Raw genomic sequence first — 218,224 nt, forward strand, 5'->3', positions numbered from 1 at the left:
GACTCCTGAAAATCCACACGCGCAGGATGGTTCCCAGATGAAAGGTGGCACCAGTGCCAAGTCGGTCTGGTTTGATAGTACAAAGTGGCTCCTGCAATCTGCCAGCCAGAAGCGGGGCGGGTGAGTTTTGTTTGCCAGGGAAAAGGGCCGTGGTTTATGTTTGGGGGTCTGTGGTTTGGAGTGGCCGGCTGGCTCCTGAAAATCCACGCCGCTCAGGATGGTTCAAGGGCCCAAGGGGGCACCAGTGCCGAGTGTGGCTGGTTTTATAGAGCCAAGCGGCTCCTGCAATCTGCCAGCCAGAAGATGAGCAGGTCAGTTTTACTTCCAGCTAAAAGGGCCGTAGTTTGTGTTTGGGGGTCTCTGGCTGGGAGTGGCCGGCTGGCTCCTGAAAATCCACGATACGCAGGATGGTTCGTAGATGAAAGGTGGCACCAGTGCCAAGTCGGGCTGGTTTGATAGTACAAATTGGCTCCTGCAATCTGCCAGCCAGAAGGTGGGCAGGTCAGTTTTACTTCCAGGGAAAAGTGCCATAGATTTTCTGTAGGAGCCACTGGCTGGGAGTGGCCGGGTGGCTCCGGAAAATCCATGATACCCAGGATGGCTCCAAGATGAAAGGTGGCACCAGTGCCGAGTCGGGCTCGTTTGATAGAGGCAAGTGGCTCCTGCAATCTGCCAGCCAGAAGGGGGGCGGGTGAGTTTTATTTGCCAGGGAAAAGGCCCGTGGTTTGTGTTTCGAGGCCTGTGGCTGGGAGTGGCCGGTTGGATCCTGAAAACCCACTATACGCAGGATGGTTCCCAGATGAAAGGTGGCACCTGTGCCAAGTCGGGCTGGTTTGATAGAGCCAAGTGGCTCCTGCAATCTGACAGCCAGAAGCGGGGCGGGTGAGTTTTGTTTGCCAGGGAAAAGGGCCGTGGTTTGTGTTTGTGGGCCTGTGGCTGGGAGTGGCCGGCTGGCTCCTGAAAATCCAAGATACGCAGGATGGTTCCTAGATGAAAGGTGGCACCAGTGCCAAGTCGGACCGGTTTGATAATACAAAGTGGCTCCTGCAATCTGCCAGCCAGAAGCGGGGCGGGTGATTTTTGTTTGCCAGGGAAAAGGGCCGTGGTTTATGTTTGGGGGTCTGTGGTTTGGAGTGGCCGGCTGGCTCCTGAAAATCCACGCCGCTCAGGATGGTTCAAGGACCCAAGGCGGCACCAGTGCCAAGTCGGGCTGGTTTGATAGAGCCTAGTGGCTCCTGCAATCTGCCAGCCAGAAGATGGGCAGGTCAGTTTTACTTCCAGGGAAAAGGGCCATAGATTTTTTGTAGGGGCCTGTGGCTGGGAGTGGCCGGCAGGCTCCTGAAAATCCACGATACGCAGGATGGTTCCCAGATGAATGGTGGCACCAGTGCCAAATCAGTCTGGTTTGATAGTACAAAGTGGCTCCTGCAATCTGCCAGCCAGAAGATGGGCAGGTCAGTTTTACTTCCAGGGAAAAGGGCCATAGATTTTTTGTAAAGGCCTGTGGCTGGGAGTGGCCAGCTGGCTCCTGAAAATCCACGATAGGCAGGATGGTTCCCAGATGAATGGTCGCACCAGTATCGAGTCGGGCTGGTTTGATAGAGGAAAGTGGCTCCTGCAATCTGCCAGCCAGAAGCGGGGCGAGTGAGTTTTGTTTGCCAGGGAAAAGGCCCGTGGTTTGTGTTTGGTGGCATGTGACTTGGCGTGGCGGGATGGCTCCTGAAAATCCACGATAGGCAGTATGGTTCCCAGATGAAAGGTGGCACCAGTGCCAAGTCGGGCTGGTTTGATAGTGGCAAGTGGCCCCTGCAATCTGCCAGCCAGAAGCAGGGCGGGTGAGTTTTATTTGCCAGGGAAAAGGGCCGTGGTTTATGTTTGGGGGTCTGTGGCTTGTAGTGGCCGGCTGGCTCCTGAAAATCCACGCCGCTCAGGATGGTTCAAGGACCCAAGGGGGCACCAGTGCCGAGTCGGGCTGGTTTGATAGAGCCAAGTGGCTCCTGCAATCTGCCAGCCAGAAGATGAGCAGGTCAGTTTTACTTCCAGGGAAAAGGGCCGTAGTTTGTGTTTGGGGGCCTCTGGCTGGGAGTGGCCGGCTGGCCCCTGAAAATCCACGATACGCAGGATGGTTCCCAGATGAAAGGTGGCACCAGTGCCAAGTCGGGCTGGTTTGATAGAGCCAAGTGGCTCCTGCAATCTGTCAGCCAGAAGCGGGCGGGTGAGTTTTGTTTCCCAGGGAAAAGGGCCGTGGTTTGTGTTTGGGGGCCTGTGGCTGGGAGTGGCCGGCTGGCTCCTGAAAATCCACGATACGCAGGATGGTTCCCAGATGAAAGGTGGCACTAGTGCCATGTGGGGCTGATTTGATAGAGCCAAGTGGCTCCTGCAATCTGCCAGCCAGAAGATGGGCAGGTCAGTTTTACTTCCAGGGAAAAGGGCCGTAGTTTGTGTTTGGGGGCCTGTGGCTGGGAGTGGCCAGCTGGCTCCTGAAAATCCACGATACGCAGGATGGTTCCCAGATGAAAGGTGGCACCAGTGCCAAGTCGGACTGCTATGATAGCACAATGTGGCTCCTGCTATCTACCATGCAGAATCGTGGCAGCTGAGATTTTATCCAGGGAAAAGGGCCGTGGAATGTGTTTGGGGGCCTGTGGCTGGGAGTGGCCGGCTGGCTCCTGAAAATCCAAGATACGCAGGATGGTTCCCAGATGAAAGCTGGCACCTGTGCCAAGTGGGGCTGGTTTGACAGAGCCAAGTGGCTCCTGCAATCTGCCAGCCAGAAGCGGGGCGGGTGAGTTTTGTTTGCCAGGGAAAAGGGCCGTAGTTTGTGTTTGTGGGCCTGTGGCTGGGAGTGGCCGGCTGGCTCCTGAAAATCCACGATACGCAGGATGGTTCCCAGATGAAAGGTGGCACCAGTACCGAGTCGGGCTGGTTTGATAGAGGCAAGTGGCTCCTGCATTCTGCAGCCAGAACATGGGCAGATCAGTTTTACTTCCAGGGAAAAGGGCCGTGGTTTTTGTTCGAGGGCCTGTGGCTGGGAGTGGCCGGCTGGCTCCTGAAAATCCACGCCGCGCAGGATGGTTCCAAGATGAAAGGTGGCACCAGTGCCAAGTAGGGCTGGTTTGATAGAGCCAAGTGGCTCCTGCAATCTGACAGCCAGAAGCGGGGCCCGTGTGTTTTGTTTGCCAGGGAAAAGGCCCGTGGTTTGTTTTTGGGGGCCTGTGGCTTGGCGTGGCGGGCTGGCTCCTGAAAATCCACGCCGCTCAGGATGGTTCAAGGACCCAAGGGGGCACCAGTGCCGAGTCGGGCTGGTTTGATAGAGCCAAGCGGCTCCTGCAATCTGCCAGCCAGAAGATGAGCAGGTCAGTTTTACTTCCAGCTAAAAGGGCCGTAGTTTGTGTTTGGGGGTCTCTGGCTGGGAGTGGCCGGCTGGCTCCTGAAAATCCACGATACGCAGGATGGTTCCTAGATGAAAGGTGGCACCAGTGCCAAGTCGGGCTGGTTTGATAGTACAAAGTGGCTCCTGCAATCTGCCAGCCAGAAGATGGGAAGGTCAGTTTTACTTCCAGGGAAAAGTGCCATAGATTTTCTGTAGGAGCCTGTGGCTGGGAGTGGCCGGCTGGCACCGGAAAATCCATGATACGCAGGATGGCTCCAAGATGAAAGGTGGCACCAGTGCCAAGTCGGGCTGGTTTGATAGAGCCAAGTGGCTCCTTGAATCTGTCAGCCAGAAGCGGGCGGGTGAGTTTTGTTTGCCAGGGAAAAGGGCCGTGGTTTGTGTTCGGCGGCCTGTGGCTGGGAGTGGCCGGCTGGCTCCTGAAAATCCACAATACGCAGGATGGTTCCCAGATGAAAGGTGGCACCAGGGCAGTCGGTCGTGTTTGATAGAACAAAGTGGCTCCTGCAATCTGCCTGCCAGAAGATGGGCAGGTCAGTTTTACTTCCAGGGAAAAGTGCCATAGATTTTCTGTAGGAGCCTGTGGCTGGGAGTGGCCGGCTGGCTCCTGAAAATCCACGATACGCAGGATGGTTCCCAGATGAAAGGTGGCACCAGTGCAGAGTCGGGCTGGTTTGGGAGTGGCAAGTGGCCCCTGCAATCTGCCAGCCAGAAGCGGGTAGGGTAATTTTTTTTTTTCCCAGGGAAAAGGACCGTGGTTTGTGTTTGGTGCCCTGTGGCTTGGAGTGGCCTGCTGGCTCCTGAAAATCCAGGATACGCAGGATGGTTCCCAGATGAAAGGTGGCACCAGTGCCAAGTCGGGCTGGTTTGATAGAGGCAAGTGGCTCCCACAATCTGCCAGCCAGAAGGTGGGCAGGTCAGTTTTACTTCCAGGGAAAAGTGCCATAGCTTTTCTGTAGGAGCCAGTGGCTGGGAGTGGCCGGGTGGCTCCGGAAAATCCATGATACCCAGGATGGCTCCAAGATGAAAGGTGGCAGCAGTGCCGAGTCGGGCTCGTTTGATAGAGGCAGGTGGCTCCTGCACTCTGCCAGCCAGAACGGGGGCGGGTGAGTTTTATTTGCCAGGGAAAAGGCCCGTGGTTTGTGTTTCGTGGACTGTGGCTGGGAGTGGCCGGTTGGATCCTGAAAATCCACGATACGCAGGATGGTTCCCAGATGAAAGGTGGCACCAGTGCCAAGTCGGTCTTGTTTGATAGAGCCAAGTGGCTCCTGCAATCTGTCAGCCAGAAGCAGGCGGGTGAGTTTTGTTTGCCAGGGAAAAGGGCCGTGGTTTTTGTTTGGGGGCCTGAGGCTGGGAGTGGCCGGCTGGCTCCTGAAAATCCACGATACGCAGGATGGTTCCCAGATGAAAGGTGGCACCAGTGCCAAGTCGGTCCTGTTTGATAGTACAAAGCGGCTCCTGCAATCTGCCAGCCAGAAGATGAGCAGGTCAGTTTTACTTCCAGGGAAAAGGGCCATAGATTTTGTGTGGGGGCCTGTGGCTGGGAGTGGCCGGCTGGCTCCTGAAAATCCACGATAGGCAGGATGGTTCCCAGACCAAAGGGGGCACCAGTGCCGAGTCGGGCTGGTTTGATAGAGGCAAGTGGCTCCTGCATTCTGCAGCCAGAAGATGGGCAGATCAGTTTAACTACCAGGGAAAAGGGCCGTGGTTTGTGTTTGAGGGCCTATGGCTGGGAGTGCCCGCCTGGCTCCTGGAAATCCACGCCGCGCAGGATGGTTCCCAGATGAAAGGTGGCACCAGTGCCAAGTCGGTCTGGTTTGATAGTACAAAGTGGCTCCTGCAATCTGCCAGCCAGAAGATGGGCAGGTCAGTTTTACTTCCAGGGAAAAGGGCCATAGATTTTTTGTAGGGGCCTGTGGCTGGGAGTGGCCGGCTGGCTCCTGAAAATCCACGATACGCAGGATGGTTCCCAGATGAATGGTGGCACCAGTGCCGAGTCGGGCTGGTTTGATAGTAAAAAGTGGCTCCTGCAATCTGCCAGCAAGAAGCGGGGCGGGTGAATTTTGTTTGCCAGGGAAAAGGGCCATGGTTTGTGTTTGGGGGCCTGTGGCTGGGAGTGGCCGGCTGGCTCCTGAAAATCCACGATACGCAGGATGGTTCCCAGATGAAAGGTGGCACCAGTGCCAAGTCGGGCTGGTTTGATAGAGCCAAGTGGCTCCTGCAATCTGCCAGCCAGAAGATGGGCAGGTCACGTAAATTTCCATGGAAAAGGGCAGTAGTTTGTGTTTGGGGGCCTGTGGCTGGGAGTGGCCTTATGGCTCCTGAAAATCCACGATACGCAGGATGGTTCCCAGATGAAAGGTGGCACCAGTGCCAAGTCGGACTGCTAGGATAGCACAATGTGGCTCCTGGAATCTACCATGCAGAAGCGTGGCAGCTGAGATTTTATCGACGGAAAAGGGCCGTGGAATATGTTTGTGGGCCTGTGGCTTGGAGTAGCTGGCTTGCTCCTGAAATCAATGATACGCAGGATGGTTCCCAGATGAAAGGTGGAACCAGTGCCGAGTTGGGCTGGTTTGATAGAGGCAAGTGGCTCCTGCAATCTGCCAGCCAGAAGATGGGCGGGTGAGTTTTTCTTGCCAGGGAAAAGGGCCGTAGTTTGCATTCAGGGCTTCTGGCTGGGTGTGGCCGGCTGGCCCCTGAAAATCAACGATACGCAGGATGGTTCCCAAACCATAGGGGGCACCAGTGCCAAGTCGGACTGGTATGATAGCACAAAGTGGCTCCTGCAATCTACAATCCAGAAGTGGGGCAGCTGATTTTTTTTCCAGGGAAAAGGGCTATGGTATGTGTTGGGGGCCTGTGGCTGGGAGTGGCCGGCTGGCTCCTGAAAATCCACGATAGGCAGGATGCTTCCCAGATCCAAGGGGGCACCAGTGCCGCGTCAGGCTCGTTTGATAGGGACAAGTGGCTCCTGCAATCTGACAGCCAGAAGATGGGCAGGTCAGTTTTACTTCCAGGGAAAAGGACTGTGGTTTGGGTTTGGAGGCCTGTGGCTGGGAGTGGCTGGCTGGCTCCTGAAAATCCACGATACGCAGGATGGTTCCCAGATGAGAGGTGGCACCACTGCGAAGTCGGGCTGGTTTGATAGAGCCAAGAGGCTCCTGCAATCTGACAGCCAGAAGATGGGCAGGTCAGTTTTACTTCCAGGAAAAAGGGCCGTAGTTTGTGTTTGGGGGCCTGTGGCTGGGAGTGGCCGGCTGGCTCCTGAAAATCCATGATACGAAGGATGGATCCCAGACCCAAGGGGGCACCAGTGCCAAGTCGGCTGGTTTGATAGAGGCAAGTGTCTCCTGCAATCTGCCAGCCAGAAGCGGGGCGGGTGATTTTTCTTTGCCAGGGAAAAGGGCCGTGGTTTGTGTTCGGGGGCCTGTGGCTGGGAGTGGCCAGCTGGCTCCTGAAAATCCACGATACGAAGGATGGTTCCGAGATGAATGTTGGCACCAGTGCCAAGTCGGACTGGTATGATAGTACAAAGTGGCTCCTACAATGTACTATCCAGAAGCGGGGCAGCAGAATTTTCTTCCTGGGAAAAGGGCTATGGTATGTGTTGGGGGCCTGTGGCTGGGAGTGGCCGGCTGGCTCCTGAAAATCCACTTTACGCAGGATGGTTCAAAGACCCAAGGGGGCACTACTGCCAAGTCGGGCTGGTTTCATAGAGGCAAGCGGCTCCTGCAATCTGCCAGCCAGAAGCGGGGCGGGTGAGCTTTGTTTGCCAGGGAAACGGGCCTTGGTTTTTCTTTGGGGGCCTGTGGCTAGGAGTGGCCGGCTGGCTCCTGAAAATCCACGATACGCAGGATGGTTCCCAGATCCAAGGGGGCACCAGTGCCGAGTCGGGCTGGTTTGATAGAGCCAAGTTGCTCCTGCAATCTGCCAGCCAGAAGCGGAGCGGGTGAGTTTTTCTAGCCAGGGAAAGGGGCCGTGGTTTGCGCTCGGGGCTTGTGGCTGGGTGTGGCCGGCTGGCTCCTGAAAATCCACTATACGCAGGATGGTTCCCAGACCCAAGGGGGCACCAGGGCCAAGTCAGGCTGGTTTGATAGAGGAAAGTGGCTCCTGCAATATACCAGCCTGAAGCGGGGCGGGTGAGTTTTGTTTGCCAGGGAAAAGGGCCTTGGTTTTTGATTGTGGGCCTGTGGCTGGGAGTGGCCAGCTGGCTCCTGAAAATCCACGCCACGCAAGATGGTTCCCAGACCAAAAGGGGCACCAGTGCAGAGTCGGGCTGGTTTGATAGAGCCAAGTGGCTCCTGCAATCTGCCAGCTAGAAGCAGGGCGGGTGAGTTTTCTTTGCCAGGGAAAAGGGCCGTGGTTTACATTCGGGGGCCTGTGGCTGGGAGTGGCCGGCTGGCTCCTGAAAATCCACAACGCGCAAGATGGTTCCCAGACCGAAGGGGGCACCAGGGCCAAGTCAGGCTGGTTTGATAGAGGAAAGTGGCTCCTGCAATATACCAGCCTGAAGCGGGGCGGGTGAGTTTTCTTTACCAGGGAAAAGGGCCGTGGTTTGTGTTCGGGGGCCTGTGGCTGGGAGTGGCCGGCTGGCTCCTGAAAATCCACGCCACGCAAGATGGTTCCCAGACCCAAACTGGCACCAGTGCAGAGTCGGTCCGGTTTGATAGAGCCAAGTGGCTCCTGCAATCTGACAGCCAGAAGCGGGGCGGGTGAGTTTTCTTTGCCAGGGAAAAGGGCCGTGGTTTGCATTCGGGGGCCTGTAGCTGGGAGTGGCCGGCTGGCTCCTGAAAATCCACAACGCGCGAGATGGTTCCCAGACCGAAGGGGGCACCAGTGCCGAGTCGGCCTGGTTTGATACAGGCAAGTGGCTCCTACAATCTGCCAGCCAGAAGCGGGGCGGGTGAGTTTTTCTTGCCAGGGAAAAGGGCTGTGGTTTGTGTTTGGAGGCCTGTGGCTGGGAGTGGCCGGCTGGCTCCTGAAAATCCACAATACGCAGGATGGTTCCGAGATGAAAGTTGGCACCAGTGCCAAGTCGGACTGGTATGATAGTACAAAGTGGCTCCTGCAATCTACTATCCAGAAGCGGGGCAGCTGATTTTTTTTCCTGGGAAAAGGGCTATGGTATGTGTTGGGGGCCTGTGGCTGGGAGTGGCCGGCTGGCTCCTGAAAATCCACGATACGCAGGATGGTTCCCAGATCCAAGGGAGCACCAGTGCCGGGTCAGGATGGTTTGATAGAGCCAAGTGGCTCCTGCAATCTGACAGCCAGAAGATGGGCCGGTCAGTTTTACTTCCAGGGAAAAGGGCCGTAGTTTGTGTTTGGGGGCCTGTGGCTGGGAGTCGCCGGCTGGCTCCTGAAAATCCACGATACGCGGCATGGTTCCCAGATCAAAGGTGGCACCAGGCCAAGTCGGGCTGGTTTATAGAGCCAAGTGCTCCTGCAATCTGCCAGCCAGAAGGGGCAGGTGAGTTTTTTCCAGGGAAAAGGGCGTAGTTTTTATTTGGGGAGCTGTGGCTGGGAGTGGCCGGCTGGCTCCTGAAAATCCACGATACGCAGGATGGTTCCCAGACCCAAAGGGGCACCAGTGCCGAGTCGGGCTGGTTTGATAGAGCCAAGTGTCTCCTGCAATCTGCCAGCCAGAAGAGGGGCGGGTGAGTTTTTCTTGCCAGGGAAAAGGGCCGTGGTTTGTGTTTGGTGGCCTGTGGCTGGGAGTGGCCGGCAGGCTCCTGAATATCCACGATACGCAGGATGTTCCAAGACCAAGGGGGCACCAGTGCCGAGTCGGGCTGGTTTGATAGAGGCAAGTGGCTCCTGCAATCTGCCAGCCAGAAGCAGGGCGGGTGAGATTTGTTTGCCAGGGGAATTGGCCGTAGTTTGTGTATGGGGGCCTGTGGCCGGGAGTGCCGGCTGGCTCCTGAAAATCCACGATACGCAGGATGGTTCCCAGATGAAAGGTGGCACCAGTGCCAAGTCGGGCTGGTATGATAGTACCAAGTGGCTCCTGCAATCTGCAGCCAGAAGATGGGAAGGTCAGTTTTACTTCCAGGGAAAAGGGCCGTATTTGATTTTGGGGCCTGTGGCTGGTGTGGCGCTGGCTCCTGAAATCCACTATACGCAGGATGGTTCCCAGACCCAAGGGGCACTACTGCCAAGTCGGACTGGTATGATAGTACAAAGTGCTCCTGCAGTCTACCATCCAGAAGCGGGTCAGCTGTGTTTTGTTTACCAGGGAAAAGGGCGTGGTTTGTGTTTGGGGCCTGTGCTGGGAGTGGCGGCTGGCTCCTGAAAATCCACGCCGCGCAGGAGGGTTCCCAGACCAGAGGTGGCACCAGTGCCGAGTCGGGCTGGTTTGATAGAGCCAAGTGGCTCCTGCAATCTGCCAGCCAGAAGCGGGGCAGGTGAGTTTTCTTTGCCAGGTAAAAGGGCCGTGGTTTGTGTTCGGGGGCCTGTGGCTGGGAGTGGCCGGCTGGCTCCTGAAAATCCACGATACGCAGGATGGTTCCCAGACCCAAGGGGGCACCTGTGCCGAGTTGGACTGGCATGTTAGTACAAAGTGGCTCCTCCAATCTACCTACCAGAAGCGGGTCAGCTGAGTTTTTTTTCCGGGAAAAGGCCCGTGGTTTGTGTTCGGGGGCCTGTGGCTGGGAGTGGCCGGCTGGCTCCTGAAAATCCCTAATACGAAGGATGGTTCGCAGATGAAAGGTGGCACCACTGCCAAGTCGGGCTGGTTTGATAGAGCCAAGTGGCTCCTGCAATCTGCTAGCCAGAAGCGGAACGGGTAACATTTGTGTGCCAGGGAAATGGGCCGTAGTTTGTGTATGGGGGCCTGTGGCTGGGAGTGGCCAGCTGGCTCCTGAAAATCCACGATACGCAGGATGGTTCCGAGATGAAAGGTGGCACCAGTGCCAAGAAGGGCTGGTATGATAGTACCAAGTGGCTCCTGCAATCTGCCAGCCAGAAGATGGGCAGGTCAGTTTTACTTCCAGGGAAAAGGGCCGTAGTTTGTGTTTGGGGGCCTGTGGCTGGGAGTGGCCGGCTGGCTCCTGAAAATCCACGATACGAAGGATGGTTCCCAGACCCAAGGGGGCACCAGTGCCAAGTCAGGCTGGTTTGATAGAGGCAAGTGGCTCCTGCAATCTGCCAGCCAGAAGAGGGGCGGGTGAGATTTGTTTGCCAGGGGAATGGGCCGTAGTTTGTGTATGGGGCGTGTGGCTGGGAGTGGCCAGCTGGCTCCTGAAAAATCCACGATACGCAGGATGGTTCCCAGATGAAAGCTGGCACCAGTGCCAAGAGGGCTGGTATGATAGTACCAAAGTGGCTCCTGCAATCTGCCAGCCAGAAGATGGGCAGGTCAGTTTTACTTCCAGGGAAAAGGGCCGTAGTTTTTGTTTGGGGGCCTGTGGCTGGGAGTGGCCGGCTGGCTCCTGAAAATCCACGATACGAAGGATGGTTCCCAGACCCAAGGGGGCACCAGTGCCAAGTCAGGCTGGTTTGATAGAGGCAAGTGTCTCCTGCAATCTGCCAGCCAGAAGAGGGGCGGGTGAGTTTTGTTTGCCAGGGAAAAGGGCCGCGGTTTGTGTTCGGGTGCCTGAGGCTGGGAGTGGCCGGCTGGCTCCTAAAATCCACGCCGCGCAGGATGGTTCCCAGATGAAAGGTGGAACCAGTGCCGAGTCGGCTTGGTTTGATACAGGCAAGTGGCTCCTGCAATATACCAGCCAGAAGCGGGGCAGGTGAGTTTTGTTTGCCAGGGAAAAGGGCCGAGGTTTGCATTCGGGTGCCTGTGGCTGGCTCCTGAAAATCCACAATACGCAGGATGGTTCCGAGATGAAAGTTGGCACCAGTGCCAAGTCAGACGGGTATGATAGTACAAAGTTGCGCCTGCAATCTACTATCCAGAAGCGGGGCAGCTGATTTTTTTTCCTGGGAAAAGGGCTATGGTATGTGTTGGGGGCCTGTGGCTGGGAGTGGCCGGCTGGCTCCTGAAAATCCACGATACGCAGGATGGTTCCCAGATCCAAGGGGGCACCAGTGCCGGGTCAGGCTGGTTTGATAGAGCCAAGTGGCTCCTGCAATCTGACAGCCAGAAGATGGGCAGGTCAGTTTTACTTCCAGGGAAAAGGGCCGTAGTTTGTGTTTGGGGGCCTGTGGCTGGGAGTCGCCGGCTGGCTCCTGAAAATCCACGATACGCGGCATGGTTCCCAGATGAAAGGTGGCACCAGCGCCAAGTCGGGCTGGTTTAATAGAGCCAAGTGACTCCGGCAATCTGCCAGCCAGAAGATGGGCAGGCCAGTTTTACTTCCAGGGAAAAGGGCCGTAGTTTGTTCGGGGGGCCTGTGGTTGGGAGTGGCCGGCAGGCTCCTGAAAATCCACTATACGCAGGATGGTTCCCAGACCCAAAGGGGCACTACTGCCAAGTCGGACTGGTATGATAGTACAAAGTGGCTCCTGCAGTCTACCATCCAGAAGCGGGTCAGCTGAGTTTTGTTTACCAGGGAAAAGGGCCGTGGTTTGTGTTTGGGGGCCTGTGGCTGGGAGTGGCCGGCTGGCTCCTGAAAATCCACGCCGCGCAGGATGGTTCCCAGACCCAAGGGGGCACCAGTGCCGAGTCGGGCTGGTTTGATAGAGCCAAGTTGCTCCTGCAATCTGCCAGCCAGAAGCGGGGCGGGTGAGTTTTTCTAGCCAGGGAAAAGGGCCGTGGTTTGCGCTCGGGGCTTGTGGCTGGGTGTGGCCGGCTGGCTCCTGAAAATCCACGATACGCAGGATGGTTCCAGACCCAAGGGGCACCAGTGCCGAGTTGGACTGGTGTTAGTACCAAGTGGCTCCTCCAATCTACCTACCAAAAGCGGGTCAGCTGAGTTTTTTTTCCGGGAAAAGGCCCGTGGTTTGTGTTCGGGGGCCTGTGGCTGGGAGTGGCCGGCAGACTCCTGAAAATCCACGATACGCAGGATGGTTCGCAGATGAAAGGTGGCACCAGTGCCAAGTCGGGCTGGTTTGATAGAGCCAAGTGGCTCCTGCAATCTGCAGCCAGAAGCGGGGCGGGTGAGATTTTTTGCCAGGGAAATGGGCCGTGTTTGTGTTGGGGGCCTGTGGCTGGGAGTGGCCAGCTGGCTCCTGAAAATCCACGATACGCGGATGGTTCCCAGATGAAAGGTGGCACCAGTGCCAAGAAGGGCTGGTATGATAGACCAAGTGGCTCCTGCAATCTGCAGCCAGAAGAGGGCAGGTCAGTTTTCTTCCAGGGAAAAGGGCCGTAGTTTGTGTTTGGGGGCCTGTGGCTGGGAGTGGCCGGCTGGCTCCTGAAAATCCACGCCGCGCAGGATGGTTCGCAGATGAAAGGTGGCACCAGTGCCAAGTCGGGCTGGTTTGATAGAGCCAAGTGGCTCCTGCAATCTGCTAGCCAGAAGCGGGGCGGGTGAGATTTGTTTGCCAGGGGAATGGGCCGTAGTTTGTGTATGGGGGCCTGTGGCTGGGAGTGGCCGGCTGGCTCCTGAAAATCCACGCCGCGCAGGATGGTTCCCAGATGAAAGGTGGAACCAGTGCCGAGTTGGGCTGGTTTGATAGAGGGAAGTGGCTCCTTCAATATGCCAGCCAGAAGATGAGCGGGTGAGTTTTCTTGCCAGGGAAAAGGGCCGTCGTTTGCATTCGGGGCTTGTGGCTGGGAGTGGCCGGCTGGCTCCTGAAAATCCATGCCGCGCAGGATGGTTCCCAGACCCAAGGGGGCACCAGGGCCGAGTCGCGCTGGTTTGATAGAGGAAAGTGGCTCCTGCAATATACCAGCCAGAAGCGGGGCAGCTGATTTTTTATCCTGGGAAAAGGGCTATGGTATGTGTTGGGGGCCTGTGGCTGGGAGTGGCCGGCTGGCTCCTGAAAATCCACGATACGCATGATGGTTCCCAGATCCAAGGGGGCACCAGTGCCGGGTCAGGATGGTTTGATAGAGCCAAGTGGCTCCTGCAATCTGACAGCCAGAAGATGGGCAGGTCTGTTTTACTTCCAGGGAAAAGGGCCGCAGTTTGTGTTTGGGAGCCTGTGGCTGGGAGTCGCCGGCTGGCTCCTGAAAATCCACGATACACGGCATGCTTCCCAGATGAAAGGTGGCACCAGCGCCAAGTAGGGCTGGTTTGATAGAGCCAAGTGACTCCGGCAATCTGCCAGGCAGAAAAAGGGCAGGTCAGTTTTACTTCCAGGGAAAAGGGCCGTAGTTTGTGTTTGGGGGCCTGTGGCTGGGAGTGGCCGGCTGGCTCCTGAAAATCCACGATACGCAGGATGGTTCCCAGACCCAAAGGGGCACTACTGCCAAGTCGGACTGGTATGATAGTACAAAGTGGCTCCTGCAGTCTACCATCCAGAAGCGGGTCAGCTGAGTTTTGTTTACCAGGGTAAAGGGCCGTGGTTTGTGTTTAGGGGCCTGTGGCAGGGAGTGGCCGGCTGGCTCCTGAAAATCCCGATACGAAGGATGGTTCGCAGATGTAAGGTGGCACCAATGCCAAGTAGGGCTGGTTTGATAGAGCCAAGTGGCTTCTGCAATCTGCCAGCCAAGATCGGGACGGTAACATTTGTTACTCCAGGGAAATGGAGCCGTAGTTTGTGTATGGGGGCCTGTGGCTGGGAGTGGCCGCTGGCTCCTGAAAATCCACGATACGCAGGATGGTTCCGAGACCAAAGGTGGCACCAGTGCCAAGAAGGCTGTATGATAGTACCAAGTGGCTCCTGCAATCTGCCAGCCAGAAGATGGGCATGTCAGTTTTACTTCCAGGGAAAAGGGCCGTGGTTTGTGTTGGGGGCCTGTGGCTGGGAGTGGCCTGCTGGCTCCTGAAAATCCACGATACGAAGGATGGTTCCCAGACCCAAGGGGGCACCAGTGCCAAGTCAGGCTGGTTTGATAGAGGCAAGTGTCTCCTGCAATCTGCCAGCCAGAAGAGGGCGGTGAGTTTTTTCCAGGGAAAAGGCCGTAGTTTGTGTTGGGGCCTGTGGCTGGGAGTGGCCGGCTGGCTCCTGAAAATCCACGTACGCAGGATGGTTCCCAGATGAAAGGTGGCACCAGTGCCAAGTCGGCTGGTTTGATAGAGCCAAGTGCTCCTGCAATCTGCCAGCCAGAAGAGGGCAGGTAGTTTTTTCCAGGGAAAAGGGCCGAGTTTGTTGGGGCCTGTGCTGGGTGGCCGCTGGCTCCTGAAAATCCACATACGCAGGATGGTTCCAGACCAAAGGGCACCATGCCAAGTCGACTGGTATGATAGTACAAAGTGGCTCCTGCATCTACCATCCAGAAGCGGGCAGCTGAGTTTTGTTTCCAGGGAAAAGGGCCGTGGTTTGTGTTGGGGCCTGTGGCTGGGGGTGGCCGGCTGCTCCTGAAAATCCACGAACGCAGGATGGTTCCCAGACCAAGGGGGCACCAGTGCCAAGTCGGGCTGGTTTGATAGAGCCAAGTGCTCCTGCAATCTGCCAGCCAGAAGAGGGCAGGTAGTTTTCTTTCCAGGGAAAAGGGCCGATGTTTTGTGTTGGGGCCTGTGGCTGGGAGTGGCCGGCTGGCTCCTGAAAATCCACGATACGCAGGATGGTTCCAGACCAAAGGGGCACCAGTGCCGAGTCGGCTGGTTTGATAGTACCAAGTGGCTCCTGCAATCTGCCAGCCAGAAGCGGGCGGTGAGTTTTTTTCCAGGGAAAAGGCCGTGGTTTGTGTTCGGGGGCCTGTGGCTGGGAGTGGCCGGCTGGCTCCTGAAAATCCACGAACGCAAAGGGTGGTTCCCAGACCGAAGGGGCACCATGCCAAGTCGGCTGGTTTGATAGAGCCAAGTGCTCTGCAATCTGCCAGCCAGAAGCGGGGCGGGTGAGTTTTTTTGCCAGGGAAAATGGGCCGTGGTTTGTGTTGGGGGCCTGTGGCTGGGAGTGGCCAGCTGGCTCCTGAAAATCCACGATACGCAGGATGGTTCCAGATGAAAGGTGGCACCAGTGCCAAGTCGGGCTGGTTTGATAGTACCAAGTGGCTCCTGCAATCTGCCAGCCAGAAGATGGGCAGGTCAGTTTTACTTCCAGGGAAAAGGGCCGTAGTTTTGTTTGGGGGCTTGTGGCTGGGAGTGGCCGGCTGGCTCCTGAAAATCCACGATACGCAGGATGGTTCCCAGATGAAAGGTGGCACCAGTGCCGAGTCGGGCTGGTTTGATAGTACAAAGAGGCGCCTGCAATCTACCATCCAGAAGCGGGTCAGAAGAGTTTTGTTTTCCAGGGAAAAGGGCCGTGGTATGTGTTTGGGGGCCTGCGGCTAGGAGTGACCGGCTGGCTCCTGAAAATCCACGATACGCAGGATGGTTCCCAGACCCAAGGGGGCACCAGTGTCAAGTCGGGCTGGTTTGACAGAGCCAAGTGGCTCCTGCAATCTGCCAGCCAGAAACGGGGCGGGTGAGTTTTATTTGCCAGGGAAAACTGCCGTGGTTTTGGTTCGGGGGCCTGTGGCTGGGAGTGGCCGGCTGGCTCCTGAAAATCCACGATACACAGGATGATTCCCAGACCAAAGGGGGCACCAGTGCCAAGTCGGACTGGTATGATAGTATAACGTTGTTCCTGCAATCTGCCATCCAGAAGCGGGTCAGCAGAGTTTTGTTTTCCAGGGAAAAGGGCCGTGGTATGTGTTTGGGGTCTGTGGCTGTTAGTGGCCGGCTGGCTCCTGAAAATCCACTATACGCAGGATGGTTCCCAGATGAAATATGGCACCAGTGCCAAGTCGAACTGGTAAGATAATACAAAGTGGCTCCTGCAATCTGCCAGCCAGAAGCTGGGTAGGTGACTTTTACTTCCAGGGAAAAGGGCCGTGGGTTTTTTTTGCGGGGGAGGGGTAGGGAGTGGCCAGCGGGCTCCTGAAAATCCACGATACGCAGGATGGTTTCCAGATGAGTGGTGGCACCGGTGCCAAGTCGTGCTGGTTTGACAGTACGATGTGACTCCTGCAATCTGCCATCCAGAAGCGGGGCAGCTGTGGTTTTTTTCAAGGGAAAAGGGCCGTCGTTTGTGTTTTGCTTCCTGTAGCTGGTAGGGGCAGCTGGCTCCTGAAAATCCACGATACACAGGATTGTTCCCAGACCCATACTGGCTCCAGTGCAATGTCGGCCTGATTTGACTGCGTCAAATGTCCCCTGCGTTACTCAGTTCAAAGAAATCTTGTGTCCTAAAGTTCTCACAGAAGACTGTTAAAATTTGTCTATTTTTCTGGATTTCTTTTGTTCTTTTTTCTGTACCTTCTACTTCTCTCCACTCTCTGAGAACTTTGACCATTATGTTAGTTGACCTAATGTAAAATTCTCGAAGTAAAGTAAGAGAAGCCAGTAAAGAAAGGCAAATTTGTTAATTGCAGGTGGAAAGAGGGAGGCCAATAAAAGAAAACAAAAGAACAATAATAATGAAATGCTCCCCTGTCTTCTGTGAAAAGTAGAGGCACAGACAAGAAAGAGCAAGTGCAAAATTCTCACTAGAGAAACGCACTTTATCTGACTAAAGTAATTTCCGGTGCATTTCTTGCGTTTTTCTCATGCCAAACATATTAATCATTGAAGGTGTCCCTTTCCTCTTTCTGGAATACAGCTAGGAAGATGGCTGTGTCATTGCTGACAAGCTGCTATTCTCAGAGGTGTCCAGCTGAATGTTCTAGATCAATGGATTTCCTCTGTCACTTTGATATGGCATGACTTACAGCTTCAGCAACTGAACTTGCCAGCCTTACAATTCTTTGCCCCTTGAATGGTCAGATAGGCTCCTTGGCAACTGGCATTTGTAAGGACACGAAACTATGCAGAATTTGTACCATGAGATGATGCCAAATGAGTCACGCCGGTAGATTAACTAGGACATGCAAGGCATGAGAGCACAAGAAGAGAGCACACAAGAAGACAGTACAATCTCCTTTTTTCTGAAACACTGTAGAGATCAAATTGAACACAAATCCTCCTGGGCTAGTTCTTGCAAAAGCCTAGGAGTTCTTTTTGTGTTCACACGCCTGGAATATTTAGCTTTGGATCACAGCAGAATGCAGATGACAAAACGAGGCCTTTAAGTCACATCCAGTATGAAGCAGCATGAAAGAAGAAAGCAGCTGAGAGTGCCAACCCTGCTAGGTAATCTCAGTATTCCTCTTGACATTAGCAGAAATTTGAAATGAGTCTCTGAAAATGACAAAGGAGGCAGAAGAAAAGGGAGCGATGACTCCTCTTGCATAGTGTTTCCTAACAGGGATCTTCAAAATGGAAAGATTGTATCATCCTTTCAACTGAAGGAAGGTATGAAAACAACAGGAAGGAAATGGCATCACATGCTAGAAAGACTCTGGGCAGTGTACTTCTAGACAGAAAGGCCACTGATGGAAAACCAACTAAACTGGCACCAATGCAGCAGCATTGTACTAAAGCCAGAAATGTCCAGCGCTTCACTCTCTGCCATTCCATTCAGATGCACACAGCAGCTCTGCAACAGTCCTACTGATCATCCCCAGCAAGATGCAAAGGAGAGCTGCTTTCTTGCAACTTTGCCTTTATCAGTTCCATAGCTTTAAGCCATAACAAACACCATTCAACCAACCACCATACACCAGGCTTTGAACACACGACCGTTCTAGAACTTGTTGATCTACCTCTAATTCAGCTGCCTCACCTTCCCACAGTCCTTTTCTACTTAGCCAATGGAATGGGCCTCAGCCCAAGGCCTTCCCTTTGTAAGCTTCTAGCTAGATGCAGCAGCAAACCACTGCTTTCTTCTGTGCCAAGACTTCAGGTAGACGATTTGCATCTGCCCTTCCAGTGAAACCTAACGGGGAGAGAAAAGCCTCTCACAGATGTTCAGTCATTCCATTAGCTACACAGGCCAAATCAAAAGAAAAGCAAGCTATGGGCTTGTGTACTTGCTCCTACACAACACCTGCTGCCCTCTGACAATCAACTAGCAGAAAACCAGCAAAACTGAGACTTGAGGCAAACAACCCTTTGAAGGGAATAATGATGTGAGCAATTATGACAACACATTTCCAGGCTACCGAGATACTTGAAATGTCAGCAAAGGCTGGAGACCAAAGGCTGAACTAATAGGGAAAGGGTAAAAGAATCCCAAGAAAAACATGACCGAAGGTTAAAACAATTCCAAGAAAAACATAGGCAACTGACCTGTTGAAGCCTTCAGGAAATCAGTGGCTGCTGATTTACATAGGCCATTCAAGTTAGTTGACCCGTGCACCTTCCACCCCTTTTTCACCTGTCGGCACCATATGGTGAATTGTGAGCATGAAATCACAATTCCTTGGATTCTCTTCTTAACTTGACGAGAGAAATTCAGCAACTGAAGTACCTGTTACTGATGTGATACCCAGGAACACTGAGTTGACACATTTCATTTTGTTCAAACAAAGCTAGCAAATCTAAGGGGACAAGGCTGGCTTCTTCTCATGACAATTTTCCTGTTTTACAACCAGCTCTGATCCTGGTGAAACTTTTTCATTAGCTTCTCTCTAAAAGCAAAAATTCCAGTTCACTGTACCGTCCTACTGCTGCAAGTAAACCATTTGCATTGCCAAGACCAAAAACGGAAATGGAAGGTACAGAGATCCCCGGAGCTAGGAGCAGATACGGGGAACATTGTGGTAGAGTAGAGCTTCGGAAAGGTGAGAAGATGAATGAAGCTGCACAACACTGGGATAGTGTGTGCAGCTTGCAAACTGATAGAAAACAGTACCTTACCACTCTCCTACCTTTTCCAAACACATGAACATTCGATTGGAAGGTGTTTTGGACAACTTTCTTTTTCTTCTTGCAAAACACTCTGCAGAGCCCCCTGCAACATGTAAAACACGATGGGAGATGTTTTCTGTGCAGGCACAGTTTCTCCTTGCCCGACATAGTGAAAAACCTTTCTGCAATGATGTAGACCACAAGAGTCCAGAAAGAAGAAGGTACGGATGTCCCCGGAGCTAAGCGCCGGTCCCGGGCACATTTCGGCAGAAGCTGCCGCACTGGAGTGCACTGGGACCGGCACAATCGCCTTTGCGCGAAGAAGCCGCTTCTTCGCCTCCGGCAGCTGGAGAGTGCGGCTGCTTCGGAAAGGTGAGAATGAAGCTGCACAAAACTGGGATAGTGAGCGCATCTTGCAGACTGATCGAAAACAGTACCTTACCACTCTCCTACCTTTTCCAAACACATGAACATTCGATTGGAAGGTGTTTTGGACAACTTTCTTTTTCTTCTTGCAAAACACTCTGCAGAGCTCTCTGCAACATGTAAAACACGATGGGAGATGTTTTCTGTGCTGGCACAGTTTCTCCTTGCCTAACATAGTGAAAAACCTTTCTGCAATGATGTAGACCACAAAAGACGCTAAAGACGAAGGTACAGATGTCCCCGAAGATAAGCGCCGGTCCCGGGCACATTTCGGCAGAAGCTGCCGCACTGGAGTGCACTAAGACCGGCACAATCGCCTTTGCGCGAAGAAGCCGCTTCTTTGCCACCGGCTGCTGGAGAGTGCGGCTGCTTCGGAAAGGTGAGAATGAAGCTGCACAACAATGGGATAGTGTGCGCAGCTTGCAAACTGATAGAAAACAGTACCTTACCACTTTCCTACCTTTTCCAAACACATGAACATTCGATTGGAAGGTGTTTTGGACAACTTTGCTTTTCTTCTTGCAAAACACTCTGCAGAGCTCTCTGCAACATGTAAAACACGATGGGAGATGTTTTCTGTGCTGGCACAGTTTCTCCTTGCCCGACATAGTGAAAAACCTTTCTGCAATGATGTAGACCACAAAAGTCCCGAAAGAACACGGTACGGATGTCCCCGGAGCTAAGCGCCGGTCCCGGGCACATTTCGGCAGAAGCCGCCGCACTGGAGTGCACTGTGACAGGCACAATCGCCTTTGCGTCAAGAAGCCGCCTCTTCGTCTCCAGGAGCCGGAGAGAGCGGCTGCTTTCGAAAGGTGAAGAATGAAGCTGCATAACACTGGGATTGTGTGCGCACCTTGCAAACTGATAGAAAACAGTACCTTACCGCTCTCCTACCTTTTCCAAAGACATGAACATTCGGTTGGAAGGTGTTTTGGACAACTTTCATTTTCGTCTTGCAAAAAACTCTGCAGAGCTCTCTGCAACATGTAAAACACGATGGGAGATGTTTTCTGTGCTGGCACAGTTTCTCCTTGCCTAACATAGTGAAAAACCTTTCTGCAATGATTTGATTACAAAAGACGCTAAAGAAGAAGGATACGGATGTCCCCGGAGCTAAGCGCCGGTCCCGGGCACATTTCGGCAGAAGCTGCCGCACTGGAGTGCACTGGGACCGGCACAATCGCCTTTGCGCCAAGAAGCCGCCTCTTCGTCTCCGGGAGCCGGAGAGAGCGGCTGCTTTCGAAAGGTGAAGAATGAAGCTGCACAAAACTTGGATAGTGTGCGCAGCTTGCAGACTGATAGAAAACAGTACCTTACCACTCTCCTACCTTTTCCAAACACATGAACATTCGATTGGAAGGTGTTTTGGACAACTTTGTTTTTCTTCTTGCAAAACACTCTGCAGAGCTCTCTGCAACATGTAAACCACGATGGGAGATGTTTTCTGTGCTGGCACAGATTTTCCTTGCCTAACATAGTGAAAAACCTTTCTGCTATGATGTAGACCACAAAAGACGCTGAAGACGAAGGATACGGAGCTCCCCGGAGCTAAGCGCTGGTCCCGGGCACATTTCGGCAGAAGCTGCCGCACTGGAGTGCACTGGGACCGGCACAATCGCCTTTGCGCCAAGAAGCCGCCTCTTCGTCTCCGGGAGCCGGAGAGAGCGGCTGCTTTCGAAAGGTGAAGAATGAAGCTGCACAACACTGGGATTGTGTGCGCAGCTTGCAAACTGATAGAAAACAGTACCTTACCACTTTCCTACCTTTTCCAAACACATGAACATTCGATTGGAAGGTGTTTTGGACAACTTTCTTTTTCTTCTTGCACAACATTCTGCAGACTTCTCAGCACCATGTAAAACATGATGGGAGATGTTTTCTGTGCTGGCACAGCTTCTCCTTGCCCGATATAGTGTTTAACATTTTGCAATGATGTAGACCACAAAAGACGCTAAAGACGAAGGTACGGATCTCCAAGGAGCTAAGCGCCGCTCCCAGGCACATTTCGGCAGAAGCCGCCCCACTGGAGAGCACTGTGACCGGCACAAATAACTTTATGCGAAGAAGCCGCTTCTTCTCCTCCGCGAGCCAGAGAAGGGGGCTGCATTGGAGAGCTGAAGAAGGAAGCTGCACAACACTGGGATTGTGTGCGCAACACGCAAACTCATAGAACACTGGATGTTTCCACTCTCTTGCCATTTCCAAATACATGAACTTTCGGTTGGAAGGTGTTTTGGACAACTTTCTTTTTCTTCTTGCGCAACATTCCGCAGACCTCTTAGCACCATGTAAAACACGATGGGAGATGTTTTCTGTGCTGGCACAGCTTCTCCTTGCCCAATATAGTGTTTAAACTTTTTGCAATGATGTAGACCACAAAAGACGCTAAAGACGAAGGTACGGAGCTCCACGGATCTAAGCGCCGCTCCCGGGCACATTTCGGTAGAAGCCGCCGCACTGGAGAGCACTGTAACTGGCACAATCATCTTTATGCGAAGAAGCCGCTTCTTCGCCTCCGCGAGCCGGAGAGAGGGGCTGCTTTGGAGAGGTGAAGAAGGAAGCTGCACAACACTGGGATTGTGTTCGCAGCACACAAACTCATAGAACACTGGACGTTTCCACTCTCTTACCATTTCCAAACTCATGAACTTTCGGTTGGAAGGTGTTTTTGACAACTTTCTTTTTCTTCTTGTACAACACTCTGCAGACCTCTCTGCACCATGTAAAACATGATGGGAGATGTTTTCTGTGCTAGCACAGCTTCTCCTTGCCCGACATAGTGGAAAAGCTTCTTGCAATGATATAGACCACAAAAGACGCTAAAGACGATAGTGCGGAGCTCCCCGGAGTAAGAGCCGCTCAATGGCACATTTCGACAGAAGCAGCCGCACTTGAGTGCCCTGGGGGTGGCAGAATCATCTTTATGCGAAGAAGACCTGTTTTAGCCTCCGCGAGCTGTAGAGGGGGGCTGCTTCGGAGAGGTGAAGAAGGAAGCTGCACAACACTGGGATTGTGTGCGCAGCACGCAAACTGAGAGAAAAAAGTAAAATACCACTGTCCTACCATTTCCAAACACATGAACATTCGGTTGGAAGGTGTTTTGGACAACTTTCTTTTTCTTCTTGCACAACATTCCGCAGACCACTCAGCACCATGTAAAACACGATGGGAGATGTTTTCTGTGCTGGCACAGCTTCTCCTTGCCCGACATGGTGAGAAAGCTTTTTGAAATGATGCTGACCACAAAATGCGCTAAAGACATAGGTACGGATGTCCCCGGAGCTAAGCGCCGCTCCCGGCACATTTCGGCAGAAGCCGCCGCACTGGAGAGCACTGGGACCGGCACAATCATCTTTATGCGAAGAAGCCGCCTGTTCGCCCCCAGGTGCAGCAGAGAGGGGCTGCTTCGGAAAGGTGAACAAAGAAGCTGCACAACACTGGGACTGTGTGCACAGCTTGCAAACTGATAGAAAACAGTACATTACCACTCTCCTACCTTTTCCAAACACATGAATATTCGGTTGGAAGGTGTTTTGGACAACTTTCTTTTTCTTCTTGCACAACATTCTGCAGACCTCTCTGCACCATGTAAAACATGATGGGAGATGTTTTCTGTGCTGACACAGCTTCTCCTTGCCCGACATAGTGTTAAACCATTTTGCAATGATGTAGACCACAAGAGATGCAAAAGAAGAAGGTACGGATCTGCACAGAGCTATGCGCCGCTCCCGGGCACATTTCGGCAGAAGCCGCCGCACTGGAGTGCACTCGGACCGGCACAATCATCTTTATGCGAAGAAACCGCTTCTTTTCTTCCGCGAGCCGGAGAGAGGGTCTGCTTTGGAGAGGTGAAGAAGGAAGCTGCACAACACTGGGACTGTGTGCACAGCTTGCAAACTGAGAGAAAACAGTACATTACCACTCTCCTACCTTTTCCAAACACATGAACATTCGGTTGGAAGGTGTTTTGGACAACTTTCTTCTTCTTCTTGCACAACATTCTGCAGACCTCTCTGCACCATGTAAAACACGATGGGAGATGTTTTCTGTGCTGGCACAGCTTCTCCTTGCCCGACATAGTTGAAAAGCTTTTTGCAATGATGTAGACCACAAGAGATGCAAAAGAAGAAGGTACGGAGCTGCACGGAGCAATGCGCCGCTCCCGGGCACATTTCGTCAGAAGCCGCCGCACTGAAGAGCACTGTGACCGCTACAATCATCTTTATGCGAAGAAGCAGCTTCTTCGGCTCCGCGAGCCGGAGAGAGGGGCTCTTTCTGAGAGGTGAAGAAAGAAGCTGCACAACACTGGGATTGTGTGCGCAGCTCACAAACTGAGAGAAAACAGTACTTTACCACTCTCCTACCTTTTCCAAACACATGAACATTCGGTTGGAAGGTGTTTTTTACAACTTTTTCTTCTTGCAAAACACTCTGCAGACCACTCTGCACCATGTAAAATACGATGGGAGATGTGGGAATCCATAAAGTTAGAGGGTTTTTAGGAAATGGTTAAAAAAGAGTATTTAGGCCTCAGGATGTGGCCCGACGTTCCGTTACAGCAGAAAAATTTCCCAAGCAAGCAGAAAAGTTTCCCAAGGAGTAAACGTGACAAATAACAATAGGACTTTGTAGATTTGGCTTTAGGATGGCAACAAGTTTATTTAATGTATATCTTTAGAAGGTTACTGTGAATAGAGCTCTGTTCTTTGTCTTTTATGAACCAGTCTTTGTTTTAACTACGATTACGTATGTTTTATAAGATTGGATGGAAAGCTTGTCAATATGTCTTGTTTTGGTGTGATTGGCTGAAAGCTAAACTGAGATGATTTTATGTCATTCCGTTTTACCCCACCTTCAGGGGCATTTTCCTTTAGGCCAGCATACTGTTAACATCTAACAATGTTCTGAGGCTGATGTACTAATAAATAAAAAGGCTGGTCTGAAGTTGTCCAGTGTGGTCCATATTTGGACTTTTTGCCTCAGCAAGTGGGTTCCTCTCTTAAGACGTGGGTTCCTGACACCATTGGATCTATAGCTACCCTGGTGCTCCGGCAGGAGATGTTTTCTGTGCTGGCACAGCTTCTCCTTGCCCGACATAGTGTAAAAGCGTTTTGCAATGAGGTAGACCACAAAAGACACTAAAGACGAAGGATACGGAGCACCCTGGAGCTAAGAGCCGCTCCCTGGCACATTTCGGTAGAAGCCGCCGCACTTGAGGCCTTGGGACCGGCACAATCATCGTTATGCGAAGAAGCGGCTTCTTCGCCTCCGCGAGCCGGAGAGAGGGGCTGCTTTGGAGAGGTGAAGAAGGAAGCTGCACAACACTGGGATTGTGTGCGCAGCACGCAAACTGAGAGAAAACAGTACCTTACCACTCCCCTACCTTTTCCAAACACATGAACATTCGATTGGAAGGTGTTTTGGACAACTTTCTCTTTCTTCTTGCACAACACTCTGCAGACCTCTTTGCACCATGTAAAACACGATGGGAGCTGTTTTCTGTGCTGGCACAGCTTTTCCTTGCCCGATACAGTGGAAAACCATTTTGTAATGAGGTAGACCACAAGAGATGCAAAAGACGAAGGTACGGAGTAATGTGTAATGTGGATTTTCAGGACCGAGCCGGCCACTCCCAGCCAAGGGCCCCCAAAAACAAACTACGGTCCTTTTCCCAGGCAAAGAAAACTCACCTGTTCCGCTTCTGAATGGCAGATTGCCAGAGCCACTTGGTACTAACAAACCAGCCCTACTTGTTACTGGTGCCACCTTGAGTCTGGGATCGATCCTGCATATCGTGGATTTTCAGGCACCGGCCGGTCACTCCCAGCCACAGGCCCACAAAGAGAAACCACGGCCCTTTTCCCTGGATACAAAACTCAACTGCCTTGTTTCTGGTCGGCAGATTGAAGGAGCCACTTGGTACTATCAAACCAGCGTGACTTGGCACTGGTGCCACCTTGGGTCGGGGAACGATCCTGCATATCGTGGATTTTCAGGAGCCAGCCGGCCACTTCCAGCCACAGGCCCCAAAACAAAAGCCATGGCCCTTTTCCCTTGCAAACAAAACTCACCTGCCCCGCGTCTTGATGGCAGATTGCAGGAGCCACTTAGTACTATCAACCCAGCCTGACTTGGCACTGATACCACCTTGGGTCTGGGATCTATCCTGCGTATGGTGGATATTCAGGAGCCAGCCAGCCACTCCCAGCCACAGGCACCCAAACAGAAACTATGGCCCATTTCCTCGGCAAACAAAACTCACATGCCCTGGTTCTGGATGGCAGATTGAAGGAGCCACTTGGTACTATCAAACCAGCCTGAATGGCACCGGTGCCATCCTCGGTCTGGGAACTATCCTGCGAAATGTGGATTTTCAGGACCCAACCTGGCCACTCCCAGCCACAGGCCCTCAAACATAAACTACGGCACTTGTCGCTGGTTCCCCGCTTCTGGATGGCAGATTGCAGGAGCCACTTGGTACCATCTAACCAGCCCGACTTGGCACTGCTGCCACCTTGGGTCTGGGAACTATCCTGCGTATTGTGGATTTTCAGGAGCCAGCTGGCCTCTTCCAGCCACAGGCCCCCAAACACAAACCACGGCCCTTTTCCCTGGCAAACAAAACTCACCTGCCCCGCTTCTGGATGGCAGATTGCAGGAGTCACTTGGTACTATCAAACCAGCCCTACTTGGCACTGGTGCCACCTTGGGTCTGGGAACTATCGTGCGTATAATGGATTTTCAGGAGACAGCCGGCCACTCCCAGCGACAGACCACCAAAAAAAAACCACGGCCCTTTTCACCAGAAAAGAAAACTCAACAGCCCCGCTTCTGGATGGCAGATTGCAGGAGCCACTTGGTACTATCCAACCAGCCCGACTTGGTACTGGTGCCATTTTGGGTCTGGGAACTATCCTGCGTATCTTGGATTTTCAGGAGCCAGCTGGCCTCTCCCAGACGCAGACCCCCACACAAAAACCACGGCCCTTTTCCCTGGCAAACAAAACTCACCTGCCCCGCTTCTGGCTGGCAGATTGCAGGAGCCACTTGGTACTAATAAACCAGCCCTACTTGGTACTGGTGCCACCTTGGGTCTGGGATCGATCCTGCATATCGTGGATTTTCAGGCGCCAGCCGGCCACTTCCAGCCACAGGCCCCAAAACAAAAGCCATGGCCCTTTTCCCTTGCAAACAAAACTCACCTGCCCCGCTTGTGGTTGGCAGATTGCAGCAGGCACTTGGTACTATCAAACCAGCGTGACTTGGTAGTGGTGCCACCTAGGGTCAGGGGTTGATCCTGCATATCGTGGATTTTCAGGAGCCACCTGGCCACGCCCAGCCACAGGCCCCCAAACAGAAACTATGGCCCTTTTCCCCAGAAAATAAAAAGTGACCTGCCCCGTTTCTAGATGGAAGATTGCAGGAGCCACTTGGTACTATGATACCAGCTCGACTTATCACTGGTGCCGCCTTGGGGCTGGGAAATATCCGGCAAAATGTGGATTTTCAGGAGCCAGCTGGCCTCTCCCAGCCACAGGCCCCCAAACATAAACCATGGCCCCTTTCCGGGAAAAAGAAAACTCACCTGCCCGGCTTCTGGATGGCAGATTGCAGGAGTCGCTTGTTACTATGATACCTGCTCGACTTATCACTGGTGCCATCTTGGGTCTGGGAACTATCTGGCGAAGTGTGGATTTTCAGGAGCCAGACGGCCACTCCCAGCCACAGGCCCCCAAACAGAAACCACGGCCCTTTTTCCTGGCAAACAAAGCTCACCTGCCACGCTTCTGGATGGCAGATTGCAGGAGCCACTTGGTACTATCAAACCAGCGTGACTTGCCACTGGTGCCACCTTTGGTCTGGGAACTGTTGTGCGTAATGTGGATTTTCAGGAGGCAGCCAGCCACTCCCAGCCACAGGCCCTCAACCAAAAACCACGGCCTTTTTCCCTGGGAAACAAAACTCACCTGGCCTGCTTCTTGATGGCAGATTGCGGGAGCCACTTGGTACTATCACACCCCACCATTTTGGCACTGGTGCCACCTGTTGTTTGGGAATTATCCTGCGTATCATGGATTTTCAGGAGCCAGCCACTCCCAGCGACAGGCCCACAAACACAAACGATGGCCCCTTTCCCTTGCTAAAAAAACTCAACTGCCTTGTTTCTGGATGGCAGATTGCAGGAGCCACTTGGTACTATCAAACCAGCGTGACTTGGCACTGGTGCCACCTTGGGTCGGGGATCTACCCTGCGTATCGTGGATTTTCAGGAGCCAGCCGGCCACTTCCAGCCACAGGCCCCAAAACAAAAGCCATGGCCCTTTTCCCTTGCAAACAAAACTCACCTGCCCCGCTTGTGGTTGGCAGATTGCAGCAGGCACTTGGTACTATCAAACCAGCCTGACTTGGCACTGCTGCCACCTTGCTTCTGGGATCTATCCTGTGTATCGGGGATATTCAGGAGCTAGCCGGCCACTCCCAGCCACAGGCCCCCAAACAGAAACCACGGCCCTTTTCCCTTGCAAACAAAGCTCACCTGCCCCGCTTCTGGATGGCAGATTGCAGGAGCCACTTTGTACTTTCCATCCAGCCCGACTTGGTACTGGTGCCACCTTTGGTCTGGGAACTATCCTGCATATCGTGGATTTTCAGGAGCCAGCTGGCCTCTCCCAGCCACAGGCCTCCAAACACAACCCACGTCCCTTTTCCCTGGCAAACAAAACTCACCTGCCCCGCTTCTGGATGGCAGATTGCAGGAGCCACTTGGCAATATCCTTTGAGTGCTTCATAATGCAGAACTCAGGCATTCAAGGCGTTCGAGCTCTCTTCTTTATTTTTATCCCCACTCTCTAGCACGTGACAACAAACTGAAGTATTATTCCAATAATCTTCTTGGTTTTTTTTGTTCAGAAAAGGGCTTCTGGCTAAATGTTCATTACCATTTTTTTCACATCCTAGACAATACAGATCATCCTTCTTTGGGTGCACTTTAAAAATGTCCCATTTAAAACTTTCTGAAGGCTTTTCAAATAGTTCTCAAATTTGTTGGATAACTGTATAAACTCTGCATGCCAAAATGCAGATCTCCTCTTGTTTTTTTTAATGACAATGGCAAAATGATGAGTTGTGTCTAGTGGCATTTCCCTGTGCTGCTATCTATTTGTAATGCCCTGAAAGGCTGCCCTGCCCACATCCATTCCTCTTTTCTCATGGGCCAATTAAGCTGTTTGCATCCAGATCAGTCCCTTAACCAAGCTCATGGGTAATTGCAGCAGTGCAAGGCATATATCGGTCACAGAAGTGTAACGAGGGCTCTTTTTTCCAGTGCAGCCCAGGCTGGCACTGCCCTGCCCTGGGGATCATTAATGCTCATGGGGAGTTTGTTTCCCTCAGCATCACTTCCAGGCATGGCATGCTCGGGTCTCAGTGATGGGGTTGGCAGCCTGAGGTGTGGGATGTTTATTTCTGTCTGTGCCACCTTTTAAAAAAGCATTTTTAATGGCCATCACTTGTTTAATATGCTGTGAAATTCTGACTGAAATATGCTTAGAACTGGGCTTGACCAAAAAAACCCAAAAACCCAACGTGGCTCTGGCCAAGCTGATGATCTGCCCTTGCAGTTTGGGCTCTGGGAGCTGAGGTGGGGCAGCCGCAGAGCCCTCACGGCTTTGCCGTTTGTGCCTCCCGCAGCTGCCGTTGCAGGGAGTGTCCTGTGGGGCTGGCACAGAGGGCTAGGGCCAGGCTCAGCGCTGTGCACAGGGAGGAGGAGGAAGGTGCCTTCCTCCCGCTCCCGTTTACTGGGAGCAGTGACTTTCACCTCCAGGCTGTGCACACAGCTGATGCTGAAGTAGATTCACATTTCTGATGTTCACCTTTTCCCCTCTCCTCTGCTGTACCAGGGCTGCTTAAACAGGACTTTGGCTTAGTTGGATCCTCTAACAGTTACCGAGGTGCAAGTACCATTAGCCAGTAAATTTTGGTTTATTTTAAAGGAATTCAGCAATGTCCTTCAGTATTTCAGCTAATGGCATTATGTGCCTGGATTCCTCTGCATCCTCTCAGAATTCCTCCCCTGCAGCTGAGCGCTGTACACAAAGTTGCCCCTAATTAAACCCCTTCATTGTGGGTAGCTGCTGCTCTGGGAGAGGAAACTTTCCCTGTGGAAAAGCAAGCAGCCCAGTTCTGCACAGAGAACACAGTTCCTCCAAACTTGTCCTGTGCAATGTCAGAGCACAAGCTTTAATGAATGTGGTGGACCCGTGGTGCAGGTGTTCATTCTAAAGAAATTAACATGGAAACAATTTATTTTTGATGATTCAGTTTATTAGCACACAGTTCCCTGTGCAGCCAAGCCTAAAATAAAGCGGTTTTGGGGCTTTTATCCATTGCTTAGTGAGGGCTCTTTGAGTTGCCATTCAGCTCAGCAATGTTCCCAAAATGCCTCAGTTCCAATTTCACTTTGTATTTCCATTCACAAGGCTTCCCCTCCCTCCCCCTGCCCTGTACTCTCTGTAGATCCTAAACAATCTACACAAATTCCATTTTATTGCCCAGGTAATGATGTTATTTGAGGATTCAGATTGTTTAGGTGCATCCCAAGTATGTTGTCTGGCAAGTGCTGGAACTCTGAAATTGTAGGGAGATGAAAGGCAGGGCTCTTGCTGCTTCTGTTCCAGACTGAAGCTGAAATTCTGATGGCTTCTGACTTTCCTGACACTTCTCTGGGATTAGATTGGTACGAGCAGCCCAAATGTAAACCCGGCTCCAGGTTAGAGAGATGTGCAGGATCTCTGCTGGTCCATCTCAAATAAAGGATGTGGTTAAACACTGCTGGCACGTGCCTTCACGGCAAATGCAGCAAAACCACTTTCTATGGCACCAAGTATAAAACCTGGATACTGATGTGACAGCGGTGCTGGGCTTTTTAATCAGCTGGGACAACTCAGAAATGTCTTAGTGACAGGGTTGGGGATTTTTCCTATTTGTGTGTGTGTTTCAAACCAAGTCATGAGTAAGGTCTGTGTTACCAACACTTAACTCCCACTTGTTTGATTTTAAGAGTTTTTTGATTTAAGATTTCTGGGCAGAAAAACTCACTGGGAATCCCGAGTTCCTGCTGATGGTCAGGATTTTGTAATGCCAATTTGTAATGTGTTTGTGGATATCACATGTAAGGAACTGCTCCTTTCAGATTCCCACAGGCAGCCCTGCCTGGGTCAGGGCTGATGTGGAGCAGCCAGCCCTGCTGAAATCAGTGATCCTCACATTGCACAGCTGATTTTCCATAGGGAAAGGCCCTTTGTGTTTGCCTGAGGTCCTGGCTCCCTTTCCCCATGGCTGGCAGGGTATTCCAGTGCTGTTCAGTAAATGTTAACTATCACAAATAATTCATATCAGGCACGCTGGAGAGCACCTGGGGGAAAGTGAACTCTGAAATAGAATGGAATGATTCTGTAACATGGTAGGGAAAGGCCTCCCCTGGATAATGAGCAATTTCTGCTGCAGCATCCATGGGTCATTCTTTCCTTTAGAAAAGAGAAGGTTCCCGTGTCTTTGAGGTAACTCAAGTGGCCTTTGTGGTTTTTAATACAGCAGGTAAATCTTGTAGGAAAGCTCACTGTTTACTGGGTCCTTTGTCTGATGGCATTTGGGTAGGTGGTGCTGTTGGATTTCTCTTTAAAGGCGTGGGAACGTGTGGAGTTTGGGAAAGGGAGGAAAAGTAACCAGAGCTGCTGTTGGTGCATCCCCACTGAAGTCAGTCTCCCACTGCCCGTCTCAGCTTATGCCCAGAAAAATCCCTTGGCTGCTGAATTTCTCTGGAGCAACAGTGACACATCGTGGTCAATTTTAATCGAGTTCCACGTGGAAATGTTTGTGCCACCCCCTCCACCTCTGACTGTGTGGAAACCAGCAGCTGGAATTCAGGTGGCATCCTTGGCCATCTGCTCAGCACATCCCTAGACCTGGCAGCACAAGAACTGATGGATGGCAGAGCTGCTCATGAGCCAGGGTGCCAAGGTCTGCGTGGAAATTCAGTTAGCAGGATCATATTATTGGGAAATAGGGTTTTAATTGGCAACTGTTTGGTAATTGGGTATTGCACATATTTCATTAGGAAGGCACAGAGAAAGCTTGGTTGTGCATGGACAACAGAAGGCTGAGGCACTTGGTTCCATGCAGGAGTTTAGGGATGGCAGTGTCCTTGTTTTAATTTGGGAGAATGCAATTAATTAATGTGCTTCAGGTCTCCATTCCCACCATGGCAACCTCCCCCTTTATATTTTGGTTTCCATCTCTGAGCACAGCTTTTGCTGCTGTGTTTGCCAGTCTGCTTGCAAGACTTTATTGGATTCAGACCTATTTTTTTTTTCTTGGCATATTGAATTTGTTTCTCCAGAGGATTTTTCATTCCAGCTGGGCTCCCGTTATTCTCACATTTCCTCAGGTTCCATTCTGAGTCCTGCTGTGATTTTCATTTGTAGCTTTTCAATGAGTAAACATCAGAGCTCCTCTGGCTCTGTGCTGGCACATCCTCTCCATAGCACTCAGCTCCTGCTGGACCTTGGAAAAAGATGGATGCTTTGCATAATGTTTTGTATGACATTCAATTATGGAGATCCTCACATTTAAAAAAACATGGAACTGGGAGAAGAATGATCTGCTATTAATTAGCTGTCTGATGCGCTGGACTCATGTGGCTAATAATGGTTCCCTTTGGCTATGGTTTTAGTAATGTATAGGAAAACATGCCATTAGAGATATTAAAAATTCACTTCTGAATTTATACTGGCAGCTTGAAAAGTGCCATTCAGTCTTTTAATTTACTACTCTTTTAACAGAGCACTTTTAAATAAAATCTCCAGATTTGAAGTACTTACTTCCAGCAAACTTGAAGATAACAGCTTTGTGTGACCACATACTTTGCACACAAGCCCTGCAATGTCTGCTTAAAGGTGCTTTGAGATCTCTGTTACTGAACATCCATGGGGATGGATGAGGTTTCTAAAGATGAGGCTCCCAGGCTGATGGCTCAGGTCCTTTCCCCCTATTTCTTCCTGACCCACAAAGCCATGCCCAGACATTTCTGCACATCCAGGCAAACTTCTTCAGTGGCTTTTTGGAAATGAATGTCAGTGGCACACATCTGCTCATCCTCTCTCCTTCCTTGTCTCCCTGCACCATCCTCATGTTAAATCCAGCCCCTGCCTTGCCATAAATGCAGTGCATTGGTCTGGATTTAGGACTGTCCTGCATCTTCTGCCTGGCATTGCTTCTCCCAAGGTTTCCCTGCTGGCTGCCAAAATACTCCTGGGAAAGAGAGAACCATGATTTTCTGTATCCCCACACATCACCTTTCTTGTAAAAGCAGCAACATCTACAAGGATTTTCTTCTTGGAATCACAGTTTAAAAGTGAAGAAGTAGAAAAGAGAGCCCACCACCTAATAATCCCTTGGCTTGGGAAGAAATTTTATGGTGTTGTAGGGGACTCTTTCTGAAGAAACAACTGAAGTTCTCTTTATACTGCAGCAATTTATATGTACCCCCAGCACCGTGGTTATTTGGTGTCAATATAGGGTCAGCAGAAACCAGCACAGGCAGCTGGAACTAAAGGTCCTCTTGTCCCATTTCACAATATTAGTGTTAAAAATGTAAGCTAAAGGCCAGATTCCACCCCAGTAATCTGGCTAAGATAATAAGGCGTTATTGAATAGTAAAATGCTATACTCAAAATATTTCTTTGCATTAGGATTTTTCCCAAGTATCTCATTTAGCTTTTGTTAATGGATTAAAGAAAGGGTGTTATATTTTGGTAACCCTTTTTTAAGTGTACATATTTTCTGTGTTAAATGAGTGAACAGGAGTGCAAACCCCTATGGACAAGGGCTGCTGGAGAAATCCCCCAAAATTGATTGTGTCCTAGAGGCCTGAGTCATCATTTTGTCCTATTGCAACATCTCTTATTCTTTCAGTTCAGATAAACCTCCAAACAATTTAACCTTTAGAGCTTTAATATTTTTAAAGAAACATTCATGTCCAGAAGGTGTCTCAAGGTGTTTGTGCCGTCAGGCTGGGTTTGATATCCCTATTAAAAATATATATGGCTCACTTGATGGGAAAATCTTCTTCAGAGAGAGGGATTTTTCTTCAGCTTGAAATCTGAAATATAAAATAGAGTATAATAAAGTGAAGAGGCAAGTCATGATGCAAGGGATAGAAAAGAAAAATGGCTGTGAACATGTTCTACTGAAACTGTTTGGATTTAATAGGAAAAGTACAGCTAAATTCTCAGTTAGTGAACCAATTAAAATTATTTATTGCATTGAGGGAGTTTGTGCCAAATCTGAAGAAATAATTCGAAGAAGGAAACTTATTTGAAAACTGCAATCATGGATGTTCTTTTCTTTTGACTGAGTAATGAAGAGATGAACAGAGAGGGCTGCGATGGCTTTGGGCCCCACGTTGTACCCAGGAGCAGAATGGGCTCCAGCACAGAGGAGAGGAACCAGAGCACTCAGGCTTTGGTTTGTGCCTGGGCACGGTCAGTGTGATGGGCTTTGGTTTGTGCCTGGGCATGGTCAGTGATGGGCTATGGTTTGTGCCCGGGCACGGTGACACCGATGGGCTTTGGTTTGTGCCCGGGCATGGTCAGTGTGATGGGCTTTGGTTTGTGCCTGGGTATGGTCGGTGTGATGGGCTTTGGTTTGTGCCTGGGCACAGTGACACCAATGGGCTTTGGTTTGTGCCTGGGCACGGTCAGTGTGATGGGCTTTGGTTTGTGCCTGGGCACAGTGACACCGATGGGCTTTGGTTTGTGCCCGGGCACGGTCAGTGTGACGGGCTTTGGTTTGTGCCTGGGCACGGTCAGTGATGGGCTTTGGTTTGTGCCTGGGCATGGTCAGTGTGATGGGCTTTGGTTTGTGCCCGGGCACGGTGACACCGATGAGCTTTGGTTTGTGCCTGGGCACAGTGACACCGATGGGCTTTGGTTTGTGCCTGGGCATGGTCAGTGATGGGCTTTGGTTTGTGCCTGGGCACGGTGACACCGATGGGCTTTGGTTTGTGCCCGGGCACGGTCAGTGTGACGGGCTTTGGTTTGTGCCCGGGCACGGTGACACCGATGAGCTTTGGTTTGTGCCTGGGCACAGTGACACCGATGGGCTTTGGTTTGTGCCTGGGCATGGTCAGTGATGGGCTTTGGTTTGTGCCTGGGCACGGTGACACCGATGGGCTTTGGTTTGTGCCCGGGCACGGTCAGTGTGACGGGCTTTGGTTTGTGCCTGGGCACGGTCAGTTATGGGCTTTGGTTTGTGCCTGGGCACAGTCAGTGTGATGGGCTTTGGTTTGTGCCTGGGCACGGTGACACCGATGGACTTTGGTTTGTGCCTGGGCACAGTGACACTGATGGGTTTTGGTGTGTGCCTGGGCACAGTGACACCAATGGGCTTTGGTTTGTGCCTGGGCACGGTCAGTGTGACGGGCTTTGGTTTGTGCCCGGGCACGGTCAGTGTGATGAGCTTTGGTTTGTGCCTGGGCACGGTCAGTGTGATGGGCTTTGGTTTGTGCCTGGGCACGGTGACACCGATGGGCTTTGCTCTGGGTAGGCCCCGGTGGCAACGAGCTGGAGGGCAGAGGGTGAGGGAGCCCCGGGCAGGGCAGGAGGGAGCCGAGCAGCGGTGCCAGCTGTGCCCGTGGGCGGGGCCGGGCGGGGGGCGCTCCCTGCCCTCTGCCGAGGGAAGCGCCGCACGTTCCTTCCCTGCGGCAGCCGGGAGCTTCGGCTGGGAGCCGGGGTTCGGCAGTGCTGCCGCAGATCCTTTCTGCACCTCCGGGAGCGGGGATGTGTTCCATAATGTGGCATCTGCGAGGGCAGTGTGTAAAGGATGGAGCTTTGAGATGTTTGTCTTTAAAAAATCTTGTTGCTTGTTTTCTTTCTGTCGTCACAACTTCGCCTTAACTCCAGTGACTGCTGGGTCAGTGTTTTGGTTTGGTGCCTCTGCTTCCTACAGAAGAAATATATTGCAGCTGCAGGTTTGGAGGGAGAATAATCTGTGTTCTAATTTATTTTTGAAAAAGCTGCAGAGAGCAAAGATTCAAACAGCACGGGCCTAGGACCCTGCTGTTGCAGTGGTTCCTCTGGGGCAGGCAGGAAATGGGCAGTCTGCTCTTCCAGCTCTTGTGAGCTCTGGTGCTGGGGTTTGCGCACGCAGGGGCGGGAGTGGTGCAGTGCCCGAAGCAGTCTGGGCAGGCAGAGGTGCCCTGGCTCTGTGTGAGTGCCACAGTGCTGCAGTGGTGATCTCCATCTCACCACGCTGACAAACTGAGGATGCAGGGACACCTCTGGCCTTTCAACTCAGAAAACTCCATCCTGCATCTTCTGTGCTTGGCCCAGGCTCAGAGCAGGCCCAGCAGGCAGAGGGATGGGGTGGTTGTGCACGTTTGGGATTCAGTGTTCACTAAGAACCACAATCAGTGCAAGAAGTTGAAATGATTTGTCAGTAGCTCAAGCTGTGGATTTGGGTGTAGGTGAAAATCAGTCCCTGTGGTTTTGTGTTCCATTGCAGGAATTCACAGCTAGCCCTGGGCTGAGGGCTGACCCTCTCCAGGACTGAGGCTCCTATTTGATTCCTGGGCAGAGGATTGTCTTGGGAGCGGGTTTGGTTGGATGAAGAGGTGTGGGGTTGGTGTCTGTGGGACACATACTCAGGTGTTTTCAGACTTGACATTGAATTTCTTTGGGGTTCTGAACCAGTGCTGTGTGAGCTTTAGCAATAAAATGTTTGATCACACAAAGTAGCAAACAGTAAATGATCATTCAGCAAATTTGGAAGATGGGTGCAGTTTGTCAGATAGACAAAGCCAGGACTTTCACCATTCCATTTGATCATGGTGAAACCTCACCACTAGTATTTCAGCCCTCATAGACTCTTTTCTAGAAATGCTCTGTAGGGGAATTTTCAAACCTAAGCCCTTCCCAAGCAGCACATAATGGGGTAATAGCGAGTGTAAAAGAAGAGGCTCAATCTTTCCATTCCAGGAGAAACAGATTCTGTCCACAGAAACCTGAGGGTATGTGGAACTCGGTGATAGCTGAGGAAGGAGAGCTTTTCCCTGTCAGTTCCTGTAACTCACCTTACAGACTCCCCAGGGCACACAGCAATCCTCAGTGCCAAGGCTGCAATCTTCCAGGGCTGAGGTGACAGAGCTGCAGAAGGTCAGGTCCCTTTGCCAGGGACAGAGCTCTGCACCACTCATTGCTTTATTGGCACCCCTCCTTGCAAGCACAGTAAAGTTCACCAAGATATATTTGAGTAAAGCAGAGATTTCTTGGTGTTTGCCACTGCTGTTTCTAGAGAACAGGGTCTTCTGGGGGGCATGAGGAGTGATCTCTCTGCAGTCTTGGAAATGCTGTCTCACAGCTGGTTTGAGTTTCTGATTCATTTTGACAGCACCTGACACATTCCTGCCTTAAAGGCCAAAGATGCTCCTTGCCAGCCCCGTGTGACAAATAAGAATATCCGTGATGAGTTAATCTGCTCTTCATCAGCTGAGCCTGAGAGGTGCTCTTGGAAAGGGACTGGGGACATTCAGCACAGGCACTTCTGGGGCTGTCAAAAGCTCAGCCTGAGCTTTGCTGAAGCAGACCAGAACTGATGGATGTCATAGCTGAGAAACACTGGGGAATCAAGGCAGGTACTAAGTTTTCCCAGTCACTTGGGATTACTCTGTCAGTGAACCTGACTGCATAACTAAATCTGCACAGGTGCCCTCCAGACAGAACAGGTTTTGCAGGACCTCACTGGCTAAAGAGCTCCAAAAAAGGTACTTTGTGTTGTTCTAATCTGTGTTTCTGGAGCTGAAAAATAGACAAAGGAATTTTAAAATATTTTGAAAAAATCCTGAACCAACTCAGTTTATTCCATGTATGTCCACAGTGGCACTGCAAGTTTGGCTAGAGTGTTTGGCGTAGTAAAATTAGCATGGATACAGAGATTGAGAACGAGGTTGGTTGAGATAAGGAACAGGAAGAATAAATGGCGCACAGCTCGTTATGAGGAGCATCTCCAGGAGCAATGGTTCCCTGTTCCCCTCAGTTCAAGGGCTTGGGTCAGCAGCTGAAGTTACCATGTGACAGTTTGAAAAATGAGAGGTCCTTAACCCACTGAAGGTGGCCCACAGAGTGCTGCTGATGCAGGAAGCTCTCAGGAATGCAAAAAACAAATCAATCAGGCATTCATGGGCAGGATCTCCGGCAGACCCAGGCGGCGCTCGGCCCCCGCACCCCGGGCCACGGTCACGGCCCCGCCGCAGCGCCCCGGGCTTCGAGCGGTCCCCGCGGGAGCAGCCGTCGGGCGGAGCTCGCACGGCGCCGAGCGAGGCTCCCGAGCGAAGGCCCCGGCACCGGCGGGACGGGGGGGGGGGCCGGCACAGGTGCGAGGGGCGGGGCCACGGAGCGCGGGCAGGGGGGCGCTGCGGAGGGGCCACCGCCACCGTGTTAGGGGTGGGGGCAGAGCGCCGCTGGGGTGTGCCGGGCCGTGCCGCCTCTCCCCCGCCTGGCGGATCGAAGCGGCACCGGGCCGGGGATTGGTTTGGGGCCCGGGATGGCCGCGGGCACGGGGCGCTGCCGGCTGCGGAATCGCGGCCGTTCCCCGGGGCGGGCGCGGAGCCGCCGTGTGGGGGCGGGACTCCGCAGGGCGCCCTCTGGCGGACATGGAGCGCGGTGCGAGCGCTGCGCGCCCGCGTGGCCGCGGAACAGCGGTGCGGGGGGCGGGGCCTGAAAGAACAGAGGGCGGTGCGAGGTTCGGAGCCGGGCGACACAAGGGGCGGTACCAGGGGCAGGGCCCGAGCTCAGGTGTGCAGGGCGGACCCAGCTCAGGTGTGCGGGGCCCCAGAGCGGCTGCGCGGGGCGGGGCCGAGGTGATTTAGACCCCGGAAATTGCCCCGACCGCCATTTGCTCACTCAGAGCGCGGTGCGGACAGGAGCTCCCTGTGCAGGCTCCGCAGGTAAGGCGCGGAGGTTTTGGCCTCCCCTTCTGTCCTCTCTCTACCCCTCCTTCCTTCTCCGCGTATTCCCCTTTCTTTCTGCCCCTTCCCTCTCGCCCTGAAACGCTCCTTTCCTCTCCTCCCAAACCCGACCCCCCGACACTCCTTCCTGTCCTGTCCCTTCTCCGCTTCTCCCTTCTATTCCTCCTCTCTCCACCGTCCCTCTTCTCCCCCCTCGGCCTTTCCCTTCCTCTCCCATTTCCCTCCTCACTCCGACCCCTCTCCATTCCCGTCCTCATCACCCCCATCTCTCCTGTCTCCCCGTCCTCTCCTCTCCTCCTTCCTTCGCAGCCGCGAGGCTCGGGGTGCCGGGCAATAATAAAGCCCTGAGGGCCGGAGCCCGGCGCCCCCGCCCTCGCTGGGGTCCCCACACGGGGCCGGAGCCGCTCTGCGGGTCCCCCCATTGCAGTTCAACACAGCGCCCCACACCACCGGGGCTCCGGCTGTCCCTACATCCCACTGGGGGGGTCCTGGGGTGGGGGGCCCCGGTTACAGGGGCCCCCTCGTTAGGAGGGGGTCCCGGGGGGGGGGGGGGTTAGGAGGGGCCCCCTCCGGGGGGGGGGGGGTCGGGGAGGGCTCCCTCCGGAGGAGGGGGTCCGAGGGAGGCGGGGCCTGGGGGGGTAACTCCCCCTCCAGGTCCTACCCCCTCCCCCCGGACCCCCTCCTCCGGACGGGGTCCAGCCCCGGCCCCCTCGCGGGGACCCCCTCCTCCGGACCGGGGCCCGGGGGGGGGGGGGGGAAGCAGAGGAGGGCACGTCACTCCGCAGCGTGAACATACAGTCAAAGAAAAAAAAATTTGCCAGACACACCAGCGTGGTCCGGGGTCCTGCCCCCTCCCCCCGGGCCCCGGTCCGGAGGAGGGATCACAGCATAAACCTCTGCAGCTGCCCCACAAACACACAGTGACAGTGACAGCTCCATCCAACCAGCCCCCACTGGCTCTCCTGGAGCAGCAGAGGACAAGAGAACAAACAGCAGGTGACAAAGGCTGGGTCCTGCCCACCTTGAGCCCAAGTGACTCCAAAGTGCTGCTGCCAGACACGAGTCCTCTCCTCCTGCTAGCTGACTCTGCAAGCTCATCCCAGTTCATGTGGGAGCCGCTGTGCTCATGAACTGGAGAGGGCTTCCACAATGAATCAAGTGGGAGATATTAAAGGCACTAGAGAGCAAACAAACAAACCCACAAAGAAAAGAAACAAACCTGAGTACCAATAGCAGTACCCAGTGCAGATTAAAAATACAAACAAACAAAATAACTTCATGTAGTTTAAATCCTAATCCTCAGGGATGAGTTGAGCACCAAGGTGCACAGGCCTTGTTTATTACCAGTGAGCTGAGAACTGAGAACACCCTTCCATTTCTTTAAGCAGCATCATATAAAGCCTATTTTCAAGAGTGAAATGAATAATGGGATTGAGATAAACTGTGCAAGGGGAGGTACTGGGCACCGCTTCTGAGTGCCACAGTCTGGGAGAATCCATGGAGGCATTTCCATTCACATACCAGAAAGCACAGAGAGCATCAGCAGTTGCTGTACTCCCCTCTCCCACAATGACCATCACTGCTGTCCTCTGTGCTCTCCCCTGCTCACACTGCCTCCCTTCCCTTCCCTGCTGGAAATGTTCCATCACACAGCTCCCTTAGGTGCACAGCAAGCAGGGATGTTTCCATTTTGTACTTCAGGAATTTCTGCAGGTTTAACAGTTTTAAAACAGACATGAAGCTGCTCTTTGTGTTTTTTCTTCAGCTGTGAAAAGTCTTTAAATGCCCCAATGTGCACCATGTGACCCACTGAGTTCAGTCCTTTAGTGGCACAGGCCCTTAAATGTGAACTCAACAGATACTTTAGGTGAGGTGTCAGCAGTGCATAAGCAACAAGCTGATATAAATCCTGAGGAATTTAACTTATAAAAAACTTTAATTCCTTCTTTACTCCAGAAGGATCTCTTGAACCTTTGCACCAGCTTTACATGGCTCCTTAAGCTACATCAGCAGGATGGTGCAGCGGCTTACAGCAATTAAGTCACAAGCAAATGTATGTCAAAACAGTGTAAGGACATTTAAAAAAATCGACTTTGCAGAAAATCACTACATTTTCACTGGGGTGCATCACCCAGCATCACCATCAAATGTATTGCACTAAACCAGCTGTAGCAAAAGGAATCAAACCCAACCACCACCAGGGAAAGCAATTCTATTCATCATGAACCCACAGGGCCATTTCAAACGGCTTTTCCCAAATAGCTTCCACACTCCTTAGAGTCCCATTTGGATCTCAGCTCTGTCACTCTGCACTTCCATCTCTGTATTCTCAAAATAATAAGAAAATTCTAATTCCTGGGGGGGAAAGGGGATTTTTGTTTCACCCAGGCTGTGAGTAGCATTATCCCAACCTGAGGTGAAAACACCAATGAATCAACATTTCCTTAACTGACTTCACTGTAATCCTGGTATTGCACTGACCCCTGAGGAAGGGAACCTTTTTCACTGGCTTCAGCAGCAGCAGCACAGGAGCACCTCTTGGCATCTCTCATAAAGTGGAGAGAGACTTCCTGCAGGTTTTCAAGCACAGAGTTGAGGTCTGCCTTTAAGAGCAATAATTACAGATGGAGGAGTATTTCTTCCTGAGGCACACAGCATTTTACAATGGAACTTCATGAAGTAGCTCTAAGGTATTTCCTGCAACATATTTCAATAAAAGAAAACATAAGCCACTAAAGTGTCTCATGTAAGCATTGAGGATTTAAGGAATTACTCAAATAATGAATGCATGAAGCTATTAACCATCCTGGAGAATTAAAATGTGCCCCTACATGATGAACCAAAAGCAGCAAGTCATTTCAAGTCTGCAGGATTGATTTTATACATGTGACTGAAATATAATTACAGAAACATCAAACTGTGCTGTACCTAGAGGAACCTAGCCCAGACTTCTAGACCATGAGCACACCTCTGCAACAGCTTTTATTTGGTCTATTTGTTACCTCCTGGAAATGGTTTGAGCCAGGGAGGTTATAATGTGGTAGTTACTCCCAGGTAAAGGCACAGCATAATGAAATTCACCATTTTTTAGTTTTATTTCATTGCAATATTCTGCTGTACTGAAATATGAGGAGGATCAGCATGACTTAATAAAATTTTGCTCAAGCACAGCTTATTGCATAAGAGCAGTAGCAAGCAAAGAGCCCTGATACCAGACTAAAGTGGGCGCAAGTTATCTCTGGGTGTCAGGTATTTAATGGGAAAAGTTGTAATAGGAAAGACTTAGAAAATTTAAAACATTTTCTCTCTGAAACAGGTCACTGGAATGTTCTCTGCTAAAAGCAGCTGCAACACTGTGAGATTAAATAAAACACAAAAGGGATAAAAGAATTACCAGGTTTCTACAATCAAAGTCTAAGGGCCACAGGCACCAGGGCTGGCACAGGAAATCCCCTCCCACAGCTCCAAGGACAGGCTCATCTCCCCTGCAGGGCACCCCCTGCATTTCCCCTCACTCTGTTTCCCCCTTGTGAGCACCTTTTGCTCAGACATGGAAGGCACCAACTGATCTGTCCTTCTGCACTGGGAGCTGCTCTGTCTCATGGCTGGGACAGCAGCAGCTTCTCTGCTTAACAGCTTTTCAACTCTGTTTCTACCATTTTTCCATCTACCTTTCCTGCACTGTGATATTTCTAGTACAAACAGGACTCCTGTTGGCTACTGGAAAAATGAAATATCATTAAATCATTTTGCTGGATAGCAATCAACCACACTTCTCTCACCTGTCACTCTTCAAACATGCAAGTAAAGTAGAAGTATTTGGAACAGAGATCCCTTGTTTTTATTTTCTTTTTTCCCCCCTTTCTCTTCATTGTGCTTTATTGATAGGTGGAAGGCTAATTCAGTCTCAAGACTGTTCTGTGTCCACCCCAACTATTTCACTGCAATAGATGACATTGCTGTGAATACATTTTAATTAGTCATTTCATAGTTGGAATTGTGCAATTGGAATAGTGTAGGCATGAGGAGCTATTGAAATAGTATAAAAAGGCATAATTATTTTCAAAAGCTCTGTGGGAATAACACAGGTAAAAAAATCCCCTGCTGGCACCTGTTTTCTGTGTCCAGTGTATCATTAGCACCTCACATTCTCTCTGTATTCATCAAAGGCAAGATCACAGGTGCTGCAGGATGCTCCCACAGTGCTGGAGATTTTTCCTTCTCTGTTTGCTGTTCTTTGCTGAGGTCATTATAATGAAGACCAGATTTTTACTTCATTTGACAATTTTGTTCTAATTGACTGAAAGATGTTATAAAGAAAAATGGGAACAAACCCCAGAGATTCAGAAGGATTTTCCTGACTCTCTGGGCCTGACTCGGGACTCTTTCATGCAACATGGAGTAAGTGAAGTAGGGTCCAAGAATAAAAAAATCAAACCCTTGTCATACCTGTTACTGCTGAAGGTAGGCTGGCAAGGGCTCTGAGGAGTGAGCAGAAGAAAAATCTTGAAAGAAGCACCAGCTCATTTCAGATCTGAACTTGAACTTGCAAGCAAGATGCTGGGCTAGAGGAACTTGGTATAAAATGAAGGCTTTGAAACTTGACTAATTCAGAAAACGAGACTTTTCAAATCCCGTAAAATTAACAGATTACAAAAGCAATTCACTGAACCTGCCATGCCTTTCAACGTGTATCTCACTGCAAAGGCTGACAGCGTCTCTGCTTCTCCTCCTGCAATGCAGGCTTGGCCTCTGCCTTACTCATCCCTCTTTGGTGTTCAATTGTTCCACCATTTCTCCTGCCTGGCTCTTAAACTTCTCCAATCCTACTCATCAGCTGAGAGGAGCAGGACTGACAGAGGAGGAGCTTGCTTGGGAGTGACCTCCTCAGCACAGCCCAGCAGCATCCCTCCCTGGCAGCAGACTGCTGGAATTATTTACCTGGGCACGGCTCTGGGCAGGAAGGTGCTGTCATCGGGAGCACCAAACAAACAGGAGTCCTGTTTGCAGAGAAACCTTATGTCCAGGCGTCATGGGATCTCCTGCCTGAATCCATCAATACTAAGGGCTTTGGAAGAGGAAGGGAAGGTTCAAAGATGGGGACTGGGAGTTCAGAAAGCAGCCAGGTCACCTGAAATGCAGCAGCCCTAAAACCCGGGGTCAAAAGCAGGGAAAAAGGCAAAAATCATAAAATAGTCCCAAGTATGAACACTTAGTCAGTGATGCAAGACATGAAGACTGCGAGTATTTGCCTGTGCTTTTCTACAGAATGCGTGGGAGGAAGTCTGAGCAGCCTGCACAGACTTGAAAGGAACATGTAGTAAAGCAATTCAACAGCAGAGAGTTTAAAAACTAGAGAGGGGTGGATGAAGAGTTAAGACATAAAGGTCACTGTGCAAGGACCTTGCTAACTCTGTATTGGGTGCTTTCTTGGCTATCTCAGTTCTAAAAGGAAGAGAAGCTCACTCAAGTTGCAATATGGAATAGACTCCAGTCTGATTTGTACAGACAAAGCTCCCAAATGCTGTGTATCACTGAGGAAATCAAAACACAAAACCAAGTTCTTCTGGGAATAAAAAAGACTGAAATCAAGTAATAAAAAAAAATTATCCCCACCTGCTGCCTTGCAGTTGGTGGAAATTGAACATCTTGGATGCATCTGTCCACCCTGGACAAATAATTGCTGTTTACCATCCTAGGGGAAAGCCAGGAAAGCAGGGGAGGGAGATCATAATCCTCAGAGCATTCTCTTCCTTTTCATGGAGTGTACTCAACAAAGCTGTGATCACTTAGAACCCCTGATGAGATGCCTCCTCCGGTGACCAAAGCTCAGCTTTTTCCAGATATGGCCATCTTAAAAAGAGCAAGGAAATTGTCTACTCCATTTATATTGCTGAAGTCTGAGTGAGAACAGGTCCTTCCAGCTGTTCAAGGAAAGGCAGAGGGATGCACCACGTGCTCCCCACCTCTCTCTCTGCTGCACCGGGCTCTCTGTGCACCTCAGTAAGAAAAGAGGCTGAGTTCTATTCCTTCCTGATGTTCCAGAGAGGAGCAAGCACCCAGGACTGCACAGCAGCCTTACAGAGATTGCAATCTGCTCCTACAGAACAACCCCCCTCTTCTCCTGGTACGTCCTGAACGGAGGAATGAGATATGGGTGCTGTGTGGTTGAACAGAGGGAAAATACTGCTGGAGACGCTCAATATTAGCACTACACTTCATGGGTCTCTAAATTAGGATGCAAAAGAAGGATGCAGTCCCTGCCTTAGCCAATGTAAAGGGAACATTTTTGCATATTTTTGATATGTGATCTTATCAGCAGACAGCTTTTTCTTTTCAGTAAAATAAATCCTTGTAATTCCACAGTACAGAAATCTGGCAGTACAGAAAGGAATCTTTATGATGGCTGAAAGTCTCTGCACAGCACATATTGCAGCTTAGGATAATCATTTATTACTGGTGCTACCATTCCTGAGCCTTTAATGCACTTGTGGCTAGTGGGCAGAAAATGAGCAGTCTCTGGTGACAACAGCAGAAATGCACTTCTTCCCACGGCAAGTAACTTTTTCCAGTTGCTGTCAGGCTGTAATATTTTTCTCCTCCATGCAAGAGTATTAAAATGAAAACTCTGGATACATAAATCGGAGTATGGTGAGTGCACTCCTGTGCCAAGAGGGAACCAAATGAATCCTGGGCATGTTAAAGCTGAGAGGGGCCTCCTAGATCATCTTGGTGTGCCTCCCTTCCGTGGCCATGAACAGCTGCTGCTGCCACTGGAGCAGAATCCTAAACAGCCCAGGGATGGGGAGGGAATGCCAGGCTCTCCCCTCCAGCTGCTCGTTAGTGCATTAACATTTTCTACAAGCTATTTAATACAACAGTCTACTTCCTATTTACTTTTCTATGCCTCTCTGCTTTCTCCTGGACCTTATCAACTACTCACATCATCACCTCTACAGTCACAGTGAACTTTCCCTACCTAGGTTACTGTCAGACTGACCTTCCCTCAAGAGGGCCTTTTTCTCCTAAAGCATAAAAAGAACTTCCTTTGTTCTGGTTTCCATCCATTACATCTCTTAAATACCCAATAATTCCTCAGCATCTTTAGAGTCCCTACAGTGCAGGTATTTATAGACAAGCACATCCCTCCCTCTGTGCTCCAGTATGGAGGCACAGCAGTGACAGCCATGTGACAAACAGCCAAGCTGAGGAACCACGTGGGAGCCTTTCAGAGCCACGAAGAGGAATTACCAATCCCCAGTGGCAGCATGTGTGCACACACACAGGTATGCCAAGGCAGAAGCAAAGAGAGCAGGGATTTGCTGCATGACCAATATTTCTCCTCCAGGAATGTCTCTCCCTAAGGTGCTTTCAGAGCAGTCAGATGGATCTGTGGGGATACAATTTCATTTATTTCCTCTTCACAGAAACTATCACTCTGGGAGTGAAATAAGTCACATGAGGGGATCCTATCCATCTCTTTGCCATTAGGCCCAGCAGAATAAAGCCTCATGTTTCCTGAATTTAGCTGCCCAAGCCTTAAACAACAGGCTCTCCTTGCTTGCCTGCATTAGCACCTGAGGTTTAGCCATGCCATGCTTCCTTACTGGCTGGACCAGGAGCAGAGACCTGCCAGTGCCCAGCAGGAGCTTCATCCCCTTTCCCTCTAGGTCTTCTCCAGCTGCAGCACCCAAGTTATCCACCATCACTTCCCTTAGGTGGAATTCATCATCCAAACATGGCCCTCCTTCCTCCTGGTGTAATGGTACCTGTGCTTTCCCTCAAAGGGCTTTGCAGAGCCCTCTGTCATCTTGAAAGAAATCTACCACAACATTTTACACTCACAGCTGACTGCATTTCCTGGTTTTCCAAAGGGAAAACTTTACCATGTTCCTTCTCTCACCAATCTCCTTGTTACAGCTTTTAAATATCTTCAGACTCTTTACCTGGCATTACCTTTCTGCCTCCTGAACACCAGAGTACCTGCCTAGCAGTTTTCTGATGGATCAGCTGAATGCAGGCTACTTTTTCCCATTATGGAAACAAATTTTTTACTGAGAGTTTGATCCATTTCCATGTACATTAAAGAGGGTAACAGCTAGTGCTCTTATTAGTAGCTGCAACTTACACATATCCTGAAACTAACACTGTTAATGCTGGTAGTATAAGCTTAGTAACAGATAAAACTCACCAAAACGTGTTGGAAAAACAAAAAAAAGTTCAGTAGGTTTGGAAGAAAAGGCTAGCTGAATCCTCATAGTAACCAATTTAAATATTGCTAAATATAAATTCTATCCACTATAAAAACTTCAGAGGATGGTCTCCCATTGGGTTTCAGTTTAGTTCAGGTCTGTAATTTTCAAAGACTTCTCTTGCTATAGTTCAAAGGTCCATAAAGTAGGTGCAGAGATGGTAGCACAGCAACCACCACAAAGTGAGTTTAAACACAGAGAAAATGACCTTTTAGCTTTCTAATAGCAGAGCTTTCATATTCATAACTTCTTGCTGGCCTTGAAACACCTGTTTCTATTTCAGTGACTTGGTTCATTCTATCAGTACAGAAAACTGCATGGCATTGCTGAACTGCAATTAAATGAACCTGGTTTATGTGAATATTCTTTGGTCATGGACAAACAGAAAACTGAATTGTCAATGATGAGGAACTAATTTCGTTTTTAAATTAAATTATCATTTCCTTGAAGCAGAAGAAAGGTGGTTTTTTGCATGAAGCAGAATTTGTTCCCTGAATGGGCGCAAGAATAAATCTACTTTTTCCTGCTGACTCAGGAAAACCAAATAAACCCAAACATTCACCACTGTGATTTTAAAAATCAGTTTTGAGGTTCTATATGTGCCCTATCTGCACAATAATGTGAACTCTGTCAGAACAGCTGAAGGACCAAGAATTCAGAGTTTTGGCACCTTGGTGACTTTTCCTGTTCACCTGAACTGAGTTTAAAACTATGACTGGCCTTGGATTTGCATCTTTGTTTGAAAAGATCTTGGTGCCTGGAGAAGTGGATGTGAAATGCTGATTTAAAAAGCATCTCCAGCTGGTAACACCTGCACGCCCGTGCAGGCACACAGCCTGAAAAATAGTTGATAATAATCAATGAACACTTTTAAACTCCAATTTTGCATCTTTGTTAGGCTTGAAGCCTTTTGCCTTCTCCATTATTTTTTTAATGAGGGTGATTTTTCCTGCTGATGTATTAACTGCTATGGACACAGAAGATCCCATGGGAGGTATCTCACACCAGGCACACTCTCCAGCCTGGATTAATCCTGGAATGAAATGATTTCTACCCCACTGCAATCTCCCTAACCCCACACTGCAGTTACTGACAGGGGATCTTTGGTCAGTGCATTTTCACCTGCTCTCCCTCCTGGGCAGTCAGCCCCACACACACACACAGGAAGACACTAAACCTCTAATAGCCAAAACTGGTTCCAACCACACCAGTGCAGATTTTGCAGCTGGGTGTGATCCTCTGGGAATGCCAGAGGTGGCACAGACGTGTCCAGGGCACCTGGATCCTGTTAGTCCCACTGTGGTGCCTGGGAAAGGCAAGGGTTGGATGGCAGGGCCACGAGGCAGGATGGAGAGCTGCTGGAGTGTCCCTCAAACGAGCTTCCACCTCCAGGCTTGTCCACAATGGAATAATTCCCTACTTTTAGACCTTGCAGGCAAATCTTCACTTCCTCTCCTGCCTGTTCCGTACCCAGTTTTCCACAAAAAGTCAGCGTGAGAAGTTCTTCAAGAGAACCCCACCACTGAGAAGCAGCAAACTGCTACCACTTAGACATAAAACCTCAAAACTTGTAACTCCAGTCCATCTTTTGCATGACTAAACTTCTAGGATGCACTTTACTAGGGAGTTTTCCATTTCTAACCCAAACACTAAGTGTTGTAGTGTGTTTTTAAGTTTTTGTAATATTCCCTCATGTTATGTATTGTTTCCTCCCCGTTTCTGTGTAAGATGGTTCTGCCCTCCTTAATTTTCCCGCCAGCAGTTACTTTCAGTTATGTTGCTATGGTTACCCCTGCCCTCGGTTGGTGTCAATTACCTATGTTATATAATTTCTCCTCCCTCTTATTCCCTTTTAAATAAACTTTTCCTCCTTCCCGGGCCCAGTCAATCACCCCCCACACCTCCCAGTCTTCCAGAACCTTCGTCTTACTGGGAATCGTGGTTGGCTGAGGTCCCGGGGCCCCTCCTTTAATTTGTATTTATTGGCTTCACTATGTTGTCTGTTATGTTAAGCTCATCCCCCGACCTTCCCTAATTGGTTAGTTGTAAACCCCTCCTTTGGTTTCCACCTCCCTTTAAAACCCCTGTTTTCTCGCTGTTTCCCTCGTCACTCCCTGCTGGTCCCTGGCTCTCCAGGTGGGGTTGCCAGAGGCATTAAACCCATTTGGACCCCAGGAAGTGTCCGATTCTTATTCCTTCAACCAACCTAGCAGCTTACACCGAGACCTCGTCCCTGCAGGCACAGCCCGAGGCCACTGATGCCGAGGGGTGCCTGAAGCAGTCAGCCCTGGGGCTCTGCCACTGGGACTGATTCCCCCGACTGCAGTGGGCTGTTGTCCACCGTCTCGCTAGCCAGACTTCAGGTTTAAGGCCACGGACAGCTGCAACTAAGCTTTCCTCTTCCAACAATAACTCTGCTGGTGGCATTTCAGTAGTTCTAGAAGTGGTGTTATAATTCTTCTCACCAACGTGTGCAAAGTCTCTCAAACTACAGAGCTTTACAAAGAACCTAAAATTCTTACATCAGGGGATTACCCAAACACCCGAGGTTATGCAAATTGGCTATAGTTATGCAGAGCAGAGCTATGGAGAACATACTTGTGTCCTTACTCCACACCTCATTCCTGTTTGATGGGAGACAGATCCACTGCCATAATCAGTGCTCGTATTTATGACCGACATCAGCTTTCAATATATGCTGCTTACTCATCTTCATTTTCCATAAACATTCTGCACTGGAATGTCATTGCCAGTGACTTACTAGCAGCAAAATAACAGCAACACAAAGAACGGCTGTGTTGGACTAGTTATTGATTATTGAAAAATGTGTTATTAAAAATGTCAAGTGTTAATGTCATTCTAGAAAGCCTCAAATTTATCAGAACTCCCTTGTAACTGTTCTTTTGGGTCTAATGTAAATATTCTTGTATTTACCAATATAGGGGTGTGTTGGGAAGTGTTGCTTTTCCCTACTCTGTGCTCCATTTTAAATCAGGATCACACAGATTGATGGCTACAAATGTCATAAGGTGTCATCAACTCACTTTTAAATAACCCCTGAATGTGTGAATTAATGAGATGTAAACTGCACAGAAGTGCAGAGAAACCCACTCTGCCAAATCCCACATTAGTTAAGAGCTGGAAATTGTCATTTATAGAGCACAGACCCCTGCATTAACTGTGAGTTTCCTGTATTCTTCTCTTTCATTGCATCCACCCATTTTGGGACCCTGGCTAGTAGAGCCAGCCACATCCTGCTCTTTCCCACTCTCTCCAGATTCCTGAAGTAGCAGAGAGCAGAAAATGAGATGTATGCCCCTAGAAAGGAGGCCCTGGCTGACAGCACAGACTGCCACATCAGCAACAGGAGAGCTCCCAGGGATGCATGTGGATGCCCAGGAGGTGACCTGGCTTCAGGTAAAAAAACCTGGATGGAAAACTGAATTCAGAGGAAAAACCTTAACTCACTCATACACCCAACTATTTGATAGCCCATATTCGTGTCCTGGACAAAAGCTTGGGGTTTTTTCTACTCCTTTTTGTATCTCTGGTTTCTGCTCCTGTTTGTTACTTTTCTTTCCTATTCTGTGAAGAATTCCAAGATGCCAGCAACAAGAAGCTGCTGTGAGGCTCCCTGGAGCCTCACACTGGGAAACAGTCAGTGAAACAAGGAGTGCCATGGATTTCAGCCTCACTGACTGAGCTCCAGGGCTGAGTACAACATTTACAGTGGGGCTTGTCCTTAGTGTCTCTGCTGGAATAGAGATGTAATAAAAATAATTTAACCATCTCTGTACTTCCACAGTTTAGACAGGATAACGTAGGAAAGATTTCAGACTGTAAATAAGCATAGGAGAGAGATTTAGGATATGAACTTGTTTTAAAGGGGCATGGATCTTGCAGTGTTCCAACTACCCAGCGGGTTGAGACAGATGGAAATCAGAGCCTTGTGCTGAACAACACAACAAAACCAGAGAAGCACAAAAGGAAAGCATCACTGTAACTGTGCCCATGTGTCCCACAGGCAGGAAACAGGGGATACAACCAGAAATGCAGAGGATTTCACGTGCCCCAGACACATCTCTAGAAACCTTGTGTCCACAGCAGACATCACAAACTTGGGTCCTTTTTCTTATGGGTTTGTCCAAGCACCTGTATTAAAGGAGGGCTCACACTTGCTGTGACCTGGTTACTGAACAGAACACTGTAAGCTAAAATGGGACTTTTCCCCCTACAACCTACAATTAGGGAATCTACAAAATAATTTCCTTCACGTCTAACGAGGCTCTGTGATGTGGTTTGGCATGCATTACTGTGTGTGTTAGTCGCAGCCTGGCTGAAGGGAAATGCACCATCAAATTTACTGTAACAGCCATTTTCCTTAAGGTACCTTAGCACAGATGAATTGGCAGACCCCTAATCCCAGGCTGAAAGCCATCTGTGATACAACATTGCCCTCTATGGGAGCCCAAGGTGTAACAGATTAACAACAGAAACACCGCGCTGCTGCTCTCTGGTCCTGTTCATTTTTTTTAGCATAGTATCTACTTTCCTAAAACACTTCTCTTGAACATAAAAGCTTTATGCCACCAGGAGAAATCAACCTACTATCCTCTTACCATGTAATTTATTTCTTTCAAGCCTACCCTTCCAATTGTAACAGATATCTCCATTACTAGTATTTAGCTTTCATGTGATAATTTCAGTTCACAGAAGCCCTGCTCCAAGCGTGTCAGCATTTCTCTCACACAAAGACAATAAATAAACAAAAATTAAACCCAAGTGCACACAAGGCAGTAGCCTCAGCACTGGTATGAACAGGCAAACAACATGTGAAATATTATTTCTAAAGTGCCCCAAACTCTTCAGGGAGCCAAGATGCAACTCCAGAATATCATTACAGATATTTTCAAACGTAACCTGCTGAACATTAGAGCTACAAGTAAAGCAGGAATGAGCATGATAAAGAAGTACAATGGTTAAGTGTCAAGTTCTTATTCACTTGGAGTGCTCTCTGGATTATTCCACCCATATTTTCCTTTGCTTATTTTAATTAAGTCACCTTTGTTTTCTTTCCGTGAGAAAAATATACTTTATAAAGAAAACTCAGTCAAAAGATGGCTGGAGAGCAATGATCACTGGGCCTTGTTCACACTGAACTGTATTGCATATCCAAAACAAAAACCCAACCATTCCTTTTGGCACCATCCTGACATTTTAGGGTTAGTGCTGGAAGTCTGTAAGCAATTCCTACCTCCAGCAAAGGGAATTAATAGCAGTGAGACATTAAAAGCACTTCTTTAGCTTATTAACTCTGTTCTAGCAGATGTTGCAGACAGATTTCACATCTCTAGAGAAGGCTAGTTCAAAGTAGGTATAACATAATGATCTTGATTTCCCTTGTCAGACTAGAGCATTTTCAAGTCTTTAGCCTCCCACTTGCTGAACCCAGGATTTAAAAAACCCTGTGTGGGTTTTTTAAATTTTATTTTGAAGCATAGCCTAGTTACATCAGTCTAAAAAGACCTTAGGGCACACTTCCATTTCCCATTTCAGGATTTCCCACCCTACTGGAGCATGAGCACGAGGCCTCCTCCTACAGCACCAGATAAATAAGAAAAGAAATTATAAAAGGATGACCTAAAAAACTAAAATTTGCTAGCAGGTAAAACAAAACCCTGTACAACAGGATCATTTATTACAGTAATTCCAGAATACCAGTTTGGGAGTGTGTCGGTAATGGATTTTTCACTTTGAGGGTTTTTTGTTTTAAATTATGGGATATAAAAAGCTTTGCTTGTGTGAGCTAACCTAGAAAAGAGTCATCCTTAGAATGCAATGGAAGCTTGATATCTAGATGGCAAGGACAGAAGAGCAAAAAGAGAAAGATAAATGTTCTTTGTAGTTCTTCCTTTGAAACTACCATTCCTCTCCTATTGAGATGCTAAAGCAACACCCCCCACCAAGGTAAGCCACCCAAAAGAGTGCTAGATAGAAATTCAGAATCAATTCTCCATCTATGTCAACATTCTAATTAGAAAAATTGAGCCTTAAAAGCATTGGTGCTGGAAGAAAATGAAAATCATGCACACCCATCCCAAACATTCCTTACAAGTACTGTCTCTAATAATTACAATGGAATTGGAATTCCTACTGAAACAGTTGCTATGGAAAAATAATGTTTTATCTAAACAGCAATGCCACCAGAATTACATGGCAACAGCACACCAGCGTAGAAACCACGTCAGTATTTGATGAGGAAAACACATTGGCACCAGAAGTCGTGGATGGCCATTTGAACTCGATTCAAAAAGAACAGAGAAATATTAAAACCTATTCTCTTCCCTCTGGCTAGAAGGGGTCACAGCTGCTCTCCCCAAGTGGAGGCAAAGGGAGCAAATCCATCCTCCCTCCTCTGCTGCAAGGATGGGTTTTACAGAGCCAGAGCAAACACAGAAGGAGAAGCCAGGGCAGGGTGGGCTTCCTTCATGAGGAAGGAAGCACAAAGGAAGGGATTTCCTCTTCCTCCTTGGATGCTGGTGGCATAAGAACTCTCCTTACTAAACCTGGCCAAGGGAGATCAGGCTGATGCCCCACAGCTACAGACTCTTACTAATGGCTGGGTTTTCATCTCCCACATGTCAATATCAGTACCAGGCACAAACAGCAGACAGAATCATGTGGACAGGCGCTCCCCTGAGCAGAGCTCTGCACAAAACCTCCCCTCCTGAAGGACAATCCACAGCTACTTATTCCTGCCCACACTCTGCCAGGCTCCATTGAAAGTATTGCATTTAGCTTTTAGTGTATAAATAAGTGTTCTGATAAATAATTAATAGTAGCTGCTGGCCGTAAAAGAGGCAGCTGTTTGGAAAGTTAAAACAGTCTGCCATGAAATATGCACCCACCTCCTCTGTGCTGTACTTCCAGGGGCTGTTCCAGCCAGCATCTTGTCCTGCAGCCCGCCAGGCTCACCCTGGCGTCGCTACCCCATGCTGCTCTCCATGCGACCATCATCCAGGATCTGGGCCTGCACGGTGGCATCCAGAGAGTCCTCTTTGGGAACAACCTGACCTTCTGGCTCCACAAGCTCATCTTCATCAACGCCATCTCCTTCCTGTCAGGGAAGAAGCTGACACTCTCCCTGGAGAGGTACATTCTGGTGGACATCGACGACGTCTTTGTGGGGAAGGAGGGAACGTCAACGATGTGAAGGTAAGGCAAGAACTGGGGGATACCATCCCAGACATGGGTGCGTGCTAATGGGGGTTTAAAAGGAGGCAAAGCTTGAAAAAGCTGAGCAGCACTTTTTCCTGGTAAGGGCTGGAAGCACACAAGTGCAGCCAGCAGATACATAAACCACAGCCTGAGATTAAAAGCTATTTTTCCCACATGCATACAGAGATGCACTCCTGGATGTGTATATGCAGGGGCATACACATGTTGCACATATATAATATCGTGCACATATATAATATCTTTTAGAGGCCTGTTCTGTATGATTTCTCTCTTTATTGCTGTCAAGTACTCAGAAGAGCACAAGACAGCTGCCTTTTAAAACCTCACCATCATTGCATTTAAAAAAAACAAAAAGAGCAAAAGGAAAAAAAGAGCCTGAAGAAGTCACAGCCCCAGCATGACTTCTAAGAGTTAGCAGGATAATTTTCATTACCAGACTAGCAGGTAAGCATTTAAAGTTACCAGTTACAGGGTGGAAGCACAGCATACACTTGAGCAAGTGGCATAACCATCTGACAGAGTGAACGGCCCACAGGCTACTCACTGGGGCCTCTTCCACACTTATTTTCCTGATTTGTTGTATCTGGGGATACCATTAAATTTGTTCAGAGTAATTCTCAAAGGTGTGTGCAGCTTGGAAAGAACTGACAGAACTCAACAGCATGACAGTTATTTCTTGCCGTTTTCCACATGTGGGAATCATAGTCAGAGATTAATTGAATCCCTAAACACGCAACATCACATTCTCCAGCGTTTATTCTGGAGGGTTTTTCCTGCAAATACCCAATGCTTTCAGGAACAATAAGCAAGCCTTTTGTTTTTAAAAGCAGATTTCTATTTCATCTCTAAACCCTTATTTGCATTTCTACAATTTCTATATTCATCTGCCTCCTCTCCAGATCATTGGGGTAGCCAAACACCCAGCAAGAGCAGTAGTCTCACATACAACTGAAACAATTTTGTACATCAGAACACTTGGGGTAATCCCATTAGCCACACCAGGTGTATGAATGCTCATCAGAGCTGATTCTGAGCACCAAGCACTTGGGAGTGCCTGGTGCCTTTGGGATCTGAGCACTGTGCACAAGCCCAGCAATCAAGTGCTCTCTCTCTGAAAATACACAGGGAAATGCTCTGAGCAAGGGCTTGTACACAAGAGGAAAATCACTCCAAAGGCACTTGTGAAGCAAGTTTTTCAGCAATAGCTTCCTGCCTTCACCTTTTTGAGAGTGTCTTGCTGACATGATTTGCTGCACTAAGGAAACCTTAATGTTACTGTTCCACAGCAGTTCAAGGGCCCCCACTGCCAGCAGAGCAGTGTCCACACAGGGACACTTGGAGATTCAGGGCTGAGCTCTCACTGGAATCACCTCATTATGCAGGAAAAAACCCAAGTCACCCCCATTACTGTCCAGCAGTCAACAACACTGCCAGGCAAACCTTTCCAGCTGTGCTTGGCACAGCAGCCACGCTTCCGTGCTCATTATAGGAGACACAGCAAAAAACTCCACATCCAGGGGCTGCAGTAAGAGCTGGATGCTGTTAAAAGCATTCAGAATCATATTTATGTGCTGCATGCCTTTATCCATCTGAAAACCAACCTGCCCACACTGCTGAATATCTAGACAATAACAAGGAAAAACATCTGCCTGGGATTCAGACCTTTTACATTTCTTTTACTTCATGCAATGCATGGTGAGCCTTCTTTCGTTCATTATGTTTGAGTCAGGGTACAAAAGGAAGCTTTCATTTTTCCCACATTTCTGCAGTGCCCAATTAGCAGCCCACTTTCCTCACAAAAACACCAGAAGTGCCACAAGTAATCACACCACAAACACCAACCACAGGCAGAAATTTTCTGCAGGCACAGGCTCAGAACCAACCTTCCCCTCAAGCTCTCTTTTGGAGAGCTTTGGGACAATAAAAAGTTTATCTCCCATTTTTAGGTGAATGTTTCACACATAAATCCACCCTGCAACTTGAGCGCTCACAGATACTCTGTCCTCAACATTATGGATTTCATTTCAAACCTGGCAGAGATTTGTTCCTCAGGGTATGTCACAAACACTTGCTACACAACACAAATCAGTCTGTTCCTACAAGACTGGACATTCCTAGCATACATTAACCCACAGAACAGAATCCTGTTAATGAGCACCATAACACTGAAAGCAGAGTGCACTTTGGTTAGCTTACAGAAAAGGGTAATTACAGCCAGTTAGAATCTCCGAAGTCACTGGGGAAGGGGGCAATTAAGAACCAGCAGAGCTGCCTTCACCATGTAAGGCACAGCAGCTTTGCTTGAGAGGCAAAAATAACTACTTAGGAGGCTGATACTTCAGTGATGGCAATCCTTGCCCTGCCTTTGGGAGGAAGGGCTGTGGCTGCTCACAGAGAGCAGAGGTTTAGGGACTCTCTGCTAGGCTCTCCAAAGGTGCCATGCCCACCCAAATCCCTCAGGAATGCTTTAATACCCATCCAGTATCCTGGTAACAATATTGGCATGTAACAGTAATCAAACAAGTCAGCCTGTGCCTGTGTAATAACTTCCTGCAACCCAAATGTTCTTATTCCCTCACAAAGCTAATTCTCAATTAGGTGCCTCAGGGAGATAAATATAGACACACACACACTTTTATAAAGGGTGGCATCAGCTACAGAAACAGAGATAAGAGAACAGGGTTATTATGGGCTCTGTTTACCACAGAAGATCTCCTAGTCCCTGGTGTTGAAGAAGTTGTGCAAGGTCATGTCTGGCTAAGTAATTTACAGGAGCTCAGCAGAGCCACAGAACTCCCAGCTTTGTGGAGTTCTATCTTGAACCTAGCAAGCCTTTGCAAACAAATTTCTCTCTTTCCTGCCTGCCAATATATTATCTCAATGCTTGATTTTCAAAGGCAAAAGAATTCTTCAGTTAATTTGCAGAAGCAGTGAATTTGTGCTCTTGTAAATGATCCTGCTTCCCAGCCACATGAGTCCACTATCACTGGCATCAGTGATTTGGCAAAAAAACTCCTGGAAATATTTTTTTATGCTGTCTCTGGGAGAGCCACACAGAAAAAACACAAAGCTTACACCCTTAAAGTGTGCTTTTAACTGAGCACAAAGAGGTTTGCATTTCCCAAACAAGGAGTAAGAACTTGCTGAAGTATTGCTATTTTTCCTGTTGCCATAGTATGAGCCAGTGCAATACTTACCCAGAAAGAGCTCCATGCAGCCACCAGAGTTTTCCAGCACCTTTCACAAATACACCTCCTACTGTTAACTCAAAAACCCTGCAAGACTACAGTGCAAGCTAAGGCATTTACCCTTCAATAAATAAAATAAACAACAAAAAAACCTGTAGCAGATAGGGCCTGGCGTTCGGAAGATCTCGTGATGTTACGGGAAGACAGGGCCCCTGCCCCCTTAGACAAGAAAATTAACATAGGAATGTAGCCCCCTAAAAACCAGATTCCAGTAACTTTCCACTTGCCCAGGTAACTTTCCATCCCCTACTAACCATAGATGGTAAGGACAGACCCTCACCTGACGTAGAAGCCCCCTAGACTATAAAACCCCACGGGAAGAGAGAATAAAGGCCTTTGATCCTCCACCACATTGGTGTCTGCGTGTTTCTTAGGCCCGAGCGACCCTGGGGAAATGGGTCGCCGTGCTGCTTCCTGAAACCAGGCCGCCTGCCTTGTATCAGAAGGCAACAAAAACCTACTCCAAATGAAACAAAAAGCTTTAGCTTTTTACTTACCCTCCTCTCAGCTCCAGGATTTAGACTGCAACAAACCTTCTTCTGGGTGGAGTCAGGAACCACCTGTTCCCCTGTCTTATCCCACTCTCCCAGCTGGAGCTGCTGAGATAATCAAGGAGAAACTGCCTGTCCCAACACCACCATATCCCAGAGCCCCCTTCCCTAAAAGCTCCATTTCCCCTTTCTGTAACCCCTCTAATTGTCACTACAGGGATGGGAGGATCCTGGGACTTTCTGAACTGCAGTAAAGTGATGGAGCCATGCTTGGGAATGTCATTTCTGTTAGTGCTGACTGCAGGCCTCCCTTCTCCCTGCAGCCTGTCTGCCTTCTCCTGCTGCCTCCTCCTCTGAGCTCCACCTACTTCAGTGGAAATAACAATTTGTCTCTGACATACCCTCACTGCCACAGTCTGCACTTTGTCTTTGACCTTCACCATCATTAAAATGCCTGGAACACTTAAAGCCTGTGATTTCTGGCTCATTTTAGTGTTTTCAAGACAAAAAATCATATTGCAGTTGAATCTTTCCTGGGAATTCCAAATTAAAAAGTACTGGCACAGCAGGGAGCTGAGCTCATCCGCTCCATCTCTCCAGCATATAATCATATCCCTGACTGTTGTGCAAGAACAGCTGCTTTCAGGTGCAACTACTGGAAATGTCTGGGCCACATCACCAGGTATGGCAGAATGGTCAGTCCTGAGATAAAACAGTCACCCTGATCCCCTTTCAATCATAATAAGCCCCTTCCAGTAAAGTAACCATGGCCATGGCAAGCCCAGGGAGAAGCTGAGCACAGGAACCCAGAGCAGACAGCCAGGCGTTAGTCACTGAGGCTGGGTGGCACTTCTGTCACATTCTGAAGCACTTGAGAGTGACACAGTGAAGTAGAATCTGCAGCTCCCATTTTTGGACAGTCTCAAAGTCCTTAAAAATGAATTCAAAAAGCAGCTGAGAGGCATTACATGAAAACTTTAATAATCTTTTTCTCAAAATGGGAGTGCCTGCTCCATTCTGCTTCATCAGAGATGACAGTTAATTCAATATTTTCCTTGTTCAGGTCTCTTGAATCACCCAATTCTTTCTGAAATAATTTGAGTGTTGAAAACTGCTTAAGTGCCTTGTCAAGACACATCAGACAGAGTGTTTCATACTTCTTTTGTTTCAACAGGGCCTGTTCTTTCATTCAGAACTTCAGTAGCAGTGTAGTTTAAAACCACAATTCCCTTGCCACCAGCAGAACCTGTATCCTTCTCCTTGGCAGCCTGATGGATTGACTGTCTATCCAAGGACCCTTCTGAATAGATTTGGGGTTCTCTCATCTGCCAGCTTCCCACTCAAAATTAGGGTGTCTTGACAGTGTTTCATAGAGTCTTGCCACAAAACACATTCTGGTGGCTCAAATTTTCTACCTCTTTAATTTATCAAACAATTATCTCCCTAGCAAGATTTTCCTCAATGTTTAAAAACTCACTTGGTATTCTTCTGTCCCAGGCAACACACTGTTTTTTGATCTGTAGGGTTCAATTTGGTATTGTTTGTACAAGCACCACAGAATTAATCTCAGAAGTTTGAGGGTTTTTCCCCCAAGGAAAAAAGTCTAACATTCCACAAAACAAAAAATTAATTATAAAAAAAAAGTGAGAGAAATCATCCTTCATTCAGGCTATAAGAACTCAAGAGAACTTCATTTTGAAAAGCGTTTTAAAATTTGATGTTTTAAAAAATGTCACAATACATTTTAGAATATAGAAATGGCAGGTCTTCCAGGTCAAATTCAGATTTCTGGTGCCCACATCCTGTGCCAAGCTGACTTGTATCACATTCCTCTTCTACACTTGTACTGATTTCCTGGATTGGTACTTACTTCTCGAATCCTTTCTCCAAACTAATTCTGAAGTCATAGGTTATATCAAAATGGAATATATTTCCAGGATACACGTGGTACTCAATTTAGCCTCACTTAGGGAATCCATAGGAGCCAAAACCACATCTGCTTAATATCAACCCCTCCGGAGACCTGCATTAACCTGAGCTTTAAAACAACACATATTAGTTAAAAAGGAGCCCTAGAAGCTGCTTCCTGCACAGAAAACAACCCTCTGAAATGATGGAATGGCCTTGTAGAAGGGCCAAGCAGTGCAGACTGCAAGAGCAGTCATAATTATTGCCTTAAAAGTACTTGAAGCAGCAATAAACACATTAGCAGGAGCCCATCCATAATGCAGCTCCTTCAGGAGCAGCGTTACTTAAATGACTTTAAATAAGCCTTTGTCATCCAAATGGGAGCAGGAGGAACACTTGGAGCAAAAGCTCAATTTAGCACTCTTGCCATTATTCAAATGATGTGCAAGTGGCAGGGCTCAGGAAAAGGGTGGGGACAGGGAGGGATGGATAAACAGGTGAGAAACAGAAAATCTCCCAGAGAAAATGAGAAATTTGAGACTTCAATTACTTAGCAATAATTAACCAGGAGTTTTCTGTCAACCTCTGTGTCACAATGAAGTATAAAACCAAATACTTGACTATGTCTGGTTTCAAATCCTTAGACATATCCATCCACCCCTATAGCTTTATATACATATCTTCACAGAAATGAAGTCTTAGGGCCTTTGTCTTTTCTGTGAATATGGCCAAAGATCCCTTCAGTTACTGCTTTTACTACCAGTGTTCTACACCTCCACCTGTCCTCTTTACATCCAGGCACAAAAAAAAACCCAACAAAGTACTACAGAGTTTTTTTCACCTCATGGGAAATTCTAATATAAGACTATTTAGTAATTTAACTTTGTCATTTTGTGTCAACAAATTTCCTAATGTTAAATATGGTAATTTATAACTTAAATAGTCACACCCATTTTTATAGATAATATCTTAAGATATTAAGTTAAGTTAGTTAAGAATTTCTCTCAAAAAATGTCAGGGAGAAAACAAAACTATTTTTATTCAATTCCATTAAGAATTTAATTTTCAGTGTTTACCAGAAAATTAAAGGACAAGCTAATAAGAACTTCCTGCAAACCAGAGTATTAGTTAAAACACTTCATGGCTTTCTTTAGGAAACAAAGCCATTGATCAAGTAATTTTTTCCCCTTCAGAAGCACAAATTTTACATGTCCTTTACCAAGCCATGAAAATTTTCTCTAAATATTTGTAAGCCTTGCTCTTGTCTGTGTTTCTGTTCTGCTAATTACCAGCACTCTCTTAGTCTGCTGCTCCCATTTTTCATCCCGACAACACCCAAACATAAGTGGGATCTGTGATGTGGGACACACTCAGCTTCTCTGGCACATCACATCCTTGCTATTTTTAACACTTCTAACTGGAAAAGGATGAATCCCTTATGTAAGAGTTGAATTTTTTAATTGATGCCATCATTTAATTGGAATTTTAGAATTTAGTTTAAAAAAAAACACAAACTAAATCTATTAAAACTAATACCACCTTCCCAAAACTTTCTGATCAAGATATGGAAAAATTCAAAGAGTTAGAGGTTAGGACTTTAATTTTCCTTCCTCCTGCTTGTTTAGCCATTTATCCTTATACTTATAAATGGGTGGAAAATCCTTTCCAAAATGGCAAAGTGACAAGGCAGAGGAAAATGCAGTTTATATTCCTGTTACTTGATCAACCTGGATTGCTCCACTGAAACAGCTTCCTGTGGCAAAATGTTGATTTATGAAATGCACAATGTTTCACTGGAATATGATTCAAACAAAATTGTGTTCTGCCAGCTCATCTGCTCTGGCTGACTAAAGGAAAAGGGGGCAGTTTGTAGAATATTTTAAAAAATAAATAAATTCCAAAGATCATAATTAAATGTAGCCTTGGATTTGCTGCTCTTCCAGAAATTAAAAATTACAAGTAATTCACACTTTGCTGAGACACTCCTTTAATACAAGAATTTCTCAGGAAATGGATATTTCAGGTTTTTGCTGCCTCTTCATTTTACTTAAAAGACAGAATTATTAATGTAGCTTTTACATTACATATTAAATCTAAAATACATACACTGAGGCAATTCCTAAAAGTTGTCTCAATATTCCACTTGAACTGCGGGGATTGAATCAGACTCAATTAAATCCACTGGCTTCAGCACCTGTGTGTTTTTCACCCCAAAACATCAGCCCTTCAAGTAAAAAATGGTATAAAAAATGATGGAATTCACATTTTTGACAGCAGACTGTATTTGCCTGCCTGGCCAAACCTGATGAAATATTGGCTCTTCAAGCTGTCAGTGATTCTTGATAGCACAAGTGCTTTTTTTGGTGGAGACCCAATTGTTTCTAGAGGGCAAGAGGTTGGATCTGGGGAAAAGCAGCCTGGTGAACAGCAGGACAGGCTCAGGGGATGAGGACCAAAGTGCTTTGTCCATTCCCCAGTAATATTTGATCCCTGAGGGCCAAAAGACTGGAGACCTCCTTTGTAATAATATTTACAACAAATTAGCACAAATGTTTGGGAATTAATTGAATATACATGCATAAATAAGCATTAATCTATATGAATCTATAATTAATAGATATTAAATACTCTATAATCTTATTAATTTAGGAGTTCCAGGGACAACTGTGAACTGCTGAGGCTATGCTCTGCATGGTTAATAGTAACAATAACAACAATAATAATAATGCATTACATTTAAAAAATAGGTTCAGCTGCAGAATGTGAATTCTTTAATAAAAAGCTCTGCATGTCTCTTCCTAGTAACATATCCCAAGACTTATGTGCATCATAAACAAACATGTCTGTGGTATTATAAAGTGTAATTCTTCTGTATTTGTTATTAGGAAAGGGAATATGGTTTCCCATATGCTTTCCCCTCCTATTTCTGCTGTAACTGGGCACAGCTCCCTGTACATTATAAGGAAACAAAATGCACCATCCCTGCTGTAAATATTGCAAGCTGAGTGTTAAAGACCAGAGGGAATTTTGGGCAGGAAACCTGTGCCTGGAAAGAGCCCACTGCAGGATGGCTAAAACCACCTTTCTGCTCTTCAACTGCTCAAAGCCAGCTGAGATTGCACCCACAGAAATATTCTGGATTGTTCATTTCACTGGTGACCTAACACATGGGGTGTGCTGAACCCCAGAAAAGCAGAGAGGGGGTAAACAAGGGGAATGCACAGCTCAATAGAGAGCTTGAGGTATTTGAGGTACAAGGAAGGTTTTCCACAATGGAAAAATATCACCCAGCTTTTAGCTCTTTCTCATCTTACAGCTGCAAATTATTTCCAGGATCTGGATGTACACCTTGCCAAACAGTCCTGTTGGGCTAGCAGAGCATTACCCAAGCAAAGCCTGTGACAGCAATTCAGTATTTGTCATTTCTAAACAGCTATTCCCATATAAAATAAAATTACGGCATTACCTTCAGCTGTGAGAGTAACAGAATCTCTCATTTCCACTAGAAATGAGTGGAAATTTAGTGTAACAACTATAATTAAAAGCTTGATAGTTTGCTGAACATATTTTTCCCAGTTTAATGATCCTGTGTTACATGAATTCATACTTTACACTGCAAGTAGCTACAGTTTTCAATGGGAATATTTAGAGGAAAAAGTGCTGCCTTTAATGATTAAGATCAAAAGCAAGTAGATTTTAAAGTTAACTGCCCCCATAATGCCACTTTCTGGCTGCCACCAAAATCCATATAAATGGCTCTGAAACAGCAATCTGTTTTAAGCAAAAACCAAACCTTCCTCCCTGACCTTTCTGTCTCAATTTAGCACTCTTGGCATTATTCACATGATGTGCATTGTCTTTTTTAAGACAATGCTATGCAAGTATTCCATGTGCTGGTGAGATCAGCTCTCCTCCCTCTTCCCATGTGCTAGAGACCTATCACCACAAGGGTTCACAACCAGGGTGCTCCTGTATTATGAGAACAGAGGAAAGCCATGAATTTCAACTGTTAGGAGACCTAGGAAAGGATGGCAAACTCTGATTTTTTAGTGGGTTATTACTGCCATCAGCCATTATTACCCTTGGAAGACACACTGCTCCTCTAGGGTGCACTCAGGAAGCTTGGGAGCAGCTGGCAGGCTGTGGGCACTCACACAGAATCACAGAATAACGAGGCTGGAAGAGACCTGTAAGATCAGAATCACACCTATGCCCTAACACCTCAACTAGACTATAGCACCAAGTGCCATGTCCAGTGTTTTTGTAAACACACCCAGCGATGGTGATTCTACCACCTCCCTTGGAGGAGCATTCCAGTGCACACAGAAAAAGGCTGGAAAAGCCATGTAGAAGGGCTTCCTGTTAGCAGGAGTTTCCTCCCTAGGAAGTTACTGCATGGACAGAAGGATTCCATCATTTTTCCACAATTACATTGCACCATTTGAATTCCTCAAGGGTGCAGGTTTGAGTTTTTTGCCAGGTTCTATTCCAGAGGGATCTGAGGAACAGCAGTACTTCAGTTTTGATCTGAGTGTAATTTTCCCACATGTGGTGAGACTTTTGAATCTGAAACATGGACAAGGATCTGTGCATCAATTCCCAGAATGAATCCATTTTTGGTTTAACTGAAGTTCTCAGGGATCACCAGTCCCTGTCTGTGCCCTGCAGGATTGGAGTTTTGCTCCCCAGAGAGGCACCTTCTACCTCAGCCCGGCCAGCCCATGCTTGGCATCAAAATCACACAAAGTCATTCATTTGCCTTCTCTAAGGATTTGATAACCTATACACTTCCCTAAGCCAGAGGGGTTTTGAACTTTAATTAAAAGGAAAATTTGCTGTCTTCCACTCAGAAGGCAGCAAATAACGAACTCATTAAAATGAGGTGACCGTTCAGGCCTTAAGAGCAGTAAGAGCCAAAGTCCCATTAGCAGCTAACAATCCAGAACATAGCACATAAATAAACCTAATACGGCAGAGCAAAATGCCTTGGTGCATTAAATTTGAGCAGAATCAAATGTTTACAGTCAATGATGTCTGGGGCATGAAGTTTTAATGTACTTAATGAAGGAAAGCAAATTGCTTCTTATTAGGCATGAAACGTTCCTAAAGAAATCGCCCCAAAAAGTTTATTATGTAAATGAGGGATAGAGTTAGAATTAACAAGGACATAGCAGAGAAATATCAACTCCTTCCTAATAGATGCACCAATTATGAAGAATAAAGACACAGCAAATTCAAAATTAGAAAAGGTAATTATATGGATTAATGTAAAAAGCCACTGAATGCAATATAATGAAGAATCTGTATCTTGTGTCAGAGAGAAGCTTCACTGACAAAGCAAAGGATTAATTAATAAAGTTAAATCCGTATGAGATTCCAGGCAATTAAGGGTTTACCTTAAAAAAAGCTCTGTCTTTGCTTAGCCAGGCAGAGAGACATGCCTGTTTGTCCCTGCAGTGTGCTCCATGGCTCTTTCCTTGGAAAGTGCTAATTAATAAGCATGACCTATTCAGCTGTCCAAAAACAACCACCTGTGGGATCAACAGGGAATGCTCGTTGAACTTCCACAGGCATGAAATAAACAGGGCCAGGAGACTTCTCCTTTTTAATGCCTTTATTAAAAGTGATCAGCTCACGATTGGGCAGCTCGGCAGGGCTGCAGTCCCCGTCGTGTCTCCCAGGGCGACTCAGAGGAGGAGGATATGCGCAGCTCTGTCCACTAGGGGCAGAGCCGGGGGATCCGGTCCTCGTGGGAGCCTTTAGGGCGTGGTGTCCCCGTCAGATGTTAGTTTCCCTGGCTCTGTCCCGCCCGGTCCTGGCGTCGGGACAACTCCCATGGTCAGGGCAAGAGGGACTCCGCATCTCTGCAGGCTCAGCACTCGGCTCCTCACGTTTAGACATCACTCCAGTCTCTCAACTCTTGGGTGGCTCGTTGTTTTTGGGGTTTTCTCTGTGCCTTTGGAGTCGGGGTCGCAAAGAGCATGCTGGTCTTGGAGTCACTTTGCATAACCCCCCCCCACCCTCTCAGGTGTCTTCACTATGCTGGGAAAAGTACGCCTTAGCCTCGGGGAAGGGCCATTACCTCGCCCTAGCCAGGGCTTTTAATAATACAAAAGGGGGGATAAGCTACAACGACCCGTGATTACAATAACAAAACACGCAGAACCTTGGCAGGGACAGAGATCTGGCTGCCTTTTTGTAACTTTTTCTCACAAAAAAATATTAACCGAATTTTTGTTCATAACAGGCAGGCAGTGGGGACAGGGGTGGGATGGAGATCCCTGAGTCCCCAGGGAAGCGGGAAGCCAAGGACGGCAGGCAGAGTGGGAACAGCTGTGTGGCACCTGGCCTTGGAAAGGGATCAGCTTTCCAGCTGTTAAAATTCAATAGCCCTTCTCCACCCTGCAGAGCCTTCAGAATCAAATCAAATAAATACCTTCTGCCTCCCATGGAGCCTGTGCAAATTCTAGGAAGGTTTCTGGCCCTGGGTGCCAGGGATATACAGCTTCTCCACTCTTTCATTAAAAATAGGGAAGGCAGACCCTAATAACCTAAAAAGTTGTTCCATATTAAGGGTGTGGAATACATGAGTGTCCTTCCTCCAAACAGACAAGCAGTGACAAAATAAGTTTGTACTGCCTTAGCTGACAATATCTTCTTAGCATTAAATAGAGGGGAGGTCATGACAACAAAACTGAGCTGCCTATTATATGAATATAATAGATCTAGGTAAAAGTCCTTTCTGCCCACTTGTCTGTGTCAGACAAACTGCTTAGACAGAACTGACACCCAAGTTGGCTCAAGAAATAAAGCAAAGTGCTTTCAAATGATTACTTGTGCAGCAAAGGCATGCTGCTGGACCAATAATTAGATAAACACGCACGAGAGACGCTAAAGATCCACGTTACCCATTTTAACACATACCAGCCTGTCAGAGGTGCTGGTAATGTACATCTGCAGAAAGCTGGCAGTACACACATAAATAAGATGTAATAACCAGCCACTTATCCCTATGTGCCTAACATTACAATAAAAAAATAAAAGCATTCTTCCCCAAACCGGGAAAAACAGGAAAAAAATAATTCAGGGTTGCACCTTTTTTCTCTGTGTTGTTTAAATAGAAGCAATCTTGCATTGCTGAAATACTTTTACTTCTAAAGCACACGGTACTCTGCATCCTCCCACTCTCCAAGCAAAGAGCTCTGGCACTAAAACTTCAGAGGTGAGTGCCCAGCAGGTGATGATTACAGTGGCACAAAATGCACAAACCACAATATTAAACTGTGAGCCCCGTTCAATCACCTTAAGAAATAAAAAGTCCCTCACAAACCACAGAACTAAAAGCACAAACCATACCAAATAAAGCTTCCCTCTGAGCACAAGAAACACTCTCAACACCTTTCCAGCAGATGCCCATGACCCACTGAAGGAAAGCAGCCTCCTCCCATCCCCTGACAGTGCAAGTCAGGGTCAGCTGTGCATGGGAACCATCAAGTGATCATAAACCTTTTACTTAAAAATGTTAAGTTAATGAATTGAAATAAATCTGTTGATTTGACACTCCAGTCAGACCCTTGCTACTAAGAGGGACACTCACACTGTGCTTCCTGCTCTCCTCACCTGGTGCTCACCAAACCCAGCAAGAATCACTCCAGAAACACATGAGTTTTATCAAGTAAAATAATGCTGTGTAAAACACACATGTAAGTAAAATAAGTATTCATTCATTCAGATAAAGATTTTATCATCTTAGCTGCAACCAATTTTTTAAAAGCCTCCAACTCCTGTGAAACACAGTTTGTCCTGAAAACAAAAAACAAACTTGCATTGTTCAGTGTCTGGGCCACAGCTCAACAAAATCTGCTTGAGACAAAACACTCACGTGCCTACTCAGAGTCCATGACAGACAATTACACACCCTCGGAGAGCAATACCTTGTGTGACACCCCTGCAGGATTCTGCAATACTTACCATCAACACTTACCATCCCAACGCATCCAGCCTCCTGACATTTGTTTCACCTCCGTTTCTCCCTCTGTACATACCTGTCAAATTTTGTCCAAACCAAAAGGCATGACACAAGTAAAAAACCCACACCGTTTGTGGAAGAAATCTTTATTGCACGTTTACAGCACATGTTGACCTTCATAAGTTTTCAGCTGACTGAATTCACCTTCTTTCTTCCTGTTGTTTATATGTTCTAAGCATGTTCCCACGATTACTTTTGAGTGTTCTTGCACACTGATGGCAATCCCAATCGCATTTCTCAGTGTTTTAAAATAATTAAAAATAGGAATGACTGCACATGGTGTGCCTCATGGGCTGCCCAAGCAGTGGTAGTGCAAATCCACTAGAGATTGCCATGCACAAACAGAAAACTCCACTAGAAATGCATATTATTTGCACTTCAAAAGATGCTAAACATTTTTGTTCCTGCAATATTTTGTCCAAATTACTGCCAGAGCACTTAGCTCACACTAAGTATTTCTGCTACTCCGCCTCAAATATTTGGGCTACCCACTGCAGTACTCTAGCACATCTAGTGCTAGAATTTGTTTGCATTCTCCTTTACAACTACAATAAATTTCAAGTCAGAACAAAAATCTTCATTCTTGCTGCCCCAAAGGGAAATCAGCACGAAATTCCTGACTTTAATTCTTAATTGAACAATGAAGACCATTCATGCTTTATATAACCCCAGACAATGAACATGGACAAAAAATACCTTACTCGATACTCCAAAGGAAAACCAAAACCATCTCTCGCTGGTTACAAGCCTGGCTGAGTTTCATAGCTTTCACCAGTTACATGTGAGAAACTTTTTCTCTCCTAAACATTTTCTATATTTTCATAAACTAGCCGAAAGTCTCAGCTTGTCTTTTTGGGGTTTTTTTAAAGTTTTCCTTGTCTTAATCAACTCTTATGTAGTAAAACTCATAGAATTAACCAAACATATTTGTTATGCAGCCATGGTGGTGCAGAACAACAAACCCCTGAGTAATGTGTCAGTCATTGTCACTAACCTTCATTTTTTTTCCACAGGAAAGCGTCTGCCATCTGCTCACTGCACTGCTGCCTCCTCCGGCACCTCTTGTTCTGCCCTGTCCTTCCACAGCCCTCGGAGTGGGAAAAGCAGCTCCATTTTCTCCTCAGAAGCAACACAACCACAGTTAGCATATTTTATTGCCTTCCCTTAATCACGCAGTCCCCAGAACCTGTTTCTCGCTATGCAGCCCTCATGGCCTTCATGTCCCTTTCGGTCCCTCGGGAGCATTTTTTATTAAACAAAAGGGCACCTTTTGCCACCTCCCAGCATTCGCACTGTGTTTTTTCAGGAACAGTACAGTTCACCAGCCGTGCCTTTCCGAAATGGCCAAAGCCCACCCCGTTGCTGCCAGCCTCCCCTCACGGGTCAGGCGCGGCAAGAAAAACTCACCACCTCCTCTCAGCCCACCCCTGGCCACCCGATACCTACTCTCTTAACTATTTCTTCCCTTTTTGCAAAGCCAAGACTACACCTGAATCGTTTCCCGAGCTGCAGCGCCTTTTCCTGCCTCCTCTCAGCGCACGGAGGGCCCCGCTCGCCCCCGGCCCCTCAGGAACCCGCTCCGCCATCGCGCCGCCTCGCGCCTTGCCGCCACAAAATGGCGCCGGCGGGGCCCCCTCACGGCGGCGGCTGCGGCGCCCCCTGGCGGAGGGACGAGGAGCAGCACCTCCGGTTTGGCGCCAATCCCGCCCGGCGCGAGAGCGGGGAAAAGCCTGGAACGGCCCAACAGCGGCCTGAGGGCCCGAGGCGCGGGGGGAAGGCGGCTTCCCCCTCATGGCACCGCTCTGACAGCTGAGCAGCTCACTGCTGGAAACCCTTTTCCATCTAAATAACCGATAAACACACCTCTGATAATAAACGGCCCTCAACAAAGTTTCAACATAGTCAGTGAGAAAACTCAGAACCAGTGAAGAGAAGCCATACGACTGGACTTGTTCCATGAATTCACTTCAAAAGAAACAAAAAAAGGCAGGAAACACAGAGGCCACAAGTAAATCCAAGTGACCAGTGATGGTGTTGCTTTATGTCCCGATGACGCTGCTACGTAACAAAAAAAAAAAAAAAAAAAAAAAAAAACCACCAAAAAAAACACAAACACAAAACCAAAAAAAATAAACCGAAACAAAAAAACCCAAGAAAACAAAAAACCACAGAAAATAAACCCCACTTCACAAAAAACCATAAAACAAACAAACATGAAAAAGGCATTTGGGGTTTTTGATAGCACCATTTCGGCTACAAAATACACACTCCTATTGGGAAAAGACCACTCTGCCTGTTAGCCTCGGGGGAATTGCAGCCATGGCAGTACCACGGTTTTGCTCTCCTGTACCAAAGCACATCCATCGCTTTTTAAAGCCCTCACAAACCACTCAGGGCCAGACTCCTTCCTCACAGACACGGCTGGGCCAGCCTGGGGAGGTCAGCAACAACATGCTGACAGTGCAGTATTCATCTCAGCACCAAGAGGAAAGGACAGATGGACTCGCTTTTCCTCTGAAGGAGAAGTGTGAGGTTGTACCAGGCAGCTTAAATCACAGAAAGGAAAAAGCAACAGAGAAGAGGGAAGGAGAGGAAGCAAAATTCACAAGGTAATTTCCCATCTACTCTTTGTGTTTCAGGTAACACAGCCATCGCTCTCTAATAAAGCTTTCAAAGTTTCCCAGATGCTCTCCAATGGAATCCTGGCATCAAGGGATTTTTATCCATGAATGCATTATTTTCTCTTGGTCTGCCATATATTAAGGACAAACTGGAACACGCTCTACCAAAGCTCCTACCTCCTCTCCTAGGCATGGATGACAGAACACGAAGTAACGCTTTCCAACAGTAACAACCTTCAAGAGACGAAGTAGCAGAGCAGTACTAAAAGCACCCAGTTCCTTTCTCCTTGGATTAGGCAGAATTATCTGCCAGTTGAGCTACTGTTGCCTGTTGGACACCACATTCTGGCTTGAATGCCGTGGCTTCTATTTTTACTATTATGGTATATTAATGTATTAAGATGGATGTGTTAACAACATTTTGACACAATTGTTGAGAGTATAGGGCTTGCCATTCCCCATTGATTTCCACCAAGTACATTCAAAGCAGTACTTTCTCTATAGCTAAAGCTTCAGTTTTGTTAGACTAACTCTAACTTCTTAATTAAATTTCAGATGGGTGCACTGCAATCTCTCTCCTGCCTTCTCTGCCAATAGATCTCAGAATCTTTGTTGAAACAAAACCTTATTTTAAAAGCTACACCACCTACTGGGATTTGTTCTTAACTATCTGCCTTCTGCCAGCCAACAGGTCACACTTTAGACACGGCTGTGATCTCATTAAACACCCCTGCTCTGCCTCACTTCAGCCAGGAATGCACTGAAGGGATAAACACCATAGAAGTCTTCTTTAAAAATCATGCAGTTTTTAACTATTGATGGATTTCCCAGGAAGTATCCATCAATAGTTAATATTAACTGCAAGATCCTGCTCTACAGAATAGGAAGCTGAGATATTTTACAGCTTTATGGAATAAAGTTTTCCTGTTTTTTATTTTTAGACTAAAAGTACTAAATTCTCAACATAAAGAATGAATTCCTTAGAATGCACTTAGTACATCTCTTAAAAACTCCAGAAAATACATTAGCTTAAATAGTGTAATATACCTGCTCCTCCAGCCTTTTCCCAGTTCTGAAATAAGAAACTGGTGAAGAATTACTGAGGTGTTGAAACTTTAAACAGGTGTTGAAACTTACATTAGTATTGTGCATAGTACAAGTTGCTCAGCAATTTTCTGTTTTATTAAATTGCCTCTTTCAATAAGCAGAGGCTTCTGGAGTACTTTGCTTTTTGCCAGTTTTGGGGAAAATGATCAGACAAGTTTCAGGAGGACAGAGTTTTAGCTCTTGATGTGAGCAGCTTTTTTCTTATCTATTTCTTGTCTACACTTTGTCCGTTACCTGTAAGCAATGAAAATTTTCTTAAATTAGATGTTATCTAATAATTTTTTTAACAATCTAATAATAATTTGTGTTTTTTACAATAAAGCACACTGCTTGGACCATAAGGCCTAATTTTGCTGGGAAAAAAAAAGATAACTAATAAACTGACAGCTTATGGCTTCAAGACCAGTTGTTATTTGGTTACCTTTTTCGTGTGAAAACAGATCATGTAAGAATTGCACAGAATACTTCTAAAGAGCTAATACTTCTCTAGAGTTAACTTTTTAAAACAAGAAAACTGCAACTTAAATTTTGTTGTTTTTCTATACATTTAATAGCATTACTTTTTTTTTTTTTTCTTGAGTTTTCCTTTGAGGAATACAAAATAACTACTGTTTTAATAAATTATTTTCCTGAAAACAAACTTCATTACTTAGGTTATTCCAGTCAGAAATACAGGAATAAAACACTTGTACACCAAGCCTCCTTGACTTGGATTATTCTCAGTTGCAGACTGGATGCAGAATAACTCATCTAAAAATGAAAATAATTCTTGATCTTGGTGTGATTGTGGCCCAGGGCAGGCGCTCATAGCCATTGAACTCACTCACTGATGGAAACTGTAATCAGCTTCCAGGGAAGCTTCTGGTAATGGCAGTATTGGACCAGAAATAATTTTGGTTTTAATTAGTCCCTCATTTATCAGTCTAAAACTCAGCTGTCCTGTCAAGAACTTTGTTTTACTTGCTGTAATGCTATCAGACTGGTAGTTGCTCATATGTGGTTGTGGGGTGCCCTCTAGTGAAGAGAAGAGAGAACTTGCTTAAAAAGAACTGCACGATAAGGGCCGTAATTCAGGGTGAATTGTAACAGAAAATGAGACTAAAACCCATGAAAAACCAGTAGTGATAGTCATGGAACGCACTGTTTTCACATACAAAAATAAATACACTTAAAGTTAGGCAGTTCCTCTCCTGAGAGTTCTTGAGAACAGCTTGGTAACAACTTGATTTAGTAATTTTAGATTGACTGGCGTAAGGTGAAAGGTGTTAATCTTCTTTACCAGGATCTGAGATCTGTGGGTGGATCCAGTTCAGACTCTCTGTGACTTCTTCAGCTGCAACACCGAGGTGTTCCTCTGCCCTGGGCAGTGCCTCAGCACCGTCAGACCACCAGGAATGGGGATGGATGTCTGCGATGGGTGCCTGGCCGACTCACCTGGATTCAAGATTCTGATTTGTAAACAAAGCATGCATGGAATGGTAGCAGGCATTTCTAGATCCTGAGGGCCTTTTTGCATAGGAAAAAACCTAAGGAATTAGACTCGATTTTCTTGCAACTTAAAAAACAGTGATTGGTGTGTATATGATATGAAATAAAAGGAGAGAACCATGCCTCCTTCTTTACGTGAGATTAATTCAAATTCCCCTAGTCTCTTTTGGGTCTCCTGGAGGGGAATTTTTACCTAAATTAGATGTGTGTTTTGTTAGATAAATGTAATAGCCTCTCTGCATTTACACTAAGGAGAAATAAACTGCCTTAGAATATATTTTATCTGTTCTACTTTAGCAGTCTGTCTTAAAGAAAGATTAATCCTTTCTCCAAGTGCCTCTTTCTGCTGTTGACTTAAGATATATTTCACAGCAGACTTTGGACCTCTGTCCAGATGAATCTGATACTTGGTGTAGTCTAATCCATAGTAAATGTGCTTGAGGGGAGTCCTGGTTTGTTGGGGCTTTCTATGTGTTAGGGGGTATTTTTTTCTCAAATCTTAACAAGGACCCCAGCTATAGGGACAGGAGGCTCTCACAGGTAAGGCTGTAATTGCTGGTGGGTGCAAGGAGAGTGTAGCCTATGGTCCATGTGAATTCAAACTACATTGGAAAGCTACACTGGAAAAATAATATGCCAATGCTTCAAGTGCTTTCAAACATTCTCAGATTCTAGCCCTTCAGAACAGTAATGACTGCTTTCCCATAGTGTACAGTAATATTTGTTTGCTTGACAATAACATCAAAATACAGGCAAATACTTATGAAAAGGCAGGGTTTTTTTTTTCCCATATGACACTCGGAAAACACTTAAATAACCTACAATCAAAATATTCTCATTGTTTTCCTTACTTATTGAAAGCAAACAGATTTTCTCTAACTTGCAGGACACCACTTGGGAGAGTAAAGTTTAGTTCCTTTCACTTACTGTATGTGAATGCTTGACAAGCATTACAAATGAAGTGCTGTTTAACTATGTAATAAATCTTTTCCTTCTGTTTGCTCCTAATGTTTTTATTTAGCCTAATTTAAAACAAGTGCTCATGGTTTCTTTTGGAGTTTTTTGATAGTATTTGGTTGGGGGTTTTTTGGTGAAAATTGATGCTTTTAACAGAAGGCTTCAGCATTAAAGCATTTTTCTTTAGGGTATGCTAAGTTTAAGCAGGTAAACTGATTTCTTCAAGGGCTGCCAGGACAATTCAATGTGTGACATGCTGTGGCCTGGCTGTTAACATTGCTACACATTATCATGTTGCTGGACTATTTGAAGAGCAAGTGTGATTACTCATCCTGTTCGCAGCAGGTTTGCAAACCAGTCACAGACAAACAGAAACTCATGTCTTGTGCCAGTAAGAATTGTGCTGCATCTGGGACTCCTCAGCAAAATTGACTTTTCATAATTTCTGTTTACACAAAGCTGCTGCCTTTTAGATTTGGGTTCTTACCAGGCCAAAACTCAGCAGAGCTTATGAGCATTTGCTCCATTTTGGTTGGTTTGTTTTCTTAGTAGATTCCAAAATTATGCTACATTAGATGATGGCATCTCAGTCAGCAGATGCCAGATACAGCATCAGGAAGGGACAATGTAGGGATCACTCATGCATGGCACTGTTTGGCTCAGGGCAGAATGAGCTGTGAACTACAGCTGTGCACAGCTGGAGTCAGCACCGGTTCCTTTCATTCCAGTCACAACCATCACTGCACTTAACACAGCTGAGTGTGTGAAAGAAGGGGTTGTTTCCCAAAAGACCCAATTCCTCCATGCTTAGGCTATTCTAATGAGAGGCAGACCTCAGCCTGACTCACCAGCCTTTCTTCTGGCTCAGATGTTAAGCAAAAAGTGTAAACAGTTTTGTTCCAATCATTATTCTAAAATTAAATAACCAGCCTTTCCACAAATTTCAAGGAACTGAATATATTGGTACCATAAGTTCAGTAAAGGTAAAGTCAGAGCCACAAAATTTCCAGAAATAGAGTTTGAGTGGTGGCTTGTACCAAGAAAACACCACTGAACAGTTCTGTTTATCATAATGTTCACAACAACCTAAGATGAAACAAACTGGGGGATAACTAAATAAATATGCATTGAAGTGGAAACATTAATGAAAAAAAGGGCACAAGAAGCCTTATTAATAAATGAAGACAATTTATTACTTCAAGTGTTAATGGTAAAAAAAATTCAGCACAGCTGTTGCATTTAAAAAAGTGAAACTACAATTAAGTACTATGTTCTAGTTCAATAAACAGATGAACCCAATGTTCTTCCAAACAGTTAAGCATTATACAGTACATCTTATGAAGACCCGTAAATTAAAGAACTACTTCTTAAATTTAGAGATTAAAAAAATTCTGCATTCACAACTTTAGCTTCTTTTTTCTCCCACGCCCATCAGGAGTGCCATCCATTTTGCGCTTCTGTGCCTGCAAGATAAGATTTTGCAGTAAGTTGTTGCCATACAGAAAGGTTGTGAGCAAGCAATGTGTTTCAAAACAAAGCAGATGGAGAAGATTGACACCCTGGCAGCTTTAAAATATGATAAATTGCAAGTGTGGCATATAGTAAATATGCACATCTTTTCTGCTGTTTGTCATTCTCCACATCTGGAAGAGCATGATTTCACAGAGGTAGAAAGTGTATAAAAACAAGTAAGGATGGTATAAAACTTCCTATTATGAAAAGGTATTTCTAAATACCCATTTAAATACTCTGTGAACACGTCTAAGAAACTTAATATTCCATCACTATTAACCTTACTGATTTCTGCACATCTGTCAAGTAAGCTGTGCTTTTAAGTTTTTGCTTTGACAGCTCTAGGCAACAACCTGAACAAATGGAGGTAGGAAAATACATAAAGGTGATATTTTAATTACAAAACAGGCCTATTTGCATACTAGCAATACTTTGAATTTAGTCAGCAAAGAGCGCTGTGAAGCATTTGTGCTGTTTTCCCAAATCTAGCTCTACAGGCCCATTTGTAAATAGATCTGTGAATGATTTAGCAGATTCTATAAATCAAAATGCCAAATACATCCCTGATGTACTTACCAGGGTAAATCTATACAGTGTACCAACCCAGTGATCCAAAACATAACAAGTTTATCTGCTCCAAAGCATGTGAGCTATACTTAAGAACCTTTTTTCTTCTATTTGACATCCTCAACTGGACTAGCCGAACACTGACATGAACTTTAGGCAGCTTTTAACATTGCTCTCTAAGTTGCTGGTTTCAAATAACTTTAGATATCACTTGTCCTAGACACTTGGAAAAACACTGTTGTCAAGTGAGCTTTTTCACAGAAATGCCTTCTAAATCTTACTGAAGATGGTTTTGGTCCACGTTTCTTCTTTTCTGCCTTTTCCTTTTCTTCCAGTTCCATGTTTTCTCTTTCAATGAGTGTGATTAAAGTATTACACCTCCTTTGTAGCTCCTGCATTACACAACATATTCAATCAGTACCTTAGGCAGCCACTTAATGTAAAAATCCTCTTAGAATATTAAAAATGCTGGTGAGTAGGTAAGTATTTTGCTGGATCTTGCCAGAATAACAAAGAAACAATTAAATATTTCATGATACTTACTTCCTGGCAGGCTTCACAGAGATGGATTTGATTGCAGATGTTTGCTTTGCAAAATACATTTATATTTAACTCAAACTGGAAAAGTGTACCTTAGAATTTTGAACTTCTCCTCCCATTTGCCATGGCTACATTTGACACCCGTACAGTTGTCAGAAAGTTATAAAGAGGTAAAGCCTTGTTCCCATGCACCTACCTCAGTATTTCAGCAGCAATTTAATTAATTTAATTTAATATTGTGATAGGCATTCATGAACAAAAAAGAGCTATATATATATATATATATAGATATATATATATATATGTATATATATATATACCATTGCAGTTCTGGACTTGAGAAACCAGTCAAATCTGAATTGCGGCGAGTTTCGGATACATTGTCTTAATTCATCATAGACATTTTCTTTATCAAATCCTAGTTTGTGAAGCATACAGATTAGGAAGCGATCCTCCTCTTCGGTGTAATTCTTCCCTTTATTAGTACCATAGGATATTCTTAGTTGGTGGAAAGGGGCTTTATATCTCCCAATCTGAACAAAACAAATAAGACCACATAAAGCTAAGAAATAGGTCAGAATTAGCATGGAAGTCTTGTATAAAAGCATTAAATCACATGAAGACAGAAAACTAGATCTTTAAGGATCTCCCATGCTAAGTCTCCAAAAGAAAATGACTGTAGGTTCAGAACAGTGCATTTATCAAAGCTATCTAAACGGGCAAACTCTGGTTTAGACAACAGACAGCTTTGTAATCTTTTGACTAATGGCAGACTTTCACTACACCTAAAAACAGGCAAGACTGGTCAGGATTCAAATGGCAACGATCCTTTTTGACAAAAATCTTTAGGAACTGGTAAAGTCAGAGTAAGAGTAAAAAGGTACATGACAGTTAGCATGTGGTTTGGCTGCCTTCTGGCTTATTGAGTCTGACACTTCTTCCCTAGAAGACAACTAACTCAGCAAACCTGAAATAGGGAGAAAATTCCTACAAAGTGTCTTAATTAACTATAAATCTCTTCACTACCAAATACTACTTGGTGAAACACAAACAAGAACAAAAGCTTCCTCTGTTGGATCAGTCTTTTTTAAGTGCTCTCTAATCTCATGTTTCTAACTCCCTGTCTTCTGCTGTCTCTGTTTCTACTTAACTCCATTTCTCTCCACCTGTTTTCCTATGTTCCTCTCTCCATTGCTCTACCCATTTCTCTCCCCACCTACCTCTCTCCCCCTCTTCCTCTATTTCTCTCTCCATCTCTCTATCCCTCTCCATTTTTCTCTCCATCCCTCTATCTCCCCCATTTCTCCCCCTCTCCATCCCTCTCTCTCTGACTCCATCCCCCTCTCTCCATTTCTCTCTCTCTCTCTTAATTTCAGTTCCATGTGTCCAGAAGGAACTGTGCTCCTCCCCAAAGCCTGTACCATGTACAGGAGTACACAGCACTCTGAACTGCGTGCTGTAATACACAAGACTGTTACAAACACCAAGGTAGACCATAGCTAAGGGCGTCATCACAACACTTCCGTGGGATGGAAAAGCCACGGGAAGAAATTGCTGAGTGTTATGCAAAGAGGCCAATGTCATGCCCAAGATGTCTTCATACATAAGCAGCACTGGCCAGACAGGCCAGAGGCATCTCCCCTCACTGGCACCAGGAAAAAAAAGCAAGAAACTGAGCAAACCCACCTTTGTATCAAGAGCCTTTTTTATGCTGATTCGTCTCTGAATTCTGGCTTCTCCTCTTTCAATCTGAGCCATGATCTTCTCTATGTCTTGGAGTTCATTGCATCTTTCCCAGAACACAGCTAAGAAAAGAACAACTTCTTAGTATCTTATCATGCATTGTAAAAGTCAGAGGTTTAACCTTAAAAAAAGGATGTTAGCTGTTCCTTCCTTTTACCAGAGCTTACTGCTGTGTAACAACAGACATGGCTTGAGCTGGTAAGAAACCTTCCCTTCCAGCTACCATGTGCTGCAGTAGTACAAATGCTATTTTGAAGAGGGTAGATACTGCAATCTTCAGTTTAAGTGAGGTACAATACAGGCCAGTAAGACTTTTGTGTGTCAGTCTCCTCAAAGGAAAAAAGCTTCTTCAAATGAAAATGGATGTAACAGAACACAGTTTTATCAAGAGAAGCAAGAGGGCAACTGAGTGCCCGAAGACAAGCAAGTGCCTGGAAGACAATCAGGTGTTTAAATAAGGGGTTTTTGTAGAAGATTTTTTCACATTTTCAACTTGCTCTACACCTTTAGAAATGTAGTGCCAGGACTTTGCAGCTACACTACAGTGGAAAAAAAAACCTCTTCTAAAGAGAGGTTAAGTAGCCAAGTGGACTCAGGTTACCAGTGGTCACTGTAGGCTCAATTGTGATGTATTTACTGTGTTCTGCTCTCGAGGAGGAGGCAAAGGTTAACTTCTCTTTAATGAATACAAGGAAAAGGGAAATCTCTTCAGCTTAGCAGTGTTTCTCAGCATTTCCTTTTGTAAAAATTAACAAGAACTGAAGACAGTGCTACCCAGTTAGATTCAGGATATAGTGAAGTGGCTCAGGAGGAGTTTATGTGTGCATTTTAGTACAGCCTTAGATGTGCAGGTGGTAATGACGGTAAAAGACACATCAGCAGATCCAAAACACATCAATATAATTCCACCCCAAAAATCTTAAACAGCAGTGTAAGAAATTCTCAGCAGTAGGATGTTACCATGTTCTCAGGCAGTTCACACGAGCCAAGCAGAGTTAGATACTCTCAGAGCTGAGCACAGAATTAAGTTACCTGAATACTCAATGACTTCCTCTGGGGTTTTTCCTTCGACTTCTCGTGCTATATTTTCAATGTCATCACGGCCCCACTTCTCATTGGCTTTGATGAACTGGTTGAAATCTCTCTTATTCCAGTTAGTGAAGCCCTATACAGCAATCAAGAGGAAACATTGCACAGAGGTTCAGGATTTGTCCATCTCTGAATTTGATTCAACTGGTTTCTTGAAATTGCGTGTAACACTTCCATCATTCCACAGTGTTAAACCTTTTCTTTCTCTGCAGTTTAATTTAGTAGAACTCTTTTCATACTGCAGTCACTGTAGTCTCTCTATTTAAATACTGCAAAATGACTAGCACTAATTCTTTATTTACCTAGTAATTTCTGATAAGTTTTCAGCTGAAAAATTAACAGTCTCCTCCTCCTAATAGTCTCTCTGTGGGATTACTTTCTAAGAAAAAAAATTGCTCAAGTGAAAGCAGTGTAATGGCTTTTGTTTTTGTCAAAAAGGCCCCCCAAGTGCCTCACAGACAATTGCATCATTGCAGTGACCACTGCATGGTCACTTTCCCTCAGAAGGACTAAAGCCATCTTGTGATGGTGATTTTCAGCAGAGACACATGTAGCACTGCTGAAGTCATGAGCTAAAGTAGGTTCATTTCATATTACCAGTAGCTTTTACAAGTAGTGGGAAGAAGCAAGTTGTGCCAGCCATGTTGTGATTTAGCCACAGCTTACTGGACTGTACTGATGCCTGACCTCTGTGATTCTGGTGTCTCCACAGTGAGCTGTTCCAGCTCATTACTACGCAAGCAAGAAATCCTGTCCTGTAATTCCGATCCCCTGCCAAAATACAACGTGTAAATAAAATATCCAAATAAAGCATATCAAGCATTCACCTGTTTTAAATTATTTAAATATACAGGCTTCCTAATTATATACCTATTCAGCTCACACCCTTCTTTTAGCGAGGGGAACTATCCACTACCAGATGTAGTTTAGGAAAACTGACTGCTCAGACTCCGAGATTCACTTCCATATGGGTGTGACACTGAGGCAGAATATGTGCATTAAATAATGTGGAATGCAGCACACCCAACTCTGCAGCCATCCTGCAAGGTCTCATGGAAAGACATCACAGTCTATAGTCAATGCCAGACAAGGATTCAGGAGAATCCAAGCGCACTAACTTGGTGCACATTCCTCAAAGATATCCTATGACATAGGCCTCTGACAAACCTAATGCTAGAAACTCTTTTCAGTCTGAACCAAACTTTGCAGATCTGTTAACTACAGCACATGCCAATCAGTGACCAAGAAATGTTCCCATAATGCTGTGAAACACAAAACAAGCTTCAGCTGATTTCAGTCTCATTGAAGACCCAACAATACCTGGGTTAGAAGTTTCTCTTTTTCTTCTAGTTCTTCATCATTAAGAGGTTCAGCCTCATCAATCTTAAGCTGCTCTTCCTTTTGTGCTTGGGCTGCATTTGGGAGATCAGGATTACGAGGTACCTGAAAGATTTTGCACTTTGTAAAACTGAATTTTTCACAGATAATTACTAATTGTCACCTTTCTGTTAATATAACCTAATAGTTTCTATAGCTGAACATGAATTTACTTCATTTAAATTACTGTGAAAGGCTGGAAAAGTACATATTCTCCTACTGTTGCATTAAACTGTTCCATTGCAAGAATTTACAGAATAACACAGAAGGGACTGGACCTTAAAGATCATTTCTTTTCCAACCCCCACCTTCTGCTTAGATGAGGATGCTCAAAGGCTTGTCCAATGTGGCCTTGAACACTTCCAGGGAAGTGGAATGTGTGTCATCCACAGCTTCTCTGGGCAAATTGTGCCAGTGCCTCACCACACTCACAGTGAAGAATTTCCTTCCAATACCCAACCTAAACCTGCCCTCTGTCAGTTTAAAGTCACTCCCTTGTAAAAAGTCCCTTTTCAGCTTTCCTGTAAGCCCCCTCTAGGTACTGAAAGGCTGCAATCAGGTTGCTCCAGAGCCTTTGCTTCTCCAGAGTGAACAATCCCAACTCTCAGCCTTTCCTCTTAAGAGAGGTGCTCCATCCCTCTGGCCAAGGAAATTCTTCAGTTACCTTGTAACCAATTGTTTTCCTGTAGTAGAGAATCTCTTTTTCCAAGAGTTCAAACAGGCGAGGAGGAAAGAACTGGAAGTCCTGTACATTTGGCTGTTTTGGAGGCCGTGGAGCCTGAAACACAAAGTTTGCATTTGCTTCCTTTCACATCCAGAATCTGCTTTCTTTAAGAAGTGATTTAAGTTTATGAGCAAACAAAAAGCATTATTATTACAAAAATGCACTCTCTTAACTTGGGGGGAAAAAAGTCACACCAAGCAAGACACACCAACCATCACAAAGAATTCTAAAAGTAAAAGAGCAGTGAGAGAAGGAGAAGAGAGGTGTTTTGGGAGGAGGAGGTGGCTGGTGAAAAAGTCACACGTGTTTAAAGCATCAATCTTCCACAGGAAAATTTAGAGCTGCTTAAATAAGAACCAGAAAAATCTTGATCTTAGCCTCCCTAACATCTTACAAGTTTCATACTGTTCTTATTTTTTCTCACAGAAGTTTGTCTCAAGTCTTCTGGAAATTTTTTTCTAAATTTAAATAGTCTCTCCACTTCATAAAAGTGAACAGAGCAGTTTTTATGACATAAGACCTATTTGTTGCTTAGAGCTTTAGCCATTTACCATGCATATTTAAAAATTTTATTTCTTTTGATTACTCAACTCACCTTGGGTGCTTTTGGTTCACTGACTCGAAGAGCCTCTCTGAAGTAAGCATCCACAGCATAATTGGCTTTTCTTTCTCTTTTAGGTGGTTCAATCCACTCTGTAAATGCCAACTGTAAAAACAAACCCCATCACCCCCAAAACCAAAAATTAAGTCTTGCAAGACCATGAGACCAGCTACAAGTTTTATGTAAAATTAGATCTACATCTACTTCATTATAAGTGTTATAAGTGTTATTTAAACTACTTTCATAGATGACACTGTATTTTACCCAACACCTCTTAAATAAGTATGATTAAAACATGCAATTCAGTGCATTCCTCCAAAAGAAACTTAAAACATTACCTTCTGTTTTTCTCTGTAGTCTTCCCCTTCAAAATTATACACGCTAGATTCAGTATCCATAGTAAAATTCCTAAGGGAGCTTTCACCCATCTTTGAAAGTTTTTCGTTCATTTCCGCAGTCTTGGACAGGGGATACAGAAAAGAATAGTAGCCATTTGGATGGTACTTCATTATTTAACATCTCATTCCCAGATAGAACGGGAGCCATTTTGGAAGGCACGTCATTATTAAACACCTCATTCCAGAAAGGAGCCACTCTGAAAGGTACTTCATTTTAAAACATCCCATTGCCAGAAAGAAGAGGAGCCATTCTAGAAGGTACTTGACTATAAAACATCTTATGGACAACATCAGAAAAAACAAACACAACTGAGTAACACAAAAACCCTCTACAGCAAAAACCCCTTTTCTCTCCAGCTTGGAACCAAGTTATCATCCAGAGACTCACTATCTTGCCATCACATTTAGATCTACAGGTGAGCTTCCCCTTTTCAAACCTTCTCACCTTCTTTGCCCCTCTTTCCAAAATGTGATCAATATCTTCATCTGTAATCTCACTATCCTTTGAAGCAAACACGTGTGTTGCTCCATGTCTGATCATTTGCAGCATTTCATCCTTTCCAAGTTTATTCAGGTTTTGATCCACCAATCTTCCTAAAGATAAAAATGCTTGAGGATAGCAACTCACTAAAGAGTTTATGTTATGGAAGGAGCAATACAGGATGTTCTCCCCCTTATACACATACAAGCTACATATTACTGATTCCAAGCAAGTCAACTAAGGTTACCTTACTTTTCTCCACCTATTAGAAAAAGGAAAGGCATTCATTTAAACTTAAAGAAGAAACTGAGTGCTTTAAAAAGCCAAATCTGACTATATCCCACTAGGCAGGTAAGCAAAAAGTTAGTGAGGAAATGCCTACTCCTACAGTAAAACAAATTTTCAAGTAGATGAGGCATTTGCACACTCCCTTCAGAGCTCAGCTGAGGCAAAAGCAACATTCCCACTGGTTCTTACTGGCTGATTCCACCATGATTTACAATGGGAGAAGAAGGGAATTTCACCCTAGATACAAAGTGCCGTCATGTACTTGCCTTGCTGGATGACGATGGAATCCAGGCGCAGCTTCATTTCTGCCCGCTCCACTATCCTCTCCTCCACGGTATTGTCTGTGATGAACCTGAACACCCGCACAGTCTTGGTCTGCCCAATTCTGTGCGCTCGATCCTGCCCAAAACAGTGACAAAACATTTAGCACTTGCCTTCCAGCATGGCTACATAACTGGGTTTAAGATTTTCATTATTTCCAGCACACGAATTTACAAAAGAGAACAGCACAGGTCACTTCAATGTTTACAGCTATCCATGGCTACCCAAGATATTACATTTTTATCTACATTGCAAGTTTGGGTTTTTTTTTTCAATAACATTGACAGTGAGTCTGTCTCTATGTGTCATAGCTTAAAAAAAGCAGGATTTACAGCAGGGGTTTTTCATTAAATCACACAGACGAGAAGACTTGGATGCTTCTGAGCTCAAGAAACCTTCTGTAGAATCAAAGCATGAAGAAATCACCTCTCTGCTGACCAAAGCTGCCTTTCTCAAAATCCTTCAGTAGTGCCATGAATAGTTCAAGAAAAATACAATACCCTGCCTCTCCTGACTAGTGAAACATGAACCACTGGAAGAATCAGTATTCTCAACATACACCTGTAGTGGTAGCTGGTACTGCCTCATTTGAGCTATTAGACACCAGTTCCATCGTTCTTTTGAAGTGATTTTTGCTAGAGTACTTGAGACCCACAGGTTAACTGAAATAATTAAAGACATTTCCAAGACTTGTCTCTGAAAAGCCTCATTTGTCAAAAAAACCCCAAAAACAAAAAACCAAAAATCCACTGGCGGTTTTTAGATAGCTTTGCTTTCTTAGGTGCTCACTAATGTCCTTGACATGTATCCAGGATGGAGATGCATCCACATCGACTTCAAAAAACCCCTAAGGATAGTCGCTAAAATGAGATCCTTTCATTACCATCACCATAAAAGCAGTTTTTGAAAAGTTAAATTCAACTTTTCTTTATCTTATTTTCAAGATCGCAGGAAAAACTGTGAAAACATATTCACCTCCACTCCCCACAATAGTAAAGCTTTAGAGCTTCATAGTTTTGGGATTAACAACCTAGATTTAATTCATTTTTACTTACTCAAGTAGGCTATTTGCATTAAACAATACTAAGAGGTGTAGCATACACCCAGCATTTCCCACTGCATAAAACACTGTATAATCCAAATGTGACCAAGGACACAGTGGAAGCTGCACTTGAACTGAAAATTAGTCTTACAAATCCTGCTCCTGTGCTAAAATGGGAAAATACCAATTTATTATGGAAGTCCACATTTCTAGCAAAGTTCTGTGAGAAAAAGAAAAAAAAAAAACATAATTTCCATCTGACATCTTACCATAGCCTGGAGATCTACTTGTGGATTCCAGTCTGAATCATAGAGAATTACAACATCAGCAGTAGCCAGATTGATTCCAAGACCTCCTGCTCGTGTACTCAACATGAACACAAATTTTGAGCTGTCAGGATCATTGAATGCATTAATTGAAGCCTAAATAAATGAAAAGAATGTATCAGTTAAACAAAATGTTTTACAAGCAGTATTTTTACATAAATACAATCCTTAAAGCTGTAAATACCTGTCGCTCATTGTGAGGAGTTTGTCCATCCAGTCTGCAATATTCATAATTTCTCCACATACAGTAATCTTCCAAAATATCTAGAACTCTTGTCATCTGACTGAAGATTAGAACTCTTGAGCCTGTTTGGGTAAAAAGGTTTCTTATGCTTCCACCAAAACATAAGATTAAACAAACTCTCCAAGTCTGCACTACCAGAAAAGGAAGGAGGGCAATTCCATGTACGAAGAAGAAAATTTGTTTGAATTTCAGACCCAAACTACAGTGCAGGGCTGCAGCTGCTGCTGCCACAGCACATTCATGCCATAGGACACTTTTGTCTTTCCCTGATATGTTACTGTCTAATTAATGGCTGGCTTCTCCTTTTCATTTTGTGTTGTACTCCTTAAGAAAAGTTCCCAGACATGGCAGAGTAAGATGGTAACACAAATATAAAAACATCATCAAGTATAAATAATAAAATTTTGAAGTATTTGTTTGTTTTGGATTTAAGATCTCTAGAAATAAAGTGAATTCTTCTTAAGTTTGTTCTTGTCCGTTTACTTACCTGCCAAGAACAACTTAAAAAAAAGTAAATGTTCAGTACTTTATGCATATACACCCAACCATTTTCAGTCTACTGGAGAAATTTAAGTAAAACACAGGATATAACAAAGTTTCTACTTCCTTATGGTCCTTTGGACTCGAGGGTTAAGTCTTGAGTCCGAACTCAAGAACTGAACTCTCTTGTTTAGGATACGAATTTGATTTGAGACCAGTCCAGTATTAACTACAACACCTCATCAATAAACCTGATATCAGGAAGAAACCAAGATGAAAAAAGCACAGTAACCACTGAATTGTTTGGTTTTTAGTCTTGAGTTATACAGCCACAGCTGCCTGGATGATACCTAGATACAAAGTACAGTTTACTTCTGTACTACAGAAGGTTGAGGTTGAGATGTGGTTTGGTTTTTCTGTAAAGTGTCCCCACTCACAAACCTACCTTCAACTTCTTTAGCAAGGTTACTACTGTAAGCATACTCAAAAAATAGTGAGTTAAAAATTTATTCCAGTGTCAAAACTCTATTGCAAGTGAATTTTACAGTAATCCATTTCAAAGCTAACTTTTCCATTTCAAAATAACTTTCTAAACAACTCAAGGGTTCCCCTATGTCTGAGTGTTTATAGAATACACAGAAAAAACTCAGGTACTGTTCAAAATCACATCCAGCAAGAAAGACCAACATTTCACACAGGATTTGACTTGAACTATGTATGAGGACTCTGAATCTGAAATGGTCCTTCATGGTAAATCAAAGGTGTGGCTAAAATACTACAAAATTATATTTCAGATAGCTAATAAGACTATGAAAGAAAATCTAAAGCCCCAATCAAATGATATTTTTATGGTGTGAACTTAGCTGGGATGAAAAAATAGGAAAAAAAAAAAAAAGAAATCAAAACACTTCAGCACAAAAAGCCATTATGGACTACTGATCCAAGCTGGTATCATACTAGAAACCCACAATAATCCTGGCTAAAGTCTGCTGGGTTTTGCTCAGAATACACAAAAACATTACTGAACCAAAAAACTCTCAAAACCCTAGAAAGGAGACACATACCTTGTTCTTTCAACTTAGGTAGCAATTTGTCCAGAACTACCATTTTGCCACTGTTGGTGACCAAATGCATGTCTGTTGTATAAGGTGGGCCAGGCTCTGCTCCATCAAAGAGGTAAGGGTGATTGCAGCATTTCCGCAGCTGCATCAGGATGTTCAGCAGTCTCATCTTGTCCAGCTTCCCAGCTGAGTTCAGGATATCTATATCCTTCATCAGGATTCGGGTGTACCTACAGCAAGGAAAGAAAAACCCTTCTGTTCACTCTAAAATGAAGTCTAAAATGAAGCTGGGGGATGATTTACAAGCTGCATCTTTTGCTGGTGCAGGGGGAGGAGGAGGAAAGGTTTGAATATGTGTAAGCCAGGAAAAGCCTGTGGGAGACAGAACCTGGCCTCAGCATCATGGCAGCCATGGGACATGGTTTGGGTGTCATTCTTTCGCCTCTGGGCAAGTCAGAAATGTAGCACAGACTCACAGAATCGATTGGGTTGGAAGAGAACTCTGAGATCATCAGTTCCAACTTTAGGCTAAACACCACCATCCACTGGGTGCCACGTCCAGCTGTTTCCTAAATACCTCCAGAGATGGTGAATCCATCACCTGTCTGAGCAGTCTATTCCAATGCTTGACAACCCTTTCCTTTATGAGATTCCTCCTGATGTTTGACCTGAACCTCCCTTGGTGTAGTTTGATGCCATTTCTTCTTGCTCTGTTGCCTGGGAGAAGAGGCTGATGACCCCCTCGGCTGCACTCTCCCATCCAGGAGTTGTGCAGAGCAAAAAGGTTCCTCCTGAACCTCCTTTCCTTCAAGCAAGAAGTTAAGCAACTTCTCCTAAGTCTTTAGGCTACAAATACTGTCTTAAAGCTCACTCTACCCTTCATTTAATCAGGTAAATCTCCCTGACATGCATGGTTCTGTCACAGCAGTGTCAGAAAGAAACAGGTAAAAATACCAGAGAGAATAAATTGAGTTCTACACAACCTTCAAGTCACAGACAGCACATTCCTTCTGAGCCTTAACCACAGCCCAGTCAAGCACATGCATTAATTACCATTCTCGCTGCATTTTGCTGAGGCCCACATAAATTTTAACTTCCTTCTTTGGAGGCAAGCTTTTCTCCACATCAGCCTTGATGCGACGCAGAAGGAATGGTCGTAGCACCTGGAAGAGGTTCATCATTAAATGCATTTTGGAAACTGAAACACTTATCAGGTCAATGGACGAATCAAAGAGCAGATATTCTTTATCACAGATACATGATCTAGTGTTAGACAATCTGAAAAAAAATAGCAACCTATATGGAGAAATTATTTGCTATACGTGGGATATACATGTGCTTCATTTGAGAGACTTAAAGATTAGGTCAAAATCTTTGACCTAATGGTTCTGTGTCCTTTGACTTCATTTTGCTTGACTGAAAATTTGTGGAGTAATCTCTCTCATCCTCATAGTCTATCATAAGAAGCATTAGAAGAACTGCCTGGGATTTAACTTAGGTAAACGTAACCCTTGTATAAAAGCCAAAAGGACTCACCATATGAAGGCGCTCCACCAGTTTTTGATCCCCTAGACAGTTGTTGGTATCAAACCACGAATCAAAATCCTGTATCAACAAAATAATTGGTTTAGAAGAGGCTTCCTTTCAAGGTACAATAGCATCACGATGGTGAACAAATACAACTCTCATATGGCCAGGAAGTAAAAGAACAAATTACCTTATTTGGCCTATTTTATGAAAAGCTTTGTAACAAACATTTTTAACTCAATCTATCACTTATCAGTAACTGACACCACTAACTATACATATCCAGTCTACTTTCAAATTGGAAAAACCAGCAAAATTAATTTGATTCAGAAACAAAAGACTTACTTCAGCTGAGTTAAAGACATCTGGCAAAAGGAAGTTGAGAAGTGCCCAGAGCTCATGTAAATTGTTCTGAAGTGGAGTTCCAGTTAACAGCAGCCGGTTGGTAGTCTTGAATTCCCTTACAATTTCTGATAACTGAATGGCATTGAGACATCACCAAATATTAAACATATATATATATAAACATTACTAGTCTCTACACCACCACCTAAATAACCCACACAGATCTCTTTCTTAGAGTAAAATAAATTACCTTTGATTTTTCATTTTTAATCCTGTGGGCCTCATCTATAACAAGGTATCTCCAGTTGAACTTTTTGAATACTGACTTCTCTTTGATAAGCATTTCATACGACGTTACACAGACATCCCATTCTCCAGGCAGCAACACATCTCTCACAAAGGCAGCCTAGGTAACAAGGTGACAGCTGGTTACTGAGGCTTTGTCAAATTTAAAGCAAAAAGAACAGAGCAGCCCTGTTACAAGTTTCCTATTTTAAGTCTCATGAAGGCAGTGTTTTGTCTTCATAAAAGGAGACCACAAATCTTTGAACAAGAAATTATGAACATAAAGTGATGAAGCATTATCTGGGCAACACACATATGAATTGTAAGCTGGTTATACTCCAAGTAGGCAGCATTGTAGGTCTTAAAGCACTACAAATGCAAGTAATGTCCCTCCCCAGGAAGCAAAGGGGAAGGACTGCTGGATTTACACAGGAACACACAGGAAAAGCTGCCATATCCAAACTTACTCGCTGGTCTTTGTCACCAATCAAACAAACTGCTCGAAGTGTTGGTACCCATCTCTTGAATTCATTCATCCAGTTCTGCAGAGTGGACTTAGGAACTAACACCATGTGAGGTCCAGGAATGTTTCTGTAGTGTTTCATATAGCCAAGAAGAGAAATTGTTTGCAGTGTCTTCCCAAGACCCTGGAAGACACATTAATGTGTTAGAAAAAAGAAAACATCTCAGAAAACACCTTTGAAAATGAAAACCCAAGAGTGAGCTCTGAGCTCAGCATGGAAGGCACTGAAACATGAATGAGGGAGCTACAAAAATCATATCAAAACACTGGTTAGGAAAAGCTTGCCGGGTTTCCCCCATTTCATAATAACAAAGTAGCAAGAGTATCACTCTGAAACCCTGGATTATGAAGTTAGAATTTTGCCTTACCTTTCAAGTAAGACAACTTGTTAAAAGTACAAGGAAACATTATTTCCTAAAACTTTATTTTGTAGACTATGGCGTACTCAGGTTATTTAGAGGTCAAACTTTAAAAATTTGACTTAGGTATTCTCTTAAACTTGACATAAAAGTGAATAAATTAGGAACCCTTAGGAATTTTTTTTTAATTTATTCAGTTACTGAGGCATTAATATTAATAACTTTGTCACCATAATATTATAGATTGTCATATATGCTGTCATATTTTGTATAGATTATGTTATTAATGCTTCACAATCGTAAATATGTTCTAATTAATTTTTAAAGTGTAAAAAACTGCATATCTCAAAGAAGAAAACAAATACTGAAAGTCTGGTATAACATGGTATCTTCAACATATAATTTTTACTAAAACAAAACTGAGGAAAAACTGAAAAAATCAGATAATTCCTATACTTTAAGTAATTCAAAAATATGATTCAAATGCATGGGAATTAAAAACCCCAAACGCCATCAGCACAAGTAATTTCTGTTTCTAAAATTCGAGTCTCTGTCTTCAAAAAAACCAAAATCCACCAGGTACAAGAAGTGGAAAAGTGTTCATAGGCTGTGTCAGATGTGTTAATAACTTTAAAAAAATTAATACCGAAGACAAAACAAAAAAAAATTAATAATAATATTTAATATCTTTAACACAAAATGGATATTGGAATACCACAAATCCAAGGACTCACAAAGCCTCCGAGGTGTTTTTGTTAAAACCCTCTCCATTTAGCCAAAAAAAAAATCTATTCATAAGTATGTATGTTTAAAAAGACCTCGATGTATTTAAAAGTGAACCATGTTACTAAACAGTAATTTAAACTCTTTTGTTTCTAACTTATCTTTTAGTTTCATTACACAGAAATTACAAGATACAGGAAATGCAATAGACTGAAATGTTAGAGTTATGTCTCTTCTTTTCTACTCCTTATGAAAAAGAGATACATCTCAAATTATTAAGGGGACAAAAACACCTGCCTTTGAAACTACTACAACAACTTCTTCATTCATCCCTTATATTTTGGGGAAAAAGAATAAAAAATACACAGCTGGCCAGTGCCAACTGAAATGCCCATGGTCATGATGTATGAGAAATTTTAACACAGCTGCCTAGGTACATCTATCTTTGCACAATTTTTTCAAGAAAATTCCCACTGCTGTAGCTGTTCTGTGGACATCAGTCCATAGAGGACACTCATATCCTAATATCTACACATGGCTCTAACAACAGGAAGTGTTTCCACATTTGATGCTCTTTTCATATCTGACACTCTCCTCACAAGGGCAGCTGAAGAATACCATAACAAAACACCTGCAATTTAGACAGAAAACAAAGGACATGTCATTCTGTGGAACAAGTCCCCTCCACCAACCTGATGTTCCTAAAGGCTGATGGATTCCCTTCCCATATTTCTGAAACCTGCCTGCATGATTTATTTAAATTAAAATACCTTTGACACTCTCAAAATTATTGATTTTAAACACAGTAGAAAAATAAAACTGGCAAACTATATATTGCATTTTGTGTTATTAAAACTCCCATATATATACACACACTGATGGACTAAAATGGCATTGTACTGCCTGTGTTCTGGAGTGATCCTAAACACAGGCCCTGTGCATACCATTTCATCTGCCAGGATGCCATTGATGCCATTTTCATACAGAGAAATGAGCCAGTTCAGGCCTCGGATCTGGTAATCACGCAGTTTTCCCCATTTCACATCTAAAAGACATCAAAGAATAGATTCAAAGATACACAAAAACTTCGGAAAGAACTTTACCACCTGTTGGCTGCCAACTGACAGTGATTACCAAAAATACAGAACAAATTCAAGTAATAAATTCAAGTAATAAATTCAAGGACAATGCAGAGTGGAGACAGCAAGATATTAATTTTGTTTCTGCAAGTTGCTGCAACAGCTTTGTTTTCTGCAAGGACCCAAAGCACACAGAAATTCTAAATCCATCATCACTGTCAAAATGAGAACACAGTCAAACATTAAAACAACAGAATACTGAATACCATTAAATAAATTGGAAGCTGTTAGGTCCTTTATATCAGAATATAGATTACATATGTAAAAATAATCAGATGACAAACTTAAAAACTCTTTCTTATTAACTGAAACACAGCAACTGGATTGCTAAGGGACAAGACTCACTGGATCATCTTTCTTATTAACTGAAACACAGCAACTGGATTGCTAAGGGACAAGACTCACTGGATCATCTTTCTGGACCACAACGAAAATAAGCAGTTCCTCAATCATACATTTTGTACCATTAGCTCAGTGCTCAGTTCCTCCCTCTCCTGTCCCCCCAAATTATTTCACTATCCTTGGAGAGTATGCAAATCAAGTTCATTTTTAACATTTTGAAGAAAAAGAACAGGGGCAAAAAAAAAAAAAAGGAAGGAAACACACATGATGGAGATTCTTCAAATCGAGTGCAGACATTTGTTGTCTTGGAGCTTTCTGTTAACAGCTCCTCATCCTCTTCCTGCTCTGTTCTACGGTGTCGATAGCTGGAAAAGTCCAAGAATGCAGTAAGTTTCTGGACAAATTTAAAAGACATCAAGTTGCTGCAAAATTAAATCTAATGTAAACTAATGTATATATTGCAATACAGAATGCAAACACTCAAAGAAATTGCTAGCAACATTCTTCCCTAGAATTCATGTTCAGCAGGCTCAAATATCAGCCCAAAGTGACTGGACAGGGATCACTACTGGCCTTTAACTACAAGACAGGGAACAACACTGCATTTAAGGTCTGCTGCACCTGCCAAACACTGCAGCCACACAAGCTGCAATGAAGGCAATCCAAATTTCTAGACTTACAATTTTCAAGCTGCCTGCAAGGTGTTGCATAGCGATGTTCTCCATGAGCTCTTACAATTTAGAGCCATGACTGCCTTACTTTTCTGGCCCTGCTTTTCTTCATGTTGGAAAGCAGCAACACAAATCTCTTGTAACTCCTTGAATTCTTAAGCAATCATGAATTTACAGATGGGCAGTTGAAAATAAAAGGCACACACACAGACACAGGACAAAAGCTTAGCAAGTTCAACTTCCACTTTTAAAGTACAATAAAATCTTATTTATAGTACGTGTCATCACTCACTCGCCAGCTGACAGTAAATTCTGTTTCTCATCCTTCTTTATTCGTGGACGTCCAGGTTTCATTTTTAAAGGTGAAGTTGGAGTTTTCTGAGCAGCAGGCTGAATGAAATGAGCAAAGAGCTCAGTCTGCTTCAACAGATACTCAAATCTGTTTGCTCTGTCTGTTTGCTGGTGACAAAGGAAAATTAAATGGAACAGGTGAGACATTCCAGTATGTATTAATTCAAAAGAAAAACAAACAAATACTTTTTCAATATAGATTCACATTCCTTTATACACATCACTACAACACCAAAGAAGAGATGAGTAACATCAATGTACCTGCTGCTGACAGATTCAATACTCTTTTGTGGGGACAAGGCTCATCTTTGCTACGCAGCAAGATCCAAGCTGTGAGACAGACCTGTGGCCAAACTGACTTTGGCACAAAGATTGCCCAAGCCTCACTAGATAAAGCCAGACTCCCTTAAACAACTTTATTCAATCAAAAGTGATAGTCCCACTCCCCAGAAATTTTCCCCCACACATCACACACAGGATTCTTCACTGTACTAATTAATTTCTAACCAAACTGGCAACAACTGCTCCCTACTGGGCTGATGACCTGCCTGCTCAGCAAGATACAGCGCCTCCCTGTGCTTGCTGTCAGATAAGCAACAGGGCTGGCATCAAAGGGGACAGTGAGGACAGGACAGATCATGGCCACAAGCCAGAACATGTTTCAGCAGCAGAGACCTTAGATATGCTCAGCCTAACTCATCAGGCTGCCCCTTTGATAGGAGTTGCTGTTTCTGCTGTGCAAGAAAAATGACAGCAGACAATATTAGTATCTGAAAGGTTCAGCTTCGTTGAGACAGGTTCCGTTTGGAATCAACACACCCTGCCAATGCTACACCAAAACTCTGAACAGACAAACAAGCCAAAACCAGCTTCAAGGCAAACAGTAACCACTCTGACACTCTGCCACAGCATAACCTGGTATTTAGCAATTTGCAGCACAGCTATAGGAAGTCAGTTTTCTTAGTAAAAAGGAACATATGTTCCAGGCTTCTCCAAGAGCAATGGCAGCTCTGTGAGTGTTTTCCTTCTTAGTGTGAGCAGATCCTGCACTATGGAAAAGACAGGAAGACAAAATATTAGAGTATAAAGAGACCACAAAAGAGACCTCCATGTACCACAGAGGACTCAGACTCACTCTAAGGTTGTTTTAAGCTTGAATGACACAGCTACAATCCACATCCACTGTACTGAAGTTTTCCTGTCTATTCTTCATAGGTTTTGTTTCTTTACTTTGTAAGATTCTGAGGTTTAAACTAGGTAAGATCTCACTACCATCCAAATTGCTGACCCTTTTTCTTTTTTTTTTTTTACTGGCTGTACAAAACAGAAGTAGAAGAGATGCAGACTGCATTGCAGAAGGTTCCTCATTCTAAAACTTAAGTAAGGAATCTTCTGCAAGTTTTGGCCCTGCACACACATGCCCACACTTTCTTTCACTGCACCAGAGGAAGTTCGTTCAAGGGACTAACAGACATTATCTATGTCTCTAAGACAGCACACAGAAAAAATCAGGCTGTACTCTGCAACCCTGAGCTATCCTTACACCAACAGAGACACCCTTCCCATTTTCTTTATCAATGCATCTCTAAAACACAACTGCCCTTGTTAATGTGTCTGTCTAGAAATTAAGGAGACAATTCCAAGTTCACTTCCTTCAGTGTGCCACAAAGTAGCACAAAGAAATATGCAGAAGATGATGGGGATATTTTCAGTGGAAAGAATAAATAACACAGGAAGCAGCAAATTTTAAAAATCAGTTTCACTTTCCTATGAAGAAATTTCACATGGAGTCACAAATTACAAACAGGAAAAAGGCAAACAGGGAGGAACCGAGAAAGAAACTGCAATGAGATGGTCAAGAATGGGCAACTCCATCTCTTCCATTATAAAAATGATGAAAAAATAAAACCCAATGAAAATAACAAATTTTCTCCTTTCTAACCCGTGAAGCATTGAATCAGCAGCCATCTTCAAAAACCTGAAGACTCTAAAGCTTCACAAAGAGATTCCTAGAGAATCTTTCCATTTCTGGCTGAGAAGCTGAATGCTCAACTCTTTATAATCCCCCTTGCCTACAGGATGAACTGCTCTACAGGTAACTTTAAAATGCTGGAAAGGAGAATGGTCCCAGGAGTGCTTTTCTGCATATCTTTTGTTTCAAGTTACTTAAATATTTTTTTAAGACCTAGACAAATCTTTATAAAATCCATTTAAGATATTTCAAACAATATTATTTTGCTTTTTTTTAATAAGTGCATAAGTACTGAACAGCTATACACAGTCCCAAATATTACATACCATTTTCTCTTCATATGTAGGATCAGTTTCCTGGATTTCTTTTTGCTTTGCCAAAGATGCATCATCAAAAGACTCCTGAGATGAAAAAGAATTAAGAAGAAATATTTCTGGAAAAGGGAATCTAAAGGAGAACAAACTTGTTTCACATTGTATCAAAGCAGCAAAAGCTGGCTGCGGCACCTGGTGGTGGATAGGCAGTAGTCAGCTCTCTGTTATTTCCTACACAATTACCTGGAGATGGATCCAAGATCCCTGCCACGGGGTGAGGGACAGAGCTGGGTCTCTAATCTGATTTAGCTCCATCATTAAGGCATCACATCAATGTGAATGAGGGAGGCAGCTGTGGTCCAGGAGATCAGCATGCCGCTGCCAGGGTGCTGAGCCAACCCCCCTGACGCTGCCTCTGAGGTGCACTGTCAAAGTACCAGCTCCAGGCCTGAAGTGAGGGTAATTTCCAGGTTTTTGCCAGACTACCCCAATCCCTCATCTCTCTGTACTAAAGGAACAAAACTAAACAAGAATCCACACTGCACTTTTGTCCTGAAAGCTGAGGAGGAGTTTAGGAAACTGTATTTTTCTCCTATGTAGGTTAATAAATTAAATAATGTTTATTACCCATGGTACTACTAACAACAGTACAACCAACTGGGAGAGGGCAGTCCTCCCTCATTTCCTCCCTGCCAAATCCTTAACATACTGCCTTCAATTACCAATTCTTTTGGATCAAGGCTTTTTTATCCTTGTCTCTTCTGCCATTAGGTTAACACTTTCCACATCATCTCCCATATGCATTTTCACCTTCTGTTGTTAAAACTAAAAGCAGTGAGATGATCCTTCCCCATAAACAATGCTAAGGTAACATATTACAAAATAACTCTTGAAAGGGTGAGAAAATGAAACAAACAAGATGTTTTAAAGTGTTTATTAACCGTCTGTTTATCTGAGCCAAGTAAGAATGGGGCTAAATTCAATCTTTACTGGCAAATACAGAACAAAGGAACAGGAAAAGCAAGAAACAGATGAAACAAAGGCTGGCAAGAAACAGGATGTTTGTCAGTGGGTAGTTCCTCTGGCAGGTAAAGCATGTGGAAACAGAAAAATCCTAACACAAATGTTTCACTAGTCAAAATATAAAGAATTGAGCATAAGAAGTTATGGCTAAAGCTCTTCTGGAGTCACAACCAAATCCTCTTATCCCTCACCGGACTGAGGAGGACCGTTGGAACTTCTGTTCCAATGCCCCTTTCTCCCCCAATGCCGAACCTGGAAAGCACAGCAGCGCGCCCATCCGAGCCCATCATCTGCTGCACATGACAAAACCTTGCAATTTAGCTGGAGACCAGGGAAAGGCAGGCCTTCAAATGCTCACGGCTCCAAGGCATTCCAACCCAAACTTCACTGGATGCCAGGAAATCCCTTCCCAAGGTAAAAGAGGAATGGACTTGGCAGCACAGCGAGCCCTCGCACACAAGCGCCTCCAGAGCACGCGTTTCTCAGCCTGCATACGCTAAACTCCAGCCTGGAACTGGCCCATTTCTACAGGCTCGAGCAAGATTTATTTCCCACAGTACTTTGGCTACTTGTTCATCCGAAAAACATGGCATTTGCAAATTTATTTAGAACAAGTAGGTTGAACAGCCCAGCGTGACTCAGGGTACAAAACACCCAGCGCTGAAAGCAGGACCGACCAGTTTCCTGCTATCATTAAAGAAACAACGCTGCGATAGAATTAGCATCTCCAGGCAATCACTTCCAACCCCTTGAAATTTCTGGAATATATGCACCTATTGCCAAAACAACCCTCCCACAACCCTCACACCGTCTTCCTCCCCCTCAAAAGAAAAAAAAAATAGAAAAAAGTTTTAAAGCACTTCAGCAGACAAGCATCCCTCACGCTTTTAGCCGCCGGGCTAGCTCGCCGCTGGAGCAGGAAGTGCAAAGGCTGGCCAGGGTCTCGGGGAGGCAGGGGCAGACAGAAAGCCTGGGCTGCGCGGGGGGTCCCGCCGCCCGGTTCGGAACACAAGTAAGCGGCGTGACCCGGCCGCAGGGCTCCCGTCCCCGTGTCCCAGCGGAGAGACGAGCGCGGCTCTCAGGCGCCCTGCGCGGCAGGGAGGGGGCGCGGAGGGTCGGGACACCCCCAGACACCCGCACCCCGCCGGGCCGTGCTCCCGCCGACAGGGAGGGCACAAGGGAGGGCGGCGGGACAGGAGCGCGGCCCGGCTTTGCCAGGTGCGGCCCCGCGGCCGCTCCTCCATTGTCTCCCGCGGCCCCACGCGGCCGGGGTATCCCACCTGCCGCCGGGGGAGCGGGGGGACCCCGCCGTGCCAAGCCGACTCACCTCCATCTTGATGTCGCCCCCGGCCAGGCCGGCGGCGCAGGGCGGCCCCGTCCCCGCGGCCTCGCTGGTGTTGGCGCCCGGTGGCAGCGGCGGCGCAGGCGGCTCGTTCGGCTGCGGCGGCGGCTGCCCGGCGGACATGATCCCAGCCGTGAGGAAACGGCGCTCCGCCGAGGCTCGGGCTGGTGGCGTCCGGCGGGCTGCACGCTGCGGGCAGGCGCGGGCGAACACTGGATCCCGGCAGAGGAGGAGGAAGAAGCGGCGGCCTGTGGTTCCTGGAGCGCGGCCGGCGGACGGAGCGAGACCCGGCCCGGCCCGTCCCGGCGGGAGCCGCCAAGCAGCGCACAAGCCGCGCCGCGAGCCCGCGCTCGCGAGACTTCCTCCCCCCGCGCGGCGGGGACGGCGGGGAGCGAGCAGCGCGCAGTGCACGCCGCCGCTGGTGGGGGCGCTGCGGGGCTCGTCCGGTGCGTGCGCTGCCGGGAGCTCCGGGGGCGGAGCGCGCTGGGATCGGCCGGGATCCCACCGAGACTGCGGCGCCTCTGGGGCCGGGCACGGAGCGCTCCAGGATCGGCCGGGATCCCACCGAGACTGCGGCGCCTCTGGGGGCGGGCACGGAACGGAATTCGTCTCTTGTAACTGCGGAGTCCTCGCCACCCTGCGATTTAGGGCTGGACAAACAACATCAGGTCAAATGTGGGCAGGCATGAGGTTTCATACCCTGCGTAAGATCACGGCATATTCCGAGTTGGAAGGGACCCGCAAGGATCATCGATCCAGCTCCTGGCCCTGCACAGGACATGCCCAGGAGTCAACCCCTGTGCCTGTCAGCATTGTCCAAACGCTTCCTGAGCTCGGTACTGTGACCTCTTTCCTGGGGAGCCTGTTCGTGCAGGCCCAGCCTCCCTATGGGGGAAGGATTTTTCCTGAATCCAACCTGTGAAAAATGCATATTATATAATTGGCTTTTCGCAAATATTAAAATGAATATTATATGTGTTATGTTAGAACAACATAACATTAAAATAGAAACGATGTGATGTAAGATATTTTTCTAACTAGCTCAAGGAATGGATGAGATAATCAAGAAATACTTCGCACAGAAATAACAGTAACAAGACGCTAAAATCCCAAAGAGAATTATTGCCTCCTTATCGGGAAGGACCAGGCTTCTACCTCCTTTCACACTGCATGGAGCCAAACCGTGATTTACAAGATGAAGGGGGGGGGGGTTTGAAATAAACAGAAATTGTTCAAAAGGATGTTTGCATCATGTATGAGATATAGGAATATGCAACAGGCTCTTGCTTTTAAGGGTTAATCCTTTATTAGCGGACATGCTTTTATTAGGAAAGCATCTGAATGTTTGTAATTGTTTGCTTTTTTATTGTCCTAACTCTGATTGTCCAAATTCTTATTGCTGTAATTTGTATTATTTTTATAACCATTTTATTACTATTAAACTTTTAAAAATTTTAAACCAAGTGATTGGCATAAAGAAGTTCATGACAGAGGTTACTGATGTGATGAACACCTACATTATGGTCAAGTACACAATAAAGCAAGAAATCCTCCCTCAGCCAGTACTCAACAGTAGAGACAATTACTTACTAACATGCTTATGAAGTTAGTAAAGAGCTGTTTAATTACAGATTTCTGTCAAATCTCTCGGGCGACACATCTTGCAATTTTGTTGCTTAGTTGAGCAATCATAACTTTAATTATCATTCTTTAAATGACTTCTTGTTAAACAAGAAATTGAAACACCACAAGTAAAACCAACTCTGATACTATTAGCTGTGTAGTAATTATGCTAATAGGCATTGCTGAACATGTATCAAAACTGTACATCTTCCCAAAATCTGGGAAACAAAAGGAGCGAAATAGTTGTTTGTGGTTGCTCCATGAGACATTCATTTGGGTTCAAGAAGGTAAAAGAGGGGTGAGAACTTGGTTTCTGTTCAGATCTTAGGGGGGGATTTATGCTTTTTTAGTTTACAATGCCAAAACAAGATACTACCCATGTGAGGTGAGATACTGCCAGTATTTCTACTTCCTCACAAGGCTGACGTTGAGCTGGACTATCCCACCAAGAGTAAATACAATTAGACTTATTTCAAAGCCATCACTTCTGCCACTGTCACTTTTCTTCTAGCCTCAGATTAACAGCCCTGCAGGCAAGAGCTGGTGTAAACACACACACCAGTCAAAGAAGCCATTAAATTCATGCTATATCTGTTAAACAAACAAACAAACAAAACAAAACAAAAACCCCAAACCCTCTGCCCATCAGCACAGGTCACTGTCATCAGCCTCATCCTAACTGTCAACACACTGATTTCCAGTATTAAAAAAACCCATCCCCCACAAAAAAACCCCAACACATGCAAATGATACCATGTATTAACTTCAGTAGATTCCTTAATGCAATGGAAACTTTTTAGAGTTTAACATATTTATGTGTATAAATTTCATCCATGTGCTCTAATTTTGAATACCATGAAGATGACATTGAGATTGTTTAAATTACACTGTAGCCATCCTGGTAAAATTAAACTTCCACAGAAAATAAACAGCCCAGACTATCTGCTGTGCTTAAACAAACTGTAAGCCTACTCTGTGTGTATCTTCAAAAAGAAGACTACAAAAATAGTGGCATGTGAAGACCAAAAGTCTTTCAAATTGTACCCAACACAAACCAGTGAATATTTGGTAACAGCAACATGGCATGCAGATAGCATATCAGACTCTGCTTGTGTCCAGTTTAAAACAAGCCCTTTGATCAATAAAATTTACCCATGCAAAAAAAAAAAAAAATGACCCCATATGGAGTCAACTGCTGATACTCATTACAGAAATCCTCGAAGAATGGAGATTCTGTAACAAGCAGCATTTTCGCAGAAAAAAACCCAGAATTAATAAAATGCTTTTAGATTTTATTTCTTTGCTGCTATGACTGAAAAGGCTCCACCAAAAGGCAAACATATACATATTTTCAATATGTAAAATACATTTTAGTACAAAAAGTAATGCACAAACTTTATTAAACACACACAGATCCTTCCCTCTTCAAAACTGCGGGTTCTCCTCCCTCTCAGCAACCAGGTTCTGCCCTGGCCCTGTTTCCTTTCATGAACCTCACTCCCCACCTTACAGAACTGCAACCAGAGTGAGACAGGGCAAGGAAAAACTCTTTGCAAAACTTACCTCCACTATTGGCACAGCAATTAAACCATCTGACCTACAGAATCACAGAATTAACTAGGTTGGAAAAGACCTTTGAGATCATCAAGATTTCCTCCTGCAGCTGTTATTCTTAGAGCAAAAAGGGACTTTAAGAGTTGCATATAGACCTTCAGTGAAAGATAGGGATAAATCTGAAGAAGAGGTTTTTTAAGCAGGATATAATACTTTAATTTTTATATTTTAACTACATTATTCCTTCAGTAATAGTTCTAGTTGGATTCCACATATACACAAGTACCTATCTGCCTCTACACCCAAATTTCATACATTGATGCCTCTGCCATGGCATCTTAACCTGATTTTCACGGTTATCTTGCTTTTCTTATGCTGCTATGTTTCTCCACAGTTGTCATCTGGGCCAGTTTTCCCCAGTGTTTAGATACTTAAATAGTCATGAAAGACTGAAAAATACTTTGACACTTAACATTGATAAATATCTACTTACCTGTAACTATAGTATCAGAACAGATAGGACATACAGGGGCTTCCAACACAGCTTTTACTGGAAAAATGATGGACCCTCATGTGTTCTGTGGATTATGGGTGTTTTCTGCCACAGGTATTTCCTGAGCCTTTGGTTTTAGACATGAATATGCTTTTTGCAGTAGCCTATAGTCAATGCTTTGGAGTTACTGCTTTGTAATCATCTGAATTCCTTTCTGCAGTAGTGACTATTCTGAATCCTAACAGAGATTTGCTACATTAAAAAAACCTTCTGCTCTCTCACAAAAAACACAGCAGCTTTTATAAAAGTAATTGGTTTTCAACCCTCCTTTAATTAAAGAGAATAGTTGGGGAGAAATTCATGTCAGAAATACACAGGAAATCAAAGTACGACTTCACCAAAGAACTACGTGTCCTGGAGAAAATGTAACAGCATTTTTCCAGATCATTATGATGCAGGGGAGGTAAAAACTACTAAGAGAAAAGTCCAACATTGTGTGTGCAGAATGGATAATTTTAAATATTGTAATTTTTTAAAAGTTTTGTTTGGTTTTTTTGAAAAGCAGAATAACATCCCATTTACAGAATAATAACTGCTCGCTTAATTTCAAGTTTCCATCCTTATACACAATGCACCTACTAAAGGAAAATCTCAACATCTTAGAACTATTCATTGGAAATTCATCCTTAAACATAAAACATTATTGGGAAGCCAGTGTTTTCTGATTCTTGATCCCAGACTTTAAAGACAGCCCTTCTCCTGGTATACCAAACGCTGTACAAAAAATACAGACCACAGATACCCAAAATATGGGGTGAACAATAGGATTCATATTGAGATACAGCACAGCTCCCAAAAGGGGCTTGCATCACAATCCTAAATATTATCCTACTCATTTTACATAGAGGAAACAAACCCACCAGTCCTCTCCAAAACTAAATTTTTGCTTGAACTCTTGATATTGTTTTTAAGCAAACCACTTTTTCAGAGCTTGTTGGTGCTTCCCTGATACTGGCCACAGGATCTGTGTCCCAGCTTCTAACCTGAGCACTGGAACTGGGGGCACCTGCACCATGGTGTATGAGGAGATCAGAGGCTAAATCCTGGTCCTGGGTGGCTCCTTCAATTTTTCCCTTCATTTAAAAAGTTCAAGGGTCAAGTCTATTTTGTGCTTCCTCATTTGGGCTGTCAGTGAGTAGAACTAAAGGCAAAAATGTCTTAAGAATCATCACTTCTTTTATTTATGGAGAAAAAAACCATAGTTATAACACAAGGTGTGTTTTTCAAATTCAATTCCTAAACTTGTATTTAAATAATTGAGTAGAAATTAGATTTTGGAAAAGTTCTTGAACTTTCACTTACTTAAAGAGGACAGCAGTGCCTTGAATATGAAATTCTGCTCCTCAAAAGGTCCTAAATAGATTTGTGTGCCTGGGGAATTTGAACCCTGTTACACATAATGCCTTTTCAAATGCTGCTCTATGTATGCCTAACTGGAGATTAGGGACCTTAACTCTGAACATTATTTGTTTCCAACATTTAGGTTTCGATTATGATTAATTAAAAAATAAGTAAATATACACACCATGAATAGGTATTACTATGAAGATCACATCAGCAGAGGGTTGAATCACTGTTTTGATGTAATTAACTCCAGACTCTGAGGTACACCAGCAGGGCAGTCTGAGGAATCCCCAAACTCACAGGGCTGCATCCTTCACCTCTAACACAAAATAGAAAGAAAAAACCCTTAAACCTTCAGCTAGTCTGCATAGTTTAGAATTGTGCGAAAACCAGCAAAAGTGCATGGAAGCAAGTAGTGACTTCTTCCTCTAAAGTATATTCCCTAAAAAGCACATAAAAATATGACAACTTACATATTTTAAAGTCTGGTAGGAATTCAGGGAAAATAAGGGATATTTATATTTTCCTTCTCTTCTGGCCTTCTGATTAAAACAAGCAAGCTGTCTGGGTACCTTGTGCAAGCTCCCCCCCCCCCCCAATTAAACCCAGGACCTCAAAGAGCATTTATTAAAATCTTATTAAGATTGGCCTTTCTGAAAATATGACACACATTTTCTTTTTATTTCACTGCAGATACAACTTACTAGCAAAAGGCTTGGCAATGATGAGAGATCCTAGGAGAATTTTCGAGAGCTAATCATGAAGATTACTACAAGTGCTGGCTTTATAATTGCAGGAAAACTTTGAGAGTCTCCATTTTTCCAACTTGGTGCTTTATGTTCTAAACTGTACAGGATTTTATTCTATTCCATTCCATATTAGCATATAATAGTTAAACATTTTGTGTGTGTGCACAGCAGATTACACAACTGTACACTTTGGCTAACCTGCTTATAAAAAAGCTGAAGCAAACAGATAATCCCTTTCTAATGAAACATGGAAATTTTCTTTTCTAGACCATCTAGAAAGAAAACCACTGGCACCAGAACAATCTAGCTCTGTTTACTTAACGAGATGGCAAAAACCTTTCACCTGGTCATGCATCCAATACCTGTTCTCCTCCGGTTTTTGCTAATGAAAATTAACATCAGGGCTGCGGAATCATAAACCTATTCTGGAAAACTTAAAATGCCAAAGACATTGTTCATAACCCTCTCAACATCTTTTCTTGTATCCTACTCTGCACCTTGTCAGGCTGAGAGCTAAACTTTAAATGTTTGTTCAGTGAAGGCAAAATCCAGAAACCTCATTGCTTGGGATTTGGTTCATCAACACCCAATCAACACAATGTTTTTGTGGAACATCTATTACACTAATTTGCCAGACAAGCACCTTTTTTGTGGTCACGGCCATATTAGCATTCCCAAGAAATAAGCAACAAGAAATTAACATTTAAGAAGCAGTTGGGTGCAATACACAGAGATCAAGAGCAGATGTAGGAAATATGGAGGATAATCTCAAAATATTATAAGTTCATCTGTGGATAATGCTGAGCTTCTTAAGAACTACAGGTATAAAATATTTCAACAGATGAAGTGGCACTATTGCTGTCCAAATTGCACACTGATATTGTATGGCAGTACTTTCTCCTTGAGCAAATAAATAAAATAAATATCCACTCACTTTTCATGATACAAACCTCTGTAGGCTAAGGAGGAATGGACCTTCTCTCCGGGGCTGCCAAGCTTCCAAAGTACTTTTGCAAGAGTACTACATATATATATATATATATGTATATGTGTGTGTGTGTGTGTGTGTGTACATACACACACACACACACTGCTGCAGTAATAGCTAAACTTAAATTTCATTGAGATAAAAATCTTGCTTGGCTCACAGTGCACTGTAAAAGCTAGAGAGGTGCCCATCACTCCCTAATTAGGTACAAGAAGCAATAAATTCTAAATTACTTAATCAAAACAGCCACACTGTAATTTGTCTGTACTCCCTAGGTGTGGCACTACGTCACAACTGTCATACATGAATGGTTTGTTATTTTTTTACACAGATACAAATATCAGTAAAGAAAAAAAGACTAATGACCACATTTTCACCTTTTCCCATGTCACATTATGAAGTTCTAGTGGAACAGAACAGCTGTGTTGCACCTGCACTTCATGAGGTAATAGTGATTATATCACAGTGTGTAAAAGTGTGGCTATTGGTAATTAGCAGATAAAGAAATGTTCAGATCACTCCATGGAATGATACCAAATCACCTCTCAAGTCAATCTTAGTGTACAAGGCACCAAGTTTCCTTTCAATTTTTAAGAGCAAGATCTTGTATACCTGTACAAGAAATATTGCATATATATACTTGCCATTTATAATGACACATAGAGCAATGAAAACTGTATCTGCAACTGGTAACATAGAATTTGAGCCAAACAAGAGAAAACTTACCTATTTGAAAAAAGAACACTTGACAAGCAACATTGACAAGCTACTTCTGCACCAGTATCTACTTGAGTTTCCACCAACTTGCCTCCAACCAGAGTGTCCTCACAAAGCTAGTAACTGAAAGTGACACAGGGCTATATCAGTTTCAATTGCTTTCTATCATCTACAACTTTAGGAGTCACATTTCCAATTTTATATTCATATCCTTAGCCCATTCAAGAGCTCAGACAGATTTGCATTGTGAAGCCCCTGTAGCTTCACTCGTGAAAATGAGATGTATCATCAAAAGTTAATATCACACCTCTGATTCTGAACATACCATGGACAGTATGTAAGTATGGAAGATGTAACACTGGAATATGGGGGAAAAAACTGCTTAGAAATCTAATTAAAGAGAAATTGTGGACTGATACTTAGAAAATGTTACGCCGTCTGTACGTGGGAAAGCTCCTGTTTTCCTTAACAAAAGGAAGGGGAAAAGTCTAGAAATTAAGAGTAGATCCTCAATCATAATAACAAATAATGTTGTGAATCCTGTCAAATTTTAAATGAAGAAAGAGTAAGTGTAATCTGTAAATCAAGGACTGATATCAGCAAACTTACAGCAAACCCATCTCCTATCACTAGCTCAGCAGGAGAGGCTGGCTTAGGAGACTGATTTTTTCCTGGCTCCCAGAGGAGTGGGAATTCACATCATTTGGCTTCAAGTTAAAAATGGTTCTAGCTGCACATCTGCAATTCTGAAAAAATGTGGCTGGTATCCAGGCACCTTCCCAGACACACTGACATCCGTTTGCTGCTTTGCAAGACAGAGTTTACACACCAAAACAGAACAACTTGATTTATTTAAAATTCACCTCAAAATGCATTGTGTTCAGTTTCTTTTTTTCAAATGAACATTCAAAGCATCAAAATATTACTAATTTAAAAAGAACATTTGTTAGGAAGAAGATAATTTACATACTGTAAATTGTGGCTGTGAGGGAGAGAAACAACTGATGGTAGATTAGGCACAGTATGAAGGCCAACATGCCAGAAAACAATGCAGCTTTAGGCTCAGCTTTTAAATGATCTGGACAAAAAAAACCCCAATTGGGCAGGAAAATTAAACCAACCACTTAATTGAGGGTATTTGTATAAAACAAAAGTGTTAGTAAGTTTTCTATCTAGACCTAACTCATTCATGTATTTAAAGAATTCTATCTTCTTCCAAATAACAAAAAATGTTTCTAAACCAAGGCAGATTATTATTTGGAACTGGCATAGTAAAATAAAGGATCACAGTATACAGAGTTTAAAATCCTGTACCAGGAAATAGCAACAAGTGGTGTACAAGGGGATAATTTACGTACATTATCTAATTTTTAAAAACAGAGATATAAAATATCAATTGCATAGGGATTTAAATATAAGGCCAAGCAGGAGATTAAAGTAAAATAGAGCTCATAAGAAGGACACTATGGTGTTAAAACATAGTATTTCCATTTGAGTTAATGTCTAATTCAAAATCACAGTATTTTGCTAGTACTACAAAAAGTGAATGTCAAACTGTCCCATTAATCTTGAACTGAAAACTGACATTAGAACTTTTAAACAGTACAAAACTAAAGCTCATCGTCTAAACCTGATCAGTGTATTAGCACAACAGTGCTTGGTACGTACCTGATTTATATACTCTACCTTCTGTAAATAATATAAAGGTTATTTCTTGTTAATAAGTGTGAGATCACAATATTACTGCATGCCATCAGTGGTTTGCAGGCTTACTTGACATTTAATTATTCAGTCTTTGAAAGTGTAAGATCCTACCCTGCAGAATCTTCACTGATTGAACACAGAACACTGTCATTAATAAAACACAATAGAAGTTCCACCACTAACAACTAACATATAAGCCAGGATTTTAGGTCTAAACCCAGAACAGTTCATTATTATTAACTCACAGCTATTTTTTGTTAGGAAGGTAAACCTGTAGACTTCCAAATAATCTTGTATGTATTAAATATAAACAAATATGTAACTAACGGTTGTCTCTTGGAATTTCAAGTAGATTATTCAATTGTGAAAGAATTTCTGCAAAATCAATTTTGAGTTGTTAAAATGAAGTTCAAATATTAATTTCCATTTCTACATGTAGCTTAATTAACCTAAAATTGTGAGGAATAGTAGTGTAAGGAAAAAAGAATTCTCCAGATGAATTAGACATTAAGGTACACTAACTGTGAATACCTGAATCAATATTGTAACTGAAAAAGTGCATAAACAAAGTAATACTACAAATGTGTTAACTACAGAACAAAAGGTTTTCTGAAACCTAAGTAATATTATTTTACAGGTTATTTACAGGCTGTGATTTTTCCAGACAGAGCCAATTCAGGATCTTAAAGTTCCTTTGATATATTCGAAGTGTCTTTTGGCTTCCAACTTATTTGGCGAGGAACTGATTCCCAGCCCAGGGAATCAGGTACTGTGCAGCTGAACAACACTGCCATTGTGGTTCTGTGATTCTTCAAAATTCACTTCTTTCCATTCTTCAAAGCCAGAGCAGCGTTTTCACTTCACACTCTTGGTGGGTGTCTCGGACTCCGTGGACTGTCTGCCATCAGTCCACGCCTCCCGCGTGCTCTTCAGGGCCAGGGTTTTCTGCTGGTCCACCACAACGTAATCCACCCTCTCGTCTGCCACGCTGCTGCCCGAGCCACTGTTCTTCTTCTGGGAACAGCCAGAAACAAGTTCAAGTAAATTAACAACAGAAAAGCAAGCAGGTGTCCCAAACAGACACAGAACAAGCACTGGTTTCTCTGAAAGGGTCAACACTGTCTCTCCACTAAGCATTTGAGAAATTACCATTAAGAGATCTTACTGAACATCTGCTTACCTTACGAGGTGGGGTAGACGTTCCCGAATCTAGGTCCAGATCTAAATATTCCACTTGTTTATCTCCTTTAGGTTTTACCATAGGGCTGCTTCCTCCATCGAGGCTGTTGCTTCCAAACAAATTCTGAAATCATAATTTAAACAATCTCAGCTACAAATGTACAAACTAATGTGGTCCACATAATCAAATATGCTTGCTATAACTGCCAAAATGTAAAAGCTTACGGAAACAACTGCAAATCACTTAAATCAAGGACATTTCATTGAGCCATTTTTAACATAGAATGTATGGCAAGGGCATACATTCTATGTTAAAAATGGGACAGAGTCAAAACCCAATGGGAGGAAAAAACCCAAAAAACATCCCCCCCAAATTTAAGGTTGCCACCCAACCCATCTGTGTTTTCCACTTAATGTCCCCTTCATATAATGAAATAAGAACAGATCATGTTTTGTTCTTTTTAAATGTAGTTATTATATCTCAAATTTAACATTACTTAAGCACAAACTTGTCTATTTCCCTCAATTTTTGTTAAATACCTACAATAATTTCTGCCTGACAGTAGTGGCAAATCTAAAAATTAAACATTTACATTTCATTCAAAAGTCATCGTGATTAAGGTGAAAATCAAAGAGTATTGTTCAATTGACAAGATTAAAATATTAAAACTTTGGCAAATATGTGTAGGGCTGCCTGAACTGAAGTTGCATTGTATATACCTAAATTTCCATTAGCCCAAACTTTTACAACCTCACCTCCTCTGTCCTCTCCCAGCCTGATCCCTCCCTCTTAACAGGTGTTATAGGAACAGTACAATAGAAGGACTCTTCTCTAAAAGATAAAGAAAAAACAGGAAGACAGAGGGCAGCAGTCAGCAAAAAATGAAGAAGAAGGCAGAAGGAAAGACAGAAGGGTAAGGCTGAGAGCAGCTTGAAAGAAAAAGCAGAATATTGCTGATTTTATTAACTAAAACGTAAGTATGACATCAAAGAAGATGCTCCAAAGCTGATGGCAGAAAAAGATTAAGAAATACAGATTCCTTGCTAAGATAGAGTTGGAACAAGTAAAAATTCTCAAAAAGTCAAATTTTAAAACAAAGGCCATGAGATATGCAGAAATGTTCTGGTTCTTTAGGAAGTAAAATATTTTATGGGCTAAAGCAAAATGGGCTGGGCTTTTTAAATTGAAGTAATCCATTATATCTCTACTGTCCAGCTCATTTAACATTAAGTGGTAACAAGGACAAACACAAACAACTAATGTGAAGTCCATTTTCATTGCTCAAATTCTCAGAACAAATTTCTGTGTATTAAAGATACAAAAATCAGATTCTGTATCAATGTTTCCAGGATAAATTTAAAAAGCTGTTACTCATTAAACAAAAAATAATCTGTTATTCCAAACAAACTAAGCAGGCGGAACACATGCATTAGGAAACAGAAATTTTAAATACACGCAAATGAAACAGAAAGGAAACCTGTTGAATAACCTTTAAGTAGGACTGGTGCAAGAAAACAGAAGGTATTAATGAGCTGAAGCATTAATTGTACCATCTTGGTATGGAAGTTAAGCCCTTGGAACAGCCTTAGGAATCAACAGGAACACCTGGGTTGAACTGTGATTCTGTGCAAGGAGAACTGTGGGCACGGGTGGGGAGAATCTCTGGGGTAATATGGGATGTTTCTTGCACGTGTGAAACAGGACAGCACCCACTACTTACCAATGGCCCTTGCAAGAGAGGAGCTAAGAATTAACATCAGCAGTCCCCTGAGCTTGGTGCTTTTCCCCTGGGAAGCACAAGGCACAGCGTGGGGCGCCCCACAGGCTCTGGAGGCCGCGACCCACTCTGCATCCCTGCTCCCACAGGAATGGCATGGGCGGAAGCTGGGATGCAGCACCCCGAGGCAGCAGTGGTGAGCTGGGGCAGGGACACTGCAGGGGGCTGCGAGGGGACCCAGAGCAGCAGGGGACAGGAGAGCAACCAGCATTGCAAGAGGAGAGCCCGGGGCAGTGAGATGGACCAGCACATGCCATACAAGAAGGCAGACACACAAACAGAACAAACAAGGTGCTAGACAGGCCCTCCCCAGAGAAGGTCATACATAAATGATTTCAAGATGAAAAATACTGCTGTACCCCCTGCTAAGAATCCAAACACATGAGTACACTGAACTGACTGGACAGGACTTTAAACAGTCCTAGCAGACTGTCCCTGACCATGGCATGGGAGGTTGGAACAAGATGATCTTTTAAGGTCCCTTTCAATCCATGATTTAAGGTCCCTTTCAATCCATTCCATGATTCTAGACTAGACAAAAAGCTGAGCTCAAGATACAGGTTTCCTACAGGTTTTATGCATATTCTAAACTATATTTTAGTTTAGGCCTAGGTCTGCTGCCATTGCCTCCCTTAAAACTACTGCTATTGAGTCTTTTTCTCTCTCTCCTTTCCCTCACCGAAGAAAACCCACAGAGTATATCATTAAATTTTCCTAACTAGCTGCACTCCATGCTGAGGATCTGAAGCTTCATTATCTGAGAAAATTCCCCCCAAAGGGGAAAAAAAATGCAGACATTTAATACACAAAGACTCCGTCTATCTTCTTTTTTGAAAGATGCCTAACAAAATACACATGGTTCAATTTTCATAGAATGTATACCGCAAGTATCAATTGTTTTTTTCCCCTGCTCCTTCTACACTTCCTGGAAGATGTCCTTTTAATGCAGTTTTTTAAAGCATGTCTCAGAGCTCCTAGGACAGTTTATTATTTCCCTTCATGACTTAATACTGGACTCACACATAGCCCAAGGATAAATGATTGCAAAGAGGGGACAAATTCTAGAAAAGAGGTAGAAAAAAAGTCATGTTGTATACTGCTTTATATAATAGACATGTATATCAACCATTTTCTTTATGCTCTTAACTTCTTCAGTGAAATCCTACCAAAATTACAGCTCTGCTATGGAGATTTTTTTATCATTCTGTTGATCTAGAAGTATAAAGCGAGTGATGTTGAATGAAGGATCTGTGTTGGCATGATTTAAAAGTAAGGACTGCACAGGAAGAGAGTAGTTAAGATGTAGATTTTACATACTGGGTCTTCAGAGGATTGATTTGGGTTCATGGATACATAATTCTCTTCACTGTCGTGCGAGTCACTGCTGGAAGTTGTGCTATGAACTGAATCCGGTCTGGGAGACACGGGAAACCTGGAGGAGCTAATTACCAGGAATTATTTCACAAACAATACATCTGCAATATCTTAAACCTCCTGGTAAACAACAAAAATAAGCATATTAGAGCTGAAATTTTCATTCAAGTTTACTAGAGTGTCACATTTTTTGGTTATACACAGTCCCTTATATTTAATATCACAAAACAAAATTTCACACAGACACACTTTATTTCAATGCACAGATACACACACAGACTCACACTCTTCCAAGGGAAACTTCAAGCTACAAACAAGCTAAAAATATGATACAGATGTACACACATTTATTAACACTCCAGTCTCCAAAATGATTAATCTGAATGAGGAAAAGCCAAGAAACTTACTCTCGTGCAAAGCTTCTGGTGATAGGAGATCTAACTGGAGCTTGTAATTCTTCCCATTCAGGCAGAGGTTTTATTTCTAGTGGAGCTGGTTTTGCTATGTAAGAAACAGACAACTGTAAAGCACAGAACTTTCCTAAACAAACTTAAATTTAATAGCTTTTCATAGACTAAATACAGAAAAAAACCTTTATCTTTCAAATAGTAAATACTAGTAAGGAAAGGGAAACACTTCCATTTTCAGAAAGACATGATATATTAACTTACATTTTTAATCTTTTCAGGTGACGAGAGGAAACATCAATTAAAAAATTAAAATATAAAATAAAAAAACCCCACTGCAACTTCAGAATTTTGCAGCATATACTTGTAGGCAGTAATTCTGTTTTGAAAAGAGATTTTGAAAGTGGCAGCATCGTGTTCTGTCCTCCTTCTCTCCTGATGACTTGTTGAGCTGGCAAGCCCAGGGCAGGGCTGGTGGACTGTTTGAGCAGAACCAGCTCTGGGGACTTCTCTTGGCTCAGAGCCAGCTGTTAATGTGCAAACTCTGCCCTCACTGTGTACATGTGCCCTTACTGGTGACGTTTCAGAGCTCCATGAGTGGGCAGAACCTGCAGCTAAGACTAAGTCTGCACAAGTGAGAAATGAACCAACAGCAGGAGGAGCCTGGCTCGCCTCAGAGATCATCCACAGTCGAGCAGAGTGGATGTGCCACAGAGCAATGTGCCACTCATGACACATAACACTGTTCTCAAAAAAATTGCCATTTTTAAATTTCATTTTCAGAACAGAACCATGAGTAGGCTATTAGCAAGAAACACATTATCCCTCCCTCCAGCTTATATGTCTCACACGTCCTAAACATTAGCAAAAAAAAAAGTATAAAAAGGCTTGTGGGAAAAAAAATACCACAGAGTCAAACTGCTGTCAACTTTATCCTCCCTAAAACTGTTTTTAGAAAACAAAATGCAATGTCATCATAAAAACTGCCCTTTCTGTCCTTGTGCCCCCTCCCACCATGAGTTTTCTGCCTCTTGGCAGGTTCACTAAGATCAAGTGTCAGGCATGCAGTAACAGAACTGAACATGACGCAGGCAAGATGATACTAAAGCACAACTGACATTAAAAACTATCAGCTTGGCTCAAGTTTTCTGTAAAGGTCTGAGACTACCTGGCAGGAATAAACAGTGGGCAAGGTGCTGCTGCAGCACACAGATTTCGTCCAAATCCCACCAAGAACAGCAGAAGTATTCCATCCTGTTGCAAGGGACTTCAAAACCCAAAGGTAATCAGTGATACTTCTCTGAGATTTTTAATGTTGTTCATTATTTTCTCTACTTCTCCTGACTATGTTAGGCACCAACTCAGCATCTTCAATAAAGCCCATCATATTAATTAAAATCCTCTTTAAGGTGCATAAATAGATGTCTGTACTAGTGTATGATCAGAAGATCAATATTTTGCTTAAAGCCCTAAGTGAACTGTGATTTCAGGTTATTGCCTAATAAAAGTTTCAAGTAACTTACAAGTTACTATGTACAATTTATAAGTTGTTATATATTTGCTTCTAAATAAACAGACAAAATATAAACAGCCACAACTTAAGAGATCAGAACATTCATGTTAATATCAAAGAAAAATTTCCATGCACTGCTCAAGCCAGAAAATCTTTAATTCCTTATACAGGAAACTGGTTGCTTGGCATGGAAAATACATCCATAACCTTAGACTATAGCAGAATAGAATATGCCAGAGTTATTCTAAAGTAACAATTTTTAAAATTTTTACTTCACTTATTTTTATAAAGCTCCATATACATACAGTGCTAAAGTACATACCCTTTCTTCTTGTAGTAAAGTCACCTATGGTTTGTGAATCAGTTCGCTCTAAACCATGTGGTTTAGGTCTTAAAATTTTAGGACTTTGACCTAATTGGCAAAAAGAAGACTCTCTTAATAATATTCTATTTGCAAGTGGAAAACTGGAATTTTATAAATAAACATCACAACCCCCTGCAGAAAAGTTAATCCCACAAGCATAAGCAAGCTGCTGAAGGAGATTTTACACTCTAGCTGGGAATCACACTAAGGGTTTAAACACCAAACCAGAAACAAAGTAAAGACTGCATGCAAGTAATAAATATATAGGAGGCAAATGTAAAAGCTGTATAAAAAGGCTAAAAAGTGCATCAACAAATATTGCAACTGATCATTACTACTAACTGGTTTGATTTAAAAAAATAAACGTACATATTTGAGGTATATTTACTATCAAAAGAGAACAGTCATGTTTCAGATACAAGTTGAAGTACCCTCAGAGAAATTAAATCTCCTTAGTCACGGAATTTCTTTGGAAATAATGACTCTTGGGAGTCTCCACTCCTGTGGTACTCTTGGGAAGTCTTCTATCCAATGTGTATCTCCCACTTGAGATGCCCCAAGAATCTTTTTTTACCAATGTATTTCTTAAACTTGTTCCCCAGAGGTCTCCATCTGTCTGTACCAAACCCCACCACCCCGACCCTGCAGACACAGTGGGATTTTCTTCCCAAGTTTCCAGCCTGCACACGGCCCCTCCACCAAGGCACAACCACACCTCCACCAGAAATGACCCTGGCATGAAAATACTGATCATCTCCCTGCAGAGAGTAACACAAATCGCCTCCCAAAACAAGGATTTTCTTTAGCCAACCTGACCAAACTCTGCAAGTGTTCCAGGTCATGCCGTCTATTTCAAATAAACATGATCAAGAATGTGTAATAGCCCTAACCTTTCATTAAAGTCTATCTGACAAAGTATAATATTAATATTTATAAATAATAATATAATACTAATAATATAATACAAATAATATATTATAATATAATATAATAATATATTATATTTATATATTAAATATAAAAAAAGGCAAGTGCCTTCAAGTGGTACACCAAGAAGCCACATGAATAAACCAAATGAAAAGTTTAAGCCTGGTTATGTTAGAAAGCTGCCCTACAGCACAAAATGGAAAAGGACTGGTACAGACTAAGGTGTGGTATTCCCAGCAATGGGTGAGAATGCTTCACAAAGAATAAACTTGGCAGCAAACACCAGAAGTTTGCAAATCGCTGCCCCAAGGGTTTTGCATATGAAGTGCTCTATTAGTGTTATCACTGAAGTATTGGGAATAATCAAGTAACAACAAGAAAGGTAAATACAGGTTTTGTACTGTATCTTAACTTCTACACAGTGCTTCTGAGAGACCATGCAGGTAAGATAAAATTTGTCTATTCATTAGTAGTGCTGCACAGCAACTTCCTTACAAAGAAAAGGACATGAAGTAATTTTTCCACAGATAGTTCTTTTCCAATTTCAAAATCAGATGCTCCCTTAAATGGCTCAATGTGCTGATGAAACGGGTGAACAGCTGGGCAATGCTGACCAAAGACACAGACTGTGAAGCAGAACATGAAGTATTCCTGACTAGAGCCAAGTCAAAAGCATGAGCCAACATGCTGATGTACTCAATTCTGAACTGATCCAATATTTTTAAGTCCTTGCCTATAACTCTCTGATAAAAGCCTGCCTATTTAAAAAGACCAGGATCATCAAACTGATGGAACAATTTAAGAAGTTCAAATCCAAACACTTTTTGATGTGATCATAATAATTTTGCATTTCAGTTTTATAATCTGCTGATCATAATAATTTTGTATTTTACAGTTTTATAATCTGATTTAAAAGAAATCTGGCCCAGTGCAACTCAAGTTAATCTGCACTGACATAGAAGCACAGATTGTAAGCACAATGAGAAAACTAGCAGAGGTAACAGAGTTAATTAAATTATTTAAGCAGTGTGCACTTAATAACCTCTGCTCTTATAACCAAACAGACTAAAGTGCCTGAAACCCATAATACAGAGAATAAGCTCAAGGAACTCAAGGCTGTAACTCATTATTTCTCCTTCTGTTAATGACGCTACATGGTCCAGCACAGCCAACCTTTCTGAACTGGGATTAGCCCCATTTGTAAAACGCGGCTGTTGTGTAACTGCCTGATTCCCACTTAATTTAGCACTTATACCAACCACTCAGATTTCCAGAAGAGCTATATAAATAAGTACAGGTCCCTTCAATACTTCTACATCAGAAAAGAACTCACTGAGCTTTCATCTCTTGCTCCTGGAAGACCGTTTAATCTCAATAAATTTGGTGGCAAACCAGCTTGCTGCCACCAACCAGCCAGGATAATGCAATTCCTCACATTTAATGTGTCATAGAGAATTAAAATATTTGTGCAGAGTATTTTCTTCTTCCTCCCTGGAAAAAGAAAACCCAAAGGCCTAAACTCTGTTGAGGAGCTTATACTGTGCAACAGGACAGACCTGACACCAGGGAAAGGAAAAGAGGAAGGGGGGATCAAAATCACGAATCTGAGGTTACCTATATGTGTAACTGCAGAATTCTTTCACCCTGTTTTTGCTCATTTAAGACAATAAAGTGACATGAGCCAGGGCACTGAAAGCCCTTCAGAGTATCCCTTACTGCTTTCAAATGACAATTTTCCCCAGGAGCACATGCCTGTATCTCTGAAAAGCAACCAAGTGATTAAAATATGGAGGGGAAACTGCTTCCCCCCTGTACAGCAGGCTGGTCTCCCACATCTGTTCTATCCAAAAATGCTCACTGAAGTGTCACAGGGCTGTTCTTCACATCACTGTAGTGACAGCAGGGCTCTATGGAGAGCCTGGCTCCATACAGCATTCCAACACCAGCCATACTGAGGAACACATTTCCTGTGCTTCCCACAGGCCCAGATTTACCTCAGCTCAGGAAAGATAATACTTTTAACTTACAGACCTATTCTGGGAAAGATAAATCTGGGTAAAGGAAAAAAAAAGTTTCATTTATGCAATTTAATTTTTTTTCAAACTGAAAAGGAAATAAATGTTGCAACACCACTGGATGCAAACCTACACGGGGGAAAAAACCCAAAACACAAATAAATTATGTCAAGTGAAACCAACTAAACAAGAAGTGAAAATTAGAAGTTTTTACCATTCTATCAAGTCACCATCTGCAAAATTCAGCCAGGAGGGAGAAGCTCAGCTTCTGCATGTCCTATCAGGCTGTAGAAGGGCACTCTGAGCTGAAAAATCATTAATGAAGTCTATTTTTCTAACAAATGGCTGCTTGTAGCAAGTGCCAGGCACAGCAGACGATTGTGGCTGTGGCACTGGAGCACACTCAGATGCATGAATTCTGCTCCTGGTATTTGGGGCATGTCAATGCTGCCTTTGTCTGTGAAGTCACCAGGAGAAGAGTCCATTTCACATGTTTGAGTTAATTTCAAAAAATGCTTTAAACTGAAAAATCATTTTTGGTTTTTGCATTGGCTCTGGTAGTTTTCCACAGAACACTTGGAATATAATATTGAGGCAGGAGGAAGTTGTCCCACTGCAGTAAATTCCTGCATCAGTGTAGGTGGTCCTAATGGTTTTGTTTTTGAGGACATAATGCTGAAGAGATTAATTTGTTCTCAGACTATTGCCTTGAAACACCAGAACTAAACATGATTTCTGTTAAGGACAATTTGAGAAATGCATTATCTGTTTCCTGGACAACAGGATTAATCCTTATGAGACTAGGAGATCATATGTAGGAATGCTAGAGCAGTGCTGTGCTTGGGATAGGAAGGGGAGAGCAAACGGAGAAATCAGCCACATAAATGCACTGCATCCACACAAGAGTACTTTCAGAGAGAAATAACTAATCACAGTTCCTTGTTTCCATCAACAAAATACGTATCTTGACCCCTTTTCCTCTGTAATTAGATGAAACTGAAATTTGCACTGAGGTCCAAGAATTCCCATACTTAGAATCACTGTTGATTTCTCCTCAAAAAACAAGGCTGAAATTCACTGTCTTGTTCCCAAAAAAATTATTATTTGCTTTTTAATTCTGCAGAGTAAACTCCTGCTTTTCTTCTCTTCCTCACCCAAGTGAACCCTGATTCCCAAGTAAATGGTCTTCAACACAGAGCTCTACAAATATCCTGAATTTGCTTTTTCATCTCTGTTTTTGTAAGACTGTCTCCTGCCAAGGTACTTGTAATTAGAAACATGTATTTAGTTACATAACATTCCAATACATTTCCATACTAGTATCCACCAACAAATAGGAGCATCAATAATGTGCTTTGTGCGGGTGGGGATAAGATATGGATGCTGGTAACTATGGTCTCTTTAGGACAATAAAAACAAATTGAAATCAACTTATCCTTCAATGTTATGAAATATAAAAAGCAGTCACATAAAGAGTTGCTCTTCAGTCTTCTCAGACATCTTTATCCCCTCAAAACAACTTTTTACAGTGAACTGGTAATTTGAATGCTACAGAAAATAAGAATGAATTGGAAAAAATAAGTCCAACTGGATCTGACAGCTAACATTCACTGCTATTTCTAGAATATTTGGCCAATGCTATAAAACTACTCAAAGAATGGCAAATGCCATAAAATTACTCAGTGAATACCAAAGCTATTAAATCATCAAGATACTACTTGACTATTCTGATTTGTGAGTAACTCTACATGTCTGTATTTTATAAGCCCCCAAAGCATGATGAACTAAGAACATTCAATAACAAAGACTGTTTTAAAACCTAAGCACAGTGTTCTGGAGCATTTATTGATTAGCAGTTTAATGGTGCACTAAGATTTGCAAACTCCAAAAGACTTCAAAAAGAAAACACTGAAAAAAAAACCCCAAAATTTAAATTATTCAGTGGAAAACTAAAGATTAACATTAAGCCTATTACAAAGTAATGGAATAGCATGACAATATGTGCATTAAAAACTATGTGTTCTTGAAAAAAGTGATAAGGGCACAGCAAAGAAGAGAAAAATTTTATGAAGATAATTAAAAGTAGGGCATTATTACTCATGTTCTCTTGTTCCTGCTCTACCTCATATCTTTGGAGTTTAAAATTACCTAAAAAAAATCCCTACCCCTAATGCCTAAACTTAATCATCCCCAGCACTAGTATCAGAGTAAGTACTGCAGTTTAGAAAAGTGGCATGTTTAATTTTTTACAAAATTACCATTATGTCCAGCAAATCACAGTCCTCTGCAGCTGTGATACAGCCATCCAAATGAAATCATTATTGAAATTATTTGCTCTTTCAAAGTTTTAAAAGACAAATCACAGCTCCAAGGTAAGGATTGGTACACCACAGCAAGGAGTTATTTAAAGCCATTAAGTGAAAAACTAGACTTGTACAAGTAATTTAGTACAGGCATGCAGGAAGTGTAATTTTCAGCTAAATGGGAACTTGTGGAAGATCAAAGAAGAAAAAAAAATCAATAAATTTGTACTCCACTTGCTTTACGAACTCTAAGGAAGCACCAAAACATCCCCCAAAAGCTTAATTTTTTAAAATTCCTAAATGGAATGAACAAGGGGTGTATTCTCTCTCCAAGAGAGAATGGAAGATAAAATGCATGGATTTCTCAAAAGCAAAATGAACAATACTTCTGTTCAGAAAACACATCACAAAAGTTACAGTTTCTTTTTCAACAGATCTTCAGTTCTTGCTGCAGACAGAAATCACCATTCTCATATTTTCAATGCCTACTTGTTCTAAACCCTCAGAACATAACTGAACGTTTATTAAAGAACATGCAAGACAATGATGATAGTGTGGAATACTGAAATGTTGCCAGCTCCTAATTATTATTATTTTTAAAGAATTGTCAGTTCTCATTGTCACAAATGCTGCCAGTGTTTCTCTGAAGTTTTATTGAAGGATGGTGTGGTACTCCTGCTATATCAGGACATGGAATATGTTCACAGTGTCCAACTTAAATATTTACATGTTTGAATGTCTAACAAGGAAACTGTTCATCAGGCTATTTATAGCTACCTGCATGATTAATGAGGGTTCTTCATTTCCTTAATAATTACCTACTTTGCCTGGGATTTGTAGAGCACCATGCTACACTGCAACAACGGATCATTATTCCAGTCATCCAGAAGCATCACAGTGGATCCTATGGGGACCAGAATGTGGCAGGCGCTTCCTGTACACAATTACCTTTGCAAAGTGGGCCTCAGCTCTTTCAGAAAGAAAACTGGAATTCTCTGTGAAGTTAATCCATTTGGGAGATGCTTGTGAGGAGTGGTGGCAAAGATGCAGCCACATTTTTAGAAGCAATCCACGCATATTTGTGGTTTAACCACACAGATTATGTCTTTTAAGATTTTAAATGAGAAAAAAACTATGACAAAAGCAACAAGATAACTTTTAAAACATTCTCAAAAACGATTAAACAATTAAACATTTTTAATCATGATTGCCAATTCCATGAGAATTTTCCTGCTCTCTCTTGGTTTCTTTTGTTTGTTTTCTTGTTTTCAAGCTGCAACTGGGTATTTTCTTGGCATGAAAATAAATGTGTGCATCACTTACTGTCTCTAAATCCAAGTTTACCACATGATAACACGATGGGCTGAAAATTACCAGGGCCAAGCAGTAGTCTCTTTTGAAGTCAATCATGCGGACTTAAGTTGTAGGAAGCCTCTCAGATTAAATGCTGATATATTTTTGTTGAAATATAAGTCATCAAAAAAAACCAACAAAACCAACAAAAAACCCAACAAAAACAAACAAAAACCCACAAAAAAACCAAACCCCAACCCCCCGCCCCCAACAACCAAAGCACCACATTAACTATTGGTTATTTCTGCAATCAGCGAAATAACCAATAATCTGTGCCACTCAATCCAAAACTAGGACTGAAAATATTGTTCAAAATAATCTTGAATGCAATTAAACCCCAACAATATTCTGACAAAGTTTCTCTTGAAGACAAACGAAGCAAAGCCCAGTACCATGTCGTAAGCTGGGAATTCTAAATTCTGTATTGTTTCTGTCAGCAATTTGCTGAGTGATCCTGAGGGCATTGTTCAATCTCAGCTCCCCATGACCTGGAATTAGGACCTGAGCTAAATGGAGCTCTCTCAGAAAGTGCTTTTAAGTATTATTGATCAAAAAGTTTATATTTATATTCATTCATACATGCATTACAATCACAGACTATATTCAAATGAATAAGATTTAACTTTTGACCCTCATTTTATCATGGCCATTGTTAGTTCAGCCATATGCTCACTGTTCAAATATTTTTTTTCAGAATCTTAAAAGGCCCACTTTGGTAGAAATGTGCTTTAACACAGAAAAAAGAAGTTCACAATTAAATGTAAGCTGGGCATCAAGCTGAGATTTTGAGGAGGTAAACTCCACCCTCTCCAATTCCATTGTTGCCTTTCACTTTGATTCAGATATTGAAAAACTGCATTTTATCAGTCAAGATGTCAAGCACATATTTCTTACGAGATTTCAACCTTTCAGATAGGACAATATTACACAGTATTACACAGCTCTAAGGACTTGTTCTGGACAGCTCCTAAACTGTTAATTTAAAAAAAAAAAAGTCTGTTTTTGTAGTTGTTTGGTCTTAAAGTCTTGTTTTAAGATCAGATACCCCTCTGCCCAAGCCATGGAAACAAATCCCATGGCAGGAGAGGGTCACTGTCATGCCCAGAGAACCCCATCTCTCAAATGCTTCCTCCTGACCCATAAAAAAACAATTAACATCTTTTTACTTTTAATTTTGACCACAAACTTTCCACCTGAAAAGAGAACCTGGTTGTTCTTTGCTGCCTAATCTGTCTAGGGAGTCCTCCTTCATCTCACAATATTTGGGCACCTTTAGTTCCACTGCTCCTTCCTGGATAAACAGTATTTTGAAGAAGGCATGTCACCATCACGACAAATGTCACTTTTGCTCTGTGGCAGAACCAGTCACTGTCTTTGAATAATTCAGAGAGCAAGACCCATTTGCATGGGTGGATGCAGTATTTTTTCTGCTTGAAATCTTTTACCAGCAAACACACTTCCAATTTAGCATCAGGACTATATTCAATTGTGGCAAGCTAAAGCAGACAAAAAGCAGAAATACGAAAATAAATATAGCAAATGGTCCTCCATAACTAAAGAAACAGCACTCTGAAAAAAACCAAACTAAAAAATAGATTATTTTTGTCATTCAGTTACAGGCAAATGCAGAAAAGCATCTGCCTAAGTCTCCATTTTGTCCAAGCAATACATCACTTATCTTTTGGTATTCTTCTCTAAAGAACAAGTAAAACTGTTTTGATTCAAGTTATTGGGGCAGAGAGACAACACCATGTTTTGAAATTCCTTTCAAGATTTCCAGAAAATACTGGAAGCTCCCCGTAATTACAGAAGCAGCTGTGAGCTAGAGAAATGAAACTACACAAATCTGTATTGTAATCTCAAGGCTATAGATACTTTTATTCATTATTATTTTTAACCCACTTTCTGAAACAAAGGTCTGCTAGAGATCAGTGGAAAAAGAAACAGAATGGGGAGATCAGAGTCTAAGGCTGTAAGCAGCAAGCCCTTAAAAATAAAGTAAAAGAGATGCTAAACACATATATTTGACAACAAAAAGCAGTGTATCCTTCCTTTATGTACTGGTTTCACTGCATTATCCCTTTGTCAAATGCACTTTTAGCACTGGATATAACAAACCTCCCTGGCCCACAGAAACATGACTGACCTAAAGCTAAAGCTCATGTGAAAGGTGTTGATGGCATTTCTAACAGCTTCCAAAAACCTCAGAGGCAGTGCAAACACTGTTTTGGCAGCAATCTGTAACCAACAACAAAAAAGACAGAGCACCTTCTTCTGACAGAACATGAAACGTGCCCTCATAACACCTTACCCCCAGCACACCCCACCTCTGCAGTGTTTTAGAGACCATCTTTTGGAGAAGCACCAGCAGTCTTGAACAGACATTCTTGAACCAATGGCATATTTAATCCCCCCAACATTTACAGGAGCAATAGCCAGAAGGGAAATATTTTATGTTCTGTTTCCTCCCCTTCTGTGTCTGCCAAAGATTTATTGAACACACAGACCTACTTGACACTTCCTTTGCACTAATTTGTAGCAGAAGAGCATTGCAGTACATTTATATAAACAGAAACAACCTGATAATAGAAGCTGCTAGAAAAACTTGAAAGCTGAAAAGGTAACACAGAAGAATATAAAGCACACCATTGTTTTAGTTAGGTAAATGTCCATTTAAACAAGGGCTTTACATAATTTAATTCAAAGGAACCTACAGTTTTATTTTCCCAAAGGTATATCTCAAAGAAGTTATTTGTGTAGAGATCTCAATTACTGAAATGGGAATATATCACCATTCCAATGTGTCATCAGATCTGTCCTTCACAACAATGGAAAACTTGCAGTGGTGCATTTGATAAAATTAGAGTGAGGCCATCTCTGTGTGTGTGTGTGCTACTAAGATAAAACCCCTACTGGTAAATCCAAATCACTACCATGCTTGGCAGCTCAAGATATTCACAAAACTTTTTTCAGCCCCTAAGCACTATATCATATTTATGTTTAAGGACAGTTTTACTTTAAAATCATTTTAGTTTCTAAATTACATTAAACAATCCTATTATTTTACAGTGATAACGTTTTCCAAAAGTATACAGCCAAAAATTTCATCCAGTAACTCTACATTCATTAATGGTATGTTAACACATCTTAAAGTCCTTCCCCTGGTGTTAGCCACATCTTTCTAGCGATAAGGCATTTGAGAATGGGAGCAAAGCAGGAGCCTTACATGCCACTCTAAATGTGAAACACTAATTCTGTTCCAAAAAGATATCCAAGGGCAATGATACTGCCCCAGCAAACATCTGTGTGGCAGCTTTGTGCTGCCAACAGCAAAACTGAGATGTTTTTCAGCACATACATTTATTACTTTTGAAGGTCAAACATTTTATCAGTAAAATACACAAACTGGCCAGTCTGGAAAAATATTTTAAATTGGTGCAGTTCAGTTTATTCTGAGAATGTTTTCCAGTATCAACTTTCATCAATCTGTTCCTGTCCAGTATTTCTTAAGAACCAAACAAAACTGCTGTCTGATAACACAGAAACAATTAGACACAAGGAGAGGGCCATAAGTCTTAAAAAAGGCCATGCCTCAATTTTTGAAGATGGACCAGGGGAATGGTGCTTTCCATTGCACATACCTCATCTATCAGAGTGACACTCTCTACTTCCCTTCATTACAGACGGTTTTCACTTAGTGGTAAAAATACTAATTTAAAGGTTTAATTAGTGAATATTTTGGATCATCTGAATATTAGCCATTATACTTTCCCACAATGAAGTCAGCCATTGTCAATGTACATAAGACTAAAAATAAGACTTACTCAAATGCAAAATAGGGCAGACATTTGACCTGATGTTCTTTAGTTCTCTCTTCTACAAGACAGTCAGTTATCTTGTCTCAAAAACTTAGTAGGGAAACAAGTTTTTTAAGTATTTGCCTGTATTTTTAGTAAGATGGTCAATGAAACATTTTAGATAAACTGGAAAATCCAAGCTATTTATTGGGGATTCTCTATATGAGTATCACTTATAGACACATTGCAACCCAATCATCTTGGTTCATTAAGAATTCTGGTCACCCAAATAATTCTTATTTCAAGGAAAAGTAAACATGTTATGTGCCAGATTTTAGAGATAAATTTTTTAGGATAGATTCAAAGGGGCCGTCTAAAATGAATATGCGTGCTGATCCTGTACCAAGCATTGCTATGGCTATAAATTTGTGTGCTACCCAATGCCTTGTGTTCTCACTCTCCATCACAAGTGTCTTCTATATACAAGGACACACTTCTGAATCTTAGGAATTCAGTGTTATTTTTTCATTAGTAAGTATGGCAATAAAATCTAAACCGATGCTTTTATTTGGATTGTTATTGTGGTGTTTTAAAATGTTAAAAATAATGCCAGGGCTCCTCTGTGATTTAGTTATAGGACAAAAATGATTTCTAAAACAATTTCTAAAAACATGACAATTTTCCTCTAAGCAGAAGTTGAGAGAGCTATGTTATTTTCTTAGATGATAAAAATTAGGTTTCCTTAGAGGTTTTCCTCACCTTTTCTGTCAGGTTTGAGGTTCCGATCCACCGGCGGCGGCTCACACTCTGCAGCAGGCACCGACCGTCTGGGAGGGGTCTTTGGGCTGGACCTGAAACCCATGTGAGCAGGAGGAGGGACTTGCTTTCCAAACAATGGAAAATCAAACGTGCCAGGTATCATGGGTACATAGTTTGTTTCCTGGATGGGTTCAGTGAAGCTGCTGGAATGCTGTCGTGGAGGAGAGTTGGGATTCATTGGGACATAATTTTCATCTAGTTCTTCACTTGAAACACTTCCCACTGTCAACATGCTTCTGTTTTTCTAGAATTAACATATATTTCCTTTAACAAAATACGTTATGCAATCAGCTGTGAATCATGAGTCTTTTAACCTAATCTACTCAGATTAATGTACTCTATTGAGAGTGAAAAATGACAACACTGCACAGCTTGCTTTCTTACACCGGAACAAAGAGCATTCAAACACTGTCATGGTTGCCTCTCATCAGATCAAGTCATACTTACAAAGTGGTTATGGAAGCCCTCCAATGAATTAGATCTGTCATTCAGAAACGTTCGTGGAATATCATAACAGTCTTGAGAACTAATTTCTAAGGAAACAAGAAGAGAAAGTAGCTATTTATCACCCCTGTTCCTGTCACTTGGCACAGGCATCCAGAGTCTGTTGTTATTTACTGTCTGCTTCTGAGAGTACACAAACACACCTCCTGAAGCTGTGGCCCTAGATATATCTATATTTGAAAGGACTGTGTTCACAAACAATCTTAGCACTCATCAGTTACAACTTGAAGCATTCACAGTGGCATTTTTCCATGGAAAGAAAAGAGAAATGAATTTCTGCTTTTAAAGAAGCAGCAGAGTCTATCTTTTAACTGAGCATGTGTAAGAACTTCATGCAATGAGTGAGAATCTGGGCCCTCATGAAAAGCCTAATATAAAATAAACAAACAACAGATGTAGTTTAACATCTGGGAAAAGGTTTTCTGACTGATGCCCTTTGCTTGGAAAGTGCTGATTCAACAGGATCCCATCTGTTGCAGGAACAGGTGAATCCCATCTCTCAGCTCCCCAGTGTGGTCTCCAGGGGCTTTCAGTAGGAGTGGGCTGCTGCCAAACCAAAGATTTCTCCCTTTTTGGAGTCCTGGCTCTTGGCAGGCCCGACTAAACAGGTCCTCAGCTCTGTGGCTGGCTCTTTGCTGGACAGGGGTCTTTGTGAGACTCCTGGCTCCCAAGTGCTGCTCATCCATGCATGCAGCAGGCTGCTTCACCCTGTGGCACGAATGCCTCCTCTCATGAAACTGGGTAAACTCTGGGATTTATCCCCGCCTTGCCCTGAAAAAAAACCTTTGACCTTTTTTTTAAGATTTTCACCACAGAGGAAAATAAACAATTCTGCTCTTAAGTACCAAATTTAACCAACGTTTTCAGAAAGACTAATTTTCTTGAGGCAGACAATCTCAGATTCAGTATAGGAATCTGAGATTCACCTATGAACTTAGCAAAATGACTGTGGTGGTTTTACTTGGGAGAAAATACTACATGAGAGAAAATAAGCAAAGCAAACAAGGATCTTTCATAGTGTTCATTTGTCATTTTAAAATACTAACAACTATCAATATTTTATGCTCAGTCTACAAAATGAATGACAAATAGGACAATAGTATCTGAGCATCTGTATGATCCCATCCATTCTGCATACTGCCTCCTCTAAAAGCCTTGTATTCATACCTCATTTCAAACAATTCTCCTTTAAAATCATCTGTAACATAAATATTGATTACACAAATAAAAAATTTCATTTTAAAAACAACACTGTAATACCCACCTGCTTCAGAAATCTGAAAGAAAGTGAAACCCTTAGCCCAAAAGTGGTTAACAAGAAAATACGCATGACAGCACATCTGGAGGAGCAACATTTAGGTGGCCAGAATAAACAACTTTAATTTTACTAAAAAACTGCAGTAAGCATGTCTATCACATGGACAGAAAGAAAGGCTGGTGGCAATGATCATCAAATCAGGGCTGGTCTCAAAGCTCTGGGTATACACTATATCCCACTTATGTTTATGAAACAATTTCAGCTTCTGCAGATTGCACCACACTTCACTAAGCTCACTTTGATCATTCTGAAAGACTGAAAATGGTAGTATGGAATTCAGTTATATGAGCTTATTTCCAAATAACTATGTCTAGATCTTCAAATATTTTCAGCCAAGGCTGAATGCCACAGTGCAATATACATCCCTTACGGATGTTCTGCGCTTTGCTGTTTTGATGGTTTCCTTTAAAAATCTCTGTTGGTTTTTCTAATATATTTTAAACACAGTGATAGCGAATTGTGAGGGGCTAAACACTTGTTCCTACAGGCTAGAAATGCCCCTCACATTATTCAGCCCATTCAGCTCCCACAGCTCAAGTCAAATGATGCTGACCTTTCCGGAAGACGTTCAGGTCTCCCGTGGAAATGGTGTTGCTGCGCGAGGGCGGCGCTCCTGCAGCGGGGACGCAGTAACTGCTCTCCGTGTCCGACGCGGTGCGGCTGATGCCACACGTCTCCACAGGAGAGCGATCCGCTGCCTGGTGAGGTTTGGGGGGCCGAGGTGGAGGGATGTCTGGAATAGTCTCCAGTTTTGAAGTCTGAGACAATGTTCCCTCTGGAAAAGTTCGTGGGACCTGATAAGTACCTCCGGGTGTGGGGGGAATGTCATAGCTAATGGAGATGTGCCTCATCTGCGTGTCTAACGACACTGCTGATGGGGTATTGAAAACATGCTGCTCTCCTTCAGCATCAGTTCCAGATGGAGACGCTGCCTTGGGCAGAACATCCTGGGAGTAACTCCTGGGCAGGTTGTAGAGGCTGGAGTCTGCCAGCGCGGAGCGGGAAGGCGGGGAATCGTAGGCACCCTGCTGCGGGAAGAAGCCGTTCACAGTGTGCTTGCTCCCTGGTGCAACAGGGTTCTTGTGGGAGGGCACGTTATCATTGCAGTCTGTTTCTGAAGAGCTGGATTTTGCAGAGTCAGCCTGAGATCTACATGTGAGATTGTGAGATTAGAATGCTGACGAACACACAAAGAAAAACAAACATTGCAAATCATAAAGACAACGTTTCTCATGGAACCAACTGAAAAGTCTAACAGTGTCTTCCAATTTTTTTATTTTCATTTTTTTAAAATGAGATGCAGGCATTTTATTATTAAACAAACAGGAGTACCTAGGCATCCTAAGTAACTACATTCATACAAATTCATTCATGAGAAATATAAAGCACAAATGTGGAGCTTTACCAACAGGCTGATGTTTCACAAAGCAAGTGATTTTCAGTATGCCTGTTTGAAGCCAAGTTTGGGGGGTGGAGGTTTTTTAATCATTTTTTTAACCCATGCTGCAAACCAGCAACACTCTATTGGCACTGTTAAAGGTAAAAATAAGATGCTCAGTTCTTGGACTTACAGTACTTGCTCATTATAATAATTTAGAAAAAAATGTTAAGAGAAAAAATATGACTGCTTGTAACTCCCCTAAATGTGTGCCTGAAGTTATACTGACCAGATAAAAACCATTTGAAATATATAAGGAAAAGAGAAATAAGAGCTAAAATCATGAATAGGAGGAAATTGGTATGTTCTTTGAGGGGAAAAAAAAATCCATAGGTTCCATGTGCAACAGAGACCTTTTGCCTTGAATGCAAATGAAGGTGGTATTGTTAGATGAGGAAATTCTTTTATGAGAACAGCACTCATTAGTACAAATACTAACCACTACCAGTAAACTTACATGGAAAGTAACCACATTACAATAATTTGATTTCCTTTCTAAACCTCTCCATTTAGTGTGCTCCAGGCAGAGAAATTCTGTTATCAGTCTGGCTTCCTTGCTTAAATGAAAGTCCAAACAGTGGCAAAACACTAGCACTGGAGATGGTAGTGGTGTAGTTAAGTTAAGGAAGTCCATACACTTTTTGATCAAACATAACATATTTCCTATTTTCACTACCTCAATAGCATACCACTGTGTTAATTTATACATGCATATGTAAATATTTCAGCATGCATAGGTATCAATGAATACCTGCAACACAACTCTTAGTAAGCTCTGTTAAGCAATTGGACCACACAGGTCCAAAAGTTTTGAGGAATAAAATACATAAGAATAATTTTCCATAAACTACCATAAGAATAATTTTCCCCCTTATTTAACAGGCTCTGCACCTAATTTCCATTAGAAAAAATATAGTAATTTTGCTCTGATTGCTACCTTAAACATAGATTTCAGTTCTGTCACTGGTCAGAACAGGTGTCTAGGTAACTCTGAACTTTAATCTGCATTTAGTTTAATCAACCCCCCGCAAAAAAGAAGATACTTTTCTCATTATTCGTTCTTCCATAACCAAGGAAGTAAAATCTCCTACATGACTCATGATGCTGACCATGAATATATATTTCTCTTGTTTCTTTACAGCTGCCTCAGAGCTCTTTGCCTCAGAGCTTCAAAAACTCATGTATGAACCACTAGAAGTTTAAAACACTTGCAAAATATAGAGCACATAGGACTGAAGGAAGCACATGAGGTTACAGAGCGCATAACAGACTGTGAACACTAAGCTCAGGCTCTGCTGCAGCCCCTCCTCTTTATTCAAAGGATTGATTCAGGAGTTCCTCGCTTTCTAAATGTACTCTCCTAGTTGTATGATATCCATTTAGACCAAAATCCCAGAAAAAGTCAAGCATTTCTCAAATATGGCAAGGACTGGGATCTTTAAATTTTAGACTATAAAAATAAAGTAGGTAGTCTACATCTACTGAAAATCAATTGTGGAACCAAAGTTGTTAGTTTCAGTTCACTGGGATATACTTTAAAAGGAAAAAATTCTAAAACTACAGGAATAAAACATAAAAACTACATTTATCTTACAAAAACACGCAGGAATATACAAGCAAAGCTCAAAAAGAAATAACAGCATATTTACAATGCCAGAGCATAATGATTATGCATGAAATGCAAGAAACAAATACTATCCTTCTAAATATAGGGGTTTTTCTGGGTCTAAGTGAATGATACTTCTTCTTTCTTGACCACAAGCACTTGTGCAAATGGAAGGTTTTCAAAAACCATGAGACAACTAGGTCTGTCATCTGCTTAGCTGATGGCAACAGCTTACATTTCTTGTTACAAGAGGGAATTTCTGATTTAATTCACAATTTTGAAAGCAATCTTTTGGAATCAACATCTTAGTCTACTGAAACATTTTTCAAAATATGAATGGGTAGTAAGCAATCTGATTTTGCACAACTGAAAGTCCAAAGACACTGTGAAACAAAGAAAACAGTTTATGCCAAAATGAAGCCAGAGAATTCAGCCTTACAATTTTAACTATTTTTAAAAGTCAGCATTAACCACTGACCATGATAACAACACCATATATAATTCTGAAAACGTACAGTGCATAGTTGATAGGAGTAGACTATACTCCTGGTTTGTATTTTTGAGGGTTTTTTATGACTTCTATACTTCAGGAATTTTATTTTCTCTTTAGTACAGCTCAATTAAAAAAATGTTTTAAATATTCCATTAACAAATGGTTACTACAATAAGTATTAAAGGGTTTTTACACCTCCATTTAAAATAATGGCAAGGCTGGATGTAACACAATGATAATTCCTCACTTTATTAGCAGAAGATGACTACGACATGAATTCAGTGTTGTCACATGTGCGCATCACATACGTGCAAATGATGGTGAGTGGCCAAACCAGCCCTCATTCAGTGCTAGGACTGGCCATTTCCTTCCACACACCGAGAAAAGAAAACTGCCCAGCCAGCTGAGCTGCAATGCCTGGGCATTAAGCTGCACCGAGAGGAGGTGGGGCAGTGAGGAAGGGGAGCCCAGGAACAAGCCAGGCTCCATGTACCACAAACCACTTGTTGACAGAGACCCAGAAAAAGGTACACCAAGTGTTTTAGTCTGAGGGGTAATAATCTCATTTCTGCAAATTAAGTATTTCGGCTGGGTTGACCACTCATCCTTTTCAGCTGAGTCTTTTCCCATCCACAGGAATCAATATGACTAATGAAACAGAATATTATAAACAAAATGGCAGCAAAACTGCTCTTGTGTGCCAGCAATGTGGGACAGCTACAGCAAGCACAGAAAAAACAGGACAGACAAAAATAAATAACATCCAGACCTCTTTTCAGAAAATGGAAGCACAAGTTATATAGTTTTTCTGTTAAAACTCATGAACACCATGCAAGATGAGTCTCAGACAAACACTATTTTCAGGCAAGTTAATGGCTCTGTGATTAATTTCTCACACATGTTCCAAGAATGGCTACTGTTCACTCACTGAAGTGGAATCTTTTTACTTTCAAAGTCTTCTAATAGCAGGTATTCCTGCCCTTCTTCTGAGAGAAAAGGTGACCCTTGGCTGGTTCATATACAATAGGAAAGATGAGGAAGACAGCATTTAGTATTTCAATACACCTACTGAACGAGCCAGAACAATAAGGGATTTAGAAGCAATGTTTGGCTGCATTTTCTTATCTAGAATCCAAACACAACCTTAAAATCTCCCTAAATGCTACAGTGAAACAATGCTCTTTCTTAAGTCAGCAGTGATCAGAGCACGAAACTATTTTAGACAAAGTACTGCAAGTGAGAGTCACAGCTGCAATTGCTGCATACAAGACAGTCTCACAACAGCATGTGGTGCACTCTATGACACTTTAATGGAACATGTAATAATTATTTTCTAGGTCTGAAACACTACAATTCTCAAAAATCCCAAAGAGGTGACTCAGATACATCTATGTTTCACAGTGACCCATCTCACCCAGAAAAGAACATCAAAGCCTTGAAATAAAATTCAGTGGTTCTCAGGTTACCTGTAAAGTAACATGCAGAATCAAAACAGAAAATGTTCCCTTGGCATACTGGTAATTTTAAGTCTAAGGGGAAAACATTTAAGTAACAGTACCTGCTTGTTTAATTACAGCTATTAAGCCTTGCACTTGACACTAAGTCTGTATGAAATACCCAGATAAATTGTTCCAAGCCTGGAAAAAAGGAAAATGATGCAGCCATTTAATTTTTATTCTTTGTCTGTAAGGATATGGACTGGGGTAAAGTGCACTCTTACTAATCATCTTAGTAATGTGCTACTGAGATACACAAAGCTCTCATTCCATAGGAAAATGTCTATATGCTCTATACTCTGTCCCAAACCCAGCAGCTTACCTATGTTACCAGACATAAAACATAGGCAGTCCTTTTAGGTGGAACTGAAAGTCCAGCACAACTGTTATTCTGAATTTTCATGATCACAGCCTTTTTAATTTAAGGACACAGCTTTTTAGTTACAGAAAATAAACTAAACTCATATAATCTCCAAGTGATCATAATGTCAATGTCTTCAGATTTTCCTATAAAACCATAATTTATTTAAACAATCTCTACACTCCCAAATATTTTGTTCTGTTCTTTCAGTTCACTAGGTATTTTATCACCACTGGACCTTTTGCCTTTCCCAGTACCTTCTCTTCTGTGTCACTAGTGACTCCTTGAGAAATTTTGCAGGCTTATCATGGACTCTATACCACATTTTGTGGCCCCTTCTATGGTCTCCTCATCCTCTACTTAACCCACACATCACATAACTGTGGAAATCAGGTCAGAAAGTCAATTACACATCCCAACCTTCATCATTCCAAAAAACACCTTCACATTGTGGTGGTACAACTCTTCTCTGAGCCTGTCCCTCGCAGAAGCAAATGGACACTCAGACACATTTCTGATAGGCCAGGATTGCTGAAATCCAAGTCAATTCCTCTGCCAAGCTGTTCAGGAAGCGATACCAAACCCAAAAGCTTTTGGCAGGAACACTGACATTCCTCTTCAGCACTATCAGCTTCTGAACATCACTAAACACTAAAATCTCCAACACTGGGCTTCCCTGTCCCCTGCAGGAGGTTCTGGGACATCCCACCCTGCCTGGAACATGCACGTTCCATACTCTGGGGGAACTCTAGGCTCATTCCCTTGTTTTATAAGGAAGACTGTAAAGGGTGGACACTTTTCTACACAATCATCAGTAAATGGACCAGGAAACTCAAGCACAACAAAGCAAGACAAAAATGCCAAGGAAGCAGCGCGGAGCATATGGCACTTGTCTGTAATTACAAAAATAATATGATGTTTTGTTAATTTTTCTGTAAATATCTCAGCAGATTTTATTTGAAATTAGTGCAGAAAAGAAGCTTCTCAGAGGGATTTATACGGTTCTCCTACAGAATGTTTAAGGTTGTGTGGTGGTTTGACCAGGAAGAAGTGGGAATTCTGGGAGGCTGTGGTCAAACCAATGGATGCTCGGAGTTTGATACTGGCACCTTGTGTGACCAGTGCAGTTTGGACACACCTCCGAGAATACACAGGGGTTAAAAAGCAGAGCTCTGGCCCTGGGAGGCTCTCTTGGGACGTCGAGGAGAAGAGGTCAGATCTCCCTCCCCTGTCCAGCCGCTGCTGCTGGGCGGGGGAGGGGCAGCCATGCGGTAGGCCCGGGGCCTGGACAGAGATGGGGGTGAGAAGGCCCTCAAGGATGGAAGGGTGGAGGAGCAGCCCCAAGAGACATCGGGCAGACATTTCCCCCCCCCCCCCCCAGGAGGGAGAGAGAGGGAGAGTCGGCGAGACGGAATGTGATAGCAGCCGGCTCAGGAGGAGAAAGGGGGGAGAAGGGTGCAGCCCGGCAGGCCGCAGCAGCAGCTCGTGTGGGAGTATCGTCGTTCTGAGACAGGCAGAGACTGAAATTTTTAACCCCTTTCTTTCATGACTGGGGCCTTGCAAGAATGCTGATCCTCCTCGGAGCTGACTAAGAAGGGAGATAAGAGATAAGATGAAACAAGGACCTGGCCCGAAGGACGTAGAGAAGACTGGCTGAGTGAAGAGAGAGATGCTTGGAGTAGCCTTTTGGCTGGACTTTTCTTGTGGCCATGGACTCAGTTTGTTCCTGTGACACAGAGACTGCACTTAGGGGGAGGCAGTGCCTCAGAACCAGGAGGGCTCATCGTGGGGACCCCTCGGCCCCAGGGGGTTGGAAAAATATGGGGGGGACAGATGTCCCAAAGCAGAGACTGTGCCTTTTTGGAGTGAGACAAGGCATCCTTAAAAGACAACCCTAAAAGCAGCTCTGGTCCATGCACGGTGGTGAGAGCACTGGGCATGGAAGGAAGATGTCACAAGCGGCAAAAGGACTTTCCGGGCGGTGCCGAGTGACATTGGAAGCACAGAGGTTTCAGCGTGTTTCCAGGGGAAGCCTATGGAACAAGAAGGACTCCTCTCCTCTTCATGAACTGAAGTTTGAGTATACTAAAGTGTGGTGCCAGGCTGGGCAGTTGGTGATTTGGGAGAATGTATCGGATTGGGAAATTCAGGTAGCGGGGAGGAGGAAAGTGGTTTTTTGTAAGGTTTTCAATTTTTTTTTTTCCTTTTCCTTATAGTTTTTCCCTATTTTCCTGTAGTTTAGGTAATAAAGTGTTCTTTATGTTTAAGCTGGAGCCTGTTTTGCTTATTCCTGGTCACATCTCACAGCAGACACCAGGGTGAGGGCATTTTCATGGGGGCACTGGCTCTGTGCCAGGCTCAAACCATGACATTTTTGAAGGGACCTCTGGACATTATCTGCTCAGCTTTTCCAATACCTCTAAGCAAACCCTTCAAAAACAGCAAAGGCTCCTCAGGAGCTTGTCCAGTCAAGCTCATTTTTGGTTCTTTTAAATAGTTTTTTTAAAGGAGGACAGAGACTCCAGTATGTCCCCAGGCAGCCTGCTCTATGATCCATTCTGGCAAAACACAGTGATATTTCCCAGGTAGCTAATATGAATATCATATCCTCCTATGCAGGAGGTGCTGTGGATTTATTTAAGTTGAAAGTAGCAGCTGGAGAAATAAATAGAAATTTAATTCTGTAGAAGTTCTAAATTTTTCCTTCAAATTTCCTATTGCACACTTCTCTAGATAACTGACTGTGTAGGCACTCTTTATTTAGTAAAAAATAAAGCTTATTTGAGTTTCCTTTTAAGTATCTGTTATTAGGAAAAAGCTGAAATTCAGGATATGGAAACTGAGTGGTTTCAGCCTCTGCATTCTTTGTTATCATAAAATAATTGGGTTTTCTTCTTGTTTGAGAGTCTGAATCATGCTAGTAATAGTAAACAAATGCCACTTGAAGATCACTGTACTCAGTGATGTGGTAACCTGGCAGGTGATGATAACATCAGCATGTTTTCTTAACCCCTTCCATGAAAGCTTTAACTGGCAAAACTGGGGAACCAAATGCCAGGAGGGAGAAAGGCTAAATTCCTCCAGCTTTTTCTAGTACTGAACGGGACTAAGCACACCAGACTGTGGCTAAAGAAAGCATACTTTGTGTCATGCATCACTCAAAGCTCCAATGGAAGGCTTGGATTGATGCATCACTGTGATATTTCATTTTGGCAGTTGCTGTCAACACTTTTGGAGAATGCAATATAACACTGATCAAACAACTTGCTATTGCAGCAAAAGGTTTGATGCATGGAACAAAAAAAAAAAAGAAAAGTTACAGGCAGCTTCCCTGTGTAGATATGTGCATCCAAATGCTCAGTATCTCTGTAGTAACAAAATGCACTTAGCACAAACATTCTTGGTTTGTAATATAAAAAAGTGTTATTAAGAAACAAAAGTGACTTACCTCATAGGTTCAGGTTTTTTACTTTGACAGTTTATTAGCAGTAAGTAGTCTTGAGGATCTTCCTGACCAGAGGCAGACTCCAGAGGGGGGACATTAATGAGCCGATAAGGAGAAGGAAGGGAAGATTCTGCTTGTAAGGAGGGCGGTGAAGTGCTGATGGGCAAGGGTAACTCAGCAGATGGTTGTAAAGAACTAACTGGTGTCTTCACAGCATCTGCAAAACACAGAAGCAAAGATTTCTTTATATAGTGAAGAAATAGTTCTTCAACAGTAAGAAAAGAAAATTAACAGAGGATGGAAAAACCCTCAGGCTTTAGTTCAAATTTGTTAAATTGGACACGATAACATCTGGGTGTTAACGTTTGTTTCAGGGAATTTACATTTATATATCAATCTTTATCTTTTCAAACTGCAATCAATTTCTTAAGTAAGCCTTGCAAACAGAGGTTCTGCCTTATTTAAAGACTTATTTAACCTGCTTTCTGGCCACAGAAAGAACAAATATGTTGACAGCTGTGGTAATACAGCTAAAAACACAAATCTGTTGTTCTAATCAAGGGCAGGCACAAGCCCATAAGTTATTACTTGAACATGGCAACCCAAGTCAGCACTTGGAAGTACTCATTCTTTTTTGACCAAGGTCACTTCAACGTTTGAGATTAGTTACCAGGCAAGATCTGGCCACTCTCAGTATCTGAAAACAGACAGGAAAACTGCTGCTTTGGCAATGGAAGATTCTTTACAACTAGAAAAATAATGCAAAGGTACAACAGGTAACATGTTCCACTAAGCCACCTGATTACATACCCTAATTTTTTATTGTTGTGCAATAAATGAAGGGGTTGGGTTTGGTTTTGGTTTCATTTCTTTGTTTTGTTTTGGCTTAGTTTGGATTTCTTTTGGGGTGGGGGGAGAGGAGGTGGTTTTCTTTTTTTTTAAAATAACCTTATAATTCTTATAAATAACCTTATAATTCTTATCCACTTCCTATCCATGCAACTTCTTTTTGCCTTCCGAATACATACATCCAGACTATTAAATTATCTGGGAGGCTAGAAAATATCTACATCATCAAATATTAAACAATCATTTGGCTTTTTCATTGTTTTACTGACATTGACTAAGAACAACATAATTAAGCAAACTATTTCCTAATTATCAAGGCTTACTTGCAACTCATTGTACATTCCAAACTGTACATCCCAAGAATGGGTGCTGATTATTAGCATTGTTCAAATGAACATGTTATTATCCAATGCTCCTGCTCCTGCCAGCCTTACAGGCCAACTATGCACTACAAAGTAGCTTCATTCAGCTTCTGCTTCTCAGCACTGCTCTGGGAAATAAGAGATGAGCAGCCCAGAACACAGCCCTCCTGCTTCCAGTTCTGTGTACACCAAGTACAAGTGATTTAGACATGGAAATAGAAATAGCCACACTTGCTTTGAACTTCCATGGTATCTGAACAGGCTCAGAAATTAAATCCCACCACACCCATGTGGTTGGAAGAAGTCTAGGTGTATGAAAATTCCTCAACTCAACCTTCCTGAAAAAGTAGGATAGCCTAAAAAAAAATTATTATGAAGGGCTGTGGCTGACCTATTCATCAAACTAGTTAGCAGAAGAAGGAAAAGAAACAGACGGTATCAAGGGATCACATGCATAAAAATAAATTGATGCATGCAGATCAGATAAATGATAGTATAGAGATGTTTATAATTTGTAATGTTTATAAATTCTTTATACATTACATTTCTTGAAACACATATTCCTAAACCACATCCTATGGTTTAGAAAAATGGGGTAAAAAAAGGTAAAATCCATTACATTAATTGTTATCTAAAAACTGTTACTTAAAATAGCCGATGTTTACTTAAATATCCTTGTATTTACAATTCCTATGCACATCCTTTTTATTTGTATTCTAGAGTCACTTCATTTTTTCCTTTCAAATACAGCAGTACTTGGATGCAAAAGCTACTAAAAAAGTAGCTTACTTTCTACATGCTTAAATATAAAATATGAACAATTTTCTATCATTTACGAAATTCAAGAGCTTGAAGGAGCCCCTTTGAGGCACCTACTAATATTTCATGATTCCCCTAATGCAGGGGCTCAACAGCAGGAACAGAGAAGTGCCTGAATGGACCCACCAGGAATGTACTTTTTGTACTTTCTGGAAAAGCAGCAGTGGGAGAAAGGACAAGCAGCTGTCTGCCCTGTCCCCTGCAGAACTGAAGAACAGAAGTAAATGCATGCACCAGTAAGGGTGGGCAAGAAAAGTTTCCTGCCAAACACATCATTTTTTGACCACACTTAAGAGATGAGATCCTGAAGACCTCCCCTGTGCCTCAGTGCCCACCCCATTCCCGGGCCTGGCGATGCACAACCCTCACGCCATTGGAACTGCTCCGTGCCAAGCTCACAGGAGGAGAAAAAAGAGAAATCAAACAGGATATCCTTGAGGCTTCCAGGGAACATGGGTGTGCCAGTCAGCCCTCATGCAGTCAGGAGAGCCCAACATGCACACAGTACCTACGTGACCTGATGCAATTAAACACATCATGCACCAGCATTCCCAGGAAGAGCAGCAAAACTCAAGGGTGACTTTTCAGGGAAAAATAAAATCATGAATTTTGAAAGAGGCCAATGTATCCACAAAGCCTGATGCACTGCTCCAGCTTCTGGGGCACCCCAAGACATAGGCTGCTTCCACAGCCTCTGCTGACCTACCCTCTGACACACTGTTCTCTGAATTTCTCCTATTTCTTTGAGTGACTTTATATTTTTGAACTTCACTACCCTCCTATGGCAGTGAGGTCCACACCTTACTACGCATGACATGAAAACCCACTTCCTTTTAAACCTGATATATTCACTTGATATATTTCAGCTCCCATCTTCAAAGAAACTGTGAACAATTACCTCCTACTCATAATTCCCATTCCCAACTTTACACAACTTTGTCATAGTTTTTACTGAGTTGGTACTGCCTAATTCTTCCTGGTGCAGAAGCCATTTCATTGTACATCTGGTTTCCCTTTATCCTCACCTTTCCTAGCTCTGCTACTTTTTCTTTCCTGAGAAGAGAAACTAACTATTGCACACAAAGCACACACACACAAAAAAAGTCTAGGACCCACTGGTTTATGAAGATATAACAGTGATTCATTCCATTCCTTTCCTAATGTGTCCCTTTCAATTGTTACTGAATTTTCAAGGTGATGCTGTCCAGCTGCCTGGAAGCTTTATGATCTGTTCTCTGAGCAAGGATTTGGAGCCCATTAATGTTAATGGATCATTACGGACACTGTCCTTCTGACGAGTCGTCTCTTTCTTTTGACACAGATAATACTTGATAAAAACCCTGATCCTCTCACAGATCTGTGTGGGGTTTGTTTGAGATAGGTGTTTGTGTGGTTTGGTTGAGGTTTGTTTGGTTTTTTCAGCATATAGAGCATTAACTATTAAAATACCAACTTTCTGATCTGAAATCCATCCTCACACAGGCATTTTGTATATGTTAAATAGTGTGGGCTAATGCCAGATTGAAAGATCTACTGAATTTGGTCTAAAGCACTTGAGATTTGCTTTATGCATTGATGCCATTTCAAATTTTACTACAAGGGAAGAAGTAATGCTAAAACTTTCATCACTGAGCAAATGAAAGCTCTTTGCCTATCTGCACCCTCTCAAATATTCTCTTCACCCAAGCACTCCTCAAGCTGATATGAAGGAAAGTTGCTCTTCCAGCAGCTATTTATGATTTCAAAGAGTACATCATCAACTTGCTCCACTTTGGACTAGCAGATTTTTAGGGAAGGGGTCATCTGCACACCAAAGAGCATTATAAGTCATTTGGTTTGTTCCCAGAGCTCAGACACTCAGACTGCTTTGAAATAACTGGGAGCTGGAAAAACAGCCAGAAAATTTAACATGCAAATTAGTCTAACAAGAATTCTATTTTGTTTTTATAATTCCTGGATTCAGTACAGCTAGAATAATCAGCTTTCTGAAAACAGGGCAAAAGTCTTATCTTTTCTCAGCTGGTTTGTTATGAGTAGTTACAGGCTTCATTTTCACTAGAATTTATACTTTTTTCTTCATAATCATTTTGATATCTTGTAAAATTTATTATGTAAAAAGAGCATTTTCTAAACAAGAATAACGAAAGGCTCCACTTTCTCCCTCCTCAAATATATGAAGCTGCTTTATCCCACAAGTTCCTACATATCTTGCTTTGTGTTCAACCTAGAAAATCTGAGTGTGGGAGTTTCTATTTAGGACTGGGTTTATATTTTGGTGTTTGTTTTTTAATGAAAGCAAAAATGTAATTGTTTTCTACACTATAATGAACAGTCTCTTAATATTCTAATTATGCAAAAACTTGAAATGTTCTCATAGTAAAAAAACCACAGAGGCCTCATTACAGCATGCATTTCTTTAAATGTCAAAATTGCAATTGAAGTAAGAAAATGCATTCTTTGTACACTGTAGATAGAAATATGAAAACAGAAATGGGATTTTTCCATTGCAACAGTGAATCAGCAACAGATGTGCAATGGCATGATCATTCCATTCTTCTGAGAGGTTTCATTCCATCCACTTACTATAACACATGTGTTATTAAAATAACCAGTGGCCAACAAAATATTAGAGCAATATTCTTGTCCAAAAATTCACAGATACAATAAAAAGAGCCATAATTTAAAAAATCCCATCAAATAAAAACTTCAAAACTACACCTGAAGCCTTAAAAGAACTTCTCTGTTTGTTTGAGACATCCTGGAATCAAAGGGCCACATATGCACACACAGAGCACAAGCGCGTGTGTGCTGATGGGCACTTGCATTGTTCACACATTAATTCAATAGATGAGAGCCAGATCCAGCCCAAAAGAGGCACAAACACATGAGCATGGATTTGGGATTTGGCATTAAGTGAACAGCCCGGCATCAATATGAAATCTATGCAGTAAAGCTCCAGACCGAACTGTTCTGCTATAGCCAGAGAAAGTCCTTTAAAATACTCTAAGAAAAACTTCCTATGCATCTCATATGTTTATTTTCTTAGTTTAATATAATCTCACAGTATGTCTCTCTTCCTGAAGATAAACATGATACCTTTTTTAAGGAATGAAGAATTCAGCTTCGCGCCTTATGTCCAGGACAACCCTGCCTCCTGCATCCGCACCAGAAACACGACTGACTGCTCCAGGTTCTATCATACACAGAAGTTTCCAGCTTTCAGAGCTAACACCTAAAATTTAGTTCTTGCTATCTGCAGTTCGTGTGTAATTCTAAGTTTTGGTTACCCATTTAAAATTTGAAAATACCAAAACATTTGCACTTGGAATTGACACCGCCTCTCCACCTGCAATTTTGTTTTGAAGACTATTCATTTAAAAGGAGAAATAAGGAAACATCTGTAGCCGGAAAAATAATCAAGGAGTCGTGTTATAGACTAACTTCTGTAGGTGCTTGTGAAGAAAAATAGTTCAGCCCACCACATTAAAAAGCTTGGATATGTTTCTTCACCAAAATGCCCAGAGCTCTCCTTGGCTGTAGGCATCTCTGTGCTCCAGAGAGGCTTCCATCATCCCACGTGCTGCCTCTCAGCACCTCAGACTCACGGGAACCTGCAAAACACTCTGCCAACCCTTCTCCCAGAGACTCAACAGTAACATCAACAGCACAAGAAGTGTCCAGCAGAAACAAGAGAAAATTAAGTAAATTACCTAGGCATAATAGATTCAGTTCATTTTTCCTCAAGGAAGAACAGAATCACCTTCCATGTGAACTTTTGTTACATGCAGCTGTCAGCTTAAGATAATGACCTCAAACATTCAAGATTAAGATGCTGATCATGCCCCGATAGTAAATTATTTTTTAAATATATGTATTTTTGCCTCACATCTTGAAAGGGAAGATCTACTGCTGCAGATTTTACACTCTATTTTTCATCATCACCATCTTACTTAACCACCAGTTCTTTTACTACAGTAGAAGACATCTTAATCCTGTCTGCTGTCTTCTCTTTTCCTTTGGATAACAGACAGTGATCATCTCAGCTTGAGCCACCAGATACCAGTTCTATCAAACCCTTGATTATTCCTGTGCAATCTTGCTAGAAAGCTCTAACATCATTCTTCACAGTCTATCATCACCTTCCTCTCAGTTATTCCACTCTTCAAAAAATCATCACATTTGTATGTCTCAGTGGCCATTATCTCCCCAACTTTTTTTACTCAAAGTAAGCAACCAAAAAAAGCCTTCAAAAAACAAATGCCTTTCTGCGACTATTCCTTCTAAACCTACTGCCTCACTTCTGTGACAACAGACAGACTCATGACCCTTCTCTGGAGAGTTTCTCTCCTAATGCTTAACTCAGTTCTTTTGTTCCTTTTTACTGCACTGCAGGTCATCAATCACCCATCCTTCTGGCACGTCACCTTTGAGCCAACAATTCTTTCTAGCTAATCATATCTGAGAGATATAAAAATGCCTCAGCTCTTCATTAAGTACATCATCTCCATAGTGCAAACTAGCTGCAATTTTTTTTTAAGTTTAGTACTTTGTCCTTGCACTTTATGCTCTTCCAGAGCTGCCCTTCCTTCATATAGAAGCTCAGCTATTTCTCCTTACTTCTGAGACCTTTAATGACCAAGGTCTTGAATATTCAACACATGCTACTGGGATGGCAATTTTGCTTTGCCATATGTGCTAGGCCCTGTCATGAACTTTTTAAAGCTGTCAAAGAAGAACATTTTTTGTTTCTTACAGGCAGACCCTTCATGCAGGAATGGCACCCTAAATAGCATCCTTCCAATACCCACTATTTATTTATCAAAGAGAAGGAGTCAGGATGGGAAGTTACATTCATCCTGTCTGTCTCTGATATTGCACCGAAGCTGTGATCAACCTGCAGTGCATGGATTATCAAAACATCATTTAAAAAAAGCAAATACAAAATTTTATTGTTCCAAAGGCAAAAAGGTAGGAAGGCATACACCAAATAGCAGCAGCCTGAAAAGAAACTTTGAAAGCATCATGTGTGAAGCAAGCTGCAGCTCCTTCAATGTATGATCCTTAAAATGACAAACTTTTTTCACCACATTTTATTGTTTATGTAAATGAACTGTAAATTTTAATGTCTTGTTCTTCCTTTTTCCCCCTCTTCTTCCCTACCTTATTTCTTCTGGTTTATTTTGCTACTGCTATCTTTATTCAAATTAATACATGCAAGTAACATGTCTGCGTATAGTAAGATCACTTCCTCCTTTCCTTGCTCTGCCAAGAACACAATTCACTAAATTACAGAAACATGGAGCTGCATCACATATAAAACATTCATCACAGATGTCTACTAAATTCTAGGGAAGGACTTTCACAGCTTGTGCTTAGATATCCTTCAAAGGGTTTTCTTTATCGTTACGTCACTCACTGAAAGAAAAATAAGTTCTCTCTACAGATAACAACGGATCCATGTCCTGCTTATCGCAGCTTGTGTTTGAAAGTCAGTTCTTCCCTCAATGTTTTCTTCTCAGGAAAAAAAAATCCTTCAACTTTTCTTCTCATTAATCATTTTTAAAAAAACATTTCCTCTATTTTTACCTTTCTTTAAACATTTATCCTCATCCTGCTGAAAGTATTTCAGAGGACATCTTCACAGCAGAAGACACAAAACAGCCATTACTGGTACATCAGGTCCATTCAGTCTCTCCATCCCAGATCGTCTCTCAACACAGCTCAAAGCAAAACACTGGTGACACATTTTTGGCTTATAGCTCCCTCTGATTTTATAGATTCCCACATAAATCCAAGAAGGCAATGTTCCTGGATTTCCAAATGAACCCCAGAAGGAACAACAGGGCAGTGGTGTTCCTAGTTCTTGACTGAGCAAGGGATGCCAATGACAGGACACACAACAAACCCTTGTCTGGCAAGAGACATTTCTTCCAGCTTCAAAGAAAACTATCTTTTGCTTCCACAGGTAATAGAAAGACTTCTCATGCTACACACTCCTCTTGTTTAGGTCCAGACTAAAATAATAATGTGTTTTTACTATCTGAACTTCACCTGTTCTTTAACTTCCCAAAATAAGCTGCAGGTGAACACAGATTTTTAAAGTATATTTACGACCTGCTCTTTCACTGGCATGAAGATTCATCTTGGTAAAATAAGAACTTGGCAATAAACACTCAGCAACTGATTTTCCCATTTTCCTTTTTTAAAATTTTTGCTCAATGCATTGCAAGGCATCACTAAACCAATAAAACAGACAATGCTGTCAACTCTCAGTTGAGTGAAGTAAAGGTTTTGGAATAATTCAGTATAGTAGACACCTGTCCTTTCAAACCAAAACATTCAGCCAAAGAGAAAGTGTCAAAAATGAAACATGCAATGAGAGTACAACGGGGAGAAGTTATCGATACAATTGACTGAAGCAAAAACTCAGTTTATGAGGGCACAGTTACATCTCTCCACATCCACAGCAGGTTTTATTTTCAGTTCAATGACAGAAAGCTAAGGGCTAACAGCATACCAGCTCCCAGAGGAAAGGGCTGATGGTTTTGAGGGGACCCCACCTCTCTGTTCCGTGCAATGGACACGTGCTCCTTTGCACTCTGCCGAAGAGCTGCCAGGCAAACCTGTTTCCTCCTTAGATTCAAGATTTCCAGCCTGTCCCCAGAAGCCAGGACTTGTGCCCACAGCTGCACTGGAGCACTGCCCCCTGCCCACACCTCTCTGGGACGCAGGCTGAGCACCGAACCCCACGGCAGCTGCTCTCTGAGACGCGCTGCAGGGCCTGTGTGTGCTCAGGATGCCACAAAAACCTGCTGGAACTGGCAAAAGAAGCAACTTCCCCTGAACTTGCTATTCGAGTGGCAATTCGCTGGAGCAAAGTGATACAAACCCCTTCTTCTCCTTCACCTCCCTCAATCCACAATCCTACAAAAAGCAGGGATTTAATTCTAGCCCCTTCAGTCAGGCCTTATGTATAACCCTCTTATGCCTTATGCATAACCCTCTTACCACTCCTATTTAATGTTTTCTTGGAACTTGTGCACAGATCTACAGCAAGGCCTGTAACCCACTAATCTCCAAAAGGAATGCATGAATAATAAGTAAATAAAAAAGAACGGATTCAGGACAAGCAGTGGCCACAAGGTATTTGCAAAGAATTAAATACAGCATTGTGTTTCCTACAAGCTGCCTTCATACAGTATCTATTCTGGTAGGATTTGAGTTGGATAGAGCAAAACTACAGGTTATTTTTTGTTTGTTTTAGCTGATGGGGGTGGATTTCTTTTCCCCCAAGTTTCAAAGCAGACGGGGAAATGATAATATTAGAAACCTGACATTTTGCACTTATTCCTGCTTGTATAACCATATGCTTTTATACCAAATGGGACTCCTTTAACGATTAAGATCTACTGCCACACATGATTTTACTTGAGATTTTTCCTGTACTTCCAAGAACTAACATCACACAGAGTGTCATCCAAGTTCTACAGCATAAGAACAGTTACATAATTTGTAACAAATTCTGAGTACCTCCCTCTGTTCTGCTTACTTTTTCTGAGGATAACAAGGAAGTTTCAAGGCCAATACCCACAAGCTTTAAAACATATGCCAGCTAAAGACAGTCATCTGATCTTTGGAATGTTCTTCACACATAGGCACTGCACTTTCTCAGAAAAAGCAACAGAACTTACCCTCATCTGTAGGGTTGAACCCGCAGATATCACAGATACATCGAACCCACTTATTCATCTCCTCCTCGCTGTCTGCTACCAAATAGAAAACTCGATCTATAGTGTTGATATCAAAAATATAGCTGTTTTCAAACTCCTTTTTGTTGAATGTTAATCCAGCATCCACTTGTTGACACAAATTTAGGTCAATAATACGGATAGGCTTCTTGGCATGGTCATTTTTGTAGTATTCCAATACATCTGGATCCCCTGTTAGGCGGCCGCTCCGAAGCACAAACCACCTTCTCTTCCATGCCTGAAAATTGGGGAGGGAGAAAAGGAAGAAAAATTAGGAGGAAGAAATCACACTTTAAGACCTTTTATGTGTGATTCCAACCTGGGTTGAACCAAGTACTAATAACTGGCTCAATTATTATACACATCAAATACCCACATTTAACGCTATTTAGGTATTGTTACAGTAGTGGACTTAAGGATTAGTGAATTTGTATTTTAAATTTTATATCTTGACTTTGTTTGTAGCAAGCGGATATATAAATTAAATCACTGTTTACAAAATGAGAAAGCATGAATACACGAAAGAAAAAAATGGGGTGGGGATCAGGAAAGGGGCACAAAATCACAAAAAGGGCTTCTGAAGGAAGCTGTCACAGGCATGAGAGAGACAAAATAAAATACATTTTAAAGTGTTCCATGGTGTTTTGTTCCCAATATATATTGTTTCAGGCTGATGCATTTTAACCGAATTTTTCACTGATAATCAACGATATGACCTGCATTTAAGGAACAGACAATACTCACACTGTACATGCACCTCAATTCCAGGGGAACTCTGCATTTAGAACCTTCATAATATTTCTACAGTAGTACTTCTTACAGAGAAAGAGCCACATTATTATTTTTTGAAACTGTTAGAGAGATGGGGATGGAGAAAATGACCAAATGATGTAGTTTTACCAGACAAATGCAGTACAGAACAAATTGATTTGATAGTCTGACACTATGCCCATTATACCAGCCCTCCTGATGCTGCAGAAAGAAGCTGGTCTAAGAGAGAAGCAAATGCAAAATGTTGTATTCTCTAACGAATCCTTAGCTGCCTTTCATCCCATGGGCCTCCATCACCTGCCATAATCCTCAATGAGGACCTGAACTGAAACCACACAACCAAGGTCAGCATACAGCTGTCCTGCTGCTTCCAACAGCATCTTTACTGCTCCACTTGGCTGCACTTTTGCTCCTCAGCTCTACCAGCAATACTATGATAGTAGCTTCTTTTTATTACCCAGTGCCAGGATAATGGGCACAGCAGAAGAAACTAGACACACTGCCATTGCTCACAAGGAGAGCTGCACGTCTTTCACACTGAGAAATTTGAAAGCAAAGCCCAGACACAGTGCAGACCAAGTAAATCAGTGCAGTAGCCAAGACACTGTGCATTACACCACAGACTCGCATCATGCCCCAAGTCACCCTACTTTAAACTTCCTTAGGATATTCAAACAAGGTTGTCAGCAAGTCCTTTGAAAGATTAAAAAAAAAAAAACAAAACAAAGAAAACCAGCAGAAGAAATGCATAAATAAGACAGGTGAGGGTGAGGGAAATTTTCATTTTGGCCACCCCTGGCTGTGTGCTAATCAAGGAAAAGGAACGGAATCGGCAAGGATGGTCCGAGAAGGGGTCAAGATGTGTGATGTTCTTTAAACACTGGGACAGCAGCTCTGAAAACAAGAGTTTCTTGCTGTGTATTAGGGAAAGATTCAGAGCCATTTTTGTGAGGCACAAGAGTGCATTCATTTCATTTTTGTAGGTGCTACCTTCAAACAAACTAGTGGAAGGGGGACAAGGAGCAAGTACTGCACTGCCGTCTCCCCATTCTGAACAAGCGCTGTCGGCTTTGCCCCAGTGTCGCAATAGGACCCAAAATGAACGACACGCATGCTGAAACTTCCAAGGTAACAAGAAGAAGGTTTATTTCTTGATTTTGATATATTTAGAATTTTAAAAATGACTCTGGATTGGAGGATGAAATTGCCACTTCTCCAATGACACTGGTCAAACCAACAGTTTATCAAATTTCTCCTCCTCCAGAAAGGAATGCAAAAACAATCATTATTTACATAAAAGTGCGTGAGAAACTCCATTACAAAAATGTAAACATCAGAAGGCTTAGAAGAACAGGGCGACACCCCAGAGATTCAAAACCCCCACTGTGCATGCCTGTTTGGGGTATCAAGCTACAGAAGCTATTATGAAAAGATAATACCGAAAACAGGAGAAAGGGAAAAAGGACAGACAGCACAATTAAGGCTTGTGATCCATTCTCCAACTAGCAAAGCTCTAAAAGATTTTTGATTTTAAGATAATGTCTATAGTTTCAAACTACAAAACAATTGTATTTACTGCACTTGTGAAAAACAGCATCTGTTTTTAAATGATGAATGGTGTGAATCAAGTCAAAGTGTCAAGCAACTATTTCCATAGTAGCAGTAAATTTAACTGGTGAACAGTTAAAATGTAGAAGATATAATAGATTAAGCCTCTCTGATTTAGATTTCAAATGTGAGTATGTCCTAGCAGCACAGCTAGATAAACAGCATTTAACATTGCCCCAAAAACATTAGTAGAGTTTTGTTTCCTGCTTCCAAATCAAGTGACAACTTAGATGCTGGGATAACACAAAGCTTCAGTAGATGAGCCTCTCTCCAGGCAAGGCTGATGACAGATAACTGCTACAAGCTGCTTCAGAAACAAGCTTTATCTTTAACTTCAGCCTTTAGTCACTCAGATGAATTTTTTAAAGCAGAAATCAAGAGGAAAGAGATTAGAGATAGGAGAGGAACAAGAGCAATTGAGAAGTGTGATGTCTCACAGTTTGTCTCACATTTTGTGCAACAACAAAACGCCAGGCAAAAAAACCTCTATCATCTCTGCATCAACCAGGTGTGCCTCTTCTAAAAATTTATTTCTAGTACTGTGTTAGGGAATGAAAGGTTCTTAGCAATCCTGACAATTTCTTTTGAGTATTAATAGGTAAACAGGACTCTAAAACTGAGAAAAAACACTGAGTTAAAAAGAATTTCCTTTCAGCCCTTTAGGCTACAAAACAGAAAGTCTTAAATATTTAAAATATTGGCTTTAGTCTGCTGGCACCTGCTACTGTTTTTGAAGGGTTTTCACAAAGTGCACATGCGAACATTTATTTCAGTCCTATAGTGAATCACACTCTGAAACTGGCACAGATTATATTCAAAACCAAAAGCAATTCCATAAACTACACACTAACAAGGCAGATTGCAAAGGTTGTCTGGACTACAGTACAAAGCACAATTTAGCAGCAGAATAAAGCTAAAAGCTAGACAAGCAAATTGACATCAGCGCCCTTGCTAATCATAGTACAAAAGCGCCTCTATACTTTGTCCAAGTGCAAAATGAGCTCACATAAATCACCCTTTGTTATTTGAAAATATCTGGGATTCTTAAAGCTTGATCTATTTTTAACATTTCAGTATTTGTCGCTGCAAAGAAAGCTGTGACTGCCCCACTGAAGCACAGAATATTGTGCTATTTGTGTTATATGTGGAAGGAAGAGCTTTTACAGCAACAGCTTTCCGAAGAGCAATCTCCAAAAGTGAGAAAGTGAGAAATACGTACTTATGCAAGTTTTATCCTTTTTTTTTTTTTTTTTACCCATTTGGGCATTTTTGTTTGAAAATTTTGTTTTCTTTTACAGAAGTGCATGCTACAAACTATTTCTCATAATCACTCAAAAAGATGCAACCAATTTACAGCACAGGAAAATTAAAGGAACTAATTATTTATCTGTCATATAACTTATGTTATTACCAGCCATACATTATCAAACACTGGTTTTCTGTGCCAGAAGTCAATTGCTTTGAGAAGTCGAAAAAATACCTAGAATATGATTTAAGTATTTTGTAGTTATTTAATTCTGGAAAGAAATTTGAGCAAATATTTTTAAATGAAACATTCACTCAAATATATAAAATATCTTATTAATACAAATATGGTTTAGTAATATATTTTATAAATATAATAGGACTTAGCCTCTAAACACTGCTTGCAAAGCCAATACCTAATTCAGAAGAAAAACTGCTCCTGTTGTAAGTGTTGTAAGGCAAAAATCATGGTTATCAAGTTCACCAAAAGCCTGTGTAGGCTTTGTAAATTATTACAAAACACAGTTTAACAAGGTTTGCTGCTTTTCCCTCATTCTAAGAAAGGCCTTGTGTGCCTTTCAGCTTGTTTTCTCTCCTGGGCTGCACAGCACATCAGCTGGCCCAACACAGGACCGGCCAAACATTGTCCTGCCTCTGTCATGAGACCATCACAGCTACAGAAACCAGCCTGTTTACTTGCTTTGAGAGAGGCTGAAATGTGACAGGCTGCTCACCCACAGAGCATCAAATGATCAAGGGAACAGTGGAATTCTGTATTTTTTACACAGCATTTTGAGTAGGGTACAAAGTAAAACCAAGACATATCAATGATTAGGGTTGATTTTTTTTTACTAAGATGTATGCAAACTGCTGATTTCAATGTGAATGTAGAAGCTAAGAAATTGATAGAAAGCAGCATGCAGGAGTGTTAGGGTTTAGTTGGTTTTTGGCTTTTTTTAACTAGTCCATACTACTGTATACAGTACACAGAATTTACAGTATATTCTACTTACAAGAGGTGTACCTGTTGAAGAAGTTGTAGCTATACTTCCCTTAATCTTTACATTTATGGATTATTTTTCCCTCCTCTCTCCTCATACACACTCAAGATGTACTTCATTCAGTAGTTCAAAGATGTAGGAAATAGGAATGCATACATCAACGGAAAGGGAAAGGAAGGAGGAAGGGGCAGGAAAGAGCAGATAATTTAGATTTTTCAAAGGACTTAACCTTCCATTTAGATCCCCTTAAGCGGTTTCTCAAGAGGCCAAAACGATTACATGACATGTTAAAATAAAAGCTTAGAGATGTTTAATCCAAGACAGCTTTTTGTGGTCCATTTTTTACAGATTTAGCTCTCACATGGCAAAGTGACTGTTTACTGATAAACTGATCAATTATCCTTCTGCAGTTTCCTACTATTATTACCCACCATTCTAAGGCTGCTTAAAACTGATTTTCCTCTTCTAGCACATTTGCTGCCATTTTTCTTCTGGGTAGCATCCAGTCAAAAAAACCTATCAAAACTTCTGAGAACTGGCTAAGTCAAAGACAGCTCCTTACACTCCACCCCAGTAACACTGTTAATAAATATTTTCCTATATATGACCAGGAAACCCAAGAATAAAATTACAAATCTCAGGTCTTCCCTCTCATCTCTCAAGTGTGTGGATGTTTGTGCTTAGGTTTTCATCTCTGTACTCACAGAGTACTTTAAAAGGGCACTATTTGGCGTCCTTCTTTCTCAGAGACATCAACTAAGACCTGGCAGAAAGAAATTACTTGCCCAGGGGCACAAGGAAGGCTTAAAAAAATACCTGGTGTTTCATAAATGCACAGCAAGACATTTCCTTACTCCAAAAGAACTTATGAAGTAAACAGAAGACAGCAGGCAGAACGTGAACCAGAGAGATGTAGAAATAGCAAAAGACACAGCCTGAGGTGACTTTCTAATGGTCTTATGGACATTTTAGTTCTGTAGCTACTATTGAGCACTTTTCAATTGTCTGCTAGGATCAAGATTTAATTTTCTTTTGCTTTTTGCTCCCATCTATTTAATCTATTCCTCTCTTTCTACTTACTTCTCAGTGCAAAGGTTACATAACAGTAAATAGAAATTGGTACATGTCTCTGACAAACAACCAGAAAAAGGATCCCAAACAGCAGCTGAGTATTTCTGCTCCTTTTTGCCCCCACATTTCCAGTATGCAGGTATTCCAGCCATGGCAGAAGACAAACACACCTCTGGCACAGCTTCACTGACTTGTGGATTAGACCTGCGCTCTGCATCCCAGCAGAAGCTCAAATGAAACAAAAATAAAAGTGTTCTCTCACACTGTGCTTCTTTTTAAATCCTGTTTGTGGTCAGCCTAGACCAATGACAACTGTAACTGATGAGCTGCATCCCACAAGGCACATACCTGGGAGAACTGCTGGGAAGCAGCACAAAGAGGTCACGTTAGGTAACAATACTTCAAGTACAGGACTTCAATTTTCCCACTTGCTGCTCTTCCAGCTTGCAGAACTAACTCCAACATGGTGAAATTGCAAAATTTCAAATGTTTTCCCTAAGAAATTAACACTTGCAGATTTCCATATGGATTTCTATACAGACAGAATTATTTTGAAGTGTTTTAAGGAAAGCATTTTCCATAATTCTTTTTAAATCTTTTAGGTTTGTTGGTTTTGTGGGGTTTTAAAATCTGGTTTCTTTTTGAAAGGCCATATCATGAGCATCAGGAACTGAAGAATATGTAATTGGTAGTTATTTCTGAAACCCCTGTCATATCACTAACTGGCAACAGACATCCTCTTATCTGCTTCCATAAAAATGAAGTCCTTTATCTTTTGAAACCTGAGACAGAAAAACTAAAGCAAGAACAACAACAAAAAAAACCAACCCAAAGCATATTTAGTGTCTTAATTCTATACAGCAGAATCAACAATTCCATGATTTGACAATAGTCCAAATATTCTACTCTAAGTAGTACTAGATACTAAGAAGTGTAAACAGATTGCTGGGAAACAAACAAATGGGATATGAGGAAAATACTGAATATGTTATAACTTTCTTTAAATACTTAAGACTTGTTTTCCAGGAAGCACCATCTCTTGTCACTGAGCAAAATAAGGAAAAAACAGTCTCAGTGGAAGTTTCCACTCTCCTGGCCATCATCCTGATCATCTGTTCCGAATACACACAAGGCCAAAATTTCCTGTTTTCAAACTATTGTCACCGTTTTCTAGTCTTGTGCTGTCAATTCCAACTTTAGCTTGTTAAATAAACAAAACACTATTCTGTACAGCAGAATAATACTTCTACACACATTTACTGTGAGCTCTTTCATAACTAATGTTTCAACATGTGGATTAGTCTCCCAGCATTAATAAAGCTCCAAAAAAGGTACAAAATAAAATGCAGACAGTGTAGCACAAACTGCTGCTTTATTTTGTAAATCTGAAACTGAGTATCTTCATTTTTCTCTTGATTTTGCATAGGAATTCTTAATTTTTTCTTGCCTTTTACATCTTTGTTTTCCTACATACTTATCCCTATTCCCAATGTGCAATAGTGCAGCCAGGTCTGTATCATCTAATTCACATTAAACTGATCTTTGTTACCACTGGTTTCAGTAAATACTTTTCTGCAACATGCCAGAAGTTTTCTAATGGCAAGCACAAACTTACTCCTGCACACCTGGGAATTATCACCAAAGGAGATTATCATCTCTTCCCCAAGGAAGAACCTATTCACAGCGGTACAGAGCAATAAAGCAGGAGCCCTGCAGCAGCACCAGAACCTGAGCCCCCATTTCACTGTCTCCAGGCCAGGACCAGTGACCAGATCGTCCCTCTCTATTCCTACAATTCTCCAATCCAATTGAAATGCCTGTAATAGTTCCAGTGGTTCTGATCTCTTGCAAAGTCACCTTTCCACTTCTTCTCCACAACCCATCCTGCGTAACCAGGACATAACCCCTAGGAACTTGCTGGGAGCATGTCCCCCACCACTGACAGGAGCTTTGCCATCTCCTTTCACCACTCCATCTCGCTCCTTTGTCAGCAATGAAGACACAATACTCACAACATAGGCTCTGCCTTGGCACAAGGAGCAATACAGCTACTGCAGGTCCCTTACCCACACATCTATATGGGCCTTCGCTTGCTGCCCTGTTTCCCAGAATATTTCTAAAATTTGGGTAATTCCTCTCTGATCATGATCATACTCTGATCATCCCTCTCTATAGTCTTTCCCATATCCATCCTACTTGAAATAATGCTGCCAGGAGAATCTCCCTTCTCTCATTCTGATTACATATTGACTTGCTGTATTGTACTTTGGGACCTCTTTTCCTATTTTGATGCTTTTTCTATTTAGTGAGGTCTGTGTTCGTACTTGACTCTCTCCCTCTTGCATGTCTCCCCCTATTGCTTTTTGCTTTACCACTAATACCAGATTTGGGTAATTTTTCCTTCTCTCCAGCATCTCTCATCTTTATTCTGAAGGCTTCCTGAACAAATAAGCAAGGGCAAGACATTGCCTTCCTCCAGATTCCCCCTAAAGATCAGCCTCTTTGTCAGTGCTTGTGATCGCCCAACCAAATTACAATCTGACCTTGTATCACATGGATTTATTTAAGAAATGATGTCTTTGTGTATTCACCAGACAAAGGTTTTGTTGTTGAGGTTTTTTTTAAAAAGTTGCTTCAGTCTTTTTATCAGCTTTTAATTAGAATTCACCTCTCCCCACAGCTCTTAATTTAAGAAAGCAAATAATTCAGGGTTTGCTCTGGCCTGTTTTTAGAAGTGTCTGCACATTGCTTATTACAAGGATTGCCACCATGCTCACAGGACCCCCTTAACAAGACAAGGCAGAGAAGACACCAGCCATGCCACTGACTTGGATTCCAACTGAGCTCATGGGTGCAGGTTGCATGAATGAAGACCCAGAAAACAAAATTAGCATTTTATAAAAAGACGTGAAAAATTCGAAGCTGAGAAGTCAAGGCTACACTCTACTGATGCCAACAGCTGCATGCCTTCTAATGGCTGGGGATTAACTATTTCACCATGTGCTTTTATCCATTCATCCCTCATTTCCTAGGAGCACAGGAGTTTTGAAGCAGTGTTTGTAACATGTTAAGGAAAAATTCCCATTCCTCCAGATCAAAGCCCAGTGCTTCCTGTAATATTTTGTACAAACTGAGTTTTATCTTTTTTCCTTCTTACTCTCCCGTGTAGATACCTATCTTCATCATCTGTGAAAGACTTATACATAAGGAAAAGAAAGATGAGACACTAGAATTTTGTAAAAACATGCAATTTCTAACACAGTTTAGATCCTGGGACACTGCAGTTGCATTGACCATACAACACATGCTTGTGTCACTGCTTCATGTTTGGATCACTCAAGTATGCTCATTTGCAAACAATACAAGAGCTTTCTGCAGATGGCAAGAGGCCAAGCATTCTGTATATCATTTCTTCAACAAAATATTCATAAACTTAAGTCCTGCACTTTGTACACCCTACAAAAGAAAGGGCATTTGAGCTACAGAAGCATCAGTTTCTCCAGCCTCAATAGGGAATGATGAATTAAGAGGGATTTAGCAATAAATTAAGGATGATGGTACAAAGATATCCCATAATTTCTACAATTTGTCTCCCACGTAACTAATCTGGTTTAACCTACCAGTTGCATTAAAGAAGCTCCTAGCCATCCATTAACACACAGTCTCCAATGGAAATTCAGACTATGTTTTAAACAGTGCCTACAAATTAAACTCAGGACACGTTGACACTCCATCCTTATCCATTCCTCATGAGAGCAAGGATGCACAGTCACCAACATCTTTGGGAATCACGTATGTGCAGACCAAAGCACCTCTCACAAATGAGTCAACCACTGCTACAGCAACGAGGACTGACACTCACTCAAGCCCTTTCCTCAGGCACACTGAAGGGAAAGCTAAAGGAAACCTATTGTTCTGACAAAGCTTCACAGTGGATTTTACATACTGTGAGGCATTGCAAGGAATTCCCTGTTCATATATAAGGAACATCCAATTTTTCCCATCTATAAGAAATGGGAAGAATTAGGAATGGTGATTTACATTTTAACACTAAAACTATAAGCTCTCCCATTACAAATCACCAGATCTGAAATGTACATATACAGAGATGGCAGAGAGAGTTGCTAAGAAAAGTAAAAGCTAAGATAAAATAAAAATCAGTGTTCTGCCTGATAAATACATTCTCACTTTACACAGTTAAAATATTTACCAATTAGGCTTCAGCAGTTTTTTTCTGAGCAGAATTGACCTGAAGAACTCCAGAGAAAAACTGATTTCAAAGTAAACAAGTATAAAGTCCAAATTTTTTTCAAGACATTATGATATATAGATTCCTTTCACTATGCTCCTTAACCCTGAGTTCCTATTGTAGCAAAAATACTGTTTTTCCAATAATGCAAACAATACTTTTAGATACAAATAACTCACTGGCAGTCACAAAATGGTTAAGAAATTCAGGAACCAGCAACCTCACATACCAATAGCTAATTCAACTACATACCAGGATACTTGAATATTAAGATGCTTCAATATAATTACTTGGATTAGCTTACAAAACACTCCTCTAGCTCTCATCAGCTCACATAAAATGTTTTCCACTTCTTCCTAGACTGTAACAGAACCCTCGTGCCATACATTATTAGGATGAACAGCTTTGTGGAATGTAACCACCACAACCAATTCACAGACGTGTGGACAGACAAGGAATCACAGACAGCTCTTCAGTAACAGCACAAATATTAAGATAAACTGTATTTTTAGAAGGCTGTATTAACACACCTAACACACACCCACAATGTACTGAAGCAATACACCAGAGCTTCTGTTTGTACTCCATGGCACAATGCCTTTCTCCTGTTTTTCTTTTTTAGAGCTAGTAGATATGAGGCAATCAGGTAGAGAGGTTTAGGCTCTTGCTTCACATCAGCATTCACCAAGTTAACTTGTAAACCAAAACAAAAGCTCTTTCTGAACAAAAAAAAATTTCGAGCACAAAGATAACATTCTTTAAGGAAGCCCCCTCACTCCAATTCATTCTCCCCATACCTAAGTTACAAAGCAGAAAATAAACAACATCAAGAACACAGTTTTTGACTAGTTTACCTCTTTAACTCTTCAGAAAATGTAAGCAATGTTGTGGCCATTTCTGTAGTTTTGTCCACCCCAAAATAAGCAAAGCTTTCTTTTTCCTGCCAGCTTCCCACCTCACTCTACACCACCCTATCCTCATAACCTTTGACCAACAGGAAGCAGACACAATGGACTGAAAATAACAGCAATTGTAAGATTTCAAATGATTTAATACATGAGGGGTGGGCTTAAGATTTGAAAAACTTCTCTTGCCTTGGTTTTTCAACAGCTACTTAAAACACGTTATCTCCACAGACTTAAAATGTTACTCAAGATCCTGGGTTGAATTGGCCTAAAAACTGTGCAACTTTTACTACGGACTATTAAGAGCACAGAGGCACAAATGCTTGCATGTGTTGAGATGTTGTGTTTAAGCCATAAGCTGTTATATACAACAAAATTAGTTCACCAGCAGCGTAAGCAAGAGCAGTAGAAGTTTCTTAGATCATTTTGTCTTTCTTTAAAAAACTTTTATTTATCTGAGCTTTTAGATCAGAAATAGGTTTATGTCCCATAGAATCAGAAGACATTCTTGTAAGAAACGCAAGGGTCCATTTAAACCCTGCAGTTAATCCATGGTGATGGAAAGTCACAGATCAGTTTGCTAACACTAAGCAGCAGAGATGCACTGTGCAGTGAAGAAGGAAAGATCTTTACTCCTCACATAAAAGCCCAAGCAATGATCCCATATATATCTTCATTAACAGTAAAAAACTCATGTACTTTAAACTGCACCAACAGCTTGGCATAAACACTGGAGGGTTAGAGATTCCAAAGTCCAAATAGGCAATTAAAGCATTTCTTTTCATTAGTTTTAATGCTTTTTGCTTTGCACTCCAAGTACCTGCTCATTATTACTTTGCAAAGCCACGATCACGTCCCAGGTTCCTCCTCTGCTGTTACACCACAACACACAGAGGCCACAGTCAGAACAACAGAAGCACCAACTCAGAGAGGGACTCATCTCTTGTGCCAGAGCTACACTGTGCTTTCTGTACAAAGGAAGGGGCAGTGGGTGAGATAAAGAGTCAGTGCCATTTTTACACAGACTCCTGCTCCTGAGCACAGGAACACCAAAGCCAAGGTTCTCTAACAATCAGAGAGGTTGGTAACATCCTCTGCCTTGCAAACACCAAGGAAAATCTCAAGCTATGAGTATTACATGGAATAGTTACAAGCATGCTGAAATGCAAGGTCGTAATAATTTTCCAACATTATTAATGCTCCAACATAATTCTGAGTATGTTTGCTACCCCATGCAAACACTTCATCAAGCACTCACTGCACCTCTATGGCACATTAGGCACCACTCCATTTCAGAGGCATTTTAATAATGGAATTACAACAGAAACATTCTTTTCTTGGCAGGGTAAGCCCAGGCACTGCATTTCTGCAGGGTAAGACTGGATGTACCTTGTCAATGAAGCATTTCATTAAGGTCTGCTGGAGCTCAAAATAACTACAGAGAAGCCCCTCACGGACCTCGGTATCCAACAACAACTCCCAAACACAAAACATTCAAACAGCACACAAGCAGCACAAGCCACCACTGACATGTTAGAGGAGCAGCTTGAAGCACAAATAGTCCAACAAGGAAAGTAAATACGAGGTCCTCAGCCATCCTGCAGTTTAAGAGTCCCTTGATACCACTCTCTGCTAATAGGATCCTCCTCTTCCCTTCCCCCATTTTAAGACACAACCTGATGCCATTACACCAAGGAATAACAGAGAAAGGATATCCTGCCTAGATTTTCCATTATACAGATCAAATCGTCAATCCAGAGAAGCCTTTGCTTACACATGGGATAAAAAGAAGATGCTTCCAACTGATAAACCCTGAGAGGAAGCAAGGTTGACTCCATGACTATTTTTAAGTAGTCAGCATTCACAAAATGGCCTAAAATTAATGGCCAACCCTCACGGTTCATGAAACCTTCATTAAAAATAAAACTAAAATTAAAAAATAGGGAGTTCGCACGTTTGAGAGAGGAAAAGCAAAATCAAAAGAACTGGAAGGTGACAGATACAATTATCCCTCTTCCCAGACTCACCTTTAATTCAATTTGGATTCTAAGTTTAAGTAAGTGAAAAGATAGGAAGCTTTATGTATTTTTTTCTAAAAATGAAGCATTTCCTTCAACAATTGCTAGGAGAAATCTTTCTTCAACAGCTCTTGTCATTTTGACTAATGCTCTTTTGCTGTAAATATCATATGACAAGAAGGAATTAAAGAGAGAAAAATAAAAATATCTTTGTAGCTGTATTATGAAAGGAGGAACTTGTTTCTTAGCCCTCATTTTCAAAGCCAGATATCACAGCTGTGCTGCAGCTCCAGCTGAACAGCTCCTTGCATCTAACCACCTACCAGACAAACGGCATTTAGTTTACCAAACGTCCAGTGTTTCACTTTTAGATCAGTTAAAAGCATCCCACATCTAAGGCCTCATCTAAGCATAAGTGAAGTCATGCTTTGTGCATCTGGACAGATGATGAATACAAACATCTTCAGTATAATCTAAGGATAAATAATTTAAGTGGCATCATTTCAACATTAAATTCACTTAAAACGCATTCTTCTGCCAGGCATTTCTCTGGATAAAGAACAAGATGAGGCAAAAGGCCCTATAAGATCATTCCTGTAATCTAGGAAATGCCCACAAACTCAAGACATTTTAAACATCACCATTTCTCTCCACTTTTTACTGCTAAGAAAGGTTTCTTCTTTTAAGCATTTATCCTTGTGGAGGTTGTAGTTCTCATTCTTTTTGATAACAGCATCCTTCTAATGAGTAACTAAGAGATTCATGGAAATCAAAAATTTCTGATCTCACCACAAACTATTCTCTCCTCCTCTGTGCACTCAATAAAAAGTGAACAATTAGCCTGCTGTTTGCTCAGTACAGTGAGATTGTTAATTTCTTCATTTGTATCAGGTCACATCATGGAATAGAGAAAAACATTAAAAATACTTTAAAGAAATAAAATCTACCATTAAATTACCAACACTGCTCTGAGAATTTAAGCCCTATCAGATTATTATTTCTTTTCTGGTTTTGAGCAGATTCAAGTGTTACACTTTACCTTATCTGGTCTGCAAAGTACTTCACATTTTTACATTTTGCTCTTTGACATGGAAAGCAAGCACTGCACTATCCAACTTTTTTTTGTTGTTGTTGTTAGTTTCATAATTGGTTTCATTCGCTATAAAAAATTTAATTTTTAATTCTTAACTTACAGGCAGGAAAGAAACTCTAAAATTGGATGCCTTGTTACTTTACTTGTTGTCTTTCTTGTACACCTATATGGCATCTACTTTGTTTACTGACTGGAAGCTCTTACCACTGCCAGCACTTCAGGAACAATGTGACTGTGGAAAGGGAAAAACATGTTTTTTTACATTTTGTTTGTCATCTAACAGAATTATAAGGTACACATGTAGAAGTTTCAAAATATTTTTAATAGCGGATAACCTCAAACGGACAAAACAACTTAAGTCAGTAGGTACTTTATCTCAGCTCTTAACCCTTTTCATTTTTCTGGAGCCACTTATAACTCATAGCAATGTAATAAGTAGTAATGATTTGCAACAGCACTGGTTGTTTTTCAACATCTGTATCATGACATTGAAAAAGTGTAGTCTATTTCTAACAATGATCATTTTTAGTCCTTAAAATGGAGCTTCGAAACAAGAGCAAGAGGCACAAAATCAGAAGCAAGATTTAATTTTGTACAGTATCTTGTACAAAATTTTCCATCTCTTAAACCTATATATAACATTATTATTATTATTATTAGTTATTATTATTATTATTAATCCAGTTAGACACACAACTGATTTGATGATATAAATTGGAGCATGTTGTTTTGCCTCTGATGGAAGCCTCTTCCTCCCAGAAAGCCACAGAGCTGAAGCTGCTTATTCACGACTTGAATCATGAGAGAAGAACTAAGACCAATAATAACAATGTCAAACCAGAATTTTGGAAACCACTGATGCAGAGTGTCTGCATCTTCACTGTCACCAACTGTGCAGGCAAGACACCACTAATGTCACTTTATTTGTGCTGCTGCTGCCAGCTCCAGCTCCCAGACAGGCAGGTGCCACTTCACTGGAGCTACCACATGATTTGAGAGCACTTGTTATGCTGGATAGGCAGAGAGGCCAAAGGCTGACTGATGTGGAAACAAAGGAATTCTCACTTTTGGTAACAAGCTGATGTGCCAGAGTGGCCAGAACATCCACTCTTCCACTCCCATTTAAAAATTTTTCACAGAAAATAAGATATATTCCAGCAGATTGGGCAAGTCAACTCAGATTTTACTAAAGCAAAATTACACTACCACCTAGTAAAGACCAGAAGATTTTGAGGATGGGACAATGGGGTGATATAGCCAGAGTGTTTAGGTTCAAAAACATAAACTTTAAAATATGAGGCCCCATGGCAGGTGAATAGTATAAATACTGCTAGAACTGCTCACATCAGCTACTGACAGACACAGTCCAAACTGCTTCAATCCAGAGGAAAAGTATTTTGGTGATGAAAGTCACTGAATCAAAGTAACAATAAAAAACACTTACTTTAATGTCTTGGCACCTTAACCAAAATATGCGGATGAATCAATTTTGCTAGTCGCTTCATGACTAATAAATAAGCATAACCAGTATTTATTGTATGTTTTCTACCTCTTACAACTCTGCTTAAACACTATAATAAAAGCATAGTTTAATGGTTCACAGTTTAATGGTTTGCTATACTATGAATTCCTGCCCACGGTGGCAGGCATAGATGATTTTCTGCAATACCATGCGCCTGAACTAGACATACAAATTAATCACCTTCTGCCCAGCAGCATCAGATGCAGCTTGGGGGAGAAGCTACAGCTGAACTTTTCTTAGCATTTAAAAGAGGTATCACATCATACCAACAGAACTGACAAAATGCTCACAGAACATAAGAAAAGTTTCAGTGACTTGATCACACTCAACAGAAATGAGCTGACAAGGTAGAGAGGCATATACAAATGACTGCTTTCTCTTTGATTCACAATACTTACATTTTTATTTCCAGCCCAGGTAAAACAAATTGGTGTTATGATACTATTATTAACACAGGCTGCATGTATAAACAGGCCAGTCAGCCCAGCAAACACATTACCAAAGAAACAGCAAAGAGGTAGAGCATGAGGTGCTGCTCAGGTTCACCCACTAGGCTGTTATGGGAGGTGGGAAGGAAGAAAAACAGCACAAAACAGCGGAGCAAATATGTTGTGAACACACTATTTTAAGAAATGTGGAAAATTTCTTGGAAAAATAAAAAGAGACAGCTCAAGAGCTGGTTCATGCTTAGCAAAATAACTCCTGAACATTTCCTACAGACAGACAATCAAGTAGTTTAAATCACCTGGCTTAACCCAAGGCAAAAGAAACAAAGAAACAGTGGATATTGATTTCTAACAGTGAAAGGAAATTAGTGGGCAAAGCACAAATTACCATCATCCAAACCTATTTGTTTCCTCTAGGAACAAAGAATAAGGAAGGACGCAACACACGTTCTGGATAATCTAGATCTTCCACTGCTTTTTATACAGAGAAAGGCCCAGTCTTGCCTTCCTCTCTTCTGCAACAGCTCAGGCACTTGACTCCAGTTCTCCACTCTACTCAACATTTATCTAAGAAATGACGTTAAAAATAGTTTTTTCCTCACTTCAGTCAGGAGAGGAGTTTGGAGTCAGGCTTTTTTACAGTTGTTTTCCAGGGGACTCAGTTTACAGACACAGAGTTGAAACAAGTATATCTGAACCAAGAGAGATTATGGATTTTTCAGCCCTTTTACAACCAGCCTATACAGGCAGAAAAAGAGTTGTAAGTTTTAAATAAGACAGACAGACTAACAAATGCAGTCATGGGTTAATCTCCCTAGTTTACATTCTGTCTTGGTGATCCTGAAGTCACTTATTTGTGCCAACAGCCAACAGGGCTGAGATATCATGCCTGGAGTTCATTTTCTAAGCACATCCAGCAGGCAGAAAGAAGAAAGCTGCATGAAGAAGTAAAGCCAGTCACTCACTCCTTCTGGAAAGGGTCTTGTGAGGTCCCTCACTTGTGATTTTTTCTCCTTCGTTCACAGGAGATGCTCTGGAAAGAGTAAGCTGGGTGCACTCATACCAACAAAGGAGGTTTTCTATGTTCATAATCAAAACTTTGCCTTGTTTCATGGAAACACTTTTTATATTCTGTTCACTAGAACACGTCCTTCACTGGCAAAATACAGCTGCATAACATTTGCTCTTACAGTAAAAAGTACCTGCAAAGTAGTGCCATTAACAGAGTAGCCCTAAACATTTCAGGAAGCATCATGACTTGACCAAGGTCTCCAAAAAGGAGATTTTTGAGATAATTCATACTTGAGAGCAATCTAAAGTTGAAACGGAAAATATTTGCCTAAATATACATACCAGATATTGCAAGAGTCATTTCACTTCAGTCCACAACACAGAAAGATAACTACAGTAAAATAACACTTTGTGAACAGTTCAAAAGTTTTCTTCAAAATGCAAAAATTAGAACACTTCTCAATTCATTTATTTTCTTAAATATTTGGTATTTGAGGAAATTTTATTTGATTTCGCATATAAGTTATTGGCCTGTCTCTAATTTGCCATCACTAATAGCCAGTATAACCCTGGATTTTAAAATCAATCACATGATGATGTCTCCTATCATCAAGCTATGCCATTTTTAGTAAGCTGATAAAATTAAACCTAAAAACTTGATGTGTAAGATTTGCTTTGCAGATCAAATCCACACAATACTGGTATCTGTAACCTGTTATTAACTTGTACAAGTTTGTGATTTTATTTTTTGTCAAATACACATGAAAGAATATTTTCTTCACAGTGGGTATATTGCCCCACTTCTTCACATACTGGAATAGTCTGTAGTGGTGGCTTCTTTTATTTTTATTTTTTTTCTGACACCAGATCCAAAATAGTTCCTAGACAAAGGTCACTTCCTTACAGAATTGCTAAATAAATAAACCACATTTGATGACAGAATTCAGAAGATAACACATTGCTGCAGTTCCCTTGCCAAAAAAATAGAATCTGTGTGCTTTTGTCTCGCAGGACATGCTCATTAGTGTTATACTGTACTTTCTGGAAGCAAAAGAAATGGACAAACTGCTCAGGACACACAATGGAAGTTACAAATCCCTCTTCTGTTTGTACCCAAGCTCCCAACAGATTAACTGGACTATTTTTTAACTGATTATACAGCAACAGTGGTCACTACCAGTCTTACAATAGCAGTCCTGACTTTCCAAAATTCTGTTCTAGTAACCCCTGCATTAAAAATACTGCAACACTGGAGATCCAGAATTAGAAACTTTGTAGCTTGCTAACAAGAGCTACGCTCAAGTATAGGACTAATCAAGCACACTACTTTTAATTTGAAATTCAGTGTTTTCAATAAGCTCCTTAAAACAAGTAGCATGTGAATAAGTTAGGTGGGGTTTCTGCATACCACCAGCTCTGGTATGAACACGTGGTGCCTACCACACTGCTTGTAAAGAGGACAGGCAAGAGGATAAGGAGCGACACTAATCCTCATCACAAAGTCAAAGCCAACCTGCAGGAGAAACACAGACTACAAAAACAGAACAGTGATACATACACTGCAATATTCCATAGGAAGTTACACAAAGCATATCCTCCCAACACAAATAGTACAGAATTTCACAAAAAACAGCAAAGCATGATAAGGCTGACAATGATTTTAAGAGAAAATGACATCATCATGCAGAATCTTACTTTTAAACACAGAAAGATGGAAAACTCTTCATCAGCTTCCAGATGCTGCAACTATTATCCTAGAGAAAAACCCAGCAAGATCTTCATTTCAGCATCACTCCAAGGAGAGCACTTCACTTATTTAGCATCAGTTCCCAACAGCAATACAACTGAAAGCTCTGCAATCTGGTAGACTCAATGAAGGTTTTAATCATCTAATGAGATTACCTCATCCATGTGTGGTTTCACGATGCAGTCTCAATGGTAGCCCACTATGCCAGACCCCTGACACGCAGTATCAATCACACTAATCAGCTTACTCTTCTATCACTCCTGCAGAGACACACTGCCATGCACAGAAACCAAAACTGGGCACCCTTTCTACCCCACAGGTTACAATTGTGGAGAGAAAACACTGCTTGGTCCAAGCCTAAAATTAATGATACTTCTACCCAGCAGGTTATGAGCCTTGTTCCATTGTTAAATTTTACATACATAGCCTATGCATTCTATACAATAGCTCTCATGGAGAACATGAAATTTACGTTTAAGAATTTACATGCTTACAGTTAATAGATATCACACTGGAAAAATCTTAAACCTTCACAGAACATCAGTAACTACCTTTTCTGAAGCACAAGCTTCTTCCCAAGGTACCATCAAGCGAAGCTCACAAAGCACAGCCCCCCGCCTATTTTACTGTTACCAATATAAAAATGCTACAGTAATTAATGCCCTTCATTCACCAAAGCCAGGAGTATCCAACCTCAAAGTAATATAAGGTACATACAAATAAAACCTATTCTGTTTGACAGATGAGGGTAAGGAGAAAGTCCAAATATTAAACACACACAACCGACACAACTAATATGAAGCAGATTTACACATTTACAACCCTCATTATCAGCCCATTTTGCTGGGCCAAGCATCCAAAACTCCTCTCAATGCATCTCACTCCACTGCAGGAATACTCACTTAAAATGGAAATGCAAAATGGGAAAACCAGCAGTGTCAGTGAAAAAAAGGCTTTGGACCTCGTTATCCCAAATTCACTGCCTAGTAAGCCACTGACTCAGATGGCCCAGATCTCACTTGGGACTCTTGCTTTGTTGAGCAATATTTTCTTAAGACACTAAGATACCAAAAAGTGACTTTGTGTAATTTGACGTTTGAGACAAAACACGTATCTTTAAAAATATCTAGATTTTCAAAAAGCATATGCAATTCAAGCAGTTGTATTTTTAGGATACCATCTCTGGACATCCCAAAGACTTACAAATAATTTGCTACCCAAATACATACTAGCCATTCAGAATACAATGTAAAATTGTGATATAATTTTTAAAATGCACAAAAATCAAAACTCTAGATACAAATCAACAATGCTTCCTCCACTATTTCAACAAAATAACTGAGCTGATAAAAAGGAGACAAGACAGAGGAGAGGAGGGAAAATGCATGTGACTTGGCTATAAAGAGAAGGAAAAATAGCTCGCTAATAATGTTTCATTTCACCTCAAGTATCAAATATTGGTATTAAAAAGGGCTTTATTATTCTGCCACTAGCATAACACTGAAACCTACCTAGAACTGGCAACTCTTAGCTGGTCTCTCTAAGCATGGAACACTCACAGTGCAAAAGTGTCTGTCTCCACACTGCTGAGCTGTTAATAGATTAACTTATTAAATTATTAAAATATTTAATTCTGTCCCATCCACAAACTTTCTGTTGTTTTCGACTTTGAACAATATTCCAAAAGTTTCTTCCTTCTAAGACCAATATTGTCCTTCCCATCTCCCCCAAAAAAGCTCTTATTGAAAAACCCTGAAATGCCTTCCAGGTCTCTCAGCCTTGCTACTGAAACAATTTAAGAGGGGTGGAGGACAAAGAAGGACATCTTGCTTAAACAAACCAGTAGTTATCTCATTTTTACTCCTTTTCTCACACACAGCTTACAACAGATATCCAGGACCAAAACTGGTCATGACAAAAGTCATTAGCATAACCAGTTCAAACATTATTTAGCTAAGACAATACTATAATGGGAGATGTTAGGCAACCTAGAACTTCGAAATTCATTGGATGATCTACCTGTAATAATATTCCTGATGTTATTATATTAGTTTTCATAGGGATCCAAAATGTTAATTAAATGAAAAATCAAAACATGTGTGAGTTGCACTCTCAAAAAAAAAACCCCAAACAAAACAGCAAGAGATCAACTTTATAAGAAGTTTGTTTTACAATGCATCCCAAGTTCGCTAAATGCCTCTGTGTGATGCTCTATAAAACTGTCATTTAGATTAAAGTAACTATAAGCTCAGGTAGGAGAGTCACATAAAGCCCAGAGGAGAGGCATTAGGATGAGACAACTCATTTCTAATATCATTTTTCTAATATAATTTCTAATAGCAGAGCAGAGAATTTACTGGCTTTCTGTCATTTATCAGTGGGACCATTTTTCTCCCACAATCATTTTTGTTATTCACAACAGAAAGGCACAACGTGGCCAGAAATAAGCATGCTGTGGTGCTGACTAGACCCAGTCTGAGCATCACAGAGATACCCAGGTACCAGCTCGTTGTGGTGAAAGACCAGTGAATCACCAAGAGTACTCAGAGGATTAAAATGGAGGAAAAGAAGCTGCCCTGAAATAAAAGAAATCAAACATATCAAATCACTGTTCACCTTTCTGTTAATTTTTCTGGAGGAACTGGAATGGGGAGGAGGGATAGGAAAGAGCAGAAGATAAGAATTCATGCATGCAGGTGACCTATCATTCAGAATAGACTAAGAACAAATTAAGAAATTGCTTTCTTTTTGATAGAAACCAAGTGACAGATTCATGCAATTCCTGCATTTGCTTATTCTTGTTGATCTCCAAGGTTCTAAAATACTTCTCCTAGTGCAAGATAAGCATCTTAAAATGGCATGAGCATGCAAGCAAACGGAGAATAGAAAAGAGTTAAAGACAGGAAGAAACTGATTTTCAGTGCAGGATAAGTAGAAAATAGGGATTTGTTTTGGAATAGGAACAGCAATTATAAAAATAATTTTTAAAAAACTCCAATTCCTGCTACATATCAAGAAATTACTACCTCAAACTTGGTATGCAAGACAAGTCATTCTGGGTTATAAAAACATGCTATTTCTGGCACATATCTTGTTGGCCACAACCTATAGATTGCTACACACTTCTAACCAGGGCATTGCGATACATGCAAATATTGAAAGATGCTTTAAGAAATATCTTCCCACCTGACAGTAATTTCTTTCTGACTTCATTATGATGAAGCAGAGTGTGAAGCTGCACTGGAACTTACGCCCACAGAAAACTTTAAAGATGAGAAAATGCTTCTGGAGGTGGACATTTGACCACATTACATATAGGACTGGGGTTGTTTGGGTGTTTCTGTAATTTTGAGTATTTAAGAGTCTGTCCTGGGAAAGTGCAGGTGCTCCTCAGGCCAGCATGCTTTCAAACAGGATCTGCAATGCATGCAGTTCAGAACCACAAACCTCAACACATTTGCTGCATGGCACTGCCAAGAGCACGGCTATAGCAAGGCATATCTCACCTGCCCAGCACACTGAGCAACCTCCCTGAACAGCACCAGGTGAGGGACACACACATTATACACAGGCTGACACAGCCAATGCACCCCAGCTCCTCAGAGTAGGGAACCCTGACCACTTCTACTGATCTTATCCTCTGGCCAGCTCTCTCAGACAGGTGAGCAGGGAACAACCATTACCAGGGCACAGACCAGCTGAAGAGTAAGGAGCTCCAGGGCATTGTCTTACTAATAGCCAAAATAAAAAGCTGGCCTAGACAAGCCTTCAGAGGCAGCAGAGCTCTAGCAGAGCCAGCAAGATGTTATTAATGACCAACCTGTGATATCTTCTAATCTCTGTAGTGCAGATTCAGGGATGAAAATAACAGCTAACACCTTCTTTTTGGAATCTGCCTCCTCTGTTGTACATTATCACACACAGAGATATGGCATGCATACACCAGAAACAACATGATTTTTCAATTATAAATTACCAACATTTGGTAAGACAGTGATTTCATCTATTGTTCCAAGAGTACCAAGGAGTCATTTGCTAACATATGAATTGAAACTGTATGAGATTTTTACGGTATAAATTTATAATCAGAAAGAAAAACAGAACAGTTTTGTTTTCATTAAGTTTACTTACTAAAAGCACACTTGAAATGTTTCACAGAGTGTTATGAACAAAAATTCGGTTAATATTTTTTTGTGAGAAAAAGTTACAAAAAGGCAGCCAGATCTCTGTCCCTGCCAGGGTTCTGCGTGCTTTGTTATTGTAATCATGGGTCATTGTAGCTTATCGCCCCTTTTGTATTAGTAAAGGCCCTGGCTGGAGCGGGGTGACGGCCCTTCCCCGAGGCTAAGGTTCCTACCATAGTGAAGACACCTGAGAGGGTGGGGGGGGGGGGTTATGCAAAGTGACTCCAAGACCAGCATGCTTTTGGGACCCCGACTCCAAAATGCAACGAGAAAACCCTAAAAACAACGAGCCACCTAAGAGTTGAGAGACTGAAGTGATGTCCGGACGTGAGGAGCCGAGTGCTGAGCCTGCAGAGATGCGGAGTCCCTCTTGCCCTGACCATGGGAGTCGTCCCCAGCGCCGAGACTGAGGGGGACCGCGCTGAGAAAGCAAGATCTGACGGGGACACCACGCCCTAAAGGCTCCCACGAGGACTGGATCCGCGGCTCTGCCCCTGGTGGACAGAGCTGCGCATATCCTCCTCCTCTGAGTCGCCCTGGGAGACACGACGGGGACTGCAGCCCTGCCGGGACGCCCAATTCTGAGCTGATCACTTTTAATAAAGGCATTAAAAAGGAGAAGAAGTCTCCTGGCCCTGTTTATTTCACAGAGTACAGTGAGTTTTACGGAAGAGGGGGAAGCACCAAAGCACATTCATGAAACTAGAGACAAGACATATGTACAGGGTAAGCTGGTGCAAAATATCATGGAAGAAACACACCTGCAAGAAGAGGAAAAGCTGATTCATGAGCCCCAAGACATGACGAGTTAAAGTAACATTAGCTAGTAGTAATCCAGCACGCCTATTTGAGTAAAGCCCTGTGCCCTGTCCTGCTCTGGAGGGATTGGGGTGGCACACACCTCCCCACCCACTGAACCTCCTCCTATGGCCACAGTTATCCAAGGCGATCTGCAGGAAGGATGTCTGTACAGACTGCACATGGCTGCACCTCCGATGCTTTGGCTTCAAGATTCCAACTTAAAAGGGAAAGCTGGATGTATTTATTTATTCTTGATCAGAGGTGTCTCTTGAGATCATAAAGAAAACAACTCTTGCTCATGCCCCAAGAATCTCCCTGCAGCAGTGCATGGGTGCACACACACTTGTACACATGGACATTGGGGGGACAGGAAGAACAACTGATTTCCTGCAAGTGTAACGTCCTGCTGTATTTCCAAGGTAATCTAGAGAATTATCACAATCCCAGATGTTTACAGAGGGAAAAAAGAAACTGCAGTACCTCAGCACAAGATGAGACAATTGACTGCCTAAGCACATCATTCTAAATGCAAATTCAGAGTTTTACTGCTTTTTCTATAGAGGCTCTCATTTCCAAAGCATGCAGAAGAGTTTCAAGTCACTTCAAGTGTGTCTGAGACAATGAACTTAAAGTATTTTTAGACTTCTTGCAATCAACTGTCCTCCCAGCATTGCTCAATATGACACACAGTTGTCTGAAGGATGCAGTTGTGCTACATACAGTTTAATTTTAAAGTTTCATTTCTGTGTTTTCCATAAAATAAATACTGGCAAATTTTCTCATCCAACAAGTTGAATCACAAGTGATTAAGGGTCATCTAAGCCATGCCATATTGTGTAAATGCTTGTGAAATTATACTTATAAAAAGTAAATAATTTTATCTACATAAGATAATTATGTAAACTAAATGAAACACTACTAATGACTGGGTGTGTGTAGCAAAAAGAGATGGCTAAATTCTTTAGAATTTAGATGGTACAGTAGAGTTTTGCCATTACAGCGTCTCACAAGCCTCAGATTAGTCTTGCCTGGAGATAACCTACATTATCTGGGAAGAAAAACAAAGAAGAAAATGTTGCCTCTACTTTACACATCCTGCAAGACAGAACAATTGATCTCTAAGAGCTGTTCTATTTCCTGGTGTGGGGCAGAAAATAATAAACAGTTGAATTATTTTGAGGAGGAGCTAGGAAAACGGGTGACAGCTTGTATCATCTGGGAATCTCTGTGGGGGCCTGAATATATGTTGTATTGTGGGATCTGTGTGGGTCCGAGTTGCTCCAAACGAGCTGCAGCTGCAGGGTCCATAGTTGGGCAGCAGCTGTAGCTCGTGAAGGTAACTGAAATAAATAGGGGTGGGTCAAGAGCCCAGGAGGAGCCCCTGAGAAGAAAGGAAGGAGTGTGTAGCAGAGAATGGAGAAGAGCCCCAGCAGAGAGGTGAGAACAACGCTGCAGCAAAGATTACAACAACTGGTGCCCTGTGTGAGGAAGAACACTGCAACCAAACATTGAAAGAAGGTATGGAATCCCCCGGACAGCTGAGAGCTGTGGCAGCCTGAGAGCTGGGACTTCGGAATATCAGCCAAGAGAGCTGGGACTATAGAAGATAGGACAGCCGAGAGCTGTGGCAGCCTGAGAGCTGGGACTAGAGAAGGTATGGAATCCCCCGGACAGCTGAGAGCTGTGGCAGCCTGAGAGCTGGGACTAGAGAAGGTATGGAATCCCCCGGACAGCCGAGAGCTGTGGCAGCCTGAGACCTGGGACTGTATAGGGATATGTATATATTCTATGGTTGTATCGAAAGACAGCTGAGAGCTGTGGCAGCCTGAGAGCTGGGACTGTATAGGGATATGCATATATTCTATGTATGTATCTAGGACAGCTGAGAGCTGGGACTGTATGCATATTGTAATTGTATAATTGTTAAAAGAAAAGGGGGGAAATGTGGGGGCCTGAATATATGTTGTATTGTGGGATCTGTGTGGGTCCGAGTTGCTCCAAACGAGCTGCAGCTGCAGGGTCCATAGTTGGGCAGCAGCTGTAGCTCGTGAAGGTAACTGAAATAAATAGGGGTGGGTCAAGAGCCCAGGAGGAGCCCCTGAGAAGAGAGAAAGGACTGTGCTGCAGAGAAGGGAGAAGAGCCTCAGCAGAGAGGCAAGAACAACACTGCAGCGAAGATTACAACAACTGGTGCCCTGTGTGAGGAAGAACACTGCAACCAAACATTGAAAGAAGGTATGGAATCCCCCGGACAGCCAAGAGCTGTGGCAGCCTGAGAGCTGGGACTATAGAAGATAGGACAGCTGAGAGCTGTGGCAGCCTGAGAGCTGGGACTGCAGAATATAATATGGCCTTTGAATTAAGGAGCTGTAGCAGCAGAAAGCTGTAAGAATATGGCCTTTAAGGAAAAGAGCCTTGGAACATCTAAGGACAGCCGAGAGCTGTGGCAGCCAGAGAGCTGGGACTGTATAGGGATATGTATATATTCTATGGTTGTATCTAAAGACAGCCGAGAGCTGTGGCAGCCTGAGAGCTGGGACTTCGGAATATCAGCCAAGAGAGCTGGGACTATAGAAGATAGGACAGCCGAGAGCTGTGGCAGCCTGAGAGCTGGGACTAGAGAAGGTATGGAATCCCCCGGACAGCCGAGAGCTGTGGCAGCCTGAGAGCTGGGACTAGAGAAGGTATGGAATCCCCCGGACAGCCGAGAGCTGCGGCAGCCTGAGAGCTGGGACTGTATAGGGATATGTATATATTCTATGGTTGTATCTAAAGACAGCCGAGAGCTGTGGCAGCCTGAGAGCTGGGACTGTATGCATATTGTAATTGTATAATTGTTAAAAGAAAAGGGGGGAAATGTGGGGGCCTGAATATATGTTGTATTGTGGGATCTGTGTGGGTCTGAGTTGCTCCAAACGAGCTGCAGCTGCAGGGTCCTTAGTTGGGCAGCAGCTGTAGCTCGTTTGGAGCAACTCGGACACACACAGATCCCACAATACAACATATATTCAGGCCCCCACAAATCTCCAAGAAAGAATCAAGATATATCAGTGGAACCACGGCAAGCCAGTCAGAATATTCCAATACAATATGTTCTTGCAAGAAAATAACCATGGACAGGGTAATTACTGGAACAACCTAATTATTCAGCAGCACTGAGAAATAAATCACTATTTGATGCAACTCCAGACTATTCACTATTATAATAAATACTGTCACTAACCATGATTAAGCATTATCTTTAATGAAGATGCTTCAAATCAAGGAGCTTGCTAATTAGCTGTGTCCTACATCTCAGAATCAACAAAGGAATCTCAGAAGTCTTCTGCAACCAATTTGTAAAAAGGGGTGACTAGAATTAGAACTAGACTGCCTAATAACATGTTGGCAATACTTCTTCCATTAAGAAAACAAAAGATGCCATCGAGATATGGTGCTATGATTTTAAACTGTTACTGGTATGTTTCATTCAGACTGTGACTGCTCTTGGTGTACTTTAGCACTGTGAGTCTCATTTAGAGAAGAAACTGACTGCTACTTTTGGCAACTGCCTCAATTCATCATCTCCTCACTGCTGCCACTACTATTTGAATACTAAGTCACAGAAATATTGATCACACTGCCAACTATTCAGAAAAAAATTATAGTAAGTTTCACAGACTAAAGCTGATGTAGAGACTTAACTGAATTGCCTTTGATTAAAGGCCCAGCTGAAATTACAATGCAAATAAAGTAGTTCATTTTAAAGAGTCAGTTTTCACAGTAGTGTCCTGTTGTGAAGAAATTTAAATTCTTTCTGAAGAATGACATCAAAATGACCTCAGTTTCATGTTAATAAGGATGACTGTTTTCCTCAGACTAAATGGGAACAGACGAATTTAAATGAAGGAAATAGTCGTGAGGCAGGGGAAATCCTCTAAAAATGGTGAAGAACTGAGCAAAACAATCAGAATGATTACACTGGATGATTCAATGCTGCTGAGACTTACTACAGTATGTACAAGTGACAGCAGAGCACTATATTCCTTTTTTCCAGTTCTCATCTTGGTCTTGATAAGAATAATTTAAGGAGTCAAAAATTTAGCCACATACAAAGCAAGGGTCCTTTTTAGTAAGCACAGAAAACATTTCTTATTATGATAAAAATGGGTTGGATTAATTGTATTGGCAAAAAGAAAAAAAAAGGCTCTTTTGCCATTTGAGTTGTTAGAACTCCTCTCCCCTTCTGTGCAGCACAACCAGCAGCTCTACAAATGGATTATCAAAAAAGAAGGTTTACTAATTTGAACAAATTTACATTTGGGAAACTGCAGAGGGTCCTTCACTGGCCAACACATAAGCAAAAGGACTCAAGCATCTGTTTTACACAACTGCTAGTTCTCTTTTGTGTCACATGCAAGAATTTTTCTGCAATGCCACCTAAATGCATGACTATTTTTGCTATCGCCTGTAGGTTCAAAAGTGGCACAGCAATATCAAAGAGACCTTGCCCATACCTGCAAATTCCAAAAATTTTGGCTATATGCTACTGTTTTCACCACAACTTCAGTTCATGCTTAGACATTTAGCAGCCCAGCACAAAAAGCAGTAGCTCCAAGAGCAAACCAAATCTCAGCTTTTCAGAAGTTAAAAAGAAGAAAAAATAAAAAAAACACCAGGCAAAACTCCAGTCGCCACACTGATTTCAGGGTCACATGTGCAAAATATCAACAGTATATATATGTTGTTATTATATATTATAAAGGCAATGCACGGAGTCCAAACCAACAACTCTTGCATTCACATCTCTTGGCTACCATGCTACTCAGTGACTCACGTCAATCACTAGGAAACACAAATATATCTTCTGTACAAGGATATGTTAGGAAATACATTGCCCATGTTGTCACTGTAATCCTGTTCATGTGGAATAAACCGAGTTTGTAAACAACCGAAAAGAAAGAGAAATCACCAACTCCTGCCAGTCAACATATTTCTTTTATCTTATATTATGAAAGACTAAGAAATACTTCAATAGGAATTATGAAAAGGTTTTAACTCTAAGTTTTAATCTGAGAGCTACAAATAATTACTTCAATAGCTATGGATTAGAGCAGAATCTCTGTTTATACTGAGGTGAAGCAAAGAGGTTGGTATTTGTGCCATGAGTACACAAACAATTTGTAATAAAGCACAAGTGATACTCTTGATACTCCTAAGAAGTATTACAAAAAATACATACAGCAGGAGAAGCATGCACAAACAAAAAAATAAATTAAAACCACAAGAGATCTCAAAGTCAGTTTTTGCCTATGTCATCTAGTTTGTCAGACTGGAAAGGTGGAAAACCTTGCCATCTCCCCAGTCCTCTGTGGGAACTCAATATTCTGTCCTTTTTTTCAATCAAGCATATAGAAAGTCATACTGAAATAAGTGACTGGAAACTATTTCACTTCTCTATACAGATATTCTCATTTTGTATTACCATCAGATCTTGACACCTAAGTAAGAAATCCTGGTTGTATTTTATATGGGCTGTTATAGAGATTTGCCATTCAAACACAGTTTCCAAATTATTCTCCAATGCTTTTAACTGGATAGTTAAACGCAGCCAGAGTAAAGTGCTTGAGCAAGCCTTATAAAACAAAAGGCAGTTACAGCTAAAACTGCATGTATAAGACACAAGAATGTACAAAAAAATCAAGACATATCTCAGATCCCAGTCTTATAAACATCTATCCCAAAGTTTACAGTTAAAGAAAAGAAAAAAAAAAAAAAAAACAAAGAGAAAACCAAAACAAAAACACAGAATAAAGACCTTCACGTGAGTGTTTACTACTGTTGGGGGAACTTGAAAACATTGTCATAGTTCCTCCCTTAAAATGAAGTCAGTACAACAACTCATAAAAGCAGAACTAGTGCAAGAGTTAAGTTTATTTTCAGTATGAGAACATCAGTACCTGCAACATAATAAGAGCCAAGGTCAGTTTTACATTTTCTCACTTGATGTGTCCAGTTATCTCTGGACAATACATTATCTCACGGAAGTTTCTTTAACACAGGTGATGCATGAGGGGGGAAAAGTCTGTTCTTCACATGGCGAGAGACAAAGTGGGCAGGGCATCTCCAAAACACAGTTTCTCTTTTCTCTTTACCTTTCAATTTATTTTTTTTAAAGCATGGACTGAGGCACTTGCCAGATCTACTGCACTAAAAAGAAACAAAATGTTTTGCAACAGCCTTGGTAAACTAGAAGTCACAGCTTTAAACCTAAACACCAATCATTTCAGTCGCACAGAAGTTTGAAAAAGGCACTGCAATAGCAAAGACTGAATTTCAATAGTTTATTAGGTTTTTTCAGGCAATTATGAGCATCTAGATAGTTAGCAAAGCCCCATCAGGATTTTTTTTTCTCCTTCAAGCTATATGTTCTAAGGAAGCAAAACCCATTGGAGCTTTTTTGCTAGGTTTCTGTCGTATGTTTTCAAACATCGTCCCTTTTATTTATTATTACAGTTCTTGAGAAGAACTCATAAAAAGATTATAAGGAACTGCTTCAACAAAAAGCGTATTACATACTGTAGTAAATCCGGTTGTTAGTGTTGTTAGTGTTTCACCACACAGTCTCTTTACATCCAAGTAAAAAGGCACTGAGATTACAAGCAAAGAGAAATAGCAGTTCTATGCCTGTGAAATTGCTCTATCAATTTAGGACATAAAATCCCTGTCAAGATGACTTCAGATTTCATGCATTATTTTTTCACCCAAATTTAGTAACCTCAACATTGGTTTAGGCAAAATGCTTGACTTTTGCCAAAAAAGAAACAGCTAATACAGAAACTTTCTAGATAATAATGGTGATGATATTTCTATTTATTTATGATGACATTTAAGATGATATTTCAGTAGTTATCACATGCAAAGAACCCCTGTTACAATTCTTAAAAGTTTGGCTGGTATAGATATACTTCCAAGCACATACCTGCCCTTTTGTTACCCAGAGATCTACTGACCTTAAAAGCCAAGCCTGTTGAACACGATTTGAACGCTTCATTTGACCAATGAAGTCTGCTTGCTTAATGACTTAATGGAGGCAGACCATTAGCTTACAAAACAGCATCACTCTGCCTAGCCAGAGAGAAAGCAGAATTATCCCAGTGGGACAGAGAGAGAGCCTAGTAAGGGGAATCCAGGAAATGACAAGTGCATGATTTGGATATAGTGAAGATGGCAGGGCAATAAGAGCAGCAAGTAGCATCAAGCACCTCACCAGACACTTGACAAGCAGAACCTCCCCATAGTAAAAGGTAAGATTAGAGAGATGGAATTTTAAAAGGCCTTGGAAGTTCCAAAGAGTGATAAAATGCACCAAACTCCTGCAATAAATTAGCTTCCACATTCGAAGCTATCTTCTGATACATGAGCTGTTCAGCCAAAAACTTAAGGGTCAAATTTGCATTAATAGCCTCAGCAAAAAGTTTTCCACAGAGAAACAAAAAGAGGAAGAAAGGCTAAAGAAGCAGACAAGAAAATAAGAAACCAATATCTGCAAACCAATTTTATGCAAAATAAAGTAACTCACAGTGCAGAATCAGCCTGAAGGGGTGAGTTACTAGTCTTATTTTAACCAATATGCTCTTATCTCTCTAAGTCTTTCTAGCTGGTGATATTCTTCTCTGCAGTGTTCCTTAGAAATCCTTCTTTCTTTAAAAAGAAGGGAGGGGGATAAATGACTGTCTCAGTTTTAATCCTTCCTCACACTCCCACACAGAGGCCTTTTTTTCTTAAGGACACTTCACAAGTACTTCATTATGTTCATTTTTTTTTTTGTGCCCAGTATATATAAAACAGCTACTTGCCATTTTTAACTCATCCAAGCTGCAGCCAAGCATCTTGCCACAGAAAATTAGGCACATTGCTGTTTAAAGAGAAGTCTCTGGATACTTAGAGCTGCAATGGTATGCTTAAGCAAGCAAACACATGAAAATGCCAAATGCAATTTCTTACCTATGGCACTTGCAGATTTCTTATGAGTCTACATGAGTTTGATTTGTTTGGGGTTTTGTCAAGCTTCATTTCAATGAAGGATAGATGAAAGCACCCATATTTTCTACAACCAGCACACTCCAATAAGAAAACTGAAAACCTTAATTACTCAAACCTGTCTAGTTCACAATTAACCAAGAATGCATAGCATGAAGAGGTTCCACATTCAACCAGCTGGTATTTCAGTGAGATTGCATTCATATTAAACATGATATGCTACAACACTCAGACAGGGAAGGAAAAAAAACCACAGCCACATATATGCCTTATTTTCAAACCACATAACTGTCAATAAAGCTTTTCAAAAGCAAACACTCAAAAAGAAAAACCCTCTTAATGGAACCTGGCACTGTGACTTGCGAAGTAAACAGAATACATTTAAAGCTGTTACAACTTAGTAATAGTTTTGCAGTGCTCAAAGAACCATGCACAACTAATATCCAAGAAGGAAGACTCCTAAGTAGCACAGTTTGCAGGCTCACACTTCACCCTCCTCAGCCTCTCCTCCAGAGAAAACCTGCAAGTATGTACCCAGCATCACTTATGGCTGTCATACACCAGTGCAGCTGTGCCATCTGGTACTTGCGCACAAAGGCTGATCTCTGGTCAGTCCTTCCCCCTTCACTGTGAAAGCAGAGGAATACCAGGAAACGCAGCACATTTTTCACACCTTGTCTCAGCTCTCCCCTCTAAAGTCACCCTGGGGACACTGATTTGCACCTAAAAAAAACCCGTTACCACAAGGTGCTGTGATCCACCAGAAAGTAATACTGAAATTCCCCAAGAGAACAATTTCAGCCCAGCTGACAGCAACTGTAGGTCTGAATGACATATTAAAAAGCAATCAGGCTGATTACATTAAGCGCCAAAACATGGTTAAGCGGTACAGTTTTGCTGCAATGTTAAAACAACATCTGATCCTCCTCTGAAGAAATACAGTTTCACTGTCAAGACAGTGGCAGGGAAAAAAGATAAGAAAACTCCAGTGGAAGAAACGGGGTTTTGTCAGCAGTTACTGGATTATAAGTCTATGGCTTCCCACACCCAGTGAAAGTTTTATGGAAGCAAAGGGTGAACTTAATGACCTTGCTTTAAGAAGATGGAAGAGACTGTAACATTACAAAATTCTATTCCTTTTGGCTTTTCTTGTTTGTAATTTTAGGTGCAAGTTCCTCAGCCAACACTATCACAACATGCTGTGATACCTGTGACCCCAGATAGCTCTTCGTAATCCAAATTGACAATATAGAGTCATGATTTTAAATGGGAGATCTCCTTCTATTTTTAATTCCAAACTTTCCACTTCAAGTTTCCTCCAAATTTTGGAAGCTTGACTAGGAGAGACAGTTCAAGTCAAAACAGCTGCAGAGAGATAAAAGTTTGTACACACTTCTGCATACCTTTGCATTAGTACTTTTAACGTGGTATGGCTTTTTCTTTGAAGGACTAGAGAAACATTAAAAGTAATATTGTGAATATTAAACTTCTGCTTGGATTGAATGCAGGGTAAAGATTAATTAGCAGTATAAAGGCATGCTTTGCTGCACCACCACCAAGTCTATCTGTGAACCTCACAAAGCTCCAGAACTGCACTTCTGAGGCTCTGCTGTTGCAGCCCAGGGGGCACATGAATTTATTTGCCCACAGGTGGTTGGCATCTGCAGGTTAAAAAATACATCTGTCACTTACGCAGCATTTGGACCAGCAAGAACTCACCACCCCACAGCCTGCTTTTAGAACTGCCTTTTCCCTTTTTTCTTTCCTGTTTTTAACCCAAAAGTTTTGCCAACTCCTCCTGTGAAGAGCAATGCCACAAAATCGCTCCCAAGCCTAAGGCACTCCTCCACTGCAATTCCAAAATGCAGACTTTCGCGTGCAGCCAAGAAGATACAGCAAGAATGCAAGTATTACAGCAAGACTTTTCTCCTAAAATACTGTTAGCAGCCTGTGAGTCCTGTACACAGTCTTGCATCACATCTGTGAAATAAAATGAAAAAAAGTAATTTTCCAAGGAAAAAAAAAGATTATGTCCCACAAAGCTCTCTGCAGCCAGCTGGGAAGTGGATGTCTCCTTTTCCTACACAGTGAGTAAGAGTCTAGCAAAAGAGTATTTAAGTCAGCCAAGATGTAAAGTTTCCCTTTTCAGCACTGAAAAAAACCCAACCAAACCCCTAAAAAATCCCAGCAAAAACAAACACACACCAGAAAACCTGGAAATTCTGCTTCCATGCATCTGACCTAAGCAGGAATATTCACTAGTGATGGCTTCTGACTCCAGTAATAACTTCAACAGAAAAGCTGTTTCAAGTTATGTTTTTAGCTATTCAGTCAAAAGTCTTTGCATTTTATATCACAATCCAACAAATAAATTTCCTTCCAAAACCCCACGCTCTCTCCATGCCAAAAGTTCAAAAATCTGAAATTCTAGTCCCATCCTGGACTAACAATTCATTGCTCTGTCACCAAGACGTACTTTGCAATGCTTCTTCAGTCTATTTGTGGCAAGAACAATCCATAAAATCCTGACCTGCCAAAACCCGCTCTGATATTCCCACTCCACTTACTCCCACCCTCACTCAAGACTCCAGTGCAGCCTGAAAGCAGAGACAAGGAAAGGGTATCTCTGCCAGGAGTCCAGGGATTTTTCTCCTATGGCTACTGAGCTCTCTATCAATTCAAACTGAAAGATTCCCAACATGCCAGTAAATTTGAAATGGAATCAATAAAGCTGTTTGTCTCATTTCATTCTTGCGTCATGAATGAAGGAAGAAGAACAACTACTGATCAGAGATCAGTTCACCAGGTGCTGCAGATTGTGTAACTTTTGGTGCATATACTTATAAGAATGAATGAGGAAATCCTCCAGAGCATAGCAGTCATTGTTATAAAAAACACACTGTTTCTCTACTCTACAAATGTGCTAGCATCTGTATGTTCTTAAATACTTTAAATTTTATTCCTACAGATGGTTCTTTCTGAGAAGGCTTGTCAATAGAAACACTGATTTCTGAACATAGAGAGTGAAAGCTGTAGACAATCTGAAATTTGAAGACTGAAAAAGAGCATTTGATTTTGGGCTTCCTACGATAGCAGGAAATTGAAAATGGAAGAGTTTAAGTAGTAAAGCAATCTGGAAGTGAAGCTTTTAAGGAACAACATAACAAAGGAAGTGTATTTTTAGGTTTGAAAATGGGGGAGGGGGGGAAACACTGAAGCAGCTGCACGGTTTTTGCACAGTGGGCAAGAAAAAACAATTCAATGGGAGGAAAAGGCAGACCGAGAAGAAAGTAAAGTAGTTAAAACCAAAGCTGTGGTACTTAACTTATTCCTGTCTCCGGTATCATTAAAGTGTTGCTGCTTTATGTTTTTACTTTAAAACTAGTTCTTTTATTTCCCCCTACCTGATCCAGTTTTCCTAAGTGCCTTTCCCAGTTTTCATAATTAAACCCATTAAATAAATTATTATTCAGCTATGACGTGTGTTGCTATGGCAAGGACTGCGATAGCAAAGATTCAAGCTTTTATGACTTCACTACAAGGTCATGGAGAAGCCTGCAAGCAAGAAAAGCGCGTGGTGGAGAAAGGCCATTTCCATTAACATCAACTGCAAGGAAAGACACCAAGATGAAGCACACGGCTGCACCCTGAAGATTGGTCTAAGGGCGAGTGTTTCATCTTTCACTCCAGCCCCTGCACCATGTCACAGGAGGAAGAGACATTTGGCTGCTGACTGCCTTATCCTTCTGGTTTTGTCTGAACGCTTCGTTAGCGCAGCGCTCCAGTGCATGAGGCGCCAGGGCCACATCCATTCATCTGCCCACTAACCCAGCTGAGTGCCCTTTTGCCTTTCAAAGCACCCATCAAAACACTGCAAGACTGTCATCTCTAAAGAGGGTGCACTCCCTGCCAGGTAACTATAAAGCGGCGCTCGAGGAAGAAAAACACTACAGCCTGACGTCCGCTCCCACCAGCGTCCAGCCCAGGTGGGAGAAACCCCACAAGATGCACAAGGAAAGCAGCGATGCCAGCCCAAGGTGGAGGGGCAGGAACTCCTGGGAATTCCCTGGGGACAGTCAGACACACTTGACAGTCTCCTTGGAAAGCTGTGCATGGAGTCAGACTGTGCCCCACAGCAGTGGGGAGAGGTGCAGGGAGCAGCCTCCAGCCCTACATCCAACAAGGTTGAGGGGGGAGAAGAAGAGCTGCCCTCACATTTCTGACCAAACTTCCTCCCCAAACAGCTGGAAACCACTTTTGCTGAAGGGCATGACTTAGAAGAAAGAAGTGGCCACTCGCAGCATGGTGCCCTCCAGGTGACAAAGGCCACCACACAGACAAGCACAAACACCGGTCTCTAATGAGAAGCATAACCAAGCCAAAGCAAGGTGCCTCATACTTGTTGCTATTTTTACAAGTAAATCTTGTCCTAAAAAATATTTGCGTGGGGGAGGAGGAAAGAAAAAAAAAAAAAAAAGGAGGATTTAGTGAGGTGTCAACTAAAACCTCCTCATCAAACGCATGCATGTATTTGAAAGCAAATAAACCGCTTTGATGCTGCTCCGCGGCGGTGCCTACAGCTCAGCAGAGAAGGACAGGTAGGCAGACTCTGACATTAACAGAAGAGAAGGGAGATCCAAAACTAGAGATGAAGAAAGCACACACTTGTACTGAACTTTCAAAACAAGTTATTCCAGTTTAACATCTTCTTCCTGAACTGACATAGCATAAACAAGAACCAATGAACTAATGAAATGCAAAGCTAATCCCGAAGCATTAAAGTATTATAATTGTGCTGCGCTTTGCTAATTTTAGAAGATGAAGAAGAATGACTATACTATAATAAGTCAAATGTAAATATACAAGGCCAACCAATCACCAGCAGTGCATGCAGCCCACATTACTCAATTCTTCTCTGCATCCTCTCAGTTTAACGTAGTAAGAGCAGTAAGAGCAGCAAGGAATTCTTCTATCTCCAGTTTGCTAGATAAACCTATTATACTCCCTAGTAAGTTTAAAATTTACCAGTCACAATTTCCTTTACTTCAAGCCTGAGCTTCTGTCTGTAGGTTTCTCAGCACACAGGATGGTCAGACAATGTGATACAGAATTGTAAAGTCTAACACTGTCACAGTGCTCCCTGCCCCTTGCTGGCTCCACCAGCACCCCTGAATCCCAGGGAAAGCTGGATTTCCATCCCTATGGTACCCACACACCGGGCTAACATCATTAGAGTCTGAAAACAGCAATTTCTTACATGGCACACAAAATAATTAGACTGAATATTCAAATAATGAAAAAAAAACCCCAACAAAAAACCACTAAAAAACCAAACTACTGAGAAGTTTCAAATAAGGGAACATCTTCCCTTCTAGCTACTATTTCCAGATAAAAATCACTATGGGTCATGGCCTCTCCAGTTGTAAAACCAGCATTTTGCACAAACCTTCTTTCTGTAACAAAGATTATGGAGGTCAGATAACTACTCAGAAATATTGAGATGCAAGACACATGGCAAACTATGCATAAATATAGGCTCACTATCTCCACTTTAAGTTACCCTAAGAAACTAAGAACAATCTATCCCAAGCAAACTATGATCAGCACATTAGGAAAGCTCTCAAAACAGGAAAAGTCAGGAAAATCAAAAATTGTGAAGCTACATTTCCTTCCAACCTTTTGGGAGAGTGGGAAGAGCAGAAGGAAAAAAAATCTGGAAACATAAATTGCTTCAGTGGAGCTGTATTTTTAGTTTTCTGATTAAATTGTATTACTCCTTTCATGTAAAATTAAAGTATTTTATTTTTTACTGTGACAGAAATAATAATTAAATATTTCTGTTTTATCAAAACATTTTTATTCAAAGGTCATTAAATCAATGGATTATAATTAGATACTTCAATTCATCGAGATAACTATTCTGAATAACTCTCTTGAGGGAAACAAACTCTTTTGAGAAACTTCAGATTCTTGGAGCCAAATGAGTATTACATACTAATGTTCAAAAGGGATTCAAAAAGTGATTCTAGACATCAAAGCCCCAAACTTTTACAACAGACCTGACTCTATAGTTGAAGCAGCTCTCATGAACAAAACTGGCAAAACATACATTAACTGCAGAACTTGGTACAAAACGAGATTAATTTCATGTTTTTCTGTTCAGCACAATAGCGATCAACTTACAGTAGCTCTGATTAACTGTCTCACTTGAAAAATTTTTACCTAGATTTTGCTTCATATTAACTCATGAAGCTTAGTCCAAGAGGAAAATAAAACTTTCCTTTTCATTTAGAAGCGTTATGCACAATGACTACTACATTCTTATTACTCTAGAGCTTCTCAGTAAAAGAAGCTGTTCATAGTAGCTCTATTATACGAAATACCAAAAATATTCTTGTGATGAACTCCAAAAGGTCACCAGAAGACCAATAAGGCAGTGAACTTAGGAAAAGGGTTTAAAAAAAAAGAAAAATAAGTTGCCTCACTTGATACAAACTGTCCGTCAACACATTTTCACTACATTTCAGAACAAACAATGAAAAAAACTGCAATTCCCATTTTCCTCTGTCAGGAACACATGTCCTTTGATTTACTTTTTTAATACAAAAGGCTGGTATTACGATATTTTTGAGTGCGCCTGATTTCCCACAATCTGCAAAAAATTGGTATAATCATTCTGAGATGTCTGAAAAGCACAGAGATTTTGTGTGCCATTAGTGTGTCACAGCACAGGGGCAGAGTTTGTTAATGCTGTGTAAGATGTTACAGCACATTCACGTAGCTCCGCAGACTTTACCACACTCACTCAACAAGACAGGCTAGTTTGGCTTATACAACACATAAACAAGCCTGAGAGCAAACATGCAGTAGAACAAGTTGAAACATTGGTCGCATTAGTTAGACCTCATTACACCTGAGTAGCCTCTTCATTTCCAGTTATTCCCATTAAGAACATTGCTGGTTAGCAAGATCAGAAAATAACAAGCCATCACCTTCTCCACTCCTGGACTCCCTTTTCAGGAATGCTTTGCACAGATTGATGTAGCAGAACAACTGGAGAGTGCACAAACAGGTCTGCACCACTTCCAGTTTGCTTTCCCATTCATATGCAGACAGCTCTACCTTTTTCTCCCAATCAGGGTCGTTGCAAAACGCAAAACTAAAACAGCCTGGTCAGTTTTAGCTCAACCAGCAGCAGCCCTCGGTGCCTTGATCTGTGCAGGATCCTGGTGAGGGGCTCACACAACCATTTCCTCTTAGACAGCAACAGGCTTGGATTACATCATCAGATCACAAAACACTCTGAGTTAGAAGGGGTAGCACATAGAATACAGGGCTTATCTCCTGTGCATAGTAATTAATTCTGCTTTGTCACACATGATTCTTAGCAAATTTCTCAAAGACTTGTGAAAACAGAAAGCAATAGTGCCAGTGGCCATGTCACAGCTATAAATGTATCTCCCAGCTCCAAATCGCTTCAGACTTGCATGACAGTTTGGGAGAAAAGTTCCAATTGAGGCATTGTCCAGGGAAGCCACGACTGATGCTGTCAAAGCACCTCAAGACTCCAAACCTTTCCACCTCGTTCAGATGATGGAATGAACCCACGTTGTGAATTCCATTGCCTTTAGGTTTTGTTATATTAAAAATAAAATTCAAAACACCTAATTATTTTATTATTAGAGTAGTGAGATCATCAAAGGAAAGAAAATTTGGCTTTATAGTTAAAATTGCATTCCTTTAGGGGTCAGCATTCATATTTCTGTTTGCTTTTATATCTCGGTGGAATTTGAACCACGCACTCTGTTTGGAGCTTCACTGAAGGATGATCACAAAGAAACTTTAAGCTGATACAGAGGACAGCAGCTTATCTTGGCAGCACTCCCAAAAGAGCAGAGATAATTCCCGTGCTCACCAGGCTCTAGCCTGTCAATTCTGTCTATGCACAAATTCAACCCATTTTGGCCTTCCTGGATTTCCATATGGGCAAAGTCCAAACTACAAAGGAATCTCTAAATCTGCCCAGATCCGACTAAAAAAGAGCATTTACATGTAAAGCCTGCTACATGCTTTCCAAGCAGAGAAAGCGATTGTTCCACCATGAAGTCTTCTGAGAAAATTTGTATGTAGTTCCTTCCCTCAGTATAGCCATAAGAACATCTCACGAAAATACACAAGTGAATAGAATAACCTCACAAATCTTTTGGACACATAACAGGAAAAATCAATCCTGATTGAGAAGAGAATGCAAAAAACACCCTCTAGTTCTAATAGTTCAGAAAATAGTTTTATCATTTAATCCAAACTTAGTGCAGAGTTTAAAACCAGATATAAATCTGCCAGAACAGTCAGGAAAAATAATAATATATAAGTCTCTATTGAGATTTAGTGCAGTTATGAATGGCTTTACAAACCTTCATGGAAACTGCATTTTATGAATCTATGAAGAAAAAAAGGGTTGAGTTGTGGCATTTAGAGCTATATAGGCCAGCCCTCATTAATATCTTTATCAATGAACTCTGTAGCCTGGAGAAAAGGAGGCTCACGGAGGACTGACACAAAAAAACAGCCAACCAAAAACTAAAAGCAAACAAACAAAAAGCAAAACAAAAACCACCAAAACAAACAAACAACCAAAACCAAACCAGCTACACTGAGCTCTGTCTGGTAAATGCCTACATGCCTAGGCAATGATGAATGTGGGCAAGGCCATCTACAAGTTCCTGGAATAGGCAATTCTAGTGGTGAAGAGACTTAAATGTCAGGAAGATGTTGGGTTTCTGTTAAAGGAACAGAAATGTCAGCAGCAAAACCAACTACCAAGAAAACAGAAAATATACTGAATTTGATAGCAAAACATTAGTGGTAGTACTATACAGAAGACAAGTCTTGAGAAAAGGCAACATTTATGAGCAGAGAGATTGAGTGTGTGCCATTGATGCAAAGTATACATACAATGAGCGTGAGGAGCCGTTCACAGACACATCAATGGCAATGCACAGCAAAGATGAACAGATACAAGCTGACACAGAAGCTGCAAAACTTCAAGAGAAAGTGAGACCAAAAGGAAAAGGAAAAAAATAAAATAAAATAAAAGACTGCTACCTTTTAGGAAAGACAATTAAGTTACAAGGGTAGCAGGGTATTATGTCATGAGTCTAAGTAAAAGAGCTCAAGCAAGGAGTTTTTGATTGCTTCTAAAGTGAATAAAGGTGAAAAGAGAAAAAAAAAAAAATAGAATGAATAGGTATCAGCTTGGAAAAGGTCACCTGTAGGGCTCTGCAAGCATCTGCAAAAGTCTTGAGAAAAGACTGAGCCAGGCTAAAGCCAAGGCTTCACTTCCTAGGAAGGCTCTTGGCTCCAAATCTTGCTCCAGCTGACCCCTCAAAGAAAACCTTCTGGGCACACTGCAAGACTTACTTATTTACCTACATTTTTACCTGAACACCACAGGAATGGAGGTCTTGTAAAGATTCTCCCATTTTTTACTAGGAAGGCACAGAGATTTATTTCATTGGCACATCACTAATTCCTAAGCTGTTTCAACTGCTTTAATTACTATATATATATATATATATATATATATATATATATATATATATATATATATATATATATATATATATCTCAAGAGATTCTGGTAATCACTGAAAAACATAAACTGAGCTTTATTACATTTGGAATTTATCCTTATTTGCACATTGAGGTAAGTTTTACCACACTCAATTGAATTTCCATTTGTTGTTTCAAATAATTTCATTAACAACACTTCATTTTTAACCAAGACCCACAACAAACTTGGAGGACTCTCCCATTCTGTTTTTAAGTTACAATAACACATGACTAACTAGCTACAGTTCAAGCAATATGTCCTTGTTATCACAATAATTATCCCAAACAAACCTTCTCAGTTACGCCATTGAATCTTAAAGATTTGCTGGGTTCTGTCTAATCTTTACGATACACCCTCGGGTAATTTCACCCTTGTGAAACAGTCCTTGTAAATCAAAAGCTCAGTCCTGCAATCCTATCTGCACCTTGGGATCTTTTTCTACAGGCGAATAAGAATGTCTGAACGCTACCAGAGAAAAACTGCAGTTTTTCAGAAGAGTTACGTTTAATAGCCTCAAAGAACTCTCTTCCAATCAGCCTCTTCCGAACTCTGCAGCCTGCAGTTCAGGGATCTGTTATAAAAAAATAATTAATCAGCGTTGGATGCTGCATTTCTTCATGAAAAGCCAAGATTAACACACTGAGTCAACAAGTTCTATTCTGCAATAGTTTAATTCACTAAGGAGATGACTGTTCCTCCAAATGATGCAGATTTGTCTGCTGTTGTCTCAGCCAATTCTGAGGCTTGTTATTCACTACTTGGTTGATTTCAAAATCAGACTACCCCTTCAGAAAGTTGCAGAGACTATGACACCACATTTATGACACTTTATTGCACAATTACAGTGGCTACATCCCTGGATTTTATTTCATGGGAAAGCATGTTTCTACTATAGCCACAACCATTTTCTTGGCTTACACCTGTCCACAGTCACAAGTTTTGGTATAAGGCTTAGCATGATTTTTGTCATAACACTATATAGGCGTTTGATAGTAACTTAAGGCTGCATAGTTCAATTGTAGAGAAATACTTGCACTTTACAATGAGACTTACTGAAATTTCACAAGCAACTCAGAAGTGCTGCTAAAAATCATACAACACCTCATCAGATTTCACTTTAATACCACTTATATCTTCTTAAAGAAATAAAAAGCCCAACATTCTTTGAGAAGGCAAGACTGTCATCAGATGAATGGCAATAATGTTATCACTGAAATTCAATGTGAGTACAATTTAATAAACTCAAATTCCAATGGAAATATTTGGACACCACTGTAATGTTTACTGACCAGAACTGATAAAATAGCACTGTGGAACATTACAAGACCAAGTAATGCAAATGACAGCAAAATTTGGTTTCATTGTAGTTTAGTGTTATCTTCATTTGAACCAAAACACTTTACATTACAAGCTTAAAAGACAACAGTAGACAGGCCCTATAATTAGAGCACCTAGCCCTTACACTTTTGTTTCTGATTCAGCAAAAATTTCACCACATGGCACAGAAAGGACACAGAAGGTACTATTTTCTACATTATTCAACATGGCATTTATTTGAATACGTACTGTTAAGTTCCAAGATTTCCAAAATGCATGTAGCAAACAGATAAAAATATTTTCATGTAATTGTTTCCACATGGTACAGTATTATTATGAAAGAGGTTGCCATGATTTTAGACTGGAATATACTATTCAGAGGATGCTGTCTTCTATCACCATGCTTTCTTTCCAATTCCCTAGTAAGTACAATGAATAGTACATTACCCAAATTGCACCCCCAAGAAAATTACTTTCATACTCCACAAACAGAAAACTCATTTCAACCTCAACCATAGGAAAAAGTAACTCCTCCCACTATTGCAAAATAAAATGTAAATTTTTTCATTACACACAGGCAAACACTGCAAGTAGGCAACGATGGCAAAAAGGGGATCCAATCCAACCACAACTAGAACAAGTTCTCAGGTCCTAAGTCTCTCAATCTTATCTTTCTAAAGAACTTCATTAATTCATTTATTGACTGGATGAGAAAAAATGACATAAGGGAAAGCCCCATGTCCCTGTGCATATTCAGCCTCAGCCAGAACAAACTGGAACAGGAGACATTCCCATGGCATGTAATAGCAGGGTTCTTTTGCTTCAATTGTCTTTTCTGAAACTGGTACTAAACTAGACTAGAGTAACATTCTGTTGCTTTGTGTTAGTGGCACAACCTGCAAAATGGTTTTGGTAGCTTTTTTAGATCATCTGTATCGAGAATATGCTTCCCATGCTATAAACACCACTGTCAGAAAAGTCAGGGTAAGTTGTAGCTTAAGAAAAATGCAATCTCTTTATCTTTTACACAATTAAGAAAGCACAATTAAGTCAGTCATATTCATATTCAGGGTGTTCTTGCCTCATCTAATCTATCCTAAACATATTTAACTCATTCTGACCTTCTTGCATCTTAGCAGTAAGAACCAGAGAGGGCAGTGAGAAGGCACAGATGAGCAGGAAGGTACAAGTGCAAAGCTGCCAACAAAAGCCTGGATCTTTCCCCTACTGTCTCCATTTACCAAACCAAGTCCATTTAATAGTGCCACATGCCAAGCAGGAGCTGCAGTGCTCAACACACTGTGAGGCTGCTCTATGAATTTTCTTCATAAATAACAGTAACCAGTAAAAAGCGTGCAAATGCAAAAGGAAAGGTGGGAAGCCTCCATGGGTGTTAGCTGTGCCTTCTCTGCCTCATTCTGGAGTCACAGTCAATTCAAAAATAAAATAAAGGATTTTCAAAGCTAAGAAAGAGGAGTAATAACATGAAAAATGAGGACGACACATTTCTATTTTGCAGCTTCTACAAATGTGGTCCAAGATATACAGCAGGCTAATGGAGGCTGACACATGCTTCAAAGTACCCTGTGTTATCTTCTTGCCTTGCAGTGAAAGAATACAAAACATGAGCAAAGCCTGAGTGTTAGACCAAGCAGTGTTTCTCCCAAGTGACTACACAGATGAGCCACACCATGGACCTCAGCACCATACCTGTATGGAAAGTGTGAGAGAGCCAAGAGGCACCACCAGCAGCAGCAGGACTCGAGGCAATCTACTTGCTACTCTTATTAACTGCAGAAGCTCATGGCCACTGTTTATGCCCTGCTTTTATCTGCTTTTTTTTAATCTGTTTTTTTTCTTTTTATCTGTAACCAGTCACCTGCTTGGCCCTGATTAGCCCAGCAACTCCATCAGTTTGGAAGATTGGAAAGACAAGGAAATCAGCTGGGCACAGAAGCATGCAGTAAGCAGCTTACCCAACCTATACACTAAATTAGCTTCCCAAGCACACTGCCAGAGGGACCCCCTCCACCTTCATAAACACAATCTCAATGTTTGGAAAGGTGCCAGGAATAAAATATTTGTTTACTGCAGGCAGGAAGAGCTACCTATGATTCAGACATTAGGAAGTGACAGGAAGGACTAAATTATGTAATTTAAAAGTAGAAAAATAAACACAAAGTAGTTGCAATGAGAGGAATGAGGAGGAGGAGGGAGAGGAGAGGGAAAGGATGAAGACACACAAGTTTTGTATCTTGAATCCCACTCGTGCAGGGCTGAATCCATCAGTGCAGCCCGAGGCCCCCACAGGATTCCTTCACCTTTTAACCCTCCTTCTAGAGTCCCTAGCCAGGGACTTTCCTCCTCAGTACTGAGTAAGAAACATCTGTCCAGCTCAGTCTCTCAGCTGGAAAGGACGGATCACAGTCTTTCTTATTCTTTATTTTAATTAAGCAGACTGAGATTTCAGAAGAACATTCCAGTCGCCCTCCCTTTAAACAACAACCACCTGAAGCAAAGGATCAAAGACCTGATTCTCCAGGCAGCTAAAGGAGTAGGAACACACTCTAGCTGTCTGAGGCTGGTTGCAGAGACTGACAGGAAAGGCTCTTCCCGTAAGCACAAGGCAGGAGATGCACCCCGGTGGGAATAGCACTGCATTGCCAGCAGTTGTTGGAAGCAATCTCAGCAGTGCTGCTTATCACACTGCACCTCCCATCCACAGTTTGCTAGATCCCAACAAAAGTTTAAAGTTTCTTACACTGCAGTACTAATCTGCATTATTAACATGCCCATTTCAAGGCTAAAACAGCAAACAAGCAGATTTGTATCACAGTAAGTTGTGGCTGCACTGTAAGAAAACCCCACCAAAGAATACTCTCAAATGTATGTAACAATAGTGGTGCCTCCATTGTGTTTTCAGTAAAGATCTTCCAGTTATTCTCTTTCTAAATCAGACCATAAATTCCTGCTCTTTTTTTTTTTCCTGAAGCTGCAGAGATTCACAGACCAACAGAGCCATCAGATCAAGGAAAAATTCAAAGGACTGTGAATTAACTTAGCACTGAAGTATACATCATAGCAGAAAACTCTGTAGTTACTCGTCCTAGGACAAAACTACCCTGGGATGAAACCTGGGTTAAGTTTCCCAGTTTACACTAATGAGTCACTTGTATACTACTCTTCAGTTTAGATCTTCCCCCTGCCCCATTTCTCCCTTCCCCACACCAAAACTCCAGAAAAGAAAAAACAGGTTTTATTTTAGTAATGGCTGACTCCTAAATGAAGACAAGTATGTCCTCTCTGCTAACAGGCCTTTGGTAGTGAAGAGTCATTTTAGTTATCTCTCATAGTGCTGAGGAGCTTATGCAATTTTCCTTCATTTGTGCACACAGACAACTGCATTACACACGTCATAACTAAGAGTGTGACATGACCTCAGCTTTGAGGGCATTATTTCACACTGAGTAACAAGCCATTAGACTGCAAAACTTGCTCACACTGCACGATGCTAATAATTTCAGCAATAATTGCATACAAACAGTGAATGGAAAGGCACTAAGACATGCAAGATTCAGGAAGATACACTTATTGACATCCCTACTCCTGCACTTACTACAGTTATCTCCCCTAGCAACAGGGAAGGATTTTGTAAACAACAAGTTTACAATGCTACCATGAGAGCATCACCCAGTGTAACACGTAATTCAAAGGGAAAACATTTCTTTAATGAATAGCAACAAAAGAAATCATAGAATTATGTAACAAGTAATAGATTCAAAAAGAATAAGTTTTTGTCAGTTTGTGGTTTAAATCTCAAATTAAGTTCATTAAGATCACTACTTTCTAGGAAAGCAGAACTGCCAGATGGCATCACACTCATAGCCTACCTCTGACTCTTCCCACAAATAGACTGGATCTCACAAGAGAACCAAAGGAACCAGTTACAACATGACATTTTAGAAGTTTCCTCTTATCACAGCCTGGACCTCCAAGTGTTCATGTTTTACAGACTGGGGATTCTCTCCAAGCCTCCCCAGAATCTCCTGCATTCCCATGGGGATACCACATGGCAGAGCATTCCACAGCCTCGTGTGCCCTGGAGAACACCAGCCTCTTCTGTTTCTAACTACACTCCAAACACTCCTCTCTTCCTCCCTGCCCTCCCTTTTTTTAAATTAAACAATACAAGGACAAATTGTCAATTCACATCAAGTTCATACGTTACTCTGACATCCTCTTTCTTGGTTGTTTATTGATGAAACAAACACATACCAATACTTATAACAACCATTAGTAGCATCAAATAAATCATCCCCACCAGCTTTTCCCTTTTTTCCTTTTTTTTTTTCAGTGTTTGCTGCAAAGGAGCACACTTGCTGTCAGTATTTGACCCTATTTTTAAGGATCGCAGGTATGCAAATGCATTTTTAAAAATCATAAATGTCTGTTAAATTCTGTATAAGGACTTACAACTGGTTTCAAAAAGTTTCCTTATAAAGCAGCAATTCTCCCTGCACCATCCCAAAACCAGGTGCAGCTTTTCCACTACATCTGATCCTGTTTAAGAATCTACATGGAAACACAAGCATCAGAAAACTGTAACAGAAACATGCATTAAGTGTGAATGGGAACATTTGTCTAACACAGTACGTGACTCAGTGCAGTTATTCTTCATACAAAGGCAAAGTGACAAACTGACACATAACATTCAGAACTGCTTTTTTTAGAAATGGGTAGCATTCCATTTTGAAACTCAAAATCCATCTTTCATCTGATATAATTTGCATGTTAACCCATTTAATAACCTTCCCAAAAGTACTGTAATTCTTCAGTGTTGATTGCATCACAGATCTATTTGAACTGTGTTTGAAGAGCTTCCTGTATTCTCATCCCATACCCCAAAATGAACTCCTGCTGTCAGAAATAAACACCTCCAGAGGGTTTATTTTGCTTTTAAATCCCAAACCCCAGACAACATAGAAAAATAAACTGAAGCCTAATTTTGGGCTGTTTTTCATTTTCCCCATTTTCCTTTGAGGCAGAAGCACTGAGGAGCTTGGTGATGGCTGCAGCAGCAGAGAGAGGAGCCTGCTCCACAGAAAGCCATGGCGTTCCTGCAGGGGTGGAGACAGCTCACCCAGGAGGAAGGGAGAGCACATCTGCCGTCACCCTGCCCCACGGCTGGCTGTGCTGCCAAGTGGGTGGGGAGGCAGATTTATTTTTCGACAGCCACTGTCTCCACTGCCATGAAGGTTTGGCTGGTGTTGTTTCCACTTACAAAGCAGCAGAACGACCCACATGTCACCAGCAAGACGGCTGGAAAGCTTGTGCGGGGAACAGGCAAAGGGACGAGGTTGCTTTTCTCCTGCTAGCAAGGTTATCCCAATGCCTGGTCACCATCCTCAGCCACCACACACAGCCACCGGCCTGCACAGCACCCCCATCAAGGCTTCTCATCCTGTGGCACAAGGCAAAAACTACCTCCTTTTAAACACAGAGAGGGAAAAGCTTTTTCCTGACTTCCTAGAAATTCTCAGACAAAAGAACAAGCACAGCTCCTGAAAAAGCATAGTTCTTAAATCAGTCTGCCAAGAAATTGCTGTACAAAATAAAAAGGAGCAAAAGCTTTTCATTTAATTCACTTCTCGATTTGGGGCCTAAACCTGGCTGTCTGAAGAGAGAGGCTGGATCTTGGCACAGCTTCCTAGCTGAAGTATCACCTCCTTCTCCAGGTATATTTTTAAACAGAATTATTTGTATTATGCACAGATATTCTATTTAATAATGCCCAAGCCTCATTAAGCTATGGACATAGCTGCCTGACCTTTTTAGTTACATGCTGCTGTGTCACCAAGAGAGACAACTCCAAATACCCCATTTACCCTGAAAAACTGCCATTTACCAAGGAAAAAAAGGGAAGAAAAATGTGTCACCATAACCTCAGGGAGTTTAATCATAAAGTGTAATTCTGGGCATAAAAAACAATTAGATATATTCCTTCTCAGATGAAAAACAAAAACACATCAAGAAAAAGATGGTTAGAGAGTTCAACAGCTAATTCAGTCTCATCTCACAGAGAATTACCTCAAACATTTCCTTGCTGGATCCTGCTACAGAGACAGTCAGATACTACATAACATAAGAGTACTTTTTACAAATAAAAGCACTGTGGCACGTCTGAAAGAGCTTCAAAACTTCTTCATGAGAAACAAAACCTGTGTCAACAGCTAGCAGCAAACACAAGTACAAAAACCATACTACGTAACCTTTTATTGGAAGCCGGGCTGGGGGCTGGAAGGGGGCTTTTCTTTAAAAAAAATAAAAAAGCTTCACAAATACAACTAGCATACTGCACTGAACAATAATTACAAAGCTAACATTATTTGTGTAACTATGAACACTATTTCTAAAGCAAACAAGCAAGAGAATTCATAAAAGAACCAATGTAAAAGCCTAATCAAGAACTGATAAAGAGGGAATTGAAATAAATAGTATACTATTGCAGTTGGGAGATGGCAGAATTCTCTGTCCATCCTTCCAAAAAAAAACAAAAAAGAAAGGAAAAAAGAAAGAAATACATAGTACTCCTTTAGAGCTAGTTGTTTGTACATATAAGGAGCTGAATTCACATTAGAGTCCCTCAAACAGAAGCAAATTACACTGTACTACAATATTCAACTGTATACAACACTTACCTCCCTTGACAAGATTATCCCTTTCTGTGAGATCTTTCTGCCTGCCTTGCTCAAGTCACTTGCAAGACAAAGTCTGTCCCTCCTAATGAAATACTGCAATGAAGTTGCAACAGTTGAACTTGCTTCAATTGGCAATAAAATGATTACTCACTGAAGCACAGAAAACATTAAGGCAATTTTGAAAGGGTCTCAAGAAGTTTGTCACTGCCACACTGCAAAAGTGGGAATGAAAAAATAAGGAGGTGAATCTTAGCTCTATGTTAAAACAAAACTTGCATCTCATCAGTTGTACTCCCCTTCCTGATTTAGGAAAATATTTCAACCAAGAGTGAAATATAGTTCAGTGGCATCCACTTTTAGACTAGGAAAAGATGAAAGAAGGACTAAAGAAGTATAAGATGCCCAAGCCAGAGTCATCTACAACCCACAGGTTTATCCTCTTCCCTAGATTTACTACGTTTTGAATAACCGATGTTCCTTTCACTTTTTTGCCAACACTTCTATCAAAGGCATTACTAAAAGTTAATGGAGAGTAAATGTTTTCTAAAGGTCTGTAGAAGAGTGCATTTGATTCAAATAAAGTGATACAAAAGTTATGTCAAAAAAGACAAAAATAAAACATGCCTCGGAAGTGACTATTATTCCAACATTTTTAAAACTTAAAGAGGGAGATAAAAGAACACTAGAAACAGCTCTGTTTGTCACTTTCTTCTCCCTGTTGGACTGCTGAATACCAAGAATTACCTCTCAGTTGAAAGAGTTACCTGCTCTACCAAAGACTTCCAGAACACATGCTCATTTTGACAGTCAAGGTCCATACTTTTCAAAGCTAAACTGTCCAATAAAACATTCTTTTCTCAATTTATCCAACCGACATTTCACACAGCTGCTCTGGGCTGTTGATTGACTAAAAGGCATGCAAATCAAGATTATCTGTGTATAACTGGAAATTCGAATCATATTATTTCCTCTGCTTAGTACGTATGTTACTTATACTTAATTTCAATGATGCAACTCTGTGCACACATGGAGGAGCAGCCACTATGCAGCATCAAGAAAGTAGCAGACACTGATTTGTTTTCCCACTTCCTCCCCCCTGCTCCTGATAGTTTCTAATTGAACTGTAATCTCCTGTGATTACCTGTACATTAACAGGCTTATCAAAACACAGAAGCAATACTGAAAAGGTATCCATAAGTTCCTATACATCCAATTGAGAACCATCTTCAATATCATGAAAAGTCAGAATTTGATTGTTCCTTCATTTCTCAGCTGCTGCTTTCTCAAATTAGGAGTTATTATTTGGCAGCAAAGCCAAAACCAGACGCTGACGTCCTGTCAAAGATGACAAATACTTGCATGATGAGTTCCATTCTCCTCAAGTGAGCCTTACACCCCAACAGCTCGCTCAGGACGTAGCTACAGCCCCAAAGTCATACCCAAGATCGTATCAGCACCTTCACTTGGCACACAAAACAATGCAACTTCCTCCTGTAACCCACAAAAACACTGTGTTTAGTCATGCCTTCAACTTCATGATTTAGGGTTTACTAACCCACGTTTGAAAGGATCAAAAGTGAAACTGCTGTTTTCTGACCAGTGCACAGCAGAAGGGGAGGGTCACATTTCCTTCCAGAAGGAAGGTTTCTTGCCTCAACACCAATCCCTGTCAGGTCTTCAACAACTTCTTGAGTAGCACAAACACAATCAAGTTCAGAATACAAAAGACGTCACATAATGTTTCTTGATAATGCTCATCTGTCTCAAGTTAACTTAACCTGACCCTGTTCCATGGGGAGCTCACTGAATGATGTCAGACAAGCTCATCTTAGTTTGGCTTGGTTTTCTCCTATAAACCAACCAGCTTCCTAAATTTGCTCACTATGCTGATAAAAGACCACAAAATAAAGCTTAACACAAACAGGTGTCTTCCAGAAAAAGGGCTTCGGTCAGGCGCTGCAGCTTTTACCAAATTACAACTATTCTGACAAATATAACGTTTCTTAAAACCATTACATATCACAGCACAGTTAAGTATTACTAAAGACAGAAGATGCACCTATGTAACTAGTGCCAAAGAGCAACTGCCAAACAAAAAATACAGCAAATATTCCACTTCTGTACCTATGCTGTCTGAGCCTCTAATTTAAACATCAATAGTTAGCTTAATAATCTGGCACTTTTTTAGTCACTGCCTACAACTGAAAAGATTAGAAAGTAAGAGGATGCTATCTGTAGCCTTGTCTGAATCATATCAGTGCCCCTTACATCCTAGGGAGATCAAGCCCAGTTCTCATTTTTAAACTCTTTGCTTTAAAATAACTAAATGAACTATAAATAGGAATAGTCACACAATCACAGGATTTTTAGCCATACTTACATCAAAATTAAGGTTTCTCAATTTATTTTCAAAAATCATCTTATGAACTGTAAGAATGGGGAAGTCTGCTAGATACAGAAAAATCTGAACCAATTTGTCCCAAAGTGTTTAGTCTACAGAGTATTTTTGACTGAGTTTGACCTTTTCTCCAATGAAATGTATTTCTAAGTAGGACATGTTAGAATGACAGAACAGTTAGGATTGGAAGGGTCCTTAGGAAATCATCCAGTCCAAACCCCTACCTGGAGCAGGCAACACAGGAACATGTCCAGGTGGGTCCGGAATGTCTCAAGAGAGAGAGCCCATGACCTCCATGGGCAGCCTGTTCCAGTGCTCTGCCACCCTCAATGTAAAGTTATTCTTCCTCATGTTAAGGTGAAACTTCTTGTGTTTTTAGTTTACGGCCATTGCTTCTCATCCTGTCACTGAGAATCACTGAAAAGAGCCTGGCATCAACCTCTTGGCACCAGACTTTGAGATATTTATATGCACTGGTGAGATTCCCTCAGAATACTGGGAGTTATTACACTACATCAGTAGACTTTCTACAAACCGGTTCCATAAACCAACCATCAATGCTAAGATTCTGTTTTAAAGCACATCCAGGTGCTTTAAAGCACATCCAGGCGCATCCTACTGAGCACTAGCCTACCCCAGACAAAAGCATAGTCGTTCTAAGAGAGAACTTAAGACTTATTCCCATTCTCTCAAGCTTTTTTTTTCTTGCTTTACCAAGGACAGCTGTGTTTAAAGATCTGGTGGTTTCCTAGCATAATGGCAGTAAAAAACCGCTGTGCTGCCACCACAAAGCATCAGCAATTTTAACTGGCATGTGCACCGCAGAACTGCAATGCAGCAGAAAACCATGAAGCCAAGGTTTACTATCACATTTTAAGGGACAGATGGAGAGAAAGGGGCTTTCCAACTAGACTTTTTAAAAATAAGAGAACAGAAAAATCACAGCAAGTTAAAGTGAGCACATAAACGTTTGCAAATTTTAAGGCAATTGAACAAGGGAAGAAAGAAAAACATACAAGAAAGTAACAGAAGCTGTGAAATTGAACAGCCCTCCATCTCTCTGCATAAACAAGTTCTTTCATGTACCCATGAAACCAGAGCACAGTCTGTGGAGAACTGTGCAGGATTTAACCCCAACTCCCTTTTCCTTCTCCTCTGCTAAATTCACATCGTGACCCCCTCACCAGCACCAAAAGTTACCTTCAGCACCAAAAGTTACTTTTTCCAGCGATCTGCTCCTGAAAACAACCAGTCTATTCCCTCAGACAAACTGTTCTGAACAGCAGCTCCAGGGAACTGACAGCAGGTACCAACAGCTGTCAGAACATTAATTCCACACCAAAACCACATAAAGAAAGGATGAGAACAGAACTCCCAAGAGGGGAAACAGACATTTGTGGCACTAAGGCATACACTCAAGGAAATCTGATTATCCCACCTGCAGGACAGGGCTGGTTAGAGGGTTTTTACTTTTTTTAGCCTCAAAATTACTATAAGCTAGCTTTAATACCAACAGTTAATGTCCAACAGTTTCAAACTAAAAATTATAGTCCCTGCAAAACATATGTCTGTGTACTAGCTTCAAAGTAATTTTCACTCTTTTTAAGAACTAAACCATATTTTATGGCAATATCAGACTTTTTATCTTCATTCCCAGATGATAACAAACCCCAACACTTGCATGCAAAACCCAATAGAGCACCAAGTTACAATTTTTCACACATACCTGTGAAAAGTATGCATTGCAGAAAAGCAGTTTCCTATTAAAATCACTTCCCCATTTTTTTATATGGTGCAGCCCCTTGAAACACCACTACCATAAAATATGGCTTTGGAAAAGGCAGTTCTCTGCTGTGCCTTTGCTCAAGCACAGAATTACAGTGAGCACAAGCCAACCTTCCAGCCAGTGCACTCAGCTAAAGTTCACTGTCTTAACTACATCAACTTTTGGTTTGCTTGAAGACGGCAACCAGAATGTAAAGGTCACTTTTAGTCTTTGAAGGGAGTGTCAGCCTTCAGCTGCTACAGATCAGACACTACATACAAACAGGAGGAATTTTACTTTAAGCCCTTCTTTAAATGGTACCTTTCATTTATACAAGCAGGAAAGAGTCAAAAATAATGTGCAGGATTTAACCTCACGACCTTAAGGCCTACAGTGCATGGAGATGTTAAACTAAATCACGCTAACATAAGCATGCCATAATCACCCTGATACTCTGCCTACTCAAAAAGCAGATTCCCATTTCAAGTGAAAATTGAGGCATTACCTCTTTAGGACAGGGAACTCCTTGACCAGCTCTGTAGTCAGGGTTTTCCCCTCAAAGGTTCTTGTGTAATTCCAGTATGGAAATGAAGCTATAAATACACTGAAGTGGCAGCTATATGGAAAAAAGTTGGCGTATTAAGAGACTGATTAATGAGATTGATAAATGAGGGCAAACTCTGTCCATTTAATGTCCACAGACAGCACCCTACACGGGATTTAGAGTTTGAGCAGAAAATTTATTTGAAGTCTTTAAAAACATGAATACTGCTCTTAATTCCTCCACACTGGTAAGATATCCTGTGAATACACACACAGACATAGAAAATATTCATAAATAATACAGTCCATGTCCAATTCAGCAGAGAAGCAGAACCCTGCTCTGACCCATCAGGACGTTCTCTTTCCTTCGCACAAAGAGGATTTTTGACATTAGGAACCAGAGACCCAAAAACCCAAATATTGGTTTTTAATTTAATGAGAGACTCATTTCAGAAATTTCCTGCAATTAAAATAATGCCCAGAACAGTTCTTCAAGAAGAGACTGCCAATCCCTAACAGCCAAAAATAAGGTGGTCACATTAAGATCTCTATTCACAGATTCACAAATAAATCTGAAGTTTAGCTGCTTAAAAAGGAAAACACCGGGGGGGGGGGGGGGGGTGTTAACAAATGAAGGAGAAGAAAGAAAAGAGAAAAAAAAAAGGCCCAACATTTTGTCCCCATTACATAGAGGCCGCGAAACAAGGCGGCTGCCAGTGGGAAAGGGCTCAGGCAGCAGCGATGACTCCTGGCGTCATCCATCCCTCGTACGTGACCTGACAGCCTCCCGAGCGGCCCCGCAGCTCCGCTGTGCCCTGCCATGGAATCTGCCCGCTCAGCAAACGCGCTCCATTTTCTCGCCAGCAGCCCGGTGTCCGCTCTGCCGCAGCCCCTGCGAGCGCAGCCACTGCCAAGCAACAGCGGCAACAACTTCGGCAAAGACACCGGCGCTTCCCTCACAACTCCCTCCCCTTTTTTTCCTGGAGCGGAGAGCAAGGGCAGAGCTCCCCCCGCCCCACCGGGAGCGCTGCCGGGGCATCCCCGGCTCCCGCCGTCCCCGGGCCACCAGCCCCGGGAGCGGCGCGGAGCCGGGGCCGCCCCCGCCCTCCCCGGCATCGGGCACCAGCTCCGGGACAGCAAGTGTTTACGTTCAAAAATACAAATATACCGAGCCCGGACCCAGAGGGAAGGGGGAAAACTCCGCCCCCTCCCTTGCAAAGGCAGTAATAGCTGGGCTGAAACATCTGACCGCTCAGCGCCCCTTTTTTAAGGAAGAAAAGAAAAGAAAAGAAAAGAAAAGAAAAGAAAAGAAAAGAAAAGAAAAGAAAAGAAAAGAAAAGAAAAGAAAAGACGCCAGGGAAGCGGCAGGGACGTGGCGTGCAGTAGTCCCGGCTGGAACGGGCAGACGGCCGGGAGGGCGGCTCGCCCGGGCCCGGCCGGGAGGGATCGCGCGGGGAGGCCGGGCCGGGCCGGCGGGAGCGGGAGGCAAGCGCGGAGCTCCGGCGGGAGAGAAGCGGGGCAGGGAGGAAGGGAGGGAGTAAGGGGGAGCGCGGCCCGCAAGTGGGAGAGGGCACTCACGTAGCGTTTCAACTTCTTCTCCGGCGGGGACTTTCGGAGCCAGCCCGAGCAGACCACCTCCCCGCCGCTCATGGCTGCGCCGCTGCCCGCCGGGGCGCTGCCTCCGCCTCCTGCTCCTTCTCTTCCTCAGGCAGCGGACACGGGGAGCCGCGATCGGCGGCGGCGACAGCACCGCGCCCGGCCCGGCCTCCCGGGACTGCGGGGCGAGGGGCGGGACGGGGCGCAGGGTGTGTGTGTGGGTCTCTCTCGCACAACAGCCCGCCGGAGCGGGGCGGCAAGCGGGGCCGAGGCGGGAGGGTCCCCCCTGCCTCCTCCTCCTACTCCTCCTCGCCGCCGCCGAGTTACACGGACATGGAGAGAGACGACAGGGGCGGCCGCCGCGCCGCCACAACTTCGGCGTCCCGGGGCAGGATCCAGGATCCAGCCACCGCCCCGCGCCGGTGGCGCCTCCTCCGCGCCGCCGGGACCCTCCCGCTGGGCAGGGCCGCGGGGGGCTTACTCTGGCCCGTCCCTCCGAGCTCAGCGTCGGCCGCCGTGGCTCCCCGGTCGCTCCTTCCCCTTCTTCCTCCTCCCCCTGCGCCGGGAGGAGGGGATCGGTAGCGCTCCTGTCTTCCCTTCTCCTCGCCTTCCTTTCCGCGGGGAGTGGCGGGGCGGGGGTCTGGCCTCGAGGCTGGGGCCGTGCCCGGGGCTGGCTCCGCTTCCTGCCGGCCACTGAGGGACGGCTTTGCCCTGGAATTCACGGCGCCGAGCCCTCTTTCCCCGGCGCCGAGCGGCGCTGCCGCTCCGGCCGGCCCCGCCTGCCCCCGCCCAGCGGCGCTCCGAGTGGAAACTCTGCCGGAGCCTTTTCAAACAACAAGGGCTGGGAAGCACGGTGGGAGAGAGGGACGGCCGGCCGCGCTTCCAGAGGGAGCCTGGGAGCTGTAGGCGGCGGCCCGTGACAACTGCGGCGGCGCGGCCCGGAGCGCAGGGGACGCGGGAGAGGGACGGACTCGGTCCTTACGAGGAAAACAAATAAACAAACAAAACTCCGAGCAATAAAACAAAGAAACAAAACCCAACCCAAAGATCCCCATTAAAACTGCATTAAAAATAGCGCGGCCTAAGTAAATTCCTTTTAGCAAGTCTGAAACTGTCGTAGCAAAAAAAGGAAAAAAAATTAATTACCCAATTATCGTTATCGTTAATTATCGTTAACCATCTCTGCTGTGAGTGCTGTCTCTTCCACTCTCTCAGAAAAGGGTTAAATAAGTAATAACAAATAAATATATAAATACGATCAATAAATAATATATTCTTAAATAAAGAAAAATAATAGTATACTTTTAACAAAAATAGTGGGGTTTTTTTTAACAGTTTTTTTTCAGATTACTTAATGGCAGGTTCTGGAATGGGATCACTGCTGCGTTATCTAGCCCCAGTGATCTTCCACTGCGGAGAAATAGTCCCCCTAGTATGCCTTGGCTGAAGGGAGCCCAACGATGCTACTATCAAACAGTTACAAAGCACTGGTTGTAGCATAGAGGGGCATTCGAAGAAATAACCGGAAAAAAGAAAGGAGAAAGGCTGAGGTGTTAAAATCTGTGCATCAATTTCAACATAAATCTTTTCAAGATAATTATGATATTGAGAAGCATTATTAAGCACTACAAGAAAGAGCATCAAAAAGATACTTTGCCAAAAGCATTTGAAATAAGAAAAGACGTGAACGTTGGCCTTTAGCAATACTCAAAGCACATGAATCTGAGCATTCAAACCGTGACCACATGCGACCACAGAAATCCTTGCATGAATTTCTGCACACCATTTCAGCTTCCTCAGCAGGGCTTGGTGGAAACAATAAAAAAGTGATTTGGTCAGTAAACATGAACTCAAATTGTATTCTTAGGTTTAGATTTCAATCTGAGTTTCAGTGCAACTCTTTTGTTTAAACCACTTATGCCATTGTTTAATAATCTCAACATTTGAGATTATCCAAGTGCCAGATAAGACCACAAAATTTTCCAGTTTTCTTTAGAACCCTGGAGACAATTTAGTATTCAGAACATGTGGAGTCAGTGTGAACTAAGTAAAAATGCCATTGGCACTAGGACATTGTGACATGATCCAATGGTTCATTTGAATCCCATTAATTAACCCATGCCTAGAGCAAATCAAAGCTAGCTTGTTTTGGCTTAAGCAGTCTCCATGGAGGCACCAACTAAACAAGTTACCTGGTCCAGAGACAAAAGATTGTCCCGGAGGTCAAATTTCAAAACATTAGTGTTCTAGAACATGCCGAAACCAGTGTCAGCCTGGACTCCAGCTTAAGTTTTCGTGTATTTGTTTATCAGTTTTGTGAGGGGGTTTCATCCCTGTCATGTAACAATAAAACATACGCTACGGAAAAAGAGTTAATGTCATAGTTGAATAATAAACAATAAAGCTTGCCTTTTTGACCATACTTAGTTGTTGAGCCTAGTCACAAGCCCCAAGACTGGACATAAAATGTTTTTATTGCATTGTGGAACCGAAGAAAACATAATAGAGGAAAGAACAATTTCCAAATGTTAAGATGTTGACTCACAGACTGCTCCTTTCCTAGTCATGGCAGTGGATTTCCTTTTCTGCTCTCTTTTGAGCTACCCATTCACAGTCCCACTGGTGCCTTCACTTCCCATCTCAGGAGGGGGCTGCACAGAGCTGTACCTCTCTTTCCAAGCTAGTGAACAGTTAGAAAATCCAAGAGTATTAATTCTGTGGATTTCTGGGCATATCCAGCAGTGTTCTGCAGTTCATAATATAGATGCCCTGTATTAGGGTAAACTGAAGGAACTAAGGGTAATGAAATGCATAAAGAGCATAATATTTTGATCTGACTCTTAACAACTGCATATTTATAATTGTAAAACTCTATGAAGAGAGTGGTGAAATAATTACACTAGTCAGTTCCTCCATGTAGAAAAATTTTAACACTTAGACAGCTTAGACAAGGGCATAATTTCATGAACTTAAGGATAAAAGTCACAAAGACCTCTGTTGGGAATAACTGAGCTATACTTCTGTCTTGAAAGTTTAAGCAACATTAAGCATGCCCCATTTTGAAATTCTTCTGCAATACAGCTTGTGCTTGGAAGAAGCAACCTCCCTTCAGGGCTTGAAGGACTGTAACCCCATGTGAGAACATGACCACCTTCTCCCCTCACTTTGTTCCCTCAGGTTATTTCTATGCTGTTCGTTGGAAAACCTGGAAGATAAAGGTGTTTCAAGTTCAATTATTTGCACGACATAGGTCTTTGGTATTTGAGTACAGGGCCTTTGAGGAAGAAGAGAGAAAGAAAGAGAATTTTTTTCTTGAAGGGAAAGTTATTTTGCCTGTTTTTAACAAGGATGTTGCAATGACAGCTGTTGGTTTTGAAGAAGAAGATGTGGCCAGCAAAGCAGCTCAAGAAGGGAGCTCTGAAGGGATCCACCCTCTGCCTACAGTGCCAAATCCTGCTGCAGGATTGGGAATGTTTGGAATGTTGCCATTCCTGGATCCCACACAGCCATTGCCATCTGGAACAGTTCCTGTGCTGTGACTGGACGTTGTGACCAACCTGCAGCGCACGCAGTGCTCAGTAAAGTGCACTTTAACCGGCGAGGTGATGCCGTGGTCACATGGAATGTGATGGCTGCACACACGTGGGCACGATGCTGCTGCTGCCTCCCGGCTCAGGAAGCATGTGCAAGATGCCTCCACTGACCTTGTGTTCTTCCACAACTCCATTCCAAAGTGTTTGAATGGGTTCTCCAAAATTCTGGAGTAGACTATTTCTATATCTTGCCAGATAAGTAGGTCATGTGGAAATCCATTTGTCTCTGGTTTGCTTGCCAAGTCGCCTTCACAGAGGAAGCAGGAGCTGATAGAAGAGGAGAATACACATGGGCTTGCTTTCAAAAATATAAGTGATGCTAATTTCTCATGCAAACAGCTTAAGAATTTTGGACTTGCATAATAACACGGTGCTCACTACAGCACCATCTTTGTGTTACACTTCTAGTATGAAAACCTATGCATTCCTCCCTGGTGTCACCTTGCAGTTACAGACAGCTGCAGCTCCTGATAGTGATCCCTAAACTCCTCTATGCCCCTTGCTTATATTTGAACACAAAATTTGACAAAAAAAAAAAAAAAAAAAAGAACCAAAGGTCTAATTAAAGAGTATAAATTAGTTTAACAAAAATTTTTGCATGTGACTCTATATCCCAAAACATCTTTAGGTATTTATGTAACAATGAATCAGTGAAAAAAAAAAAGAACGATTAAGTTTGCAAAAATCTGCATGTATATATTTCTTTTCATCTCAAATACTTCCATTTTGATTTCAAAATTATTCCCAGGTAAATTTAATCTATGTAGTTATTTTGGTCAGTTTGTGGATGACATTATTTACTGTTTCTTTCAGACTATAGTTATTTAGATTATTTGGCAAACAGATTGAGGAAAGTAATACAAAACAGGTATAATTAAAAGAGATGACTGTATGTCCACACACTTTAGAGCTGTTTACTGGTTGTTAAGCTACCTCATCTCTTTTCTGTGATTACTTTTAATATTGATGTAGGCAAATAAAGGCAAGAGTATACTGCAGAACTCATACAAAAACAGGAGCAGTTTTCAGTTCTGCATAGCTGTAATACATTGAGATTTCCTTTGTGCATTCTGTGGAAAACTCTCATTCCTGATTCCTGAGTGGAAATTCACTGGTAAATGTTTGTCCTCTGTTTTTTCACCAGAGGATTAGTTGACTACCTTACTTCATGCAAGGGAATTTCCCCTTTTTTCCTAGGCTAGTCAAGGAAGAAGGAGCAGGCTGGCTGATTGGCCAGCCATGCAGAAACTTTGGCAGGTCTATGCTGTTAAAAAATTAATCTGAAGCTTTTCCCTCCATAAGGACAATACCTTTGCATCTATATACTGAAAATGTGTGGACTTTTTCTATCATAGGAAGCATTTTAGAAGTTCAGCACAATGGAAACTTAATTGTTCAGCCACCTTAGGCTTGGTCTTGTAACAGAAATAAGAATTATTGTAGACACAATCATGTTTCCAGGAAAGAAAGTAATGTATGGTCATATGAGAGACAAGTACTCCAAAGCTGTACATAGTCAAAGGACACATCAGTCAGGCTCTCTGGTTGAGCATGGTTTGTCCTCAAAAAGCACAAGGTGGAATTTGTACTGAACACCTCCCCAAAGAAAAATTTATTGCAATGTAGAATCCTGGGGAACTAATTAAGTCTAAGAGACAGCAAATGCGGTAACACTGCAGGCTGATGGTTTCTGTTATTGCTTTAAAAATAGTAGACTTATATCTGAGGATGTTTTGGCTAGAGAGCCATTTTGTACAAGTCAACAATTTCAATAATTCTGCTTACAATGCAAGTGTAATAGTAGGTTATGTCAACTAGATGTAATGCTTTTTCTTATTTTCTTTTTTTTTTTTGTCTGAATCTCCATGCTTAAACAGTTCATTACAACTGGCATTTTGAAAGTAAAGTAGGGAAACCAAAAGATTACCTAGGAATATCTGAAGGGAGAAGGAAAATTGTCTGAATGCCAGACAGGGTTAAGGGGTGTTTAGCCCGAACTCCTCTCTTCCACTAAGAGATTAATCCAAGAACAATGCACAGTGCTCCCAAATTTCAATTATTAAAAGAATTTAAACCAAAATTGAGTTGAATGTCTTGGAATACTTTCATACCTAGTGGGAACATATATTCAAAACCAAGGTAATTAGGCAGTAAAGAAAAAATATATGGTTTTGCTCAAGGCTCACCTAATAAAAACACAAATGGCTCTAAACACTGCAAAAAAGGACCTACCATCACAAGAAGGGGACAATGGCAAGGAAGTGCCTTTCCAACATGTTCTCAGGGACACATTAGGGCCAAAACTCACATTTTGGTATCTGGTACTTTGCAGAGAAATTAGCACCACTACAACTTACCTTCTCTGGCAGACTTGAGGATGCCTTCATCAAAAATGCTTCACCCTCATTTTGTGCTGCTGCTTTTCAGACAGACACATTTCCTTATCTTATATCTTATTGAAAGAATAAGAAGTGCAAGGTAGTAACACTTCCTGCTGGAGTGAGGGTAGTTTCAGGGGTAGTGCTGACACTTGACTGCAGCCTCAGACACAGGAATTCTTATCACAGCATCCCAACTAGCAGTGCCAGTCAGCTAGGCTGGGATTCCTCTACCTGGATCACCCACAGCTCAGGGGTTTGCATGGGCACCACTCACTTACACCTCCTGTATAGTCAGTGAGAGAAATGGGGAACCGGCAGCTGGAACACAGCTCTCCCAAAGGCACATGGCTGAACTGAATTATGTTCTTGAAGCTTTTGTTTATCTCCTTTGTCTATAAAACTGTCTAGACACCTTGCTCAGAGGAAAGTAGCCATGCTTGTGACATGTAAAGTTAGGGAAGATGAAAATCATAGCGTGTAAGTGAGAAAAACAACCATATTCTCAGTCCTGGATGTGGATTTATCTGTCTGTCTATCTATCTATCATCTATCTATCTATCTATCTATCTATCTATCTATCTATCTATCTATCTATCTATCTATCTGTCTATCTATCTATCTATCTATCTATCTATCTATCTATCTCAGCTCAGTGTCTTTGAGAATTTTCATCAATAGCAGGGATGGAAGGTGTAATAAATTTACAGATTGGATGAAAATATCTGAGAGGCAGGGCCAAACACTTTGCCTGAAGACAGGACACATGACAGAGGTGAGATGTAGTTTTTCTGTAGGTATTTATAAAATCTTTCGTGCTTTGGCCTGAGACTTCCAGAGCCTGAAGCTAAAGAGATTTAAATGTGTTTCTACCATTATCATTGTTTCATCAATGTCAGACATGTAAGATCCCTATAGCATTTTAAATCCCCAACATACAAAACAGGAGGGTGTACTTCTTTTCTGCTTTTCTAAATAGGGAGGAAAAGGGGTTTTTTCTTTGCAAAATTTTGATAATTTTGTTTCATTTTAGGAGGTCTCACACTGGACTCTGGTCCCATCAGAAAAATCCTTTTTGTAGACCTGAACTCTTTCGGGCTAAATCTGAGTTTTCCTGCAGGAATTATTGTCTCATCAGGAATGCACCATAGTGGATCAAAGCAGACTGTCTCAGCTAAGTGAGTGGAACATCCTATATTGCCTGAGTTTCAATTACATCCTCCAAACATTCATGTATTCCTCAAAACCCAAAGGAAAAATCAGACTGGATCTTTGTGGTGCCACTCTCAGGGAAGAAGAAACTCCTGGCCCTGGGCTCACACAGTGTGGTGTCACAGCTGTTTCCTCAGGATGTCTCAGGCCAAGCCCAGAAAAAAGGGGAGGAAGGGATAACCACAAGGAACTTGACAAGTGGCATCAGTGGTCAGGTTCAAAATTTAGGGATGGGGTTCATTTTCTCTGGCATTATTTCCAGTAATTCTGGATGACAGTCAGAGTTGTCAGTAAAACAAGATGAATCTGAGAAGTAGTGGGAACAAAAATTTAAGGCAGGTATGAAACTCATTCTTTCCAACACTGCAAAATTCAGATGAACCCTCAGGAGTTCATTAAAATTCACTATGATAATAATTCTTTCTTTTTTCTTCCTGTCACAAAATGATGCCTCTTTGACAATTCTTAGTGAATCTGAAGTGTTAGGAGGCTTTGTCCCTTCTGCAGCTCCTCAGTCATGAAACAAATGCCACCTTGCTTCTTTCCTAGCACAAACAAGTATTTTATTTTAACATAAAGAATGGGGGGGAAATGCTTCTGAATTACAGATGAATAACTAGAATGTTCTACTTGTATTGAAAAACAAAAACTTTAATTTCTTAAAAATTATCTCCCATTTCTATCCCTCCATCCACCAGTGTTTCCTGAAGACTAACAATATCCCAGTTCACTAATCAGGCCATCACCTTGTCCACAAGGTCATCCAAGGTGAGAAGAAATATAAATATTACTTACTTGATCAGCCACACAACTCCAATATTGATAAGTGAATAGTCAACATGAACAGTTCATAGCAAAATTGCCAGAATTAGCAAAAAAAAGGAATTAAACTGCTCACAGGAAACTTCTGATTTAGTGTAAGAGCTACATTTGACCCCCAAATAAATGTTTTCTACTTATTGATTTATTGATTCATCTACCTCTACTAAAGACTATTACATTATATTTTAGAGGATTTAGCATCACCATCTTGTGATTATCTGTAAGCTATCCATAATTGCTGCAGACTTTCACAGACAGCTCTTTGTGGGGTTTGAAATATAAGACTTCAGCAAAGGATTTGGTATTTTAGGGATGAAATATTTATTCTTAGGGACTTTTAAATCATAGCTGTGGCTTGAATCAGTTGCTTCACTTGCTATGAGCTGGAACCAGTTCCAGAGCAGTAGTTCTTGCAGGCAGACAGGAACAGGCATTCCTGCCACCCAGTATCTATGACACAGTGCTATAGGAAAAAGGCACTCAGTTCTGAGGTTCATCCTAGGGCTGTTGGGATAGGCCTCAGGTAGCATTAAGGTTTTTTCATCATATTCACTGAATGTTTCACAAAATGTTCCTCTGGTGTGTTTTGGTTGCTTTTGTTTGTTTGCGTTTCTTGTTTTGTTTTTTGTGGGGTTTTTTTTGGTTGTTTTTGTTTTTTTTTTTTTTTTTTTTTTTTTTTTTTTTTTTTTTTTTTTTTTTTTTTTTTGGTTTTTTTTTTTTTTTTTTTTTTTTTTTTTTTTTTTTTTTGTTGTTGTTGTTGTTTTGTTTTTTTCCCTGAGGGAAAAAAAGTCATTTAGAGTTAGCATGTGAAAAAAGCAATTAAAATAACAATTTTGCTAAGTAGTGATAAACACTGCTTTTTAAGGGTAGCACCTACTAGAATTCTCTATAAATGTTATTGTAAGTTTTTTTAATGCTCCTTCTTCCTGGTGTTTTTAGATTGCTTAAATTTTCCTCTGGGTATTCCTGTTCCTCTAGAAGCTGGATGTGTTGCCAGTGTCTTTATAAATCAGTGGTGCAAACAAAATCCTCACACAACACAGAGAGAAAGGTGCAAGCAGAAGGTGAGTTGTGGTTAATTCACCTCCCCAGAAAATGGGAAAACTCATTTATACTTTATTGCTTCTTGAAATTTCTAATCTGTTAATTGCCTAATTTCTATCTTAATATTTCCAAGGTGAGAATTTTCTACATAGAGGCAGCAGAAGGCTTTTCAGTGATGCAGACTAACTCACAGACTGACTGCCTTCCCACAAATAAGGACAAGAATGACTTAGGACAGTTTTCATCCTCAGGAGCAGCATCCTCCAGTTCAGCAGGAGATGCAGACTGCGTGCCCAGAATGAAGAAGACTCAGTGGAAATTTCAGGAATCAGGGAAATAGCCTGGGGGAGAGAGAAAGAACCTTGGGACACAGTCTTCAAGAGACTAAACATTTATCTTTTTTTTTTTTCTTTTCTTCATTTTTGGTAGTGAGTGCACAACTTTTGTTCCACCAGAACTCTAGGAAAGGAGCAGCTTTGGTGTGCCTTTCCCAGCTCCTGTAGCATCCTCCCATGTGCTGTGGGATGGAGGTGCCTTGGCACATACAGTGGCACCATTTCTCTCTTCCTGGCCCAGGTCTTGGTGCATTTACAGCTGTAAAAAAGGAGGTGCTTAATTCCATTTGAGAAGTGCCCAACATACCTAACGGAGCAAAGGCAGATAGAGTAATGGTGATAATAAGCTGAAGTCTAATTTGTTACACACATGTGCAGCCTGTGCAGATAAAGACCTATTTATGACATAAGAAAAGGTTAAAAGTGACTTGAAATCACTTAGTGTGATAAGGTGAAAATTATTATCACCTCACTTGCATCTTATGACATTGATTACCTTTGTGTGTGTCCATGATTATACATCTCCATCTCCATGGAGGAATCAGGCTCTTCACTGCAAAACACTGAAATCTGCACCACCATGTTTTGTTCAACAATTGTTTTGTTTGCAAGGATATGTTCTGTTCTGCATAAACAACTAAATTCTTCCATACTCTGATCCAATAGAGCACATACTTCCCTTTGAAAATGATCAGCTTCTATGCTAAAATCTTCTGGCTGAAAATTGAAGATCATACAAACTCTTCACAGTTCATATTTTCTTATCAATGTATAATTAGAGGTTCCCATAAAACAGCTTTATGAAATGTGAACTGTTCCTGACTAGTAATGTCAAAGTTGTTCCAATGGCTTATTTTCATTAGTTGCAACATCCTGTAATCTTAGTAAGAACATAGTGCCTTAAATATCTAATAAAAATAGAGCATGAAACCATGAAAGAAAATTATTTAAGAGTCTGCTGATATTAATGGTTGGCAGTGATTTTGTTTTAACTTTATTCTGTAACAACCTAGATGCAGCATTCCCAAAGCCACATTGCATGCAAGTAAGGAACATGGGGTTTTTTTTAGGGCAGGTGGATGCTGTTATTAGTCAAGCAAAGAGAAAGACAAGGCAAAAATCAGAAATAAGGATGGGAGAAAGTAAATAGAGCTGTAAGCTGAAGGGGAGAGCAGTACTTGTATTGTGCTGTGAGATTTTTTGGCCCTTTTGACGTGGAAATTTCTGCTTAGTACAACCATGCAAAGTAATTAGTAAGTATTTCTGATGGAAGAGCATTTCAGACTATCTCACACTATCTGCAGGAGAGGCTTCATTAGCAGCAACACATTTAGGACACACATTAACTATGTGTATCTAAAACACACAACTGAAGAAGCAGGGATATCTTTTAAAGCCCTACCTGAATTTCTCTGCTAGGAGCCCCCTCCTCTCGCTTTAAAAATTGCACTTCATAAATTGCACAAGATTTGTATCAGCTTTTTAGGTAAATTCTTTTAAGGTAAATTCACTGCAATACAATGAATCATGCTCCCTTTTTACCTGAGGAACAGGAGCAGATCGATCTATCATCTACATCCAAGTGAACTTGAAGCCTGGCTGTATTTATGTTGAGCAGTGTTGGGCCTGCCTGGGCATCCCTGCACTTCTGAATGTCTCCAGGAAGAAAAAAGGGCATAGGAGAGCACAGAGAAATGGGCCCTTGAGACTTCTGTGCACAAGAACAAGTGACAGCAGTGACAAGCAATGAAGCAATGTTGTTGCAAAGAAAATCTCATAATAATAATAACCATAATAATAAAAATAATAATAGGTTTCTACAGTCAAACAACATAAGATTCTGCAGTGACCACAAAACTGTGTCTGCTGCAGTTTTCTTCTCTCAATGTTTTTTCTGTTTGTCCCATCAGCTGTTTATAGATGGATGCTTTGCTACAAGAAGCCAAGGGAGGAAGGTAACCTTCAGTGACTTGTGCATTAGATGAAAGCCAGAGCAGTCATGTGCAACAGTGCATCTCAGCAGACATCTTCTTTGGGGCATGATAAACTTTCTGAATCCTATTTCTTGACTAAAAGTGGGAAGAGGCAGGACAGATTCTGCTGTAGGAAGAGTTGCAAAGCAACCAACTACTTTGTCATTTACTTCCCACCCTCTTCCTTCTGCTCAGCTTCCCCAATCCCTGTGAAAGTGTACCTAACCACAACAGTAATGACAAAACCAACAATAAATAGAAACTCCTTCACACACAACCCTGTGAAATTATATAAAGCAAGCCAAAGCTGTAGAGGACAGAAAAGAACAAGGCAAGAATAAAAAGCATTTGGGAATGCAGTTAATGGATTCAGACGTTTCTGATATGGAAAGGCAGCCTTGCTAAATTTTTGATCAAACATATCTGCACTTTCAATAGAAGCCAGATTTAGGCTGTGAACTGTGAGACAATGTGTCATAAAAAGCCATATTTTGCTTAGGTAGTTCCCAAAAGTTATTTACCTTGAACGATCAGTGCTGCTCACTGATTATTCTCTGCAGTTGCTTCTGCACCTCCAATACTGCCTGAAAGAAACATTTGTAACAACATATCTGAGTGTTAATTTCCATTAAGGAAACAATAAATCATGTCATAGGTTTCTGAATTCATATGCATAGGAAAGGAATGACTTTTCTGGGACAGGATGATTTTCTATTTCTTTCCCTACATATGCAAGTCTGTCCAGTTCCAGTAATGAGTGTGGAGCAGAAAAACAGTGCTCATTGCCTAATCTCATACTTACTTCTGTGTTCTCCCAGAGCATGTCAGCATGAGGACATTTGATTGCCCCAACTTCCACTCTTCTCCAAAAACATCTGATATTTTTGGTTGTGGACAAAAGTTTAGAAAGATGACTCCTTGTGGGAGGATAGAGTGTAAAAGAATAGGGATAGTGCAAAAGGCAATCTCACCCCTGAGGAGTTGCATCTGTACTAATTGCCAAAGATAGGAACAGGCTTGCCCTCAATAGGCCACAGCTGTGTCCAATGAGGATGAGTGCTATAAAAGAGTGGGTGAGCTGCTTGAGAAGAGCTGGAGTTGGTTGGCTGTGAGACATCACTGAGGAGGTATGGGAGATTTGCAATAAGATGACAACAACTCCCAAGCTCCATATGGATATATAATTTATTATTCAATCAGCCTTTCAAAATACTTTAAGTTAGCAAAGTTGTTTTCCCACACACTTCTTTGCCTCCTCTTTCACAATTAGGATGGGAAGGAGAAAAGGGAGGAAGGCACAGGGTGAAATTTCATTTCACTTCTGTGTCAGCCATGCAAATGGAAAGGCTGGTAATGGACACTCCTTCCTAATTGCCTTCGCACTTATAAGGGTCAGGTTTGGCACCCAAGGCAGAATCAATCGTGGTAACAATTCACTGAAAAATATGATGAAATGAGATCCTTAAATCTGATAGGCCCCGATGCCTGCAATTAATTAAAATATATTTTAGTTTGTGCAATAGCTGGCACTAGATTTCTCTGCCTCCTAAAAAAAACCAAAAAAAAACCCGTCACCCAGAGCAAAAGATGCTTTGTATGTTTAGACCTCAGTTCCAGGCACCAGCACATTCCAAATTCTACTGGCCTTTTGGCCCATGGTATATGGACTCTGTACTGCTTTGAGTTAATCTACTGTCCGATTTAAAACCTTTTTTAAATCTGGGAGCAAAATGGACAAAGGGAAATCCAAGAAGAAATTGAGCAGAACATGACACGGAGGTGAACTCTTGTTTTCCCTATATAGGGCCAAATGTGAAGTCAGTGGAGAAGACTTGAACATACAGAGGTGGAGCTGAAGGCAGGATTTGGCCCTTGAAGCTGTGGATTATTAGGTTTGGAAGAGAATTCTGGTCACTCCATTGCAGCTTGGCACTGACAAAATATGACTTCTGGACCTCATCCCAACAAGACAGGCATTATTTCAAACAACAATTGTTTTGTTTGCATAGCTTAGGATTTCAGTCAGTTATAAATACATCTTTTAAATTAAATTTCCCTTGGAAAACAATGATTAAAGAAATGAATTATTGGTTAAACTTGGGGTGGCGTCTATTGAGCCCAAACAACTGCTTAGTTTTTACCATGACCACAACAATAGCATGTTCAATCTCAAGCAGAGAATGAGTTGGCCTCACAGTTTCCTTTGCCTTTCCTGTAACAAGGCCAAAAATTCACAGGCAGCAATGGCACAAAGTCTGTTGTTTTTCTCTCTCTCCCTGCTCAGTGAGGACAGACAAACCATGGCTCTCAAAACACTTCACCAGTGGACCACACACAGCCTGAGGTTAAAGCTATTATTGTTGCTTTGTCAGGCCTTTCTTGTCTGCTCTGCCAAATGAATTGCTTGTTCCTTTATTAAATAGGATTCTTTTCCAGTAGCTATCTCCCTTAACCTCAAAATTATCTCCTTCCCTAGTGAAGAAAGATCAGCTGTGTACTCTTGTCCCTTACTGAAATGGCAGAGACAACATTTCACCAATGGATGTTATAGAATGTTCCCTGAACCTCTTACAGAAAAGGCAAACAACAACAAAAAGGCAAAACCTCATATTTTTCCTCCCTTTGGGGCTGGAGAGTAAGTGTATGGTACTCAGGTTTCCCCCAGCCTCTTTAACTGACCCTTCAGAAAGTAAAGCCTGACTTTTTTCTTACAAAATATTAACTTTTTTCTTAGATTTATAGCTATCTATGAGATATAAGAACTGTCTAGAAAGCCCTTCTGCTTTCTCTGATTTTTCAAGGGATGAGCAAGATGATTTTCTAAAAGAAAGGCTTCTGGCTCTGTGTGCAGAGTGCCTGTCACTTAATGTATCTTTGGTCATTGTCAGCATTTCAAAGACTTCAGAAGATTCCCTAAAATATCTACAGGACTATCATTATTTTCCCTTGTTCAGTTTTCAGCTCACTGCTCCTATGTTCATATTGCCTCTCCTCATTTACCTAGGACTGTGAGAAGGAGTCCCAGAGTCCAACTTTCACTTTTTATTCCCTTGTCCGAGTTTAGGGCAAATTTGAGAGAAAACCTCCAAAGGGGTTCCTCTAGAAAGTAGATTTAACTGGCACCTCCCCAATCGATTTGGGAAAAGATTTCCTTGGAGAAATGTGGAAAAAACCTGTTTATCTAACAGGCAAAGCATTCCCCAGCACAAAAATGAGCAGTATTAAACAATAAAACTTCTTGCCACTCTGAAGAGATGAGGAACTCAGAAAGCCCCCTTGGTGGCTGTAGCTCAGCTCACTCAGTTTGTTATCAGTTTGTTATCAGTCCCTCAGTGCTGGAAATGCTGTGGTGGCCACAGATGGAGCTGCTTGTGCTCCTCCGGTGTTCAGTCCAGAGCAGCTTAAACAGGTCCAAGGAAAAGAAAAACTGCCGTCCAGGGAACTTCTCTGTCTCAGCCAGCTAAAAACTAACTAAAAAGCAAAGGAGAGATCTGTCCTGCTGTCTGTCCATGCACAGACAACATAGTCCAGTAGAGGGACTGTGGAGGAGTGAGTGCAGCTTCTGAAAACAAACTGCACACTTCTTCTCTCCCACGCTTCATTCTCAGAACCAGCCTCAAAGGTGCACAACTTATTTTTGGGCTAAACAGACAAATGGGGATGCAATTCAGCATCATTAAGTCACCCCAGGACAGTACAGTAAATTTTCTTCTGGTGCAGCCTTTTTGTTTTCCCCTTCCCTTTGACTTTCTCTTTTCTATCACCAGTTTTGTTTTCCTAACTTAGTTAGGCCTCACTTAGTAGCTCGGCACAGGAGGTCTGTGTTAACAAATGTACAATCGTGGTCTAATCAGATTTAGATGTGATTTCTTCCTTTTGTTGACTGGCAGGTGACAGCTAAATCTTTCAGGCTCTCTCAAGGAGGTGGCAAATATTTTGACTTTTTTCATCTGGGATTTTCCTTATATGAAAAAGATGATGCCCTAAGGGGTTTGCCATCTGAAAACATGGCGTATACCCAAGAAAGGTTATTTTTGCTGTGTTTTTCTCCCCAGAAAGCACAACCAAAATGCCAAAACTGGAGGCTGTGCTATGACTGTGCTGAACCAAACACATGGGGAAGGAAATTTTTGGGGACATCTGCACCAAAACATGGACTCTTCTGAACTTTTGCAAGCAAATAATAAATGCCATAGTATTTGATAGATTTTGTACTGCATTAGTATATAACTCTGAACTTCATATGAAGTGTTAGCAAGTTCTTTTCACAGTTAAGTTAGACAAAACAATCCTTTTCCAGCCTATAAGGAACAGAGAACCAAGGGCCCAAAAAAAAATAAACAACAATGAATTGAGGAGAACAATCTGGGAGGATGGGACTTCATAACCTGAAGCTGCAATTGGACAATTAACCCCAATATTTAAATGGACCAAAACTTATAAAAGTGTGAAAACTCTTAAAGATGGACCTGTTGTCCATCTTGGGTGTAGCCTTGGCCAGCTCTTGTACTGCCCAAAGTGTATCCGAAGGCTTTTTAATAAATACCTACTTTATTCCTGTAACACTGTCTAGCATCTGTTCTAGGTAGCCTCTCAAGGCATCATTTTCACAATATTTTATCTCCAGACTCATCTCAGTTTGACATCTAAGCAAGGGTCCCACCATAAAGAGAAGCAAGGGAGTACGTGCTGTCAAATTTACATCCAGTAGCCTAAATTAATTTTTATTACTTTAGAAATGTTTTGATTTCCCCTTCCCTCCCCGCCCTCAGTAGCCACTTAATCTAATAAAGTTTGCTTGATAAAATGTTTCCTTCCATTTACACGCGTGGTCACATAGGAGAGTCATTCTGTAGGTAACTGTGTGGAATCTCAAATGTACAGCTCTGTGCAAGCAAACTGAGCCTGTGTGTCTATATTCTTAGTGGATGTAAGCTCTTGGCAACCATTAAGCAAAGGGAATTGTTCTGGATGTAAACATTGATGAGGCCAGCATTTTTTAAGTTCTCACTTCTTAAGAGATCTTTTCCAAAGGACAAAATACTTCTCTTGCAAGCAGTGGAATGCAGCTTAAAATGTAGTGTTGTGATAAGCATCTATCTAGTCTGGGAAAACAGGTTATGTTTTTAGACTTAGTAGCAAAAATTGTGTTAAACCATTTTTAAATACTGTTTAGCCTCCTGCATGAATAATGACAGGAACAAATTTAAAATATTAGTCTTATGAATAGCTAACATATGTTCCAAATCCTTGACTGTAAGGGGAGCTGAATTTTCCTTTAAAACTGATTATAAAAATACGGAGTTTTTAATATGAAAGACAAAACAGATAAGCCACGATACAATGAAGGAATACTTTGGAAAATTCCAGTTTTGTGTTTCTCCCTCCTCCCTTCCTTTGGCTGATGGTGGTCTGCATTCCTCTGAGTCCATATCTCCTGCTGATGCAAATGCAGTGGGGACTGAGTCCTCCCATCCTGTCAGAGAATCGACCTCAGAGGGCTTCTTCCAGTTTGTACCTTGTCGTGCCTTTGTCACTGTGGAAAGATGAGTTTACTGGAAGGCAAAATCTCAAATGAAATAAAAACTAATGCTTGTGATTAAGAAACCCTGGCATAGCATTTACACTGCAGAAGTATATCAAACACATCTGGAAAGTGCCTCTGTTTTTCCAGGAGGAGACACTGGAATGTGAATGTGGACTAGGCTGGGCCCTTATAAACTTGAAGAATGTAGGTCAGGTGCATTGCAAATCTGTTATCACATCTTTTTCCAGAAACAAGATGGGAACATTTAAAAAATAAAAGCCAAACAAATCCTTTTAGTGAATGACTGAGGTTACACTGTGGCTGAATTTTGAGTCCAAGATCAAGGCCATCTATACAATAAATGATCTTTTGTTTATGTAGTGAGATGTTGATCAGCATTTCACATCTGTTGTCTTTATCAGCACTTTCTTATTTTCCTTAATCCTCTCCCTTCTGCACTGCACCTGAAGAAACTACTTTCTAAAACAATCTGCTATTTTCTCTGAGTGTCACATAGGCTGAAAGTAGAGATATGATGGATGATGGTGTGACAGTGTCCAGGAACAAAAGCTTTTGGCTAGCAACTTGTAATGGTATTTCCATGGATCATTGCCATTTTTA

General features: G+C 42.5%; 2 protein-coding genes and 1 long non-coding RNA gene across 8 annotated transcripts; all 3 read right to left on the minus strand.

The window, feature by feature from the left end:
* Positions 1-75,081: 75,081 nt before the first annotated feature.
* Positions 75,082-97,926, minus strand: SMARCA5 (SWI/SNF related, matrix associated, actin dependent regulator of chromatin, subfamily a, member 5). 3 transcript variants are annotated; one of them, XM_064711296.1, is made up of 24 exons: positions 97,581-97,926; positions 95,243-95,317; positions 92,886-93,052; positions 92,187-92,287; positions 91,386-91,486; positions 89,304-89,483; positions 88,802-88,957; positions 88,552-88,683; positions 88,216-88,284; positions 87,733-87,842; positions 86,683-86,909; positions 85,079-85,200; positions 84,838-84,990; positions 83,472-83,604; positions 82,882-83,030; positions 82,377-82,496; positions 82,033-82,143; positions 81,378-81,491; positions 80,657-80,779; positions 79,280-79,412; positions 78,191-78,309; positions 76,825-77,037; positions 76,246-76,356; positions 75,082-75,348 (listed from the first exon to the last, which is right to left on the minus strand). In XM_064711296.1, the coding sequence occupies exons 1-24, from the start codon at positions 97,716-97,718 to the stop codon at positions 75,283-75,285; spliced, it is 3,123 nt and encodes a 1,040-aa protein (XP_064567366.1). In that variant the 5' UTR covers positions 97,719-97,926; the 3' UTR covers positions 75,082-75,282. The 3 variants fall into 3 exon arrangements, with proteins under 3 accessions (XP_064567366.1, XP_064567367.1, XP_064567365.1); XM_064711297.1 differs by having other exon boundaries at positions 82,882-83,026; positions 83,468-83,604; XM_064711295.1 differs by lacking the exon at positions 76,825-77,037 and having other exon boundaries at positions 97,581-97,867.
* A 6,674-nt stretch (positions 97,927-104,600) lies between these two features.
* Positions 104,601-201,513, minus strand: GAB1 (GRB2 associated binding protein 1). Of its 4 annotated transcripts, none has more exons than XM_064711298.1 (11): positions 200,702-201,513; positions 145,039-145,333; positions 135,321-135,534; positions 127,032-127,627; positions 125,104-125,189; positions 124,597-124,900; positions 113,401-113,490; positions 111,566-111,659; positions 111,102-111,225; positions 108,008-108,130; positions 104,601-107,841 (listed from the first exon to the last, which is right to left on the minus strand). In XM_064711298.1, the coding sequence occupies exons 1-11, from the start codon at positions 200,771-200,773 to the stop codon at positions 107,683-107,685; spliced, it is 2,157 nt and encodes a 718-aa protein (XP_064567368.1). In that variant the 5' UTR covers positions 200,774-201,513; the 3' UTR covers positions 104,601-107,682. The 4 variants fall into 4 exon arrangements, with proteins under 4 accessions (XP_064567368.1, XP_064567372.1, XP_064567369.1 ...); XM_064711302.1 differs by having other exon boundaries at positions 124,597-124,807; positions 200,702-201,512; XM_064711299.1 differs by lacking the exon at positions 200,702-201,513 and adding an exon at positions 197,040-197,159.
* Positions 201,514-209,021: 7,508 nt separating this feature from the next.
* LOC135447412 (uncharacterized) lies at positions 209,022-213,031 on the minus strand. The gene is made up of 3 exons (XR_010440106.1): positions 212,879-213,031; positions 212,598-212,660; positions 209,022-210,109 (listed from the first exon to the last, which is right to left on the minus strand). It is a non-coding gene; the product is annotated as an uncharacterized LOC135447412 (long non-coding RNA).
* Between the last annotated feature and the right edge of the window lie 5,193 nt (positions 213,032-218,224).

The sequence above is a fragment of the Zonotrichia leucophrys genome, chromosome 4 (genome assembly GCF_028769735.1).
Source record: "Zonotrichia leucophrys gambelii isolate GWCS_2022_RI chromosome 4, RI_Zleu_2.0, whole genome shotgun sequence".
Taxonomy (NCBI): Eukaryota; Metazoa; Chordata; class Aves; order Passeriformes; family Passerellidae; genus Zonotrichia; species Zonotrichia leucophrys.

Excerpts from the sequence above, each read along its gene's own strand:
- SMARCA5 (XM_064711296.1), bottom strand. The coding sequence starts at position 97,718 with ATGTCCGCCGGGCAGCCGCCGCCGCAGCCGAACGAGCCGCCTGCGCCG. Across the intron at positions 88,958-89,303 it reads TTGGTGACAAAGACCAGCGA|GCTGCCTTTGTGAGAGATGT; the intron begins GTAAGTTTGGAT and ends CTTGTTACCTAG. Across the intron at positions 87,843-88,215 it reads TGGTGGAGCGCCTTCATATG|GTGCTACGACCATTCCTTCT; the intron begins GTGAGTCCTTTT and ends AACCTCTTCCAG.
- GAB1 (XM_064711298.1), bottom strand. The coding sequence starts at position 200,773 with ATGAGCGGCGGGGAGGTGGTCTGCTCGGGCTGGCTCCGAAAGTCCCCG. Across the intron at positions 113,491-124,596 it reads CCTCAAACCTGACAGAAAAG|GTCAAAGTCCTAAAATTTTA; the intron begins GTGAGGAAAACC and ends TTTGCCAATTAG. Across the intron at positions 108,131-111,101 it reads ATCAATCCTCTGAAGACCCA|AATTTGTTTGGAAGCAACAG; the intron begins GTATGTAAAATC and ends TTATGATTTCAG.